Source organism: Megalobrama amblycephala, linkage group LG18 (assembly GCF_018812025.1).
Source record: "Megalobrama amblycephala isolate DHTTF-2021 linkage group LG18, ASM1881202v1, whole genome shotgun sequence".
NCBI lineage: Eukaryota > Metazoa > Chordata > Actinopteri > Cypriniformes > Xenocyprididae > Megalobrama > Megalobrama amblycephala.
This window is the reverse complement of record NC_063061.1, coordinates 13,641,104-13,900,527: the sequence shown is the minus strand read 5'-3', so window position 1 is coordinate 13,900,527 and position 259,424 is coordinate 13,641,104. Positions and strand designations below refer to the sequence as shown.

Here is a 259,424-nt window from a genome sequence, read left to right as displayed (position 1 = left end):
CCATGGATCAAAGGATTTATGAATAATCTGAAGCAGCTATAGCCTACTGTGTTGGGGAAAGTTACTTTTAAAAGTAATGCATTACAGTATTGCATTACTCCCTAAAATAGTAACTAATTGCATTACTTAGTTACTTTTTATGGAAAGTAATGCGTTACATTACTTTTGCTTTAGTTTTTCTCACCTGGGCTGGGTTTCTTTTTTTCAATAAAGTTTTTTTTTTTTTTTAAGTTATTATATTTATGGCAAATGTAAAGGCTCTTTCAAGTGAAATGAACAAGCCTCAGGCTGAAGGAAATGCAAAAAAAAGGAGCGCAGCACAGACAAGAAAGTTCAGCTCTCTTCAGCATCATCGAAGGTCAGCAGCAAAGACATAAAGTATATTTGTGTTATTTAACATATTTAATTAGTGCAGGTTTGCGTAAAATTCTGAGTTTGCATTTCACTGTTTTCATTTTGAGGAAAACTGAATCTGTTTTTGTGCGAGTAAGATGAGTAAATGCATGCTCGCATTTAGTCTAGAACTACAATACCCATCATGTTCACTCAATGCACATGATCACGCGCACTGAAATACTGTAATCACGGTCCACGGTCATACAGCAAACAATGAAATGCTCCTTTCTGCACCAGAAGAGTGCGCTGTTTACCAAACTTTGAATAGCACTTCACGTTGGTCCAGAACTGTTTACTGCCCAAACATCCATTAGACTAATCCAGAGAGGTCAGTGGATCAGAGCTGAAGAAGCCCTCAGTCATTGCCCTTCAGCAGAGCTGCTGGTTCGGACTAACTCGTTAATCAGGTTACCTTCTTCAAATCCTGTCTGAGGCGGCTGTTGGGTGTAACAAGTGGATTGTGTGCGACACGTACAAGACTAACGCGGTAAAGGGGAGTAAGAGCGGCCAGTTTCAGCAACAATTCTGAATGGAAGTCTTTTGTGGACGGGAGAAACGTCCTTTTGATCTGAAACCAAGTATTATCACGACTGTTATCGGCTAAATTAATATCGGTATCTCAAATAAATTAAAGTTGGTAGATAATTATGTAGATAATGAGACGTATTCTGCTGGTCATGTGATCTCGGCAGGATATGGCAGCTCCAGGTGACCCCCCTCCATGTAAAAAAAAGGGTATTTATTAGCCTGCTCCCACATGAAAAAAATAGTAAATTTAGTGTTTTTGAACCACACTATAGTAAAGTACTTGAATTAATTTGTTGTGGTAATTCTATAGTTGGTGTGGAAATATAACAACTATAGTAGGGCCTAATATAAACAAATTACCCAATACTGTACTCTGTAGTTTTCTACAACTAGGGTATATTATAGTACTGCGATACACTACAGTTTACTGTAGTAAAAACTAAAGTATACTGCAGTATTTATTAGTTTATCAGTTCATTATAGTTAATACTACAGTATGCTACAGTATTCATTAACAGTGTTGAAAATACCCTAATATATACATGCAGTATACTACAATTTACTATAGTATGGTTCAAAAACACTGTAGTATTTACTATAAGTTACTATAGTATTTTTTCATGTCTGATTTTCTAATGCATTGTTTTTTAAGTGTAAAACTTTGAAATGAGAACTTTTTTTGTTTTCCATTTATATTCAACAATGAAACTCAACAGGAGCAACAACAACAAAAAATATTAATCTATAATAAATGTCAAATTTAACTTGTCATTATTTATTATTAAAGTGATTTCACTCCACATGATGTATGCTCAGTCTCAGTTACCCCTTACAACCATCAATATCTGTTTTAGAAAACGATGAATTTATTTTAAAATGAAAACAACATACTGAATTTAAGAAGTGAGTTTTATTAATCACAAACATACTGTTCAAGAATTCACACAGGATTTGTACCAGTCCCAAACCAATGGGACATGAATTCAGTGAATGAAATATGTTTCATTTAAAATTCCAGCTGTCTCAAAACAACCACAAACTCCAGAGAAACTAAAAAACATCTAAACTCGGCCTCCAAAAAAATCTTACTCAAGAGTTACAAACAAAATTTAAAAAAGAAAAGAAAGATCTGGGAGCAGAATAATACTGGAATTGGAAAAAAATGCTCTTTTGGCAGTCAGTATTTGGTACAGCTCTCCCTGCTTTTTTTTTTTTTTTTTTCAAACCCACAAAATACTTTATTTTCTATTACCCTCACAGTACTCCATATGTAGGTATATAGGACTGAATTGGGCTGTGACTCGAAATTTACCTCGCTTTCTAACTTTCTATATAAAATCAATTATATCTAGTGAAACTATAAAACTCTGATTCCATCTGCTGAAATAACACTAGTGCTCTGTCCTCCTGAAACATAATTTCAATCTACGTTTAGGCACTAATACATAATAGAATATCTACGTCAATGACCAAAAAAAAGAAAAAAAAAATCCCCAAAATCAATTCACAACAACAGGTCTATTTACAAGATTTTTTTATAATATTAGATATGTGTGACCAAAACAGTGGGTGAGCGCAGAACATTATCATTCCTCTCAAACACCTGTTCTTTTCTGAATATTGACCTGGTTTAAGAGTGATGAAGAAGTGAATTAGAAAAATTGTTCTGCATATTCCAATTAACTGCTACAGCATTTAGTGATTGAAAACTGCATTATTGTCACTGTCTACACAGGAAGGCACTTAAGAGGAATGATTTATGATTCTTTTCAGAAGTTAGCTGAAGATTTCTGAACATGTGGCAGGATAAAAAAAAATAAATAAATGTTTTTACTCATAAAATATTAACAAAAGCATTCAGTTTCAGCTGATTGTACTCTTTAACATTATTATGTGTGAATAGTCCAAATCGCTGCTAAGGAAGAAAGGTAAGTTTACATGGTTCCAGGCATTTTTATAATGTATTTAATAAGGCAGATCCCCTCTCTACCATGACCTTTTTTTTTTTTTTTTCATGGAAAGAGTGTCATATTTGCCTCATTCAATGTTTGGTTAAACCAAAAACTTCTTATGCACAGTGTAGCTCACAGTGGATCTATATACAACCAGTTAGCCAACATACAAACCCTGTTATGTTAAAACGTAACATGGAGAGCATTTCTCACTCAAATAAGAAAAAGAAGAGACAGAGAGAGAGAGGGAGGAAAAAAGAATAAAATAATTAAAAAAAATAATAATAAAACCTAGACAGTATATTCACTATATACAAAATAAACAGCTAGCATAGAAGGACACTTAAAATCAAGAATACGCAGCACTGGTCTTTCAAAATATTCTCCAGCATTTTTGCTGGTGTTTTTTCAAAGATACTCACTGTCTAAGACTATCTACAAACATGAACATGGAACGTCCTTTCATATTAACATGAAATCCCAGCAGTATAGTAAGTACATAAGACCTTTGATTGAAGCCGGTGTCGCTGGATATGCCATTGAAAGGATTTGAAACAAAACAAAACATCCGCACGTCAAGTGGTCTGGTACATTATTTGCATGTCGAATGACTAAAACCAAGGATGTGAAGTTGGTGGGAATGGTTTCTCTCACCACCAAGTTAGTCAAAAAAAAAAAAAAAAAACTACTGGCTTCTATGTTAGTATTTTACAAATATTTAAAAAAGTAAAACTTTTTTTTTTTCTATAGGCATTTTAAAATATATTCCATCAAAAATAGTCTGACAAATTTAACTAGTACAAAACAAATGTTTTAAAAATGACAGAAGAGTTAGAGGAAAACATTTTCTTGCTGTATATCGGGTTCTGCCGACAGGCAAAATTTTAGTCAGCTGTAAAAAGGGGTTGTAAAAGTTGAATTAAAGAAACAAAAAACATCTTGTGTCTTTAAACAGTGATCAGACATGATTATTTGTCACCTTTGGCAAATACGAATTGTTTCGTTGCAGTCGTGCCAAAAAGCAAGGCACGTGCCGCGGCAGCTCCGACATCTGTGTCCTCATTTGGGGATTTGTGTCTGAGAGGTATAATAGCGCCAATAACTTTTAATGTAATTCTGAATCTCTTCCATCACCCATCTTCCTCCTCTCAGATGACAAATGAGGATTTGTGTCGGAAATCCCCCTGAAAGAGAGACGATTGAGAAAAAGAGGTTTAACTGATTCCCTGTCTTATACTGCTAGAATTTCTTAAGCTTTAGTACAAAAGCCTTAATACAAAAATACAATCTTATTTTCCCCTACCTCATCCTCTGTTCTCACATAGTCCACTCCATCTCCTTTTGCTGGAGCTTTGTAACTGAGGGGGGAAAAAACAAACAAACTGAATGTTTTACATCTAAAAACATATTAGTCATCACTTTATTGTATTAAAACTAAATTTGTTTCATATATCTGAACAAACTACATGTGATGTTAAGGCTGAGCTGGGAACATTCAGGAGCTCCTTTGGTGACGAAATGGGAAAAAAAAAAAAAAAGCTATGAGACAGTCAAAACTGCTCTGGGACAGAGTGTGACTCAGACGGAAGTCACTGTCAAAGTCGTGTGCTTACTTGTTTCCCGTCTGCTTCTGGCTGGTGAAGTAGCCTCGTTTATAGGCACAGAAGATGCCCACTGTTATACACAGAAGGACTGTCACCACAACCACTACGCCCAGGATGATGCCAGCAATGTTTATATCATCTAGAGGAAAAAAAGAGGCAAAGTATGAGATCATGGCTTTGAGGGGTGTCTTGTCACATGTGAAAAGGCATTTTAAATACGTACAAACTTCCATCGTCTGCGGTCCACATTCAGAGAACCCAGCCTCATTCTTGGCTCTGCAGTAGTACTCTCCCGCATCCTCCTTCCTGACCGCACTGAATTTCTGAAGATGATAAATTACAGTGATTTAGGTTGTCAAATCATTTTGCATAATGACCTACAGTGCTTTTCAAGTGTTTGGGGCCAGTGAGACTTTTTTTTAAATAGTAAGTAGCATAACTGTTTTCAACATTGATAATAATAAGAAATGTTTAAATTGTATTAAAGTCCCCCTGTATTCAATAATTTTATCTCTTAAAACTCATCTTTGATCACCAAAGTTACATATTTAAACTTTTTTTCCTGTTAAAAAATTGTCTTCATGCCTTAAAATAGCCTGAATGTAACTCCACACCTTTGCTTCATTTAATATACGCAGATCTGCTAATTAGCCCCTGATTATCTCCCAGATATCAACAGAACAATATAACAGGATTCTCTTGATACTCCCTTGCTTCAGAGCGGTCATGCTTAATAATATGCTAAAGCCCGCCGGCACGTTGACGTGATTGGTTACAAGGTAGTGTATGGCGTCAGAAACACTAGCGATTTCGAACTGCGTTTTTGAGATCACTGCAGTTTTTAAACAGAAAATACTCAGCAATGGCATATGGTTTGTCTTAAAGCATATTAAAACACCACATAGACATATAAACAACATTAAAAACTTGATTTTCACCACAGGGGGACTTTAACGTTTCACAATATTACTGTTTCACAGTATTTTTGATCAAATTAATTAATAAAATTGTATTGTAAAATTGTATTGTATTAAAATTGTATCGTTTTTATTTAGAACACACTTTAAAAAAAATGCATGGCAGGATATTAACAATGAACTAACAATGTGTTTTAAAGAAGAAGAAAAAAATACATGTTTAATGTACTAAATGGTTTGAATATTTGGTTTCATTTTCAACTCTTGCATCAATTAAAATGTTATTTTCATCACCTAAAATTAGATGCCAAAAACGGATTAAAATTAATCAATTTGCCATGATGAAATATTAACAAAATTTAAGGATCCTCTCATCAAAAGACAAAAAAACAAAAATCTGTCTGAAGCCTGGAAGCATCTTTCTGATTGTGGTGCGACATTATAAAAGTAAGGCAGAGGTGTCAAACAAGGTTCTGGCAGATCTTAAAGGACCCAGTCAGGCCTTCAGACGTTGTCTCCTTAGGGGGAATAGGCTGTACTGCAGTGCAGGCCAAACTTTAAAAAGTGGTGTGAAGGTTGACGAGGGCACAGAGTACAAATGGCGGAGAATGGCACTCTGGAATGTGCAAATGAGGGCAGCAGATTCCCCTCATGGCTGAGCCCATCGCACATCAACTGGCTCCCCAAAAATATCCCTACGCCTACCCCATTGCCTCTTTTTCCGAACTCACCAGAGTGCCCATCTCTCCGTCCAGGGTGTAAGTGGAGTTTAAGAACTTTGGACTGCTCTTGGGGTCTTCTGGGATTTCCTCCTTGTTACGGAACCACTGGTATTGGGACTTCGGGTAGCCCTCATCCTCCACACAATGCAGTTCTGCTGGTTTGCCCACCGGGACGGACTGGGGTACGGAGCATCTGGGCATGACGGGCTTCACTGCATGGCACACAAGAGAATCATCTTAACGTAACTGCACAGACAATAGCATCCTCGCACACATGCGCCATAGAGTGACTCTGACTGCAAGCATCCTGGCTAACTGAACATGCTGCTCTTTCCCTTTTTAGATCCCTGATTAAACTCAGATGCAGTTTCAGAGGTTTCCTCATATAGCCCTGGACACGCCCTGTAGGGTTAAAGCAGCAAGCATCCTCAAATGTGCGCCAAGGGTGGGTGCGTTGGCTCGCCGCTCTGTCTCATGTTACATCGAAGCAGTTGGGAAGTACTAACAATGCTACGTCTACTACAGATTCAAAATTACTCTCAAAAGTATCTACACAAAGTAGCCATTTCAGCACAAGGCATAATACTGTGGAGCAATCAAACAATTAGAGGACTAGAATCAATAGATGTAGAATTATTTGAGTGGAACCACTAACCTCTTACAGTAAGTGATATCAAAATCTCATCGAAGGATTTTTGGTCATTGGGGGCGGTGACTTCACAGCGGTAATCAGCAGTATCAGATCTTGTTGCGTTGAGAATGACTAAGGTTGCGGGTTCTCGAATTTTCGCTCTCTTTTCCAGGTCACCTGGAGAAAAGGAAAACGAGAGAAGGTTCACAGCTGGTTGAAATAGGTGGACTGAAATCTGTTCCTGTACATGTAATGTGATGTTTATAAAATGTGGGACTTAAAATATACTCCAAGCCAAAATTCCTACTAAATGCTGATGGTATGTGAAGAAACACTTTACAATACCTTTCAGTTCATTAATTCATCATTGGTTGACATATTAGGTTTCATAAAATAAATTAGATAACATTTACAGTAACACTTTAACAGCTGGTACAATAGCAAACTTGAACGAACAATGAACAATACCTTTACAGCATTTATTAATGTCTAGGTTAATGTTAATTTATAATAAGAAGAATAACATAGCTAATATATAACTTATTGTACATAATATAAAATAAATACTATATTATTCATTGTTAAATTGTGTTTGTTCATAATATTTTACTTGATGTTAATTTATATATAATTTGAAGTGTTAAAATGTATTAGCAAGCATATGTAGAAATTAACCTATATTAATAAAGGCTGTTATGGTATTGTTCATTGTTTGTTCAAGTAAGCTGTTAACATTAATCTGTGTTAAAGTTAATGTATAAATATAGAATTGTTTAATGTTCATTCATATTTATTTATAGTACTGCTAGTTTATATTTAATTGAAATGTAATCGCATACACTTTTAAAAGTTTGGGGGCATTAAAGGTGCAGTGTGTAAATTAGAGCGGCATCTAGGGGTGAGGTTGCGAATTGCAATATAGAGATGCTAAGGTGGCCAACACAGGACAAAGATGTCATCGCAAGAGACAGAAGAGAGTAGCCAGTCAAGCAAACGCGCTCTGTAGAGCAGTTTGTCCGTTTAGGGCTACTGTAGAAACATGGCGGCGCAAAATGGCGACTTAACATGTAAGGAGACCCATGGTGTATGTAGATAGAAATGACTCATTCTAAGGTAATAAAAACATAACGGTTCATCATGTAAGGTCTTTATACACCACTGAAAACATAGTTATGTATATTACATTGCATTTCTGTCAATAGATCCTCCTAAAATTTACACATTGCACATTTAAAATTTTTCTTTTTGGAAAGAAAGTAATGCATTTATTCTGCAAGCACAGATTAAATTGATCAAAAGTGACAATAAAGACATTGATCATCTTAAAGGTGCCCTAGATTATGTTTTTAAAAGATGTAATATAAGTCTAAGGTGTCCCCTGAATGTGTCTGTGAAGTTTCAGATCAAAATACCCCATAGATTTTTTTGTATTAATTTTGGGGCATCATTATAAACGCGCCGATTTTATGCTGCGGCCCCTTTAAATCCCGTGGTCCACGCCCACAGAGCTCGCGCTTGCCTTGAACAGTGCCTTAACAAAGTTTACACAGTTAATATAACCCTCAAAATGGATCTTTACAAAGTGTTCGTCATGCATGCGGCATGCATGCGTCGGATTATGTGAGTATTGTATACTGTTATATTGTTTACTTCTGATTTTGAATGAGTTTGATAGTGCTCCGTGGCTAACGGCTAATACTACTCTGTTGGAGAGATTTATAAAGAATGAAGTTGTGTTTATGCATTATACAGACTGCAAGTGTTTAAAAATGAAAATAGCGACGGCTCTCTTGTCTCCATGAATACAGTAATAACCGATGGTAACTTTAACCACATTTAACAGTACATTAGCAACATGCTAACGAAACATTTAGAAAGACAGTTTACAAATATCACTAAAAATATCATGTTATCACGGATCATCTGCCATTTTTCACTATTGTTCTTGCTTGCTTACCTAGTCTGATGATTTGGTTGTGCACAGATCCAGACGTTACTGGCTGCCCTTGTCTAATGCCTTTTATAATGTTGGGAACATAGGCTGGCATTATGCAAATATTGGGGGCGTCCACCCCGACTGTTACGTAACAGTCGGTGTTATGTTGAGATTCGCCTGTTCTTCGGAGGTCTTTTAAACAAATGAGATTTATATAAAAAGGAGGAAACAATGGAGTTTGAGACTCACTGTATGTCATTTCCATGTACTGAACTCTTGTTTTTTAACAATGCCAAGATAAATTCAATTTTTCATTCGAGGGCACCTTTAAATAAGATTTCAAATAAATGTTTTCATCACAGTTTTCGTCACAGTTTTCACAAAAATAGTAAGCAGCACAACTGTTTTCAACATTGATAAGAAATGTTTCTTGATTACCAAATCAGCATGTTAGAATGATTTCTGAAGGATCATGTGACAGTGAGGACTGGAGTAATGATGCTGAAAATTCAGCTTTGCTATTACAGAATAAATTACATTTTTCAATATATTAAAATAGAAAACAGTTATTTTAAATTGTAATAATATTTCACAATATTACTGTTTGTACTGTTTTTGTTTTGTTTCTTTGTGTATCAGAGACTTAAACATTAAAAGTATCTTACCGACCCCAAACTTTTGAACGGTAGCCCTTGTGTATGTAGAAGTATCAAATTATTTAATGTTAACTATTGCATTAGCTGAATGTTGGCAACTTGAACCTTACTGTAAAATATTACGTATCAGTGTGTTGTATGGCACAGTGTTCAGAAGAGCGTTGTATAGTTTACCTGCTATTTTCTTTTCAAAATATACATAACTGGGCTCTCCATTCTTAATCTTCTTCCATTCTATTCTGGGACTAGAAGTGGTGATCGACTCTATCATGCAGGACAGCTCGATTGCTGCATGGGAAGACAAAACGGAAGATCTTGTGAGCACTTCAAATGGTGTGTTTAATGTTAGAATCAGCAGCTAAAGACTGCTGGAGAGGAAATTACTTGGCCTTACATTCAAACTCATTGACCCACGGTTTAGTGTTCGTCGTCTTGAGGATGACTGCCAAGGTGCTGATGTAGCCTGCAATGAGAAGACAAGAGACAAACATCAGTTTTATGTTGAATTAACAACTTGAACATCGCCCACTGACATTTCATGGCCTAAACTACACATGGTATTGGTACCGCTGAACTCTTGTAAAGATTCACGAAACTCAATTAACAGTCGAGCCTGGCGGCCAACCCCTCCACCCTGACAGCACACATTCTTCGCATCCTTGTGAGCTGTGAACGGATATGTTACCAGCCATTTTTAGTTTCACTCTCACAACAAACATCACTGATGTAAAAGCGTCCCACCACAGATGATTGTGTAGGCTGACAAGTAGTCTCCGTTCTGTTATGAATAACAGCTGACTGCTTTAAAGTGAAGGCCAAAGGGGCTCACTAAGTTCACGTAGTCGCTAATAAACATGCTAAATCAAAAAGGTCAACTTTGAAGTTCATACTATTTTTAGAAGTTTGTGTCTCATCGTTTTTGTCCAACATCAAGAAAATGTATTTAAATGAATCTAGTAATGGGGTTCGTTCGGTAGGTTCACAGAGGAAGAAAAACACTTGCTCTATTTGCATAAAACGTGACCTATAAACACTTTCTCTACCACTTTAAAAAGGTTACAGGTTAACTCTCTAGGAAAAGCTGGTTGGTTAAAAGCATTGGGTTCACCATGAACAAGCGACTGAACACTATACGTAAACAACCACTGTGTCAGTGGTAATATTGTGTCCATACAAATATCAAAAACGTTGTTGTTTTTTTCTGAAAGAGCATATATTCAGGGCACTGAAATTTTAATGGCCATCTGATTGCTAGGGATAATTTTTATGAATCTTTGATGATTGTATTTTGGGCCAAGGCTCTTGAGAATTCACCCGTCTAACACAGAACAAGGCTAGTAATACAACAGACAGGGCTGCAAGTCTGAGAGAGAAACCACATTAGCGTGTTGCGGTAAAAAGTGAGAAGGACAGTATAACAAAGATTGCTACTGTAAGAAATATTTGTGTTGTTTCTAAAAATAACCCTCTTTAACAACCACTTTTTGTTCCTGAATACCATTATTAATTTATACAACATAACTGTTGTGAATCAGCATTTTTGTTAACCAGAGACTAAATAGAATGATGTCATTTTTAACAAATCTAAAATATACATCTCTGTAACGATTCTCGGTTCATTTACAACCAGACACAAGTGAAAAACGAATCACAGTTCAGTGAACGAGTCAGTTGTCAACTCAGTAATGGCTCTGGATGATTCACTGATTGAGCAAGTTGAATCTTTTTGACTGAATCATTCAAAAGAATCAGTTCATTTAATCACAAATCAGGACATCGCTACTCGCATACAGTATTATTCATTACTTACTTATAGTACTGAATAAAACTTACAGTATTATTCATATTTTAAATTATTTAAAAAAAAATATTATGTATATTTTGTTTTCATTTTAACTGTAGTAACGTTATGTGCTTTTGTCCTTTTTATTAATTTTATTTTTCAATATTTCTATTTAGCTCCAATTTATTTGATTTCATATTCAATTTTAATTATTTAATATACTTCAACTTCATTTTATTTATTGCAGTTAGTAGCCAAGGGAACATTTCTAATTTTAATTTTTTTTTTTAAGTAATTTTTTCGTAATATATAATATTATTTATTTATTAAATAATAATGTAATGTAATGTAATGTAATGTGATAATATAATATTTCAGATTTATTTTAATTACCGAAAATTATTTTTAATAGTTTCAGTGAACAAAAACAACACTGGTATCAGGTCAAACAGCACACAAAGCTTTCCTGAAAGATTTTTTTAGTCTCATTTGTGACCTTGTCACAACCTGACGCCTTGCATACACCAAAGAGCTGATTTACTGCTATTTATTGTGCATAAATCAGTATAACTATGAATTTAATTTCATAGTCAGATCAATTAAGCATGGTTGAAGTAGTGTAAATAATATTTTTAATTCGGTAGTTTAAAAAAAAACAAAAGGTGCCGATCAATGAAATGACACAATGGGAAAGAATGCAGGATGTGCCCAGAAAACCCCCCACACACAAACACAATCCACACGTTTACATCCTCTTTTACAATCACATCCAGCCAGATGGAGGACACAAAGGCCATTGACCACTCTCTGACTAGACGTCCAGGAAGCGGTGACGGCATCTCTCGTATCCTTTTCCCTTTTTCTGTCTGCCACATCCTGTCCTCTCATCAAATATGGGGCTGGTACAAAAACCGTAGCTCGTGTCGGTAATGTTCGCCTCCATACACCTCACCCGATGATGTAGGGTCTGTCCTGTCGGGTGAAGCCTCTGTGGTCTGATGCCTTTTGAGGGATAATTGAGCCCTCAAACAAGGCAGGTGCTCTATGACCTACATATCCTGACCTCTCTCTTTCTGTTAGGAGAGCACAGCTGGATGAGATGTGACAATCCTAGCCGAGCTTTAATCTTCCACTTCTTCCTTTAGAGGCATAAATGTTGGTTCTCTTCAGTAATCTTAGTGTAATGCCTGGGTAAAATCCTGGGCATTACAGAACTGAATAATATAATGGAGAGAGAGAGAGAGAGAGAGAGAGAGCTTTACTGACTTAGCCTAATTTCCATATCTGCACAATGCATCTGTGTGCTGTTAAAATCAATCAACAGCATTTGATTTTGAAGGGTCTGACTTACAGTGAGGCTTAAAGGAAGTGAATGGGGCCACTCAGTAAAGACCAAAATATTGACATTGCTTCAATACGATAGCCGCGAGACAAATAAATATGCATGTTAACATTATTTTAGTGTGAAAAAATGCTAACTATTCTTTTTTTTTTTGTTTGAAGTTACAGGTATATTCAGTTTTAAAACTTTTAAAACTCCTAAACCCCCAAAAAGATGGTAAAAATATGACTTAAAACAACTTTACAGCACAAGATTTAACATAAAAAATTAAGATACACTACCATTCAAAAGTTTAGGGTCAGAAATATAAAGTCTCTTATGCTCATCAACGCAGCATTTATTTGATTAAAAATACAGTAAAAACAGTTAAATACTATTACAGTTTAAAAGAATTGTTTTCCATTTGAATATATTTTAAAATGTACTTTATTCCTGTTGTTGTAAAGGATCATTACTCTGGTCTTCAGTGCCACATGATCCTTCAGAAAATATTCTAATATGCTGATTTGGTGCTTAAGAAACATTTCTTATAATTATCAATGTTGAAAGCAGTTGTTCTGCTTAATGTTTTTGTGGAAACTGTGATGCATTTTTTTTCCCAGAATGATTGTTTGATGAATAGAAAGTTCAAAAGAACAGTATTTGTTTGAAATAGATTTTTTTGTAACATTATAAATGTCTTTACTGTCACTTTTGATCAATTTAATGCATTCTTACTGAATAAACTCTTACTGGCCCCAAACTTTTGAACGATAGAACTGCTTTTATAAAATTATAAGCTTCACATTTCTGCTCTTAATTCAGCTCTTGCTGCTCTTAATAAGTGTTTCACCTTAACCTTGATATTTGCCTCTTTTTTTCTTTTCTTTTTTTTTTTTTTTTTTTTTTTTAAGAAAAAGATGGACAAGTCCCAAATTATTGTTTGTGGTAATCCACATGCTGTTTACCGAGCTTAACTTGGATTTAACCCGGAATAGTTCTTTAAAACTGCACGCATGGACCACCTTGGAATTAAACCCAGAAAAGCGCACGACGGTGAGGTCGCCCTGTTCGAGGAGGCCATTTTCTAATCCTGGCATCAACACCTAACTCAGCATGACGGCCTATGGAGAAACATTACACCACAGAGAAATGAGTTATACAGCCAGAATCATGGGGCTGTTTGGACAGCCTCCACAGCGCAACGTTTAAAACCCACCACACCCTACGTCGTGATCTGCAACCAGTGTGCAGAAAAGCCGAAACACATTCTGCTCCGACGCAGCCAGTCAGAGAGCATTCAACGCATTCGGTTCACTCAGCAATGCATGAAGTGGATAATATTCCTTGTTATTTTTAAACTGTAGCATTGATTCATTTCGCTAGGGGGGAGGAGGCTGGGAGGTTGTTCACTGGCTGAGAAAGAGATGCCCACAGAGCCATTCATTACACATCCTGGGTCTACTTCACTGGGATTTGATTGGATGTGTCCCATAGCTCCCTATAAGCTGATCGTATCCAACTGGAATAGATTCTGAAGCTCAGAGTGATATCACATAGACAGTCACACTCGGGCTCTACCCCCGCAGCTTTAAAACGATCTGCATGTTTGTAGCCCTGAACAATTCATGATGTGCAAGAGGTCACAAAACCTCCTCCACTGACACATGGAGAACTGTAGAGCAATATTCCCAGTGTGACTTCGCTGAGGCGTGTATTTTTTTTATGCTACAGCCTGTACGAACATTTGTGTAGACTCACGAGGGCAAATGTTGTCTTGCTATAAACTCGAGTGTTGAATTTCTCAACCATTGAGAAATAACAAAGGAGACTACGTGTTTTAAATTCACATTTTGTCTCATGGGCATTTTGGCATCTGTTTTTGTTTGATGCATGGGAGGAATGCAAGCTCACTTATGAAATCTAGTGGGCTTCCTACCACCTACATAGACAGCTGTCTTCTAAAGGAGCATCTTAATGGTCATAGAACCTCATAGTGAATAATGTGGAGCACTTTAATTAGGCAATAATTCAATTTTTACACAAATTTTGGGTAAAACAATTATCATTACCAATTATATTTATCATCATTAACATTTCTCTCGCTTCGTCTGCGATTTTTTTTCCCACTGAGCCTGTTGTGGTGCATTATGGGGAGGCATTTTCTTTGAAAGAAAACAAATGATGCCCAAATCAAGGTAGCATAATTAAAGTGGACCAATAATGCCACTTTTCACAAGATGTAATATAAGTCTCTGGTGTCCCCAGAATGTGTCTGTGAAGTTTCAGCTCAAAATACCCCATTGATCATTCATTATAGCTTGTCAAATTTACCCCTATGTGGGGTGTGAGAAAAAACATGCCGTTTTTGTGTCCCTTTAAATGCAAATGAGCTGCTGTTCCCGGCCCGCTTTCCAGAAGAGGGTGGAGCTTTAACAGCTCGCGCTTCGGTTGCTCAACAACAACAAAGCTGGAGAATCTCACGCAGCCAAAATGACGATTGTCAGTAACGGTGTTCAGCCTTACATTGTTCAAACCGGAGTCAGACACTGATGGAGAGACTCAGGAAGAAGTTACAACTTTCTGAACGATTAGAGGATACATTTTTGTAGCTGCTGTGGAGTTGATTCATCTCATCGACTAGCGTGTGCCGTCATATTAATCTTTTGTGCAAATCCAGCATTGAATTGACCCTCGTTTGTGAAGCAGTCTGGAGTAAAATGACAGCATGGTAACAACACTCTACTACAACAACTCTTCCTCTTCTCTAAAGCAGCCCAACATGGCCTCACCCTCATTGTTGCATGTTCTCGGGGGCAGGGTTTATGTAAATTTTGGGGTTTGTGATGTCACTAACCCGAGAAGAAGCTCATTGTAGTCCCTACCAGCTGTTTGTTGTAGTCCTTAAAAAGTGATTTCTGTAAAAGAAAATATCTCCCTCTGCATTGAACTTTGAGTATCGTAACTTTGCAGATGTTGTTTTTGCTCTAACAGCAACATTACTCACTAGTTAAAGTTTTAAAAAGTGAAATCACAATCAAGGACCCATTTAAGTTAGAAATTATGTTAAATGTTAAATCCCATAATATTAACCACTTGTTGTCAATATTACATATTTCAGCTTTAAAAGGTGTATTTAGCTCTCTAGTGCTCATAAACACAGTTATGGATTAATAAATTGGTCTCATATGAATAAACAAAATAAAAGTTTGTTTAAAGAAAGATGCAAGTCATGAGCAAAGAAACAGCCACTACACTCCAACCAAAAATATTAATGCCCATAATAATGGATGTATTCCCATATAATCCAATGAGCTTAAAAAAATGCATGGGAAAATCCCATGTAAAAATGCATTTCTGTTGAGAATGCATTTTTCTTGTGAAGCCAGTCGCTTCAGTACTTGGCGTGGCTGTGTTTAAACCACCTCTTCAAATAATCTCCACGTAGGACATCCCACCTGCTCCAGGGAAAGTAGCTTAGCTGACCTTTCAGAACTCATGAAAACAACGGCATCCACAAAAGTGTAGTGGGTTAAGCTTTGAGTCAGTAATAGTGGTGTTTTTACAGCTGTAGACGGCTCTTACTCTCTTGACGCTGCCTAAACGGATGACCTCAATGGACTATGCTTTTATCTCCTTTAAACATATTTACATTTAGGTCTGTCAGTTTTATTTGCATGGGTGAAAGATTCAACAAGAAACTCTTTTGCATAAGCACAGAAGATTACGAAGAGAAATGCTTATTTTTAGAGGTCTGAAGTTGAATGTTCATTCGCTTACAGTCTAAAAAGTCTCAAGCGGCTGGAGAAATGACAGTAATGACCTTTTGTTCTGCCCTCAAACTCATCTTTTTCATCCAATCTCAAGTGAATATGTCTAATAATGAAAGCTGAGAGGAAGGTACCTCAGGGAGCTAGACACAGTCATTACATCAGCTGATTATTTTGTTCATTTACATGTAACCCTCATGTTGGATATATCCGTATGCTCTGATTTTTATTCGGTTGAGGAAAATGATTCTGTTATGTAACATTCCCCAAGTCCCATTACTCTAAATGTTGTGAACTGCTAGACGAGTAGATTTCTTTCATGGAAGAAATGAGTTTCTTTCTTGTTCCACCAAGACTAAAAATAGTAGTGTTCAGCAAAGATAAGGCAATCTCCACAACGAAAATACCTCTGATATTCATTCAGCTGCTGAGCAAATGTCACTAGGCGTCACTTCAAAGTGCAAGTGTAGAACAAGCAGGCATTCCTCCTGAAGTGCACCTCTAAAACACAACACTGACTTGCTATGGTCTACAGTATGAGGAATGTTCATTGTCTTTGATGTTTGATATGCTTTTTAAAATCTACAGCTACATAAGATGCATTCATATGTTCAAAAACGAGCAGACGAGCAAAATGGATGAAACAGAATGCAGGGAATTGAGATGCCTTTTTAAAAGTTTTCTATTTATAACTTGATGCAGCGTCTTGAAAACACACCACCTTGGTATGCTCAGAAAACGGCAAGTGTTAGATGGCATGATGGCATAAAGATATAATAATCAACACTAAAAAAATCCCTGTAAATTGCACATAAGGCAGGTTTTGCATAAACTAATTTGAAAATAATTACTTACTCCAATTCATTTTTGAAATATAATCATTTAAACAGTTACTGTCATGAATTGTTTTCAAGCTATTTTTTTTTATGTCTTTCCACCGTTGAAACACAGGTTGGGAGATTACACAATTACAGTGTTTCAAATGTATTCATTATATTGAATATATTATTATATTCATTATGTGTTCATTAATATATATTAATAAATATATTCATTATATTTAATTTACCTGTTAGCAATGTCTTAATTATTTAATATGTTTAAATAAATTTGTCATGAAAACAAGTTAAGACAGTAACTCTGTAAATGATTATATTTCAAAAATGAATTGGAGTAATAATTTTATAATTAGATTTAGAAGTTTTTTTTGTGTGTGTGTGTGTTTTTTGAGTGTTGACTGTTATATCTAAAAAATAAATAGCAACTGAATTTAATAATTTGGGCTCTGTTGTTAATTGTAACCTTTAATAGTATAGTAATGTGCAAAAAAGGGCTCCGTGCATATAGTTTACAGCATTAGCTAAGATAGATTTTTTTTTTTTATCATTAAGAAAAAGTTGAATTTATTTAAAGGGGACCTATAATGCAATATAAGTTTCTGGTGTCCCCATAATGTGTCTGTGAAGTTTCAACTCAAAATTCCCCACAGATCATTTATTATAGCTTGTCAAATTTGACTCTATTTGGGTGTGAGCAAAAACACGCTGTTTTTGTGTGTGTCCTTTTAAATGCAAATGAGCTGCTGCTCCCAGCTCGCTTTCCAGAAGAGGGCGGAGCTTCAACAGCTCACACTTCGGTTTCTCAACAACAACAAAGCTGGAGAATCTCACGCAGCCAAAATGACGATTGTCAGTAACGGTGTTCAGCCTTAAATTGTTCAAACTGGAGTCGGACACTGATGGAGAGACTCAGGAAAAAGTTACAACTTTTAGAATGCATCTGGACGTTTCTAAATGGTTAGTGGATAAATTTATGTAGTTGCTGTGGAGTTGATTCAACTCATTGACTAGCATGTGCCATCATGTTAATCTTTTGTGCAAATCCAGCATTGAATTAACCCTCGCCCCCTTTGTTGCGTGTTCTCGGGGGCAGGGTTTATGTAAATTTTAGAGTTAGTGATGCCACTAACCCAGGAAGAAGCTCATTATAGTCCCTACCAGCCATTTTTTGTAGTCCTTAAACAGAAAATTCTTTAAAAGAAAATCTATCTATCTATCCATCCATCCATCCATCTATATTTAAAAAAGTATATATCTATATACTTATATATAATAATAATTATTATTAAAGAATTTAAAGAAATTTTGTTTTAGAATTTTAAGATAGAGAGTATCCTGTAGCATTTTACTTATTTACATAAGGTAAATCTAGGTAGACTAGACCAGGTTGGACTATCAAATGCAATGGGATTCATTTGCATTACTCTAAATTCGGTGCTCTGTGAGAGTTCACTTTTAGCCAGAAGCTCTGCTCTTTGAATTTGTAATTTTTGCATTCACATGTGGATGCTATAGGCTCTCTTAGAGGTATTTGAGGGCTAGACACCAGCCGAGCTCCCCTCTGATCTAGCCAGGTCAAAGACTAAGCTTGAGTTGAGCCAGTGAGAGAGGGGCAGCGGTGTCACAGAATGCCTGAGTACATGTCACTTTGCGTCAGCATTAGTTACTGCAGGAGGCCCCTTTTCCTTTTGTCCTCCAGCCGACTGGAGTTCACGGGACCGGTGCGCTCAGCGAGTGTGCGTATCTCCCATTCCACATCTCTGTCCTGTATCCCTTTACGCCCATTCTGCATAGAGACAGGCTTCAAATGAGGTGAGATTTTGACAGTCAGCTGTGATTTAGTGACGGAATGTGAAAATAACTGACTATGGCTTTATTTGATTGCATTTGGAAATACTGTATTTTGGCACCAAAAAGCAGTACAGGGAAATTAATTTTACAGATATACCATATTAGAAGTACTTTTCATCCCACATTCCAGCCACATGAAATAACTGGGCTTGATTAGATCGCCTTCTTTTTTCCCCCCAATAAAAATAGACCTCTTGTTTAGTATCACACATCACATGCTTGAAGTCCACATGAACGCCAATCGAAACCTTTGTTTTGTGACACAGTTTCAGGCAGTGGGAGTGAATGAATACTAAATTAATCGGGACAGGGCCTGATGGCTACTGTGGCAGGACAAAAGCATTCCAGATAGCAACAGTACAAAGGCGGATCACCTTTTATTACCCCAAATTTTTTAAATGAATAAAAGTATTAAATAAAATATAACAAAAATATAAATTTTAACATCCCTCAAGTGTTGTACATGTAAAAATATTAATAATAATAAAAAAATTATATTTTAAATTATAAACGGCTATGTACTAGCCATGTCTCCATGGTATTTCTCTGTCTATGGTTCAAGATGCTGGGATAGTGGTTTGGAGAATGGATGGATGAAGATGGAAAAATAATAAAATAAAATAAAATAAAATCTAGTGTGTACATCAGTCTGAAAATGATCATGTGAACATTTATTGAATTTTGATATATTTTTATATGTGCTCTCTGAGACCCTAAACATGAGTAAATCAACATATTTTTTAATTTATTTTCATTTTGTGTATAAAAAGTTTGCATATGAAAAGCCTCAAAATATCAACCTGATATGTCAGTTCTATGACCCCCGCATACCCTCTAAAAAATGCTGGGTTAAAAACAACCCAAGTTGGGTTGAAAATGGACAAACCCAGTGATTGGTCTGTTTTAATCCAGCGGTATATTAAATGTTTATTAAACTTCTTAATTTATGTTAATTTCAACAACAGTTGAGTTAAATAAAACTACCCAGCAGGTTAGGCAAACATTTAACCCCCCTTACAGAAAAAACACATGAATTTCACATGTGACTACATGTGTTTTTTGCACATGTGAACTTCATGTCCAGGGCCAACCGCTGGGTTAAAACAACCAAATTGCTGAGTTTGTCCATTTTCAACCCAACTTGGGTTGTTTTTAACCCAGCACATGAGGGTTAAAATATAGGCTCAAACATCACTGAACCTCTCCCAATGCAGGTTATTGATTCTTCAGTGGGCAGTAGTACGTAGCAAGAGTTATTTTCCACAGGGGTGAGAACAGGTTACTGTTGGAGAAGCCTTTGCTATTTATAGCAGCTGTCAACAGCAGGCAGAGACTGTGCAACATACTAATTGGTTGCATTTGCAGGTAAGGCAGAGCTGTGCATCTCCTCCCATCCCATTTGTGGGCAGCCTGGAGCCCTGACCACCCCCCCTGATAAGCTTGTGTCTGTGAGATGCCATTTCAACAACTGCTTTCCACTGAAACTGATAATCAGAGATATGAAATGAATTTGCATACATGCACACAATATTTAGGCTATGCTTATCTTCTCCATCAGCGATAAAATGCTCTAATTTAGCTCACCAAATTGTTTTCGGCTGATCGGAGGATCACGTATTCGCCGTGAGGCGGCTCCAACCCAAAATCTGTAAATCGTGTTGCACTCAGTTCCAGAATTAGCCGCTCACTGCTTTCAGCACAGATGGCGTCATCGCCGCTCTCTGCAAATGCCTCACATTCTAGTGCAAGCACACTGACCTCTTCCTTAATCCTAATTAGGACTGCTGTAATATCTGCCAGAGCCTTCTTCAGGAGCAGTGGCAGTACAAGCGTGCTCTTTGAAACATAAAGAGAAACCTTCTCTTCTCTGTAACTCGTGACATTAAACAATATGAGATGGTGACGTTTCTGGATTTCTGATGACGTCTTTACGATGATGGATTAGAGCATGAAATACACACAAGCGTCATTGCAGCGGTGCTCCAGCCAGCGTGTTTCTCTAAATAATGGGCTGTGACAAATACATAGGAGAACTGGGCTAAATCCCTGAGCAGGCTTAATAAAATCGAGAGTGATCTGAAGTCTAAAGGACATTAACTCGTATATTCCCTCTGCTGCTCGAGCTTTAAAAAGTCCCAGTGCTGGAAACAGCATCTATTGTTGAGCGCGTGAATTGTGTAGCAAAGCAGCGAGGTACTGACAGATGAATAATACCACTCCACTGTCGCTGGAGACTTGTTGATTTAGCAGGGATATGCTCATAATCCTTTTCACTTCCTGTTCAAAGGAAAAGCCCCAGAATGCAACGGGATAGGTGAAAAGAGCACCCTGGGGGTGACTGTTTGTGAAGAGGGAATATTGTTGCGTTTTACAATCACTCTGTAGAATCACACGTAAACATTTGGTGTGAAAAAAAAAAATAAAAAATCTGTACACCCTGGTATTGAAAAAGTTCAAAAAGCACTTCTTTTGGAAATGTGAGATGCTTATATCATTTTAACACACAATTATCTAACTCAAAATAAGTTATAACATACTAAAACATAAATCTAATATACATTTATACAATAAAATAAAAGCAACACAATGGAACATTTGAGAGAACCAATCTCTTACTAAGCAGTGACTAAACCATCAGCAGGAAGCCTATAAACTGCATAATAGACCCGGTTGCAGCATTCACTCCTCTCTTCAAGATACAATCAGGGCTAAAACAGCAAGCCAAGCAAAAACCCCTGAACTCTCATTGTCTATTGTGCAGTGCTGGCCCCCCATAGCATCTCTCATTAATTGTCTTTTGTTTGCACTCTTGTACAAAAGCCATGTTGTGTAGCGCTACTCGCAGTTTTGAAAAGTTGCATCTGAAGTTGTGGCTGCACTTTGGAATAGGGTTACAAAACTTTACCTCTGCCACATGCATTCGTTATAAAATAGGTTGCACTGTTGGCTGAAGGATAACATTAGTTTGTATTAGTAATTGTGGACTGATTTCTTGTCATCATATATTTACAATATAGGGAATTCTAGAAAATGACTATTTCTAGTAATTCTAGTAATTTCTAGGAATTCTAGTAAAATGAAAATCAATCATTAGCTATCTTAATGTATAAAATGTATTTATATTTATTATCTTTTTTTAATATCTGAGTGCATATCATTCATGTGTTGCACATAGGTTTTTTTTTTTAGTTTAATATTCTCTTTAAAGTCCTGTTGTGGTGAAAATCAAGCTTTTAAATGTTGTTTATATGTGTATGTGGTGTTTTTAATACGCTTCAAGACAAACCATATGCAAATTCATAAGTCAACGCCATTGCTGAGTATTTTCTCCTTAAAACTGCAGTGAACCAAAGAAAGTCTCAAAAACGCGGTTTGAAATCGCTGGTGTTTCTGACGTCAGAAACGACCTTGTAATCAATCATGTCAATGTGTGATCAACAAGTGGATCTCTGAACTGGCGTGAGTGGAGGCGGGGCTAATTTGTATATTCATAGAATCGCGTATACTAAATGAGACAAGTGTGTAGAGTTACATTCAAGCAATTTTAAGGCATGAAGAAATTTTTTCAAGGATAAAATGTTTAAATATGTCATTTTGGTGGTCAAAGATGAGTTTTAAGGGATAAAATTATTGACTAAAGGTGGACTTGTCAAATAAATGTTATAATCCAATTTGAATACAATCTGAAAAAAAACAAACAAACAAAAAAAAAAAAAGATATATGGTGTTATATGAAGCCTCGTTTCCACTAAAATTACCTGGAACAATTTGTCCCAGGAACTTTTCTTCCAGGGACATTCCCCCCCCCCCAGACCTGTTGCTGTCTGCGTTTCCATTACGGTCTAAAGTATGGTGAAGATCAGTCCGGTGACGTAGAACTGTGTGCAACTTTCCAGTTACTGCTGGATATCGTTCTCTGCATTTGAGCTTAATAAAGCCTGAACCTTGTCTGTCCATCTGTCATATTTTTTAAACTCCACTGTTGATTCAAATACCAAACAACTCTTACTGCACGCACCGCAACAGACTTTTAAAATTGGTGGTTGAAATAAAATGCTGCGTGGAGTCAACCAATCAAAATGCTGCATGAACTCAACCAATCAGCATGTTCAGCACCCAAGTTACACCCCTGAAAGTTCCAGAACTTTGAAAAAAATACTACCTTGCAAGTAGGGACTTTCTGAGGGGGGAATTTTTATACGGAAATCAATTTAGACCCTGGTCCCTGCGGACGAAACACACTGAGTACCATCCCTAAAATTCCTGAAGTGAAAACGCAGCTTAAAAAAGGTATGTTCCTACATGGCCAGTTCTCTCTTTTCATTTGCAAATGTGCAAATACAGGCCGCATTCACTTCTAGCTCTATAGCAACACCATAAAACACGCCTTCTCTCTGCTCAAGTACCAGTGATATACTAGCACAGAGAGTTTTAAATCAGGACCACAAACCCAATCAATCCATTAACACAGTTCTGCAAATACTATATATAGCTGGTTATGCAAGCCTTTCGTTTGGGAAACGGCCAAACACATAAACCTTGAGGTTTTCAGCAACATTAAAAAGCAGCAAAAACTATATCTGCAGAAATGAATTAACATTCATAACTGCATACTAACCTACATAACAGCAGACATGAGTATTGTGACAGTCTTCCGGGCTTTTGTATCTGAAAAGGGCCTCTAATGTAAACGAGAGAGGGTCTACTCTCAGGATGATTTATACTGTGTTTAACAGACTCGCCTGTTTGAGAAAGACTTTTGGATCTGTTTTCAGGAACCGTAATTCACCGCTACTTTGATGTCAGATTAATACGCATCCTCGTGCCAGATCCACAGAGGTAATGCAGACCAGCCAGGCACGAGCGTCACTGATAATGTGTGACGGTCTGAGACAACAGACAACAGGTGAGTCAGTGTTTGGACAGACACTGCAGGTGAGAGGTTGACCAGGAAAAGCATTATATATGTCGTAACTTTCACTTTTGAATAAAAGCATTCAACTTTTTTTTAATGATCCTTTTGAATGGTAAGTGTATAAAAAAAAAAAAAATATATATATATATATATATATATATATATATATATATATTTAAACAAATAAATAATAAAAAGGCCAAGATGTCAAGAATTTTAAATGAATAACCTTAAATTTCATGCTATTTCTCACATAAAACACATAAAGGATTCAGAAGACAAGACTTATATGTAACATAACACTCTAAAAAATGCTGGGTTAAAAACAACCCAAGTTGGGTTGAAAATGGACAAACCCAGCGATTGGGTTGTTTTAACCCAGCGGTTGGGTTAAATGTTTGCCCAACCTGCTGGGTAGTTTTATTTAAACCAACTATTGTTTAAAAATTGCTATATGGCTAGCTTAAAATGAACCCAAAATAGTTGGGAAATTAAAAACCAGATGCAATTAGAGGCAACAATAATAGACAAAAGGTGAATGTTTATTAATAAGCTTTAATATTTTATTAATATAAATTTAATAGTTTAATAGTTTATTAATATAAATGTATTAATAAGCAATTTAATAAATGTTTATTGTTTAATAATTATTCATTGAACATTAATAAATGTTTATTTCCAACATACTTTGGGTTAATTTTAATTAAGCAATACAGTAATTTTTAAACAATAGTTGAGTTAAATAAAACTACCCAGCAGGTTGGGCAAACATTTAACCCTACCACTGGGTTAAAACAACCCAATTGCTGGGTTTGTCCATTTTCAACCCAACTTGGGTTGTTTTTAACCCAGCATTTTTTAGAGTGAAGTATCATTTGAACTACTTTTATGATACTTTTATGGTGTTTTTGTGGAATTATGATGCAATAAATCTCAAGTCTCTATTCACTGAACTGCAAAATTCTTCAAATATCTTAAATATTATATATATATATATATATATATATATATATATATATATATATATATATATATATATATATATACACACATATACATATACATACACACACACATATATATAATATCTCAAAATAATATTCATATAAATTTCATTATAAAACAGAAAGAATTTCCCAGTCTGTACTGAGAAGCTTTATGTATAAACATCTTCAATTTCATTTGCTTGACTGATCACTCCTCAGAGATTCAGCAGAGCATCAACACCACCACACAAATTAAAACAGTGAGATTTTTGCATAAATCTACAAAATACTCTTAAGTTTCACCTAAAAAAAAAAGTCTGAGGAATTTAAAGAGCGAGTTAGGCTGAAACAACAAATGTTCACAAAGGCATGCTTCAGACTCAAATAGTTCGCATACGCCGTCTAAGTGGCCAGAGAGGGAATGTTGCAATGAAACAGGTGGGGTGAGAGTGGGGGGTTCATGGCTCAGGACGCACACCATCTGAGCACCACGCATGCAGTGACCTCCCCAAAGGAACCACTTTATCACCTGCTCAGGAAGATCCCCTTCTTGTTTGGGAAACGCTTTGCTCCTGCTCACTCGGCGAAAATGTGGAGCATTCGATGCCCATCCGCTGCCCGGTCATCTAAAACAAATGTGGACATTCCAGTGGACCGTGGGAGGATGCGAAAGACAGACATCTAGATGCAACTACAGGAAAGCACATGATATCATGTGGCTGTAGCAGCGTAGGGAGGGTGTGTACTTATATTCAACAGTCAGATTCTGTTGCTCTTTTTCCCAGTTGCTGATTTGCCAGAAACGTTAACACTTGCAAAAACAATCGCAGCATATTTTAAATCATAAAATGCTCTTGGTTAGCCACAGAGGCAACATTAAATCTTGGACAGAGCTCTCACAATCCTTCATGATTTACCAACAGTGACATTTCAACTGCTTTGGCACTTCTTCAAAAATAATAACATTAAAAAAAGGAAAGAACCGTGTTTACATGTACAGCTTGAGCCAGAAGTATTCAAATAAAATGAAACCAGTTTAATCGCCATTCTTTTATGAGGCAACCTGAGACTTGATGCACATTTCCTGATTCGATTCCAATTCTTATGGGTATATTTCAGTATTTCATTCACAATGTCCATTTAAAAAGTAATGATAATGTGAGGTAATGGTAACTTGATTCAGTAACCACTCTGTCGGATTCAGTGAATGATTCGTCAGACTGATTCAAACTTCTAAGTTTGTGAGATTTTTAGTGATTCATTAAAATGACCTGCTCAAAAGAGTCGTGTGTGAATCGAACTACACTGGTTGTGTTGCATGTTTCTGTTTCACTGAACCAGTTCATATGTTTCATTAGTTTGTGAATCGGACTACACCAGTAGCCTCGCGAGATGCTAAATGAATAGATATAGAATATGCCACAGCTACGTTTAAGTTACATTACAGTTTCCACAGCGGCACCGCCTCCACTGTCACTGGAAAAAATCTGCAGCCTGTCCGTCAATTTGACTGATTACTGAGGCTGATGTTGCTTGTAACTGTAATTCCCACCCCTGTCCAGTAGGTGGTGAGTGCGCTCCAGTGTGGCAGCAGAGCGCGAGTTCAGTCTCCAGAATAAAATGAAAATGATGCGTTTGATTACACTCACCCAGTTTGTCCATTTTATTATATATTATAATACTTATGCTTGCATAATTAAGTTTCTAATCCGTTTTGTTTTAAATAGTTTGTTTTATTTTTCTTGCTGCTAAGTTTATGGTCAACAAATGGCTTTTCTGAGGTAAATACATGACATTGTTTACAACACTGATTGAACTTACGTGATACAGATTTCGGTAAGCTACTGCAACTTTCAACATATTCTTTGATTGCAGATGATCGCGTTCACTCACGATCCTCAAAAAGTGTGTAAAACTTCTTTTCATGATATAAATAAATGCATAGCTTAGGCCTATTTGTTTATCCTATAAGTTTGTGAATAAATATGAAAATGCGAAGCTATTAAATGTCTTAACATTAAAATATAAAAATTAAAATGATGCAGCAACATATGAAAGATAGGACAGAACGAAAAAAAAATGCTATTAACAATCGTTCATTGTGCAAAAGTATTATAATATGAACGGCTCCCATACAGTGTGGCACAAAGCGCTTATGCGCATCCCGTGTGCAGAATGATGCGCTTGAAGCATCATGGAGTCGCAGCGCGCAGCGGCAGCGCTCCGCATTGAAAAGTTCAAAGCACAAAGAGAAGATATATTGATGGGTATTGTATTACTGTTATTTTGAAGAAGTATAATAATAGAAACACTGATTCATCTTGGAGAGTGTTTCATTGTGTTGACTGTCATAACCGAACGTGACACGCAGTCTGAATGCTGAATGGAGAATGACTGACTGCCGCAGCGGAGGGAGGCATTTACGTGAACTTTCATTTAACGACTTAAATATTTATCTGTACCTCAAATTAAACTATGGAATGGCTTCAGAACACTTGGAATATAGTGTACAGAAACTTTATGGTGCTTTTTAATGTTTTTGTGCCTTTTGTGGAGCTTAACAATAACAGAATAGTACACGCACAGTATCGGATTTGGACCGGTCCACTCCGACCGATACCCGATCCGGCAAAAATGGCAGTATCGGAGCCGATACCGATCTGAATATCGGATCAGTGCATCCCTAAACTGCACCTGCATACTATTTTTCCAGTCATGAATTTTGTCACTGAGGATTTCTTAAAAATACTGTGCAAAAGTGTCTCATTCTCATGAACCCAATCTCATGTCTCGTCACACCCTTATACACCAGCCATGCTGGTGTTATTGCGTGGAGCCCACAAGGACAACAGAAAGACGTATTTCATGGAGAACGTTGTTTTTTATCTCATCACATATGATTCGGAGTGGAAACTGAGGTAGAATATGACTTGTTTGCTGTGGGTCTGCAGATTCAGAAGAAGAAAAAAACAGTGGAGAATTCAACTGTTCTTATCAAGATCTCACAATTATCACAAGCAAATGCTGGTGCATTCAAGCTAATCCACAAATCTGGAGCAGAGAAAACTACACAAACACAACTGCACCTTCACCGTTAGGATTTAGACATGCAGCATACATTTTGCATCGGTTGATCCAGATGTGCGTGCCTGCCAATTCTTAATGTCCTGACTGACTGCATGATGCTTATCTGCTTTAAGCCTTTGCTGCCCAGAGAGAATACAATGTAAACTCACTAATGAGGGTAGTTTTACGAGGGGAATAGTATTTCCTCAACTGCTGAAAATATCTCTCACTCTGTCAACTCTATTGCCGTCATTTTGGAATCTCAAATTGGATAGCAGTATATGTAATTAACCCCACCCATGATAAGTGTAACATATGCGATGACTGCTTATGATAGACAACTGCACTGCATTCTCCTGAAATGTGGCCAGCTCAAACATCTAGCATTAAGAGGAAACTGATATGAGAGCAAGGGCTTTACCCAACATTTTCTACCTCAGATTTGGAGTTTCCATCACACTGACGGTCATCAACTAAAGCAAATATTCTCTCCCAACCATAGGATGTTGCCCACAGACATATGAGGAGTGATCTTGAGTGGTGCTGATAAGAAATAAAGCTGCATGGTTGCCCACTTCTGCATGAATGACTCTGTAGCAGAGAATTTATTTCACTGTATGTCTGTAGCAGCTTCATCCACTCAAAAGTGAAAATTCCATGAATGTGCACAGAACCATAAGATCATTGTGATTGTGCAGTGGAGAATAGGAAGAAAAAGAGTCTTCCCTCAACTTTGGGGAAAACTTTTACTTCTCAGGAGTGCTTATGGCTATATGGGCCCCGTACTTTCAAGGGACCAAGATAAAAGGCATTATTTGTGTGCCTTCTTGGGCCTTATTTTCGCCATAAATTATTTGTCTCCTTTCTTTCTCTACTGTTTTATGTTTTTAATATTTCAAGAACCTACACATCAGTGTTCTCTTTGTTCTTCAATACACAGAACAACAAAGGGAAGCTGTAATTTAAGGCACCACACAACACGTCCTCAGAAAATGGTGGCTCTCTGAGCACAGTGCTGTGAATTTAAACAATAAACTTGACTAATCCACAATTATTGCACTGGATCATAATTAAATATATAAATAGTAAAAAAAAAACAGTAAATTCTAGTATGTTATTTTTTTTTAATTATTGTACTACATCAACTTTTAAAATCATTTAGTGAAAAGAAAAAAGGTTGTGGTAAACAAAATCAGAAAATGCAAAACAAATGATAGAAAAGAAGAAAATGCTAAATGTCCCTTGAGTTGAAAGGCAAATTGTTGAAACTAACATCAGTATAATTGTACATTAGAAATGTTCTGTCCTCTAAAGAGGCAATTTATGCAAATGACAATCTAATTCAGTACTTTTAGAAGATTTTTTAATAATTATCATAGGGCATTAGGAAAAAATTGCTGCAGGCAATCATTACTGTTTTTGAGAACATCCCCCAGGCCATGAACACTCTCAGAGCTTTAACAATGAACAGAACAAGTACAACAGATAGAGACTGTTAATGTAGTGCAATAATACTAGCAAAAACACACCACACTTTTAAGTGTATATCGAATACTACATCGATGTACAAACAAAATTATAATCCAGAGCCAAAGGGATCTCGCCTGAGCGCCACTATTTTGATATATACTGGAACATGAAACTAAATATTTTAAAGGTAAAATATATGGAAAACATCCAAAGACAAACAGTTTTTTTACCCACACAGTATAATTTCTTCTGTGTTACAGTAAATTATCACAAAAATACTGGGATAATAATAGTTTATAGTTTGAATATAAACACTGATGTCAACGGTAGCGATCAAAATAGAATAAATCAAAAGTAACTTGATGCTTCAAATAAAGATTTGATCACATCGTTACACCAGTAGGTGGCAACAAGTGACTGTTAAAAAAGGTATTTGTCATTGAATCATAAATTCAAAAGATTCGTTCAAAAATGCTGATTCATCCAGTAATGAAACAAGACACTGAATCATTCATTCAAACTGATTTTTAAAAAATATTGAATTTAAAAATAATTAAATTTTTTAAAAAAGACTGCAGCAATTAACATTTTGTCAGATCTCTTTTTAAACAACAACAAATCAAAGTTATAAAAAGCTTCAACGTTATATTCCCTCTTCATTCGTCTTTGCACTCTGTTTTGCTGTGATGTTCTAGAAAACGTCAATAACAGCGGCATCTTTTCCACTTCAGTTAGTTACAGTAAGATCTTTTAATTACATCCAGCGTTCTGGCATTGTTTCCGTATCTCTGCGCGTTATTAGGACGTCTTAAGTCTCTTCAAATCTTCTTAAAGGCTACTGACTGATTAGTTTCCTGCAGGAAGCGTCTCATACGCCCTATCTTAGCGACTCCTTTTAAGGTCATCCTGGAAAACGCTGATAGTCAGCCGTGATGTAAACACATTGCCTGTATTGTCTGCTATGGGGCAAATCTCTGCGATAACATGTTCGCCTTGGGACACCCCTAACAAACTGCTGTGTATAACCGCCACAATTCAGAAAAGAACTGATTAGCTTTTTGACATGATACTTGGGCTATAGAACCATAGACAAAAATAAACAGAAAAGTAGTTTTCCATTAAATATCACTCAACACATAAGATATTTTAAGAATTTTTCAACCATTTTTCCCCATTTAATTAAAGTCAATGAGGTCCAAAACAACAGTAAATTGGACCCCACTGACATTCATTGTATGGAGAAAAAAAAACAAAAAAAACGTGTGTGTGTGTGTTTTACAGAAGAAAGAAAATCATATACTGTATGTCTGGAACGAATGTGATTGAATGCTGACAATTTTTGAGTGATCTATGCCTTTAACTTACTCATAAATTGGAAACCACTACAGTAAAAACTTTAAAATTCCTAAGCTTTCCGCATTGGCCTACAAATTGATGCCATGACTGAACTGCATTATTGTCAGCAAAATGCTTACTGCTTAACAGCCTTATAAAACAACCATTCAAAACAAACCTATTTGCCTATTAAATATACTACATACATTGGCTTATATACAAACCTCAGGACCACCAGGCACGACGAATTTGACCAATGTCTGGCATAATGACAAATATCCCAGGCTCTTACTTGTTCAGGGCACGCTCTCGAGCCCACAGCAGCTGTACTCAGCTCATACTATTACAAAGTTCACTTAATTTTTGAGGCCACTGGATCAGTCAAACATCCTTTCAAATAACAGGCATATTTAAGAGTATTTCAGCTAACTTGCTTTTTTATACTTTTCTCCCTCTGATTTTGCCCAACAGATGATAATCTGACACTAAAAATAAAGAAGCTCAGATTTAATAGTATTTTGTGAATCAGATAGCATCTTGAAATAGATCTAATTCATCTATGGTTATAATAAGAGGGTCAAGCTTAGCTTTAAGGGTTGCCTGCCTGGTTTTATTTTCAAACTCTTCCCTGTAAACTTAGCAAGTAAGTGCGAGAAACGTTATGAGGTGGCCTTAACGCCGGCCCGCCAGATGGTCTGGCCGCAATCTGTCAGTGCAATCTGACCAGTCGGCTAAACTCACACAACAAATCTGGTGCTAATGGTGGATTTTAACCCAGAGAGGAGTCACACTCCAAATAAGATTCTCATTAAGGTTGCTCCATTTCTGTTGCCTTAACTTCAACCGCTAATCATTCTTTGATAGGCAACGGCACATACGATAAAGCTCAGAGGCACTGAAGGCACTATTTTAAGCGAGGTATTTTGCAGCTATTGCTCTTTAAAATATATAGGCTTAAAGGCACTACAAATGGATATTGTTAAAAACTGCTATGAAATAGGCTAGAGTAATACATTTTCTCTTTCTCTGGTGAACAGCCGTGCGAAAAATTGATTTACTGTTTGGGGGTTTGACTAGAGGCGTAAAAATGACAAAGTGCAATTCGATGGAGAGATAATAAATCCAAGAGGATGAGCAGTTTGTTGATGGAGCTTCGTATGGTGTATCTGAAATTCTTGTACAGCCACACATCATCTCCCAGAGTCACAACACTAGCCTCAAAAATGAGCTTCTGCTTGTGTGAAAAACCTTCTCAGTATTTGTAAATGTGAAAATCTGTCACGCTCATCATTTTATTCCCACAAAACCTCTGCTGGAACAGTCAAGAAATATATTTGCGGGTCTTTTTTTTATCACCACACCAGTGTCATCTGCTCTTCATAGCAGTCGCTTTAGAACTTGATATCTGCTGTGAGGGATTCAAATCATCATCACCAAGGTGAATCATGGGAGTTCTATCTGTCAACATTTGAGCTTGTGATAGGGAACATCAAACACTAGGTTTGCAAATGGCAGATGTTTCAACTCAGTGAAGATGCCATTGATATTTCTCTGTTTAAATGAGATCAAAGTGTCATATCCATATGTTTACTGTCCCTACACATCATTAGAGGACTTTTAAAACTGTAAGATGCAGAGCAATGAAATGAAAAAGAGACGTCTAGAGGTGTTTTTTAAAAGTTGTACTTGTTTTAACTTGAGCTCTGCTTTTTTAAAACATTGTGTCGTGCGACAGACATAGCAAAAGGCGTGATTATAATGGTCAAAGACATATGTCTGGCCATATGTTTACATAAAAAAATGGAAAAAGCAGATCAGAGGAATGCAAAAATGCATTGTGTGAACAGCATCTTATAGTCTGTATGTGACTAATATGTAAAATTGACAGAAAAGGGCTTTTCACACTTGAAATAGTTAAATCTGGGTTAGAAATAGTTAAACCTGACCCTGGGTCATTCTAAACCCCTGGTAAATGGAGTCCTGGGTTATCTTGCTTCATGTTTCACACTGTTCATAATTTATCCGGGGTTAACAATTAATCCTGGGTATTCATAAGCTGACGTTTCACATTGTACATTCCTAAAATGTTACTGGGTTAACATTCTTATTTGCATATTTGCAGTGTCATTGATTGGATAAAGGCAGTATGCCACTTGTTTACATAGGCTAGCTAGCTCTAGCTCTTCTAACACTGCATCGTTTCACACTGTACAAGTTTGGCACCACGGGGTAATGAGGGGTAACCGCAAACACTCTGGGGCACGGTTTCATAACCCCAGGTAAAAAGCGGTGTTAACCCTGCTTCTAATGCTGCCTTCACATGCTATCGGAAATTTGAAAATTTCAACTTCTAAAGTCGTGATTTCGAGCTCATCGCATTCAAGTTTTGTAATGAGAGGGCGTTCATATACGAAACTCGTATTTACGATACTTCCGAGAGCACGTGAAGGCAGCATAATTACAAGTGTGAAACGTTCCTTTACCCGAGGTTAACAACGGTGTTTAGAACGACGAAAACCCGGGGTTAAGCGCAGTGTAAAAAAAGCCCTAAAATGTGCTAATTATAATTTCAATTAATCATGTAACTTCTATCTTCTAAATCATGTTAGTTCTGTTCAATCTATTCCTGTTGTATGTATTTCTGAGCTTATAAACAGGACACACTGGCATGGCTTGTTTCCACAGAAAGAGCAGCATTTGATTCCAGTGGCTGTCAGGTGATCTGTTGCATTTCTATTTTTAGCAATAATAATTACCTTTGTGATTGCATTATAAATCAAGGTTCAATTTTAAATTAAACTATTCTATTTGAAAATTAAATGAAAACTGAACAGGAAAGAAACACTCATTATCTCAGTCTCTAATATTGGCTAATAAGTATTATTATTTTTGCATGAAGCCGACAGTCTCCAACTAATTCACTCCAAAGATATTCACCTACTCTAACAAGCAGCTGGCAAAGACAAAGGTTACATCCAGACTGTCAGTCCAAAACAGATATCTGATTCAAATCCGATCAGATTAAGCAAGTGTGAACGACAAAAAAAAAAAAAAAAAATCACATGAAATGTATTTTTACAAATTTGTTTTCAAGCTATATTTATATGTAGTTTGAAATCCTATTCAAACCGCATTTCTGGAAATCTATTTCAGTTTGACAGTCAATAATTTTAGATCAGATTCCAATCAGATACACATTTAATCGGATTTATACTGACAGTGTGAACATAGCCAAAGTTGAGGAAGAAATTTGCACGGGCATAATCTTTTCCTTTGAAAGCATGTGACAAGATAGAGATCAGTGACAGGAAATCATCTAAACGGTCAAAAATTACCACCCAAACTTGGAATAAACAAGGAAGAACTGTATCTTGAGTAAGGAAGTTGTTAAATGGTGATAAAAATAATTATCTATTGTGTATGATGATAATAACATGAACATTGTCAAAAAATATTAGTGAATAATTCAAAATCAGGGCTCCAGACAAAAAAAATTCATTAAGGAGCCATTGGCTCCTATAGGGGGAAAAAACAGGCGCCAATTTTTTTTTTAAGAGCCACACAATTAATGAACTTAAATTTTTAAATCACTTACTTTTAGTCATCCTGTTGTGTTTATATAAATATATATCTCCCCTTTACAGTTTCAGCATTTTCATCTTGTGATTTTTCTGGGAAATGAATATTTTCACTTAATACTATTATAGTTTTTTTGAATCCGATTAGATTTTTATATTTTCTGCTTTCATTTTTCCTTAACTTTTAATATTTTAATACTGTTTTGTTTTTAGTTTTAATTTTGGTTGTTTTTAAACATGGCTGTTTAGTTTTTATAAATTTTTATTTCAGTATTAACATTTATTTCAAGCAATGAAAAAATGTTTTTTAATGGTTTTAGTTAACTATAATCTTTATATTGAATAATATGCGTCAAATAATGTTGTTAGTCTTTCCTTCCTGAAGCTACAACAGTTTATTTTGAATCAAATGAAAATAAATATAAATATATGTAAATAAATATATAAATATATTAAATTTGGTTTGTGTAAGCAAATAACAAACAAGGGAAATTGATATCCATACGACTTTGATTAATGAACAGGCCAAAATACAGTGGGACTCTTATTTTGAAATGCATGTGCTTTGCTTTTGCTGCTCATTCAAGTTCAGATGAGGAAGATAAAAAAAAAAAAATGGCGTTGTTACAAGCATTACAACACATTACAATACGAATAATATAAAGTAAACTTTGTCATAATTGAACAGCATTAGTTCTTAAGCAATCGGTTGACTAATGTGCGCTAATCATTGATTGCGAGCTGCTTTGAAGCACAGCTGCGAGAGCCTGACTTTAAAATATGCGGCGCTCACATTTATTTAATGAAATTAATGTTAAAGGTGCTAAAGAGGATGTTTTGCTTTATACATTTTTGCAATATTACTTGAAACTGTCTTTACTAACTGATAAAATTTATTAGGTGCACTGAAAGGAATAATATTAATATACATCATCTGTGCACGAGGTAGGGCCTTAAAAACATCAGCCAATCGTTTACGCGATGATTGGCCCTCTGGCTTGTCAATCACTGCCGTGACGTTCCCTGTGAGAGACGAGCGCGGCTGCGCGCTCCAGTAACTTTCCACACTCTACAGGCGCCGCATGCAATGTTTTTGTCAGGAGACAGGAGTAACAACTGCAGATTATGAGTTACCTGCGGTGAGTCCGACATAATGAATCCACTAACACGACACAGCGAATGCCGGTGGTAAACACTCGTGTTCCAATACTCGTGCACGAGTTTTGGGAGGCATGATTGATATTCAAACGGTAAGCACGCACTACATTGTGTGTGTATCTGAAGTCTGCAAAGCCAGTTTCCCCTTTTGAATGACGAATACAGACAAATTTATATGAAGAAATAGGCAGTTGTCTCCTTTACACAGGAGCAGAACGGTATGTTCAAATGCAGCTTTTTTGCACCGATGCAGGAGACAACACAGTCGAATTTTATCAATGCTAGTTCTTTGGAGTCTATTTGGTATGTGATATTTTCCCTACCCGTTCATATTTTGAAACTTTCACACGCAGCATCTTATCAAATGATGTGATAGGCTACTGGTCACAGAACACACAAACATGCAAATTTTACAGTCACAACGTGTGAATTTGTATGGTTGCCAATGGCGACCTCAGCAAAAATATCACTCGCAAATTAATATTTTTAGTCGCAAATGAGACCGTTTTAGGCGCAGTCTGGAGCCCTGAAAATAAAGTCATTCCGGTTTGGAATGACATGAAATAAAAATAAAAGAGGAGTCTGTTCTAATCCTGCTCCTTTGCATGGGCTCCAGGATATCCAGCTCTGCAGTCAGGAACTATTTTGATCAATGCCCATCTTACACATGGAAGTCTTATTGACATTTAGGGAATGCACATGCTTGCCATTCCTGAACTACGAATCTGTTAGTTCTAGGCTTTCCCTTCCACATCTGTCGCCGCTTACCAAAAAAATACAAATTAATAAAAGCAGGATAAGCATGGGAAAAACACCTTTCATGTTTCTTTCAGAGACTTCAGAGGGATTTCCATTTTCAAGAGAAACTCTCAGATTTCCTTCTAACACTTTTACTTAAACGGCTCCGTTTTTAATGTTTAAAAAAATGCTAAATGTTTCTAACTCAACTGAAACTTTTATACATCTTCACCTCTGCTTCTCCGATAAAAAGTGAATGAATTCTCGAGGCTTCTGTTTGTGGGTGAGCATTCCACATTTGTTCTCAATGCTGAGTATATGTGGGGGGCTGAGTGGGACATATTTCAGCTCCGTGTCAGGGGGGTCCTCCATTCACTCGCACCCACAGCCGCTCAGCTGTTTCTTCACGTTACTCCGGGTTACTCCGGCTGGCCGACCGGACATGTGCCGCTCTCCTGTTGCTCAAAGACTCAGCATGTTTCATCACGCAGCCTGCCTGTCGTGGTACCCATACGCTGGGACCCCCCGTATGGAATTTTTCCCATCACTATACAGTGACGATAAACTGCCTTTAGGAATACAAGACACTCAACATAAACCATACTTTTCTCATGTGGAAGCTTCCAGCTAAAAAGAACCTAAGCACGTGCGGAAGGGCAACGTGTCTTTGTCCGCAACAGCCCTGGGTAAAGCACACAGAGAACGGCTATCTTTTCCGTGCATATTTCTCTCTGTCGCTTACTGAACACATCAAAAATGTCAGCCTGTAACTGATGGACAAGCCCAGAAGGTCCAGCATGCTTTTCATGAACCCCCAGAAAGCCATTTGCTGGGAAGCAGCGGGTGGAAGAGAAAGCACACTCAGCCTTCTAGGGACAAGCTATCACTTTCACTGCTTTTCACTATTTAAGCTGTATTTAATCACATTTGAAGTATTAATCTCAACAACAGACAATTATTAGCAACATAATGGTGAACATTATCTCAGAATATTGTCCCACGACACCAAATTTCTTCAAAGTCCGAAGCATTCGGTGTGGACTAAAATGGAAGGCTGCCACTCGTCCAAGTATTCATCTAAAATATCGGGTGTGATCTCAACCTTTGTACTATTCCTGAATCTATTTTATCCTATCCAGTAAAGCATAACTTGGCAATAAAAGTGCTGGCAAAAGACACCAGAGAGAGTTTCCACTGTTCAAATGCACTCCATGGCTTTTTTTAAACATAAGGTAATAACAAACCACGGAGAAACTGCTTTTGGTGTACATTTTCATCTTACATTGTAACTTTACTTTTAATAGAAATTTCATTACATTCTAGAATTTTTTTTTGTTTTTTGTTTTTTTTGCGTAAAATCACACTTCACATTATATGCTGCAATGCATTTACATAGGCTAAGTAAATGCTTACAAGTAATATATGTAACATGGCCAGTGTTCACTTTTTAATTTAAAGTCAGTTAAATATGTATATAGCCTATTTAAGTGACTGAATTTGCAAAATCTATTTGCAAACAAATTTTACATTTTAAATGCAGTTTTCCTATTTAAATAAAGCAAAACAAAATGAATAAATTTATTTTAATAAACGAGTGGAATGTCGAGAAAGAGAAAAATGCTACATTTTACAGTATATACAACAGAACACAGATTACCCAGCAGTATTTAGTGCTGTAGTCTGTAATTAAGCCAATCAGCACACTTGAATAATCACAGGAGATGGGCAGTTTCTACAAGAGTCTATGACTCCCTACAACAGCTAACCTTTAAAAGGGTCATCAAATGTTCATTTTTTAAATCAAACAAAAGCAACAGAGATAAATAGAAAGGAAAAAGTACATATAACCTGAATAATTTAAAGAGTTTATAGCTCAAAACGACTTATTATATTAATATTTTATTATATTATCTATAACAGCGAAGCTACTGATTAGCCTATTTCCATTTTACAGTAAAAAAACAAACCATCTTCTGACTGAATAATTTAATTAAGCTATTGGTCTAGACTTAAGTATTTAATTAAATTACAACTGACTGTTCAAACGATCCAGGACAAAAACATGCTATCTTTTTTAATTATTTCCCTAAAACCAAAACATAAGACTTAAGTATTGTCCGCATCGCGCGCTGCCAGATCCCCTCTCGTGAACACTTAGAAAACCGTTATCTCACAATAAACATGTCCCGTTTCCACAGAAATAGTTTCTAATAGTTAAAACACACCCCAAAAACTAACAAACACGCGACCGTTTTGGAAAAGGGACACAAAAATCAACAACACTAACCAGTCAGTTCAGGTTTGTTTGCGTGTGTCATTTCAAAAACTTTTAAAGCGTGAACAAAGAACTGAGCCGAATCATCCAGCCGAGCAAACACTCACAAAACAACTTTTTATGGGATAATAAAGTCTGAGTTAGAAACAAAAACATATCTATTTTTCCCGTAAACACCAAATGTAACCTGTAGAATAGGGGAATAATAAATTGGTGCGGATTTATTAATGGTTAGTTGGACAAACACGCAGAGCGGATGCGAGTCTCCAGCCCGCGATGAGAAACATTCCAGCGCGACACAACTAAAATCTGAAGCTCGTGTCGCGAAACCAAAAAATGTTACTTTTATCCCAGTTTTGGATTCAACATCACATCAGCTCACATAAAAGAGCTAACGGTTAGCTCAATAGTTTAGTTGGCTTAAAGAGACAAGCACTTTTGTGAAACGGCGGCTCGCTGAAACACATTTCAAGAACTTCGATAAATGATTCACCACAGTTTGTATCACTTTTGCTTCTTCTACAAAGAAAGTATAAAAGTGTGGTGATGTGTACTCACATTGCATGGAAAGGAGAAGCAGAACGCAAGCCAGTGGTGTTAACGCCATCTTGGAGTCGATGAAATGTTCAGTTTGGCTGTACATGCGCAAAGTAAAGGGCTTTAGGAGAGGATGGAGAGAGCTCGCGCTCACCAACCGATGTGAGAGAGAGGCACGTCGAGCTCGAGCTATTGTGTGGAGTTTCCATGACTACAAACAGCATCATCGTCATGAGTAGTTTTGTTTTGGGATTTTTTTTTTTCACGCCAGGCCAGTGAAGTTGCTCCATTTCCAATAAACACTGCATTTGGAACACGTTTACAAATTATCTAAGGAGGGAGGGAGTTTAAACACGTTTTTACACACTTTGAAATTTTATATCACGCTTTTTCAGTATGAATTTACCTTCCATATTTCCACTGAACAAGCAAAGACTTGCTATTTTAAATCTGTATGTGCTTTAAGCACACTTATTTTGATGTGTTGACTGACAGACTAAAACATGTAAAGTATTGATTGTAGTTTTGACTGTATTGTGTTAAAAATTACATTTAATGTACATTTATTTTAAATGTATACTAAATTGCAAACTTGTAATTAAAATATACTTAAAGGGTTAGTTCACCCAAAAATGAAAATAATGTTATTTATTACTCACCCTCATGCCGTTCCACGCCCGTAAGACCTTCGTTCATCTTCGGAACACAAATTAAGATATTTTTGTTGAAATCCGATGGCTGAGGCCTGCATAGCCAGCAATGACATTTCCTCTCTCAAGATCCATTAATGTACTAAAAACATATTTAAAACAGTTAATGTGAGTACAGTGGTTCAATATTAATATTATAAAGCGAGGAGAATATTTTTGGTGTGCCAAAAAAACAAAATAACAATTTTATTGTTACCGAATCATGATTCGATACACTGATTCATTTGTGCTCCGAAGCTTCCTGAATCAGTGTTTTGAAATCAGCCATCACTATATAAGTCGTTATTCTTGTCGCTTTATAATATTAATATTGAACCACTGTACTCACATTAACTAATTTAAATATGTTTTTAGTACATTAATGGATCTTGAGAGAGGAAATGTCATTGCTCCCTATGGAGGCCTCACAGAGCGATCGGATTTCAACAAAAATATCTTAATTTGTGTTCTGAAGATGAACGAAGGTCTGGTGTGGAACGGCATGAGGGTGAGTAATAAATGACAGAATTTTCATTTTTGGGTGAACTAAACCTTTAAATACATAACATACATGGTTCAAAAGAAATTACATAAAAGTGTATTTTAAATTACCATATTATATCTATATATGTATATGTATATCTATATCTATACAGAGAGAGTGTTTTCCCTCCATTCTGTATTGTACTTTAACCATCGTATTGGATTAATTAGAGAATGTATTAGAGGAAATCAAGCACATTGGACTTTGCGAAGCACAGTTAAACTTAAAGTGAATTTCAGGATTTCAATCTGCAGAAATGCCACAGCAGGATTAGATGTAATAACTGATGATATCACACTGTTTATGTGAATTTGTCTGATGGCAAGGTTAGAGTGTGTGTGGGACCATTTCAGCACAAAGACCATTCCAGTGTCTGACAACGGGAGATAAGCGCAAATCCTGAAAGCTTAGGGCACATTATGCTTTTCCAATTCCAGACATTATCGACAACAAGGACGTTCAAAGCAAGAGTCTCTCGCTTCGCCAACGACTCGCAGCACATGAGCACAGACTGAGAGAAGTCCGTAATCAGTGCTCTATGAACACAGCGAGTGATTACATGCTGAAGATGAAGGATATCAAGTCAGTGTATTTATATCTTGATCTTTTATATGGAGCGTTCACAAGTCAAGGCCACTCAAATCTTTACCATTAAACAATAGCCATGTAAAAATCGCTTTTTAATAGTTACTATGTTAAAACTACAATTAGGAATAAATGCTAAATGGGAATAGAAATACATTTTTCCATTTGGTTCAGTTTCACATATTGCACCTTAGGCCTTTAATGTGATTTGATTTCGCACCACAAACAGAGAAAACGAACAGTGAAAGCTGTCTGTCGAGAGAAGAGAGCCAGATGGTGCTGTGTAAGGTGGACAGTGTGGTGAGCTCAGGGGAAATGAAAGAATCCCCCCAGCCTTGTGTGGCTCGTGAGCATTCAGGCAGACATCGCGGCATCTTCACATGCACACTTATGAGAACTCCTGGCCGCTGAACACAGGAGAGCAGTTTTGTGTGTGAAGATGTACAGTACAGTCCAAAAGTTTGGAACCACTAAGATTTTTTATGTTTTTAAAAGAAGTTTCGTCTGCTCACCAAGGCTACATTTATTTAATTAAAAATACAGTAAAAAACAGTAATATTGTGAAATATTATTACAATTTAAAATAACTGTGTACTATTTTAATATATTTGACAAAGTAATTTATTCCTGTGATGCAAAGCTGAATTTTCAGCATCGTTACTCCAGTCTTCAGTGTCACATGATCCTTCAGAAATCATTCTAATATGCTGATTTGCTGCTCAATAAACATTTATGATTATTTTCAATGTTGAAAACAGTTGTGTACTTTTTTTTTCAGGATTCCTTGATGAATAGAAAGTTCAAAAGAACAGCATTTATCTGAAATACAAAGCTTCTGTAGCATTATACACTACCGTTCAAAAGTTTGGGGTCAGTAAGAATTTTTATTTTTATTTTTTTGAAAAGAAATTAAAGAAATGAATACTTTTATTCAGCAAGGATGCATTAAATCAATCAAAAGTGGCAGTAAAGACATTTATAATGTTACAAAAGATTAGATTTCAGATAAACACTGTTCTTTTGAACTTTCTATTCATCAAATAATCCTGAAAACAAATATTGTACACAAATATTTTGTACAATTGTACACATTAAATGTTTCTTGAGCAGCAGATCAGCATATTAGAATGATTTCTGAAGGATCATGTGACACTGAAGACTGGAGTAATGATGCTGAAAATTCAGCTTTGCATCACAGGAATAAATTACTTTGTGAAATATATTCAAATAGAAAAAATTGTAATAATATTTCACAATATTACTGTTTTTTACTGTATTTTTAATTAAATAAATGTAGCCTTGGTGAGCAGACGAAACTTCTTTTAAAACCTTTAAAAATCTTAGTGGTTCCAAACTTTTGGACTGTACTGTACATAACATTCTGGGAGGCAACAGAGCTTTGCTCTGTCAAAGGAATTTTGTAATTTTTCATGGACATTTCGGAAGAACTTCACGTGAATGCTATAGAAACTAAACTTGAATTGCTTAAAGGGTTAGTTCAAGCAAAAATGAAAATTATGTCACTATTTACTCATCCTCATGCTGTCCCAAACCCGTAAGACTTATTAACACGTAACACATTTTTCAGAACATCTTTCTGTCCCTCCATAGACAGCTATGCAACTACAACTTTGATGTTCATAAAGAAATCGTAAAACTAATCCATATGAATTGAGCGGTTTAGTCCACATTTTCTGAAGAGACTCGATCACTTTATATGATGAACAGATTGAATTCACTTATAAACATTCATCAACTCACATATCAGTTATTGTAAACCGAATCTCAAGCATGTTCACTTGACGTGCGAGAACCAATGAGGTTCATTCTTGTGCTACGCATCATGTTTGAGCTGCGGCAAGAACCAATGAGGTTTGAGGTTCTCGTGTGTAAAGCAGGTTTGAGTTGAGCTTCTGTTTATATTCGCTGATCAAGCGTTCATCTTCGGAATCAATATTTACTTGTGAATAAAAGCCTAGATTAAATGTTCATCAAATTAAACGATTGAGTCTCTTCAGAAAATTTGGACTAAACTGCTCAATTGTCCCTTCGCCAGGAGTTAGATTGACAAGCGATCTAACCAATCAGAACGTCGAATCCGCCATTTTGTCCAACAAAGCAGTCAGGAGTTAGAAGATTAACCTCAGTGGACTTAAACTTGAAAAATGGTGTGTATTGATGTCTTTCTGCATTTGAAACAACATTCCTTCTGATGTTCATTCATGTTTATTTGATGCTATAAATGAACTAGTAGGAATATTATCCATTGTTTGCATCACATTTCTTCTGAATGATCTGCTCTCCATCATCGTTCTTCAAGAAATTATGCAACCTGAGCAGCATTTATGTTGTAAAACTGTATATGATCGTATCTCACAAACAAATGAGCCTGTGTCCAAAGCATAATTTTGCACAATGCAGCAGTTTTAGTTATAATATCAAAGCGGTGCTGTCGGAGTTTTATATCCTCCTGCCATTTTCATTTCACGAACAAAACTTTTAGCCAATGCCATGACCCAGCAACGTGTGTTCTATTTATCTTCCGCATGCGTGCACATCTACACAGACACACATCTGTCTCCAGTCATTAATGCAGCAAGCCATATTATTTTATTATTTTATAATTATATAAAATAAATCCTGAAAAAAAACACAAACACAGCAGAGATGTCAAGTTCAGCAGCTGGAATTAGCTGAGGTAACACGGCTCACAGACAGCAGCGGCAAACCTGTCACTCAAGTGACCACAACCTTAATTATGCAGAACTTTAAGGCTTAATATAATTTAAACATATGAGTTATAAAAAAAATTCAACCCCCTCAGAGTTGTCATGAAGATCAAAATTAGCAATTTAGACCAAAACCACAATTTGTACCAGGTGTAAACATGTTTTTTTTTTTGTTGTTGTTGTTTTTTTTTCTGTAAAGTTGGCCATTTTAACATGGGACTCAATGAGATTCTGCTCTCTTTTGGAGCCTGTCTCTAGCAGCCAGTCGATGAATCGCAGTTTAAGTCACGTCCATATTGGCTTCAAGAGAAACTGGGGGACATTGCTGCTTGCATTACTCATGGTTTACTGGAAAACCGCAAGCAACTGAGTCATTAGTCATGTCTGATAAAACTGAAGAATAAATTAAATACATCACCATACATTTTACATTAGAATAAACACAATTAAAATGATGCTTTTCTGTCACATTTGCATGAGCAGACAAAGATTTGGCTACCTAATGTCAGATCACACTGCATACCTGTGCCTTCATTTCTGATTAATAAGTTCTTTACATAATAACACCAGATTTTGTGTAAATATCAAGATATTTGCAAACATGCCTGTGTAGTTCTTCCATTTCCTCTTGTACCAGTCATGCAGAATTCTTTTGAAATCCTGAGTTAACACACTTCCCATCATGCACTTAAAGGATTAGTTCACTTTCAAATGAAAATTACCCCAAGCTTTACTTACCCTCAAGCCATCATATGACTTTATGACAAACACAATCGTAGAAATATTAATAAATATCCTGACGCAGCCAAGCTTTATATCCTAATGGCAGTAAGCATTACCAAACAAGTATGAGCTGAAGAAAGTGCCTCCATCCACATCCATCCATCATAAACATATTCCACACGGCTCCGGAGGGTTAATAAAGGCCTTATAAAGCGAACCGATGCGTTTGTGTAAAAATAATACCCGTATGTAACAAGTTATGAAGTGAAATATCTAGCTTCTGCCAGACCGCCTTCCGTATTCTTCAAAAAGCTTACGCTGGACGCCCTATGTCTTCCCTATTCAACTTACGTAACTGACACGACGCCAGTTCTGTTTTTTCCGTAAATTGAATACGGAAGGCAGTCTTATCTAGATATCTATCTTACTTCATAACTTGTTAAATATGGATATTTTTTTTACGCAAATGCATCGCTTCGCTTCAGAAGGCCTTTATTAACCCCCCAGAGCCATGTGAAGTATGTTTATGATGGATGGATGTGGATGGAGACACTTTCTTCAGCTCATACTCTTTTGGTAATGCATAGTGCCATTATAAAGCTCGGATGTGTCAGGATATTTATTAATATTTCTCAGATTGTCTTCGTCAGAAAGAAGAAAGTCATATACATCTAGGATGGCTTGAGGGTGAGTAAAGCTTTGGGTAATTTTCATTTTAAAGTGAACTAATCCTTTAAGTTAAACAATATTCCCCACTTCCCTACTAGCGTTGAGTGCTGTTCCTCACGTATACCATAACAACATATTTCCTCCTTCCTACAGAAGGAAGTGTTCATATAACATCACAAAATAATTTACATTCAAAGGTTAACGTCTAATAGTATTATTGTCAATAAATAATAATAATAATTTCTTGTGACAAAGGCTTGGGACAGAAAAGGTAATTTCATGATGACACCTATTATATTGTTGTTGTTGTTGTTATTTATTTATTTAAATTTCTTGTGCCAAGGTAAAAAAGATGATTTATTATTATTTTCTTTCTTGTGACAAAGGTATGGAACTGAAAAAGACAATTTTACGATGACTGTTTAGTTGTATAGAGATAAAAACATCTGCAGTATATTTGAGGAATAGAGAAAAACAGTTCAGTTCAGGATTTTTTTGTTGTTGTTCCACTTGTTTGATGAGTCACACTGTAAGATGACACATTTAGTCAAGCTGCCAAAAGCTGATTTCAGCCAAAAGTGATGAAAACTGATCCAGTCCTCATGCAGCTTAAATGGCCCATAGTTAAAGGCTTTGGTTTTTAAAGAACATTTTAAAATTTGGATTTCAACTCAAGTGGGCTGCATCCTGCAACGCTGACAAACAACCCCCCATTTGTTGGGAAGGAAATGATCAACAATCTCACAATATCAACATACATATACACTAATATTTAGTGCACATCAGACCCTTCCACTAATGTGGGTGGCAATTTGTTACCTGAACCAAATTAAAATACATTACTCACCTTTGGCCAAGACAATATTCAAAGTCTCTGCTTATTTAAACTTCTTTAATATAAATTAATAAACAAACTCAAAAATAATGACAGTTTAATGTTGTACATCTTTATTTTTAATATTTTATTAAGTGTTTTAATTAAAATTATGTTAATATAACTACATGTAAATAATTTTAAGACTCATTGGGGGCTCCTCTGGAAGTTTGCTGAGGCCCCCTAGTGGGCTCCTGGTTGAGAACCACTGTTCTAAACTACGATAAATGTAGTTTATAATCAAATCAACAGCAGGTCAGAGGTAAAGTGCTGCACTCTACACTCTAAAAAATAAAACATTGGTTCAACAAAAAAAAATTTGTTAACGTTTTCCACTAGAATTTTTAACTTAAGCCAATTGGGAGAATTACATTAATTTAAAGCAATATTTTGAGTTGATCCAACATAATGTTTTAAGTAAGGTGAAGATGTGTTTTTGCCACAATAAAAACACATTTCTAAGTAACATGAATACAACTATTTAAGTTGATCCAACATAATGTTTTAAGTAAAGTGAAAACACTTTTTAGACACAATGAAACTGCATTTCTAAGTAACATGATCTTACCAAGCACCGCTTGTCACCATGATGGTAACTCTCTAAAAACCCACATTAACAGAAACTCTTCTAAATTAGCATAACAACACACTAATTACTGCAAAATCTCCCTTACCAGTAATCTTGTGCAAAAAACATTATATAACACTTAATTTTAGCATTTACTCTCCCTTTCAAGTGCCATGGGCAAAGCATGATGGGAAATATAAATCCCAGCCCAGTTAAAAGAAGTGTTCATACAACTCAAAGCAATGAAACACGTTTACACGTCATCAGATTGTATTTTACATTAACAGAACATAAAATTAAATACATTTTTGATTTTTGATAAATGTTAAACTATGACAAGTCATGATAGTATATCGAATCAACAGGCATAATTTGTGTGTCATCCAAGCTCAATAAAATAACAATTAAAAGTAAAAAGTCTAACAGCATTTCAGAACTTGATTTTTTATTTCACAACAATATATATATTTAAGTAATGACTAAAGGTCCCCTGAATTAGTTTTTAGAGTGTAAGAAAAGTTCAAAATATGCCCCAATGTACTTTTGATGATGATTTTCGCAGGTGTTTTACTTGTATTTTGAATCACGCATTGCGCTGTGCTGTGATTTAAGTTTGAAGGAACTGTCCATAAACTTAATGGGAAAAGTACTGGTAATTTTCTGCCAGAGCATAATCTGTTTTTCTACAGATTTTTTTCTTAAAGTGTGCAGTTTTGTTACATATACAGGATGCGAACACTAATGGACATCATTTCTATAATTGTTTAGTATGGGCTCTTGTAAGCTCTCCTATGGGAACTGCTTGAAACAGGAAGTCTGCTAATTAAGTTAGTAACTCCCAGTACTACAGACGTTTACCTTCAAATTCTATAGAACTGAACCTTTTTCACTAATGAAGCAAGTTTAGCTTTAACCTACAACAATGAGATGTACTTTCATCAGAGAGGACAAAAAAACTGATCAATGTCTAAGCTCAAAATGGACATTGATCACTTCCTTCTTGTGGTGAAGCTAAATAAAGTCTTTGTGGATGCTGCATGCTGAGAACAGACATAGTAACAAAACTGAGCTCAGATTTACAGTCATTCAAATTACTGCTGCCGTTTCTATAATGAAGCAATGACACAACGTGCAGCTGATAGGATTGTGACACTTGTGGGGTGTGGTTGTTATTTTCCTCCACATATTTTGAAAGACAGCTGCATGATAAAGCACATCGTAACTCTTCGTTTGCATAAACATTTCATGTTGCACAAGAGAGCTTCGCACAGCTTCAGTGTTTACATCCAATGCCGTTGCCATACCCGTTGTCGGTACATTGTCAGTGGCCGATCCTCCCTCTCGTTGCAGAGAGATTGTCGGACGCCTTTAAAGTCTACAACACGCAGCATCTGTGTGAGGCTGAGCGAGGCACGCCATGCAGGCAGAAACACAGGACAGCTGCATTTCAACTCCAATTAGGTAATGGGAGCTGACAGTGTCTGTGCCCAAAGCCTCGGTTCAAGGGGAGAGAAAGAGGGACTGAAGCTCTAACCCTACACCCCTGGAATCCCTTTGGGCCAGGCTGGAGATAGGATGCAGGCGGACCCTGCAAGTAACAAAAAAACAGTTGTGGGGAGCCTAGCTGGAAGCAACCATAGGTTTGAAGGTGTCACGATGAAATCATAGCGTAGACTCAGTGCAGCACAGGGCGAGGGAATTAATTGCTTAATTCACTTGGGTGAAGTGTAAGTACTGCTGGTTTACACACCTAAATTAAGAGGGATTAAGATTCGCTGAATCCATTTGATGTAAAGCTCTCGATCGGAGTGGAGCTTCTTACAAGGACATTAGAGGAGCTTTCTAGAAGGTATTAAGTCCTAAACCTCTTACACCTTTCTTTTCAAACTGTAATATGATGTTGGATTGTGCTGGTAAATGTCCATAAATGTAATAAAAGGAAAAATCACTACTTTGGTCCTGGAAAAGGGAGGTTGTCGGCACTCATGTAGACAACAACAACCTTTATTACATTTTTGATTACAGGGGCAGATTATCGATTAATAAAGATGTATTTTGCACAATTCCTTGAACAATATTATGTTGTGACCTCAAATCACTTTAGTGCATGATTTGTAAACTAATACATTTTGACTTTTGTGTTATATAACCAGCTCCATATAGAGTACATGCTTGGTAGCCTACCTGATTCAACACTGCCCCTGTTCTGATAAAAGAGCTGAAAAACTTGAATAAGCAATTTAAAATGGTGTGATTGTTTCAGAAAATGTGTTTTTATCTCATGTTTGCTTTTGTTAGCCCTGTTTAGTTTTGGTGGTACGTTATTTTCAAGCGCGATAGAGCGTTAACCTTTTAGCGCCTCTCAATGGACATTCATAATACAACAACAAATGTAAAAAACATTGACAGATTCACAATCATCTGTTTTAGATATAATGACAAACGTGCTCTCAGCACCACTCACTTGAAATTTCACTTTGAAAGTGTCGCGAAACATGCAAGAAGCACGTTTAATATATTTTTGCAAAAATGTTGGCACGTTTTTTCCAGTTAGCCTGGGTTTGTGATAGCCTAGTTGATTTAAACAATTCAGCTCTTACAATGCTAATTAAAGGGTTAGTTCACCCAACAACTCATTCTTATTAAGCCATCCTAGGTGTATGACTTTCATCTTTCAGTCAAACACAATCAGAGTTATATTAAAAAACATTCTGGATCTTCCAAGCTTCATAATGGGAGTGAATATAACCGAGATTTTGAAGTCCAAAAAAGCACATCCAGCTATCATAAAAGTAATCCATACAGCTCCAGGGGGTTAAAGGTGTCATCGAACGTTTTTTTACAAGACGTAATATAAGTCTAAGGTGTCCCCTGAATGTGTCTGTGAAGTTTCAGCTCAAAATACCCCATAGATTTTTTTTAATAAATTTTTTTAACTGCCTATTTTGGGGCATCATTAACTATGCACCGATTCATGCTGCGGCCCCTTTAAATGCTCACGCTCCCCGCCCACGGAGCTCGCGCTTGCCTTGAACAGCATAAACAAAGTTTACACAGCTAATATAACCCTCAAAATGGATCTTTACAAAGTGTTCGTCATGCAGCATGTCTAATCGCGTAAGTATAGTATTTATGTGGATGTTTACATTTGATTCTGAATGAGTTTGAGGCTATGCTCCGTGGCTAACGGCTAATGCTACACTGTTGGAGAGATTTATAAAGAATGAAGTTGTGTTTATGAATTATACAGACTGCAAGTGTTTAAAAATGAAAATAGCGATGGCTCTTGTCTCCGTGAATACAGTAATAAACAATGGTAACTTTAACCACATTTAACAGTACATTATCAACATGCTAACGAAACATTTAGAAAGACAATTTACAAATATCACTAAAAATATCATGATATCATGGATCATGTCAGTTATTATTGCTCCATCTGCCATTTTTCGCTATTGTTATTGCTTGCTTACCTAGTCTGATGATTCAGCTGTGCACATCCAGACGTTAATACTGGCTGCCCTTGTGTAATGCCTTTCATAATGTTGGGAACATGGGCTTGGGCTGGCATATGCAAATATTGGGGGCGTACACCCCGACTGTTACGTAACAGTCGGTGTTATGTTGAGATTCGCCTGTTCTTCGGAGGTCTTTTAAACAAATGAGATTTATATAAGAAGGAGGAAACAATGGTGTTTGAGACTCACTGTATGTCATTTCCATGTACTGAACTCTTGTTATTTAACTATGCCAAGGTAAATTCAATTTTTAATTCTAGGGCACCTTTAATAAAGGCCTTGAAGTGAAGCGATGCATTTTTGTAAGAAAAATATCTATATTTTAACTTTATAGACTATAATCACTAGTGTTTTTTGGGGCTTCAAAATATTGGTTATTATTCAATCCCATTATAAAGCTTGGAAGAGCCAGGATATTTTTTAATATAACTCCGATTGTATTTGACTGAAAGAAGAAAGTCATACCAAAGTCCCTTTAAGACAAGTCATTTTAACTCGGCGGCCATCTATGAAATGCCTCTCGGGCATGCAAGTTCAGCTCCTATCTCTTTGAATGAGGAAACATCAATTTCTTAATAAAATTTTAATTCTTAATAAATGTAATATTTGAAATCACCAATGAAATCTGACAACAACTGTCTCATAAATTTTGTTTATAAAAGCTCAAATCATGACAAACGGTATTTTTCAGGCTGGACCAAGTTAATGCGCATGCGCAGTCATAAGTGCGCATCTCTATAAGAAGTGTGCATCTGACTGTTTCTATAGGAACCGGAGCTTCTAACAGCCGCTGCAGTTACTCGATGACTTTACCAGTCGGCGATTGGCTCTTATTTAGAAGGCGGGACTTATTCTGCCATATTGCGCATTGCACTTTCTCACATTCAAAACAATACGAGTGACGCATCTTGTGTTATTCTATAGTCTTAGGTCTATAGAGGTCATACACACCTAGAATGGCTTGAGGGTGAGTAAATTATGGGATCATTTTCATTTTTGGGTGAACTAACCCTTTAAATAAATCCAAACACTGCCAAAACATCAGGTTTTACTTTAAAAGAGCCCCAGGTTGCGCAACATGGAGCTTTTCACAGTTCCATGTTTACTCTTTCCAGGTATTAGTCACAAATAGATTAAGTTGCTTGAACGCCAATGCCTCACATTCCTGGCACGTGATATAGGTGTGCCCTTGGCCAACCCCATACACAGATGGGTCTGCTAGCGCTGGTTTTATCCACCTGTTGGCTTCGGCCTGCCAAGACTCAGGCACTGTCACTGTCTGGCCCTCCACAGTTACAGCTGTCACGAGCCTCCAGCGTGTCAGGCGTGCATGTGGTCAGAGGAGCTAAAGAGGGCAGAGCCTGAGCCTGAGCTGGCCGGTGTCTCCCACTGATGGAACGCAGCCTGGCTGTAGTCACTGCTCTAATAGGACAGAAGGGAACATCTGCTAAGGAGTAGACCAAGAAGAATAAGCAATAAGAAGATGTGAATTCCCCTTAATGATGTTTTATTAAAAAATTTTGGGAGGAGCCCATCACTCCTCCACCTCAACTCCTCACTCTCAACTTTCCTACCCCAACTCTGGGATAGGGACACATTCCAAGCTCTGAGCCTTCCCCCTCAGACAGCATACCAAATACGCATATTTTACTACATTCGATTAGATGTATTTGTGTAAACTTGTGAAATGATTCAAGGAATAGTTCAAACAAAATGAAAAGTCTTCATTTACTTACCCTCATTTTGTCCCAACACTGTATGCATTCCTTTTAAATATATGTTGAAGAACGTTGGTGTTAAACAACATTTAAGCTTTTATTGTATGGGCAAAACAAAACAAACAAACAAACAAAAATTGAAATGACATTTAAAAAAAAAATGCATACAGGTTTGGAATGGCATGAAGGCGAGTAAATATTTTTTTTTTGTGTGTGTGAACTATTTAAAACTTTGCTTTCATAATGCAATGCAGTAATTATACTACACAACAATTCTACACAAAACATGTGTTAACTTAATCATTATTTATAAAATACTACTGACAAAATGTAATTAAAGATGCATATATATATATATATATATATATATATATATATATATATATATATATATATACTCATAAAAACAAAATTCCAAGTGTGACTTTGAGCCATTTTGTAAAAAATAAAAGCATTTCAAAACAAACTTCCTAGTAAAACATTTAAGCACACTGTTAAACATTTAAGCACACTAGTGTGATAAATTATACAGAATATTTTAAAATTGTATTTAATATTGACTAAATTAAACAAAAATAATGCTTTTTTTCTGTAAAAAATTGAGGTGAATAAGCTCAGATCAGTGAGGCCTATGATCAATCAGTCCAAAAAGATATACAAAATCTGTGCTAATTGAAATAAAACAAGCTGACAAAAAAGTTTGAATCCAATTTTTCGTGATAATATAGAATCATGAGAGATGTGCAAGCAGTTTTAAAAGGCCGGTCATTTTTGACCAGGAACACCTAAATAGGTAAAGGGTTTTGAACACAGCACAAGGATTAAATCTCACCAAATATTAGAGTAATTTGTTTGAGAATTGGACTAGGATGCATTGCTTGCCATGTATGTCTTGATTCACCTAAAAGACATTTACACTACATAGCCGATGTTGTGCTGTATGTTTCAGATTCACTAAAAAATAACAGACACATTAGATTAATTCATTTGGGAATACTACTACAATGTTTTTTTGGTGTGATTTTGATTCACTAAAAAGACCCAATTTATCAGTGTCATTCGTTTAGGAGTTTTGCAATGTTGATTCATTTTCAGTGTTGCAGTGCTATTGAATAAGCAGTGTGGTAAATGCTGCCAGGGTATTGGTACAGTACAATACTCCCTTGGCAAAATAATGGCAAATGGAAGCGGTTCTAAACAATCTCCGTTTCCAACCCTAAAGAAGAGACAGAAAAAGAGAGCGTGGGGAGAGAGATGGGGCTCTGGATGTCTGCCATGCGAGCAGATGCTGCACACAGGAGCACCTGGGTCTACAGCTTGTCTAACCTCCCCGTGCACAGACGAGCCAAAGAATCACACTTCTGAAAACCCCCTGAACCAATGATAATTATCCTATATCGTATTTATAGCCCTTTTCGTTCATTGGCAGCTCCCAAGGTAATTTCTATTGTGGGAGGAAATTTATACACCTGCGTTGCATGGCAACTGTGTTAAGCAAGAATGCAACTTAATTGTAGACCTTTTCTTGTAGAGAGTTGAAACTGTGAGTTTAACCAGTATAAAGGATATACAGGATAAAAAGTAAATAATAATATTAATAATAAAAAATTGAGGCAGAAAAAAAAACACTTTGGTCTTCTGGTTTACAAATTGATTTGAAATCAGGTTATCAACAAATTGTCTTGCTTGATCTGATTTAGAATTTTGATTTAATTGACTAGAAAGAAAGAAAGAAATATGCCTATATATCACTTTTTTATACATCACTTTTCCTACTCTAAATTGTAATTCAGGGGATCTGTTACCCCAACTTAAATAAATGCAGGGTTGCAAGTTAAAAACTCGAATTTATTCTTTTAATTAAACCTTTTAAGTTGAAAACATTATTTTGAAGAGTTCTGTTTACATAATAATGTTGATCATTACAACTTATTATCATCTGTAATTTAAACTCAAATTTCTTTTTAAAAAAATATATTGTAGTAACTTATTGAAATTGTCTTGGTAACTTCGAAAATTAGGCAGTGGATTTCTAGTTTCCAGCATGCTTTGCATAGGACTGGATAAGGAGAATAAATGTTGAAATTAAATGATAATTTATGTTTTTAGAGAAGGGAAAGACCTGTTACTGTTTAATGCTGTTATGTTTGACATTTAAAAGTGTTTCTGTAATGTTGAAGTTTTTGTGGTTACCATTGTGCTGAAAAGTAGATTCATGAAGGTAAACATTGACTCTATATGCAATGACTGCGCTAATGCCAGTGACTAGTAATATCTATACATGTTAAATAAGTTATGCTAGCATTTGCCATGATAGCTGTTGATTTGAACTGAAATAGATAAGATTAGCCTTATTGGTTCCAGGGCTACAACTCTGGTAGTTGGAGCAACTTAATTTTTTTGATTAATCAACTTAAAAATTTGTGTTACAAATTATTATGTTCCTCCAACTTGTTGGTTGAACGTAAATTCACTCGAAGCTGTCATAACTCAAAGAAATTGCAAGCTGTTGCGTTAATTTTTTTTTTTTTTTGAGCCCACACATTATTTTTTAGAGTGCATTTACTTTTGCTGGAGTCACAAAGATTAAACAAAACAGGACAATGTATGACATGCAGTTTAGGGGTACAGTGTATATTTAAAAAATTCTTTCATAGCAAAAAAAAAAAAAAAAAAAAAAAAACTGCAAAAATCTAGCTCCAGTCTCCCTTATACATATTGCAGTTTCTACCACATTTTGCACTTAACATTGTAAATTACCATACTTTTATTCAATATGATTCTGACATCACTGACATAATGTTTCACCTACTGTATGATTTAAATTCACCACTGAGTGTGTGTAGATGCCCGAGGTGTGTTTGCTGTAAAAGAGGATTTAATTTTTTCCCAAAGTTTGTTCAAATTCCAGGTCGTTGTCCAGGATGCCAGGCCTTTTAAGACGCTGCCAGCTCTCAAACCCTCAAATGCCCTTGGGAAAGTGAAATTCTCAGACCAGAAGCAATAATACGGTGTGCAGAAGATGAATTCGTAACACCTGTTTCACTCGTGTCTTTCAAAACAACCCCCACCACGTTTGAGGCTATAACTTACACAAGGTTTTCTTTTAAAAGAGAAAATGGTCACATCTGGAGCTGGTTAGCTTCTTAACGTCAAACGCAAATTAACTTCATATGGTGTAATATGAATCCTTTGAAAATACACGTACATTTATTAGCAGTTATTGCACTAGTGATTCATATAGGAAGCAAACATACTATTGTTTGTATTATGTAATTTTATCTAATTAGCAAATATATGTATTCATATGTACATTAATGTTCAAAAAAATAGTCAGTAAGATTTTTATTTTAAATAAATTAGTACTTTTATAAGAATTAGACTTTTGCATCATTATAAAATCGATTTTTAAGTCAAATAAATGCTGTTCTTTTTCAAAAAATCCTGAACAAAATGATTTCTTTGTAAAGGCACTTAAACATTGTTACCATATTGACAGAAACTTAAACACTCAAGCATTTTAATTGTAAACAACTTTACAGATGTACAAATGTTTACAAATCTTTTTAGTTTAACAGAACACTGAATACATTCAGTTATTTGGTTGATTTGTTTGTATTTAATCAAGATTTCTTCAACATATTCAATGCCATGACATTTATTTATTGCATTTAACTCATTTGACATTACTCAAATCTAAAATATCAATAAAAGTGAAATGCAACTATACAAATATTATTACAATATAAATATAATATAAAGGCTAATTTAAATAACTGCACAAGGAGATACTGTCAGTCCATCCAAGTAGGATGTTCCAGCATATATCCAAACATACAAAAATGTACATATACATATTTTACTAGATCAGGCTATTTTTTCAGAGATTACAGTTTTATCTCATAAACCATGGATATACAAATATTAAATATACATTATATATATACACTTTATGGTACCACAAGCCTCAGATCTACAAATCATTAGAGAGCTGCATCAAAAAGTGTCAAGAAGTGACATCAGAGGAACAGTCAATGTTTCATGAAGGAGTCTTCTGCATTATTCACCACTTTCATCTTTTATGGAAATATGTCATCATACACTTAAAGATTTAACAGTGAGGTTTGTGAGAAGCATCGGTCACACCGAGCGGCATCTTGTGACCTTCTGATAAAAGAAGCTCTTTATTTGTTTGGACTGGTCTCTAATGAGATTGTGAGAGGTTGTCACATTTGTCAGATATAAGCGCGGACGTTTCGTCAGGGCTCATGCTAAAAGCTTTCACGCAAACAAGCTTGTATATATATTATTGAAAATCCGTTCTGTGACTTGCACGCTACTTTGTGGGTTACGTCATCAATTTGTTTTAGAAAACAAGTCGCACATTTCCTTAACCTATGAACATTTTAGTGTTTATTTGAGTAAGCAACATGTTTGTGAAAAATGGCCTCACTGAAAATAACCACAGAAAGACCCTTGTGGTAGATTACACAAGGGGCAAGGCAAGTTATTTATATAGAGCATTTCATACGGTAAAGTACTTAGTGAAGAAAATATATATATCATGACAGCTCTGGTAATGGATATGACAATGCTAATGTATTTGGTCTTGGCAGAATAGATCTGCTACGCTGCTGCTGAATTGCTGCTGCTGCAGAGTAAGTACAGCAACTTGCTACTGCCAATACATACGCCGATACGCTGCTGTGAGTAAGACATAGTGCTGCTGCACAAATAGCATGGGGAATAGAGCTGGGGAAGGTGAAGGGGTTTAGAGGAACTCTGAAGGGCGCTGCAAACTGCTCTAGTGAATGCCATTTAACTGTGTGAGCAACAAGCTCATTGGCTGCAGAAGTGACATTGACCAATCGTGTTGTGCCAAGTAGTTAATGCTGTAAATATCATCAACTTGCGTTAATAACCATCAGCCTATGCCATCTAGAGTTTCATGACTGAACTATGTATATATATAAAATATATATATATATATATATATATATATATATATATAGTTCAGTATGTAGTTCATCTTTGATCTGGGTGATGTGTGCACGCTTATCAGGGAGAAGTGCCTATACAAGGAATTCCACCCTTTTTGACATGATACAGGCCATACTAGAAAAAAATTTGGTGAAACATGTCCACAACCGGAAGTTGTATATTTGGCACAGAAATACTCCATCATACATCCATCTCGTGTTTTTAAACTTTGGCCATGTTTAGCATGAGAATGCAACTCTTTAAAGGTGCCATTGAACGTTTTTTTACAAGATGTAATATAAGTCTAAGGTGTCCCCTGAATGTGTCTGTGAAGTTGCAGCTCAAAATACCCCATAGATTTTTTTAAATAAATTTTTTTAACTGCCTATTTTGAGGCATAATTAAAAATGCGCCGATTCATGCTGCGGCCCCTTTAAATCGCACACTCTCTGCCCCCTCCCGAGCTCTCGACTCTATCACTGCATAAACAAAGTTCACACAGCTAATATAACCCTCAAAATGGATCTTTACAAAGTGTTCGTCATGCAGCATGTCTAATCGCGTAAGTATGGTATTTATTTGGCTGTTTACATTTGATTCTGAATGAGTTTGAGGCTGTGCTCCGTGGTTAACAGCTAATGCTACACTGTTGGAGAGATTTATAAAAAATGAAGTTGTGTTTATGCATTATACAGACTGCAAGTGTTTAATAATGAAAATAGTGACAGCTCTTGTATTCAGCTGTTCAGCTGTGCACATCCAGACGTCCTGCCCTTGTGTAATGCCTTGAACATGGGCTGGCATATGCAAATATTGGGGGCGTACATATTAATGATCCTGACTGTTACGTAACACTCGGTGTTATGCTGAGATTCGCCTGTTCTTCAGAGGTCTTTTAAACAAATGAGATTTACATAAGAAGGAGGAAACAATGGTGTTTGAGACTCACTGTATGTCATTTCCATGTACTGAACTCGTTATTCAACTATGCCGAGGTAAATTAAATTTTCAATTCGATGGCACCTTTAACAGTGTAATTAAGACAGAATGCATGAAATAGCATTACACACACCCCCCCCCCCATATATTTAATTATTACTGGTTTGCGTAAAATTCTGAGATTGCATTTCACATTTTTTATTCATTTTGAGGAGTACTGAACGTTTTTGTGCAAGTGAGATGATTAAATGCATGCTTAGTCTAGAACTACAATAACCATCATGTTCACTCGGCGCGCGCAACACCTCTGCACTTTATTTCTCTCAACATGGAGACAGGAGAGCTGTCAGTCAATAAATGTGAAAAAGTAACTTGCATTACTTATTTTAAAAAATGTTTTTGTAAATTGAAAAAGTAATGCGTTATTTTACTAGTTACTTGACAAAAGTAATCTGATTACATTACTCGAGTTGTAATGTGTTACCCCAACACATGAACTGAACAAAAATTTATAATATTTAAAATGAAAAAATTGAGGTCAATTTGGACAAAAAATGACATAAATTGAAATAAAATACTGCAGTGAAATCAGTAAAGCGCAGCTGAATTGTTTACCCCCGGAGCAAATACTGACACCAGAGGGATTTCTATAGCTCTATCACACTATGAAAACAGACATTGCATAGCTTCCATAGCAAGGACAATTGTTTAACAGCGCGTCATAAAGGCTCCAGACTGTCAGTTGTTGTCATTTTGTGATCTGCCAAATGCTTTCTAATGTTGTAAATGAAACACTGAAGAAAGAATGTCATCAGAATGTACAGTTGACATCAAAGTGTGTTAACATCAGCCAGAATCTAGTGGAGCTGTGATGACAGATGAGTGGGCCACTCCGCTATGGGATGTTCCCGCTGCCAAGTCACAAAAGCCTCTTGGCAGAGGCACGACTAAAGATGCCCTAAAAGATGAAGAGATAGTCCTCTCATTCTCTGTTTGCTGTCAGAGAAGCAAACTTTGTAAAGTAGGTTATATGGTGGCAAGTCATGGGAAATCATTTGTAATTATCTATCTGTCTGTCATTCTGTCTGTCCATCCATCCATCCATCCATCTTTCTACAGCCCAATTTGACCCATGACTTGAATGAATGAAGTCATTTGGAATATCGGACAGAATGGCAAATGCGCTAGACTGTGACTCTGACATCCCAGGCCATTTCCATGCTAAATGTTTAAGCGGCAGGTCCGCCTGAGGCAGCAGAGCATCGTGAGGAGGCCTTAAATGCCTTGTCAGATCCAAGGAATCTCATCGTGAACCTGTTAGTGGAAACACCTGCCCACAGCAAAGTCACTTCAAGTCTCCCCTCAACAAAAGGCCTATTTCAAGACCGCCAGCAGGCGCGCTGAGGAAAAACGACTCTGACAGCATAGGAATACGAGGAAAAGCACACTGAGATGCACTTTGACCTCTGTCCCAGTCTTTGGAGTTCTATGATATGAATGCATTTTTAATTTTTTTTTGTAAGCATGTAACCTGTTTTTGTTTCTTTGAATGTGTGCTGTAAATTAATGATAAACAATGCTGTAAATTATTAATTGTATGCTTAAGTTAGAATAGATTTCATACCCTTTGTACACTTTTCTCGTGATAGTACACAAATATAACTGCTGCAGTTTTGAAGAACGATATTTCTTATTGTCTATCGTACTTTTATACACCCTAATTAATATTTTCAAAAATCCACAATGCTGTCTATCAACAGTAGGTATCTTGGCAAATTGGCAAAAAAAAAAAGAAAGAAAGAAAAGAAAAAAACCCAGAAAAAAATGCACTATTAACTTTTATAAATATTGATAAAGAATAAATCGCAAACATGTCTGAATTACTGGTTTCTAGATGTTAAGTCCTAGAAATATAACAAGCACGTCAAACCCATATTAGCAGCTTCAGCACAGAAGACAGATAAACTCTGGTTCATCACTGACATCTAGCGGTTGGAACGAGACCTGCAGTTATTTCTCAAAATAAAAGTGTGTTATTTCTACTGAATTTATGCTTTGAGCTATTTGTCCCACGCCCAATAAAACATTATTAATAATAATTATTACCTTTTAATACTTGTTTAATAATTTAATTGAATAACTAAGAATGATTAATTACATATTCTTCTTTTTATTGTTAGTGCCATTACCAACCACAGTAACAACAACAACAACAACAACAACAACAACAACAACAATCTTTGATTAGCGTTCCATAATAATTTAGTTTAACATAGTGGTTTTTAAATATTTTAGTGTACATATTTCATACTGTGTATTATCTCAGCAATTAAAAAAAAAGATTACAAAAGTATTTTATCTTGTTATAAAGTTAAAATGATCTAGAATATACAAGATCAACGCCATTTCACCAAGAAATTATCTGGACTAACAAGTGATCAATTACAAATTGCAATTAAAATTAAATTAGGGAGTTGTTAATGGTTTTGATGTGCATGTGCTCTCCAAATATGTATCACATGAAATAACAAATAAATAAATAAAAATGATTTTTTGAAGTAAACTTATATGAACTTCCAAAAAATAATTCAGATTTCTTCATAGGCTTCTGTTATTTGAGCCATTAAAAATAGTCAGTGATAATGAAGTTAGTGTAAAATCACATTGAATTTAAATCACCTTCTGTCTGGATATTTAGCAGCAGGGTACAAATCTTCTGTGACAGCAGTTGGTGCATTTTCATCTGCTATTATGAGAGGTGTGATACAATATAGTTAAATAAGAAGATAAATAAAGCTTTCCTTTATTAAAGATATTTATTAAAGGTTTATTCACAATCAGATCTCATATATATATAAATATATATATATATATATATATATATATATATATATATATATATATATATATATATATATATATATATATATATTATCATCATCATTGAACAACCCATATAAAATCTGTTATATATATATGTTTGTCTGTACATAGTTGACAAATTCACCAGGGAAAACTTTTTTTTTTTTGTAATACCAAAAAGGTTTGCAACTAGCAGAAACGTTACACTGATAAAATATATAAACTGAAACCAATAGATGTTTCATTGAGAAAGCTTATTGTTTTTTACAGTTTTGTACAGTATATTTCAGTTCACTCTTTATGTCCAGGCTGATCAAGGATCTGATGGCATCAATCACAAGAAGCAGTGCAAATCCAATATAATCCAGCTCCAAAAACACTAATCCAGACCCACCGCTAAACAACAATCAAGAATTACAAATCAAGCTTATAATGAATCCACCAGCCATGCACACATATAGCAAACACACATATCTCTTGTTAGGGGTCCTGTGCTGTGGAGGAGATGCCGTAACCAACAAAAGTTGCTAAGTGATCCAGTCCCCATGGATAAGAGCATGAAGGTCTCTCCCCTGAGACAGCCATGTCTTACATGCAGCAGTGAACCCCACGTTACTGGAGAGAGGCTAAGAATGAAGGATCCTGGATTGTTTTTCACATCATATGCTTCTCCTCATGGGACTCTTCCATCAGTGTACTATAGCCATGTGCTCTGTTCTATTTTGTAACCTCCATTCACAGATAAGAATTGTGTGAATGCTATATATCTGTATAATTTTTCTTGTCTTATTTGAGCTAATTGTTTCTGCCTAAAATTAATACATAGCTAACTGCATGGTTTCTATTATCTTGAACTGTTCATTTATGAAATGGACACACACTCTCCTCTACTAACAGATCACTCTAAACTGTTGTAACGGTGTATGCAGGTAGGCAGATGAAGACACAGAAGAGTAAGGTTCCAACACTAAGTTTACTTATCATATAATCCAAACAGGTAACAATCCAAACAGATAACAGGTAAACATACACACTGAGTCGGAGGCCGGACAAGGAGACCAGGAGAGGGAACAACTTAAGTAGCAAACGCAAACGAGGATAAACATCATGCCCCCTCCAGCAAGGCACGACTTCACGCCGTAATGAAATGATGGCATAGGGAGGGATGGAGGGGACTTGGGAGAAGGATGTGGATGAGGCGAAGGGATGGTTGCAGGACATGGTGCAGGGATGGTGATGGCAGGAAGACGTGACCCAGATGGAGGAAGTCCGATGGCGCAGACCCAGAGCTCCACAGAGCCGACAGTCCACGGCGGAGACAAAAGCGGGAAGATCCAAGATGTTGTAGGTGTGGCTGCCGACGTCTGGGGGACGACCAATGGAAATGAGCACCAAGGATCCGAAGGTGCAGACGGAGGGCCGCTGGAGACCTAGGCAATGTCTCGGTGAGGAGCGTCGTAGGTGGAGCCAGAGTACCCGAGGACTGGGGTGACACCGGTGAGACTGAGGACAGAGGTGATGCTGAAGGGAGGAAGGAGCCCGCTGCAGTCGTAGGGGAGGAGCGATGGAGCACAGCAGATGACCCGTATGTCCATGGCGTATAGGTGAAGTGATGACTGACCAAGGGGGAGTCGGTAGGACAAGGGAACCCGGTGAAGCCACTAGGCTGAGGGTCCCTGGTGGAGCCAAAGGTAGGGGGAGCCAGGATGGAGCCGACAGGTCAACGGCCCGAGATGGAGCCAAGGGATCTGAGGCCAGAGGTGGAGCCACAGGATCCTTTAGCACAGGCGCTGCTGATGGTTTCTCGACATCCCCGCAGGGCATCTCCAAGCTTCTAGCAGCAGCAGGGCTGGAGGACTGGCTGAGCTCTGCGACGATGGAGATGACATGAGACTGTACATGAAGGTGAGTAGGGCACAGTCCACACATATCAAAGAAATTAGTAAATCACAGTCCATATCACTCATAATGCTGTCTTTAAACAGTGACGAGGGTCCAACAGAAGAATTGTCAGAGCTGTCTTTAAACTGCGAAGAAGCATTAGATACTGGGTGGGCTAGGGTGGGAGTAGATCCTTTCTCACTGGCGCCCAGCAGCCAGTCCTCAGGTCCCGTTTCCTCGGCCACTGATGTCATGGACTCACACCCCTGGTCAGACTCGCTTAGGGGCTCCACTTCCAGGGCGATGGTGAACTCTGTCCTTTTGGCCTTGGGCTCTGGCTCACACGTCGCGGCGGGTGGTCCCTCAATGCCTGTGGGGGGCTTTTGCGCATTCTCCGTGGTTGAAGGTGGTAACTTTGGCTCTGGTTCTGGCTATGTTCTGAATCAGGGCCGTACGCTGTCCAGACACCTCACGAATACTTACCTCCAATTCAGTCTGGTGGTGTCTGGGAGGTTTATGAGGTCATGAAAGTTCACCCCAATCCAGAATACGGTCTTCAGTGTCTCGTTGTCGAGTTGGCAGATGACGGCAAGACGAAAAACCCAGCAGAAAGAGAAAAAAAAAATCCATGCTCTCCTGAGCCACCTGGATGAACTTAGCATTCCAATCCATTTCTTGTGGTCCGGTCTTCTGTAACGGTGTATGCAGGCAGGCAGACGAAGACACAGAAGAGTGAGGTTCCAACACTAAGTTTACTTATCATATAGTCCAAACAGGTAGCAGGCTAACATACACACTGAGTATAATGAAGACCAGACAAGGAGTTCAGGAGAGGGAAGAACTTAAACGATTAGTTCACCTTAAAATGAAAATTACCCCAAGCTTTACTCAACCTCAAGCCATCCTAGGTGTATATAACTTTCTTCTTTCTGATGAACACAATCAGAGTTATATTAATAAATATCCTGACGCATCCAAGCTTTATAATGGCAGTGAATGGGAAACGAGTATGAAGCTGAAGAAAGTGCATCCATCCATCATAAATGTACACCACATGGCTGCGAGGGGTTAATAAAGGCCTACTGAAGCAAAGTGATTTGTTTGTGTAAGAAAAATTCCCATATTTAACAAGTTGTAAAGTAAAATATCTAGCTTCATATGCGACGTCAGTTACGCTGCCAGAAGCTAGATATTTTACTTTATAACTTGTTAAATATGGAAATTTTTCTTACACAAACGCACCGCTTCGCTTCAGAAGGCCTTTATTAACCCCTCTCAGCCGTGTGGAGTACATTTACTTTCTGACATGTTCAACAGTAGGCTATCATTAGTATATATATATAGCTTCAAAGCCAGCAGACATGAACTAAAAGCAACAAACCTCCACATTTCATGAAACTTCTGAATTCATAATATACAGCAAATATAGTTCGTCCGGTCTCATTTCTGGGGTTGAAGGTTGGGCCTACGTTGCTAGTATTTAAGGCCTACTATAGTTTGCAGAAGGTCTGACTCGCAACTCTTCCCTCCCCTTCACTTTAACATGCAGGGAGCCACACGCAATTCACTGTGACGAATGAGCGGGAAACCATGGCAACAGCAGGGAACAAGCGGTTTGCCATTCTTTAGCTGTACGATCAGAACGACAGTTTGGCTGACCAGCAGAGTGCTAACGGTGGGCCGGCAGATTGATTCATTGTTGTGAATCATCTCTGTAGGTCTAATGAGCGTGTTCATTTCAACACCTCCTTAGAACATGAGAGGGAGTCCGGTACAAGGAGGGGGGAGGGAGGGCTTTCTGTGACTCACACTGGACACGGAGGAGCTGAAAAAGGTAGCTGAAGGTTTCTCTGTCATCCACATCCCATCACTATCATATTGCTATGAGGAGATGTGTTCTGACTCATGGTGAAGTGTAAGTACTTAATGTACCAAGGGCAGCACATATTGGCGTAGGGACGCTTAAATAATGACGATACAGTGGGGTAAGTTGTACAAGGCATCAGCATAAGGTGTGGGTTGTTTGTGGGCAGAAGCTAAGAAGAACATGTCATTCAAATAGAAACGTGAGACCTTTATACTACAGTATATTACAATTGTGCTGATGCTTTAAAAGGTAATAGATGATCATCCTACACACTGCACATTCACTCCTGACCATGAAATCATGTTTTCAACATTCTGTTAAATGCTAAGCCCTATTGTATAATGAAGTTTATTAAATATCATTAATTTTATTTAATTTTTTATGTGGTTTTCAGTGGTGGGATTTTTTACTTTCTACAACTTTGAAATCGTAAATAAAACAAAGATTATAGCAGCACATTTTACAAGAAAATAATTCAGTTCTACTAAAAAATTCACATTTAATTCAGTGTATTACTTGCTATTTCTTCTTTATTCACTGTATGATGTTAGACGGTGCTACAATATCAAATGTGTTGCTAATTTGTATTGAAAGCTCACTTTAAAGCAGTATTACCCAAATTATGATTTAAATTCTCATTGACAAACTGGAATCCAATGTGACTGAGTTCAACAGTGACTGGCTTTTGGAAGTATTTTCACTATCCGCTTGTTAAAGGATTAGTTCACTTTCAAATTAAAATTTCCTGATAATTTACTCACCCCCATGTTATCCAAGATGTTCATGTCTTTCTTTTTTCAGTTGAAAATAAATTAAGGTTTTTTATGAAAACATTCCAGGATTTTTCTCCATATAGTGGACTTCAACGGTGCCCAAACGGTTGAAAGTCAAAATTACAGTTTACAGCGATCCCAGACGAGAAATAAGGGTCTTATCTAGATAAACCATCGCTCATTTTCAAAAAAATAAAAAATAAAAATTTTATACGTTTTAACCATAAATGCTCATCTTGAACTAGCTCTCTTCTTCTTCTCTATTTGAATTCCAGCAGTGTAGACACTGCTAAGTACATTACTGCCCTCCACAGGTCAAAGTTTGAACTAAATTGTCATACAATATGCTAGTGCAAGTATATAACAATTAGTTCAAACTTTAACCTGTGGAGGGCAGTAGTCAAGTCAAGTCACTTTTATTTATATAGCGCTTTTTACAATGCAGATTGTGTCAAAGGAGCTTTACAGTGATAACTGGTATACAATTTTGGCTGCACAGCAGCTCTTAAAGAATAGTGTCAATGCAGGCAGATCAAGAGCACTGTTGAATAAATGTCAAGAATACTGTTGAATATCAAATGTCAAGTCAAATGTCAAGTGTCCCCAACTAAGCAAGCCAAAGGCAACAGCGGCAAGGAACTCAAACTCCAACAGGTGACATCAGGTGGCAAACAGGTGGCAAATAGGTGTTAAAATGGAGAAAAAAACCTTGGGAGAAACCAGGCTTAGTCGGGTGGCCAGTTCTCCTCGAACAGTGCTTTGTTACGATTCAGGTTGCTATCATAAGTCTGATAGGATCGCAACATTCAAAGTATTTATTCCAGCTCCGTCCAGTTGAGGATTGTATTCAGTAATACACTTAGCAGTGTCTACACTGCCGGAATTCAAATAGAGAAGAAGAAGAGAGCTAGTTCAAGATGAGCATTTATTGTTAAAATGTATAGAAGTTTTTATTTATAATAAAAAAAAAATTCTCATCTGGGATTGTGTAGAACGTTTTGAAGCTGCAATGAAACTGTAATTTTGACCTTCAACCATTTGGGCTCCATTGAAGTCCACTAAATGTAGAAAAATCCTGGAATGTTTTCATCAAAAACCTTGATTTCTTTTTAGACTGAAGAAAGAAAGACATGAACATCTTGGATGACATGGGGGTGAGTAAATTATCAGGAAATTTTAATTTGAAAGTGAACTAATCCTTTAAGTCTGACATCATGCGGTGCTAACATACACTCACAAAGTGCTGCAGAACTACCGAAAAAATCATGATCCTGACCTTTATCCCCATAACAAAATCTTGTAATCTTGTATTGTTAAAATATTGGAGACTGGGACGGCTTGAGCCTGGAGATTATAGTCTACGCTGTGAGTTTTTGAAAGCTTAGCTTAAATGTGGACTATTAATGAATAGTTCTGTTGAGATACAGCAGCATTCACAATTAAAACTGCAGTGGATGCATGGACTCCGAAACAGTATTCAATATGTTATGAGTTACAACGTTTAACATGTGGATAGGCAGTTCTTCAATATAGAGGTTTTTTTTTTTTTTTTTTTTGAACCAAACCAAACAAGCTTTGAAAATAATCAATATTTTATTAAAAGCAAAAACCTGTAAAAAAAAAAAAAAAAAAAAAAGATTGTATATTTTAACATGGTCACTGTATATTTTAGGGTCATGAAAAGGGTTCTTGGTTCAGAAAAGTCTGAGAAGTCCTGCATTAAGGCATTACTGAACGCTCTGTGAATTCTCAGAGAGCAGAATTAACTTCTCACTTCTCACATTGACAGTTTGTGTGCATAAATGAGTCTTCTTATGGACCCCACTGTGAGAGGTCATGTCTGTGGGCAGATAAGTATATGGACAGAACAGTCATTCAGTGAGTCACCAAGACCCCCTAATGTCCACTACGTCTTCTAACAGATTACAACACCACCGCCCACAACAAAAAAAGACCACATTCAAGAACACTATGACAGTAGATGACAAGGGTGACATTTTAGAGCATAGATTTGCCAAAACAGTTTAAAATGAATGTAACGTAACTGATATACTACAGTTTTAACACAAATATCAATATCTTGGCACAGCCCACTATAGCTTAGATCTTTTCTCTGTAAGTGTTAAAGGGGACCTATTATGCCCCTTTTAAATGAATATAAGTGTCAGGTGTCCCCAGAATATGTCTGTTACATTTCAACACAAAAGATCATTCAATATACCATGCTGTAAATGGCCATTTTTTCAGTGGAAGCAAAAACATGCTGTTTTTGTGCATGTAGCTTTAAATGCAAATGAGCTGCTGCTCCCCACCCCCATCCAGAATAGTGCTGTGCCTTTACAGCTCGTGCCTAGGACTCTCTAGCAAAAGCTTACAAACAACATATGTTTGGTTTGATTATCATCTTTAAAGCGTTCACGCTCACGTGACATTGCACTTTTTTGTTGTCATGAAAGTTTATTATTTGCCAGCGTTTTAAAGCCTTCTGATATATGCGCATACAGACGAATCAGGTGCACAGAAATCTGGCAGAAGGCAAGATATCCACAAACACTGTATTTTACAGTAAACACTGGTCTAAATATCTAATTTTCATCATGTTACTATATAAACACTCAAATTACTTTTATATCATACTGTTTTATACTATAGAGCATAAAAACAACCTTGTGTCGTACAACATTTATATTTATTTTAATATTTAGCATTGAAAGGTTGCCTACCTGCCTATATATTTAATATTTCAACATGTTTCTGTCGATTTCACACATTTTAGTCTGGAACTAGAAAAATGTCAACATGGTTTCATGGAAAGATGTACCTGTGGGAACGTTTTCGCGAGTAGCAAAAATATGTACCAATACATATCACTGCAGTTTCCAACAGAAATGAACACAGTAAATCAGCAAGCACTTTTAATCGTTTTCATACACAGTTATGCTTACAGGGTCAGATTATGGATTAATAAAGACTTGATATTACATCTCCTTGCACAATATTATGTTATGACTTCAAAATGCTTTTTACCAAAGTGCACGATTTGTAAACTAATATATTTTGGACTTTGCATCAGTTAACCAGCTCCATATGTTTCGCTTTTCTGACACAGCGAGCTTGCTCAGTAGCTCAGCTGATAGAAAGATGGACTTATAACGAGGAAGCATTGGGTATGAATCTGGGGAAAAACGAGTTGGATTATGGTTACTTTTTATGTCACATTTGCTTTTGTTAAAGGTGCCCTAGAATCAAAAATTGAATTTACCTCGGCATAGTTGAATAACAAGAGTTCAGTACATGGAAATTACATACAGTGAGTCTCAAACACCATTGTTTCCTCCTTCTTATATAAATCTCATTTGTTTAAAAGACCTGTTTTAACAGGCGAATCTCAACATAACACCAACTGTTACGTAACAGTCGGGATCATTAATATGTATGACCCCAATATTTGCATATGCCAGACCATGTTCAAGGCATTAGACAAGGGCAGCCAGTATTAACGTCTGGATCTGTGCACAGCTGAATCATCAGACTAGGTAAGCAAGCAAGAACAATAGCGAAAAATGGCAGATGGAGCGATAATAACTGACACGATCCATGATAAAGTTACCATCGTTTCTTACTGTATTCACAGAGACAAGAGAGCCGTCATTATTTTCATTATTAAACACTTGCAGTCTGTATAATGCATAAACACAACTTCATTCTTTATAAGTCTCTCCAACAGTGTGTAATGTTAGCTTTAGCCACGGAGCACCATCAAGCTCATTCAGAATCAAATGTAAACATCCAAATAAATACTATACTCACATGATCCGACGCATGCATGCAGCATACATGACGAACATCTTGTAAAGATCCATTTGAGGGTTATATTAGCTGTGTGAACTTTGTAAATGCACTATATTATAGTCGAGAGCTCAGGGGGCAGGGAACGCGATTTAAAGGGGCCGCAGCCTGAATCGGTGCATAGTTAATGATGCCCCAAAATAGGCAGTTAAAAAAATTAATTAAAAAAAATCTATGGGGTATTTTGAGCTGAAACTTCACAGACACATTCAGGGGACACTTTAGACTTATATTACGTCTTGTAAAAACTGGTTCTAGGGCACCTTTAACACTATCATGTAGGTTTAGGTGTAGTGTTGGTGGTACATTATTTTAAAGGTGCCCTAGAATTGACATTTTACAAGATGTAATATAAGTCTAAGGTGTCCCCAGAATGTGTCTCTGAAGTTTCAGCTCAAAATATAAAATATATATTTTGGGGTGGAATTAAAAATGCCCTGATTTGGGGTGTGTACACCTTTAAATGCTCTTGCTCCCCGCCCCCAACTGTTGCATCACAGTCTGTGTTATGTTAAGATTTGCCTATTTTTCTGTGGTGTTTTTCATGCACGAGTTTTACATATGGAGGAAACAATGGTGTTTGAGACTCACTTATGTCATTTCCATGTACAGAACTCTTATTATTCAACTATGCCAAGGTAAATTCAATTTTCAATTCTAAGGCACCTTTAAAAAAATAATGGAGCACTACACTTTTAGCGCCACTCATTGGACAAAATTTCAAATCAGAACTGCGGTGATTCGGTTAAAAACAAACGTCATAAAAACGTATCATATTCATTTTTATCTATTCCGGCAAAAAAAATTTACATGCTTTTAGTGCCACTCAGTGGACATTTCACATCGAAACTGTAGTGATATGTACGTATGGGTACGTATTTTACGACTTGTAAAAAAGTTCCCACAGGTACCTTTTTCTAATGAGACCAGGCTCAAAAATGTGTACAGTTTTATGTAGTAACAAATAACACGTTAACTAATGAAAGTGAAAATACTGGCAGAAATGATATCCTCAACTGGATCAATTGCATGAAGGAGGTAAATTCAAGGCTTATTCCTCACAGCACATCTTCTTCCAAACTCACTGAAAAGCAGAGGAATCTGTTGAAGCTTGATGCTTTGTTTATTAAGGTGATGGGGTTGTTTACAGGTTGGCGTGCCTCATGTGGACAATTACCGTATGAATAGCCTGCGCTGCATGTGGGTGTGGTCACATTACAGGTAATGAGCAGAGACGGGAGAAACTACCTCTCATACGGATTACATAAATAGATAATACTTGTTTTAAAAGTAGACACTTCAAGCTTTCTAAAGACATCTCTCATGTCTGTGTGGCAAGTATTCTGTGAGTTTCATTTAATTTTTGTGACGCGTTTCAGAAAGAAGTTTGCAGAGACTGAGACGACAGAAAAGGGCACCTTGTTTATTTCCTTTATTTTACAAAAGTTTTGTTGTTCTTGAAAGTGTAGGCCTACACAAATAAAAGCAGTCCTTTTACAGTTTCTAATGATGTATTACACTTATGTGTATGACCAAAAATGATGGAGTATTTTAAGTTTTTTCAGCTGTTATGAAGAAAAAATCCAGCAGGCCACATTCGTCGAATGTGCAGGGATTAGGGAGCACTGAACACTACATAGAGAACTTGTTGAATGGAACACAGCTCATGTTTATACGGAAGAGGATTAGGGCCAAGCAATAATAAAAAAAATAAAACCATCTCGAGATTAAAGTTGTTAAATTACGAGAAAAAAGTCGAGATAAAATGTTGAGAAAAATGTCGTTAAATTTCGAGAAAAAAGTCGAGATAAAATGTTGAGAATAAAGTCATTAAATTAACGAATTTATTCTCGTAATTTAACGAATTTGTTCTCGTAATTCAACAACTTTTTTCTAGTAATTTAATGACTTTATTCTCAACATTTTATCTTGACTTTTTTCTCGAAATTTAATGACATTTTTCTCATAATTTAACTAATTTGTTCTCATAATTTAACGACTTTTTTCGCGTAATTTAATGACTATTCTCAACATTTTATCTTGACTTTTTTCTTGAAATTTAACGAGTTTTTTCTCGTAATTTAACGAGTTTATTCTCAACATTTTATCTCGACTTTTTTTCTTGAAATTTAACGAGTTTTTTCTCGTAATTTAATGAGTTTATTCTCAACATTTTATCTTGACCTTTTTCTCGTAATTTAACAACTTTTTTCTCAAAATTTAATGACATTTTTCTCATAATTTAACGAATTTGTTCTCATAATTTAATGATTTTTTTCTCGTAATTTAATGACTTTATTCTCAACATTTTATCTCGACTTTTTTCTCGTAATTTAACGAGTTTATTCTCAACATTTTATCTCGACCTTTTTCTCGAAATTTAACAAGTTTTTTCTTGAAATTTAACAACTTTAATCTCGAGATGGTTTTATTTTTTTATTATTGCTTGGCCCTAATCCTCTTCTGTATGTTTAAGCTATAATTTTGAACGGTGCATACAAAACATATTGCCCCCTCCTTGACTTTGGCCATCTCTAATCTCCAGATATGCAATCATATCTTCAATGATTTTCTTTATTCAAGCAAGCACCTCAATGGCCCCATTTGCAGAAATGACAGGACAGTATTTGCTTGCCGCTTATTGAAGCACTTAGGCGCTGTGGGGAGACAGCCTTGTTAATATTCCACTCAGTGGTCAGACTCTTGTGAAAGATCACAGCAGATAAAGCACAGTGTTGTGTAAAAGTGATGCGCCGTGTCACTAACAGGGTTGCAGGATAATGAAGATGACTGCTCTCCTTGACAGTGTCCTCTCCTTTCTTCCCTCCTTCTTGGGAAACACTCCTCATGTTTTCCTCTCCTCAGCACTAATCCATGGAGCGTCTGGAACCCCCACACTCTTCATAGCCCGCAATTACAGTGGATATTACACTGAACCTGCTGAGAACTAAACATGGAGCCCAATGATTGCAAAAACCACCATGTTGCCCAATTAGAATTTCAACAATTGTTTCTTGCTACTGCTGTAAAGCCTTTTAAGAGTTTCAAAAAACCTTCAGCTGAGCATGTGAGCTCAATTATCATAAAAAAAAAAAAGGACAATTAGAAAACATTCTAAGCACAGTGCATAGGCAATGAGACATACACATGGGGGCAATTATAGTGCATTACAGACTTTTTTTTACTGTAAAAACATTCATTATCCCACGCTCCATTTACCCACAAAATATACATTCAATCTCACTAATAGGATGCCTCTGTTTACAACTATAAAGGGACATTTCCAGTAGAAGAATAAATTGGCTAAATATTTCACCATCTCATGGACGTAACATAAATAAATGAATAACTGGTAACACTTTATTTTGATGGTCCACTTTAATCATTCTACTAACTAATAAGTAACTTTGCAAATACATGTCAATTACCAGTCATTAGAGTATTAGTAGAGTCTGCTTAATATCTGCTAACAATTTATTTATATGCTCCCTCAACATACATTCTACTAAATATAAGACTTCTACTTACCCAAACCCTAACACTTAACTTTAACCCAACAGTGTACTAATACTCTAATGAGAGTTAGTTAAAATGTAGTTGCAAAGTTTTAGTTTGTAGAATGTCTAAAGTGGACCATTAAAATAAAGTGTAACCACATAAAAATAAAAAATAGTTTAAAAAAAAAGATGAATGTTGTAATCTTCATTTTTATGTTTTTAATCATAATTATGTTAATATAACTAAATGCAAATCATTTGAATCATTTTAAATAATTTTGAATAATTTTAAATAACTTTAAGACCTACCTAAATAACTTAATAACTCCCTCCCTGGAAGTTTGCCACCTGGTTGAGATCCACTGAAATACATCTTGCCCATTTTCCATTAACAACGGAACTGTGGCTGCATCTGAAATTGTATACTTCTCTACTATATAGTATGCAAAAAAACAGTTTGTGACAAACAAAATATGTCCGAATTCACAGTACTCATAAAAGAGTAGGCAAAAAGTACCCAGATGACCTACTACATTTATCGAGATTCTGAAGTGTGCATACAATGGACACTTTACTATCCCATGAGGCCACGGTAGAAGATTTGTCATGCTGGTAGGTCACATGGTAATGACAGCATAGTGAATGTAGTAAGTCCGGATTACATTCATACTACACAAACTCATACTATATAGAACATACTTTTTTAGCGGTCGTGAAGTAATTACTTATTCAAAACCTACTCAGGAGAGTAGGTATGGCTGCCCACTGCTTCTGGTGTATGTGTCCACAGTTTGCAGTGTGTGTTCACTATTCACTACTCCTAATGTGTGTGCACTAACTAAATAGGTTACATGCAGAGGACAAATTCCGAGTATGGGTTACCATACTTGGCCTTCACATGTCACTTTCACTTAAAGGTGCTCTAGAATTAAAAATTGAATTTATCTTGGCATAGTTAAATAACAAGAGTTCAGTACATGGAAATGACATACAGTGAATTTCAAACTCCATTGTTTCCTCCTTTTTATATAAATCTCATTTGTTTAAAAGACCTCAGAAGAACAGGCGAATCTCAACATAACACAGACTGTTACGTAACAGTCGGGGTGTACGCCCCAATATTTGCATATGCCAGCCCATGTTCCCAACATTATGAAAGGCATTACACAAGGGCAGGCAGTAACGTCTGGAGCAGCACAGCCGAATCATCAGACTAGATAAGCAAGCAAGAACAATAGCCAAAAATGGCAGATGGAGCAATAATAACTGACATGATTCATGATAACATGATATTTTTAGTGATATTTGTAAATTGTCTTTCTAAATGTTTCGTTAGCATGTTGCTAATGTACTGTTAAATGGAGCACAGCCTCAAATTCATTCAGAATCAAATGTAAACATCCAATTAAATACAATACTCACATAATCCGACGCATGCATGCCGCATGCATGACGAACACTTTGTAAAGATCCATTTGAGGGTTATATTAGCTGTGTAAACTTTGTTTATGCACTGTTCAAGGCAAGCGCGAGCTCCGTGGGTGGAGAGCACGAGAATTAAAGGGGCCGCGCAGCATAAATCGACTCATATTTAATGATGCCCCAAAATAGGCAGTTAAAAAAATTTATAAAAAAAAATCTATGGGTTTTGAGCTGAAACTTAACAGACACATTCAGGGGACACCTTAGACTTATATTACATCTTGTAAAAAAATGTTCGATGGCACCTTTAAAAAAAAAAGAGAGAGAGTACACGATTTTGGATAAAGTGATTCAAATGCAATGAATGTTTAGCTTACCAATCTAATGACAAAAAATAGATGAGGAGATTCAAAATTCCTGTTCAATACTGAGAAGAACAAGAATCAGAATCAATAGAATCACTGTTCAAATCGAGGGGAAGATGGAGGGGTTTCAGACAAAATAAATAGGGACAAAATAAATAAATAAATTGGGACAAAAGGGACAAAATAAATAAATTGGGTTGGTGGGCTCTCATTCAGGTTATTAAATTTTAAAAACAATAAAAATTTTTTTAGAAAAAGTACTTAGTGCTAGATTCTACTAGACCCAACTAGATTCTGTAAAATTCCAACAGTGCACAAGAACGTTCTAAAAATTTAATTAAGTGTGAGTTCCTTAAGTCTTCATTAATTAAATTGTGTTGAAAAAGATTATGTTGTCATGAAGTTTTAATTTTATGATTTTTACCTCATGTGCAAAACAAAAGCAAACTTATATTATTTTTTAACCCTTGTGTGACAACTTAAAAAAGTTACTCTGAGGTCCTTAAAGGACAAAAAATGTCCATGTAAAAAAAAAAAAAAAAATGCAGCAAAATTCTACTGGTATACACAGCACTGGGATCTTAGATTTGCAGTACAGTAGAGTACATTACACGCACACTGTCACAGATGGGAGAACAGACAACAGGATGAGTGAATCCAAGGCTTTATTGAGGCGAACTTTACACACAGACAACTTAGGAATGTTTGGAATTTAGGCAGGTAACTTAGCTTTCTCTTAGCAGGTTAACAGACTGGAGAGGAAGCAGAAGCAGGAGGACTGAAGAGGATGGTAGTAGGGCAGAAGAAGATGAAGAATGCCAAACAGGAGCACAGGGAAGGAATCAGGTAAGTCTTGCACACAGTGGTGATTGATGAGACCAGACAATGGCGTGAGGGTGAGCGCTGGCTTTATGGTACGGAAGTTCATACTGAGCGATTACACTTGAAAATCATGGAAGTGATCATGGAAACAAAACAAAAAACTTTACCATTGTGTAAAATGGTTGAGGTTATTTTGCTGACATGTTTTCATCGGTACCCATGCAAAGAGTCCAACACACACCACAACATCTTACCCACTTTGTGAGTTTGACAGTGGCTTGTAAATCAACATGGAGAGATGCAGTTATATCTTCTGAAAATTCAAGTGTGAACACATTCTGACTGGACCAGACTCAACTGCTTTTAAAGACAAGCATTCTATGCTACTGCAAACTGGTGTTTATTTGCAAGTTTATTTTCTTCACAGAATCTTTAAAAAAAAATGTGCTTTGCTTCAAATCTCATGGACCAGATATGAATCCAATCTTTAAAGGATTAGTTAACCACAAAATAAAAATTCTGTCATTAATTACTCACCCTAATGTCGTTCCACACCCGTAAGACCTTCGTTCATTTTCAGAACACAAATTAAGATATTTTTGATGAAATCTGAGAGCTCTCTGACGCTACCAGATACTACATCAGAACACCGGCTCCTTATTGGCCGGCTTCTGCATCAGTAACACACGTATGTGTCGTGCTGCTCACGTAAACAGCATCAGAGAGTGACACTTAAGAGAGGAAATTGTTAAATAAAGTTGTTATTTTTGTTTTTTGCACACAAAAAGTATTCTCGTCGCTTTGTAACATTAAGGTTGAACCACTGTAGTCACGTTGACTGTTTTAACAAAGTCTTTACTATCTTTCTGGGCCTTGAAAGTTGCAATTACTTTGCAGTCTGGGATCAGAAAGCTCTCGGATTTCATCAAAAATCTTAATTTGTGTTCCGAAGATGAACGAAGGTCTAAAGGGTGTGGAACGACATGAGGGTGGGTAATTCATTTTGGGTGAACTAACTTTTTTTACAAGATGTAATATAAGTCTAAAGTGTCCCCTGAATGTGTCTGTGAAGTTTCAGCTCAAAATACCCCATAGATTTTTTTTTAATTAATTTTTTTAACTGCCTATTTTGGGATATAATTAGATATAATTATAATTAGAAATGCGCCGATTCATGTTACGGATATAATATAATTAGATATAATTATAATTAGAAATGCACCGATTCATGTTGCGGCCCCTTTAAATGCTCACGTTCCCCGCCCACGGAGCTTGTGCTTGCCTTAAACAGTGCATAAACAAAGTTCACACAGCTAATATAACCCTCAAAATGGATCTTTACAAAGTGTTCGTCATGCATACTGCATGCATGCGTCGGATTATGTGAGTATAGTATTTATTTGGATGTTTACATTTGATTCTGAATGAATTTGAGGCTGTGATCCGTGGCTAACAGCTAATGCTACACTGTTGGAGAGATTTATAAAGAATGAAGTTGTGTTTATGAATTATACAGACTGCAAGTGTTTAAAAATGAAAATAACGACGGCTCTTGTCTCCGTGAATACAGTAAGAAACAATGGTAACTGTAACCACAGTTAACAGTACATTAGCAACATGCTAATGAAACATTTAGAAAGACAGTTTACAAATATCACTAAAAATATCATGTTATCATGGATCATGTCAGTTATTATTGCTCCATCTGCCATTTTTCGCTATTGTTCTTGCTTGCTTACCTAGTCTGATGATTCAGCTGTGCACAGATCCAGACATTAATACTGGCTGCCCTTGTCTAATGCTTTGAACATGAGCTGGCATATGCAAATATTGGGGGCGTACATATTAATGATCCCGACTGTTACGTAACAGCCGGTGTTATGTTGAGATTCGCCTGTTCTTCAGAGGTCTTTTAAACAAATGAGATTTACATAAGAAGGAGGAAACAATGGAGTTTGAGACTCACTGTATGTCATTTCCATGTACTGAACTCTTGTTATTTAACTATGCCAATATAAATTCAATTTTTAATTCTAGGGCACTTTTAAGTCCATTAGTTATTTGTGCTGCAGAACCAGGGTTGTGTAATGGCGCACTCAACATTTAACTCCAAATGTAGTGTTAAAACATTCTCCTGAACACCAATGAATGAACTCCAAAATACAACACAGCCAGGGAGTATCCCATAACACAAACTATAGTCAGAGTTAAAAAATAAACTCTTTCACACTTTTTTGCCTAACTCCTGATTTTTCAACTCCAGAAATTTGCTGTGTAGTAAAAAAATTAATTTTGAAGCCTTGCCAACAGAATGAAAGCCTATTAACAAATACGGCATCATTTTATAGTTCAATGGCCCTGGGATTAAAAAATTGCAGTTTTAATGGGTTTCAATGGGGATTTGTCCTTAAGGTCCCGAGTGGAACTATTTTGAGTACCTATAGTGTAAAATAGATTTATTGAAGAAAACGGGGAGAAATAGTAAAATTCCAATAATAAAATCATTTATCAAATTCATTTCCAGATGCAGACACAATTTAAACACTCAATCAGAATCCAGCATTGATCAACAAGATTGAAAACACAAACGATTTTTCCTCCCTACAAGTTACACTCCTATGTCTGAGGCCAAGTCAGCCTATCATTTCACTAACATATAGTCTCCGAAACAAGCGGTGTCTATCTCTTTTTCAAAAAAAGTCCATTGGCACATTACAAGGTGGCTTGTTTAGTGGATATGTGGGACAACTTGGCCACGCCGTGCCCTGCTGAGCCACACGGATGTGACTCAGAGTGTAATAAGCAGCGAATGAGGGCATTAAGACTGTGTGACAGTGTTCCAAAGGCCCACTTTACGTCTGACAGGGGGGTGTTAAAGGTCAAGGCCACATCCAGCGCTGTTATTCCTCTAATTTCACTCCCTGTCAGAATCGTTCTGCTCTCTGTTTGGGTGAACGGTTTAAGGCATTTTATTCAGGCCTATCAACCTACAATATGAATTGCATTATTAACAAAACATATAACTTATACTTAAAGTGCTTACTCAAGTGCAAATATAACATTCATTAAGGCAAAATATGCTATTAGTGAAGGGATTAATCACAAATTGTGCTTACCCTTGACTTTATATTCTGCAAAGAACTGCGTCCTTAAACTGCATGCAAATTCAGTAGAGAGTCAGCCAACTTAAAATCAATTATTAAACTCCCAGTAGAGCGCTCACTTCACAAAGAATTTGCATGCAGGTTCATAAGAGCCTTATATATCCTATTGGTCATTGGCAAACACAGTGTATGAGAATGACATTATATAATACATTTGCATAAAATGACATGCAGATATACAGTAGGTCTGAAATACATGAAGGCTTTGGAGGTCGATTGCTGTCAGAGATGTAGAAGTGATGCAGGATTTGTTTGATATGAGCTAAAGCCATGATATATTTGAACATTTGGGGAAGACTACGTGTAGCTTGACATGTTAATAGAGGCCTGCTGTGTCTCAGGATAATCTTGTAAGCACTGTTTGTTTTCTGCGTAATTAAACAGAGTGAGTGTCTGCTAGTGTCCTCTCTAATGTGTGCTGCCTTCTCTGTTGCTCTCTCACTTTATCTGTGCACTCTCATTATGCGAAAGCATCACCAATTCCTTGGACTCCTTCCAGTTCAAACAAACATTTAGGATGAAAAAGAAGAGAAAAAAATATATATAATTTTATGTCAAAAAGTAAGTATGGGATAAGGTACATAAATGTATTGTATTTATTATGTAACATTTATTATATTATTTAAATCTCCTTTTTAAAAATAGGAAGATAGACACACTATAGTTGAAATGGTCTTAATTTGATCTCAAAATGATGGAAATTATCAGAAATAAGTTAATGCAGCCTCTTATTTACATGAGGTAAACATAAAGCTGCTTGGTTTATATTTTTAATGTATATAACTATATATAATACATTTTAAAATTGTACTGGTGGAGTGTTTTTACGTGCTTTTTTTTTTCTCCTTTCGCTGAGGTGGAGCGGTGATGAAATATTGTTCTTGTAAATACTTCCGAGCATTTCAGTAATAAAAGTGTACATATTTAAAATGCATGCAAATTACAATGAAACGCAAGTTATCGTACAGTGTTCCCCAGTGGTCAAAAATGATTTAAACCGTGCGTTTTGGGCTCAATCAATCAATCAATCAATCAATCAATCAAAGGTTTCTGGTTAATACCAAATAAGTTTATCATGTCTAATAAGCAATAAATGGAGGATACTAAAATTTCTATAATATTTGGTCTAAATAAATTAATTAAGACAAACTAAAATCAGTTTTTAAATGCCTCAAGTGAATTAAGGTATCAAATTATAGTGTAGAGTATGAAAAATGGATATTCATTTTGCGATTTGCTAAAGATTATATTTAGCAGTGTTGGTACGTTATTAGTGTTTTTAAATATTCATTTTAAGTGAGTGTTAGATGATGACAAAGGTAATCTAAATAAAAAATAGGAGAAATGAGCATACACAATTAAATATATCCAATATCCAACATTGTTTTTTATTTAACGTGAGAAAAAACTTTAATACTGGCGATACTACACAAATATATTAAAGGTGCCATCGAATGTTTTTTTACAAGATGTAATATAAGTCTAAGGTGTCCCCTGAATGTGTCTGTGAAGTTTCAGCTCAAAATACCCCATAGATTTTTTTTAATTAATTTTTTTAACTGCCTATTTTGGGGCATCATTAACTATGAGCCGATTTATGCTGCGCGGCTCCTTTAAATGCTCACGCTCCCCGCCCACGGAGCTCGCGCTTGCCTTAAACAGTGCATAAACAAAGTTTACACAGCTAATATAACCTTCAAATGGATCTTTACAAAGTGTTCGTCATGCATGCGGCATGCATGTGTCGGATTATGTGAGTATTGTATTTATTTAGATGTTTACATTTGATTCTGAATGAATTTGAGGCTGTGCTCCGTGGCTAACGGCTAATGCTACACTGTTGGAGAGATTTATAAAGAATGAAGTTGTGTTTATGAATTATACAGACTGCAAGTGTTTAAAAATGAAAATAACGACGGCTCTTGTCTCCGTGAATACAGTAAGAAACGATGGTAACTTTAACCACATTTAACAGTACATTAGCAACATGCTAATGAAACATTTAGAAAGACAATTTACAAATATCACTAAAAATATCATGTTATCATGGATCATGTCAATTATTATGGCTCCATCTGCCATTTTTCGCTATTGTTCTTGCTTGCTTATCTAGTCTGATGATTCGGCTGTGCTGCTCCAGACGTTAATGCCTGCCCTTGTCTAATGCCTTTCATAATGTTGGGAACATGGGCTGGCATATGCAAATATTGGGGGCGTACACCCCGACGTAACAGTCTGTGTTATGTTGAGATTCGCCTGTTCTTCGGAGGTCTTTTAAACAAATGAGATTTATATAAGAAGGAGGAAACAATGGAGTTTGAAATTCACTGTATGTCATTTCCATGTACTGAACTCTTGTTATTTAACTATACCAAGATAAATTCAATTTTTAATTCTAGGGCACCTTTAAAAATGACCACACACTGTAAAAATTTATTTTCATGATTTATCATATTTTTTTTTTCTTTTGTCAAATCAACTTATAGATAATACCAACAATTAAACCAACAATTCTTTTTACAGTGCAGAACACCACAACTGACCAATCAGAATCAAGTGTTTTGGAGAGTCATATATTGAATACCTTGTTTCATTAATTAGCAGTCACATTGCCTCACATATATAGTTAAGACTGTGTTTCTGGACTCCCTACAGCTGTTGTGCCAATTTTATACACTGACAGCTCTTTGAAATATTGTGCCATTTAAAAATGTTTTTGACGTTTTGATGTATTTTTAACACGTCTGCTTTGTAATCTAAATTAAACACAGATGCTTGACCTGCATTACACAAACAAACTCTAAGCAGTCTGATTTCTCAAACGTTGAAATGCCTCCACCGGAGACCCGTCGACAGCAGGAAGTAACTAAGCTGGACTGGAGGCCCTCAATATGCCAGCAATTAGGCCTGAGCACCGCTATAAAGCATTAACAGTGGGGTTGAAGCACACTGCTCTCTGATTTATCGGTCCCTCTCCATTGAGAAAATGAGAATATATATGAGGTAGATCCTCCAAGCATCAGGCCATCTAATGAGGGCACCCCCACTTCACACAGCTACTGCTGACCAAGACTCAAGCTTTACTTCAGTTATTTGGCTTTACTGATACTGTAGCTGACACATTAGAAAATGAATGGACTGTCGTTTGTTGGACAAAAGCACTGCCGGTAACGTCCGGATGCTGAAGCGCAGCTGAACAGATGTGCATGCAATAACCTTGACTTTGTGTGTAAATTATGAGCTGTTTACAGTTATAATCAGCTTTGAGTGATTTGACTCCAGGGCATAAGCGCTACTGCTTTGATAATGTTCTCCTCAATAAAAGAACTGAACAATGATTTTTTAATGCACCTTGGCTCCTTGTGGCAGTAATGTGCTGTATTCTGTGTAATCTTGTCTGAAGGCAATGTTTTAATGAAACATTAACTCGATTACAGGCCACCCAGCATCCCGTTATAGATGTGAATGACTCAGGTAGAAAACGTCAGTGAGGTAGTCACACTTGTTTTAGTCAATGAAGCTTGAGAATGGCTCTATATCTGTGTTACACCTTAAGAAATACTGATAATCACCATAATAAAACAGGCTCGGATCCCCTTTTGCCATTAGAACTGCCTTAATTCTTTGTGACATAGATTCAACAAGGTCCTGAAAACATTCCTCAGAGATTTTGGTCCATATTGATATGATAGCTACACACAGTTGCTGCAGATTTGTTGGCTGTGCATCCATGATTCGAATCTCCCATTCCACCACATCCCAAAGGTGCTCTGTTGGATTGAGATCTGGTGACTGCGGAGGCCATTTGGGTAGAGTGAACTTATGTTCATGATCAAAAAACAAGTTTGAGATGATCTGAGCACTGTGAATGGTGCGTTATCCTGCTGGAAGTAGCCATTAGAAGATGGGTCCACTGTGGTCATGGTCAGCAACAATACTCAGGTAGGCTGTGGTATTTAAACAATGCTCAATTGGTACTAAGGGGCCCAAAGTGTGCCAAGAATATATGAACCGTTGATACAAGGCAGGATGGATCCATAATTTCATGTTTCTACACCAAATTCTGATCCTACGCCAAACTCCTGTACTTAGTTTTACATCCTGCTCAAGGTTTGCTTCTGCTTCAAGGTTTAACGTGTTGTGCATTGAAAGATGCTCTTCTGTATACTGTTCCTAAGTTGTATTGAGTTGTTATTTGAATTACTGTTGCCTTTCTATCAGCTCGGACCAGTCTGGATATTTTCCTCTGACCTCTGGCATCAACAAGGCATTTTCACCCACGGTATTGCCGCTTACTGGATATACTATATCAGCAGTTTCTGAAATACTCAGATCACCCATCTGGCACTAACAACCATACCACATTCAAAGTCATTAAAATCACCTCTCTTCCCCATCCTGATGCTCAGTTTGAACTTCAGCAGATCATCTTGACCATGTCTACATGCCTAAATGCATTGAGTTATACACCTAAATGCCATGTGTATACACACATAGCCTACTGAACAGCAACAACATTAAAACCACTGACAGTTGCAGTGAATAACACTGATTGTATCATTACAATGGCACCTGTCAAGGGGTGGGATATATTAGGCCTCAAGTGAACAGTCATGTCTTGAATTTCTTATGTTGTAAGCAGGAAAAGTAGGCAAGCGAAAACAACTAGAGTGTTTCTATAGAGTGACTATGACAAGGGCCAAATAGTGATGACTAAATGACTAGGTCAGAGTCTCTTCAAAAAGGCAAGTCTTGTGGTGTTTTCCCAGAATGCAGTGGTTAGTACCTACCAAAAGTGGTGAAATGGGGTCAGGGTAATGGGCTTTCAAGGCTCAATGATGCACAATGGAAGTAAAGGCTGGCCCATCTGGTCTGATCACACAGAAGATCTACTGTAGCTCAAATTGCTGAAAAAATTAATGCTGGCCATGACAGAAAGGTGTCAGAACAAACAGTGCATTGCATCGTTTGTATCATATGGGGCTGTGTAGAGCTGCAGACCATTCAGAGTTCCCATGATGACCTGTGTCCACTGCTGAAAGTGCCTACAATGAACATGTGAGCATCAAAACAAATCCGATCCATGAAGGCCACACCTCACAGCTTGCAGGACTTAAAGTATCTGCTGCTAATGTGTTGGTGCCAGAATCCACAGGACATGTTCAAAGGTCTTGTGGAATCCATGCCTGATACAGCAGAGCTGTTTCAACAGCATGAGGGGGACTTACAAGCAATGTTAATTTCGTTGATGAATAATTTTCATCATAATTTTTGTCAACAACATCTTTTCACGGACGAAAACGAGACGATGACTAAATAAAAATACGTTTTGAATTACTAAAACTATGACTAAAATCTACTCTAATTTTCGTCAACGAATAAAAATGAGACACAAATGATAGAGAGGGATGATTTGGGAAGATATCCAGACTGCTGTCCTGTGTGGAAGATGAAGTGTAATTTGAAGTGTAACGTGCTGTTCTAACCGTGGGAAAACATGACGCTGTTGCTCTCTACAGGCTCACCCAGCAGCACTTCAGTCTTCTTCGCAATTAATGAATAATGCACATTTATGCAAAGTGATTGCTTATAAGTTAACGTTGATGAATTATGACAGTGTTTGCTACACAATGTTTATATGGTAATATGTTTTAGATGATTGTAAGAATGCATATTTTATCTCCCTCATCTGAGCTTAAATGAGCAGCCTGCTACAGTGCTGACTTCAGACATTTCAGAACATTTCAGTCATGATGTATTTTGGGATAGTTTATAATTATTATTTTTTCCTGGTCATTATTGTTATTTTGTTCACACATAAACTGTATTTAATTTAATTTCTATTTAATTCATAGTAAACTACTGTATCTTCTGTCACAGGAAGGACTAAGAACATTATTTGACACATTATTCTATATATTTTACAGGTATAAGGGTTGTTATTGTTAACTAAATCTAAAACCATAAAAAATCTTCATTACTTGAGATAAAAGTTAACTGAAATAAAATAAATATGTAAAAATGTAAACTTATTTTATTTCATCTGGTCTCCAAGCTTTAGCTTAACCTGATGTACTAAAATAACTAAAACAGAAATAATAAAAAAAACTATTTAGACATTTAAAAGCAAAAACTAAAATACATAAACATAGAAAAATACTAAAACTTTTAACTAAAATTACAATGAAAGCAGAAAAACTAAAAATCAAAATTATAAACAAAAACTATAATAGTACCTCAATGATAAGTGTGTCAATCGCTAACAAGTATTGAATTGAGCTCTCTCTTTCGTGTGTTTTTGCACTCGAACGGTCAGAAACCATCCGCTTTGGTGAGTAAAGTACAGTTGGTTGTCTTAAAGGTGCTAAAGAGGATGTTTTGTTTTATACTTTTTTGCAATATTACTTGAAACTGTCTTTACTAACTGATAAAAGACTATTTATTAGGTGCACTGAAAGTAATAATATTAATATACATCATCTGTGCACGAGGTAGGGCCTTAAAAACATCAGCCAATCGTTTACGCGATCATCGCGTAAACGATTGGCCCTCTGGCTTGTCAATCACTGCCATGACATTCCTTGTGAGAGACGAGCGCGGATTGGCCCTCTGGCTTGTCAATCACTGCCATGATGATCCATGTGAGAGACGCGCGGCTGCGCGCTCCAGTAACTTTCCACACTCCACAGGCGCTGCATGCAATGTTTTTGTCAGGAGACAGGAGTAACAACTGCAGATTATAAGTTACCTGCGGTGAGTCCGACATAATGAATCCACGGCTTTAAGTCGCGCACACACTTAACGATTGTAAGGCCGATTATGAATGTAAATTGATACTTATGACTGATCGCACTCAAACGCGTCCAGTCAGAGCCAGTTGCTTTCAGCCTGCGATTACAGTCGGTGTTCAAATTCCATGTGAAAGTATATAAATCTGCTTCAGTCACAGAAAACAATCGCGTGTATGTTGAGCATAGTCAGAATGTTTTAGCTAGTCGTTAAATGTGTGCCCGGCTTAATAACACAGTGAATGCCGGTGGTAAACACTCGTGTTCCGATACTCGTGCACGAGTTTTGGGAGGCGTTCCCTCTAAATGAGCTGTGAAGGAGGGGGGTTGTTCTTACCCATGTGCTCATTTCAAAAACTCAGTCGACAAAAAGAACCTCTTTAGCACCTTTAAGTGAACATAAACAGTTTAGAGAGTATATCAGATGTATATCAGTGTATATCTGTGTATTGTTAGAGAAATGCTTACATAATGCATTACAATTTAACTAAACCCTTTAGATTTAAATCTAAATTAAATCCACAGTAGATTTAATCGCCAAAAAAATAAACAAAATCAAAATTTGCTGTCAAAATTAACACTGCCTACATGATATTAGGTAGCCTATAATGTTGTGGAGCCTATATCACATGGAATTTTATAGTATAACATATATATATATATATATATATATATATATATATATATATATATATATATATATATATATATATATATTTATTTTTTTATTTTTTTCAGTGAAGCCTCTTGCCTTATAAAATACTTAGGACACTTTTTCCAAGATATCCATTAACAGACAAGAACTACAACCTTGCTATAAATAATGCATATTATTTAATGTATGCAATGGTTCTGAGCATTTTCATACATTTTACAGTACTCAGACTCTTTCCTATACTAAAGTGACTAACTTACTGTTTGTAATGATCACTTCAGCTAAGATACACATCAATTTGACAAGCTTATACAAATACATAATTCACAAATCTAAGTTTACACATACATGTCGTACTGTTTCACATCATTTATTGGTTTAAAATTCTAATTATGCTCTTTACTCATTCCAACACTTGCATGTATTCATTTTTATTCCAGTCTGGTTGCTCATGAACAATATATAGCACAATTAGCATATATTCCTCAGGGAAGGGTGTTATGATTAATTTTGTATCACCAGAAATGACATCAATTCTACGCACTTTACAGTTGCACAAATAATAGTGCATACACAAGAGTTGTGAAGTCTCAACATAGAAGCAGCTGCTGTGGAGGTGGGAAATTGATGTAACTTGCATTCCCTGTTCAGCGTGACTTCATGTAATTCAGATGAGTAATAAAGAACATGATTATGGAAGATGGTCTTATAAATAAATGTCTTCCTACTCATATATGGATGCCCATATTATACCTTTTAACGAATCATCTTGACAAGAGAAAGCAATGTCAAAAAATGTATGACCCGACAAAAAGTGAGATTAGTGGTAATATAAGTGAGATAGTGGCAATATATAGTGATAATAATAATAATAAAAATAATAAATATAGCTGCAAGCAGCAATTATCGGCATATTATAATATTAACATATTATTATTATGTTTTAATTAGCAAGCCTGTAACCGTCTTGCTCATAGATGGAAAGACCATTTACAGCAAATACAGGCAATTTATCATAAGAAAAATATAGTTTTTATAGCTTTTTAACAGTTATCGTGGTTGAGCCAAAACTATAGGACTATTTCGCCAAAGTTGTATTTTTTTTAAATAATCTTCAATATTTAACGAACGATTCGATGGACCGCGGCAGTCCTAGAGACAAAGTTGCTCAGAATGAGGTATTGTACCATGTTGTACGAATGTCATGGATGTGTGTGAAAAATCGTGCACTACACGATCCTTTACGCACATGAAAAACGTAAAGACACCCCCCGGTGGCCGATTTCTTTCATTTTCAATTTCATTGGCCAAGTTTCATTCTGATCAGTCTCGGTTAACCTTGTCTGATTGCTGCTAAAATTCATTGGCCGATGGTGGACATGTTTTTTGAGATGCGTCAATGTCCTCATAAACAGTCATGGCACCTTGGACAAAGACACTGCATGCCAATTTTCAAGTCGAACGGGCTAACAATGTAGTAGTTATAGCCATTTTCATGTTTTTTTTCCTGTTATAGCGCCACCAAGTGGCCAGTCGCCCTTTTTCATGTGACTACAGAATGAGCTCTTACATAGGTGTGCTGAATTTGGTGAAAATATCTCTTTCCATTCACGAGTTATAGCCATTTTAGTACAAGTTTTTGACAGCTCTTAGGGACCGTGAATCGAAATTTCAACTTTTTTTTTTTTTTTGATAATTATTGACAATCAGATTCCAGAGAACTGGTTTGGTTCCGACTGTGCCAAAAACCTAGGACTAGTTTGCAAAAGTAGTTTAAAAAAAAAAAATTCCAAAAATCCAATTTCCAAAAACTTTGGCTTCATGAGTTTACTCCAGTGGCCTTTCGAGTTAACATGAGGGTACAAATGATCCACAATGCATCACTCTCCCTAACATGCTAATGATGGCAGATGTCATATTAAATAACTGTTGATGACTTTTGAAGTGTTATGACCAGTTTGACACTTTTATAGGTCAAAAACATTTTAGCAGTATAAGATGAGACACAGATCCTGGATCAGCTGTCAGGTGGCCAATAAAGTAAAAGTGTTCAGTGACAAGAAAAATATGAGAGCAATCTCATTTGCTCACAATGAAACATTTTTGTTGTCAGCAATGTTGATCTAAAACATGCCTTACTTAGATTCATAACACAAATAGTGATTTTAGAGAAAAGAAACAAATGGCTTCACCTTATCTGAAATGAGAATGGATCAAGAGGAATAAAGCTGAGCTATTTGTCTTCCATTAATGGATTACATAAATGAATGAATTGTTCTATCATTTTTTGTACAAGCAGAGAGCGCAGGAATGCTGAAATGGCAGGAAAACCACATTTTAATACCATATTTAAGAAGAAACTATCTCAAACCGCTCTCTTAATGCAGTACACTTGGTTGTCGAGCAATATTAAAGACTTTAAAAGCTGTCTGGCGAGAGGACAGCTCAGTTCAATTACATAGTTCAGTGGGCCAGAGCACCCAAAACAAGTTCTACCTCAGTGACAGGGCTGGATTTAGATACAGCTTAAAATCTTGCTGTCGGATTCCTCGGTTTTAAAACTTCTCTTAACTTCATTCCTGAAATGACCAACTTTTTTCAAATGTTTCAAAATTCAACACTTCTATCGCACTCCGAGCATCCAACACGCGTGCAGTGAGGTGACGTGTATGTATCTGTCTGAGTTTGAGTGACAGTGAGACACACTTTTGGCTGAGGCCTGGTGCAGACCCCTGTCCGATGGGAGATAGAGTCAGTACGAATGTTCTAGCGTGTCACTCAGAGCTTGACTCCTGATATCTCTATGAGAGCTGCGAGCAGGGTTAACGGGGTCTCAACTGGCTATTCTTTGACCGTCGGTCCAGAAAGTATTTCCTAAACTCATTCATTCGGCCCATTCCAGCACAGGGGAGGATTATATTTAGACTGTCTCACACATGTCCCTTTGTGTAATCTCTCTAAGGTTCAAACTCAATGAACAGTTATTTAGAGCTCATTTTGCTGACTCACTCTAGAATATAAAGGGTACTTTATAAAGGGCAATTCATTTTTTAATTAACCCAAAGATTAATTTTAGAGCATAATGACTAGCATTTGAACAAAACATCTACCAGAAGACACATATAAGAAAAAAGCTGGAGCAAGTAAAAAAGAATAACTGTGTTAAAGGATTAGTCCACTTTTAAATACACTTTTCCTGATAAATTTACTCACCCCCATGTCATCCAAGATGTTCATGTCTTTCTTTCGTCAGTCGAAAAGAAATGAAGGTTTTTGAGGAAAACATTCCAGGATTTTTCTCCTTACAGTGGATTTCAATGGCGACCAACAGATTGAAGGTCAAAATTACAGTTTCAGTGCAGCTTCAAGGGCTTTAAACGATACCAGATGAGTAATAAGGGTCTTATCTAGCGAATCGATCGGTCATTTTCGAAAAAAATACAACCGTTTATGCTTTATAAACAAAATAACGCACTGAACGTACTTTCCGCTTCCGCGTTCTTCATAACGCTTACGCTGAATGTTCTACGCCTTCCCTATTCTACTTGCGGAACGAACGCGGTGCCAGTTTCGTTTTTTTCCGTAACTTGAATAGGGAAGGCGTAGGACATTCAGCGTAAGCGTTATGAAGAATGCGGAAGCGGAAAGTACGTTCAAGGCGATATTTTGTTTATAAAGCATAAACGGTTGTATTTTTTTCGAAAATGACCGATCGATTCGCTAGATAAGGCCCTTATTACTCATCTGGTATCGTTTAAAGCCCTTGAAGCTGCACTGAAACTGTAATTTTGACCTTCAACGTGTTGGTAGCCATTGAAATCCACTGTAAGGAGAATAATCCTGGAGTTTTCCTCAAAAACCTTCATTTCTTTTCGACTGACGAAAGAAAGACATGAACATCTTGGATGACATGGGGGTGAGTACATTTATCAGGAAAAGTGTATTTAAAAGTGGACTAATCCTTTAAAGGGCACCTATAATGCCCCTTTTCATAAGATGTAATATAAGTCTCTGGTGTCCCCAGAATGTGTCCGTGAAGTTTCAGCTCAAAATACCCCACAGATCATTTATTATAGCTTGTCAAATTTGCCTATATTTGGGTGTGAGCAAAACACGCCATTGTTATGTGTCCCTTTAAATGCAAATGAGCTGCTGCTCCCGGCCCACTTTCCAAAAGAGGGCGGAGCTTCAACAGCTCACGCTCTGGTTTTTCAACAACAACAAAGCTAAAGAATCTCACGCAGCCAAAATGATGATTGTCAATAACGGTGGTCAGCATTACGTTGCTCAAACCGGAGTCGGACACTGATGGAGAGACTCAGAAAGAAGTTACAACTTTTAGAATGCATCTGGACGTTTCTAAATGGTTAGTGGATAAATTTATGTAGTTGCTGTGGAGTTGATTCATCTCATAGACTAGCATGTGTCATCATGTTAATCTTTTGTAAGAATCCAGTGTTAAAGCAGCCCAACATGGCCTCTTTGCATGTTCCCAGGGAAGGGTTTATGTAAATTTTGGGGTTTGTGATGTCACCAACCTGGGAAGTAGCTTGTTGTAGTCCCTACCAGCTGTTTGTTGTAGTCCTTACACAATGATTTCTGTAAAAGAAAATACCTCCTTTGCATTGAACTTTGAGAGTCGTAACTTTGCAGATGTTTATGCTCTAACAGCAACATTACACACTAACTAAAGTTAAAAAAAGTGAAATCAGTAACCTAAGAATAAAAAATAATAATAATAAAAAGTGACTTTTTAACTTATTACCTTTGTATGTGACTTTATATCTCACCATGTGACTTCATATCTCACACCTAGGCTTTATCTCGCAATTATGACTTCATAGCTTGCAATTCGCCCTTTATGAATCACAATGTGACTTTATATCTCAAAACTGTAACTTTGTTTTAGTAATTGCGACTTTATATCACAGAATTGGGACTTTATATCTTATACTTAGACTTTATTAATTAACTTTGAATCTCTCAAATGAGAATTTCTTTATTCCTTATTTCAGACTGTCCTCCAAAAAACCCTGACCCTATAGATAGTTTTTCAAGCACCTTATTACAACCTATATTGATGTTGTAAAGTCATGCGCCCTCTAGTTGGCTTAAAAATAATGACAGTGTCGTGTTACGTCTGTCGTCATGAAATGACGTATGACTGTCGTTACCAATCAAAATGCGTGTTCATTTAAATGCAATGTGTTGACTTTTTGCACCATTTGTCCTATTTCCATTTAGCAAAACTCATTTTTTTATTAACAACTACACCCACCCCACCGCTAAACCTACCCTTAGTGATTTATAGTGCATATACTCTTTATGAGCACATGCGTTCCCTGGGATCAAACCCACGATCGCATGATCACATGATTGCATATTGTTATATATTGCAATGCTCTGCCAATTGAGTTATGCGAAACTTAAAATATGACACAGATAAAAGGGAACAATACATTAAAATGAAAGTGTCCTGTTGTCGATAGGGGCGCAACTTTAGTAAACGCTCCTATGGGTCGTATTTCAGGGAAGTGACAAACGACCTATATAGGCGTATTGGTTGGAGAACATGTTGCCTTATTTCTAACTTTATCTTACAATTAAATTTTCACTCTGAGACAGATACAGAATTCCATAAAAAACTTCAGTCTACCTGACATACATCGCTGAAATATAGTAAATGTCCTAAAACTCCTTAAATAGCAAAAAAAAAAAAAAAAAAAGTCAGGCCCTTTTTCAGCCATAGAGAATTAGCTAAACCCATTTTGCGTGTTCAAGTTTGTCGCACTTTCTTGTTGTGAAGGAGTAGACTAATTCAGAACTTTTAGTTTTTAACATTTGTTGTTTGAGCCCAGAGTACAAAAACTTCAGCACAGTTTGGTGATGCATCTCTGAACAAGAGGCTGTTCTCTTCCAAATAAACTTTGGTTTCATCATCATGACTCTGAATGACACATTCACAGCACAATCTGTCAACAGTATGTCCATCACACACGTCGTGCTTGGCTCCAATAACCTTTAACTCTTAGTCAGAAGTGTGGGATCTCAACTCACCCCTCAGACTTGACAGCAAAAACAAAGCTTGGCATATACTAAACAATCTTTAACAGAACAAAAATTAACATGAACAAAATGTTCATGTCACAAACTAGTTTGAAGAAGCTGTACTTTCTGAATGTTTCACCCGAGGAAGTCTCAACACTGTAAAAAAGAATGGTTAGTTTAACTTTACCTTTCCTTAAAATTTCATTGAAATAAAAAAATGTAGTTAATATAATGAAGGCGATTGGTTTAATCGACTGAAACTCAACTCAGAAAGTGAAGAAGTTATCTCATCATTTTAAATCTCAGAATTTGCTTTCACTAAGTCGTCATCACTGAGCATTTATCCTTCATTAAAGACTCTATATCATCTCATGAATTAATCACATGTTATGCTGTTGTTGACATGTGTCAACAAGTAAACTAACTCCCATTCACTTTTTTGTTATTCCAACAAAGCAGCAGCAATGCTCAAGGCCTGTTTGAATCTCAGAGCAGACTAGCACTTTGAACACAGCAATTAAAAATTAATCTGTAAACTGCAGAAACAAGTGTGTTTGTGTTCTTCTGAGGATCAATGTGCTAAGAGACATGATTTCAATATTTTAAAATAACGTCTGAAAAGGGGACAGACAGAGTCATGTCTGAGGAGATGTCGGCTTTAGGAAACAAAGTTTGGGATGAAAGTGATAATACCAGAGAAAACACTTTCAAATAAACAATTTCCATTTCATTTTTCACTGAGTCCTAAAACAAACAAAAAAACAAACAAATACATTTTGTGATCACATTGAAAATGTGGGCGTTTTCCAATTAAATATTTAAATAAACAGTTTTATGCACTTTGAATTAGACAATAATGCAAAATAGTAGAATTTTTACTAGTAGTCTCAGACTTTTGAATTCCACTGTATGATCTGGGCATGTTTATCTGCAGTTTTTCCTTGTGATTTTTCATACACACTTCCTAGAATCAATGTGCCTGTGGCAGGGCTGTCTGAGGATGTTTCTTGCTCTCCGTAATAAATCACACTTGCTCCTTTGGCCTGTCAATAAGAATTATAGGCCTGTAATCCAGGCCCAGGGGCATATTACTGAGGAAGAATCCATAAAGGCTGGCATTTGTGTCAGCATTATTAGGAATGAGCAGTGTGAAATTTACAATCATATTGAAGCATCGCCTTTAAGGGAAGATAGTAACTATGGCAATGCTTGAGATTGACAGTGAGGACAGTCGTGGGATCTGTGCTTCTAACTGAATCGCAACGAAATGACAAAGATTTAGTGGAGGACAGTGTGTACAGTTATTATCCTGGCAACAAATTATGATGTAATCAAGTGTTTTATATGCAGAAAAAGACTGTATCTTATTGTTGATGAGACAGGAGTGCTGCACTATACTGTTATTAAATGCTGAATAAGAGGATGGTAAAAAGAAACTGACAGTTCCTGCTGCTTACGAGCACTATTACTCTCACAGATCTTCACATCACGTTTTATTATGTTTACAGTTCTCTACATAATGTCACTGACATGTTATTTCCCATTTTCTAAACATTCCTAAATGGTATTTTTGCATTCAGGACACACTGTTCAAACCTGAGTCACTCGTGGGTTTATATGTCTTGCTCATCAACATTTGTGTAACCAGTAAAACCGAGAGTCCTTTGAAGGCATCAATAATTTTCATACATCCTCTGCTGGTAAAGCTCTGCAATTGCACTGACAAGAAGAGAAGGAATGGGAATACAAAAAAAATCTCTCCCAAAACATAAGCAACAGCAAGATTAAAAAAAATAGAGAAAAGAGAAAAGTAGCGTTGGGGTCACAACATCAGATGAACTAACGTGTGAAAGTTCATCAAACTATTCTTGGCTGTTTATTATCATCTGCCGCTCTGTATTTATACTTCTGAAGGATTTATTTTTAAGGGCCCTGATCATTTCAGTCTGATCTTAAGAGCTTGTGCAACACATTACAGCATAGACTGTTTTATGAACCTGTCACAAAGAAAAGCAGACTTTGGCAAGGTTGTTATTGAAAGATGGGACTGTTAATAAATATAATTGATATGACAGCAAACCTGCAAGTTGGTGTGTGAGCAATGAAGTACAGCATCCAGTTCTGCTACTGGTTTCACATGCAACAGGAACATTTACATAAGAATCTTAAAGGTGCAGCAGCTAAAAGCAGTCCCTTTTAATTGTAAAGGTGCCCTAGAATCAAAAATTGAATTTATCTTGGCATAGTTGAATAACAAGTTCAGTACATGGAAAAGACATTCATTTAGTTTCAAACTCCATTGCTTCCTCCTTCTTATGTAAATCTCATTTGTTTAAAAGACCTCCGGAAAACAGGTGAATCTCAACATAACACCGACTGTTACATAACAGTCGGGATCATTAACATGTACGCCCCCAATATTTGCATATGCCAGCCCATGATCAAGGCATTAGACAAGGGCAGCCAGTATTAACGTCTGGATCTGTGCACAGCTGAATCAACAGACTAGGTAAGCAAGCAAGAACAATAGCGAAAAAAAGGAGCGAATTATTTAAAGGGGCCGTGCGCTGAATCGGTGCATAGTTAATGATGCCCCAAAATAGGCAGTTAAAAAAATTTATTAAAAAAATCTATGGGGTATTTTGAGCTGAAACTTCACAGACACATTCAGGGGACACCTTAGACTTATATTACATCTTGTGAAAGAACGTTCTATGGCACCTTAAGAGCTAGTGTGGAAAATGGTCCAAAAGCATGACACATTGGGACTCATTCATGAACCACGAATAGAATGAATTTGTGTGTAAATCGTTCGTAAAGCCATTTGTAAAGTAGTGACGTAAATTTTAGAATTCATGAAAATGTTCGTATTTTTAAAATGTTAGCTGATATGAAAGAAAATACAAGTTTTCTAGGTAAAAATTGCACATGAATGCCCTCCCATTTCGAATTCATAATCATGGCTTTATCCAAAAACTGAAAAATGCTGCCTTTGAAGGATGCATTCCAAGGTAGGAAGGCATCAAGGCACATCTGAATCCAATGTTAGCTTTACTTCCTGTCTCCTGAGATACCTTCATCTGAACAATTTTTTAAGGCATCATAGATGTATCCCTTGCTGGCTTTGATATCCCACAATCCTGTACTTTCCATTCTGTGACAGCGAACTAAAAAATAAAGATGGTGTCTAGTGAGAAATTACTATTGTAGTAATTAAATAGTTGCTTAGTTATCACCAAAGCTCGCGTTATTTTGCTGTAGATCAACCATTACGCTATCCGAAATCAGTTTCGTGAGATACCTTTGTGCGCAAACACTGCCTGCAAAGTCATTGCCTGATAGGGCGGCGAGGCAACGAGTCAGCGGCTGTTTTCGGATGCAGCCCACAACTTCAGAAGTGGGAATTATCAAATTTCTTATAGCACGTGAAGGCAGCATTAAATACAGTGCTCGTCACTGTCACTTTTTACCCAGCTTTCCAATCACATTGGAGGAGGGGTTTGCAGGTTACTGCATTTTTATATTCAGTAATATTCTTCAAAATGAGATACTTCTAACGCACCACGTTACTGCTGTGGATATTCCAAATCATAGCAACCAAAGCGTCTCAGATGGAAAAACACTGTGGCTCCAATGCGTTTTCAAGCGCCACCAGTTGGCCGTTTTCAGAAGAGCACCATGCAGGCATTTTTTCAGCTGGCTAAAAACGCTTTTGCAGACAAACGTTAATTAAATAGTTATTGTTAGACATATGGCCTATGAGTTTATTTTGCATTTATGCAATATACTGGAGCCAAACCTGAGAAGGGAGTCCGGAAGATTCTCGGCGTAATTTGCTTAGTTGTAATTCATAGGCGGGGATTAGGCTATGCTAATTCAAAGACTATAGAATAACACAAGACGCGTCACTCGTATTGTTTTGAATGGGAGAAAATGCAATGCGCAATATGGCGGAATAAGTCCCGCCTTCTAAATAAGAGCCGATTGTCGATTGGTAAAGTCATCACATCACCGCAGCGGCCATTAGAAGCTCCGGTTTCTATAGAAACAGTCAGAGGCGTGCCTCCGAAATGAGGCACAAGAGACGTGCATTTAGGACTGCGCATGCACATTAGCTTCATTCAGCCTGAAAAATACATTTTTTTTTGTCATGATTCGAGTGTTTAGAAACAAAATTTATGAGACAGTTGTTGTCAGATTTCATTGGTGATTTCAAATATGAAATTTAATTGAAAGCTTGGCCAACAGCTTTGGAGAATCTGATGTTTCCCCATTCAAAGAGATAGGAGCTGCACTTGAATGCCCAAGAGGCATTTCAAAGATGGCTGCCAAGTGAAATGACTTGTCTAATTGTGGCTAATTGTTTACTTTGGCTAATTGTGAATGAGCATGCATGATTTACGAATGATTGGAATTCATTAAAGGTGATAGAGAGGATTTTTTCGTCGACTGAGAATCCAAAGACTGTTACTGAGTTTTTGAAATGAGCGCATGTGTAAGAACAGCCCCCCTCCTTCACAGCTAATTTCAAAGGAATGCATCCCAAAACTCATGCACGAGTATTGGAACACGAGTGTTTACCACCGGCATTCGCTGTGTCGTGTTAGTGGATTCATTATGTCGGACTCACCACAGGTAACTCATAATCTGCAGTTGTTACTCCTGTCTCCTGACAAAAACATTGCATGCGGCGCCTGTAGAGTGTGGAAAGTTACTGGAGCGCGCAGCCGCGCTCGTCTCTCACAAGGAATGTCATGGCAGTGATTGACAAGCCAGAGGGCCAATCGTTTACGCGATGTTTTTAAGGCCCTACCTCGTGCACAGATGATGTATATTAATATTATTACTTTCAGTGCACCTAATAAATAGTATTTTATCAGTTAGTAAAGACAGTTTCAAGTAATATTGCAAAAATGTATAAAACAAAACATCCTCTTTAGCACCTTTAACATGCAATTTACTCCGAATTTACTCATATATTTATGAAAGTTTCATGACTGAGGCCCATTGTGACATTTACTTTACTAACAAAGGACCTCATAAAAAATAAACACAAATAAATAAAAAGTTGGAAAATAAATTATTAAATAATTACACAAATAATAAAAATTAAAGAGATGATAAACAAGATTTTATATTTAGTATATATAGTAATAATAATACATAATAAGTAAGATATATAAAATAAGACAAATAACCTTCCAGATGCTTGAACATTACTGAGCCACATATTTCTACTATATGACACTGTATACAAAACTGTATGTAAAGAGCTACACAAAACAATCAGTGTAGCAATCAATCAACAATCAGTGTGGCTATAGTCTGCATCAACTGATGATCTGAGGAGCCACATTTTCTAATTTGGCTTTGTCTTCAAATCATTCAAACTCTGTCCCCAAAGGACAGAAAACAGTTGTTTATCAGGCTTGTATGATACACAGTGTTTGCCAAGCAATGGATAAAGCCTGTGGCTTAAACACGCAATGAGCCCTGCCACTGAGCTTTATCCGATTACAGTCCGCAGAGCTTCCCTCTGTATGTTTGCAGAATGATGCTCCTTTACAATTACTTCTGATCATATACTCTCATTATATATGACAGCAGGACAATTTAAGGGGATGTTAATACTGCTGTCACGTATAATGTTGTACACACTATGGAATAAAATCTGTTAACTATTCACCAGGGCATATTTGGTGTATTTCATAATTCAATTGCACTGACCTCTTTTTTGGATAGTTTATCATAAAGTAATTAATCTCATTGCTTCATAGATCTATGGCAATTATTCCAGGGCAGTTGATTTCCCTCCCTCCTTTTTTAATTAGCGCAATGTAGGATTTTATGAATAAAAAATGCTAGCGCAATTCTCTATATGCTCACAGGGGACATGTTTTGCCTTCTGGCCCAGATTCTTTGCTTTAAGCTTTCATTAGGTAATCTCACTGACGTATAGTATATTACCTATCCTCTCACTCTCTCTCCATTACACCCCCCTCCACACCCCCCACACACAGACCTCTCTTGCCATCTTTCTGTGGCTCAGCAGTTTCTTCCTTCTAAATAAAAACCAATTAGTCTTGGCACCTACATTAAATTTAGGCTAGAAGAGCCACCTATTCATCTTCAGAGGCTGACACCTCTGTTGAGGTGCTGGAAGACAACAAGAAGAAACGTTAGGGTGTCTGTAGATAGGGGATGCAGCCGAGGAACTTTTTTCCTAAAAAAACCCCAAAACATACTAATCACAAAAAGCTTGTTCTGTACTAAATCATCAGAGTTTGGAATTTAAAATCATAGAGTTCAATAAACAGGTCAATATTGAGTAACTTAAAATGTATTTTTGTTCTATCAATGAAAATAGTTCCAAATGAAGCCACAGCTTAGGGGCTTTTGCACCAGAGGAACCTTTTCATAGTTCCTAGAACTATATGGCTGAAGTACCCTGATTTTGCCGTGTTCGCACCACAGGAATTAGGAATGATTTTAGTTTTAGGAACTCCTTTTGGGGCAACTAAATTAGTTCCTACTTCAGAATAGGGTCTAAACCAGCACTATAGGAACTATCAGTGATGTAAGTGTACGTTGATTGGTCAAACGCATGTCAAAAACCAGCATCCGCACAGCAATAATGGCATTTACCTGTTGTCTGCAGGGTTGTGTTCTTTTCTCGGCCTTGATGATATGTAATACTGAATGTTGTCATAAGAGATTTTGTCTCTTAGCCCCACTTTTTGCTCTTTCAGTCACTTAAATTATGCGTTTACATTCTGTCTCCGTTAAAAACAACAAACACAGCTCCAATCATGGCATCTTCCATCCACCGGTTTTTAGCATTTATGAATGCTGTGCTTAAAGATGCCGCTGTCAGCCGCTTCAGATTTCCTATTGCTGGTGCGAATGCAACCAGGAACATGGCCCAGGGGAGAAATTAGTTCTCAGGGAACTATCCTAATGGCTAGTTCCTAAAACGATATTCCTAGAACTATTCGGTGTGAATGCCCCTTATTGTGCACTTCTGAGAAACACAAGGTAGTGGTGCTTCTGAATAAATCAGCGTGTTTGAATGAATCAGTTGAGTAAATGATTCAATGACTGCGTCTCATTGACTCGGATGTATGTCATTGCCGTAATTGGATCCTAAGCCCTTGATCACTTGGAATCCACTATGAAAATGATTTATTATTTAAATTTTTTTCCTTATGAATTTGTTTGATGCATCATTCTACATATTCTGTGTGCTTGCACTGTAAACCCTAATGCTCAAAATACTTAACTGGTTTGAGTAGTACAAACTTAAACTGAACAAATTAGTTCAGTTAAATTAACTGCTATGAGTATTTAGAACTTTCTTTTTCTTTTGAGTTCACAGCACTGACATATTTTATATTAACTGACCTGTTTCATTGTTTTGAATTTTATGAACTAATTTCTTTTAATTTAGACTAACTTAAGTTTAACTGAAACTGGGCTAGGATTTCTATTTCCCAGCATGCTTTGCCCATGGCACTTGAAAGGGAGAGTAAATGCTAAAATGAAGTGTTATATAATGTTTGTTTTTTTGCACAAGATTAATGGTAAGGGAGATTTAGTAGTGATTAATGTTTTGTTATGCTAATTTAGAAGAGTTTCTGTTAATGTGGGTTTTTGGAGAGTTACCATCATGGTGACAAGTAGCGCATGTGGCTTGGTATGAGAGCAAGTAAGTTACATGTTTTAAGTTGCTGTACTCGTTTAGTAAGTGCTATACCATGTTATTGTTAATGTGTTAGCAAATTAGCAAGTTGGCATTTTCTGAATTTTCTTAGGGTTTAGAGTGAAGTAAATAACTCATTTGATTTGCAACAACTCAAAATAAAAAAGCTAATTAACTAAATATTTTAAGTTAATTGCCATCAAAATGTGTGAGTTAGCTAACTCAAAACTTCAAGTTAGGAGCACACATGCACACACTCAAAACTTGATAGCTCTGCTTACCTAATATTGGGAACATCATAACTCAAAAAATTTGATGTAACTGATTACCTCAATTTTTTTGAGTTAGCCCAACTTATTCGGATTTACAGTGTGGGCTGTTGGAGAAAATATATAAAATACACAAACTAACAAAATATCAATACAATAAAGTATGACTGCATAACAAACAGAGACAAGCGGCATAATACAAACAATAAAAAGTTACAGTGCTGTTTGAAAATCAGTGCTGCTTGTCAGAAAATGTCAGCCCTGCAAGAATGTCAATTTTAATTTATTTTTGGTTTGTTACAGTTTGAGGGGCTGTTTTATAGACACAGACACCATGGAAGATCAGGACGCGCACAAAGTACTCAAAATAACTGCACTCTACCTTTAAAAGCATTACGTCCAGAAGGCAACTGACAGTCCCTTCATATCACACTGTCTTCCCCCAGCCATTACAGTCATGCTTTAGAAACTGAGTGCCACAAGTAGGATTTTCACCTCAATACTCATACTTACATATACACTGTAGAGTGACATAAGCAGCCAATATGTAAGTACACTATATATAGTTTTACTCATGAATCTAAAATGCATCATGTGAAGCTCTCCATCTCTGCACAGTCAGCCTGTCTTAAACTGTTACCGTGAGAAATGCATCTTATTCCTTAAGGAATATGACAAAGCCATACACCATCTGAAGTATAGCTACAGAATCTATCTATCTATCTATCTATCTATCTATCTATCTATCTATCTATCTATCTATCTATCTATCTATCCATCCATCCATCCATCCATCCATCCATCCATCCATCCATCCATCCATCCATCCATCCATCCATCCATCCATCCATCCATCCATCCATCCATCCATCCATCCATCCCCTGTCTGGAAGGGCATTTAAAACTGATCTATAGTGTTAAATCTTAGGTAAGACTCAATGTAAGTGTGATTTTGTATCACATAATTCCATTCCATAATACACCTTTCAGATCTTAAGTTTCATTTTTCAAAAATCCAGCCTGCCATATGCATGAAAGATCATAATTCACTCAAAACTGTTTCGAAAAACAAATACAGCACTCTGATTTCAACGTGGAACAGATGTCTGCCTTTTTTATGCAAATAATTAGTAAAAGTCTGTTCACTGTAATGGTTGGATGTGAATTACACACTTGGGCTAGATGACATCTTTATATGCGATGTGACAGCACCACATAACCGAACTGACCTTGAATTATGCACATATTTACAGTTTGTGTTTGCTGGAGTAAAATCTAACATGCTGGTGATAACTAGAGGACAGTTGACTGCTCAGCAGTGCCACTGACACACTAACAACCCGACATATTGATCATTAGAGCTGATTCTGTGCTTTCACCACAAGTACTCACAGTTACTATGGTTATAGTCCAAACACAGTCCGACTAAACTGAGAGAGCTGATGCTTTTGAGTAGGGTTAATGAATTACTGGTAGGGGGTGTTGGTCACAAGCAGACTGTAGCTGACAGGAGTCCATATGACCTACTTTCTACCCCCCATCCCCAAATCCAAAGTGCCACAGCCAGGCGTGTATGCCAGACTTCCCATGGGCAAAGGGGTGGAGCAGTGCCAGCCAACAGCAATGCAATTATTTGCTCAACCCTGACCAGAATGAACGGGGATTACTTTGGCTAGTTCATATGAAAGGTGCTTTTAAAAGTGACCTTTATTGTACAGATGCCATTTTGAAAAATTAGTAGAAATTAAATAGCTGACCACTTATCAACAGCTCTAAACAGCCCATACAGTAGATTACAGCAAACAAAAAGAGGTCATTTATAAATGAAAGAGCTTACTATGGATGCCGTTTTTGGAAACATGACATTCATGGTGATGTAAACAAAATGGGTAAACAGATACAATTACAAATGTGCTAAGGGCGAGTGTGCACTCTTCACATTGGTGAAGACACATTTGTGCACACACATCCTTAGCACATCTAAACATAGTGGTAATGTTTATATTTTGCATTACACACATACACACCCACCCACCCACCCACACAAACACACACACACACACACACACACACAGAAAGTTTACAAAGTATAATATATTACAATAAGTCATTACATACACTACCGGTAAGGTTTTTTAATGTTTTTAAACAAATTCTCTTCTGCTCACCAAGGCTTGATCCATAATCCAAATACAGCAAAAATAGTAATATTGTGAAATATTTTTAAAATTTAAAATAACTGTTTTCTATTTGAATATATTTTAAAATGCAATTTATTCCTGTGGTTGTAAAGCTGAATTTTTAACATCATTACTGCAGTCTTCAGTGTCACATGATCCTGCAGAAATCATTCTAATATGCTGATTTGCTGCTCAAGAAACATTTCTTTTTATTATTATATTATATTATATTTCTTATTATCAATGTTGAAAACAGTTGTGTACAATTCTTTTGTAGAAAGTTCAAAAGAACAGCATTTATCTGAAATATAAAGCTTTTGCAACATTATAAATGTTTATACTGTCACTCTTACTGACCCCAAACTTTTGAACAGTAGTGATAATGTTACAAAAGCTTTCTATTTCAGATAAATGCTGTTCTTTTGAGCTTTCTATCTCAAATAATGCTGATAAAAAAAGTACACAACTGTTTTCAACATTGATAATAATAATAAATGTGTCCCCGGACCACAAAACCAGTCATAGATTTATACATAATCTGAAAGCTGAATAAGCTTTCCAATGATGTATTGTTAGGATAGGACAATATTTGGCTGAGATACAGCTATTTAAACAAAAATCTGGAATCTGAGGGTGCAAAAAAATCAAAATATTGACAAAATCGCCTTTAAAGTTGTCCAAATGAAGTCCTTAGCAATGCATATCCACTCACAAAAATACATTTTTGATATATTTACGGTAGGAAATGTACAAAATATCTTCATAGAACATGATCTTTACTTAATATCCTATATATTGTTGGCTATTGTTACAAAAATACCCGTGCGACTTATGACTGGTTTTGTGGTCCAGGGTCACAAATGTTTCTTGAGCAGCAAATCAGCATATTAGAATGAATTCTGAAGGATCATGTGACACTGAAGACTGGAGTAATGATGCTGAAAATTCAGCTTTGCCAACACAGAAATAAATTCCATTTTAAAATATATTCAAATAGAAAATAGTTATTTTAAATTGTAAAAATATTTCACAATATTACTGTTTTTGCTGTATTTTAGATCAAATAAATGAAGCCTTGGTGAGCAGAAAAGACTTTGTTTAAAAACATTAAAAAAATCTTACCATTCAAAAACTTTTGACTGGTAGTGTATATTAAAATATATAAATAAAAAAACACTTTGATTTTAAATCCCAGATTTTCAGTCCCAAAAAGATTTGTTTAAACATGATGGGATGATCTATAGGAAGGTGTATGCAGAGAAGTATACTAGCACTTGAATCTGAGTACTACGAGAATGCATTCTAAAGAAGGAAAAGGAGGATCAATAGTCCCCTCCCCATAATGTGGTGCATTTTGTCAATAAGGCCCCAATATGGTGCTAACGCATGCAGCTTCTGTTCAGCATTACTATACCTTTTTCTGTGATAAGATCTTCCTGATTTGTTGAGTAATGAGATTTATCAGATAAAGAGAATAACATTTTACCAAATTGGTTTCTTGTTTACGATTGTTTAGATGCATGTTTTGCTCATTTGCTGTCTATACGTTTACTCCATTTGGAAGTGCACAAAGGCTATGAAAATAGCATCAGAGATTTAATCTCTGCAATAGCTACACTCATTTTTTAACTCAATTTACCAAATTGAAAAAAAACACCTAATGAGAAGATCTGTTTGTCTTTCTAATCCAGGAATCAATGATATTGACCAAATGAGTTGCTCCTGATCAATTGCAATTACTTTTAAGGAAAACCACAGGGATGGAGAAATAATTGTAACACCAGAGTTGCTAAATGGTAAACGATTAACATCAACTTTTTGAGGTACACTTACTGCTTATTCACCATTCATTGGCATCGTTCACACAATAGTGCAAACAAAAGCCAAGCCGAAGTCTAACCCCTTTCTGTTTATAAATGCTATGTCTCTACTGTAGTTACTAGTCTCAACTACATTCACATTCAGAGAAACCAAAACGATGTCACAAATTGATATATAAAATGATATCCAATTGGTTTCAATTAACATCAAATCATAATCCGATAAAAAAAGAACATCTGAAGTCATTTTCTCACTAGTTTTCTCACAGTGTTTTGCCTCTGTATGCATCAGAGTGTGAAAACATCCAGCCACATGCAGCATTAACATTAGCCAGTACGCTGGCAAGCTGTTTATCTGTTGTCTTTGTATTTCTTATGGAACACAAGAGCCTGGATATAGATGATTTGCATTCTTGTATTTGTCAAGTCGACAGTGGTTAACATTTCATGAAATGGCAGACTGTCCAAATACGCCCTGAGCACAGAGAACTGACAAACTATAGTGCAGAGCATCTGCTGTTCTTTTGATATATGCAAATCTTCTAATGGAGTGGAAAAACACAAAAGTCGTATTTATTGTCCCCTGTGGGTACATGTGAAAAGTTTAAAGCATTTCACGACTCAGAGCTACTACAGCCTCATGCCCCGGAGGACCTAATTTATGATGCATGCACATTTAATATGAATTCTTATTATACAGAGTGCTCCTGCTTTTCTGGTCAGCATTTTAAATATATCCTTTAAAGAAAATTTTACCCAAAAATGTACATTTTGTCGTCATTTAATCACCCTCATGTTGTACTAAACCTGTTTGAATTTCTTTCTGTGTTGGGGGAATGTTGGGGTTAAAACCACATCAGACCCCACTGACATATGGACAAAACACACACACACAAACTCAAAACCTTGTCTTTTGTGTTCCACAGAAAGTCATACAAGTTTGGAAAGACATGAGGGTGATGACAGAATTTTATTTTTGGTGAACTATCATTTATCATTTTTCACCCACTAAAAGCTGGAAATAAAAAATAAATCGGATCAAACTGGTCTAATGTATATGCTAAATGCTCCAAATGACAATTCTCTTAATGAATTGTTCAAAATGACAACACACCCTAATGAATCAGCATTAAATAACATTGAAAGCTTGTGAATCAGAATTGAACTAAATCTGAACATGCTGATCAATATCCAGCCCTACTCACTTAATCTTGATAACCCCCATTATACGTTCACTCATGGCATTAATCAAATCAATCGCTAGTGCATGAGTCTATGATGATGGCAACACTGGTCTATGAAAGATAAATATGTTACATATATGCAGCATGGATCTCAAATCAAAAGTTCGGTTTTGTATATGGACCACTAGTACATTAAACTAAAAATATATCACAAAGAAAGGCTATTTCTATAAATAGGCTAATCCATATATTATGCATCATACCTAGACATTGACTAGATGCACCTTCATAATGCATTTATAATGAGATTTAGGCAATACTGCGATTAAACTTTACCTCAATTAAAGAAAATACTTTGATAAAATTTATGCGATTAAGCTCATATCGTAACAGCCAATTGTAGTAATTGTAGTAAAATATGTGCTGTACGCTGCTTTTGTATTTCGCAGTTGTAATTCATTGAACCATAATATCTTCCTTGATTTGTCCTTGCAGGCTGCATGCAAAAACAAATAAAAAACACAACCAGCATAGGCCAATTCATAAGCAAATTACTCTTATGAGCCTGGCTTTTTATAAATTCTTTAAAATGACAGTTACTGGTCCATTGATTGGTCTGAATCAGTCATACTGTATTCGAGCAAAATGGACATAGTAAATGAAATATAGCCAAATTTAACCAGCTTTAAATAAAAAAAAGAAAAGAAAATCAAAGGATCAGATGTAAAGAACAAATCTGAAAATGCTTATTGATACTTTGTCCTACATTTTTTTAAGCCCCATTACTGAACGTTCACATTTGTGGAATAAATCAAATCGGTATGACACAAAGCACATGTAACGAAGCCTCGTTTACTGAAATCACGTGACTTTGGCAGTTTGATACACGCTCCGAACCACTAATTCAAAATAAAAGATTCGTAAAGCTTCGAAGCTTCATGAAGCAGTGTTTTGAAATTGGCCATCACTAGATATTGTTGAATAAAGTCTTTATTTTGTTTTTTGGCACACAAGAAGTATTCTCCTCGCTTCATAACATTAAGGTTGAACCACTGTAGTTACATGAACTGTTTTAAATACGTCTTTAGTAGCTTTCTGGGCACTGAAAGTGCTAATTGTCTTGCTGGCAATTTTATGAAAGATATCTTCATTTGTGTAACAAGATAAGGGTGAGTAATTAATGACTGAATTTTCATTTTTTGGTGAGCTAACGCTTTAAGTGCATCTTTAACAAAACATTTTTTGTACTTCTGTACCATTACAGCATTAAGCATTGGTTCCTGAACAACATTATAATGACCTATCTGAAGGTGAGTTGTGGGGCTGAATATTCTTATCTGTCCTTCAGCTATAAAATGGTTATGGAAATGGAGAGAATTTTGAGGCCTGTGTGTTATTTTCAGTTCAGATGATAGCATAGCACTTTGCAGCTGGTGTCGAACCCAACAGATGTGCATTTCTTACCTGAGGGAACACATATTTTCATCTTTTTACCTCGGGGAAAACAAATATATCTTACTGTTAAATAATGTATATATAGCTGTACTTACAAATACTTACAAATGTTCAAGCAGGTTAATAACTCATATGAGAGGGTGGCTGGAATAAAACTTGACAATAAATGAATATACTGAGACAAATGAGTTAGAGGTTACAAGAATTCATAGATTCATAGTTTTTTTTTATTTATGTATTTTTTTTTATGTTGCCTCTGAACAGTGTCTGTGTCATTGAATGTGGGTTTATATATAATGGATAAGGACATTACACTGAATGGAGGAGCCTTGACAGGCAGAACCAGGGAGATGACCGACTGAGACGAGGCTGATGGAGACGGAGACCCAGGTGGAACCAAACAAGCTGAAAAGACTTGGCAACATAGAAGTTCCTGGAGACCAGACAAAGCTGCGGAGACGAGCTGCCGAAGCAAAGCCAGGGTGCCACAGGATCGAGCTGGCAAACTATCAGCCCGAGGTGGATCCACAAAGCACCAGGCAGGTTACATAGGAGACGAAGGGCTGATGAGAGGCAGTAAAGACAGGGCTGAAGGACTGGGCAGTGCAGGCAGGGGTTTAACCCTCTGGAGAAGTTTTGACATGCCCTGACATTTGTGCTTTTTCAGTTGTCCATAAACATATTAATGGAAAAAGTGTTATTACACTGTATTCAGCACAAACTAGGTTACCATAATATGTGAGGAACATGTATGTACATGTTTGTGTTTTTGAAGGAATAGCGTTTATGCGTGGTTATTGAAAAAAACAAAAAACTTAAGTCACTGAAATAAAGCCAAAAAATATATATTAAATCTGTGTTCACAAGACGTCTGGGTATTGGAGGTGGTAGACTAGAGTTTTTGCTTCAAAATGATGTAAAAATTATCCTGCCTACTCATTCATATAAAACAATAGAGAGATTTAGTTTTTGTAAGACACTTTTTGTCATGAAACACAGTATGCGTGGAGGCGTGAATCTTCATGAATAATGAGGTGATTCACACCTGGTCACCTTTAATGTCCTGCATATCAATGAGCTCTTTCAGTCAGGTAGGCTGTGAAAAAACCCTCTGTGATCATGTCTCAAGCTCATCATGGTGTATATCAAGCATACAGAAAAACAGCAATACTGTGAAATATTACAATTTAAAATAATGGTATTCAATTATATACTTTAAAATATAATGTATTTCTGTGATGCAAAGTGTCTGAACAGTTATGTTACCTCTATGGCATTTCACATAGCCTTTTAGCTTAAAAGCATGCACATTTGGAGAAATATTGATGGATTCTAATATGTTTATGTCAATTTTCTATACAGAGGAGTAATATTTATTTAATATTTATTGTCATCACTATGAACGCTGGATACTGTGTTTTCAATTCATACTTGCAGCCGGAGGGCGCTCTGTGCACATTTAGTCCACAAATTAATCTAAAGAAGAACAGGACATTCCAGGAACTAATGACATGTCTTCCAGAGGTTGCTAACCACTTTTCAAGACAATAAATACACGATTGAGACGATGTATACATGCATTGCCTCAGAATTTGCGTCTGAATATCGCTGGCTCCGTGGGCGTGGCCGCATTAGTGGATAATGAGCTGAATCACGGGCGTCTGACATGTGTCTTTTTCATACAGATTACATAAACACAGAATTTTTGTTTTCGATTTGACTTACATGATTTAAATCCTGACATTTCAATGTTTCTTTAGACATAAGTCAAATTTTCAGTGTACACAAATAAAAGAAGATATTCTACAGATTGAAATGTTGTATAACTCTTAATTGTATGTGCAACATTGATGGAGTATTTTGAGTCTCTTTCACACTGGTAAGAAAAAAACCGAGGTGGTATCGCCGGCGTGACCGCCGACCCGAAGGAGTTAACAAACGGCCTTCCTGGATGATACTGGACAGACTGACAGTCTAAAAGTGGAACAGGCAGAATACTTAGGAATGGCTCTCTCCTTTGCTGACGGGACAGGGCTCCACTCCATCCCCTCCACCAAAATATCCACAGGCACGGACACTATTGCCGGCTTACGCACCTGGTCAGATGTGATTGGCTCTGGCTCTGGAGCGATAAACGGCTCAGACATTAGCTCTGGCATCATGGCAGGCTTGGGCTCTTATAGGCTCTGGCTTTCTGTCCAATGGGTTGGTGACTGCGGGTGGCACAAAGTGCGTGGCATGGACTGTGGCATGGTGATCCTCCTCCATCTCGCCAATGGTAAAGGGGGATCCACAATGATACAAGACCCAGTCCACGTATTTCTGGAAGCTCCCTCAAGGTCTGTCTCTGGGCAGGCACACTCTCGTCTCCATGTTGAGACCTGCCCAGAAAAACACAAACAGGCTTTTGTCCTCATAGTGGACCAGATGGTATAGGTCCAGGAAGTCCTGTGTGTGTCTCTCAAGGGAGCGTCCTCCTGGTAAAGGAGGAGGATTCAAACTGCTGCAAGATCTATTAGTGGTTTGTTCTTCTGTCAGTGCATTTGCAAACAAGACGAGGAAATGAGCAGGATCTATTCGCAGCAGTTAGACACTCTATACCTGAAAACAGGAACAGAGCAACCATTTAACCTGACTACAACAGACAATAAACTTAAGAAAACACAAAGCTTAAATACAAACAAGTTACAGGTGCACATGATAATCAAATCAATGAAAAACCATAGAAACTAACAGAAATACAGGAAACTGAACTAAAACATGTTAAACCCACCCAAAACAGAAACAATACATGAATATCCAAAACACAGTGTAAGTGGATGGAACATTTAAAGTATATAAGCATTGGCAGAATACCAGAATTGCCATTAAAATTCTCAAATTAATTAAAATGCTCAAATGGACTGTATAGCAGATTCTACCCCTTAAATTGTAAGCAAGATGTGAATTGTGAATTTCGAAAAGTGAATTTCCAGCTTGAGCTATCTCCTATTGGGCTGATTTGTGGATCTTCAAAAACCACCAATTTGGACATGTATTTAACAGTATGCTGTCGTACACTCTAATTATTTGACACCTCTGTATTACTGGAAATTAAATTTTAAACACTTTTTTAAAAACTGAAAACAGCCTATAGCTCCATTTTAACAATATATAATAGCCTAGATGCATCAGCTAAAATTTTTTTATAAAATAAAGTGCTTTAAGAGGAAATTTTTACTCCAAACCTCTAAGCTGTTATTTTTTCTGTGAAACAAAAATGCTGTTGCTTGCTATTGAAAGAATTCACAAGTTTTATTTTAAAGACGTCACTATCAGAGATTGTGCTACAAATAATCATTACCCATCACTTTGACAGAATGGGTTAGATTGGGATTAATTTCAATCAGTCCTAATTGTATCCATGGTTAAAGCAATGTGTTGCCAGTTCTTGGCCTTTTCTTTTAATATTTCGTAATGTGAAATAGGCAACTGACTCTGTGGTCTTACAATCTGGTCACCTGGCAAATGAATAACATAAATTCTTCAAATGGACTACACTTGAAATCTCTCTTTTATGTCTACAAATCCACACTCATTACTTTAAAACTGTCTCCTTATAGCATCAAATCTGACCCTTTTAGCTTTTTCTAAATTAGTGAAATGCAATAGACAAGATAACTGTGAAAATGAAAACATCTTTAACATCTTTAATCAATATTTGAAGTTCGGGAAACAATGTCTGGGCACCATGAGCTACCACTGTATGGAAAAGTTCTTCTTTTTGTTTTATAGTAATTGGATTTCTACTTAAGGGTGAATAAATGACACATCGTTTTTTTTTCTTTTGTTTTTTTTAAATGGAAAAGTTGGTGTTACCATCAAGTAATGAATCATATAAACATCTTTTGGACTTGCAGGGGGCACTGATGATACATATGATGTGTGTGTGTGTGTGTGTGTTTATATATATATATATATATATATATATATATATATATATATATATATATATATACACACAAACTCATAATACCTGTGTCATATCTTTACAGTGCTCTAGTTACTTGTTAAAAAATATGGTTCAACCATGATGTCACTAACAAGTGACATCACTACTCCCGGAGAATTCAGCGTGGCTCCAGTTTCATGTCTCAATCCTAACACCGCGCGCAGTGCAATCGATGGGATCATTGGGATGAAATGCGTATGACGCATACAGGTTGAGGATTTCCTTCCCACACGAAAGTCTGACGTCTACCCCTCCACACATTTAACTTTGACAACACGCGAAACCTTGTAGTATGGTGGGCACCCGACAGGCTCCTTACACGACTTCGCCTTTGCGCATGATACTGCGGTTCCGACGCCACTTCACGCTCCAACTCACCTTGAAACTCGGTGCTCTCAGATTTTACATGGAGAGCGACGGAGAGGCGACCAATACCCGCCCCGACGCCTCCCCCACTGGCCAATGAATTTCGAGCGGGGGCGGAGCTAACAGCTAAATTGTCATGCTTGGTTTCACGCTGGCATTGCCATCAAGCCGCGTCTGGCTGCCGTGCGCTGGTGCAGGTGCTCTATTTCATCGAGAGAGGATGCGAAAGGAAAGAAGGGGAGGGAAAGAATGAAGGGAACCGTCGGAGAAAAGTATGCAGGGCATGAATAAAAGGGTATCAGCTGCTGACAGTGTGTCTAACATCCAGGGGCTCGGCTAAGAATGATTTATTGAAAGGGGCACTTTGAGATATGATGAGGTTTCTTTCTGGTTGGCAATAGTACTATGATTTGGTATGTGGCCACTTTGATAGCAAGTGTATTCAGCACCAGAGGAACAGCTGCTCAAGGTGAGTTGAAGTGCAATTTATTATATTCAGCCTTAAGTTTGTTGTGAAATATTGCTGAGTTAAAAAAAAAAAAAAATGTGATTGGGTCGTTCTGAGTTTTTTATTTTTTTAATAATATAGCCTGTCTAAATTCTAATTTGGGCATGTAGAATATTTTAAAGTAAAAAGAAGTATAGCAGCTCTGGGTGATTCTGTTTTTATAATTATTTTGGATTATAGTTTTCTCTTTATGCATAAATATTATTGCTATGCCATTGCTTAGTGACATTTCTGTTTAAGTGCTAGTTTTTAAAAGTCATCTTAGCTTGCAAAACGAGGGTTTTAACTGTTGCTTTCTATTCATCCATATTCACCTGTTCTGCAATACTATGAGCAACTTTAGGCTTGTATATACTTCATATTAAGTGTGTTCTATCAAATTAAAGGGACTGATCATTCCAAAATGAACATTTACTGATTTCCTTTCTCTTGTGGGACACAAAAGGATATGTTACAATTCACTTTCATTGCATATTTGTGCTAGCTGAGGCTGTCATTTTGCCTAACATGTCCTTTAGGTTTTGCATGATGACAAAATTGTAATTTTTTGTTTGAACTGTTCATTTGAATTACAATTAAGCTCTGAAAATATACATTGGGGAACTTTAATTACACATCTGAAGGTGTTTTTATTGGGAATATGTATGGTTTGGTGATATACTGTATCAGTCATTTTGTGCTGTGGACTGTTTTAGTTATTCACTTTATGAATATTCTGCCTTCCCAGAACTTCCTCAGATGTCTTTAGCTTTTTAAACATCAGACCACTCTAAAGGAGCCATCATAATTGTAATTCAAGATGTGTTCTGTGAATCTGATCGACCTTCAGTTCAGACTAGTTTAAATAAGTGGTGTGTCTTTATTTCAAATGTTGAGTTCATGGACTCACATAGCCCTGCAATTTTCTAACTCGTCCACTAGAGGGCTGCTAACATATACCAAGGAGCATCCAATCTTGGGTCATATTTTGAGAACTTTTTCATTGCATGCACTATGAATAATTATACATTTCCCAAGTCAAAAGGGACACTATACATGCTTTGATATGTTGCTGTATGTAGAAGATATTAACCATAATTCTTATGTATAAAAAGCAGAATGTGATTATCTTACCTTGCTAAACTTGAGCTGTGTCATCCCCTTAATCTGACAGCAAGATGTATTTCACCTTGCTGTTCTGACTGTGCACTTTGCTACATTCGCTCAGTGTCTCCCTCCTGTGTGTCAGAGCCACGCTGCACTATCCCAGCCCCAATGCAGATCTCTCCCTGCCCTCACCCTCCCATCTCAAGCTGTTAGCTGGCAAACAGGCCCACAATCATCAGCTACAAAACTGGCCAGGTGCCAGATCTATGCTTTGCTGCTCTGTCTAAACAGAGGACTGGGAGGCAGCAGACTGAGAGTCATGAACTGATGCATGGCTCCAGGTAGGCCCTCAAGGCTCAATGCTAGCCGACCGCACTGAACTTGTTGAGACCTTAAGCAGTCCACCCTAGGAACAGACCATCTTCCCTCATGATAAGAGCATGTGCCCTGCATCTGTCCCCTTTTAAACTAGTGTTGTGTCTGTTCAAATGTCAATTTTGGCAGGAGCTCAAATTGATCTTTTTATCTAAATTTAATTTATCTAGATTGACATCAAGGAGGTTTATAATACCTGAGAGAGCTATCAGATATTATTCTCATTCATCTCAAAAGATTTGAGCTAATCATCTGAGCCTTAAATATAATATAATATAATATAATATAATATAATATAATACATATTTATGTTAGCTGAGGCTGTCATTTTGCCTAACATGCCTTTTAGATATATTATATCATGTCCTTGAGCTATCAGATATAGATATAGAGTTTTATATATATATACAGTACAGTCCAAAAGTTTGGACCCACTAAGATTTTTAATGTTTTTAAAAGAAGTTTCGTCTGCTCACCAAGGCTACATTTATTTAATCAAAAATACAGTAAAAAACAGTAATATTGTGAAATATTATTACAATTTAAAATAACTGTTTTCTATTTGAATATATTTCACAAAGTAATTTATTCCTGTGATGCAAAGCTGAATTTTCAGCATCATTACTCCAGTCTTCAGTGTCACATGATCCTTCAGAAATCATTCTAATATGCTGATCTGCTGCTCAAGAAACATTTAATGTGTACAATTGTACAAAATATTTGTATACAATATTTTTTTTTCAGGATTATTTGATGAATAGAAAGTTCAAAAGAACAGTGTTTATCTGAAATCTAATCTTTTGTAACATTATAAATGTCTTTACTGCCACTTTTGATTGATTTAATGCATCCTTGCTGAATAAAAGTATTCATTTCTTTAATTTCTTTTCAAAAAAATAAAAATAAAAATTCTTACTGACCCCAAACTTTTGAACGGTAGTGTATAATGCTACAGAAGCTTTGTATTTCAGATAAATGCTGTTCTTTTGAACTTTCTATTCATCAAGGAATCCTGAAAAAAAAAGTACACAACTGTTTTCAACATTGAAAATAATAATAAATGTTTATTGAGCAGCAAATCAGCATATTAGAATGATTTCTGAAGGATCATGTGACACTGAAGACTGGAGTAACGATGCTGAAAATTCAGCTTTGCCATCACAGGAATAAATTACTTTGTCAAATATATTTAAATAGTACACAGTTATTTTAAATTGTAATAATATTTCACAATATTACTGTTTTTTACTGTATTTTTAATTAAATAAATGTAGCCTTGGTGAGCAGACGAAACTTCTTTTAAAAACATTAAAAATCTGAGTGGTTCCAAACTTTTGGACTGTACTGTATATATATATATATATATATATATGTATACATTTTATATTGTTCAAAAGTATATATATTTGTATAAAAGTATATATATATATATATATATATATATATATATATATATATATATATATATATATATATATTTGTATAAAAGTATATATATATATATAAATTTTTTATGTGCTCACAAAGGCTGCATACATTTGATCAAAAATACAGTAAAAACTGTAATATTGTGAAATATTATTACAATTTAAAACTATTTTCTATTAAATTATATTTTAAAATATATTTAATTTTTGTGATGGCAAAGCTGATTTTTCAGCAGCCATTACACCAGTCTTCAGTGTCACATGATCCTTCAGAAATCATTCCAATATGCTGAGATTATATTATATTAGTGTTGTCAAAAGTACTGACTTCGGTATCAAGTCGGTACTGAAATTTTAAAAATGTGATGCTTTGAGCGCTGTTGAGTGGATTCGTAAACTCCTCTGATTGGCCATTGTGTTGACGCGCTCATCAGATATGTCTGTGACTGGCTACAATGATCAACGCTTCAAAAATTTTGTAAATAGTCATCATTGATGCTCTTCACCGAGAGCTTGCACATATACACATGGGAACGTTTGAAACCAGGTGTCTATCAGCGGACTGGTCTGCGATGTTTTTACGATGTTTTTGAAGTGTTGATCATTGAAGTCAAACACAGACATATCCAATGAGCGCGTCAACACAATGGCCAATCAGAAGTGTTTACGAATCCGCTCAATAGCGCTCAAAGCGATACATTTTTAAAATTTCATTATATTATATTATATTATATTATATTATATTATATTATATTATATTATATTATATTATATTATATTATATTATATTATATTATATTATATTATATTATATACCCTACAATCATTGTTACAGCATCTACCATAAGGGGCTAATGGGCCATGCTAACCAGCCAAAAGTTTGACTCCTCGGTTTGGGCAGACAGGATGTGATTTGAGCTGATGCGGGTACATATGAAATGATGGTGATTTGTTTTAGCAGTTAGCACCTGCTAGCAGCCTAGATTCTGCCGGGTTCTTTAACCCTTAGGCATTGTTGATGTAGCTGCCAGCTGGAAATGGAGAAGCTAAAGAAAGCTTGCTCTGGAGGTTTGTGCTGCAGTCTATGTTTCATAGAAAGCCTGTTAGAGGAGGGCTAGTGGGGGACCTGACAGCTGCTCATTTTAAGCGGTGTTGGATAACATTGGATGTGTTTTCCAACAGTCATCACTTCTGTTTCATCCTCAGGCTGTGATAGCTTGATCCTCATCCGTGGAATGATAAGCATGTAGGATTCTTCCCTGTGGAAAAATTAAAATAGTTTAAATAACAAACAAGCAGCCTGTCATCACATCTGGCTGAATTTTCAACGCAACTCACACGAGCATGTCACTTTCATAGTCGTTTTTGTGTCCTGGTACTACAGATTTCAAAGAAAGAACCCTCAAATTGCTGTATTTCAACTTATTGGCTCTCTTGACCGGTACTTTCAATGTCTTGTAATTATGATTTATAATGTCAGCTATAATCCAGCCAAATCCATGACAGCCTTTCCAATCAAACAATGAAAAACAGCTGACTTGCGCCGATTGCATGGAAAGCTGCAGAATGCGAACCACAGAGGGCACAGCTGAGGCAGCCAATTTCCAAATGCATTTTGTTGGGTCCAGTGATTCTGAGTGAGGGGAAATGCTTTGGGCTATAAAGAACAAAGTGGAATTACAACTATTAGAACACATACACTTTTAACTTTTTTTATAGTTACTTTTTATTTGTTTTTATGGGCTTTTGCATTTATATGACAAAAAAGTAGTAAGCAATAGGGAAAAAGTAAGAAAGCTGGACTCAAACCTGCCATGTTCAAACTTAACAAACAAACAAATGAATAAAATAATTTCTTAATCAGTATTTTGTCTTGTTTTCCAGTAAAAATATCTAAACTTTCTTTAAACAAGATTAATTTACTTGGGAAGCAAAGTTGCTTAAGACATTAAAACTTTTTGTCCTTTCACAGACAAGTTTTAGATTAAGCCAACAGTAGGCTTTAGTTAAATTGTGACATTTAAGTAGCTTTTATTAATGTGCCTTAGAAAAAAACATTACTGATGTGCATCTTAAAGGTGCCATTGAACGTTTTTTTACAAGATGTAATATAAGTCTAAGCTGTCCCCTGAATGTGTCTGTGAAGTTTCAGCTCAAAATACCCCATAGATTTTTTTAAATTAATTTTTTTAACTGCCTATTTTGGGGCATCATTAACTATGCGCCGATTCAGGGGCTGCTGGCCCTTTAAATCTCATGCTCCCTGCCCATCGAGCTCGTGACTCTATAATACAGTGCATTTACAAAGTTCACACAGCTAATATAACCCTCAAATGGATCTTTACAAGATGTTCGTCATGTATGCTGCATGCATGCTTCGGGTCATGTGAGTATAGTATTTATTTGGGTGTTTATATTTGATTCTGAATGAGTTTGATGGTACTCCGTGGCTAAAGCTAACATTACACACTGTTGGAGAGATTTATAAAGAATGAAGTTGTGTTTATGAATTATACAGACTGCAAGTGTTTAAAAATGAAAATAACGACAGTCTTGTTTCTGTGAATATAGTAAGAAACGATGGTAACTTTAACCAACAGTAGCCTACATTAGCAACATGCTAACGAAACATTTAGAAAGACAATTTACAAATATCACTAAAAATATCATCATATCATGGATCATGTCAGTTATTATTGCTCCATCTGCCATTTTTCGCTATTGTCCTTGCTTGCTTACCTAGTCTGATGATTCAGCTGTGCACAGATCCAGACGTTAATACTGGCTGCCCTTGTGTAATGCCTTGAATATGGGCTGGCATATGCAAATATTGGGGGCGTACATATTAATGATCCCGACTGTTACGTAACAGTCGGTGTTATGTTGAGATTCGCCTGTTTTTCGGAGGTCTTTTAAACAAATGAGATTTATATAAGAAGGAGGAAACAATGGAGTTTGAGACTCACTGTATGTCATTTCCATGTACTGAACTCTTGTTATTCAACTATGCCAATATAAATTCAATATTTAATTCTAGGGCACCTTTAAGACTAAACAATGAAGAGATTCAGTCAGTGCAAGTTACTTTCAGATGAGTCACCTCAAACATGCATTTTAGTCTGGGATAGACTTAAGCCTTGTCTCTGAATCTGGGCATTTCTCTTAAATAAAGTTTATTTTCCTTATGGCAGTGGCTATGTGCACTAAGTGCTAACTTTTTCTGCAGCAGTTTGTTTCTGCTATAAAGAAGTGATATTGCCATCTAAGGTCAGGTAATATATCTTGTGCGTTTTGCCCTTACTCACTCAAACTTGTCAAAAAGGCTACTTTACGTGAACGCGAGTGCATTAGCAGGTAGTTGCTGAATTGCAGGTGTTTGATTTAAGAGATGAGGTCATGACTGCAGCCGGTGATGAGGCCGAAACCAGCACATCCAGTACAAGTAGACTTACTTAATTTTAATTCAGTTATATTTAATATATGCAGTAGGTTGTGAATCATCATGTTTTGTCGCATTTGCATTCAGGATATCTTGTTCAGTTTTAAACAGGAAAAAACTGACAAAAATCTTCAAATAGCTCTCCAGCACCGTAGACTCTGAAGAGAATGTCTTATCTCTGTCTGTGGCTGGATTCCATTTCTACTTTCTCAGCATTTCAAAGGCAGTTTCCTGTCTCTGATACTCTCCCTCTCCTTAACACTCTCAGTCTAGTCCGTCACCACAGCCAGTACAAACCATGTGCCTGAGCAGACTTCCTGCTGAAGCAATGGAAGAGTTTGTCTCATTCAGAAATTTGTGGGTACAGCCTTTCAGCACTGGATGTTTCTATTATCCACAGACTCGTTTCTGTCTTAATATGTCTAATAAGTTACAGACTCTGTTGTTCCTTGCTGTAGTCTTGTTGTGTTTTCCCTGAATACATTAAAGGTCCCGTTCTTCGTGATCCCATGTTTCAAACTTTAGTTAGTGTGTAATGTTGTTAGAGTATAAATAAAATCTGTAAAATTTTAAAGCTCAAAGTTCAATGCCAAGCGAGATATTTTATTTAACAGAAGTCGCCTACATCGAACGGCCAGTTTGGACTACATCCCTCTACTTCCTTCTTTAATGACGTCACTAAAACAGTTTTTTGACTAACCTCCGCCCACAGGAATACACAAGAGTTGCGTTTGTAGAGTGTGTTTGTCGCCATGTCGTCGAAACGCTGTTATTTTCATCCCGCAGTCCAATCACCGGGTCTGATTCTGGCTCAAATTGATAGGGTAAAATTAAAGAAATGTTTACAATAACACTGAGCGCGTGCATCTCCACGTTATGGTAAGAGGCGTGACCTTTCCGGGCAAGGTTCGCTAAGCTGCTGTCGAATCACAACACAGGAACCGCTGGCACAATCAGAACTCGTTACGTATTTCTGAAGGAGGGACTTCATAGAACAAGGAAGTCATCAGCCCGTTTTTATGACGGTGGAAACAGCGGTATACAGATAAGTAAATTATGTGAAAAATACTGTGTTTTTTTACACGCGAAACATGAACACATGTTATATTGCACACTATAAACAATCAAAGCTTCAAAAAACCATGAAAAACGGGACCTTTAATCTATATTGGGCTTCAGTACTTTGGGCTGTTATCTCATTTTTCTCTAGCCTAGTATTTTTTGTACCATTTTGTAATGTAAAAAATGTAACTAACATATTTAGTTTGTGCTGTAAAACATTGCATTAGTTCTATAAAAATAATGTTGTAATGTATAAAATAATATTTTTCTAATGTTAGAACTTAAATGTTTATTGATAAAGTATTTTGTATACATTATTGCCTACTATATTATATATTTACATTTTTTAAACCCTGGTCTTCTAAGATTTTTCTTAATATCTTCCTCAGTGAAATCACTCACCACTCACATACTCTAGATACCCCATGAACCTTGAGTGCTCTAGCATCAATTTTTCACCAAAGGCAGGCCTGTGTCCCGATTGATGTGGATAGGAAGTAACAGGCCACCGCTGGCCCAGGGCGAAGGACTTGTTCCATAAAAGTCACTAACCCTTATATGTCAATCAGCTGGTATTTGGGCCAGCATTGACTCAGATCCCCCTCCCACAAATACAGTCTTACTCTGTCTGATAGATGCATGCAAGACAACACTAGTGGAAGCTGTTCCATATATAGATACCTTCAAAAAAGCCCTGTGGAGTTCAGTTAATTATGCATGACTTATCTCTGGCGTTAAAGTAAAGAAAGTATGTTTCTAATTCAAGCTCATCAACACATGAAAAACGCATGTTAGAGAACATGCCAGATCACTGTTTTATTCATGACACTCACTGACTCCATTTAAGTGCCATTAAAGATCTAGATTTTAAACAATGATGTAAATCTATCAAATTTACATTTATGCATAGTACAAAGCATAGTATGTTGAAAAGAGTATGCCAAATATCCCCGGATGGTCTGCTATTTCCGGTAGATTTTCGAAGTGTGGATCCGTGCACACTATAAAGGCTATATTGCCCACAACCCATTGCGCGTTGGACGAAGATTCAGTTCAGAACTACAAAAACGAGTAAAAAGTGTTAAAAAACTCCAAAACATGGCGGATATGCACGATCAACTCTGAGAGGTTTAAGTGACTAATAATCAGTTCAGCTTGATAGAAAATATTTATTTAATGTTATCTGTGTTATTTTTCATCTGCAAATACCAATGTGGACTTTTATAAAGATCCAATTGGCCATTAACTTTTAAATGCATCATTATACATTAATATGAAGAGAGTTCTCCACATGAAAGACCCACGACTGCAGATCAACGTAGTACTGCATTTCTTTCCGATACGGTAGGAAATTAGCTAAATGAAATGTGGAGGATGTAAGATGATTGACAGGCCAGTTTATGGTGACAGGATGCGACAGAGAGAAAAGACGCAATTGTATGATGTGATAGTACATCCCAAAGCGTATCTACTCTTTTGCTACACACTCAAAAGTAAGTACTTTTTGTTCACAGAAAGAGTACATACATTTAGGGTGTAGTATAAGTAGGCGAATTGGGACGCAGCATGAATGTTTCTATTGCAACTGGAGCTTCTAAGTAGCTCTGATGCAATGACTTTACCAATTGGCGATTGGCTCTTTTATTTAGAGGGCGGGACTTATTTCTCCTTACTGCGCGTTGCACTTTCTCCCATTCATAATAATTTGAGTGCACCATCTTTGTGTATCTAAAGTCTTTCAGTTATATTCAATGGCACTTTGACATTGCTACCAACACTTCAAGAACCTTGTTTACCTTTTTTACCTTTTCTTTAGTTTATTTTATGTATCGTCCACAGTGGGAATGGAAGAACTGGGTTTTTTGTGTTTAGTCAGTGGAAATCAACCTCTTGGTCTAAGTACAGCTTAACGTCTGGTTTAGCACTTTGGAAATCACTGAGCAAAAAGTCTTTGATCTTTTAAGAATTGAGAGCATGGGCCTATTGATCGATACACTCTCATTGCTCTTGTTTAGATCTACATCTGTGATGTGGCCACGGCGTACAGGACACCAAAAGGACTGAAGAACCTTGTTTCTGTGTCGTTTGTGGATGCTTAATTGCTTGAAGCAGTGATATCTTGAAACACTTCTTGATTTCAGAAACACAAATGTCCCTTTTGATTGGCACAAATGGAAATTATGACAATCAAGGACGCTTGGTAGATTGTACTCCAGCGGTGTGGTATGTGCTGTCTAATAGGGGAGTGATGCTGGGTGGGGGCGTTTAGTCTGACTCGGCGTCAGAGGGAGCAGAGGAAGAATCATGATCCAGCATGTAGTTGAGGAAAAATAAATTTCTTAGTGGCTCAGAGTTTGAGTCAGTGTAATATTAGGAAACATTTGGGGTTTGTGCAGTTTGAAAAATTATTGGGTTTGGTACAGTACTGTTGAAAAGTTTGGAGACAGTATTTTTTTGTGAAAGAAATTAATATTTTTATTCTTTATAAAAGATTTTTTTTAATCTCAAATAAATACTGCTTTGTTGACCTTTCCATTAGCTCTGCATTAGCTGGTTGTGGTACACATACAAAGATGACATCTTCAGTTTTTCAGGTTATGATGTAGGCTATCTGAATGTCTCTGGGGTGTGTGTAGTAATCCCAAAAGGAGACATGTGAATGCAGAATGAACGATAGCAAGCAACTTTAATGAACAAGATATGTCAGGTCCTACACATGAATATAACATTAACACAAGAAAATGAACAGAAGGAACAAAGGGATTAAATACACAGGGCTAGATGATTAACGAGACAAGGAACAGGTGTGTAACAGACACAATGAAGAGACAGGGACAATGAGAATCATGTCCGTTTGTTTTGCTTAATTTAAAAAAAAAAAGTGATAAAGAACTAAAGAAAGCATGCAGTATTTTTATTGGCATATTAAAAAGAATCTTAACATTGACAAAACATTGGTAACATTAAACATACATACGCATTTTCACAAATACACACAGTAAAATAAAATAATATAAAATTATATTAAAGTAATGTCTATAATAATATGAAATAAATATTTTAAAGGCACAATATGTAACTTTTCACCACTAGAGGTCGCCCATTCAAAACAAAGGCGTAGCTTGATGATGCCGAGATTGAGCGTGGAATCATAGGAGATGTTGTCTTCACCTCATAGCCGGTGGAAAATAATCGGGACCGGACTTGGGTAGAAATCATGTCCGTGGATGAGATTATTAATGTTACTGTAGTATGAAGCAGTGCAGGGCCGAGTGCTGTGCAAGCGGAACGAGGCCACTGGAGAGATTGATAATGAGCGATGAGCACGACACACGCCTCGACAATAGCAGAACTTTTATTATGCCTTAGTCGCCACTTCTGCTTCTTCCGGTCAAGTGTATGTGGGGTAAAGCAGCACTGTTTATCATATTAGATACATTTGAGTATGTTGAAAGTTATGTTATAAAGTTACTCTGTGTGTTTGCTCGGCAGCTACTATGAGACACTTTTTGCACACTGCAGTAAGCCTGATCGATATTAGAATATCATACTAATAAATGCTGGATGGCTTATGTTGTTAAATGGCATGCAATTAATATTAAAACATATTGTATGATGGAGAGAATGCTGTATTACTGTTACTAAAAGTAAAGCTGCATCTGATTATGTTATATGTTAGCCACTTGACAAAATAGTGTTGTCTCTGAGGCATGATAAAGAACATGGTACTCGCTAAAAATCAAGAAAATGAGATTCAAACAATAGGCCTAAGACTAAAAGTGTTGAGCTATATAACAATGATTAGTTTTCTGGGTAACACTTTACTTGAAGGGGTGTGCATAAGACTGACATGACACCTTCATAATCTTGACATGACACGTGTCATGAATATGAAGGAGGTTTTATGCATGTTTATGACAACTGTCATTAAATGTCATTCGCTCAATTATGTCATTTTTAATGCAAAGATGACATTGTTTGAGATGTCTTTGTTACGACAACTTGACATAAACCAACACATCATAACCTGTCAGTGTCTTTGTCATGACAACTTGACATTAGCAAAACATCATAACCTGTCATAAACATGACATAGCAGATTAATTATCAAACTTAAAAAAACTACTTAGCTTTATGGGTTAACATTACATTACATTATTTTGGTAACACTTCAGTATAGGGAACACATTTATAAACGATTAACTATGACTTTTCCCTCAATAAACTCTTAATTTACTGCTTATAATAGTTAATTGTTAGGTTTAGGTATTGGGTAGGATTAAGAATCTAGAATAAGATCATGCAGAATAAGGCATTAATATGTGCTTTATAAGTATTAATAAATAGCCAATATTTTAGCCATATGAATGCTAATAGTAATAAGCAACTAGTTAAAAGACCCTAAAATAAAGTGTTACCATTATTTTATAACAGTGTCATCTTTTTTACGAAATTTGAAATTGTCTATTATCTGACCTTCTGTTGGAGGAAACTTAAAAAAAAAAAAAAAAAAAAAAATTATTAATTTGTTTTAATAAACATTTTATTAAAAATAAAATGACGCTGTTATAAAATTATTTGTCAGAGTATTGTCACTTAATGACATTTTAATGACAAGTTCAATTTGTACCACTGTACTTGAGCTCAAGATACATATTTATGACACTGTTATAATGGCCTCATGACAGCCATTGTCAAAACCAACGACATGACAGTTTAATGTAATGTTAACCCATTAAGCTAAATTATGTCAAGTTGTCATGACAAAGACACTGACAGGTTATGATGTATTGGTTTATGTCAAGTTGTCATAACTCGGACATCTTAAATAATGTCATCTTTGCATTAAAAATGACATAATTGACCGAATGACACTTAATGACAGTTGTCATAAACATTCATAAAACCTCCTTCATATTCATGACATGTGTCATGTCAAGATTATGAAGGTGTCATGTCAGTCTTATGCACACCCCTTCAAGTAAAGTGTTACCGTTTTCTGTCTATGTATCCAATCAATTGTTCCTTTGTCTAATAAAACACATAATATATTAAGCATATTTGGTGTTTCCATGGAACATGTTGAATCGGCCGAAAAAAAACGACGAGGACCAACTTCAGCCGATGGTGCGGAACACACTGAGAAAACTTAGTCGGCCGACGAAGAAAAACTGCCTGACGGCCAACCATCTTGGCTTGGTGTGTTCCTGCCTTAAGTTTTCTCAGTGTGTTCTGCACAGTCGGCTGAAGTTGGTCCTCGTCGGCATTTTTCGGCCGATTCAACATGTTGAATCGGCATCAGAGCTTGTCGGTCCGTCGGGTCATGTGATCATTCTGATTGGCTGTTCAGCTACTGCCACCTTCTGGTAGGGAAAGGTATTTATTCTTACGCAGGTGAAGAACGGACGTGCTACTTGGCCGTCGGTTGTCAAGCGTCGGTTTGGTGTGTCAGGGCAACTTTGGACCCAGACGTTGCTGACGTGAGCTAACCCCAGTCTGCTTTCGTCGCAGCTAGTTCGTCAGCGTCGGCTTGGTGTGTTCCTGCCTTAAAAAAATCACGTTCTCGATTTCATCACCCACATGATCTAATTCCTAAATGACAACGATTCGCCCGGGTGTACTAAACCTTTGACAAAAATAAAATTGTGACATTCAAATCTGCGTTCGTGCGCTGCCGTTGATCTAGAGAGAGTTGTCATGTTTAGATATAAACAGCTTCACAAACAATCTTGTCAAACACAGTATAATTTCTGTTACTAATATTCCAATTATCACAGAAGCATACAAAAGTGTATTATTCAGATAAATGCTTATGTATACGTTACAGATCAAAATAGTATAAATCAACTTTTGAAAGTGCTTCTAATAACCACTGTATCAATTGCATTGTTACGCCACTAGGTGGCAACAAATTATTGTTAAAAATGTATCTATCACTGAATCATTCTTTTTGAAACAAATGAAGTCTTTATGAATCCAAATTACAAAAAATTTGTGGTAACACTTTACTATAAGGTTAATTTGTTAACATTAGTTAATGTATTAACTAGCATGAACTAACCATAAACAATATATTTGTTACTGTATTTGTTAATCTTTGTAAATGTTAGTTAATAAAAATACAGCTGTTCATAGTTTTTTCATTTTACCTCACAGTGCATTAACAAATGTTAAAAAATACAACTCTTGAGAATGTTATAAAAAATAATAGATGTTATTTTTGTCAAGGTCCAGCTGGTGCAATTATTTTATTTAATAAGAGCGAGTTTTAGGTCATTTAACTCATCTCATACTATACCTCATACCTCTAAACAACAGTTATGATTAGAGGATAAAGAAAAGAGGACAAGATATGACATGGTTAATTTGTACGTCATTGTAATGTAATTGTAATGTTCAATCTTTGTTTAACATTAATGGCAATTTTTTCCAAGTCTTCATTTGAATTTTTTTTTAAATATCGCAATAAATATCGTATTGAGGTATTATCGTATCTTGAGATTTTGATATCGTTACATCCCTAGTAAGTACACAAGTCAACAAAATATATAACATTGTTCACATGGTTTTTGGATATTTAAATCCAAAAATCTTACATATTGTACCTTTAATAGGTTGTGACATTTGTGATGTTATGTTGTAGGCTATTTATTGTGCATTGGCCGCTACTACTTATAATATGCTCGGACGGTCAGTTGAGCAACAAGATCACTGCACATCTCAGTTCTCCTTCCGAGTTCGTTCTTGGAATTTAGAATTGAGAGAAAGCCCATCTAAACAAGACAATAGGTATGTTTGACTTGTGCTTTGTTTTGAATTTATTTACACAAAATAGTACAGAATTTTAATATTGGTGCATCCCTAATGAGGAGTGGTACTTCTGTCCAGTGAGATTTCAGTGTGGGTGGAACTACTCAGCTTGAGGCTGCATAAATAGAAACCATTGCTGATTAGGACAAAAACTTAGTTAGCAGAAGAAGAAATACATTTTATCATTTGTCGTGTTATCACTTAATTTTTGTTTAGGACACAGTGTAACAGCACACTATCATCAGCCATGACAACAACATCACTATCATCAGTCAGAGACAGAGATGCCAGACTGCATGTACATTTTAAGATCCCGCTGTATCATGTGCGTCAGGACAGGCTGCTGGACTTCACAATGAATTGACAGAGATGTAGAGAGCGTGTGTGAGTATGCGGCTTTGCTGACGCGCGTGGGCCCGGCAGGCAGCCAGGCAGCATGCTGATCGTCTCTCCCCCCGCCTCCTGACTGGACCACTTCCCCTCACGTCTCATTTTTCAGCTGTCCATTGATGCAATGCACTCGGCTTCCTCCCGCCCGGCTCCACCGCGTCCATTAAACATTCATACTCTGGCCATAAGATATTCAGTACTGTACCCCACACTATAAAAAAATTATTTTAACTGTAAAAGTCTGTAAAAATGCTACAGTAAACCCCTGTTAATTGGTTAACAGTAAGTTCCTTTAATGTATATAGGAAGCTAACCTTACATTTCATGTAACTTTACAGTAAAATACTGTTAAATGTACTGTTTTTTTTTTTGGAAGTAAAAAAAAGGATAAACCATCTTAAAATTTACAGTGAAAAGATGATTTTAATAATTATGTTTATGTACATTACTCTCAAAAAAATAACTCTTTGAACGAACATAAAAAAATCATGGAAAGGATTCCCACATGATTAAGTTGCTTTATTTCAGCATTATGCAATTCTGTTATTCCAATTTAATGTACTTACGTTGGGTCAACTTAATTTATTAAGGTTGATTCAACTCATTTACTATGGTTGGGTACAGCTTAATTTAATAGTGCCCAACTAATTTGCAAATTTTTTTGAAAATAAATAAAAAGCAATTAATAAATAATAAATTGTTTTCATATACATTGATTTTTACAATTTATTCTTCTTGGTTAATTTTGTGATTTATATAACATTTGTTATGTTCTGTGTTTACAAATCTAGATGTGATACTGGATTCATCCTAAACTGCCTTAACCAAAAACATTGTAAAGCCTAAATTGATCATAAGTCCATTAGTGGCAATGGTTTTATAATCAACATAGGCTTACAATGCTATTGGGAAATGCAACCCAGAGCACTACCACAGTGATTACTTTCTTATTAAAGTAATTTGAAAGTTTGTTAGCAGGTCCTCAACCCAAGCACAAGTGCAACAATTCACCACAATGGTAACCCTAAAACTATTAATTAACAGAAACTTTTAAATACCAACATAATAGAACAGTAAACATTAAAAAGTCTTTCCTTTTTCTCATCTTCCTAAAAACTGCTTAAAATAACACTTTATTTCAACATTTACACTCCTAGTTCAGCCCCTTTGCAAAGCATGATGGGTAGTGAAAATCCTGTTTGATTGAGTCCTGGTTGGGTTTACTTGATTTAAACATGTTATTCCAATATGAAAACATCAAGTTAAGTCAAAGAGTAATCGTTTCAAGTCAATTTAACATGAATTACATTTAAACCAGAAACCTGATATAATGGTGTTGAATCAAAATAAATTGTTTAAATAAACTGAACAGCATCAAAAAAATCTTTTTTTGAGTGTAGGGATTTATGCTACATTTTAAATGGGTCATGTGTGTTACCATTTTCTCTTTACCCCTGTTTTATTTTGGTACACTAAACGTTAAAGATACAAAACTGATTTTAGTAGCAGCATAGCCTTGCTAATTCAGCAGAAAGGGGCTTTTGGAATTACAGATTAAAATGTTTTTTTTTTTTTTTTTGTAAATTACATATTTTTTACATTCACAGGTTGTACTGTAAATATGTTTACATTTTTGCTGTATTTTTCCAGATTTATTCTGGCAACTACAGCTGCCAGTAATCCTCTGTAAAAACGGCAGGATCTTTTTTTTTTTTTTAACAGTGCAGGCTCTCTGCCCAGGAAACTCTCCTTCTCCTTGTCGCCGCCCCTCTCGCTTTTCTCCCTAGCCCTCGTTTTCCTATCCTCCACCACCATCCTTCAGAAGGCAATCAATTTTGAGCCAGCTCTATCTGTACATCCATCTCTCTCAATCTGTCTGGCCGCGCTATAGATCTGTTAAAATTAGATTCATCATTCGCCACAAGTCCACGTGTTTGCTCACTGAGAGTACTGCGGTGGAGGCCTGGTACGTGACGTGACGCAGGCGGGGTGCTGACTGGCTGTGATGAGTCAGGCCCTCCTTAGTCTCGCATAGCCAGAACTTCAGACTGACGGCAGACGGTCTGGACTCCATAGCAGCTTTCACTTGCCAGGGACGCCCAGAGGCCATCTGACTGACATATAAAGCTATCACAGTTTGTTTTGTTTCACATAATTTTTAGGGGTGTGAAAATGTAACGCCGATGTCCCTACAAAAACAGACTGGTGTTTATTTTAAAGAGTCTATTTCACAAACTTCACATACTTCACATACTTTTGAAAATCCATAATTTTGAAGACTCTGATAAGCACTCATTGTCAAAGTTGTAAACATAACGGCTTTCTTCTTCCATGAGGGGGTTTGGCATCACAGCATCTTTGTTTCCAGGTAGAATTCAACCACTCAAGGTGATGATACACTGGGCAACTTTTTGAGCAATGCCTACAAATTGGGCTACAAATTTCTATCTGGATACTTTAGATCGAAATTTGTTGCCCATTTTCAATGGGAAAATGCCCAAGCAACATCACCTGGCAACATTGCTCAAAAAGTTGCCCCGTGTATCATTACCTTCAGATGACGAATTCAAAACTCCTGAAGTGTTTCCAATTTTGTGAGCCATATGCATCAGATGTTCAGCCAACGATCCGTGGGTGTGAGGCTAGGACCTCCTGAGCTGTCTCCTCTTCTCCTCCTTGTGGCATGGTGCCCAACTTCAATCAACTTTCTCCTTCAAATTCAAACTATCCACCCTTCCACACCAATCGTATCTAACAAGCCTATCACCCCTCCACTCAGAGGTCAGCCAGACCATAATAATGGATAAAGGAAAATTCTGGGTTCAATACCAGTCAAATTAAGCTAGTGTTTAGAGTATACATTAGTTTTTTAATGAACTCTTTAGTGTATGCATACATCCGAACACATAGCCTTTCAATGTATACTCCAATTCAGGGGTGTCCAACCCTGGTCCTGGAGGGCTACTGCCCTGCAGATTTTAGCTGCAACACGAATCAAACACACCTGAACCAGCAAATCATGGTGTTCAGTTGCCTGGAAAATCCAGCCTCACCACTGGACCAGTGGATGAGTCTGGTCGGCCATTGAATCAATTCGATTTCTAGGGCGGAGCAAATCCGAGCAAACAGGAAGCGGAGTAAACCAATCAGAGAAGGGTGGATATGACATTGGCAAAGCGATAAGAGAGTCAACACCGAAAAGTAAATAATTAATGTGTTTTTGGTCATTTAAAACTGAATTCATGGCTGAATAGAACAAACTCTCGGGTCTCGCGTGCGCAATCTTTGTTGATATTGAAGGGACTTTCGCCGCACTAGAGTGACGCTGTTTGCGTCACTGAAATAAACTAATTTGATTGCACGGTACGGTTTGGAGTTGACTTGAGGTGCGACGGAGGGCGGACTGACCAGACTGATATATCTTGTAGAAGATATATCATTCTGGACTTGCCAGGCAAGGTGTTCAGGGCTGCTTGTGTGTTGGAGCAAGATTGGAACTGAAATCTGCAGGGCGAAGCCTGCAACCTTTAGCCAAAAAAGCGCAACGGCTAAAGCTAACGCTCTGCCCCTCGCGGTATGCAGGGAAGGAGACCAGAGGCTCTGTTTTGAATGGAAGTCAACGGATGAGAGGCTTCACTATGCTGATTAAACAGCTTTTGTGGGGAAATAGCTAATCATTTAATTAATGGACAGCCTGTTTGCCAATCTTCAAAATGTTTTACACTAAACAATACTTTCGTTGAGAACTATATGTAGATTTTAGCTTGATAAAAATGTATTTTTTCAGAGAAGGCAGACTAGGTAATGTTGTGACTGACGTCACTGCTATTACACGATTGCTATTAATGATTAAGTTAGCTGTTACGCTTTCTCCAATGGTAAGAGATACAGACCCTCTTATCTCCCCATTATATACAATCTCTAGCCCTCCAGGAGCAGGGTTGGACACCCCTACTCCAATTGATAGCATGTGCAAACACAAAAACTTAACACATACACTCTAGAAGTTTCATCCTTGTCCAGTGTCTGCTCTGTTACTCTCCAGAAGTTATAAGCGGTCAAATGTATTTGTACTCATGTAAACTAGGGTTGCCTGTATCTTGTAAACCACCTCACACAGATGCTTATAAATTGCTATTGTCTCCTCCAGTAGTTTTGTTCCGTCTCATCTTTCTTTTTCAGCTGTGAAACAACGGGTCAGCCAGCATTGGAAAAAAAATGGCAAATGTGCAAGCTGAGTGTAAAGCTGAACATAAACAGGATGCACAGTTAGAAAAATCTGGCTATGCATGTAGAGTTCATACTATGCTGATGAGGAAATTTACACCATGCACACTGTGCACATACTCAAGCATAAAACCGAAATATACTTTGATATATTGTACTTCAAGCAAAAAGCTGGTGTGATGTCAGTTAGAACAAAATCTAAGTTTGTTAGTTTTGGGAGTTCGAAACAGCTTGCCAAATCAAAATTTTCGGAAAAGTTCACTCTGGTTGATGTGCTCTGAGGCTCCGCCTTCTTTGATGTGGAAATCTTCTCTGGTTAATTTCTTCTGTTCAGTCCATCGAGGTCCGATGAGAGTAATGGCAAGAACACACTGGAGAGCTGCTTTATTTTAGAAAATTAAGTTATTCATTAGTCAAAGCTGCATGCTTTAAAGCATTATATAATGTAATATATTCTGTGAATAAGTGACATGAATGGAGTGCCAAATTGCAGAGCTTGTGCAAACATATCCAGATCGCTATGACTGGATGGTTTCTTAACTGCTGTTTTCTCACCACTGTCATTTTTAGAAAGTGTCATCTAATCCCAGTATCAGCAGTGTGGGTGGCGTCAGGAGGTTTACTAACAGTGTATTGCTTGATTATCAGTGTATTGTATATCCAGTTGAATATCAGTGCCTTACTGTGAATGATATTTTTGCTTTTTTTTAAAGAAAAGGAGGGACAAGTAGAATACTTTTTTTTTTTTTGTAGTAATTAACATTATGCCACAAGTGTTGTCAATTGAACTTAAAGGAGTCATGAACTGAAAAATGAAATTTTCCTTGAGCTTTTGACATGTAAGAGGTCATCATACTATAAGAATATCCTGTAAATTTCAGAACTGGAATCTTCCTTGTTAGTCCAAAAACAACTTTTTTTCATAACCAAGCCCAGATAATGACCCGTTGTGGAATGTGCATTTGGTGAAAGAATGCCCCTGCAGAAGAAATCAATGCCTACTTCATTATTGCAACGTTAGCCCTGCCCACTGGTGGTGTTAGTGAGATGACGAGGAGAGAAGAGCGTAAATCAAACCAGTGACTGAGTGGTCAACTTCACATTGTTTCTCTTAGTAGGATGAAAATAATCTGTTAAATTGTGATTAAATTATATATAGAAAGAGATCAAAAACGCTCCCTTTACAATCACAGGAGCTGTCAATCAAACAGTGCAAGTTTATCAGTGACTGAGTTCTGGACTCTTGCCAAAATTCCAGTTATATTCAATGAATCTTTTATTTACATCATGTTTGCACTGTTAGTTATGATGGAAACATACAGTAGTATGCAGAAATTAAGTTGCAATGTCGAGATCACTGCATTCATGCGCTCAACAACATGTCTGTGATTGGCTACAATATTCATCACTGCAACCTTTCATGCCATGATCTAAATGTAATTTTATAATCAACACTTTTCACAATTTGTTAACCTTGAGAGCTGTAATAGTAAAAAAGTGCTAAGAGTTTTCTAGAGAGTTCCACATAGAGAGCAATACTTGGGTATTTCATATGCATAGATGTTAGCCAATCACAGCAAGTCTCACAGCAGACACGCCTCTTAGCGTTCAGATCAGAGGGCTAAAACAACGGTTGGAAAAATGCCTTTTATTTTTAAATTATGATCATTTTTGATGTAAAAATCATTATAAGTGCACCCCAGGAAACATAAAACAATAAAACAATGCAGTTCATGACCCCTTTAATTTATTAAAGCTAGATTATTAGACGTTCAATGTGCCATCTTGCCATGTGCAAAGTCTCAGAAAAGTATAATCTTCTGACAGATTAACACCAAGTCGTCTTTTAACATCAATATGGGGGAGATGAAAGTGGCATGTGTTCTTTGTGTGTTTTAATTTTGGGCAGACTGGCACCCATTGCTGCATGGCAAATGTCTGTTGAACTATGCAAATGAGATCTCAGTGTGCCAGGTCTCACAGGCCAAACAAGCACCAACCCATCATTCCACATCATGAGCCCACCAGATAGACCAGCACCAAACTAGCAACATGGAAATTTATGCTGGTCTAAGCTGAGAAATGTGTTAAGTGGGATAAAACTAGTTTATGACTGCTTAGCCAGTCGCTTTTACAAATGAAAATGGCTAGCTTGCTACTGTTAGCGTGTTCTCTGGGCATGTTCTCCATAGTGCAGTGGAATGAACATACAGCATACAAAAAGCATACTAGGTGCACACAGACAGTGAAAAGGTGAAGGGGAGGTAAACGGGGAATATCTGTCAGATAGAAATAGAGAGATATATTGCCAGAGAAACCAATTGCTGCTTATATAATGCTAGCCAGTGCAGAGAATCGTAGGCGTCTTCTGCCATTGCTAAAACAAATGAGCATGTGTTTGGGAATATATTTAGACACAGATTCTGTTTTTGTCTCAGTTATTTTTATATTTGATAGGATTAATGACCTGATATTTTAAAAGACGTCCCCGGGAATTGCTGTAGTGACTACTTTCTTTGTGTGAAAATGAGCCAGAAAAAATCTTGTTAATTTTTAAATGAGTATCTGTATTGTTGTAATCCACATTTTCTGATCAAAATCCACATTTTTTTGCACAGCAGTACAACAGTTATTGTAGTAAAACATGGATTTGGATTAGCTCAACTGAAATCCTGGTTTTTGAGAATCTTTCAAACCAGCGAGATGGTGTTATCATGTGCAGGTTTTAAGGGACAATAGGTTTTAATCATCCAGTCCCAAAAGGACAGTTTTCCCTCTCTGTTTCTCAGTGCACTCCATTGAGAAATCCATCTTGTGACTTTGGATACTCTCTTACTCTTTATTAAATCCACTAAAATATCATGTGAAACACATAAGGGATTATGCTTTCAAAGTTTCTCTATTGAACATTTTACCTCCTAGTTTAAAAAGAGAAGCAAAGTATAATCCGTCAGCCATTACTCTGGAAATTTAGGTTGGCATCTTAAAGCTGCAGTCTGTAACTTTTTTTGGTTAAAAATGATCCAAAATCAATTTGAGCAAGTATATAACCAGCCAGTGTTCAAAACTGTCTCCTTACCTTAGCCCGATTCAGAATGGTAAGCTTGTAATAATAATATTTATTGTTTTTTTTCTCAGTTGGTCAGAACAAAAATGGCAGACATGTTACTTACTTGTTCAGATGACATTACCGGTGAAAATTCTTATTTTGGTCATACTTCCAAGATGTAGAATCTGTGATTCCGAAGTACAGTATCCACACCGGTGTGGTGACTGACAGCAAACATTAGATTCATCTGCACTGAGGAGTCATGCCAATGCACAACCCACGTAAAGATGAGAATTCCGCAAAAAAAACTGCAATTTCAGGTTTCAAACAGAGATGGCGACAAAGAGGCAAAACTTACAGACTGCAGCCTTAATTATGCTGTCATCTAAGATACCTCATTTTGGCTAAAATACTATTCTTTATTAGGGCTGTAACGATATGCGATATGAAACCGAAATCGCGATACGCAGGTCTACGAACCTGTATCGCGATGTGAGAAGGCAGAATCGCGACACACCCCTTCCAACTCCCAGAGTTATCTTTCCTGTCCAGATCCAATGCTACCACATTTTTAAATTACTATAAGTATTAGGGGTGTAACGATTTATCGTAGATGGTGTGTCTCAATCAGCTCTCTAGTTCAGTAAGTGTTTCGGGCACACATTGAATCTTGCAAGCAGGTTTAAACGTTTCTCATGTCAGTCTCTTGCATGGTCGCGTGAGAAAAGTCGTGGCTTTCTTTCACCGCAGTGCACAGCAACAGCTGTGCTCACAGAAAAGCAAAAGACGCTTGCGATACTTTGCTTTAAGTTAGGGGCCGTTCACATATTGCGTCTTTTCCGCGTGCAAGTCAGTTATTATTTTCAAATGTAGCCGGGCGGCAGGCGCGCTCATAATGGGATCAACGTGGTCGCGACGCGCATGCAATTCTCAACTTCTCAGAATGCCGCAAGCGCACCGCAGGTCGTGTGACAAGAATCAACCGATCAGCTATGGCCTTTCCGTAACAAAACATCAAAAGCTCAGCCGAACAGCTGATCATAGCTGTTCATGGTGGTTTTTATATCTTATCTCCATCAATATATCTCGTAGTAAAACTAATGCAAGGGCTAGAAATCATTTATCCTTTGCAGAAACATCCTGATCCTCTTGGAGAGCTCAGTTCATGGTTGCATAGCAACGACCGACGCCACAGGAGCGCAAGCGCTTTGGAAAGAAGGAGAAGCGGTGCGGCCGCGCCTTCCACACGTTTTTAGACGCGATATGTGAACGGCCCCTATTCATAATTCTAAGTTCATGTTAAATTTTACATTTTTTTTCAGTGACAGACAGCCCTATTCAACTGTTAATTTGAATACAGAAGGTTTTTATTAAAATTGTATATTTATTTATTTTATTGAAATGTGATCTTGTATGTACAACAAGGAAAATTATTGAAATTTGTTCATGTTTTTTTAATAAATCTTGTTTGAATTTCAGTTTCATTTTGTTCAAAATATCGTGATACGTATCGTATCGTGAACTCTGTATCGAGATATGTACCGTATCGTGACCTGAGCGTATCGTTACACCCCTATTCTTTATGGTTTTTTATTGTGTCCCAAAGTAACCAGGATATTTCTGCTTTTCTAAAAGCACCAATTATTGTCAGATTTTCATTCAGCCCATTTTTTTACACATTGGTCTAAACAGGCAAACTGCATGCAAAACGGGACCAAATTTTTGTGCCAAACATTTTTGCTGATTGTGCTGATCAATTTCATGCAGAGTGCAATTCATAAGGCTTGCAAAGTTTCTGCCCATGTACTAAATCATTCAGAATCTGTCATGAGGTACTTATGAGGTACCATGACAGTTAGGATGTTGCCAAAAGTAGCTGCCTATTAAGGTTTTGAAACAGAGCTAATGTTTCACATCCATCTTGTTTGCAAAGCATGTGTAATCAGTAATGTGCAGAGATTTTCCTGGGAATGATTTTGGATTCGGTTGTGGAATTTATGCTGAAAGGCTGCAGATTAATCACTGACTCTTCATCCATGAAAAGTTACAGACTAAGAGGATTGAATACAGTCAACATTTCCCCAACAATAAAGGATTAACAGCCAGCCTCTGCCATAGATGCCTGACTATTTTCTCAATCTCATATATTACAGTGCACCCACAATTGACAGATTTGCTGTCTTTGATTGCAAATTAGCACAGTTTAGCTTAATGGAATTTCACAATCTTCAATCAGTGCTTAAACATGAACGCTCTTTAAAAGTTGAAATCTCGTAATTACGACATGACCTGATCTTAGCTTTACACATAGGTTACTCTACAGTAAAAACATACACAGCTTTCAGAACTCAAAACTAACTCCCCAGTTTAAAATACGGATTCTTTTTTTCGACCCTTTTCAAACAGCCGCATGTGAAATTGTGAGAATTACGATGTCACAGTTCTTCTCTACATGCCCCTCAACATGCGTCATCGTCATATGTAATCAAAGAGATGTGTTCTGAACAACCGTCCTTCAATCACAAGAGCAAAACTGCCTTTGGATAAAGATGATGAGTAAGAGCATCAAACTCAAACATTGTTCAGTGGAGGTCAAGCATCTGCACCTGAAATTTATTTTTAATGATGTGCCTGAACGACTGAAACATAGTTTACATATGCTCTTCACATTTCACAATGGACTATTATGAATTGTTCTCAACATGCTGCCAGTTTTTCAAAATACCTTTTATTGAAAGATATGGCAGTGCCAAGCATTTTGTCCTTGGAGGTAACACAGGTAAGTACATTTTTAGTCTACACTGGACACAACAAAGCGAATGTTCCAAATCCATTTACCATTCATGTCAGAAGTAGCATGAGCGCTTGGGGTACATCAGAAACAGAATGAGTCAGAATGAGAAATAGAATGAGAATCAGTTTGCTGTCGGGATTTGTCATGTTGTGACGTGTCTCATCTAGTGTAGACAGCATCAATGATTATAATGGGTTCTACTGTCTTTTGTCGCGTCCAGTGTAGACACGGTGTTACATATGTTTGTAATAAACCAGCATCAAACCAGCGTTTAGTGGTATTAAGACACCAAGCGTATCATTGTTTGTGTTGCTAATTAAATCAATATATAACCAGTTATTTCAGTTTTTCTGCATCGGGATCTGACATGTACGGCTCTATCACAGCGCTTGCTATCTTGAATATCAAAACACAAGCCATTTTGTAAAGGAGGGCCTGGATAGGGCCTCATAAAGTTAGCCAATCACAGCAGTGGGTGTTTACTTCCATTTCTGCAAGAAGAAACGCCCCTTGATATTGAGTGTTGTCAACAGAGAGTGAAAATGAGGATGGAAAATGATAATTTTTACAAATATTTGACCTTTTTTGGCACAAAAAACTTTGCAAACTTTATAAACTAACCTCGACACACTAAAAATCTGACACTGCATTTCATGACCACTAATATGAACTACTATGAATCAGCTATCTTAACAAGCCAGTACAGAATTAATTAGTTTTTGTTTTCGTTTTGTTTTCTGTCTATTGTAATGACAGCTGTATAGCTGATTTGAAATTTAATTATAATTCAGAATACGAATAAATGCAACAAAGAAGACCAATCACTGCTTCCAGTTATTATAACTTGTATGTGAATTTCTGTCAGTGTCAATGGGTGAATTTATCTTTAATCTTACAGTTCTTAAAAAGTAAAAAAGTTTACATTCATTATCTACAAAATATCTTTATATTTAAGTGAACTGAGGTGAATTGCAGAAAATAAATGCTTAAAGTAATTGAGTAATTTCATAAAAAACAGTTCTGCTCTTCAAACTTTGCAGTAAATACCTAAAATATGATTGTATAATCCATCACTTTTCCCAGATTTAAACTAGCATGTGTCAGGTTACCTGCCAGCAATCCAAAAATAGAAGAAAAAAAAGGCAATTGTCACAGTAGCTTTAAAACCTCATTAGTAGAATCCAATATTTTGCTTCTTTTTCTGCCTAGTCTGATATTGAGTCAGTGTCTAACATCATTACTACACAGTAATTTACACCAAGGGCTCTCAAACCTGAGACTACAAGACCTGAATTGGGTGTGTCAGATAAGGGAGACATGCAAAATGTGCAATGCTAGGGGTCCTCAGTTTTGAGAACCCCTGATTTACACACATGCCTAAAGGAGAAGTGAACACTGCCTGGGAGAATTGGGGAGGAAATCAGACAGAATCCTCAGAGGAGTTTGTGGAGATGGATCTTAATCATGTTGCCCCTATCTGGAGGATTGATTAACCTCTGTAGCCCTGACAACACAAGCTCACAAGAGCTGCGGGATATTGAAAAGAGAATCGGTTGCAAAATGACACATCTAACAGATGACACATCAAAAATTCAAGAAATGTTTTTTTTTGCATAACACATTTACATGTTATTTTTCAGGTCAGATCTTCTCATTCACAAATGACAAAAAAAGTCATTTTTTCAGACCATTAAGTGTTCAGCTTGATTGTCTTAAACCGTACTTCATCATTTGACCATATGGTGCTGCTGTACCATGTGATCACAGTATATCTGTGTATTATTTTAGCCATATCGGGAGTGGTTTTGCTGTTTACTATACATTTTTAAGCTGATGAGACTTTTTCGTCCTTCTATAGCGCATGCTGAGCTTTCTGAAGATCAGGTTTCTCAACTTCACAGCCAGCATTTCACCCTCAAGACACCCTTCACATTAAACACAGTTTTGTGGAATGTGCTAAACTATGTTTTTGACTAAACTGACTTGGTAGGTTGTTTGAACCACTAGTCGACCTAATCCTGAATAATTAGGAAGATTTAGAGATCATGTGATCTTGATCAGACTTGTCAATGGAAGTATCAAGATGCTTTTCAAAAATGTTTTAAAAAACATTTTAACTTTGATATATTGTCTTAAAATGCAACAATAATGGTGCAAAACACACTAAAGATGTTTGCAACACAACCTTGAGGCAATTTAGCATTTTGGGCGAATTGGTGGCAAATTTGTTTGAACTCGTATTCTCATTCCTATGTATATACAAATTATTATGAAATCTCCACCTCGTAAAATAGTTATCAGGTGAATGTTTGTGGCTGTTTCTGTGGTATTTAACTTCTATGTTTACACCTGGTATTAAGATGCGTTTTGATCGCATGCAATTGTCACGCGCATTTCGTAAGTAAAGCGGTTCCCTGATTACCGCTAAATCGCCATCACCTGCTTTCAAATGGAGCGGCATTTAATAGACAGAGCCGTAGATCACTGATAAGCTACGCAATATCGCGTTCATTATCGAAGGCGATTCATCTGCGATAATGAACGCGATATTGCGTAGCTTGTCAGTGAACTACGGCTCTATCTATTAAATGGCGCTCCATTTGAAAGCAGGTGATGGCGATTTAGCGGTAATCAGGGAACCGGCTTTACTGACGAAATGCGCGTGAAAATTGCATGCGATATATCGCCCAGCCCTATTTGGTCGGCCGGATCATTTCCACTTTCAACCACTTCTGTCCTGATTTCTTTGAGGATAGGGTCTATTTTTCAGATCTTTCCATCTAATGGACGAAATAAGCTTGTACAATTTACACATTGAACACTACCGGAGATGACGGATAAAACATATGGAGAGCAGCAGCTTTTGTTTCTGCTCTGACAACCGCAATACCAACTGAACGCTGTGAGTATGTTTTAAAAATCTGGAATGTGAGAGAACATTGTGCTTGGTACATTTTTTGCCTTCAAAGCAAACTTGGGTCTTCTGGCCAGCGTGCTTCCCATAATGTGTACGCATTAGGTCAGTAAGAGGAGAGCAGGTGGTCTTTTGTGGCTGTTCAAACACATTCGACCACATGAGCGAAAGCACCCTTACTCTAATGCAGCGTTTCTCAAAGTGTGTGGCGCGCCCCACTGGTTGGGAATAGAGAGATGACAAGTGGGGCGCGACAAACGGGAGGAAATTTGGTCATTTTTGTGCCCATCTCTATTAACCTTTTTCAGTGGTACGGTCCCACATATAAGATTTTATTTCTGTGCCCCTGAGAGTACAGTCCCACATATGGGATTTAGAACGTTTATTGATTTCACATAACTGCCAGATTCAAACTGTGCTTTCGCGCTTTGGCTGGCGCCGAGCCAGAGACGGACGTGCTTCAGCAGTGCTTGTTATTTATCACAACTATGCAGTTTTCAACAACATAATGTTTATTTTAGGTTTCAGACATTTAAATATACATAAGTACTAGTAAAACAATGCATTTAGAGTTTGTAATACACACTGATGTCTATGGAAGCAGCAATAACAATCAATTCAAATATAGTTTGCCGAAGTGTTTTATCCATATCAGATACACATAGTGTAAGTAACTATGAAGTTTACTCTATTTTTCTCCCAGATCACTAGCCACATACTTACATGGATTTCGGGAGAAATTGATGAATTCACGTGCTGTAAATCCGACTGACAGGACTCTCTGAACAGCTGTGCAAAACAAACATGGCGGCACCCATCTCGCGTTATAGGTCAAGATAATTTATTAATTTTTTTAAATGACAAAACACACTCACTTACACATATTTGGGAATCAGAATATCAGATAGTTGATGACATGGTAAGCAAGTTTGTGAATATTTTGAATAAAAAAGGAGAAACGAAATAAAAGCGTTACATCTCTAATACAGTGTTATTGTAGATGTGGTGTGACGTGACAAGCATGATGCAATAAGGGGAAACAATAAGGGGAAACGTTCTAAAATAACGAATGCTTTAAAAAAAACCTCAGTTTGACTATTTCAATTTAAACTCATGCATTCAATTGCATTATTACTATTATTTACCTTTGAACAAAGTGGTTTCATCGTTTTTATTTTCTCTATTTGAAAGTTTTTAATCTGTGATTTGATGTTATGTTTTTAAAATGTGATGTTAATGAAATACATTTTAATACATTTTAACAGTTAAGCCTAGTTTATTACCATTTTGTTGGGGTGATTGGGGACGGGTGGGGCTCGGAATCCTTCGCTACCTCAAGTGGGGAATGGCAGAAAAAGTTTGAGAAACACTGCTCTAATGTGTGTATTTGTTCACTATATCTGAATCTGGTTCTGCTTTATTGTCTCCTGTGTTAATCCTCTGCTGTTGAAAAAGCGACCAGCATGTCTGAAAAAGACCTCAGTGATTTTGCCCCTGCAGAGAACATTGTACGAACACTATATTAATTATATTCTCCATTTCCATCTCTTTGAGAGCACTGTGCTAGAGGGCTGACGGAAACAGCCAATTAAGTGATTTCCTCTCATTGCATTTTAAGTGTTAGGTCTTTAGTATTGTTGTTTTTAATGGGAGGGAAAAGCATCCATTTAGTATTTCTGCAAGTGGAGGCAACATAGTCTGAAGTTCTCATTGCAGGTCAAATGCAGATGAGATTTGCTGAAGTAATTTCTAGGGATGATATGGTAATTTGCTTTGATTTACTTCATGTTTTTAAGGCAATAGAATCTGGATGGCAATGCAAAGTATGGTTTTAGGCATTACTGTATCTACAGCATAGTCATTTTTAATTGGTTTAACTTAAAAAGAAAAAGAACGTTATTTGGGAATATTAAGCATATATGCTGGTCTACCATGAAAAGTGCTGTGTCATTCAGTCTGAAAAGTGCATGAACCTAATGAAGGAAAATGGATTAAACCATTTGTCTGGATTAAGTACTTTTTCTGATACTCTTGTGCCAATTGGCCTGTGGTGCCAAAGTTGATTTTCTGGTTCTCATATTTAGACATACATTACAGCTTCTACAGATTGATAAGATCCTGAGTCTTGCCCCATGTCAAATCATTCTGGAAACATGGCACTTTAGCAGGATAAAATGAAAAGGGTTTTTATGGAATTACAATGAAATTTAAAATGTATTTTGTAGTTGTTAATCACCACTTGGATTGTCAGAAATGAAGGGGTCCCATATATACAATTAAATGCGACAATGTTTTATCTGTAATGTACTTTTCAACTGTAGCTTCCCAAACTATAAGCTACACATTTGCAGATTTTCAACCAGCTTTGTATTGTTACAATGCCAGTAGTATGTGAATGAACTTTTTCTGTATTTCCTGCACCCAGATAGACAAAAAAAAAAAAATGGAGTGTCTATTTACACTATAAGTGCAAATAGTGTCCCTTGTTGTCAAATGGAATTTTTCAGTAGCTCCACCCACCAATGTCTGGTTGGGCCACTCAAGTTTTAAAAAGACAGTGGTGCAGCAGTAGTGAGTAAGGTTCGCAGATTTGGCTTTTAAAGTGATCGACGCGGGTTCGAATTCGCCTTTTGCCGAGCTCGCATTTATTTTTAATAAAATTAAAATAATGTTCTAAAAGTGGAAATAAACTGTGAACGAGTGTTTAATATTAATATTATAAATATTAATAAATATAATCATTTACACCTTATGATATTATTGCATCCTGTTAATGTACAAAAATACTGTGGTGCAAACAGTATCTGCCAATTTAAAGTATAGCATCTATTTACTCTTATTGCAAAGAACTGATACTTTTAAATGGTGTAAATAGAATCTATCACTTTTTTCACCTAGTGTAAATAGCATATTGCTAAGAAAATGCTGCTTTTGTCACTTAATGTAAACAGAATAGATTGCTATTTTCACTTAGTATAAATGGCATCTATCACTAAGAAAATATGCTATTTACACTTAGTGTAAATAGCTGCTGCCAAATAAAAAGTGCATTATGGTTGATGTTTTTGCCAAAAGGGAAGAGCCCAGCCATTTTTCTCTACTTGCTCTAGTCATGCAGCACATAATATCTATATTATTATATTTAAATATAATTGTAGTCTAATGATTGTGTAGATCTATGAGCACTCAATTAAGTTGCAGTAGACCTGTAGAACTAAACTTGAAAACTTTGAACCAGAACTAAGAAAGTTAATTTAGGAATTATTATGTTTTAAGTCTTAGCCTCCAGCTGACCCATTAGGATGATGTCACATGCACAGGGGTAAATCTCTAAAAAGAGGTTGGCATTCCATTACAGTTCTCTCAGTAGACCAAAAGTACGCAGATCCACCCTTTAGCCATCTGCCCTTAATACTGGCATTCAGCAGAGGGGAAAGAACTAAGAAGCTTGGTTTGGGACCCACATCTGCAGCACCTTTTTAAACCCGGAGGCCAGATTTGGTTTAACATTTGCATAGTAACACATCTGTCGTTTTTCACGTTGGAAAGATATGTGAAGTTATATGTTTTTAAGTGTACCAGGAATATGTCTCCTGACAGCTTTTAACCCAAAATGACCCCAGTCCACTTTTGTAAACTTTAACACAATACAAAATTATCAACTTTTGCATGCATAAACATTGCATGTTTTTTCTCTAGTTAATGAACACATAAGCAAACTTGATAATCTAGACAATCATGAAAAACATTTTAAGCTTCAGGTCTGCTCAAATTCCAACTTTTTAAAATTCAAGACTACGTAACCAGGGACACTAAAACAATCTGACAAGTAGGAGAGACACATTATAAAAGTCTGGCTCATGAATATTATAATATATAATCATGAATATTATAATATACTACAACGTAATATGCCTCAAAAGTGTATGTGACGTAAATCTGTGATATTAATTTAGTAAATGATAATATTAAGTACCAATCAATCATGTCAAATGACTTAGTGAGCTGTCAGATGTGATATTCACCTTGAAATATGGGTGAGTAGCTGTGGCAGGTTACCGAGTAGCAATCAGTGTGTTCATTAAGGATTCTGCTCACATGATGCGACCAGTTGAAGCCTCAAAGTTATGTACTGCCCCCAGTTCCTCCTTTGCAATTAGAGGTCCATCAACTCCCAACATCTTACTCTGTGGTCATTACTTAGGAGTAATTTATTGTTATTTATAGAAGCAGGCAGAAGTAGGTTCATCTGTCGCAAAGCTAACCGCTCAGAGGTGTTTTTTATGAGGCTGGTCATTACAGATCAGTACCTGTTCATAGGGACATATAAAGATAAAGTAATTCAGGGTGAACTGGAATGAAATTGTGGCAGTGTGGTCATCTTTTATGGAGGTATATACTGTCTCCCCTCATATATAGTTGTGTATGGGCCCTAGATGTTTATTCCCAATCTGCACCAACAGAACACAGAGGAAAACAGTACAGATTTTCACAGAATTCATGTGAAATTTCCCTTGCACCTTGCATGTTTATTTGATTTTCCTTATTTTAATAGCATTTATAATTTTTGGCGACAAAAATTGTATGTGTAGGTAAATTGATAATGCTTTGAGATAAATAATTTTTTTTTTGAATGTTTACTTGCACTTAAAGGTGCCCTAGAACTTCTTTTTAAAAGATGTAATATAAGTCTAAGGTGTCCCCTGAATGTGTCTGTGAAGTTTCAGCTCAAAATACCCCATAGATTTTTTTTAATTCATTTTTTTAACTGCCTATTTTGGGGCATCATTAACTATGCACCGATAAATAGGTTGCGGCCCCTTTAATTCTCGTGCTCCCCGCCCCCGGAGCTCGCGCTTGCCTTGAACAGCATAAACACAGTTCACACAGCTAATATAACCCTCAAAATGGATCTTTACAAGATGTTCATCATGCATGCTGCATGCATACATCGGTATATGTGAGTATTGTATTTATTTGGATGTTTACATTTGATTCTGAATGAGTTTGATAGTGCTCCGTGGCTAAAGCTAACATTACACACTGTTGGAGAGATTTATAAAGAATGAAGTTGTGTTTATGAATTATACAGACTGCAAGTGTTTAAAAATGAAAATAGCGACGGCTCTTGTGTCCGTGAATAAAGTAATAAATGATGGTAACTTTAACCACATTTAACAGTACATTAGCAACATGCTAACGAAACATTTAGAAAGACAATTCACAAATATTATTATCAGTTATTATTGCTCCATCTGCCATTTTTCGCTATTGTTCTTGCTTGCTTACCTAGTCTGATGATTCAGCTGTGCACATCCAGACGTTCTGCCCTTGTCTAATGGCTTGAACATGAGCTGGCATATGCAAATATTGGGGGCGTACACCCCAACTGTTACGTAACAGTCGGTGTTATGTTGAGATTCGCCTGTTCTTCTGAGGTCTTTTAAACAAATGAGATTTATATAAGAAGGAAGAAACAATGGAGTTTGAAACTCAGTGTATGTCTTTTCCATGTACTGAACTCTTGTTATTTGACTATGCCAAGATAAATTCAATATTTAATTCTAGGGCACCTTTAAGTCAGTTACACCAAAGACTATAGATATAGAAAGACTATTCACTCCTATTAGTTAAGAATGGGAGAAACTGCAATGCGCAACATGGCGGAATGTGCCCCGCCTTCTGTAAAAGAGCCAATCGCTGATTGATAAAGTCATTGCCTCACTGCAGCTGCCGTTAGAAGCTTCGGTTCCCATAGAAACCTGAGATTCGCGCTTAGGAGTGCACATGCGCTTTGGCTCTTCTAGCCTGAAAAATAAGCTTTTTAACGCTATTTGAGCATAAGAAGCAACATTTATGGAACAGTTCATGTCAGATTTTGTTGCTGATTTGAAATATGTTATTTAATTTCGAGTTCGCCAAGCAGTTTTTGAGATTTCAGGATTCCCCCACACTGTAAACCTGAATAAGTTGGCAAACAGTTCAGTTGCCTCAAAATTTTTAAGTTAAGAAATTCAGTTTAAGTAAGCAGAACTGGCACATCTTTTTATTTTGTACTCATACATTTTAATTGTTCTTAACTTGAAATATTTGAGTACACTCATACATTTAACGTAAAATTATCATGTAACCCCAATGTAAACATTTTTATTAGTGTAAAATTAGCTAGCTATAACAAGTTAATTCAAAATGTTAACTTGCTAATTTGTTAACAATAGCATGGTATAGCACTTGCTGAATGAATGCAGCAATATAAAGCATTTAACATACTGGCTCTCAAACCAAGCCGCATGCACAACTTGTCACTATGATGGTAACTCTCCAAAAACACACATTAACAGAAACTCTAACAAAACATTAATCACTACTAAATCTCCCACTTAACATTAATCTTGCACAAAAAAACAAACAATAATTGTAGCATTTACTCTCCCTTTCGAGTGCCATGGGTAAAGCGTGCTGGGAAATGGAAATCCTAGCCCAGTTTCAGTTAAACTTTAGTTCATCTAAATTAAAAGAAATAAGTTAATAAACTCAAAACAATGAAACAGTTCAGTTTACTTAAAATATATCAGTTCTGTGAACTTGAAAGAAAAATAAAGTTCAAATACTCTTAAAAGTTAATTTGACTGAACTAATTTATTTAATTTAAGTTTGTCCTACTCAAACCAATGAATTATTTTGAGTGCTAGGGTTTACAGTGCATTCAAATAGATCGGACTTGGTCTTGCATACCCAAAATAGCTACCCAGAGGCGTTGCAAATATGGCCGCCAAGTGAACAGACTTTGGTTATGCTAATTAAAGATCTGACTGAAAAGAACGATTCGTAATGCATTTAGAATGATACATTTTGGGGAAGCTATCAGTTCTGCAGAAGTGCACAGATTTCATACATACAAAATATGTGCCGATTCTGTGTGCGTCTGCCTATAGCATCCATTGTATGTGCACTTAGTCTCTTGTCAATAAATATAGTTACAGTAAATGGTCATAAAGGAAAAGGAATTTCAATCATCTATCCATTTTAGTTATCCATTTGAATGAATCTATAACATGGGCTAAAGAATCATTAGCTTACCTCAAGAGCCTGTTAATTCTGCTTCGGCCGTAATCATAAGATTGTTCTAAGTCACCTGAAATCAGATAGCAGCTCTGCTAAAGGACACGAGAGCTGAACAGGCCTAAGCTTGGGCTGTTTGAAAACAGAGAGCACATTTCACACAGAACCTGAACCTCTGAGGGTTTCGTGTGAGTGATCCATGGCAGGGTTGGTGTGATTTAGCCGAACTAGGTCAAGTCCTTCCCTTCCATTAGAGTGTCATTAGTTTGCAAAGCCACCATGATATTTTGTTTTTTATCAGCCTTGTCAGAATTGTCTGATGCAGATGAATGGGAAGCTACAGTCTATTGTTCGCCAAGGGGAGGTAATGTCGTTTAATTTGCACTGTACAGCTGAGCTTTTTATTATTTTTTCTTTGTACTTACCCATTTGCAGTCTTTTCTGTACCTTTTCTTTTCTTACACAAACCATTTTTTTTTTAGCTTTTTTTCAGGTTCTTTCAGGCGGTGGGCTCTTCCAGCTGTAATTGCACAGTCAGGATCCATCCTGTTTATTTTGCACTGCAAATCAGAAATTTTCATCACCACTCATTAAATTTATGCAACAATCAGACAACATTGCCTCTGAAATAGTCAGATACTTTACAGATGCTGACACAGATGCTTGGTTTATTTTCTTGAGCAAAACAAACTTTTAAAACGTTTTAATATAGATTAATAAAATTCAACAGGTGATACATCTTAGTTTAAAGATTTGTGTTTTAGTGGCCCAATGTCTTTTATATATTGACTTTGTATTGAAACTGAAAGTTGAGGCAGGACATTTTTAAATGGCAAATAGCCTTTAATTTGTGTATTTTTAGAACTGGCACAATGATGATAAAGACGCTTACTGGAGCATTTCCTGTATATAGATTTTTTCTTTAATTAGGAATTCGCATTTGTCCTGCCATATTGATTCTGGTGGAAATAGTTGGCAATATTATGACCCTTGGGTGTTGATTCAGTGTTTTTAGAGGAAGCTCAGTCCTGAATCAAATCCTTCACAATCTCAGAGCACTTACGGGTTACTTTGACCTACTTTCCTAAGTGGGATTTTCAAAGGAAGTACAGTGCCTCCAGCCTTCCGTTACATTTATAATGTTGAGCAAGTTCTGTGAAGATCCTGATATGCTGTTAGATCGTTAATGTATGCCTAATATTTTGATGCTTTCGTCAGTATATTCATGCAAATCTTATGCTAAGATGGTTGCATCTTTGCAAAACACTGCAAACCAGTTCATCTCCTACCAACTAAGGGCATTATCTGCCTTTATTGATTTAATTATTTTTATTTTTGGGTTATACCTGTGGCAGTCCTGGTTAACTTGTTATTTGAAGATAACGCATGACCAAAGTATAGTAATAATCAAAATGATAGCAACAACAACAACCAAGGAAATAGCTTGCAGTACAGAATATCTTCAGTTCACTGTTGTTGAACTGAACTGAATCAACACTAATCTGACTTCAGCTGAATGATGACACTATTGTCTCTTTTAATTCTCTTTGTACCATTGATCATTATTTTCCTGATGTTTATCACCATAAAGCTGCTTTGAAACAATCTGTTTTGTATAAAGCGCTATATAAGATAAGATGACTTGACTACATTATGTAAGTTTCTTTGGATAAAAGCATCTGCTAAATGAATACATGTAAATGTATTAATGTTCATGTAAATGTACATGCAAGTTGTTATTTACTTATTTATGAGCAGTATTAGTTATATTTTACATGACCAAAAAGAAGAAAAAATAACCATACACTTATATCGAAAATAGTGTTTTGATAATAAATAAATATTGATGCACATGTAAATAACTGGGCAGCTCAATTACTATTATTATTATTTTACCTGTTTAAAAGGTCACATGTTTCTGTCTTCTACCAAAAGAAGTAAAACAAATGATGCTTGGACTTTTTAGTACAGAGAATGCTTGAGTCCTCTCTGTTGTAAATGCACATCCTCTTTCTCTCAGGGCTCAAGTGGTTTGACTGGCTCAATCCCCTGTGTCTTTCATTGTAAACGGGAGTAAATCTGGAGGGGAGAGTAGAGAGAGCAGCTTGTTAACCGCTTGTTGCTCTCAGCCGTGCAAACAGTGAAGTCATACCTTCCAAGGCTTGTTTTGCTCACCGGTGATGTCACCAGCAGCCAATCAGCAGGCGCTGCTGCAGTAGGTAGTGGGTGTAGCGGGAGTCTTGGGTATATGCACAGGGACGCGCTGGCGGCACTCCGGCTCTCATCATCACATCATTACAGGGCTAGAGAGGAGGAGGGAAAGCAGCAGCTGAGAATATCTAATCACAGTCGTGATTAAGTCATCTGATTCCCCAGCTTTTTATGTGTGATGTGCCTCACAAAGGAAATTACATATTGAATAAATCTGTTTTAGTCCACCTAGGCTTAGATTAAGCCACACTGTTTTATTTGTCATGTTAGGCACCTCACACTCTTACATACGCAGATTATACCAGTTTTTCCATTGGCCAGTGACCTTAAGTCAAGGTCAGTTTTGCTCCTGAAGAGAGGATGACTTGAATTTTTATCCTGTGTCTAATGCAAATTTTTTTTGTCTAGTAATCTATATCTGATTATTCATTTTGGATTACCTATTTATTTGCTGTGGGCAAGATAAGCTTGGATGACACGGTTACTGTAGCAAAGATTGATTGCAGTTTCACTACGTCTGTCCAGTACGGTTTCATTACTTAAATTGTTTTCTAGAAAATTGTGATTTAATAAAACTCATTTATTTAGACATCTTTTTTTGAAAATTACCTTTAATGCAGCGTGTAATGTAGTCTGCAAAGTTGTGAAGCTGAAAGTCCATCATAAATAAAGTTATTGTCTCTCAAAAGAAAGAGTTGACTCTGAACCGCTTAAATGAGTCGTTTGTAATTCGAATCCAACTTGCTGCTCAGAATCACAACCTGTAAGTGTGATTAATTTGATGCGCAAGCTATGAAAACCCCTTCTAATGCGCAACATGGGTCAAAAATGACCCGTATTCATTTCCTATGTAATTTCAATCATGGTTGAGTGTTTCTTTGCTGAATCTTTGAAAGAAATGTATTTTATCATTCATTTATTTCAGGTATTCCTTAAATATCTTGTTTTGGATTGTCAAAAATCATTATGTTCATTTTTTCTTTCTTACTTTATAAACAAACACAGTTTTTGTATGTCTACATCAATTTTACACACATGGGTCAAAAATGACCCGTATTCATTTCCTATGTTATTTCAATCATGACTGAGTGTTTCTTCGCTGAATCTTTGAAAGAAATGTAATTTGTCATTTATTTATTCCAGGTATTCCTTAAATATCTTGTTTTTGATTTTCACAAATCATAACTTTTGTATTTCTACATCAATTTTACACACATGGGTCAAAAATGACCCATATTAGAAACCTTTGCAAATTTTCGCAAGTAGGAACATATTTACTGCAGACAACTATTCATCCGCCACACATTTCACATCTCAACATGGCTGCTTTTGTATATTTGATGGATGAAAGTCATATTATATTTCATATAATAGGCTATATATTATATTTCATAATCTTTATTTTTTGTCATAAACCAATGCTACTGGTCACCTTTTACATCTATCAGTGTTCCTAAAAAGTAAGAGTTTTGAACAAGGTTTCTGTCCAACAGTGAAAATATATAATAAGTGTATTTGAATTTGAATATTTGAATATTCTTGTGCTTTTGATTTTCTTTATCTAGAGTGTTAGATTCTGGTCCTCAACAGAACTGAGCTGGATGATGACATCACTTTAAAAGAAGCTGAAAGTATACTTTGTGAACAGTCGAACACAATTTAAATGTGTATGTGCAGGTTGCGCATTTATTACATAAATCTGGTGGAAATTATAAAAAGTATAAAACGCGAAGTATACTTTGGCCTTTAGAAAGATAATGACACAAAAAAAATTTCATTCAAAAAGAAAGGAAATATTTAAATAAGGATTTGTTTGAGTAATACCTGGAATAATGAATGATGAAATTAATTTATTGTAATATATGAGATATAGAAAATAATAACTCATTCAGGTCACTTTAGACTCATGTTGTATATGTCCAAAACTGTTACTTTTCAGGAACACTGACAGATTTAAAGGGTGACCAATTGCATTGATTTATGACAAAAAATAAAAAATTATGAAATATATAGCCTAATATATTAAATATAATAAGACTTGCATCCATGAAATATACAAAAGTAGCCTTGTTAAGATGTGAAATGTGTGGCAGATGAACAGTTGTCTGCAGTAAATATGTTCCTACTTGCAAAAATTTGCAAATATTAAAGATTTCTATATGGGTCATTTTTGACCCATGTGTGTAAAATTGATGTAGAAACTGTGTTTGTTTATAAAGTAAGAAAGAAAAAATAAACAATTATTTGTAGAAAATCAAAAACAAGATATTTAATGAATACCTGGAATAAATAAATGACAAAATACATTTCTCTCAAAGATTCAGTGAAGAAACACTCAGTCATGATTGAAATAACATAGGAAATGAATACGGGTCATTTTTGACCCATGTTGCGCATTAGAAGGGTAGTGATAGAAAAATGATTTTTATTCAAAAAGTAAGAAAAAAAAAATTAAAATGAGGATTTGTGATGATCAAAAAGAAGTTAATTGAGGAATACCTGGAATACTGAATGATGAAATTAATTTCTTGCAAAGATATAGAAAATAAAAACTCAGCCGGGTCATTTTTGACCCATGTTATGCATCAAAGGGTTAATTCTTAATGTATTTCATACCGAGTGTTCAAAATACATCGTTTTGTGTTTTAGCCTATTGTTTATGTCTCCGGCTAACCGGCTAACTCACGTTTTTACTGTCTTACTGAAATACTTCTGCTAATCAGCTGTGGGCCCACTATTACCTAAAACTGTGTCCATTAATGCAGATTGTCTGTCGTTCTTACTACTTTGAGTAATGATAAATGATGGTGCAATATTTGTTTTACAAACTTCAATGTTACATCAGACATTCACGTTAGTGCTTGGTTAACGTATGCACTGTTATTGATACTGTTAATAATACGAACTACCACGTGTGCACCACAATCAATGGACTTGTTAATGCTGATGGTGAGGAATTACAGTTGCAACATCTCATGATGAACGTCAAACTGAGTAGCCTATCACTGGTGCTCAACTTGCGATGGAGGTTTGGGTTGAGTAGGTACTAGTTCTTCCAGTATTTCATCATCGGACTCGCGTTCGGATTGATATTGTAAAATCAACGCCATCGTTACTGTCTTTACAGTGTGTATAATCGCTGAGCTTTAGGAAGCCTCCGTAATGGCCGTTTGTTTCCGACTTGCGCTGTAAGCGGTAGACCAATCACAACAGACTGGGTCATCTGGCCAATCAGAGCAGAGTAGAATCGCGGAAAGGAGGGATTTAGAGAGACTGATTCAGCCATAGACAGTAAGATTCAGCAGATGAGTCGTTTGAGAATCATTGAAAAAAATGTGGTGATGTGAAATGTATATTATGAGAAAATGAAAGTGTTTTTTTGACTTTTGATGCATGCAATTTAAGGCCAATTCACACCGCACCGACAACAGCCAACAAACTCGTCTGTTGGAGTTTGTTGGATCGGTGTGATACCCCTGTTGGCGTTGGTCGAAGTCGGTTTTCAACCGACTGAACATGTTTAATCGGCGTTTGTCGGGTCGTGGAATGTCTGCGCGGTGTGAACAGTTTTCCAACAAACGGCAACAAACTCTGACGTAATCTGACCTGGCTACGAACGGTTGCCATGACGATGAGGCAAGTCCCCTGCAAAGACAGCTGTTTGATCGCGCCCGCGCCTCACGCACACACAACAAAGCACTGGAAACGTGACATCGCAGCTTGTTCGTTATAAAAAATAAAATACAGTTAAAAAATTAAAATATACAAAAGGTACAATAGTCCATAGTGCAATCCGTGCCATTCAGCAAGAGCAGCTGCTCCACTTCACCGAAAGAGAGAGGTAACTTTATAACCACCATGAGAGCAGCGCAGGTTTACCTTCAGTTTCGTTTTTTAATAATTCGTTTTGGCTTGTTTAGCTGCATGGTTGTATATCTCCTCTAAAGAGAATTAAGAACCTTTCAAGTAATACGGTCACTTTAATTACATGCTGTCAAATGAACAGCCAGTCAGTCTATACACATCACAGTTTACAGTTTCCCTGTTCTTTTTTTTTTTATCTAAACATAACCGTAATGACAGTCAGGACATCAGTTGTGAACTCAGTAACACCTCTGAATGATTCACTGACTGAGTCTGATTCAGACTGCTAACTCAGAAGCCACTTCGAGATACTTTTGTGAAACTTTTGACTGACCCATTAATAAGAACTGGTTCTTTTGCTTTAATGAAAACAACTGACCGTTCGTACAAAGGAGTTCATATGATCAGTGTCACAAACACGATTATTTGATTAGTTACCTAGAAATAATGCATTATCTTAAATATTTCGTATTTTTGTTATAAGTTTTCTTTGTTTTACATTTGTTCAAATCCTATAAAAAATTGTTGACTTCCAGTTTAAGTGCAGCACAAAAAGCAATCGCATATTGCCATTATTTAATTTTGGAGCCCATTGTAGTTTATGTTAGTGAACAGAGAGTGAGAGAGTGTGTATTTTGATTAGTAAAATAGTTACAGGATTTCCGGATAAGGTTAATTTATAATACAGAATTGAATTTTAGCACATTGCCTGCAGACTTGCTGATCTATGGTAGATTTACTAACCAAAATCTAATTTCAGCTGTTAGATGAGTCACTGCTCCCCAGAGCAGTTTCAGTGTGTGGTTGTTACAATCCTGTGTGTGATTGCTCATCAAGGTCCATATGTTCTCACAGGTGCCCACGGAGTCAGAGAGGAGCCCCAGTTTGTGACGGCCCGCGCTGGGGAGACCGTGATTCTGGGATGTGACGTGGCCCACCCACTCAACGGCCAGCCCTACGTGGTGGAGTGGTTCAAGTTTGGAGTTCCCATCCCCTTCTTCATCAACTTCCGCTTCTACCCTCCCCATGTGGACCCCGAGTATGCCGGTGAGCCCTGATTATTTGTGTCTCACTGCATTTCATCATTCACACAAATATAGCCACTGTTGGTATGATTAATAAAGCTTTTAGCTCATTCATTATTTGATTATTGCATTTAACAAAGGAAATTCACATATTTTACATATGCTTTAGATATTATTCTTTCTTTCAGGCAGTGTTTTGCATTGATAGTGATATTTCACATGAATGAAGCTTTTTCATCCACCGATATACGCATTAAAATGCATTGAAACAAATTGGCCTGGTTTTTGAGATAAATACTGTTGAAATGTCTCTTTCCTTTTCCAGTTATTACAGTTCTAAACTTCTTGTTTTTTCTCACGTGGCTCTGATTTGTCACAAAAAATTAGTGAACAGTAAATGCCTGTTTGGTCCGAGGTCATTATCTGCAGTCTTCATCAGATAAAACCATCTCCATAAATATATTCGAACACTGCACGGATCGTTTCATCACAACAACTGTGATTCTCCCAAAATTACCCTTATGTGAACCCTGTCTTAAAGATGGAAGGTTGCCTTTCCACATCTCATTCTCTTTATGATAACAGAATTTGTGGATATTGCAGGGATGTACCAAATTAGAAATCAAATAGGCTTAATGTTTTTGACAAGAAACTAAAGGCCAATCAGAGTATTACAACTTCCCCCACCATACTAAAGGTGTGACAATTAGCAGGCCTACGGGATGTACACACATCTTGGCCTACAGGCCTTGATCACTATTAGCATCTCTTAACATTTTTTAATGAATTCCAAATGGCCCTTGGAGTGGGTTGGAACAGGAAAGCCAAAGTCTTAATTTTCATCCTTACAAACACAATGAAATTACACCCCTTCAAGTACAGGATAAGCGATTTGTATTGCAGGAACATGCAGTCATGTCTACTGAACATTAGTGGGTTGGATCTGTTAGTTGGATGCAGACTGGGAAATTAAATTTCTTGCCCACCAGACAGTGTTTTTTGAATCCCCAATTTTATTAACCAAAACCCACAATGACACTGACAAAGCAAATAAATAAATTAAACAATAGGATAAAAATGACAAATTATTTCTATGTTTTTGCCACAAAATTATTATTATTTTTTTATGCACAGAAAAAACATACTCTCTTTATCCCACTCAAACACACACACACACACACACACACACACACACACACACACACACACGTACAGTACGGACACACACTCGCACAGAAACAGCTGTAAGCGCCAACATGACATTTCTCACTAGTGAGGTAATAACAGTGCTGTTCTTGAAGCAAATAAACTTACAGTTTTGCTGTTGAGATGCTACATAAATTCAGGTAATTCACATTCACTTAATTTCTCTCTCTATTAACTGCATTAAAGGATTAGTTCACTTTTAAATAAACTTTTGCTGATAATTTACTCACCCCCATGTCATCCAAGATGTCCATGTCTTTCTTTCTTCAGTTGAAAAGAAATTAAGGTTTTTGATGTAAACATTCTAGGATTTTTCTCCATATCATTCATTTCAATGGGCACCAAACGGTTGAAGGTCCAAATGGCAGCTTCAGTGCAGCTTCAAAGGGCTTTAAACGACACCAGACGATGAATAAGGGTCTTATCTAGCGAAACGATCGGTCAAGTTTTATAAGCACAAATGCTGGCTTTGCTCTTTTCTCCGATGCGCGTTCGTGACGTCACGTAATACGCAATTACGTTGAAAAGGTCACGGTTGACGTAGGCGTAGCAACCACAGTTTCATTTGCTCAGGATTGTGTATCGAAATCTCTGAAAAGTCACAAATTTCTGTCCTGACAAAAATTTTCTTTTAGGCTTTCTAATACAGTATTAAAACACCCAGGATACGCACACCTTTCAAGCGTGAGTTTAAAATATTCTAACTGACCGCCAGAGTGATTTTTTTTTTTAAGGCGACCCTTATTTTAGAACGTTTGCCCTTATTGTTTCCATGGCGACGCGTGCGTGTTACAAGTGCTGAACGTAGCCACAATAACACTCTATGAGAGATGGATCACTATTATTTTGTTTTTCCTTTTTTATTTAAAACATTCGCAAACTTGCTTACATGTCTTCAACTATATGATATTCCGATTCTCAAATATGTGTGAGTGAGTGTGTTTTGTCATTTAAAAACCTTTATAAATGATCTTTATCTTGATCTATAATGCGAGATGGGCGCCGCCATCTTAGTTTGCACTGCAGTTCACAGAGTTCTGTCAGTCTGGATGTCGAATGGGGTGGAGAGATAGAGTTGTGGGTAGGGTTAGGGTAGGATTAGGGTGTGGTTGTACATTCGCTCCTCCTCACTGGACGTCTAGCGAGGGGGAGCTAACGTAAGCTTCACCTATTTGCTCTGCAGCGAGCACCTTCTCTTTTTGTGTGTGTCCCTTTAAATGCAAATGAGCTGCTGCTCCCGGCCCCCTTTCCAGAATAGGGCAGAGGTTTAACAGCTCATGCTTCGGTTTCTCAACAACAACAAAGCTGGAGAATCTCACGCAGCCAAAATGACGATTGTCAGTAACGGTGTTTAGCCTTACATTGTTCAAACCAGAGTCAGACACTGATGGAGAGACTCAGGAAGAACATACAACTTATAAAATGCATCTGGACGTTTCTAAATGGTTAGTGGATAAATTTATGTAGCTGCTGTGGAGTTGATTCATTACATCGACTAGCATTGAACTTTGAGCGTCATAACTTTGCAGATGTTGTTTATGCTCTGACAGCAACATTACACACTAACTAAAGTGAAAAAAGTGAAATCATAATCAAGCACCCCTTTAAGGACAAAAACCTGACAAATGTCTTAAAATAAAACATCTGAACAATGTCTTGAGGTGTGGTAACCGTAGTATAAATGAAATAATTGACTCCAGTCTGTTGAATTATTAGAAAATAAAGCACACCCGTGGTGTATCCTATTGGATTCAATAAACAGCTCCATATTACAAGTCAAGTAAAATTTAATTTTTTAAAATCTTAATTTTGTCAAATATCTGCCAATACATGTAGGTGGCTGATCTGCATCCCTAATTGCTGGATATGTCACCTGTTTCATTTTATTCATATACAGGGTATCACAGTAGGCTGTTCAGCCATACGTTTGACCCACTGAAATGAAGACACTTACTGTTGTCTCTGAAATCAGCCCAGTCCAGACCTCAGCACATTATTTAATCTCACTCATAGGGGCTGAAAGCTTTATCACAGGGCAAGAGCCGGCCGTGTCAACAGATTATGAATCGAAACGTACAGGCTGGTTTGAAGAAAGCTCTTATCTTTTGCTTCAATGGATCTGGCGGTTCAGATCAGTGGACAGGTGGAAGAGGTGCTGATGTCTAGAGCAAAGCATCAGCCGAACAGATGAAAGAGGTTTTGGGGTGGGTTGAGGCAGATCAAATATGGTCCTTTTTTTCTAATTGAGATTGAAAATTACATGATTGATAAGGAGTGGAAACAGAAAGGGCATAATTTAAGAGCATGTCAGATTTATAAAAGCAAAGAAACTGTGATAGTTTATCAGGAGTGGCTTGAGGCAGGATATGCAATTTTAATGGCTCTCACAGTGAATCGTAATGAGATGAGATTTTTTTTTATTTTCTCTCATCATGAATCCTTAGCTGAATTTCCAGCAGTGATTTTTAACACATTGTGCAGTGATGTGCTGTATTTTTTTTTTTAAACGGGGAAAGATATTTAAAAAAAATCTCAAAGGCTGTTGCGTGGCTGGTGCAGGAAACCTGGGATGTATGCGATTTGAAACCTTATTTGAAGTTTTTGCATCTAATTTCCCTTACTTTTCCATGGATTATTTTGGCATCATGTAACATTCACTCAAAGTTAAAGGATTAGTTCACTTTCAAATTAAAATTTCCTGATAATTTACTCACCCCCATGTCATCCAAGATGTTCATGTCTTTCTTCAGTCGAAAAGAAATGAAGGTTTTTGATGAAAACATTCCAGGATTTATCTCCTTATAGTGGACTTCAATGGCCTCCAAACGGTAGAAGGTCAAAATTACAGTTTCTTTGCAGCTTCAAAATGTTCTACATGATCACAGATGAGAAATAAGGGTCTTATCTAGAGAAACCATTGCTCATTTTCTAAAAAAAAAAAAAAAAATTATATACGTTTTAACCATAAATGCTCATCTTGAACTAGCTCTCTTCTTCTTCTTCTTCTCTATTAGAATTCCGGCAGTGTAGACACTGCTAAGTGTATTATTGCCCTCCACAGGTCAAAGTTTGAACTAAATTGTCATATACAATATGCTAGTGCAAGTATATAACAATTAGTTCAAACTTTGACCTGTAATTTTATAATTTTTAATTTTTTTTAGAAAATGAGCAATGGTTTCTCTAGATAAGACCCTTATTCCTCGTCTAGGATCGTGTAGAACGCTTTGAAGCTGCACTGAAACTGTAATTTTGACCTTCAGCCGTTTGGAGGCCATTGAAGTCCACTATATGGAGAAAAATCCTGGAATGTTTTCATCAAAAACCTTCATTTCTTTTCGACTGAAGAGAGAAAGACATGAACATCTTGGATGACATGGGGGTGAGTAAATTATCAGGAAATTTTAATTTGAAAGTGAACTAATCCTTTAATCTTTAAGATATCATACTGTATATATATATATATATATATATATATATATATATATATATATATATATATATATATGAAGAGTTTGGTTCCAAAACGCAATAACTCCATTTTGATTAATTTGAGTAACAAGGTGTTTTCTTTACCAAGAAAGCGGCAAGATGAAAACCAGTATTTTCTGTTTCAAACTTTCACATAGCATCTTTTGGTTATAAAAACATTAAAAATAACATGATCTCTCTTATTTTGTTAAGATTTTTCACATTTTCACAGATTCTGCAAGTGGTTCACATACTTTTTCTTACAACTGTATATATATATATATATATATATATATATATATATATATATATATATATATATATATATATATATATATATATATATATACAACAGTTCTGTCTGGTTCTCGAATCTGATTGGCTGATAGCCATGCGACATTTCAGTGATAACAGCACTCCTACTGCCTTTTCACCGTTTGTATCACTCCGCTTGAAGTGACCGTCATGGCAGCCGATCAAATCAACAGTAATTTTTACAAATACTACTTCTTGTACCACGAACTGTAAGTTTTAATAGTTTTTTAGGCGAGAATGTAGTTGTTTAGACCTGAAATATGTGACTCATATTTAATAACAGCGCCTATTTTACAATTTGTTTTGACGTTTTCGGAGATGCGAGCTCGAGTGCGTCAGCGGCCGTTCAGTGCTTCTGTAACCGCCGAGAACAGCTTCATCTCGGCCAGTGCCTCGGGGATTTGCCGCTGGCTCTTATAGTGGTTAAACATGAGACATAATTCAATTTGAGTACATAGAACGGGCAATCTTTGGTCTTATTAATCTATTATTTGTTCCAGAGCAAGTTGAATTGTGCTATATTAAATTTGATAATAATAAACGTTACGTTACATCCTTATATAGCACATTGGCTACAACTAGACGGGACATATCAGACTCTTCTCCGCTCTTCAAATACGTAAAACATTAAACTTTATAAACATATGGTTTTTTGAGTAAAGAAAACGCTTTACAATTTTTTTCAAACATCAGATCTTTATTTACCTTAGCATTGCACAGAGATGTCCAAACTGCGTGCGCACTTTATTCAGGAGGTGAGGCAGATTAATGAGGCTTGATTGACAGTTTGAGGATCCAGTGAAGTTAAGAGGTTTTGTCACAAACTCTTTAAAATTCTTTTCATTTGTTAAATATTTGTAAAACCCACATACAAGCGTAAATGGTGACCTATTTTTTTTTTAATAACTAGTGCTTTATGTTTGACTGAACTGTACAATTGTGCTTATTTGTTGTTCTAAATATTATTGTTAATAAATATGATTTTATATAAATATGTCCAATAAGTAATATGGATTGAGTGAACATTACATTAATACGCCATTAGATGGCGGCAACACTTTACAGGAGAATGAGTCAGTGAAGCACAGCGGACATTCAAACGGACTTGTATAAAGGATATAATATTATGGACACCGACTTGAAGAATGAATGTAATGCAATATATCAGACACAGGTAATAGCCTACTCTCTCTCTCTCTCTCTCGCTAATACTGTACAAAATTCAATGTGTTTCAATGAAGCGACTCAACGTTCCTTCGTTACTAGTTCTAAAGTGACGTTTTAGAGTTAGTAACGGAGGCTTGGTTCAACTGACAACTTGAGTTTTGAAACGTTCCTTCGTTACTAGTTCTGAAGTGACGTTTTAGAATTAGTAACGGAGGCTTGGTCCAACTGTCAAATTGAGATTTGAATCCGTGGCGGAAGGAAGTAGTGCTGCACAAAAGACGGTTTTAAAGACACTCCGTTGTTGTTCTTATTTATTTACACACTCGTGCCGTCGAACTGTTGTATAAACGCAATATCACATTACCTACGGCACTCGGCCTGCGGCCTCGTGCCTACGGACGAATCACAGCGTGCTGATATACAGCCATATCGCACGGCTACGAGTGTGATATTGCTCATATATAATATGAAGAGTTTGGTTCCAAAATGCGATAAACGCCATTTCATTTTTTTTTTTTTTAATTGAGTTTCCGCCAAAATCAGTATTGAATCTGGTCGGTACTGAAAAGTCATGTATTAATTTTGCGCAAAATGCGATATCCGTCGTGTTATTCTGTCATGTTTTCTCCCTTTCTTTCCAAAACGCGACAAACGCCAGTCTCCTTTCTCTGCAGAACGCGATATATCCGCTCAACCAATCACAGCGCACCATTCCACGCGCTGTAAACAGTAATGGCGGCGCTCTGAATACACTCAGCATCCTACTTTTCCTCATCTACTTTGTGCTTTGTGATCAACAAAAACAGAAAAATTAATAATTTTGACGGCATTGATGAACCTGTGGTGGTTTCTGCGGAGGGGAAGAAACGTAAGTCATCGAAATGTAATCATTTACGTGAGGAGATTAAAAAGATAAGGCACTCCAGTCGGGAGGAGGAAAAATACCGGCTGTTGCTTGTTCCACGACAGCATCAAACGTCTGTCACGGTCCCAAAACTGAATGATGGACAGTTTTTAAAAGCCGTTTTTAATACCAACGCACTCTGTAAATGTGTTTATTTCAACCGTGCGGTGGCGCCAGATACTCTTTAATCGGTAATGACGAACGGAGACATAATTAATTTATAACATCAACAAGATGACCCGTTGAATTCATTTTGGGAGCGACGACTAAATGTATTTTTAGTTAAATGCCTGTATATAAGATTAGTATTGACAAAGTTCAGAGGCTGTCATATATGTGAATCAACTTTGTTGTGTATTTTCAATATGAAAAATAACTTCTGTATTGATGCATTAATTGCATTAAAAAAACGTGAAAAATTATGCGTTTTTATAATAAACCTTTTAAAATCAAAATGTAGATTTAAATTTTTTGTTTAGTACTGTCCTGAGTAAGATATTTTACATATAGTCCACAAGGGAAAAAAAAGCTGAATTTATCCAAATGGCCCCATTCAAAAGTATGTGAACCATTCTTCAGAAAAATCCTCCAGCTTCTGCAGATTCTTCAGTTTTTTCAAGCATTTTATGCATATTTGAACCCTTTCCAGCAGTGACTGTATGATTTTGAGATCCATCTTTTCACACTGAGGACAACTGAGGGACTCAAACACAACTGTTAAAAAAAGGTTCAAACATTCACTGATGCTCCAGAAGGAAACACGATGCATTAAGAGCCGGGGGGTGAAAACATTTGAATTTGAATATCAAGGTAAATTGTACTTATTTTTTCTTCCGGGAAACATGCAAGTATCTTCTGTTGCTTCCGGAGGGCAGTACTAAATGAAAAGCAATGATACTTCAATAAAATAAGAAAATTTTGGACATCTTCATCCTGTTCAAAAGTTTTCACCCCCCAACTCTTAATGCATCGTGTTTCCTTCTGGAGCATCAGTGAATGTTTGAACCTTTTTTAACAGTTGTGTTTGAGTCCCTCAGTTGTCCTCAGTGTGATAAAATGGATCTGAAAATCATACAGTAACTGCTGGAAAGGGTTCAAATATGCAAAAGATGCTGGAAAACTGAAGAATCTGCAGGACCTGGAGGATTTTTCTGAAGAACAGAGCTCAGTTTAACTGCTCAGAACAAACAAGAGACTCATGAACAACCATCACAAAACAAACAAACAGTTGTAGATCATCCAGGTAACCACACACAGTATTAAGAATCAGTGGTTCACATACTTTTGAATGGGGCCATTTGAATAAATTCAGCTTCTTTTTTTTTTCTTGTGGATAATATGTAAACATCTTTTATGTAAAATATCTTACTCAGGACAGTACTAAACAAAAAATAACATGCATTTTGAATGATCTCTCTTATTTTGTTAAAATTATTCACATTTTCACAGATTCTGCAAGTGGTTCACATACTTTTTCTTACAACTGTATATATATATATATATATATATATATATATATATATATATATATATATATATATAATATGCTACTAACAAGACAATTACCAGTGCTCAACTGGGAAAGACGAGAATAATAGTGCAGTGTCGACGCTCAGTCAATCAATGGATACTGCATCCAAAAACTGTTTGAAATTTTAAATAAAAAATTCTTTTATCACATCTTTTATCTATGTTCCACTGAGCAGGATCATAATTGTGGCATATATGGCCTGTGTGCCCCATGACCTGTACAGACATGAGGTTTTGCATGTGGTTTTGTTCAGCAGCATATTTCCTCTGACCTCTGGCCTCATAGTGGGCACTGCATCCTCCAGACTAATGGCTCTACTCAGCACATCCACAGTAGCTCTGTGTCTTAGTGCGTGAGACCCGGGCACAACTCTCCCTGCTGTAATAGTAACTGGTTTGCGTCCAGCATAGCTCAGGCATAGATATCCGATATCCACCACAAAAAGCCTGCTTGTCACCAAATGACTCCATATGAATCCCATGTAATGGGCCTTTGTCTAAGCATGAGATTGAAAGATGATAAAGAGGCCACATATCTGATCTGAAGAGTCACTGTATTAGTCATTAATGCTAAATAGAGATAAAATAGCAATTCTTTAGTCTCGATTTAGTCTTTTTTAGTAGAAAAAGATTTAGTCTCGTTTACCCAGGAACTGCACAGTCTGCGGTGCTGGAAGAGTTACTGCTTTACTGCTGATATTTTTCATTTATAAAAGTTAAAGTTTTTACTGTAGTATTTTTTTTAGCTTTAATTCAGTTAACGAATTAATTAATTTAACAGTTTATTTGTAATTACAGTAATAACACTGCATCATTTACTCATTCCAAACCAGTATGACTTTCTTCTGGGGAACATAAAAGTTTTTTTTTTTTCCCCATACGTTGAAAGTCTGATTCTTCAAAACAGAAAAAAAAATTATTTTATGTTCCACATACAGGTTTACACAAGGCTTTCAACTTAATGAGTCAGAGAGAGAGAGAAAATAAGGGAAAATGTACTTCCGTACAGTATTGACCTCCAGCGTGTCACTTCCTGAGGACTATCTTTAACCTACATCACGTGTCAGCGTTGTTTCTCTTGCTCCCATCAACACTCTCTTACAGCTGTAAAAATAGGCCAGGCGTATGACCGTTCTCGTTTCGCTTCTGGTTCTCCTTCAGTGTTATTGATCTGCAGGGCCTCACAGAAGCTGCTGTGTGTAAGATATATTTTTGAAGTTTTATGATTGTGCGACCTTGGTTTGGTCAGAGATGAGTTCATTGAACACAATTGTGTACTTTTTTCAGTCATGCCATAGTGCTGCTATCTGCATGGAGAAAGATATTATATAATATCTGAAACTGTTTGTTATGTTACATCATCATTATTTCAAACCAAGAATAAAATCTAACAACAATGATACAAGCCATGCTTCTTTAGCTCAAATCACACACAAAAAACATATATTTTTTAGACTGTACAACTAATGCACATGCAAGTACACTGTGGGACCATAACAAATTCTTTTCAGACTGTATTGGCTATGGTAATGCCATTTTTATAAAAAAAAAAAAATGTTTTGAGGACAAACAGAGGCCCTTAATAGCCTTTAACGCTGCTGCCTTCCAGTGATGATATTGTTTCTTGCCATCTGTCCAGCACTGATGCCAGAATATAGAGAAAAAGGCATAAATCCCCCTCTCTGCTTGACCCTCGAAGACAGCCAGCCAAGTATATCATAGTGTCGTGATGGATTTGCCCACGTCTGGCGTGGTTAGAGATGTGTGTTTCCCAATGTGCTCACGGGAGTTTCAGAAATTGCTGTGGGCCACTTTAGCTCTCACTTCAGCCTTCATGGCCCCTAGACCTGACACTGCTGTCGCTAAAACAACACTCATGAGTGTTGCTGTTGTGGACTGGGGCTGTGTACATCATTGCAAGAGTGAAAATAAACAATTAGATTTAATTTACTTAAATTAAATGTGTAAATGACTGTACACTCTAAAAAAAAATGCTGGGTTGTTTCAGTCCAAATTTGGGTCAAATATGGACAAACCCTTGTCTGGCTATCACCAGACCAAGCTCAATTTAAAATTGAACATTGGTCTGGGGAGTCTGTATGTATTTTCTACTGCACAAGAGGCGTGATCAACGAGCATTATTCACGCAATTGGATAGTCCTTCAACCAATCAGATCAACGATCGGGTGACGTACTTTGCAGAGCGACGCGAAAACTCCAGACAGGTTTAGTTTGTATTGGTTTGTAGCATTGATCAGCGGTTTGCAGAAGCAGCAATGGCATCGAGCGATTTTTGCAGGTTGTCCAAAAAAAAAAAAAAAACATGAAAGTGATCGGTATTTACACCCACTCGAGAGATTTGTTTGCTAAACTAAAGAAGTCATTCAGCATCGTCGAGAGGTTAAAAGGAATTGGATTGACGTTCATGCTTGCCGTCTCTTCTCTATCGTCATCGTGTTATACCCACCAATAGTGAGCAAGGTGGATAAGCCAGTCTGTGATTGGTTCCCGCAAGAGTGTAACATAAGCAGTAGAAATGAATGTACGGGTTTCCAGACTGAGTTGCCGGGCAAAATCAAATCGCCGGCAGATCAGGCTAGGTTTACCCAGTCTAGACAAACCCAAACCCAGCATTTTTTAGTGTAGGCTTCTGTGTTTTTTATGTACTAAACCAAAAAAAGAAAAGAAAAACAGTATAAAGTATACAAAGAATTATAAAAAAAAAAAAAAAAAAAGTATTTTTAAAAACCATGTTTCCCATTTAATTATAAAAGTTATTTTACTTTTTTTTTTTTTTTTCTCAAATTGATTAAACAAAACAGTTTATGTAATGTTTTGTTATGAATGGGTGTTTTGGACCCCATTAGAGCATCTCTCACATCCTTTGTGTGCCTCTGAACCCCACAGGTCGAGCCAGCCTGCATGGCAAGTCATCTCTACGTATTGAGAGGGTTCGCTCGGAAGACCAGGGCTGGTACGAGTGCAAGGTCCTGATGCTGGAGCAACAGTATCACACCTTTCACAACGGCAGCTGGGTGCACCTCACTGTCAATGGTGAGTCTCTGACCTAAGATAAATTTTCCTCTTATGTCACTTATAGGGTTCAGTTTCGTTTTTAGGCAGAGGACATTGAGCCTGGGTTAGGTTGAGAAGGTCAAGCTCAAGTTCCGATTGTGTCCAAACCAGATGTGTTGTGATTCAAAAAGTGTGATTCAAGTTTCTGTTCAAACCAGCTATAAGTCGTTTTTTGGCAGTCAGTCGGCCATTTGGTTTGAGTTTGTGGCATAGCCCCATCTACTGTACACCAAAAACGTTTTAGAACAAAATCCCATTCCTCATGTAAATGGCCTTCCAAAGTATTTGGACACTTATAGTCAGCAGTACTTAAAATGTCTAAATGTCAAAATTTTAAACTGAGTGACATCTGCAAACAAATTATGCTTTTTTAAAAAAAATGTTTTTATTGTTTAAAAGTTTGGGATCGGTAAGATTTTTTTTTTATGTTTCTGAAAGTCTTTAATGCTAACCAAGTCTGCATTTATTTGATCAAAAAACACTTGATACACTTGACACACTTGACATATTTGATCATACAGTAAAAACAGTATTGTGAAATATTATAAAAAAATAAATAACTTTTTTCTATTAATACATTTTAAAATGTAATTCCTGATGGTAAAGCTGAAGTCTTCAGTGTCACATGATCCTTCAGAATTCATTTTAATATGCTTTAAATGCTGCTCAAGAAACATTTCTTATTAGTATCAATGTTGAAAACACATGTGCTGCTTAATATTTTTTGGGAAATTGAAACATTTTCAGGGTTCTTTGATGAATAGAATGTTCAAAAGAACAATTTTTATTTGATATAGAAATCTTTTGTAACATTATAAATGTCTTTGTCACTTTTGATCAATTTAGTACTTTTTAAATATACTTTTATTAATACATATTGTTGAATAAAAGTATTCATTTCTTTAAAAAAACAAACAAAACAACAACAAAAACAAACATACTGACACAACTTTTTAGGGATAAGTGTAACTTCATTGTAACTCAGCCATTTTTCAATGACTTTTAACTGGTCCCAAGGCCATTTTAAATGGATATATGAAATAAAGTTTCTTTTTGTGTAATGGTTTGCTCTAAAAATTTGTTTTTGCTATCTTCCTTTAAAATAAATGACACATGGTTTATGTGTCCAAGTGTCCAAATGGTCAAGGTTTGTGAGTGCGCGACAGTGCTCAAACTCTTCCAGACACTTTTCTGATCGGCCATTGTTGCAGATGGAAAATTTTGCCGCATCGTGCCTGGTTACGATAGTGTCAGTCTTCCTGTGAACGCATCATGTCACTGTGCCTTGTAGGTTGCGTTGCCTAGGCAGCAGACACCCAAATCCCCAAACCGGTTACAGTACATTAACTCTAGCTCATTGCTGTGTGATATACACTCAACCTCTTGTAACAGACAACAGCTGTAAATCAGATCACCCTTCCAAATGCGCAGCTCTGCAGTTACAGATTGTGTTGAAATTGTATTGTTGAAGTTTTTTTTTTTTGTAACTTGCTCATGTCTGTGAGGTGAACTTGAATCTGTCTGTGTAAATTTCAATCTGTGTATCCATTTGTGTTGTGGCTAGCCTTAAATCCAGCAGCTCAGCACACAAGTTGGAGTGTTGACAGGCCAGTTTATCAGCCGCATTTGGATGTGTGTGTGCCCGTGTGCCCTGCGGTCCTGTGTGACTAACACACTAATATCAGCAATGTTTCTTCACAGCCAGTCTGTCTAGTTCTGCACTGGGCTAGGAAAAGCACAACCATATTCAAGAGCACCGCCAATCTCTTTTACTCCATTTAATTGGAGACTAAACTGTACTTTAGGGTGTACTGTTATATGTTTGCGTCTCATCTGTGTGATGGGCAGGTCTTCACCCCTCATTAACAATTCCCGCTCTCTCAGAGGTGTTTCTGCAGGCTTTTGTGCAAAAAAACCACAAGCATAAAGCTTTTTGCATATCTCTATGAATATATGCATAGGGCCAGCTGATGAAGTGCTTTCTGAAGGGTATTGTGTGGAGTGTTGGCGTGTTTGGGGATGTTTAAGGGCCAGTTAGCGCGGCGAGTGAGTGGCTTTCAGGAAAGAAATTAGCTCCATGTTAGCTGCTGTTGCTGTGTGCCTCAGAGCTGTTGTTTTACAGTTCCTGAGATATTTTCACACACACACGTAAACACACACACAGTCACACATTTGTGTCGTTTGAGGTGTGAGGCACGTGTCAAAAGTGCTAAGGAGGGGGAGAGGAAGTGATGTAATGGTTCATCAATGCAGCAAGGTTTAGCACTCATGCAGGTGATTGTTGGAGCGACACATTGCAGTGCACATCTTTGTATTCAAAGCGATAATTCAGACAAAAAAGCCCCCTGAAGCAATACAATTACACCTAGATGATGATGATGGTTATTTAAAAAATGTTCACGCTTTTCTGCAGTCTGTAACTTTTTTTGGTTAAAACTGATCCAAAATCATTTTTAAGCAAGTACATAACCAGCCAGTGTTCAAAACCATCTCCTTACCGTAGCCCGATTCACAATGGTAAGCTTGTAATAATGCTTTATAATTTGGGTGGTACTGGTGGGTTTCCATGGGAAATTCGAGCATGCAGCCGTTCGTCTTTGCGTCATTACGTTGCGCCTGTTTACATAAAGAAGGAGTCCCAGCTAGTAGGTTAATATCATGTGAGGATGCTGCTGGTAGCGGATCATTTATAGCCTTTTCTCACAGCAGCTGCAATAATTAAACTTATCATTTTGATGGCGGATTGTAATCTAGAAAGGTCCAAATGACAATCATCAGTGACAACTGGAGATTAGAGCCCTGCGCGGGACTGATTTCCTCAACCCGCACCTGCCCGCTCCCGCTGAATATCTGACCAGGACCGCCCGCTCCCGCAACCCGCGTGTTCCACTCCCGCCCGCGCCCGCAATGTTTGTGTCCAAACCCGCCCGCTCCCGCGGACTTTCTCTCAAAGCTTTTGAAAATAGGCCTAAACAAATACTCTCAGACTAAATTCGTTCAAGTTAACATCCAGAATAACAGACTTTAAACATGATTGCGTTTAAATAAGATGAAGTAGCCGCAAAACCAAAGCACCACACGTGATAAAAAACATTGGGTATTTTTTATTAGCGTTATGAAACATTAACCGTTAAAACAAAAATACTCCATATAATTTACTGAAGGAAAAGAATATTGCTGACTGACTGCGGTCGCAGACTTGTGCGTCTTTCTTCCATGATCCGCCCACACACACACTGAATGCCCTCTCTGACGGTGCACTAGATAATGCGAAAATGCTCAAAATAAAACGGGCGAATTTTAAGAATTGTTTCCAAGTGTCTGACTTGCTTTGCTTTTGTCAAGTAAAGAGCCGCTTTAATTTTCTTCTCATCATCTTCATTTGTTGACTCCGTTTCTATTACACGCCAAATCCCACCATTCCCCGCGGGTCTCCCGCAAAGTTTTCTGACCGCCCACTCCCGCCTGCAGCAAAGGTAAAACCGCCCGCTCCCGCGAGATTTGCGTTGGGTCCCGCGGGTCCCGCGGGAGCCCAAACCCAATGCAGCCCTCTACTGGAGATTCACCCGTAGTCAAAAGCAAAAGACTTCGGACTGTGGAGTGGCTACAGAAATTGAAATCTACTGGTAACGCTAATACACACTAAATATACAGTAACGCAACGCTGATGTTGTTAACATTAACAATTTGAGAACAAAGTATAACAATAATAATAATAATTTGTATGGTTTGATGTGGTCTGAGCTAAGCAATCGTTAGATTTAATCACCACTGGCAGCGATTTATTGTGATGCTTTTTTTCTCAGTTGGTTACTTACTTGTTACATACTTGTTCAGATGACATTTTCTGGTGAAAATTCTTATTTTGGTCATACTTCCAAGATGCAGAATCCGTGATTCTGAAGTACATTATCCACACCGATGTGGTGACTGACAGCAAACATTAGATTCATCTGCACTGAGGAGCCGTGCCGATGCACAACCCACGTAAAGATGATAATTCTGCAAATAACTGCAATTGCAGGTTTCAAACAGAGATGGCGACAAAGAGGCAAAACTTACGTATTGCAGCTTTAATCATTTTTTTATTATATTTTGTATTAAACATTTACTAAATATTATGTATTTGTAATAGGTGGTCTGACTCTCTTAATACTCTTTAAATTCCTCCTCTGCAGTGCTGAATCTGTGTGGGGAGAATACAACTCCAGCACAGAGATCACAGCACCACTGGAGATCCTCTGTTTTTTCTGTGATCGTAGAGCAGATTTACACTTCACTGCAGGTTATCACTAATCCTTTGGATTTCAGATTAAACTTCTTGCAATGTTGGAGATGGGAAGCACAAAACTCTTATTGAAATCCAAATGGCAAATCCCAAACACTAAATGTTTTATACATGACTCTCAAATTATTTAAAGGGGTCATGAACTGCGTTGTTTTATTGTTTTATAATGTTTCCTGGGGATGCACTTATAAGGTTAATATGCTTTTTACATAAAAAATCATTTAGAAATAAAATATTTTATTTATAATTTAGAAATAAAAGGCATTTGTTCTACCCTGATTTTAGCTCTCTTATTTGAACGCTCTGTTTTAAGAGGTATGTCTGCTTCTGTCAGACTTCAGTGTAAACGCCCACTGCTGTGATTGGCTAACATCTTTGCATTTGAAATAGCCAAGTATTACTCTCTCGAGAACTTTTAGCACTTTTTTACTATTACAGCTCTCAAGGTTAACTAATCATGAAAAGTGTTGCATTACATTTAGATCTTTGGCATTATATTTAGATTGTTTAGTCACTGGTTTGATTTACTGACACATAGACAAAGAACACCTGACTGTACATGAATCATTACATATCAGATCAGGCATTAGAATTAACACAGTTACTTACATGTTGTTGCATTACTGTCGAGTCCATATCGTTAAAAGTCTGTTTGCAAATCCTGCGCCGAAATGAGATTGATTTACCAAAGAACCCAGAGTGAAATCGCGATAATAAATAAATAAAGCTGAGACTTTCACATCTGCTTTTTCTCAATATGCGTTCTTAAGCGATCTTGCGTCCTTGTGTTCTTGCTTTACGTCATCATCAACCGTCGAAGTTCAGTTCCAATACTCAAGAATGCAAATACAGAGGACGCATGAAAGTACCAGGATGTGTTCTTGATATCGAGGATGCATCGAATGCAGACTTGAGAGAATCGAACCGTTAAAAATCCCAGAAGACTCTGCGGGCGGTTGACGTACGGAAGCCTGCAAGCTTCACTCTAAAAAATGCTGGGTTAAATATGGACAAACCCAGGGATTAGGTTGTTTTCACCCAGCCATTTTTTTTCAACCAATTTTGGATTTATTTTTTTAGCCAGCAATATAGTAATATAGTAAAAGGCATATTTTTGCTCACCCCCAAATAGGGGCAAATTTGTGGGGTATTTTAAGCTGAAACTTGACCAGACCAGAGACTTATATTACATCTTGTGAAAGAGAGCATAATAGGTGCCCTTTAACCCAGCCTGTCCATATTTAACCCAACTTGGGTTGTTTTTAACCCAGCATTTTTTTAGAGTGTTTAAAGTTCTCATTCTCACTTATGAGATTCTCGTTACAAGCTCGCAAATACGTGACGGCTCTTGAAAGTAAACATTTGTTTTGCTTAATTTTAATAAAGTGATAACCTGAAGAAAGCCTGCAGTATTTTTATTGGCATATAAAAAAGAATCTTAACATTGCATAGGTAATACAAAGGCTAATCATTTTCATAAATACACGCGGTAAAATAAAAATATAAAAAATTATTTGAAAACAATGTCTATAATAATATGAAAGAAATCTTTTAATAGGTTATGACATTTGTTTGTGATGTTATGTTGTATTTATCGTGCATTAGCCGCTACTTATGCTGGGACGGTCAGTTGTTGAGCAACAAAATCGCAGCACATCTCAATTCTCACAAGGATGCGTTCTGTGTCCTCACGTCCTTCCGAGTTCATTCTTTCAAGGTCACCTGGCAAGACCGGACTCCACGAGAACGCAAGTCCGTTCTCTGTGTTCTTGGAATTGAGAAACAGCCATTGTTGAAAGTAAATAACCATATTCCCAGCATTAGGATCCTTTGAAATGTAATGTTTGTTTTAGTCCTGTATCGCTCTCCTCTCCTCGTCATCTCACTAACACGCCAGTGGGCGGGGCTAATGTTGCATTGATGAAGTAGGCATTGATTTCTTCTGCAGAGGCGGGGTTTCACCTAGATAGGCACATTCCAGGATCAGTCGTTCAATAGGCCTGGTGTCAATAAAAGCTTTTATTGGACTAACAAGGAAGCTTTCAGTTCTGAAACTTACAGGATATTCTTATAGTGCAATGACCTCTTGTATATCAAAAGCTCAAGGAAAAGCTGATTTCTCAATTCATGACCCCTTTAAAACCTGAATTAGTCTTTAATTTCTGAAGTCTAATTAGTGTGAGGCTAAAGATCTAGTTACTAAAAATTATTTAATTTTATGATTTTCAGTAGTTAATCTGTAAGTGGTTCTTCCTTTTTTTGCAAAATATGCTACTATAGTGTGTATGGGGCGCTGCTATGTGATTGCTAATGCATTCTAAGAGTTTTTAGGAAGTTATGTGGTTGGGATGTTCTGGGTTAATTTTCCTCATTTTTGTCAAGTATATATTAATGATGCTTTTATATTTTATGATATACATATTCTTTGATTAGTCACATGCTCATATGCTCAGCCACTGCATGTTTTGATTGGACATCATTAGGCCACGCCTCATCAGTGTGACTGACAGCTGCTGTTCATCCTATTTTCTGGGGTGTGATGTAGATAGGGAGGACACACCATTTATCTGTGTTTATTTCAATAAGTTGCCGTTCTGACGTAGAACCCTTAAACGCAGTGTGTGTACTATGTGAACAGCTTAGGAGACTGACATGGAAGAGAAGAAATTGTTGAATTAAGTCGTTATTTTTGTTTGTTTTTTGCGCACAAAAAAGTATTCTCGTGGCTTCATGAAATCAAGGTTGAGTCACTGTAGTCACATGGACTATTTTAATGATGTCTTTTCTACCTTTCTGGGCCTTGAAAGTGATAATTGAATTGCTGTCTATGGAGGGGGTCAGAGAGCTCTTACGGGTTTGGAGTGACATGAGGGTGTGTAGTTCATGACAGAATTTTCATGTTTGGGTGAACTAACCCTTTAACTAGTCTCTAAGAAGCTAGGAGGTCACGTCCTGGCGACAAGGTGAGAGGTTCGGTTGTTGTAGCATCTCGTCTGTTTCATACTCGGATCCTTATGGCAGGGTCAGAGAAGAGAGCAGGGCGGTTAAATCTATTCCAAATTGACTGTGAGCTAACACTAATCCTGTGGGATTTAATGGGATACCCGCATCAGGAGAGAACGTCTGTTGCTTTGTCTCGGGGCGATCCAAAAATTGTACTGCATTTCTGCTCTCATGCTTTGACATTGTATGATTGCTGTTGGCAGATGACTCGCTGTGAATACAATCAACCCAAAAAATCCACAGACTCACCAAAATATCTGAGGTTTGAGCATTTGAACATATTAAGGAGGATTAACCTATTTCTTTTAAGTTGCTCATTATTTTTAAAATAACTTTTTGACTTCTAGTTCATTTTATTAGTCACACCTTTTGACTTTTAATTTCAAGAGGGTTTCAATTGACCTTTATTTTAATGCATCCACAATGTTCGTCTGGAGCCTGAAATACAAAGCAAAAGGATACTGATGTTATTCTGACACTTATTTTCAGCCTGAAAGATGAAGTAATTGTCATTTCAAACAGGTGCTAATTGCCTGCTAGACATCATTGTGTTTAATTAAGAGTGTGCATTGTTGGTTTAAAGACTTGTGAGATAAAAGGCTTCTGCTTCTTCATGCAGGTGAATTCATCCACAGCGTATAAATTATAGTTAAAAAAAAAGCACCATTACAAATCAATCGGCTTATACTATGTGCAGAACTGCAATTTTGATAATGCCATTACAAATCTTCTTTTCCACAAAGCTTGTTAAGCGAATGAAGTTGCGACCTCTTCAGATAGAGCCTGAACCCAGATATAGCCACAGAGACAAACAATCCTGCTGCTTATGCTGCTTATTCTAATTGTCTCATTATCAGGTCTGTGAGTCAAACTGGCCCTGTAGCAGAGTCACTACAGGGTTGAGTTAGGGAGCTGTCCATGGTGCCGATGCTCGTGGGCCAGGGAGCTGTCCGTGGTCCTGATGGTCTCACAATCGCATGTGGGTGCTGAAAACTCTGCACCGTGAGGCCATATGCTTTAGAAACACTGCAGATGGCATCATGGCATGAGATTAAGACTTTTAAATGATAGCGCGACGGTAGGCGCAGAATTCTAGAACTGGCACAACTGATATTTGCAGCTCTGATTGTCACAGTCTGTTGACCTGCTGCATGTTTGTTGGTTTGTTAATGGGAATGGAAAGTGTGGGTTTAGCTACAGGCAGCAGACAGGCCTGGTTGTTCAGTTTTCTATAGTTGAGGGATGGCTCTTGGTGTTGTTGTCATTGGGTATAAATGAAGCTGACAGCATGCCAGCCCCTCAGGTGCCATAGTGGTTATAGTGGTGCCATAGTGCACTACTCTTACTAATAATGACTTACTGCCCTTATTACAGTCTGTGTTGCAAGTCTGTGAGAGAATATTTGATAGTTGAACTTCAGCCTTTTTTATTGATTTGCTGACTTTTAAGCTATTGATAATTTCTCTAATTAAAAGCAGCAGACACCGGCAACTGCTGCGGGATATACATGGAATGGCAGTTTTGCTTCAAGACCCAGATTTTACATTGGACATCAAGTACCAAATTGTTTATTGGATCGGTTTTGATGGTTTCATGCTTATGGCAATGTTGTTATTGTTAACTAAAACTATTAAAAGTGTTTTCGTTATTTGAAGTTAAGCTGAAATTAAATACAATTTAAATATTAGATGAAAAAGATTAATGAAAATTAGAAATGTTGCTCTGGCAACTAACTGAAATAACATAAGTTTAAGATTAAGTACTTAAATTATTTTAAACATAAAAAACAAAAAAAAAAAAGACAAACAAAATGACTAAAACTTAAACTAAACTTAGTATGAAAACTGAAATATGCAGTTAAAAGCTAAAATATGAATTAATACCATAATATTACATAAATAATACTAAAAAAAATAACTTTTTTTTGGCTTGTGGATCCCCCTGTAGTCAATAATTTTATACCTTAAAACTCATCTTTGTTATATTTATAATGTTTTTAACATTTTCAGTGAAAAAAAAAATAGCTTGAATGTAACTCTAAACCCTTGCCTCATTTAATATATGTGGATCAATGAATATGCAAATTAGCCCCGCCTCCACTCGCTCACGCCAGCTCAGAGATCCACTCGGTCAACTTACTGAGGTAAACACAACACAGTTATACCGCTCTTTACAACATCGGACACATAACGGGAATTAATATGATTAGCCTTTTGCTTGACTGCGTTATCAAACAGCTAATAATGTGTTGCTAATGTTACACAAACCATGTTCCTGTTCGCCATGCCAGAGTCAGACAGCTGCCTTCTACCAATCAATATCCTTACAAACGCTTTGAACAACTCAGAACGTCAGTGTAAAAAGGCATATAGTTCATCATAACATCGTAATATACAGAATACAACCGCCAAATTGCTAAATCTACACGATTTTACATATCATCAGAAAAATATACTGGTATAACCTGGCTTTTCTCGAGACTTCGCTGTTAATGATATGCTAAAGCCCGCCGGCATGATGACGTGATTGGTTACAAGGTAGTTTGTGACGTCACAGACAAGTCATCTTAAAGCATAGTAAAAACACCACATAGACATAAACAACATTAAAAACTTGATTTTCACCACAAGGGGTCTTTAAAGCTGCCGTAGGTAACTTTTGTAAAAAAAATATTTTTTACATATTTGTTAAACCTGACATTATGTCCTGACAGTAGAATATGAGACAATCTGTGAAAAAATCAAGCTCCTCTAGCTCCTCCCAGTGGTCCTATTGCCATTTGCAGAAATACTCCGCTCCCGGTAAGAAACAACCAATCAGAGCCAGGAGGAGTGTCTTAGCAGTGTCAATCAATCAAGCTCGCGTGCGCGCTGATCACACGCCTCTCATGCACAGTGTACAGGCGTCAAATTCAAGATTACCGGTGTGCCGCAGCTTTGCTTATGGCGAAATAAAACGATGTTATATGCAAAGGACCACCCTGAAATCTACAAGAAACCATGCCATACATAATTTGTCAGTCCTGTTTTGAAATTATCTTAGTTGTGTAGTTCTTAAAAAATTAAACAAATCAAGCAGGGATACTTACTTGTCAAGCAGAAATGTGGCTGACTCTGCATCGGTTTTTAATCCGTTCAGGACACGTAGCTCCCTCCACCTCGGAAAAGCCGCTCCGATATTTACCCTCGTTTTATTTCGGGCTCTATCTAATTCTTTCTTTTTGGCTTTTTTATCATCGTCATCTGTCTTTTTCCGTTTACCCGTCTTTATTTTATGAGCAGGTGCCACTCGAGGAATTGACAGTTTGGATTGTTTTTCCGCCATAAGCAAAGCTGCGGCACACCGGTAATCTTGAAGCCTGTATGCGCTGGCGCTGTGCATGGGAGGGGTGAGATCAGCGCGCACGCGAGCTTGATTGATTGACACTGCTAAGACACTCTTCCTGGCTCTGATTGGTTGTTTCTTACCGGGAGCGGTGTATTTCTGCAAATGGCAATAGGACCACTGGGAGGAGCCAGAGGAGCTTGATTTTTTTCACAGATTATCTGTCTCATATTCTACTGTCAGGAGGACATGTCAGATTTAACAAATATGTAAAAAAAATTTTTTTACAAAAGTTACCTACAGCAGCTTTAATGATCATCTGATAATTATATACGTTATTATCGCCGATAACTGACAAATGGATATTATAATTCCACGCTGTTTTGTCTAAATAAATAAAACACCAAAAGCTAAAATCAGAGATTTTTGGCATCATGACATACAGTATTATCAATAGATGTTCATTTTGAGATTGAAGAAAATTCTTAAATAGTAGCTGATAATTAATGTGGTACAACATGCTGTGCATGTTGAGTTAACCTTGACTGCATTGGTACAATTAGCCCTATGCTATACATCATGAACAATATACACACAAGTTGACACAGAAGAGGACAAAAACTAAGGATTACATGTGTAAGCAGATCAAAGTGTGTAAGGTGATTATATATGTCTGTAATATGAAAAAAGAAGAATTAAAGCCTGAAATCTGCATGAGTCATTCTCTCATGCATGTTTGAAATCAGTACAGGAGCTGGGGGCCAGTAGTTTCTAGAGCTTTTTGGATCATCTTCCAGATCTCCATCAGCATGAGATAAAGAGGATTTTCACATTATGATTAGTGTTTCAGAATAGCGGTCTGGGGGCTGGTCTTGGCTTTTATGTTTGTGCTTAATTAGCTTTGGGTATCACTCAATCTGCCTTTAAACTTCTCAACGGCTCCATTTTGCTGATTTCTTTCATGTTGTAGCAGGTTTCACAGTTGCACCATCATCACATAAACACACAATCAGAACTGAGTGAAATTTTCCCCTGAAGTTCCATTATTACAATTTACAAATCACTGCTTCAAGCTCACTTCTTTGTTAGTGTACTATGATGTGAGCAAGATTGATTTTTTGTTTCTAAATCACTTTGCATCATATTATCCACTTGATGAATTTTACTATAAATAAAATTACTATAAATAAATAAAGATAAACCTGAATAAAAGCTTGAGTGGTTTATGCAACCGATTCTATATGAGAGTTTCTGCGAAGCTACTTTTTGTAGGTTGCCACATTATTATAATTATGGGGGAAAGGAGAAAAAAACTAGGCTTCATTTTACAATATTTACTGCTATTAAAACTAGAAAATAGACAATAATTTACTGTACATAAGAGTAAAACATGAAGATCAGTACTTTACTATTTGTTTCACTTGACTTTGACTTCATTTGAACAGCGAATCATTTATTTTAATGAACAAACTGATTCACTAAAAGGAAACTATGTGTAGATATGAAAACAAAACATTCACTTGCTGTAGCAGTGAGGCGAGCTACTTGACATTTGACATGGAAATGAAGTAACAGAGACAGAGAAACAGGAAGTGAGGGTCAATTCTCATCTTGGGCTAATTGAATCAGTGCTTGTTTCAGCAGGGACAGCAGGGCTGTGATGCTCTTTATTTTGTTACTATTCTCTTTGGGTTCTGTTGAAATGCCCCCTCACTACCAGGCTTTCAGTTTGCTCTTTCAGTCTCTGGTGAGGCTCCCCTCTTCTCAGTATGCATCGGCTTACATTTAATCTGTGTTTGACCAAGAGTGTCTGAGAGATAAGAAAATAGGTTTTGCTCACTGATGGCCTCCATGTGTGACTGGACTTGCAATTTAGTTACATTCACATCAGCATAACCTCCCAAATATAAAAAGAAATGTTCCTTTTGTGGAATAGCACTTTTCTGCAGCTATAATTGGCTCTTCGAATTGCCTCTTATCTTCCATCATTAACAAAGAAGCTACATTTGTTTAAGCCATTACAATTAGATGCTCTTGTTCAAGTGTGTTTCTTTTGTTAAAAAATAGAAATGAATCATACAGATGGCTCTGAACACACTAAACACACTCTGCATGATTAATCATTAATATATCGCTATCTCGATTCAAACACCCAAGCAATCTTATTCCTAAATGACAACGATTCAGCTGTCCATGTCTGACAAGTACGATCGCAGCATACGATCAACACCAGAGTATCATTATTTCTGTGTTACAATAATTCAAATATCACAGAAGTACTGGGGTAAAAGTTTACATATATTTCGGATATAAATACTGATGTCTACGGTAGCGATCAAAATAGAGGAAATCATCTTTTTAAAGTAACTTTGTATCAATTACATAATAAGTGGAGATAAGTGACTGTTAAAAAATGTATTTGACATTTAATCATTCATTCAAGAGATTCGTTCAAAATGCTGTATTGAATGTTTCTATTGATTCAATTTAGTAGATCATGTGACGTTGACAGCAGCAACATCCCCGGAAATAAAATCAGCTTGTGGTTGTAGTAAGCCACATAACTTATGTGAATCAAGCAAGAACAATCATTAATAACATTTTAGATCTCTTAGGAAACAGGAAATAAATCAAACAACAAATCAAAACCAAACAAAGAACCGTGAAAATTGAAGGCTTAAAACACAAGAGATGCTAATCAACAGAAACAGGTGTGTAAGGAAACTTACTAGTGCTGGGAAAATGGAAAACAAAGGAAACAGGTACAGGAATGCAAAGTTAACCAAAACAGAACATACACGTGACATTAGCCCCCCTCCTGGAAGGAACGTCCTTGCACCGTAGAAAACAGTTCAACAGAAGAGGGAGGGAGGGAGGGGGTTCAGGTGGAGGACATGGAGCTGGGGAGGTATGTAACCAAGGAGAGGCAGGCAGAACAGTTCATGGGGGAGGGAGGGAGCCAGGGAGCAGATGATGGATAGAGGAGACAGCTGAGAGCCTTGAGCGCAGCCAGGGTGAAAACCTATGGCAGAACCGATGGTGGGTGGAGCCAGGGTAGGTCAGATGTCCGATTACCAGTGGTGGAACCAGGAGAGTTAAAGACGCAGGCAGAGCAGAGAAGACACATAGACTGGGCGAGACACTAGGTCCTGGAGGCCAAGGTGGAGCCATGGTGGTTAGAAGCCGAGGTAGAACCAGGGTGCCGGAGGACTGAGGTGGAGCCGGTGGGACTGAGGACCATGGGGAAGCTGAAGGGAACGCGGAGCCCGATGGTGGCGAAGGGGTGGAGGGAATAACCGCAGCTCAAGGGCGGGAAGTCACTGGCACAGGCAGAGTGACGACTGACCAAGGAGGAGTTGGAGGAATGAAGGACCCTGGTGGAGCTATAAGGATGATGGTCCCAGGTGGAGTTGAAGGAAGAAATAGCCAAGGTCGACAGGCCAAGGTGGAGTGATGGGCTTAGCGGCCCGAGGTGGAGACAGGTGATCCAAATACATGGAAGGCCTGATACGTGCAGCAGAGTGGAGTTAACAGAAGAGAAGACGAGCGAGGGACTGATGGGAGCCAGCAGAGGCGGGGCTGAATAACTAGCTGGTTTAGGTAGAGGAGGTGGGAGAGGGAAGCTGTGTGGGACCATCACCGATGAAGAAGACTTGGAACTTGGCGGGACCAGCGGTGATTTAAAAAAAATTTCCTCTTTTAAATCCTCGAATAAATTTACAGAGGCTAGACTCAGCTCCCACTCAGCGGTGGGAGTATAGGTGGGGCTCTAATCCATTCACTCGAACTCCACGAGGACACCTACTGGCACGGATGATGATTAATTAATTAGTTCACATTGTGGCTTGTTTTGGGCAAGAATTGTACAGCTGGTGTGGTTCACACATATTTGCATGAGTGTAAACAGGCCGTGTGATCTGATGAAGTGTAATCCAGTGAGCAGCATTCACACAGATGCTTGGCTCAGTACAGGATCCTGAGAGGAAGATGAGCAGGATGAAGATGTTCCTGTGGGACGAGCTCCACGCAGCCTCCTCTCACCATGCTTCTCCTGCCAATTAGCTCTCACTGGTGCAATGCGTGTGTTGTTAGTGTGTGTGTGTGTGTGTGTGCTAAAACATCTGCCTGTGTGGCCGGTGTAACCACAGAGCCTTATTATAGCTGAATTCTTCTCACAATCTGTGCCTGTGATAAGAGCTTGTGATTTTATCACCGGCTGCCGGCTGACACACGCGCTCATTGCAAAAGAGATGATGTCATCCTGCCTCAAAGGCTTGGAAATATCGGAGGGATTATTATGCAGTGTCAAAGACAAAATGTGTGTGCGCGCGCAGAAAGTGAGCAGGTGATCGTTTGGCAAATTCAACAGCTCTATTCCTGGACTCTCACTGTTTGCCTGTGAGTTAGAACAGTAAATAATTTATGTAAATAATTTACCATTAATTTTCAATAACTGTTATGTTCTACTTTATGCTGATGACACTGTTGTAACTAAATCTGAATTTCTACGGATTCAACTATCTCTTCAGTCTGATTTTAATATTTTACAAGATAATAACTTAGAGCTTTATAAAACTAAGTCTTTTATTATGATTTTTTTGTTCCAGACAGAAACTTTAATCCAAAACTGATTCTTGTGCTATATCAAGTAAAGATGGTAGTCCTCTGCATAAAGTTGATACTATTAAATATCTTGATGTTTGGCTTGATTCTGAACTTTCAGTTAAATCACATATTAATCATGTTTTACGCAAAGTCAACCTTTTTCAATTCAATTAAATTTTGTTTTGTTGTTGATATGTGATTGTGTTACACTGTATGTTTGGACCCCCTTGAAAATGAGATGGTACATCTCAAGGAGTTAATCATGATAAATAAATTGAGTTGAGACACAAGACACAAACCTGTGTAACTGGGTTCAGTTAAAAGCCCTTGTGTACTTCTGTTATGATGCACAGCTAAGCACAACCTGTTGAAAGACCAGCAGGACTGTGAACTCCCACATCCTGATTGCGTTAATACTAATGATTGTGTTAAGAATGTATATTATCCTAAACAGCAGACATTACCACACGTTTTGCTGATCTGAAGTTTGGTGACATTTTACTGATCTGAAGTTTGGGGACAGCAATTTTTTTTTCAGCAAGGATATGTTAAATTGATCAAACATTAAAAATGTAAAAGTAAAAATAATTTTATGTTGGTGTAACTTCCGTTGAGCTGTAAACAATCAGTGAAAGTTTCGCTTTATGAATGCAATATTTTTTTTTTTAAAACTGGGTACAATTAGATGACATTATTCTACTCATTCTACCATCGAACATTAAAAGGACATTCTTTTCCACAACAATAACGGACCGGTTAAATATCACTGTAGTATCTGTATTATGATACGTTGCCTTAATCAAAAATGTTATAATCTTAAAGCTGCAGTCCGTAACTTTTTTGGTTAAAAATGATCCAAAATCAATTTGAGCAAGTACATAACCAGCCAGTGTTACTATCTCCTTACCTCCTTACTATCTCCTTACCTTAGCCCGATTCACACTGGTAAGCTTGTAATAATGTGTTCTAATGTGGTACTGGTAGGTTTCTGGAGGAAATTTGAGCATGCCGCCATTCGTCTTTGCTTCATTGCGTCACATCTGTTTACATTAATAAGGAGTCCGAGCTAGTAGGCTATATGGCATGTGAGGATGCTGCAGATGGTGGATCATTTATAGCCTTTTCTCACAGCAGCTGCAATAATTAAACTTATCATTTTGATGGTGGATTGTATGGTATGACAAATTAACATTAGAGATTAGACTGTACAGAAATTACACACTAAATATACGTAGTCATGCAATGCTGATGTTTTTAACTAACAATTCGAGAACAAAGTATAACAATAATAATAATTTGCACAGTTTCATGTGATCTGACCTAAGCGATCATTAGATTTAATCACCATCATAATTTATTGTAAAGATTTTTTTCTCAGTTGGTCAGAACAAAAGTGGCAGATTTGTTACTTATTTGTTCAGATGACATTTTCTGGTGAAAATTCTTATTTTGGTCATACTTCCTAGACTACAAGCTGTGATTCTGAAGTACAGTATCTACACCGGCGTGGTGACTGTCAGCAAACATTAGATTCATCTAATGCAAATAAGTGCAATTGCAGGTTTCAAACAGAGATGGCGACAAAGAGGCAAAACTTATGGACTGCAGCTTTAAACATATTGTAAATATTCACTAAATCACAAAGTACTAGTTGGAGCAGGGCACTTCAATCTGGTGAGACATATTTTCTGTGATTTGTATACACAGCAGGTGTCGGGCAGTTGCTCTCCCTCCATTTGGCATGCTGTGGCAGGCATTTAGCTAATGTCAAGTGGATTTGCCTGGATTTTTTGCCACTAATGGAAATGTAGATTGAAAAGCAAAGGCAAACTTAGATGTTATCATTTAGCTGCTTTCAATAACTGTGAAACATGAGACAACAACAGATGAGGTTGTTTTTCATATAAGACACACATTCTCCTTATCAGCCTGTAGTGTGCCTGTGTCTGTGTCAGCATTTCTTGTGTGTGTGTGTTTGTGTGTGTTTATGTTTAATCACCATCACAGGTCAGCAGTGTGTCAGAGTGTGTACGGCAGTAAATGGAGAATCGGAGCAGATGGAGGCATGTTTTGCACAGATGTCTTAGTGGCTGGCCTCAGATATGTTGCCTTCAGCACTCTGGTCATGTGCCACCAGATCTTGGGGGTTCCTTTAAAAAAAACTGCAAACTTTAAGTTTTAATTAATAAACAATTTTTAAAAAGGTATGCAAATTAGTGTTATAATCAGATCAATCCAAATCAAGAATGCTGAATCAAGGTTATTTTCCCTGTAGTTTTACAGACAGTCAGGTCTTACTGACATTTAGAGTCATGTATAATAGATGCTCAGCTTGAGAAGGGTTCAGTCCAGGTCTTTGTCAAGTGCAGAGATATTGCCAAACCCATATCTTCTGTGTTCCTGGAAAGTAAGATGTTCCTGTAATCTATGTGGTAAAATGTGACCCTCTTGTCACAGTGCTGTCTTAAATATTTGAACACATTTGAGACAAAACAATTTCTCCCTAGTGTTCCTTTGTCATCCTCTGCTCCTAAGTGTCTGTCATTGTGCCCGGAAATAATCAAGTAATTACCACATTAAATAATAGAGACACAATAATCTTAACTATGGAGATACAGTAAGAAATATGAACAATTATGCAATAGGTCACTAATATTTTGATAATTCAGAATGAAATGCAGATCATGCAGCACAACATAATTCACCCTTGAGTGTTACAAAACTATAAAACCCATTTCAAGTTATCACACACAGGAGATGCATTGAGCCACATGCTGTAATCAGACAATCTCACACATGAACATGAATGTTTCTTATGAGATTGTTTATATTTTTAATTCATATTTATGTCTCCCGATAGCCCTGTTTTCTGCAGAAAATGCCCTTCAAGTTTATCTAAAAGGCATTAAGTTAATAATAATATATAACTAATTAATATTTGTGACCCTTGACCACAAAACCAGTCAACAAGTAGCACGGGTATATTTGTAGCAATAGCCAACAATATATTGTATGGGTCAAAATTATCGATTTTTCTTTTATGCCAAAAATCATTAGGATATTAAGGAAAGATCATGTTCCATGAAGATATTTTGTAAATTTCCTACCATAAATATATCAAACATTTATTTTTGTGAGTGGATATGCATTGCTAAGGACTTCATTTGCACAAATTTAAAGACGATTTTGTCAATATTTAGATTTTTTTGCACTCTCAGATTTCAGATTTTCAAATGGTTGTATCTCAGCCAGAATAACAAACTATACATTAAAGGAAAGGGGAAAAAAAACAATTTCAAAAACCCTTATGACTGGTTTTGTGGTCCAGGGTCACATTTATGCAAAGTAATTTTTGTGTTGTAAATGGTCACAAATTAATTAAAATGGTTACAAAATAATTAAAAACTTTGGGTTAGTTAGTCTCAATTCACCCACCATTGGCAGGAGTGGTAAAGAGTTAATTTTGAACATTTCATATTAAAGAGTTAGCTAAACTGCGAAGAACTGTTGCATTGTTCCTGATCTGTCTTTTGGTTCTGTGCCCTGTCCAGCCCATTAAGTTCTGTCATGAAAATCTAGATGGCTCAGGCTGTCCTTAGCCCAACCTTCTTGCAATCACATCCTTCTCTGTAGGGCACAGCAGATTGGTCCCTTCTATATCAGTAGCCAATGAGCTTGCATGCTCAACATTTAAATACTTGGTTAGCATCTGCTGTATCAGTGCAGTGCACTTTCAGAAACCCTCCACCTTCCCCAGCTCCACCTGTATAGATCTGCTATGGGTAGAAACAGCAGCGTAGCAGACCTGTTCCGCCAAGACCAAACATATCAACATTGTTACACCCATTACCATACCATTTCCAACACTCTGAAATCTGTCACGAATATATATATATATATATATATATATATATATATATATATATATATATATATATATATATATATATATATATATATATATATATATATATATATATATATAGGGCTTGACATTAACACCCTCCAACCCGCCAAATGTGGGTTGATTTCAGCAGTGGCATGTAACGTAGTCACTACTAGCCGCCTTAATGAGGTGAAATGTGTATATATAATGTATACATTTTGGTCAAAAGTGTTGTCAAAATTTAGATTTTTTGATACATATCGATAGTGAAATATCTGAAACGCTTCCAATACTCGTTTTCTGCTGAGTAGACACGATACCAGCTGTGCTTTCTTGTTCTCTCATCTCTCCGACAGCGAGTTGACACACAATCCTGCCTCCCCTCACTCACTCATTTCATTTGCTATGGATAAATGTTGGTTTTGCAGAACTTGAATTTCGGTGTGGGATTGTGCGTATTGCGCATTATTTCACACATTCCCGCAGATTTTATGCTAACACTCAAATTGCGCGCACATAAATCCTCCTCAGTACTAACAGTATAATGGATCTGTGTGTCAGGTCTTAAAGTGACAGCATGTATACTGTATGTATATATATAATATGTATATTTATATACTGTACATATATATATATATATATATCCAGGCACACTGCTGGCCATGTAATACAGGATGGCATGGCCACCCCTCCCCCAGCCTGATTTTAATTAAGTATTTTTAATAAAGTAAATAAAATTCTACAAAAATCAAAGCTTGGAGAGAATTGGCTGTGGTGGAGATGCAGAATTATTAACAATGAGAGAGATGCCAGGCAGAGAGCTCATATACTGTATACTAAGAGCTCATAAATGACCACACATGTATGCAGGAGGCAGATCCATGGTCAGGAGTCCCTCTTATTCACAGGTATACGAGCTAACTGCTCCAATGGCCTTCTGAACTCTTATGGCTCCCATTAGCGATGAAGCATGAGTCATGCTTTAGCAGGGTCTGTAAAAGACACGTATATCATAGGACATAATATTGTTATGAATGAGCCTGCCTTGTTATCACCTGGCTGATTTATTTCAGGCAAAAATGGAGAACAAATACAGAATTTTCATATAATTTCTCTGTGTTACAGCTCCCCCAACATTCACGGACACGCCACCGCAGTATGTGGAGGCCAAAGAGGGGGGCAGCATCACTCTGAGCTGTACGGCCTTCGGCAATCCCAAACCTTCAGTCAGCTGGCTCAGGGAGGGAGAGCCCGTACAGGACAGCAGCAAGTACAAGGTGAGCAAGCACATCTCTTATATATGTATATTAACTTTAGTCATGAAATCAAGGGTATATTTTATATTGTGTACTTAAAATATTAGTATAGTTTCTTGTGCCAGCAGTTATTTATTTATTTTTCACCCTCTCTCTGACCCTTTGTTATGAGTGGCTTATGCTGTCATTCATCTGGGCGGGCAAGTTTCTTAATACTAAAATATGTGTCATATGCTGTGTTGCCATGTCTCCTTAGGTTTTTTTTTTCATAAAATCACTTATAAATGTATAAAAAATGTTATTTAAAGAGAATCATTTCCAGAGTATAGGTGTAAGACGTTTAAATTTCTTTGGCAAATGTTTGTGTCAGTGTGAAAATCATGATATACTGTAGTGTATTTTAGTATGTGACAGCCCTAGTGTTGTGATTACCTAAAGAGTGCCTGTGGAGTTTGATTGATATCCTTCTCTGCACAAATACAGGATTGAAGTTTCCACAGTGAGAGCTCAGGATATTTGATGACGGTGGAAATTACAGGTCATAGGCACTTTGTCATCTCTTTTCCACTGTTTTTATTTCTTGCTCACGTTCCATCTTCAAACTACTATAGTCATAGCCCCAATCCAGCCCTCCATAAGGTTATCAGTGGCCCGTCATCACGGTTAAATTGCTGCTTCTGTGTCTAAAATGCAAACAAGTGACATGCATTAAAAGTGCCACGACACTCAAGTGCAGTTTAGTTTTTTGTTGAATTACATTTTTTTATTAATTCGCAATTTATGATTTATTTTAATAGCCAGAATATGTGAACACTGTCATCGTTAATCTCTGACATTGACTAGAAAATAAATATTTTGTTTCTAGTTCATTCAGTTCAAAAGTTAATAGCTGAAATATACACATTCAAAAGTTTGGGGTCAGTAGTTTTTTCTAATAAATTATTTTTTTTTTTTTAAGAAATCTGAATAAAATTTATTCAGAAAGAATTCATTAAGTTTATCAAAAAGTGCCAAAAAAGACATTTTATAATGATGAAAAGCTTTCTTTTTCAAATAAATGCTGTTTTTTGGCATTTCTATTCATCAAAGAATCCTGAAAACATGTATCATGGTTTCCACAAAATTTTAAGCAACTGTTTTTAACATGGATATTAACAAGAAATGTTTCTTGAACACCAAATCAGCATATTAGAATAATTTAGTAGTGTAGTAATGATGCTGAAAATTCAGCTTTGCCATCACAGGAATAAATTACATTTTAAAATATATTAAAAAAGAACAGTCATTTAAAATTGTAATAATATTGTAATATTTTTTTGATCAAATAAATGCATTATTACCCCCAATCACTCCCTGAGCGCCACGGCAAAAATGGCTGCCCACTGCTCCGGGTGTGTGTTCAGTACTCACTGCTGTGTGTGTGTGCAATAGGATGGGTGAAATGCAGAGCACAAATTCCGAGTATGGGACACCATACTTGGCTACACGTCATGTAACTTTCACTTTTAATTAATCTGCCTCAGCCCTGTCATATTCCCTAGTCGTTTAGCACTAGCCCTCTGTCCATCTCAGTGCTCGTAACTGTGCTCATTTTAACTAATGTCATGGAGGTGTCCCTTGGGCCTCTTATGTTCACAGTACTGTGTAATTAGGAACCAAATAAATCATCCTAGTGTTTCAGCACTAATGGAATTTTTTGTCTTGAGTGACGTCTTTTATATTTTATCAAATGAGCCGTTCGTGATATGAAACAGACTCTTTGTTGAAACCAGCATTTAAATACAGCCTTTCTCACAAGTGATCCATTGAGTGTGGCTCATCAAAACCGGCAAATCAAACAGTGAACCTAACTGTCAAATGTTTCCTGAGTAGAAACAATCTGCTTGCTGAGACTGAGCAAAGAGATTCCTACAGGAACGGATGGCTTAGTTCTCCTCCTGAAAAGAGTTTGATTTACAAGAGCCCATCGAGAGATCTCCATCTCCTCACCCACAGCAGAGAAATGACAGCCTGTCTGTGGCAAGCTTTGCTTGGTGATTGAACACTTTTGAAGTAAGGTGAGATAATATCAGGAGAGGAACAACAGTATTCGTTGCTTGTTAATTTGAGTGATGGCAAGCTCTTTGTTCAGTCAAAATGGAGTGTTGTTTTGACTGATTAGGTCTATAATGTTATTTACAAAGGAAAGACGACAACTTCTGGTTACAATTGCACCACCTTTTTTTTGCTGGAGGTGTTTAACCCCTTAAAGCCTGAAGTGACACCACCACCCACAAAAGAAAAAAATTCATAATCAAATTACTAAGCAACCACTGACAGGAATAACACAAAATTGTATCATTTTAAAGCTTAGAAACTCAGCTTTTTAATGCATCCAACAACAAAAAAAAATAATCATATTTTTTCAAAACTCCTGCCTTGATTATCACAAATAGGTGTAATTTAAAAGCATAGGGTCTGAACTTTACAATGAATGTAGCCACTTTGATTAACTCCTAAGTACTGCTGAGTTATTTGCTGAAAAATAATAAAAAAAATGCATAATTTATGAATAGCATAAAAGCATACAGCTCAGATAATCATGTGTTATATGTAATTTGAAAGGTCTCACAGAGTATAATACAATGAGTATAATTGTTTTGGGCTTTGACTAAACTTGAGTGACTTTTTTGTATGTGAAGCCCCGCAAGACCCATATGTAAATAATAAACCAATGCAGCATTTATGTCACGTTTTGGCTCATAACTTCATGAAACATGCTCCGATTGTGGAAAACTGGACATCATTATTTACAGCAGACTCACGATTAAAATGTGTCCAACCTCAGCATAATCCAATAAGCCAATCACAAGATATTGATCACGCAGTTACAACACATAAAACCCCACAGGCGCACAGATGCTAACTAAAACTAAAATGTAGGGCTGACCGATATATCGCATCCGATTGTCACGCGCATTTCGTCAGTAAAGCCGGTTCCCTGATTCATTCAATAATGAACGCGATATTGCGTGGCTTGTCAGTGATCTACAGCTCTGTCTATTAAATGCCGCTCCATTTGAAAGCAGGTGATGGTGATTTAGCGGTAATCAAGGAACCGGCTTTACTGACGAAATGCGCGTGACAATCGCAAGCGATATATTGGTCAGCCCTACTAAAATGTAGCTTTCATGTGGCATTTTAGCTTATAACTTCATGAAACATGCATAGATTGTAGAAAGTGGATCCTCCCGATTGAAATGAGTCCAAGATCAACAAAATCCCATGCGTTGGTCACGAGTTATTCCATGTGAAAGAACTATTTTAAAAATGCCCATCAGGGGGCGCCAATGGATAAACAAAAAGGCCACCTTGTTTCCAAATGCTGTAACTTTGGATTTTTCTATGCGATCACCACAAAATTTGATCCAGATACAGGTCACATATAGAGGAACATCAGTTGTTCAATTGGAATTGTCCTCCTACCTTATTTCCTTTCTGAGTTATTGCATGTCAAATATGAAATATATGTAAAATTTCCCTTGAGCAAACTTTTATTTTTTGTCTTTATCAGCAGTTTCTCAGCATGAGAATATCCATATTTTTTTTATTAATTATTTACTCTTCAGAGTTCCTATTCCTGATGCCAATGCAACCATGAACAATGGCCTGAGGGAGAAATCAGTTCTCGGGGAACTATTCTAGTGTCTAGTTCCTATAACTGAGTTCCTAGAACTATTCGGTGCAAAAGCCCCTTTTGAAAGAGAGGACTCGTATACTAAATGTTGTATGTGTACCTTCTTAAGGCCCGTTCACACCAAGAATAACTATAAAGATAACTATAATAACTATAACGATTACAATATTAGTGTCCACACCATCCCACGATAATGTTCTGTTTATTCTAAGCATGTACTGCAGTTTTGTCCTCTGCCACTTTAAATGCTCAAGCTCTTTAAAGCAGTGTGGATTCTGATTGCCAATGTTTTTATCATTCATCAGCTAGAAAAAAATTCTGAATGTGATTCCAACTATATAATTTCACCTGGAATTCTGCTTTTAACTCACAATTATTTAAATAATACACTAAAATAGTGTGGCTGATGGCTTCAATAAAAGCATATACCATCTATTAACAATCTTATAGCTCACAGTAGGTCTGTCAATAAAGGTTTAGAGGTTATCACTAAAAAAATCAATTCCCCTATAGGGAAAATTACTGTATTTTACTTCTCAAAACTGACTGTTGCACTTTAGTCCCTCTAATGATGCTCAAGTACTCCTTTATTGACAACAAACTAGAAATGGTCTTTTTAAATTCATGCATTACAGTTCACAACCCATATTACTTACATAAATGTCACATATTTTTGAGGTTTAAAAAAGCAACATTAAAGGCTTTACAAGTGTTGCCTAAAGAAAGAGAGATCACCATGTTGTTTGATAGCCATAGATTAATTTAGGCAACAACATCAGGGTTATTTATGAATGGAAGGTGGGATGTGGTCTTTGATTTATGCTAAATAACATAGATCCTACATGGTAATGTTTTAATATATATATAATATGATGATTTGATTTATTAGACACGTGTGTTGTTGTTGGGTCTGCTGTAGCCTGGCCATGCATCTCCATCTGTGTAATTAGAATAATTATGGAGTCTGGGATCCACAGTGGCATCTCAGACTGCTGCTTTTTGTTGAGTAAATTAGCCACTGTACTTACCCTCACACTGCCCATTTGTAAACTCAGGGCATGTATGTTCAGTTTGTAAATGCGACAGAGTGTGTATTTTCACGTCAAGGGGTCAAGGTTTGACAGGTTAGCATGGTCTAGTTAACCCCTGCTGGATAGATGCTGTAGCTACAAAAAAAGCATATTTTTCCATTGACGACCATTCAAATATAGCTATGTATTCTGATTAAATACTTTTTTGGTAAGTTGCTCTTACCAATGTTAATATTTTATTAATATTTTGAATTAGCTTTAGTTTTAATTTTAAAGGATTAGTTCACTTTAATATGAAAATTACCCCAAGCTTTACTCACCCTTATGCCATCCTAGGTGTATATGACTTTCTTCTTTCTGATGAACACAATCAGAGCAATATTAATAAATATCCTGATGTGTCCAAGCTTTATAATGGCAGTGAACAGATGATGAATGATCGACAAGGAAGAACATAAAATGAACATACAGTGCACAAGCGTATTCACAATTCAAGCAAGAGTTCATTGGGAGCAGCACACACTCAAAACCAATGTTACTCATGTATAGAACAGAAACAATGCAGCCTCGGCATCCATTTTCAGGCCTTTCCACTTAGGTCTCTCTAGTGCTAGAGAGCTTTTCTAATGTGTGACTGTGATGATGATGATGCTTGCTAGTAGGTCTTGGTATTACAACGTCTGATGGAGTGCTGAATAATTCATCAGAGATCCCCCTCAGCGAAGGCTTTACTTTCACATGAATCTATGTCATCTGTCTTCACTCAATTTTTTTCTCAAAGTACTCTTCACCTGCTCGGCCGGCAGCAGTAAAGTGACCCTCATGTATCGTTAACCATCCAGCTCTGACAGGGCAGGGAGAAAAGATGCTCTGGTGAGTCCCTTACCTGTCAGGTCTGTCTGCAGAGAGCGGCAGATCTGTTATGCTGTTCTGAGACCAGTTGTACCCAGTCACATATTTCCCATGAGATTATGATTGGCAGGAAATTGCATTTGAAAGTGAGTAAAGGTTTTTCCTTTCTTGCTGACTTGTAGTGAATACATTTCTTTGTACAACCCAAATTCCGAAAATGTTGGGGGCATGTTTGCCATGGTGTAGCATCTCCTCTTCTTTTCAAAACAGTTTGAAGATGTCTGGGCATTGAGGTTATGCGTTTCTGGATTTTTGGTGTTGGAATTTGGTCCCATTCTTGGCTGATATAGGTTTCCAGCTGCTGAAGAGTTTGTGGTTGTCTTTCGTTGAATGATGCACCAAATGTTCACTATAGGTGAAAGATCTGGACTGCAGGCAGGCCAATTCAGCACCCGGACTCTCCTACATGGGTTTGCATTGTCCTGCTGAAATACACAAGGCCTTCCCTGAAATAAACGTCATCTGGAGGGGAGCATATGTTGCTCTAAAACCTTTATATACCTTTCAGCATTCATAGTGCCTTCCAAAACATGCAAGCTGCCCATACCGTATGCACTTATGCACCCCCATACCATCAGAGATGCTGGCTTTTGAACTGAACGCTGTAAACATGCTGGAAGGTCTCCCTCCTCTTTAGCCCGGAGGACATGGCGTCCGTGATTTTCAACAAGAATGTCAAATTTAGTTGGCATCTGCAGATGGCACGGCGGATTGTGTTTACTGACAATGGTTTCTGGAAGTATTCCTGGGCCCATTTAGTAATTTCATTGACACAATCATGCCGATGAGTGATGCAGTGTCATCTGAGGGCCCAAAGACCATAGGGGCATCTAATAAAGGTCTATGGCCTTGTCCCTTACGCACAGAGATTTCTCCAGTTTCTCTGAATCTTTTGATGATGTTATGCACTGTAGATGATGAGATTTGCAAAGCCTTTGTAATTTGACATTGAGGAACAATGTTTTTAAAGTATTACACAATCTTTTTACGCACTCTTTCAGAGATTGGAGAGCCTCTGCCCATCTTTACTTCTGAGAGACTCTGCCTCTCTAAGACATCCCTTTTGTAGCTACTCATGTTACCAACCTGATATCAATTAATTTAATTAGTTGCTAGATGTTCTCCCAGCTGAAAATTTTCAAAATTTCTTGCTTTTTTCATCATTTGCTGCCCCCGTGCCAACTTTTTTGAGACCTGTAGCATGCATCAAATTTGAAACGAAATCATTTAGTGGATAAAAGTGTAAAATTTCTCTGTTTAAACATTTGTTATGTTATCTATGTTCTATTGTGAATAAAATATTGGCTCATGTGATTTGAAAGTCTTTTAGATTCCATTTTATTCAAATTTAAAAAACGTCCCAACATTTCCGGAATTCGGGTTGTAAGTACATTTGACTAATTTATTCATTTTAAAAGTAAATGTTATTGAACTTTTTTTTTCGCTAAAATTTTCAAGTATGGCTTACTGATTGTTGAAGTCCTTTAGAATAATTATTTTTATATATAATTATTTTAATAATAACAATAATCTTTTTTTTAAATTAATTGCAATAGGATGTCAGATTTTTCCACCATGGGATGAGAGCTTATTTGTTATGAAAACGATTATTTATTTTAATAATTATTATTTTATTTTTAGTAATGTTATATTAATATTATTATTATTATTATTATTATTATTATTATTATTATTATTAATTATTTCATTTATTTTTTTTAATTTCAGTTTTCAAAAGGTTTTTAATCAGTTGTTTTCATCTTAGTTTCAGTTTTAGTTTACGGAAATAGCCATGGCCTTTTGATCTAAAGAATTACTTCACTTTAAGTTGAAAATTACCCCAAGCTTTACTCACCCTCAAGCCATCCTAGGTGTATATGACTTTCTTCTTTCTGATGAACACAATCTGAGTTATATTAATAAATATCCTGACACATCCAAGCTTTATAATGGCAGTGAACAGGACCAACGAGTATGAAGCTCAAGAAAGTACATCCATCCATCATAAACGTACTCCACGTGGCTCCAGAGGGTTAATAAAGGCCTTCTGAAGCAAAGCAATGCGTTTGTGTAAGAAAAATATCCATATTTAACAAGTTATAAAGTAAAATAACTAGCTTCCACCAGACCGCCTTGTATTCAACTTACAAAAAAGCGTAACTGACGTTTCATTGTAAAGTGAACTAATCCTTGAAGACTCACTATGTATGCCAATGGTAATGCTTAATTCTGAAATCTGTTATTTGATATTATTGCCATGAACTATATTACATTTGTTATTAACATTAATTGACATTAAACTGCATTAAAAATTGGTTAACCATTAAAAAGGCTGTATTAATTTCAGTGCCCACCCTGCTTAAAGTTGTTTCAGAGTTGGAGGAACTTACAAAAGACAAACATTATTTTCTTTGGAATAACATGTACTGCTGAATCATGCATACAGTAGTATCAGCATCACGCCCCTTACCTGCCCCTCTGCCACCAAACACACACACTTGTACAGAGTAAATCCATTATTCAGCTGTGTCTGCTCACTCTCTGAGAGCATGTGCACAATTCAGTGCCAAAACAAGCAGAAACACTCTCCACTCTCCTCTCCTCTCTTGTAAGCGTGGCCTTGTCTTGAAAAAATAATTGTGATACCGAGCCAGCAAGGTAACCATCACAGCTTGAAAGAGCTTCGGAATCCATTAATGATTGATGACTTGCATGTTTTATATGCACTATCATTTCAGAATAAAGACAAGACACAGAGCAGGCTGGCCTGCTATTTTACTAAAAACATCAGTGGTTAGAACATCATACAAGAAAGAATTTTACTTTGTAAAAATGTGGGGAAGATTCAAAGTGTTGCACAGAAGGCTTGCTCATGAATATTAGTTTATGCACAAATATTTTAAAATGACAAAAAATAAATTCATATATAAATAAACACTTTGTGTTGCATTGCATTGATCTGTAACAGAGGATTTGCCCATGCAATTGAAATCTTAAAAAGATTCTATTGGAATTAATGGTGTAATGACAAGTGGGCATCCCATATCAAAAAAGAGACACATTTCAACTGTGGTAGACCATTCCACTCTTGAAAGTGCATGCCTTTTGACCTTTTGACCCTCAGAAGCATTGTGATGTATCCCAGTAGCAACATTCTGGAATTTTTTGGATGATGGTTAAATGTATGGATCAGCAATTGAAAATTAATTGTTGGTCCTGTGGTCACATTTTCACTTTCAGTATAAGAGGTTCCAGTGGAAAGTTAACTGATTTAAAATAATAAACAAATACCAACAATTGTATATGCTTCCTCTATTAGATTCATCCCTGCTCTAAGCTATTTCATAAAGTGATGGGGACAAAACTGGCCATGGCTAAAATCGATGGGTATATCCCACTGTAAATTATGCTTTTGAATCCTAATTTCTAATGAAAAATGCCAAAACCACCTTGGTGCACACCTCAGCCCATCTATCCAAAAATAATCCAGAGCATAGTAGATAAATGCAAGAACTGCTCTGCCATTGGTGAAATGGAAATAACGCTTGTGTGGGCACAGAAAGAGAGATGCACATTGATCTTTAAGTCTCTGTTGGAGTAGCCTGGTTTGTTTGATCTTTCCTACTCAGTCTCTGCCTTTATGTCTCTGGTTCACAGCAATTTCATTGCAAAGCATTTTTATTTGTACTGTGTACGAGACAATTTAATTCCTAAAATTGTTTTATTCTTTGAGTTATGTAATCTTATAAGAGTGGTCCCTCTCATGATACATGTTTTGAATGTAAAGAAACATAACTGTGGGTATGCCAGCAGGAAAAACTCATGGGATGCTGAGCAGGATTCCCCCAACACATAATTTCTACTGATGTATGTGTTCATATAAGAAAAATAAGTGAAATCTGTCACAGAGATAAGAAATGAGAAGTTGCGTAGCACACACTTCGGGATTATCAAGATGCTACTTTTGACTTGAAGCAAACAGACTTTAAAAAAAACCCACATGAACTGTTTAATAAGCAAAAAGGGATTTGATATTGACTAATGAGATAATGTGATAAACAATTTACACTGGTAGATTTCATTGAGTTTTACTAATGCGTTACAATATTGTAATGCGTTTAGTTACTTTTAAATTAGTTTTTCTCACCTGTGCTGGGCTTGCTTACTTGTTTTTTATATAAAAAAAAAAGTTCTGCTTTTACACACAACTTGAAATGAATAAGCCTCAGGCTGAAGGAAAAGCAAATTCATGCCTGTACAGTAGAGTTGGGGTATTCTGACTCGAGTCTTGACTTTTCGTGGACATGGACTTGTCACAGTCTCAGATACATTTTTACTTGGATTCTGTGAAATATGCTCAGGACAGTTGACAATATTGTCACTGGCCAGATCGGGTCAGTACTGCATTATCACGATAGTCAAAAACTTGCATGTGTTTTTAAAACGTGCCTGTTCATACAATCAATTCAATACTTCCAAGCTGTCTAAGACAAGTTTTTGTGTGCACACACTCATGCTCACAGAAAGCACATATCAGTCGGTGCACAAATGCCGTATTAAGTTTTCTTTCGTGCCTTATTGTGCTTCTACACTCATAAATACACACCAAGTCCAACACACCACAATGCCTGTCTCAGTGAGTAATTACATAAACACAGTCAGTTGTCTTAAGTGAACATAAACAGTTGGGAGAAAATGAGAAGTGTCAGTATATTGGATCCGTGCATTAGATCTTAAAATGACAGCAGCCTCATAAACCTGCTGCTCTCTGTGTCATTAATGATGATCAAACAACAAAAGAAAAAGAACGATTCACTGCTCTTGAGTACCTTTAATAATAATCATTAATATTTAATGCATACAGTGAATTATGCAGTTTAATTTGTTACATGTATTACTTTATTAAATGACTGCATTAGGCTATTTCTGTAGAATAGATGTAGACCTACATAAAAAAAAATATTTCATTTGTGTTTTTGATTAATATATTTTCTTTTTCCTTTTTCTTGTAATAGACTATTTATGTAATTACACTGTTTAACTTCAGTAAGCTTGAGAACTTTTTATTTACATGAATTAGGCTAGTATTAGTTTTTGCTGTTGTAATGAAATTATTTTTTTTAAAAATGGTGGCAACTTCTATAATCAAAGGAAAAGAATGTTTCATCTTTGGAGTAGTATGTTACATGGGTCAAAATTCAAAAACAACAAAATCCATTGTGTTTTATATAGTAATAATTACTATAGCTTTTTAATATGGTAACAATCTAAGTACGTTAATTACTGTATATTCAGGTATGGCTCATGTGTATATAGGCAGGCAGGGCAAAGCCCAACCAAAATATACATAAACTTAGATCCATACATTAAACATAAAATAACGTAATTAGTTAATTATAAATGCATTCAAAAATGAAACACTTTTGAGTTGTCCCTGAGTTGTGGAAATTTGCAGGACCTTTATACACAGTGCTTGCCATTATAAAGACTGTAGGTCTGTCCCCTCCCATGTCCCCTTACCACTACATCTTCGACTCTTCAGGTCCCAATAGGCTATTCCCTTTCAACAAGCTTACCACGATTACCACCCCCTTCCTTGAATTCATTTATTTATATCAATGAATAAGTCAAAGCCCTATAACTTTTTACATTCGATAAGCTGTTTTACTCAGGAATGTGTCACAATTACGAAATCAAATCGGACATAACTTCCATTACATGACTTTAAGTTTGCTGAGCAGGAAATTACTCATGAGATGATGTGAAATCAAAAATCAAAATGGCAAGATGCAACAGAGGTTTGCTTTTGTTACATTTAAAATTGACTTAGTTGTTTTTATAAGTTAAGGTTAAAAAAAGATATTGACTTCATGAAATACAGTATTGTTTAGTTGGACTCTGATTCTGACCTTTTGGACTCAGACTTTAGTCAGACCTGGCCTCTTTTGGACTTGGACTTGACTCGGACTCAACTGGTTAAAGACTCGAAGTACTCAACTAGGACTCGACTAAGGTGGACTCAAACCCAACACTACTGTACAGTAGAGGGCGCAGCTCAAACAAACCTTTCAGCTGTTCTGCCATTCTGGATTGCAGAAGAATAGGAGTAGAAGAAAGTACAACAGTCTACTTCAGCAATAAAAACAAAAAAATTAAACATAAATGTGATGTTTATTTAAAAAGTCATTTTTGCTTATTGGTATGGTTGAATTGGATCATCAAAGGTCAGCAGCAAAGACATTATTAAAGTGAGATTAAATACATAAAGTACAATTGTATTATTTAACATATTTAATTATTGCAGGTTTGCGTAATATTCTGATAGTTTAGAACCACAATAACTATCATACAGTGCACAGCATAATTGAGTACACCCCCTCTGAAACTTCTGAAAGTCAGAAATTACTCAATTACTTAGAAGACATGTTAGGGTTCTTTAGAGATATAATGTTCCAGCAAGTCTGCTTAATCAATTACCAAAGAAGCATGTCAAAATTATTCAGGAAAATAAGATTTTCTTATCAAGGTGATAAAATGTTGTGTAGCAAAAATGAGTACACCCTCCTAAAAGTTACTAAATAAAATTAAATAAACATTTTCTGGTGTAAGTTTAAGGCAATGTTTGATCAACAGGTAAGTATGTTGAATCAAAACATTTAAAGAGAAGTAATTTCTTGACAATTGAAAGTGTTATATAGTACACAGAATTAGGGCTGGACGATTAATCAAAAAGTAATCGAAACCGAAATTCAGAACCTCTAACCGACATAAATTTCCCATGTCGGTTATTTCGTTTTTTTAATCCTGTTAATATGTCTCACTTAAAAGCATAATATTTATAGTACAAACCTTGTAAATGAACTATGTGGGCAAAAACAAAAAACAAAAACAACCCAGAAACAAAATAATTGTTCATTAATCGTAATCGAGGTAAAATGTTCAATTAATCGAGGTTTTAGGTCATAATCATTCTGCCCTACACTGAATCTGACTTAATGCTGACAACAATGGAAGCACTTTAAAGAGAACTGTCAGGAGACTGATTTCTTAGCACAAAAGAGGACAGTGGTACAAGAGGATTACCAAATCATTGTTTTAAGTGTGAAAATATAGCAAAAGTAACAGAAATTCAAAAACAATGGACTTGTGACAAGGCCCCTGAAATAATCAGGCTTTCATTTTAAGCTTTCATTTAGTGATGAGGGATTTTTTTGCTAGACAAAGAGCAGGAGAAATACCAAGCGAGTGTCTCAGAGCCAGCAAAGGCTATGAAAAGAGTGACTGTTTATCTCAGAGTAAGATGCAGCCTGCAGAAGTGACATGCATGGTTATTGTTCTCACTGAAACTACCTATTGTAGCCAAATCACAATAAAGTCAGTTAGCCATTTCCAAAGCCCATATTTACAAAATATAGATTCTGGGAATCAATACTCTGGTCTCATGAGACTAAATCAATCATTTTGGATCTAACAGCATCCAAAATGTTATGGTGTTGCTAGAGGAGGAGTACAGTGAGAAGTGCCTGGTTCCCACAGTAAAGTTCAGTGGTAGTAAAGCTCTTATATAGGGATATATGAGTGCTGAAGGTGTGAGGGAGTTGTGCTTTATCAATGCTGTCATGAATTCCCATACCACTGTGTAATTCAATACACAAACTTGAAACAGAAGATGTTACCCTTTCCTCATTCCCTACATTGTTGATCATTTTTTCAACATGACAAGGAGGATATGCATTCTCCCAAGGTGAAAAACCTTCTATGGACATGTATTGCTCTCAATCTTAACATTCTTGAGCACCTGTGGGGGATTCTGTAGAGACGAGTTGAGCAACACTCTCCATTAAAGATCAGGGCATTAAGGAGCTCATCATTCAGGAGTTAAACAGGACCTATATGACAATTTGTCATGAACTTGTACACTCCGTGCCAACAAGGGTCAGAGCAGTATGTTCAAAATTATGGAGGGCATACCAAGTACTAGAATATTATACATTTGTTGAGTTAAATCTAGGGTGTACTCATTTCTTATTTACTTATTTTATGGCTATTAATGGCATATATTTCTCAGTTTTTATTATGTAAATGTTTAATACATTTTAGATCCATCTTTCCATGAATTGTATTAATGATCATAAAGAAAATACATCTTTTGTATTTGTTCAGAGGGAATGTACTCATTTATGCTGTGCACTGTATCTACACCATTTACACAACACCCTTGCACTTACTCCCGATTTCTCTCAACATGGGCACAGGAGTGGCGTCAGTCAGCAAATGGGAAAATAAAGTAACTTGCGTTACTTATTTGAAGAAACATCTCAGATATTTTATTGTAAATTTTAAAAGTAATGCATTACTTTTCTTGATACTAAAAAGTAATCTGATTACATAACTCATATTACTTGTAATGCTAATGCATTACCCCCAACACTGGTCAGAGAGATTGTTTTCTTGATGTTAATGTCTCAGTAGGTGATGCTGTGACCTCTCTCCATAGGTGAGTGATGGCAGCTTGACACTTGTTTCCATCAGCCGTGAGGACAGGGGAGCGTACACATGCCGAGCGTACAGCGAGCAGGGAGAGGCCATCCATACCACACGCTTACTCGTCCAAGGTAGAACCCTATATCTTGTCTCCATGTCTTTATTGTTTGCTATTATTTGAATGACATAACTATTATGTTGTCAGAGTGCTGTGCTGAGTGTGTGAACAGTCCTCTGTGTGTTTGTGTCTGTGTATGTGCGTACAGTCATGCTTGCAAAGCTGCATGCTGCATGGCACCCATGCTGCAGAGCTACAGAGATAATTGGACTCCATATGTTAGCTGTCTGGTACAGTATAAAGCAGTAATGGTTTCACTGTCAGAGAGATTTTTCACCATAGTGCCACCAAAGAAGCTTTTTCCTGTTGGGATCGCTGTTCTGTGCACTGCTTTTAGCATCCAATGTTAGCATGTAACCCAATAATACAATGGATTGATTACTTTTATTATCTACTTGTCAACATTTTTATATGTTAATGAAAAAAAAAAAAAATTTAACCAAAGCTTTGATCCGTGGCCTTGGCTAAGCATAATCATAAATATACTTTCTTTAGAAAGATTTTTAGGGCTATCAAAAGATTAAAATTGTATTTTGGTGGCAGATATCCTCTATATTCACCTTATTTTGCACTTTTAGATAACAGTAACTCTTTCCTTTTTCCTTCCCATCAAATGCCAATCAAACCAGTTTTAAACTAAATGCAGTTATAAAACTACATTCCATTTTTCTGCTTTGTTTTAATCTTTTTTTTTTCACCCACTGTATTGAAGGTTTTTGGTTTAAAGTGAATAATTGTAATAATGGCTATTTAAAATTGTTAATTATAATGCTAAATGATATTCAGTATAATAGGAACACTATCAACACTGATTTTGTGTTGATGAAGGGGTACTTTAGTATAGAAGCCCATTTCCGCCATGATTATGAGAAAATTTCTTTTTATTATGGCATGTTAATTCATAAATATGAGCAAATATTATTACATATAGTACATATTATCTCATTATTATTAGATACTAAGCATTACTCATGAGAAAGTTTATTATTATTAGATTCAATTAATCAAGAGAAAGTCTGAGATACTATGAGATGCTAAGCATTATTCATGAGAAATTTTTCCATTATTACGAGATATTAGATCAGTTATTAGATTTTTTTTTTCTTATGAGAGAGAAACCTTATGAGAGGTTTTCATTATGAGAAACTAACAATTAATGAAGAAAAAGTTTCTCATTGTTATGAAATACTAAGCATTAATTATGAAAAAACTTCCCATTAATTACGAAACATTGAGTCCGTTATTATGAGATACTAAGCATTAATCATGAGGTTTTCAATATGAGATACTAAAAATAAATCAAGAGAAAGTTTATCATTGTTATGAAATACTTAGCAATAATCATGAGGAAGTTTCCCAATATTACGTGATATTAAGTCAGTTATTCAATTTTTTTCAATTTTTTATGACAAAGTACATATTAAGAAAGTTTCTCATTGTTATGAGATCATAAGCATTAATTATGAGAAGGTTTCCATTATTACGAGATATTAAGTCATTTATTAGATTTTTTTTCTAAATTTTATGAAATAAAGTACATATTAAGAAATGTTCTCATCATTATGAGATACTAAGCATTAATTGTGAAAAAGTTTCCCATTATTACAAGATAAGTCATTTATTAGATTTTTTTTTTTTTACCTCAATTTTACAACATAAAGTACATTTTAAGAAAGTTTCTCATTATTATGAGATACTGAGCATGAATTATGAGAAAGTTTCTCATTATTGTAACGTGTATGGTCTGTTTTCATTGTGTTTATTTTGACCCAATTTCCCAGTGTGTCTGATTCATCATTACGTTCACTTGTCTGGTTAATTATCTCATTATAGTTCTCCTTGTTATTTAATTATTTATTAACACACTGAGTAACTAATACTATATGTCTAAATAATAAGATGCATAAATGTACATTTAAATATTTTATTAATCATTTACTTACACTTCCTAAATGATCTTATGAACCACTAACAACTCCTAAATAACTGGTTTGTGAATAATGTAATACATAATTTAGAAATGATAAATTGATCATTAATAAAGTATGAAAATACAATTATTAAACTCATTATAGATACGCTTATAAATCAAGAATAAAGCATTTATAGCTGTATTTATAAATGGCGTACTAATGTCTATTAATGTTTTATAAATGATGAATTAACTATTTACTAATGCTTAACTAATGCTTCATAGCGTGAGTTATTCTAAAGTGTTACCGGTCTTTTAAACAAATGAGATTTATATAAGAAGGAGGAAACAATGGAGTTTGAGACTCACTTTATGTCTTTTCCATGTACTGAACTCTTGTTATTTAACTATGCAGAGGTAAATTCAATTTTTGAATCTAGGGCACCTTTAAGATTGAATGTCAAGGGTAAAACAATAAAAATGTATATATAAAAGGCATTTGAAGAGTAACAAAAATACTAAATGCAAAAATTAGCAAAGGAATTTCCATTTTATCGATACCACCAAAAGGAAAACAACTGCTGAGACATAAAAGCGGCTAGTTAAAGAAACATGGTTTTGCAGACACGATGGCTGTCTTGAGTTTGTTTTTGTACTGTAATGTGTGTGTGTGTGCGCTGTAGAGCAGGACAGAGAGCATCTGTAGAGTCCATGCCTGCATGGGGAGCTCTCTGCAGGCTTTCTCCACAGAAGAGCCCTCTCTTTACACTGGCACTGCTAACTGAAGCGGTGCCCACAGTGGGCGGTACATTGAGATCTGTTGCATATTCTGGGTAGAACTCTTATCATCTTAGCCAATGTTATTAGAAATAGGCGGCTGATCTGATTTAAACTGGACACATCACATTTTCACTCTTCCAGTTGTCGTGCTGACGGCAGACTTGAGCGTGTTGGAGTATGTCAGAAACTGAATGCGTATCTGTATACTACCATGTAGGTGAGCGTAATTTCACAAAGTTCCTGGATCAACATTTTTTTTTATCCTGGAACAACATTCCAATCAACCAATCAGATTTGAGGGACAAGTTTACAGTTTATACCAAGTTTAGGATTAAAACCAGGGATAGGTGCTTCTACATCAGTGTTATTCACCTATCATTTCCCTCTGATTTTAGAGTATGCGGAGACTGTAGTGTGATTATGTTTAACTATTCACTGATGTCATATGCAAATATATTTATCTTTTGGAGCTTGATTACATAAATGCTTTGTTTATAACAAGGAAGAAACTTGCGAGATGTTTTACTGGTACAAAGACATCTTATATGTCAAAAAGATCAAGGCAAATTTGATTTCTCATGTCATGAGCCCTTTAATGTAATGTAAAATAAAGTAATGTAAAAATATCTAAAGGATCACGTGACACTGAAGGCTGGAGTAATGGTTGCTGAAAATTCAGCTTTGCCAACACAAGAATAAATTACATTTTAAAAATATATTACAACAGAAAATAGTTCTTTTAAATTGTAATAAATCTCAGAATATTAGTGTTTTTATTGTATTTTTATGCAACTAAATACAGCCTTGGTGAGCATAAAACATAATTATTCTAAACTTTTGACTGGTTGTGTATATTAACTCTGCATTCAGTATGAATACAATATTCACTTGATTCACTCCACAATTATGTTGTTTGTTTAACAGCTGTTAAATTCAAAGAATATATAAAAAATGTACATGATTGGAAACACTCAAATGAAATCTTTTCTACAGCTCTAGTTGTTTTTATCCTTGAAGAGGACTGAGATTGCTATATGCACCAATAGGATGTGACGCACCCTGATATGCAATGCTGATTTATAATGTGTCTCTTTTCTATTTCAGGACCCCCATTTATTGTCTCACCGCCAGAGAACATAACTGTAAACATATCCCAGGATGCATTCTTCACTTGTCAGGCTGAGGCATATCCTGGCAACCTAACGTACACCTGGTTCTGGGAGGAAGATAACGTCTTCTTCAAGAAGTAAAGTTATGATCGGGTTCATTACTGTACCATACCCCCACTGTCCTGTGTCCATGTGGAGTTTGTCACAGTCCATGTAGTTTCGTCATCATCATTGAGGCATCAGTGAGTTTGCCATTAGGGACTATGGGCATTGTGATACTGTTTTAGGATTTGGTCAAACATTTTGTAAGCCCTTGTGTTGAGAAATGTTCGTAGAAAACAGAAATGTAATCATAGGTGTCGTTGAGCTGTATTTAGAGGAACAAACTGTTCAAAAGTTTGGGGTCAGTTTGGGGTCAGATAGACATTTTAAATTGACATTATTAATAAATACATTATTTTAATACAAAATATTTCTTTTTCAAATAAATGCTTTCTATTCATCAAAGAATCCTGAAAAAAAAATGTATCACGATTTCCATTAAAATGTTAAGCAGCACAACTGTTTTCAGCATTGATAATAATGGAAAAGAAATGACATTTTAAAATATATTCAAATAGAAAACAGTTATTTTAAATTATATTTATGATACTATTTCACAATATTGCTGTTTTTTTATGTATTTTTGATCAAATAAATGCAGCCTTGATGAGGAAAAGAGATTCTTTCAAAAACATAAAACAAGTCTTACACACCCCAAACTTTTTAACAGTATTGTCTATCTATTGATAAACTACGGAAGAGGATTAGGGTCAAGCAATAATAAAAAAATAAAACCATCTCGAGATTAAAGTTGTTAAATTTTGAGAAAAATCTCGTTAAATTTCGAGAAAAAAGTCGAGATAAAATGTTGAGAATAAAGTAAATTACGAGAAAAAAGTCGGTAAATTACGAGAACAAATTCGTTAAATTATGAGAAAATTGTCATTAAATTACGAGAAAAAAGTTGTGAAATTATGAGAACAAATTCGTAATTTAACGAATTTGTTCTCGTAATTTAATGACTTTATTCTCAACATTTTATCTCGACTTTTTTCTCGAAATTTAACTACATTTTTCTCGTAATTTAACGAATATATTCTCGTAATTTAACAACTTTTTTCTCGTAATTTAACGAGTTTATTCTCAACATTTTATCTCGACTTTTTTCTTGAAATTTAACGAGTTTTTTCTCGAAATTTAACGAGTTTTTTCTTTAATCTCGAGATGGTTTTATTTTTTTATTATTGCTTGGCCCTAATCCTCTTCCGTAATAAACAGATTCATTATTTAATTTACATTTATTTTTACAGAGTTGTCAATACAAAATATTTAAACTAGCAACATCTTATAACTCTGAGCCCCCTAGAATTGAAATTATAGTATCGCCCCTGAATGTTTTGCAAAAAAAAAAAAAGGTGAAATTTTACAAGGTATATTTGGTTTTGTGAAGATTTAGCATTCTAAGTTTAGTATGACAATGGGTGCATCTCAATCAGCTTCCTAGGTCATGAATCCGTCTATCGTGTACACTAATTCAGGCACTGGTAAGGACAGTAAGGACTCTGTCTCACTACACATTGGGACACTGATGGCTCTATTTCCGGTGACGTGGCAACGTCCTCATTGTACAACATCACTACTGGTATTCATGAACAACTGATATATTTCTGACATCATTTTTTAATGTACATTACATTTTTAATGTAAATTACATATACATGCAACATTTCAGCCGTAAATAAATTATAATAGATAGATTATGTTCATTACTTCTCTAGCAATGTATGTTAATATAATTCAATAATGGTTTGCATTTTTAAAAACATCTATCGTGTGTCATTATGTGTAGTGAGTTGGCCCACGTGATTTGTTTTACGCATCAGAACTTGCATTAAGGGAACATAGTGAGCATTAATGTGCCCTGGTTTTCATTGTGGGACTTTTTAGGGAGTGAATGTTTCAGTGCACTGGAAGGATTTTGCAAATGAAACAACCATTAAAATCCCTGACTCCCTGATCAGTGCCCTGAAAACTGAACTAGGGAGCTGAGTGAGACGCAGCCATTATGCTATGTGTTTCCCACGTGTATTTACATGTGTGCATGTGTCCGTGTGTCATTATACTCATTTGGAGGTCTCATTTGTGTCTCTTTTGCCCTGTGTGTGCCTGTGAGAATTTTCTGAAGGACTGAAAGTAAGGTGCTGGACCAAATGTATAAAGTAATACATTAATATTAGCCAAATAACAATTTCATTCAAAGTATAGGTTTTCTAGTAAATACTTTGAAGGCCATCAATACTAACTTAAATAGAAACTTAGCTAAACATAGGAAGCTACTCCTCACACAAAAACCAATTGATTTCAGTTGACTTTAGCATTAGCATTTTGCTAAGGTAAAAGCATGAATGACTAGTAAGCATAAAAAACATAGCCCCCCAAAATAGTACATAAAATAGTGTGTCTTCTGTGTTAACCTTGAATAGAAAAGGGCACAATGTAACTGTAGCCTCACATAGATCCTCTCAGGTTCTCATGGCTCGCTGTTCTGTAATATCTAGTGACATGGCGCTTGTGTCTTCATACGCTCCACTAGCACTGATTATCAGTAGTGGTGCCCTGAGCCATTCAAGACGCCCTCATGCGTGGTCTGTACACTATAGAAAAAGGATATTATGTTTTTTTCTTTCTAATAGAGTCTCTGTGCAGCAGGACAGGTGGACGTACAGGCAAGAATAGAGGCCACGCAGGCATTTTGTCCACTGAAGCATTTTTTTTCCACTCTGATCTCTGCCCCGGACACTCCATCTGTTCTTGTTGAAAGAGTAGACTGTAATTCATGAGGCTTTGTGCTTTATTTTCTAGCTTAAAATTAATTTATGTAGGCATTTACGTGGCTCAGTGGTTAGCACTGTTGCCTCACAGCAGGAAGGTCCCCGGTTTGAGTCCTGGCTGAGTCCTTTCTATGTGGAGTTTGCATGTTCTTCCTATGTTAGCGTGGGTTTTCTCTGGGTACTCCGGTTTCCCCCACAGTCCAAAGACATGCAGGTTAGGTGAATTGGACAGTCAAAAATTGCCTGTGTATGTAAGAACCCTGTGATGGACTGGCCATCTGTCCAGTGCTTTTCCCTGCCTCTGGGATAGGCTCCAGCCCTTTGACTTAGAAGGTTATATAAGGAATAGAGAGAGAGAGAGAGAGAGGCATATACTGTATATTTTTAGGGATAGTTTAAAAAAAATGGTCATTATTAACTCACTTTCATGTTGTTCCAGTATGTGGAACACAAAAAGAATGTACACTACCATTCAAAAGTTTGAGGTCGATTAGATTTTTATAAATGTTTTTGAAATAAGTCTCTTATGCTCACCAACAAAACATTTCTTATTATTAATAATGCTGAAAACAGTTGTGTTGCTTAATATTTTTCTAGAAACCATGATTTTTTTTCCAGGATTCTTTGACGGAGAGCAGCATTTATTTGAAATAGAAATCTTTTGTAACATTATAAATGTCTTTACTGTCACTTTTGACTAATTTAATATATAAAAGTCTTAAATTTAATGAATAAAAGTCTTTTTTTTTTTTTTTTAAATCTTACTGACCCCAAACTTATGAACAGTAGTTTATGTAGTATAAATAATAATTTTTCTTTTTTTTTTTCTTTTTTTTTGGGGGGGTAAGTTTTGTGGCAATAATTACTTGTAAGTAATGTAAATTGTGGGAATCGTCATTATTGATACTACTTGTGCTAATTCAGCTCTGTCTCTTTTGATTCTTATTTGTCAATCTTTCTTTCTCTCTCTCCAGTGATCTAAAGCGCAGAGTGAGTATTCTGATCGACGGTTCGCTCATCATCTCCCAGGTGAAACCTGAGGATGCTGGTAGATACACCTGCAGCCCGAGTAACAGCCTTGGCCGCCCACCTTCTGCATCAGCATACCTGACAGTGCATTGTGAGTCATTCCGCAGAGCTATCTGCTGATACACCACTAGATCTTACCGACATTAGATTTTTGTCTTTCATCTGAAAACGTTTGTCCTTTGCTGGTGCCCCTAAAAAACTATATATTGTGGAGTGTAGGCGAAAAAACCACCAGAATAGAATTGATTTGGTATTTTTACTTCCTGTCAATATATCCTGCTGATCAGTGTTGGGGGTAATGCATTACAAGTAACTTGAGGTATGTAATCAGATTACTTTTTTCAAGTAACTAGTAAAGTAATGCATCACTTTTTCAATTTACAACAAAATATCATGTCCTTAACGAAAGAATCTCGCAATGTAGTATTATGATAAAAAGCTTGGGACTGTTAATAAGCCTGACATGGCTGACTTGTTTTGATTTTAACGTTGTTAGCATTATGTCCACCAAATCAAACGTACTTTTTATTCTAAAAACAACTCGTATAATGCTACTAACATTAGCTACCATTTTGCCAACGAATACAACTTTGGTTGAGCCCTACTATACTATGTTGTCATAACATAATTAAACAGTTTGCTCTTACCCACACAAGATGTTCTGTGCAATTTCGTAATGACAGGGTTTGAAATGAACACCTGTAAAATGCGGGTAAAATCAGCTGTGGAGGGTAACGATGTCAAATCACTAGGCAATTTGGCAGGTTATGTTTCACAAATTATGTTCACTCAATTTGCTGGTGAAGTTTATGTAATCTGCGCATATACTCAACTCAGTCGATATTATGAATATTAAATATAGCTGAATTGAGCACCTGAACAACACAACTGTCACTAAGCAACCAATAAAGGCGCGCTGGTTTGTTTGCTTTGAAGGGAATAGTGCAGATCCAAGAAACATAATAATGTGGGGTAAATAACCCCAGTGTAAAATGGAAAGAACCACCTCGCAACAATGAGCAGACCCTAGCCAGATATAAACACTGACTTTGCAGCAGCAATGAAAATGAGTAAATAACCTTTGAAACTAATGTTACGCATCAAATAAAGATTGTATTACATTGTTATGCCAGTAGGTGGCGACCAGTGACTTTTAAAATGTACTTGTACAATTTGTACTTGAACTAATACTAAAATGTACAAGTCTTTATGCACATAAACAAGGCTTTGGGACAATCATGATGCATTTTATTCCAGGATTCTGAAATGTTTTCTTATTTTAAAGACATGGCGTTTCACAAACCACTTTACGTATACCTCTCTAGAGCCCCCACCACCCAACATCATCCCCCATATGGGATGTCTCGCATCTTTCTCACCTTTTTCACCCCTGATGTGTTTGCATCCCTGATGTAATGCAATTAGTTACTTTTTTTGGGAGTAACATAATATTGTCACACATTACTTTTAAAAGTAACTTTCCCCAGCACTGCTGCTGATCATACAGTGGGGTTCAAAAATCTGAGGGCAAAAGTGAAAGTGGTTCTGTTTTGTTGAACATGATGATCAGATCCTTGTTCTTCTAAAACCAAGAGCATCTGACATGTATATATACCACCTTAAGTGATTTTGTAAACTTACACTGAATGAAGATGTCCTATATGATAACAACCTTCACTATAGCAAATTCATTTTAGATAAAGCAGTAATTCCCAGTTGCCTACTCTGTATTATGTAATGTCATACATGATGTAATAGAGGAGGAATTCTCCTTCATCCTAAATCTGTGACATTCGCTTCACTGGATTGAGCATGAAAATTAAGTAACAACCATCACCAGCAGATTATGCTTTTTCATCATGGGCCAGATCATTTGTACGTTTTCACATCAGGATCATGTATTCAGGATGACAGAGATATATAACAGATTTTTCTCACATGGTGATCTTTCGTAATGGATGAAAGGGTTACTTTAGTCTCCCGGCATATTCCATCTCAATACATGGGCACAAGGGCGCATTAGCTTCAACTGCCGCTGACGCTTTCTATTTGCAGCCGAGAGATTGGAATGGCCTTCCGTCCCCGGAGTCTGGAGCAGAATTGAAACAGTGACCTTGAGTCAGTAAGCTAGCAGATCACTCAGTCACGGCTCACGTCCTCCACGCCGATAGACTGATGCAAAGAACCCGCGTGTAGAGGCTTTTCTAGACGTTGTTGAAAAAAGCAGGGGGGAAAAAAACCCAAACATGTTGCATTTGCAGTAAATAGTGATGGGAATGAGCACTGCAAAACTGGCTGTGGTATCCAAGGCAACAGACATTTCAAATTCCCTCGCTCGGAGGAAGCAGATCAGCCTGTGACAGACCGGCTTGGCTGAGTTGAAGTGGCGGAAAGGGATTACATCATAGCAGAATTCCCAGAGAGGGACAGACTGCAGGAATTTTCACCTGTTTTCTGAAACCGTCTCATCCACCGGCACATACTCTGGCCGCCCATGTGTGTAGCGAGCAGAGGCGCAGAGAAAGTGAATTTGACAGTAAGTGAGAAAAAGGGAGGGGGGAATGTAAAGAGATGACATCATCCTGTGTGGAAACCCTCTTCTCTGCAGTGACGTCACCTGTAGACACTCTGGCAGGCCGTTAGCGTGTGCGCTGGCGGCCCCGATAGACAGCTGACGGCATTGCAGGTCTGCTCCTATTTCTTTCCCTCCTCCTTCTCCTTTTCTTTTCTTATCCTCAGCAATCCTGTCCTTATGTCCTTACGACTCCCTTTTCTTCAGTTCTTTTCTCAACTCTACATTTCTTTCTGGTCCACTCCTCCCATCATCCCGTCCCACAGCTCCACTTGAGCTAAAAATAGACCTGGGTACTTTGCTAAGCATTAAAGAGCAGTGGATTTCTTCAAAGTGTTCGTTTCGGAGCGCCGCTCCCTTTTGCTCTCCAACATGCTGCGGTTGGCTGGTGTCTTCACTAATGAGAGACAGTGATTTATGAGTCACACGCGACTGAATCTCTTTTACAGCATTATTGATTAGTCTTCGCTTTAGATGTGGTTTATACAATATAAAGAAGGAAAAAGTTATCAGAAATCATCCTCTTGTTCATTTTTTTGGGCTTTGCAGCACAAAGGAACTGGTGAGAACCTTGTATTAATAGTGGCTTTTTTTTTTTTTGATGGCAGCAAATACAATATGTATCCTTCATTGCCTATGATATCTCACAGTTCTGTTTATGCAGTTGATTGAAAGAATAATATAGTGTTTAATGGAGTGTTTATTTATTTATACTACCATTCAAAAGTTTCGAGATGTTACATTTTTCAAGTTTTTTTATCTCTTATGCTCACCAAGGTTGCATTTATTTGATAAAAAATACAGTTATATGTACTCAAAATAAATGTTTTCTATTTAAATATATGTCACCCGTGCTGGCAAAATGAGTCGGAATGTGCACAAGCTAATTACGAGCTACATGCAAAACAAGTCAAAAATGTCGATTTTGGTCGAATTTGAAGTTTTCACAAAAATTACTTCATTAAAGGATTAGTTCACTTTCAAATTAAAATTTCCTTATAATTTACTCACCCCCATGTCATCCAAGATGTCCATGTCCTTCTCTCTTCAGTTGAAAAGAAATGAAGGTTTTTGATGAAAACATTCCAGGATTTTTCTCCATATAATGGACTTCAATGGCCTCCAAACGGTTGAAGGTTTCATTGCAGCTTCAAAGCCTTCTACACGATCCCAGACGAGGAATAAGGGTCTTATCTAGAGAAACCATTGTTCATTTTCTAAAAAAAAATTAAAATTATATGCGTTTTAACCATAAATGCTCATCTTCAACTAGCTCTCTTTTTCTTCCTCTATATTAGAATTCTGGCAGTGTAGACACTGCTAAGTGTATTACTGCCCTCCACAGGTCAAAGTTTGAACTAAATTGTTATATACTTGCACTAGCATATTGTATATGACAATTTAGTTCAAACTTTGACCTGTGGAGGGCAGTAATACACTTAGCAGTGTCTACACTGCCGGAATTCTAATAGAGAAGAAGGAGAGAGCTAGAATGGTTAAAATGTATAAAATTTAAATTTTTTTAGAAAATGAGTGATGGTTTCTCTAGATAAGACCCTTATTTCTCATCTGGGATCGCGTAGAACGCTTTGAAGCTGCGGAGGAAGTAGCTGGTCCAAAATAAACTGGGTACTGACCCATCCTTCAGTAACAACCGGCTTGTGAAATGCATTTATGTTGAAGAAGCAGTCGTCAGTAAAATGACGAGAACACAGCACAAGGTTCGGGCTATACTGCTGTGGTATCGTAGTAAATATGAACATTAAGCACTGATTCTTCACGTATTGGCAGTGTTGGAGGGGTTTCAAGTTTTCCATGGTGTCTGCACGTGCAATAAATGAGCGGGCAATATGCTAATGTTTCGTCTTGACATCACAACGAAATGGCTTCGGATTCATCGTTTAATTGACTCCGAGTCGACTCTTACTTTTAAGAGACAGTAAATTTATATACGGTGCATTTTCAGATTTAAAACTTTGCAAGATGTTTTCATTCACTTAGAGCTATGTTACACACTACATGAAAGGTAATTTTAAAAAATCCATAATTAGGGGCACTTTAACTCGATTTTTCTCAAAATTGACTTTGCTGACTCTGTTGACTTCAATCAGGTGTACCTCAGTCATTTTTTTTTATCGAATTCCAACAAATCATACATCGTTTTGAAGGATTTTTAATAGCGATTGCGAAAATAACAATAACTCTTTTTTCGATTTGTTCATTGTGATTCATTTTGCCAGCACGAGTCACATATCTTAAAATGTAATTTATTCCCATGATGGCAAAGCTGAATTTTCAGCAGTCATTACTCCAGTCTTCAGTGTCACTGTTTAGTCAACTAGAAAAGCAAGCCATATCTAGTGACTAGAATTTCATAGGCATTTGGGGTCTTTTTTATTTATTTTTTTGCTCTCTCAACGATAAAACAGCACACAACACCCTAGTCATGTTTTTTCAACTGCCTGTTTTGGAGAGTTTTACATGAGAAAACACCACTCATATTTCCTTCAAAAAACTATTATTTTTTGTTTGAATTTCAGTTATCTTTTCACAAGGCATTTACTGTGCTGTACTCTGATTAGCTGAGTAATAGTCTCAGTCTGAGTTAGTTCAGATCTTTTCATCTCATCTCACACTCTTTATTAGCGTATTTCTCCGTCAGTAGTTGACTCATTCAGAGGATTTATGCTAAATGTTCCAGACTAATGACTCAGAGAGTCATCCAGTACAAACTCCTCTCATCTGTCAGACAGTTTAACAAAGCACAAAACCCTGGATGTCTAATTTTATAACAGCTCAGCATTTATGCTGTATTTTATGTTTCTACTTTCATTGTGTCCTGTAGACCCTGCCCGTGTGATAAACATGCCGCCCGTTATTTACGTGGCCATCGGACTGCCGGGGTACATCCGCTGCCCGGTGGATGCCAACCCGCCTGTCACTTCAGTGAAGTGGAAAAAAGATGGCCTGCCTCTGCGGATAGAGAAGGTGAGTCCAGCTGGACAATGATCTCAATGTTTTCACAGATGCTGTCACATGGGCTTCAGTGATTTCTCGCAGCTGTGTGAGATGGGTTTCATTCACAGGTTACATTGATCTCATAGTCTCACACAGACAAAGACACTGGCTCTTCTTCAATAAAGCCAATTGGGGCATAACTGACCTTAATGAAGGAACAGGATATCACTTACATTCTCAAAGCCTGTTCCTCCTCAGTGCAATTGGCTTTAAAGGATAGTGTCCATGCAGCTGAAAATGTGTTGGCTTATCATGTTTCATCCCAAGAGCACTGCGAGCATATCCACTGCATACATTTCAATGAATGCAATATTTGTACAGCTTGTCAGGGGCGTAGCAACCATTATAACAAGGTGGTTTTAGTACATTTAAAAGCTTGTTCCCCCATTTTTGGTGGCATTTCAGATGCAGAAAGAAGAAAAAGCTGTACCCGGCCATGTAAAATGATGACCTTTATACTAAACAGTCTAATGGTTGGTTATGGTTAACACTCACTTACTATACCTGTCTTTCAGCAAGGACTATGCGATTATTACATCACCTAATTAATATTCATGATCCAAGCTGATAAGGTTAATTATTTGTCCCTTCCATTTTTTAGTACATTCATACATAAGTGATATTATTCAGTGTCTACTGCACTCAAATTGACTGCAGTGCCATGATTTTTCATACTGTGATTATACTAAGTGTGATTACTGAATTTTCAATTTTTACATTGTACATGCAATTATGCATGCACTTGATGTTTTTTTTCCCCAAATTAATTTACATTATATTCAAAATACACCACAGTTCAAAAGTTTGGGGTCAATAAGTTATTCATTTATTTATTTATTTATTTATTTATTTTGAAGTAGGTAATGCTTTAATTCAGCAAGGACACATTAAAGCTGCAGTCTGTAAGTTTTGCCTCTTTGTCGCCATCTCTGTTTGAAACCTGCAATTGCAGTTATTTGCGGAATTATCATCTTTACATGGGTTTTGCATCGGCACGGCTCCTCAGTGCAGATGAATCTAATGTTTGCTCTCAGTCACCACATCGGTGTGGATACTGTACTTCAGAATCACAGACTGTAGTCTTGAAGTATAACAAAAGTAAGAATTTTCACTGGAAAATGTCATCTGAACAAGTAAGTAACAACTTTTGCCACTTTTGTTCTGACCAACTAAGGAAAAATAAAGCATTACAATAAATCACGCTACTAATGGTGATTAAATCTAACGATCGCTTAGCTCGGATCATGTCAAACCGTGTAAATTGTTATTATTGTTATACTTTGTTCTCAAATTGTTAGTTAACAACAGCAGCATAGCGTGACTGTGTATTTAGTGTGTAACCTGTAGATTTAAATCTAATCTCTAATATTAATTCCATACAATCTGCCATCCAAATGATAAGTTTAATTATCGCAGCTGCTGTGAGAAAAGGCTATAAATGATCCGCCTCACATGATATAGCCTACTAGCTGGGACTCGTTCTTTAAACAGACATAACGCAAAGACGAACGGCTGCATGCTCGAATTTCCTGCAAAAACCCACCAGTACCACCCCAAAGTACCAATTTTAAAACATTATTACAAGCTTACCATTGTGAATTGGGCTAAGGTAAGGAGATAGTTTTGAACACTGGCTAGTTATGTACTTGCTCAAAAATTTATTTTGGATCATTTTTAACCAAAAAAGGTTACGGACAGCAGCTTTAAATTGATCAAAAGTGATTGGTAAAGAGATTCATGTTAAGATTTCTATTTTAAACAACTGCTGATCTTTTGAACTGTATATGTATCAAAGAATCCTCAAAAAGATGTATAAATTTCTACCAAAAAATTTAAGCAGCAAAACGCGTTGATAGTAATTAGAATTTATTTTTCCTAAACAGCACATTAGAATGATTTCTGAACGATCACTTGACACTGAAGACTGGAGTAATGACTGCTGAAAATCCAGCTTTACCAAGAATAAATTACATTTTAAAATAAATGTAAAAGATCGCGGTGCCCTCACGTTCCCATCCCACGATTTCGGCCGAAGGAGAAACCTACATAACCCCCACGCCGGAATCCGATTGCGCTCCTGCCCTCACGGAGGTCTGTGCACGCCACTGCCTGGGAGTCAAAACCTTAGTGTTGCAAGCATCATGCTGTACTGTTTGAGCTTCAGAAAACGATTTGCTCTGATTGTGTATGCTGGGTGTGATGGGACTTTTGTCTCTGTTGCAGTACCCTGGCTGGAGCCAAATGGAAGATGGGAGCATTCGAGTGTCTGAGGTGACAGAGGACTCTCTCGGCACCTACACCTGCGTGCCTTACAATAGCCTCGGTACAATGGGACAGTCCCCTCCCGCCCCCCTGGTGCTAAAGGTAAAGAATAACAGTTGTAGTTTTTATTCAAGCTTATTATATAATCCATTTGCATCAATATAACGTGATGTTTGGCGATGGATAGGACCCACCCAAATTTCTGGTGGTTCCTGGAGGGGAGTACAGGCAGGAGGCTGGTCGAGAGCTGGTCATCCCCTGTGAGGCAGAAGGAGACCCATACCCCAACATTACATGGAGAAAGGTAAGCCGCATACTTATGGATCCTGTATCATTGTCAACCCAACTGAAACGCTTGCTAGAACTGTTTTCTTGTATTGGAGAAGGTAGGGAAGCCCAGCAGAAGCAAGCACAACGTCCTACCAAGAGGCAGCTTACAGTTCAAATCTCTCAGCAAGGAGGACCACGGGGAGTGGGAGTGTGTCGCCTCCAATGTCGCCACGAGCATCACTGCCAGCACGCACCTCCTAGTAATCGGTAGGAGGGGTTGAGACAAATGGGGCAACCCAATTATGCACAAACATTACTTGTGATAAAATGATTCTTCCATACAGCAATGTTTTTTGATCATATTACATCATACAGACTCAACTCTGTTAGGTACATAATGTATATATGTGTGTGTGTGTATATATATATATATATATATATATATATATATATATATATATATATATGTGTGTGTATATATATATATATATATATATATATATATATATATGTGTGTGTGTATATATATATATATATATATATATATATATATATATATATATATATACACAGGTGCTGGTCATATAATTAGAATATCATCAAAAAGTTGATTTATTTCACTAATTCCATTCAAAAAGTGAAACTTGTATATTATATTCATTCATTACACACAGACTGATATATTTCAAATGTTTATTTCTTTTAATTTTGATGATTATAACTGACAACTAAGGAAAATCCCAAATTCAGTATCTCAGAAAATTAGAATATTACTTAAGACCAATACAAAGAAAAGATTTTTAGAAATCTTGACCAACTGAAAAGTATGAACATGAAAAGTATTAGCATGTACAGCACTCAATACTTAGTTGGGGCTCCTTTTGCTTGAATTACTGCAGCAATGCGGTGTGGCATGGAGTCGATCAGTCTGTGGCACTGCTCAGGTGTTATGAGAGCCCAGGTTGCTCTGATAGTGGCCTTCAGCTCTTCTGCATTGTTGGGTCTGACATATCGCATCTTCCTCTTCACAATACCCCATAGATTTTCTATGGGGGTTAAGGTCAGGCGAGTTTGCTGGCCAATTAAGAACAGGGATACCATGGTCCTTAAACCAGGTACTGGTAGCTTTGGCAATGTGTGCAGGTGCCAAGTCCTGTTGGAAAATGAAATCTGCATCTCCATAAAGTTGGTCAGCAGCAGGAAGCATGAAGTGCTTTAAAACTTCCTGGTATACGGCTGCGTTGACCTTGGACCTCAGAAAACACAGTGGACCAACACCAGCAGATGACATGGCACCCCAAACCATCACTGACTGTGGAAACTTTACACTGGACCTCAAGCAACGTGGACTGTGTGCCTCTCCTCTTTTCCTCCAGACTCTGGGACCCTGATTTCCAAAGGAAATGCAAAATTTACTTTCATCAGAGAACATAACTTTGGACCACTCAGCAGCAGTCCAGTCCTTTTTGTCTTTAGCCCAGGCGAGACGCTTCTGACGCTGTCTGTTGTTCAAGAGTGGCTTGACACAAGGAATGCGACAGCTGAAACCCATATCTTGCATACGTCTGTGCGTAGTGGTTCTTGAAGCACTGACTCCAGCTGCAGTCCACTCTTTGTGAATCTCCCCCACATTTTTGAATGGGTTTTGTTTCACAATTCTCTCCAGGGTGCGGTTGTCCCTATTGCTTGTAGACTTTTTTCTACCACATCTTTTCCCTCCCTTCGCCTCTCTATTAATGTGCTTGGACACAGAGCTCTGTGAACAGCCAGCCTCTTTTGCAATGACCTTTTGTGTCTGGCCCTCCTTGTGCAAGGTGTCAACTGTCAAGTCAGCAGTCTTCCCCATGATTGTGTAGCCTACAGAACTAGACTGAGAGACCATTTAAAGGCCTTTGCAGGTGTTTTGAGTTAATTAGCTGATTAGAGTGTGGCACCAGGTGTCTTCAATATTGAACCTTTTCACAATATTCTAATTTTCTGAGATACTGAATTTGGGATTTTCCTTAGTTGTCAGTTATAATCATCAAAATTAAAAGAAATAAACATTTGAAATATATCAGTCTGTGTGTAATGAATGAATATAATATACAAGTTTCACTTTTTGAATGGAATTAGTGAAATAAATCAACTTTTTGAGGATATTCTAATTATATGACCAGCACCTGTGTGTGTGTGTGTGTGTGTGTGTGTATATACACACACACACACACACACACACACACACACACACAGTGGTTTTGACCCATGTCCTAACTACACGCGATGCAATGCCGCGACATGTGCTAAAAGGTATCTTTTCCATGTTAATCACAGTTTTTGTCCTAACTAGCCCCGACGGCGACACGCAACGATTCTATTTTAGAAACGGGTTCTATTTTTCTGTGACGTCGCAGCGCGAACACAAAGTATAGCAATAATAATTTCAGGTACTCTTTATGTGCTTTATTCAATGTTAAAAGCGTCTAATGTGAGTTTGCATATCGCTTTGAGTCTTTTATAGCCATACTGAAAGCAACAAAAAGAAAGACCGTTCAAACTGTCAACTCATTGTGAACAAACAAGTGTATTCTATGACAAAGATTGTTTCAGTAACTCAGTATATATTTTTAATAATGTTAAAATGGTGTAATATTCATTAATTTGATTATGTACTGATTTTTGATTGACATTATCGCGTCTCATAGTCGCGTTGCGTCGGGTGTGGACAGACAAATTGTTTGTCGCTGGAATCTTATCGCATCGCGTCTGGTTAGGACACGGAGTCTGGGTTCCCATAATTATGAAAAGGGAATTTTTAAATTTCTGTAGACAATATGTATTTTTCTAGTTTTGTTCTGATATGATTTTTTTATAGCCTACTAAATATTGATTCTGTGTTCCAGTTTAATTTAGTATCACAGTATTTGTAAACTATTATAGTATATATTTTTAGAAGTAGCTTTTATTTTTCTATTTTCAGTTTTAATTTTAATTTTGTCATTTTAATTATTTTTTAATTATTGTACATTATTTTTATTTAAGTTTTAGTTTTTTTATTTAAATAATTTCTATATTTTAGAATTTCTACATTTTATCTAAATAATTTCTACTTCTTAAGTTTCAGTTTTTCAGTTAATAATCCTTATACAGTATCTCAAGCAAAAAGGAAAATTCATTGGTTGAAAACTATGGGAACTCTGTAGGCTTTATACCTGTTTGCAGGCATATTTCTCACCCATGTTTAATGTATTTTGAAAAAAGTAGTAACTGAATAAAAGTCAGTTGTATTCTGCTGGTCATATGACTGGAGACTTCATGTCACATGGAGCACATTACTTTAAAAATACTTGTCAAAAGTATTTATTTTTTGGTTAAAAGATTACTTGTATTACTATTAACAGTAACTGCTGTGATCTTACATGCAGAATATGCACATGCAGGTCTCTTTTATTAGCAACAATATAACAACACTGTCTGCCAGCTCAGTCCTTTTTATTGCTGCCCACTGCTCTGGTGTATCCACTGTGCTATTGGACACTCTTTGAATTTGTGTAGCTTCAGTGAAGCTGTCAGTTAAAGAAACTTTGTTGAGTCTCTGATCAGCAGCTAAACTAGACTAGGCTAAACTGTAGGTTTTCTTTTTTAGCTATTCAGTAAAAAGCTCTCTATATAAAAGTGCTTTGGTAGGTTGGGTCTCTGAGGGACATTACTGTATATGCTGTGTGTGGACTCATAGAAATGTTTCAGTGTCTTAGTATTGAGGGATTTTACTCAAAAGCATCCCTACAGGCTAACGCTTAGCTGTTGAATAAGAGATAAAGGATAAATGATGCAGACTGTGTCTGTTTGTTTGTGCTAGCACAAGTGTTTGCGTTAAGAAAAGTGAGCTAATCGCTCTGACCGAGGGCTTTCTACAAGACGACGCTCATGAAATGAAATGTGTGTGGCCTTGCTTTAGCTTTTGTGTACAAGTGTATGTTTATATCGAGTGTGACACAAGCTGTCCTCCTCCCACAGGCACAAGCCCACACGCCCCCGCCAAAGTCCACGTTTCGGTCTCGACGACCTCGGCCAACGTCTCGTGGGAATCTGGTTACGATGGCGGCTTTGAGCAGACATTCTCAGTCTGGTACGGCCATGTGTGAGTCATCCCAGCATGCTTTGCTTTCTGCTTCTTTTCCTAACTGTTGACCTAAGCTCTGCTGCTGCTGTGAGGCTGCTACATCTGGGGGCACCGTATGGGACGGGGCAAAACCTTTTCCCCTAGGGGTGAGATGACCAGCAGGGCCCTCCATACAGTGCAGCTAAAATGTTAAGGAGGTAATTATGGGTAGAATATCATGGTTAGGACTTTTTGTAGTGCTTACAATGAATAAAATACTGTTTAGTTTGATGCAAAGGCCTGTTCATAACTTCCAAATAATTTATTCCCGGAAAGTCTTGAACAAAGACAATCATTCCATGACTAGTCTAGATCCACTATTTTCTTTATTGAGTTTTTTGTTCTTTACGAGCAGTTTGCTAGCATGCTGGCCATGTTAATCTGGCTCATAACGATAGAATTGGAATGGAATGATCAGGCAGTAAAATCCCTCCACAGAGTCGTTATGAGTCGAACTGCATGCAAAGTACCTTATTAAAATGACAAGACCATTTTGGTGTTGTGTGCAGTTTGACTGGTTTTTAAACACTTTAGCACACTAAAAATAATGACATGTTTCATGTGATTTAGAAGGAACAGTCTGCTGCTGAGTTTGGCATAGTTGTAACATTGCTATGGAAGCCACATTTACAGTATGTTAGGGTCAGGTTTTTATTATTATTATTGTTGTTTATTTAATGACAGTGACCCCTGTCCTAAAATATAAAGGCAGCTATATATTTTCGTGTATGGGTCAATGATGTGATTCTAATTTTTTTGTGTCCATATGGTTTAATTAAAATTACAATTTCAAAATAAATTTGTAAATTACTTGCATACACTCTCTTTTTTGAGGACTATATTTGGAGAATGACTGCAAAAATGTCAGTGTGGTGTAACTATAAAAACTTACCATACCAAACAATTGATCTTGTTTAAAAAAGGTGAAATTCTCAATAAAAATAGTTCAAATAGTTCCAAATAATAGGTTAGTTTATATTACATCTTTAATCAGCATCATTAACTAGTCAAGTCAAATTCCTTAAAGGTGCCCTAGAATCAAAAATTGAATTTACCTTGGCATAGTTTTATAACAAGAGATCAGTACATGGAAAAGACATACACTGAGTTTCAAACTCCATTGCTTCCTCCTTCTTATGTAAATCTCATTTGTTTAAAAGACCTCCGAAGAACAGGCGAATCTCAACATAACACCGACTGTTACGTAACAGTCGGGATCATTAATATGTATGACCCCAATATTTGCATATGCCAGCCCATGTTCAAGGCATTAGACAAGGGCAGCCATTAACGTCTGGATCTGTGCACAGCTGAATCATCAGACTAGGTAAGCAAGCAAGAACAATAGCGAAAAATGGCAGATGGAGCAATAATAACTAACATGATCCATGATTACATGATATTTGTAGTGATATTTGTGAATTGTCTTTCTAAATGTTTTGTTAGCATGTTGCTAGTGTACTGTTAAATGAGGTTAAAGTTACCATCGTTTCTTACTGTATTCACGGAGACAAGAGAGCCGTCGCTATTTTCATTTTTAATGAAATGATTTAAAGGGCCCGCAGCCTGAATCGGTGCATAGTTAATGATGCCCCAAAATAGGCAGTTAAAAAAATTAATTAAAAAAAAATCTATGGGGTATTTTGAGCTGAAACTTCACAGACACATTCAGGGGACACCTTAGACTTATATTACATCTTGTAAAAACTGGTTCTAGGGCACCTTTAAGTGTCAAGGTGGTGTAACCAACTTTCAAGGAGCCATTTTGTTAAAATTGTGCAAGAAGACCATGTGACATGAGTATTAACTTTTTAAAATATTCCCACCAAGGCCATGTGCTTACATAGGTGTCCACGATAATGCCTGTCAAATTAGATTTTAAATTGAAATGTCAAATGGTGTAACCGGTTTACGCCTTGGTGGGAATATTTAAAAAAAAAAGAAAAGAAAAAAAAACAGTTAATACTCATGCACAATTTTAACAAAATGGCTCCTTGAAAGGTGGTTACACCACCTTGAAACTTAAGGAATTTGACTTGACTCACATGATTCAAAAAAGAGAATGTATGCATGTAATTAGCAAATTTTTACCCTTTTAAAATTAACTAAACCATATGGACACAAAAAAGTAGTGTCACGTCATTGACCAGTATACATTCATATACGTATACAAACCCATTCATACAGTGAGAAAAATAAGCTATAAAAGTTTAAGGTGTAAAAGTTTTTCTCTCTTGGTTTTCTCACTGTCATGTCTTTCCAAACATCTATGACTTTCTTTCTTTTGTGAAACACAAGTTTTGAATGACATGAGGGTGAATTATCCTTGTAAATTGCAGGAAACAATATACATACTAATCCTGATAAATGACAAAACATCAAATTAAGTTATAAACAATAATGTTTAAGTGCAATAGAACTTTTCAGATGCTAACAGGTCTAACTTATTGAACTGCAAATGTTTGTCAGGTGCTATGAACCTCTAGTTTGCACATACAGTATTTATTAAGCCCTGATAGATTCTGAACTATGACAGATTCTGAGATATGTGATGTATGATCGTTATTATAAAGACTTTGTCTTGTGCCTTCTCACAGTTCAGTGTTAAACAGTTTTTGATATTTTAACCGTATGCAGAGAGCCAACAATTGCAAGTAAGTATTGACTGTACCATAATTTTATAGTTTTCATTACTTGCTTTGGTAAGGTGACATTCAGGTTTTAAAGAGGTTAAAGTTTGCAGAGGTTCTTTTGTTAATGACATGATTCATAACAGCAAACTCTGGCTTCTGGCTCAATTAGCAGCACGCTCGTCTCCTCGCTCAGTCGTCTCCTTCGCCTCTCTTCATCTCTCTACCGCCCATGCCAGAGCTTCTGCATCCCTGTGATTCTGCTCCTCCTTTAGTGCTGTCCTCTGCGATATTCACCCGGAATATCAGCATTCTATAGCTCTCTGTGCTCTCGCCCCTATAGAATGACATATGCTTCGCAAATAACCATTGTATGTTTGCTTCGGTGGGTATGAGCAAGAACATCTCAATTGTTTGTCTCTAAAGCTCCTTCAAACGGAGTCTTTGCTACTTATTTTAGAACATATTTCTGCAATGTCACACCAGGTAACAGATGGCAGCCGTGTTTCACGGGAATGTAGCATGAACAGGTTTAGACCGTCACAAGCCCTGGAGACAGATTTCAGTCCTTTTCGAGCTATAAATAGTCATGAAATTTAGTCTGAGAGTTTAGAGAGACACGTGGAGAAAAAGATGGGAAAGTATAGGCATTATATGAGATGGAAGGGGAAGTTTGTATACATTACCATTCAAAAGTTTGGGGTCGGTAAGATTTTTGAATGTTTTTGAAAGAAGTCTCTTATGCTTACCAAGGCTGCATTCATCAAAATACAGTAAAAGCAGTAATATTGTGAAATATAATTACAATTTTATAATAACTCTTTTCTATTTTACTATATTATGAAATGTAATTTATTTCTGCGATGGCAAAGCTGAATATTCAGCATCGTTTACCCAGTTTTCAGAGTCACATGATCCTTCAGCAGTCATTCTCATAAGCTGATTTGGTGCTTAAGAAACATTTCTTAATATTATCAAAGTTGAACAGCTGTGCTGCTTAATATTTTTGTGGAAACCATGATTTTTTTTTAGGATTCTTTAATGAATAGAATATTTAAAAGAACAGCCTTTTCTGCTAAATAGAAATGTTTTGTAACAATGTCAAATTCTTTACTCTCACTTTTAATGAATCCTTGCTAAATTAAAGTATTAATAAAAAAATTAAAAAAATGGTACCAGCCCCAAACTTTTGATTGGTATTTTATATTAGTGTATTAATGGTTTATACATAGATATATTTATGGTGCCCATGCAGATTTTCTGCTCAAATCTGAGTATTGCACATATGAGTGCTTGTGGTCATCTCTTTGGAAATTGTTTCAAAAATGTAGTAGTGGTGATATACATTATCTAACTTTGATTGAATAATCACACCATATATTAATATGGGGTGAATAAAATATGCAATTATAAAAAATGTGGCTTTAGATTGAAAAAACTGATATGAACAGTCATCTGACTGTTCACTTATCAAGGAATCAGATACATATCTGTATTTATTTCCACGTAATTTGTCAAGATCAGAATTAAATTTAGTTTCAATCCAAGACAGATCGATGTCATACAGTATATGAGGAAACACTGATTGCGCTCAGCATTTCTTCAAAGTGTGTAACGAGTACCAACTTGAGTCCTTCCACTAATGCAGCACTCCACACAGGCATAAGCTAAAGAAGAATAGAAGGCCCTCCAGGAAGATAAAAGAAAGCATGTTTATCCTCCCCCAAGGGCCAGGCCTTCCTCACCGTTCTGCTTCCAACTTCTTCTTAGATCATCATTATCCGCTGGCCTGATGTGTCCACCACGGGTATCCGAACGATCGGAGGCCTGTGCCAAGAGCTGACTAAAGAAGTCATTTGAAACATTGGGCAGTGTGACTCATGCTTTAAAGGTTGTGTGTGAATGGCCTTTAAAGGTGACCCACGTGAGATTAAAGAACAGCTCCCGTCAACCTCGTTGACGCAGATAGTTGCCATGTTCCTGCTACTTCCTGTGCATTTGCAGGAGAGGTGCTGAGCAACCGCTGAGATGCTGTGAATAACACACATCTCAAGAGCCTGTGAACTCGCATGCTATAAGGGCATGGAGGAAGTGATCAATTATACCTCGGTGGAATATTATGACTCACACCAATAGGAACAATTGGACATCCGGCAGGCGTCATTCCATGCCTGCAGAGAGCAGTAGTTTATCAGCATACTGGTTGTAGATGCAGTCACACTTGCAACGGATATGTGCAATAGGGCATGATGTCATTGGCTTCTGTAGCTGAAAGAAAAACAATACATTGTAAATATAAACAAATCTAAACGTTAAAGGATTAGTTTACTTTAAAATGAAAATTACCCCAAGATTTACTCATCCTCAAGCCATCCTAGGTATATGACTTTCTTGTTTCTGATGAGCAATTGGAGTTATATTAATAAATATTCTGACGCATCCAAGCTTTATAAAGGCAACGAGGGCCGAGTGTTTGAAGCTCAAGAAAGTGCATCCATCCATCATAAACGTACTCCACGAGGCTCCAGGGGGAAAATAAAGGCATTCTGAAGCAGTGCAATGCATTTGTGTCAGAAAAATATCCATATTTAAAGCTGCAGTCTGCGATTTTTCCTCTTTGTCGCCATCTCTTGTTTGAAACCTGCAATTGCAGTTATATGCGGAACAGTTATCTGTACGTGGGTCGTGCCTTGGCACAGCTCGTCGGCGTGGATGAATCTAATGCTTGCTGTCAGTCACCGCACCGGTGTGGATACTGCACTTCAGAATCATAGATTCTACGTCTTGAAAGTGTGACCAAAATAAGAATTTTCACTGGAAAATATCATCTGAACAATTAAGTAACATTTCTGCCACTTTTGTTCTGACCAACTGAGGAAAAAAAGCATTAGGCCTACAATAAATCGTGCTGCCAATGGTGATTAAATCTAACGATCACTTAGTTCGGATCACATCAAACCGTGCAAATTATTATTACTGTTATACTTTGTTCTCAAATCGTTAATGTTAACAACATCAGCATTGCTATGACTATGTGTATATTAGCATTACCTGTAGATTTCAATTTCTGTAGCCACTCCGCAGTCCAAAATCTTTTGCTTTTTGACTATCTCCAGGTGTCACTTATGATTGTCATTTGGACCTTTCTGGATTACAATCCACCATCAAAATAAGTTTAATTATTTCAGCTGCTGTGAGAACAGGCTATAAATGATCCGCTACCAGCAGCGTCCTCACGTGATAAAACCGATTAGCCTGGACTCCTTTTTTCTGTTGACGGACGTGACGTAATGACGCACAGAGGAACTGCTGCATGCTCAAATTTTGCAGCTTTAACAAGTTATAAAGTAAAATATCTAACTTCCACCAGACCGCCTTTCCGTATTCAACTTACAAAACAAGCACAACTGATGCGACGTCAGTTACGCCTTTTCCGTAAGTTGAATACGGAAGGCGGTCTGGTAGAAGCTAGATATTTTACTTTATAACTTAAATGTGGATATTTTTCTGACACAAACGCATCGCTTCGCTTCAGAAGGCCTTTATTAACCCCCTGGAGCCGTGTGGAGTACGTTTATGATGGATCGATGCACTTTCTTGAGCTTCATACTCGTTGGTCCCGTTCACTGCCATTATAAAGCTTGGATGCATCAGGATATTTATTAATATAACTCCCATAGTGTTCATCAGAAAGAAGAAAGCCATATACACCTAAGATGGCTTCAGGGTAAGTAAATCTTGGGGTAATTTTCATTTTAAAGTGAACTAATCCTTTAAAATATACTTTCTATTCCATTTAACCACAACATTGGAGCCATCCTTACTGTTTCCTGTAAGAGATGTATTATCCATAAGACTCATTTCAAGCCATAGTTCATTCCCAAGAGAGTCAGACAAAAGGGCTGTAGGGTGTACAAGGCACACTGAAGATGTATGAAGATATTTTTGTAAAGATCGGCAGTTGAAAACACAGTTGCATTCCTCAGGATTTCCTCTGGGAAACAGTGAGACAGTTTTGTATTATTGGATATCACTGAACACTCACACTGAGCCAAACAAGCTGTCTTTTTACGTCAAGCTGCAGGCAGAGCTCTCATCAGTGTTGTGAGCGACGTGATAATCATTATCCGAGCGTATGTGCATGTGTGCTTGTGCAGTGCTGAACTTTTTCCATCTGTGCATGTGACTTCTCCTGCAGGGTAAAGAGGGAGCAGTTAGGACCGCATGACTGGCTGTCCATGCCTGTGCCCAGCGGGCAGCACTGGCTCCTGGTGCAAGGCCTGGAGCCCGAGACGGCCTACCAATTCAGCGTCCTGGCCCAGAACAAGCTGGGGACGGGCCCGTTCAGCGAGGTCGTCACTGTGAACACTCTAGGTTGGCCACCCATGCGATCCAACATTCAATGACAAGTTCATCTCTGCCTGACAGAAGTCCATTTTATAGTAGGGATAGAAACACTAAAAATATAATGATTACATCTGAAAATCGGACACTTAACAATTCTGATTCCTCACCAAATCTTTAAAGTAGCAACAAATACTTGATCCTAACTATACTACACCATATTATATACACTGTGGACAAAAATATTGGGACACGCCTCTTAGTTATTGAATTTAGGTCAAGCAAATCAAGCATTTACAAACATTTGTGGAAAAGGGTAGTTTTGAAGAGCTCAGTGAATTGGTACTGCGATAGGATGCCACCTTTGCAGTAAGTCAGTTTGTGCAATTTTTTCCCTGCTAAATATTCAGCGGCCAACTGTAAGTGGTATTATTGGAAAGTAGAAGCGTTTAGGAACAGCAGCCACAAAAAGGAAGGCCATGTAAAGTCACAGAGCAGGGTCACTGAGTACTGAGACACATTTTGCATAGTAGCATAGTTTTCAGAACAAAAACTGTGTGGCGGGAGCTTCATGGAATTGGTTTCCATGGCTGAGCAGCTGCATGCAAGCCTCACATCACCAAATACGATGCCAAGCGTTGGATGGGCTGTGTAAAGCACACCACCACTGGACTCTGGAGCGTTGGAAACGTGTTCTGTAGTGTGACGAATCCCACTTTGCTGTTTGGCAGCCTGATGGGTGAATCTGGGTTTGGCAGATGCCAGGAGAACATTACCTGTCTGACTGCAATGTGCCAACTGTAAAGATTGGTGGAGGAGGAATAATAGTATGGAGATGTTTTTCAGGGGTTGGGTTAAGCCCCTTAATTCCAGTGAAGGGAAATCTTAATGCTTCAGCATACCAAGACATTTTGGACAATGCTGTGCTTTTAACTTTGTGGGAACAGTTTGGGGAAGGCCCTTTTCTATTCCAGCTCATTTTCTATTGAATGAATGGGCAAAAATTCCCACAGAAACACTCTAAAATCTTGTGGAAAGCCTTCCCAGAAGAGTGGAAGCTGTTATAGCTGCAAAACTCCATACTAATATCTATGTATTTAGAATGCAATGTCATTAAAGTTCCTGTTTGTGTAATGGTCAGCTGTCCTAATACTTTTGTCCATATAGTGTATTTTGTTTATTCTAGAGATACCTGGATATTAAAAGTCTGGCTGATACAGATAAGCTGATACATTTTTAATGTTAATGTCAACAATGGATAAATAAGTCTATATTTTGTGTAAATTTGGAAAGAACAAAAAACATTAAAAAGTGAATTTCTTTAATTTATATTGACTCCCTTTGGAGAAATTTGTCTTGGGCCATCGAGAGAGCAGGACAACACATACCTTTAATTTACAACACAGTTACAGTCCACCGTACAGTTACACTCCATACAACCCAAAACAAAACATTGCTTATTGCACTATATACCTAAAACATTACATTACACATCTACCCCACACACACACACACCTATCATGATTATTGTTCAATAATTTAATTGATAGAGGAACTAAAGAGAATTTATACCTATTCAACTTACAGGTTGGTACCCTATACCTCCTGCCCGAGGGCATCAGCTCATACTCTTTGTGAAGAATATGGCTTGAATCATCAATGATTTTAAGGCCCTGCTTCTTTACAGTCCTCTGTAGGCATCATAACTTTGTAATGTACATATTTATAATTTATGTATTTATTGTATGTAAAGATTATATTTAACATTGAAATTATTATCATTTTTAATGATTAACCTGAAATGGCAATTTTGGCAGATAAAAGCCTTTATATATAATGCATTATAAAATGCATTAATTATGCCTTGTAATGCACCTTATAAAGCATTGTGTGGTTTCATGAATAATTGTAATCACAGTTATAATACATTATAATGCTTTTTACCCAACACATCATGACAAACAGCCAATTTCAGATGTAACAAGGAATCTGCAAATATTATAATGCTTTTTAACTTTGGTTACAATTATTTGTGAAAACATATAATGCATTATACATAAAGGCTTTAAGTAAAGTGTTACCAAAAAACACTACTGGAAAAAATATTAATAGTAGCAACTAATACTAGCAAATTTGTTGCTTTTATATACACTACCGTTCAGACGGTTGGGGTCAGCAGTTTCAGCATGGATGCATTAAATTGACCTAAAGTGACTGTAAATACAATAATATTACAAAATATTATTTTCAAAATCAGTTAATTCTTTTTTTTTTTAACTATTTGTCATAGAATTCTGAAAAAAGTATCATGGTTTCCACAAAAATATACAGTGTTTTGCTTTCTTCCCTCTAGTATTTCCTATAAGTACCCCAGAACCACTGGTGCTGCTTACCCCACCACGGTGCCTCACAGCCAACCGGACACAGCAGGGAGTCCTACTCACATGGATCCCTCCAGCCAATCACACTTCGCCAATTGATCACTACATCATGGAGTTCCGCCTCGGGGAGAGGTGGGATGTTCTTGATGATGCAATCCCTGCTGGAGAGACAGAGCTCCTGGCTAGAGACCTGGTTCAGGTATGCCTGTAATCACTTGTATTGGCATTTCTGCAGTATTACTGCAGAATAAACTCGAACTATAAACCAACTTTTTTTTTTTATTGCTTTAGCCCTAAAATTATAATTCAAGCAACAATAGAAATTTGGTTATCATTTAGTCTGCCCTGTAACCAAACAGAACTCTTATGACCATTTGAAAACCATGCCAATTATATTTTTATTACCTTTTCTAAAATGTAAATTTGAAAGAAGAAAGCACAATTACATGGAAATCTCCCTCAAGGTTTTCTTGAAGTAATGAAAAGTTCAGAAAATTTTAATTCTTTTTTTGCATATATGTCACCTTCAGATGCAAATTTATTCCAATTATTTCACACTCCTTACATTGTTTTAATCTACTACAACTGAACCTTCAGTGGACTGATTTTTCTAGTGATCTCAGGTAATACACCTATTTAAAGAAAACATACTGTAAATGTCTCTGCATTGTTTTACAGGAGGCCTGGTATGAGTTCAGAGTGATGGCAGTTATGGAGGACCTTGTCAGTGAGCCTAGTAATGTAGTGGGAGTCTCTAGCACAGGTCAGTGCCCATACTGAGGATTTTAATTTATATGGATTTTGAATCTGTACTGTGATATTTTACTGCACATTATATCATGTTGTACTCTGACATTTTTGTGTAGGCCCACATAAACATTAATGGAATGAGTTGACTGAATTAGTGATGGTCTGATGAGACAATGCTGCCATCTGATGGATGTAATGTGAATTAGCTTGTCTTCACTGAACGTTTTGATTGAGAATTAAAGGGTTAGTTCACCCAAAAATTTTAATTCTGTTATTAATTACTCATCCTCATGTCATTCCACTCCCATAAGACCCTTGTTCATCTTCAGAACACAAATTAAGATATTTTTGATGAAATCCAAGAGGTATATGACTCGTCCTAGACAGCAATTTAACACTTTCAAGGTCCAGAAAGGTACTAAAGACATGGTTAAAACAGTCCACGTGACTGCAGTGGTTCAACCTTAATTTTATGAAGCGACGAGAATACTTTTTGTGTGCAAAAGCAAAACAAAAATAATGACTTTATTCAACAATCTCTTCTCTTCTGTGTCATTTATCCTTACGCAGTTGCTGCAATAAGCACAGTGAAGGATTTCCGTGTTTACGTCCAAATGCTGGCTCAGTATTGGCTAAAGCCGATCACGTGAGCAGCACAACTCATGCGTGTGATGCTGATGCAGGAGCCGGCCAATAATGAGTCGTCGTTCTGGCGTAGAACCTGGAAGCTCTGGACGTAAACAACATATGAGAATGACACAAAAGAGAAGAGATTGTTGAATAAAGTAATTCTTTTTTGTTTTGGTGCACAAAAAGTATTCTCGTTGCTTCATAACATTAAGGTTGAACCACTGCAGTCACGTCGAATGTTTTAACAATGTCTTTATTACCTTTCTTGACCTTAAAAGTGTCAGTTAAATTGCTGTCTATGGACGAGAATATACCTCCTCAACAATATCTTAATTTGTGTTCTGAAGATGAACGAAGGTCTTACGGGTGTGAAACGACATGAGGGTGAGTAATTAATGACAGAAATTTCATTTTTGGGTGAACTAACCCTTTAAAACAAGTCCACATTCAGAAATATTGAATGTATTGTGTTCTTTTTGTTTAAATATAGTCAGACAATTGAACAATATTTTTATAGTTTCAGTCTTTCAAAACAGTTTGTTTAATGAAAATCCAAATCCAAAAATAAATATTTAACAAAGGCCGTGGCCATGCCAATTTGTTTAGTATTTAGTATGTGTCTGTATCTGTATCTTGTAAAATATTTATTAGTTAGTATGAAAAAAAACATTCACTTCAAGCCATTGAAATGGGGATAGGAGAAAATATTTTAACTTTTGAAAATATTAACATAGCAGCTTCACTTTTGAGATCCGTCCTCCCATTTATGTCATACTAAGTATAGTTCAAATATATGTACACGATACACATTTCTTAATATTAAGCCTAAAATGTATTTTAATGTCAATATTGATTAGGCTTGTATGAACTTTGAATAATATCAGTCTTTAAATGCAAGATATTTAAAGTGTACCTAAAGTATACTTGCAATAGTTCCGCTTTAGCACAATCAGATATATATATATATATATATATATATATATATATATCTTTAGTTGGACCTCAGCACAATTTCTAATTTAGCAGAATTTCTAATTTATTAAATTATAATTCTAATTTAGCAGACTTTCAGTAGACCATGTGAGTATACAAAAAGTACAATTGCAGGGTATTTTTATTAAAGGTGCCCTAGAATTAAAAATTGAATTTACCTCGGCATAGTTGAATAACAAGAGTTCAGTACATGGAAATGACATACAGTGAGTCTCAAACTCCATTGTTTCCTCCTTCTTATATAAATCTCATTTGTTTAAAAGACCTGCGAAGAACAAGCGAATCTCAACATAACACCGACTGTTACGTAACAGTCGGGATCATTAATATGTACGCCCCCAATATTTGTATATGCCAGCCCATGTTCAAGGCATTACACAAGGGCAGCCAGTATTAACATCTGGATCTGTGCACAGCTGAATCATCAGACTAGGTAAGAAAGCAAGGACAACAGCGAAAAATGGCAGATGGAGCAATAATAACTGACATGATTCATGATAACATGATATTTTTAGTGATATTTGTAAATTGTCTTTCTAAATGTTTCGTTAGCATGTTGCTATTGTACTGTTAAATGTGGTTAAAGTTACCATCATTTCTTACTGTATTCACAGAGACAAGACTGTCGTTATTTTCATTTTTTAAACACTTGCAGTCTGTATAATTCATAAACACAACTTCATTCTTTATAAATCTCTCCAACAGTGTGTAATGTTAGCTTTAGCCACAGATCACTATCAAACTCATTCAGAATCAAATGTAAACATCCAAATAAATACCATACTAACGTGATTAGACATGTTGCATGATGAACACTTTGTAAAGATCCATTTTGAGGGTTATATTAGCTGTGTGAACTTTGTTTATGCTGTTTAAGGCAGTCGCGAGCTCGGGGGCGGGGAGCACGAGAATTTAAAGGGGCGGCAGCCTGAATCGGCGCATATTTAATGATGCCCGAAAATAGGCAGTTAAAAAAATGAATAAAAAAAAATCTATGGGGTATTTTGAGCTGAAACTTCACAGACACATTCAGGGGACACCTTAGACTTATATTACATATTTTGAAAACACGTTCTACGGCACCTTTAAGTACATAAATATGTAAATGTATTTATAGTATACTTAGCATGAAATAAAGCCCCTAAAGGGACCTTTGCAAAAATAAAAAAATGACTCACGAGAAACTTTCGCATGCGCATAAGAAACTTATGTCGTGTGCACGCGTTACAATTTCCGGTTTGTGTATACTGTAACCTATTTCATTTGTGCATCACTGCCTATGAAGAAAGCCAGAATATGGATGCACATGAACTAATAAAAATCATGAAAATCAAAGAGAAAATGAGAGTGGATGCACATGAACTAATATAGCTGTACTTGCTCAAAATCTGGCTTTCTTAGACCAGTTCGTCTAGGATGAATAAAGCTAATTATTCATTTTAATTAAACATGTGCCTTCCTTTATATCTAAAGTCCTTTATGTCTACGGCTCTGCTCGCAATAAGCGCTGTTAGAACTGAATAAAGAAAATAAGCATTTCTCTGCCACCTGTAAGGATGCGTTAAATCCGACAATGTGGTTTAATAAAGGGCTGTTTGATCTTGTGAAATATGAAATTTTAGTACGCATACATTTTACAGTTCCAGTATTTTTACATGGGAAAATATAAATACGGCCTACTGCCCTAACGAAATACAGAGTTTCATCACTTTTACTGTACCAATGTTTTTTCATGAACCATTAAACGTGGCATTATGACAATGCACACTGAGCCCATTTCCCAGCGCGATTCTTGGATGCCACAGAGTTAAATACGTTATAATGGACATAAGTCCTTGAAAAATGACACACTTCCCTAACGAAAGCCACATTTTGAGCACTTTTTACTGTATCAGCCTTATTTATTTTTTTAACTTGGCAAAAGAACAATGCACAGCTATTCATATCCCGGCCGTCACAGAGAATGCTTTAAAGCAGACATAAGGCCGTGATATAAACTGCCCCACGAAAGCCACATTTCAGCAAATAGATCGTTATTAATTTATGCACATCCAAATGCTAGAATAGAATTTAATCACTGCTTCAAAGTCAAACTAAGCGTGAGGCTGCTCAGTCTTTATTTTAATTTCTCAAAGCATCCCACTGTGATTTGAAATGTATTTTGAATGTCTTGAATCAAGATAGCTGGTTATTGCATTCTGTTTTAATCATCCTGTTAACTAAATAATTCAGAATGAGCTGTATGGTTTATTGTTAAAACAACCTATCTCAGGCAACTAAGAATGAAAGAGCTTGTGTGTGTGTTTGCTGAAGGCGAGCTTGTTTGTATCTTTCAGACTACTTCCCGCCGCCTGAGGTGCCAGACGAGGGACTGGCGCGGCCGGTGGTGGCAGGCATTGTGGCCACCATCTGTTTCCTGGCAGCAGCCATCCTCTTCAGCACGCTAGCAGCCTGCTTCGTCAACAAACAGAGACGGCGTAAGCTCAAGAGGAGACGAGGTCAGTGGTGCCCTTACAGCCAGAATGTCCTCCTCTTTCTCATCCAACCCACATGCACTTCACATCTTACCCTACTGACAGACTAAAGACGTTCATGCAATTCAAACAGACTGAGAGAAAACACTGAAAAACATTCCATTTATTTAACATTTAAGACATCCCAACTATCTTGTGCTACAGTATGAAGAGGTTTAAATAACAGGTAATTGCCACTATCGCACAAATGATGCAGCAGAACTCCCAACAAGCTCTCAGGATGCTTTTCATCAGTAAATTAGTCTTTTTATGCGTGCGTGAAATCTCTAATCGCTTACTTTCTCTCGTTTTCTCTTTGACAGATCCCCCTTTGTCTATAACACACTGCAGAAAGAGCGTGGAGACGCCGTAAGTAATGTTTTTTTAGAACTTCCTCCTTCTCCCTTCGTACCTCAGTTCATTCAGATCGAGAGTGGAGTGTGCTTCATAAATCAAGGCATCTAACAGGCACGCCCTCTCGCTTAAAGATCCCATTAGAAGACCCATTAATTACTGCTCAGTGATAGGCCGGTAATTCATGGATGTACTGTATTCATGGACTGGACGGCTTAAATCAAAGAGCAGTTTTTTCATTTTTCCATTAGTCTGGAATGTTAAATAGTTATCTTATGCATTTGCCTTAATTTGTACTTTAGATCAATGGTTCTCAACCTTTTAGACATTGTCCACAAAAAAGTAATTAAAATAATTATAATTATAATAATTAAATTTCAGGATTCCAGAAGTTTTAAGAGCTGTGATTTAGTCATTTGTGATTCACTGGATACGGATTTCTACCCTATACTTTTTTACAAAACTTGGTAAAATGTATATTCATTACAAAATGCCCATGGCATTTTAAGATTTTATTAATTTACATGACTTTTATCCAACTCTAGAAATCACACTTTTAAAATTAGGCTACCTCATATATCCAGGTTTTCCAAGACTGTGTGAATCCTAGTTCTTAAAAAGAAACAAACAGTTGTTCAGGGGGTGAACTCACCCCCATGTCATCCAAGATGTTCATGTCTTTCTTTCTTCAGTCAAAAAGAAATTAAGGTTTTTGAGGAAAACATTCCAGGATTTTTCTCCATGTAGTGGACTTCAGTGGGGTACAACGGGTTAAAGGTCCAAATTGCAGTTTCGATGCAGCTTCAAAGCACTCTACACGATCCCAGACGAGGAGGGTCTTATCTAGCGAAATGATCCGTCATTTTCTAAAAAAAAATAAAAATGTATATACTTTTTAACCACAAATGCTCGTCTTGCACTAGCTCTGCGATCCACCAATCATGACGTAACCACGTTAGAAAGGTCAGGCATGAAGGCGGAAGTACAGATACAGTGTCTACAAAGCGAATGTGCAAAGAATAGTGAAACAAAAAAAAAAAGGTAAAACAATGTTATCGGAAGATTTTGAAATTGGAGGAGAAAATGAGTTTTTCGCCCTTTGATTTTAATGCTTGTTTTGTCTTATTTTAAATAAGTCATCTTGAGGCCCTCTTGGAAGTTTACTGAGGCCTCCTAATAGGCCCTTCCCTTTCTAGGAATGAAATAAATGGAAATTATATTCCTCCAGATAGCCATTTTCTGTTTATTTATTTATTTAGATTACCAGATGAGCAGTAACAGGAAAAATTTAGGGAGAATAATAGGGGTAGGATCAGGAAATGGCCTGAGCTGAATTCAAATTTGGGAGCCTTAAAATAAACACCGTCTCTGAAACGTTACTGCATTTTCATTGGTGCCCTGCAGCATTCATAAATGGCATTTGATGTTAACCCTTAAATTCATGAATGTTTCGCCAATCATTATTACATATTTGTACATATCAGATCTATATCTAACACAAATGGATCTCTACTTGCTGCAATGATATAAAACTCTCTTGATATCACAGAAGAATAAAATAAAGCATATTGTGTTACCTTTTGGAGCTTGGAAGGGTTCAGTTTGAGCAGATGTTTTATACCATCATCACTGTCCTTGTCAGAGCTCATTTCCCAGTACATTCAGCATCTGGCTTATATTCGTGATCTCAAACATATTCTCAAAACTATCATTTTCAAAATCTTCAAAATGTATATTTTGATCGCTGTCAGCTTCTTCACCAGATCCACCATCAAGTGATAGTGACACTAGTATTTTATTGCATTCAGTACTTGCTCTGCAGTAAATCCTTGAGCCATTTCTCGTTTTGCTGACAATACTTCCTAATCCTTTGTTTTCTGCCTGCGGTAACTATGAGTGAAACGTCATCATTGTGTATCAGACATTACCACCTTGTGGAATAAAGGTGAATTGCAATTATTCAGTCATCAAAGATTAAATTGTTGTGCAGAAAAAAAATACTTACACTGTTACACACCTCGGGTCGTTAGCGACCCTATACAGTTTTTTTTTTCCAAAAAATGAATGGGAAAACGGGGGTTCTTTTATATGTATATTTTTTTCTTGTTATATTGTTTATAATGAATTGATGGAGGAATGCTAAGAAGGTTGAGTCTAACTTTTAAAAAAATGAATGCGGAGGAGGGTAGTTAATGACGTCCCGGGTCACTAAAGGTATGCTTTTAAGAGTTCGTTTTTTTTCTTTTTTTTCTGTTGCTGATTTAGTTTTTTATGGCTGTTAATGAGCTATTTGAGACAAATGTTTTGCAGTCAGTTTGAGAAAATATTCTGTTCATGTATTTCTGCTTGATGATTATGCTGTTAAACTGTTGTCCATGACTATTCATGGTTTTTATGACACTTACTACACCAGTAAAGAAAGTAGGATTGATTGCAGGTTCATCCTCATAGCAGTTGGTTTCTGCACAGACACTGAGTAAGAGGGATTCAAAGTGACCCTGCTGCTTTTGAGTTCCCATGGCAACAGTCAGCCACTGGAAAGAGTGTAAAACAAGCTCATACAGTACACGCACTGTAAATGATATACATCTGTACAACATGTGATATGAATTGTATAGGTGTGTTAAAAGTGATTTTTAAAATCATTTTGTTTACTGTAATCCAAACACACAGACTATCAGTTTATTGTGTGAAGATTGTGTGATAAAGTGTCCTTTCTAATCAAAAGCCTTCAAGAGATAGTTCACTCAACTGGTTCTTGTGTGTCTCATAAACTAATGAATACTGTATGTGCATTTAAATTGCTCAAATAAGATTTGAGAGCTATGGCAGGGGAGAATTTTTCAGTGAATATAAACATAAAAGGGCTTATAAGCACATAAATATTTCATGAGGTAAGAACTGAGTTTTTTTTTTTATAAGTTGTGTAAACATCAAGCAGGGTTTCATAACCCACCATAACAGTGCAGCACATATCTTAACCCAGTGTCAAATCCTAAGCCTTTAAAATTACAATAATCCAGAGTAAATTAAGTATGAAATGCCCAGATGGCAGAATTTTCATTTTTGGGTGAACTCTTTTATAACTTTGGATAATCCCTTTAATAACAACAATACCTCTGGACCCATTACCATGGTAAATGTGCATGCTGTGTTGTATGTGCTTTTAAGAATGCCTCTTACCATGCTTTCATATTTTATTTGCATTTACCATGGTATACTAACAATCTGCTGAAGAACAGGGAGTTTCATGTCTCTGGTATTTTTATTTCACTGCAACAAAACTTATCTTTTCTTACATTTTACACTAACTCTGTTGTTTGTCTTTCTTCCCAGTGCTAATAACAGTGGACATCGGTGACTAGGATTCTCTTATTTATATTTTCAATAGTTACATAGTATTTCATATTATTTCTTCATAATCTGTTTACTTGATACATTCTCTGATGTCCTCTAATGCTTCAGAAACACAAACAATGAGTTTTAAATGAATAGAGAGCATATAACGGTGCTCCTCTGTGATAATACGTTTATAGTAGTGATATCTCAGATATTACATTTATAGTATATGATCCTCATACATATATCTTTCAATAAGCTAAAGCTAAGTGGGTTAGCTCTGATGTGATGTCAGTCATAACCTCCATAGTGGTTCCATTCAAAAACATGCTGCTGTTGCTGTTTATTTTATTTCATGTCATGCTGGGATATGGTATCTATTTGTGGTAATGCTTAAAGGGTTAGTTCACCCAAAAATGACATTTCTGAAATTAATTACCCACCCTCATGTTGTTCCACACCCGTAAGGCCTTCGGAACACAAATTAATATGATGAAATCCAAGAGGTTTTTTATCCCCCACAGCAAGCAACATAATTACTGTCATTCAAGGTCCAGAAAGGTATTAAAGGGGCTATATGTAAGATTTTTACTTTAATAAAGCATAAAAATACCCCAATATGTTTGCAAATATTTAGGAAACATGCTAAGTTCACCTACTTGTTTCTCAGAAAAACAATGCAACAGCCAGACATTCTACTCTGAAATGTGCGTTCCGTGTCGGAATGTCTGTTTTTGTTTTGGTCTGTGCGAAACCGTGTGCTGCCAGTTTATCCAGTAGTATTTCGACATCACAGGTTGCCAGTTGGTGAAAAACACCGCATATTGCAGTCATGGAAACCAGCAAACAAACTGGATCAGAGAATCGCAGATTCTACCCTACCTAAAAAGCCTCTGCATCCATCTAAAAACAGCATATTAAAACACAGATAAATCAACTAATCAGCTTACAGTGTGTAAGTCTCTTCAGCTTTCATTGTCAGTTGCGCTCCCTCTTGTTGCGTGTCCTCAAGCTGGCCACCCGCGACTTTGAACGAGGGGGCGGGGCAAACAATATTTTGAATTTGGACTGCAGTAACTATTTTGACCTCTGGCCAATACTGAGCTGGCATTCAAACATAAACACGGAAGTGCTGCACTGCGTCAGCTGCATAGGAGACTGACAGGCAAGAGAAGAGATTGTTGAATAAAGTCATTATTTTTGTTTTGTTTTACGCACAAAAAGTATTCTTGTCGCTTCATAAGATTAAGGTTGAACCACTGCAGTCACGTGGACTATTTGAATAATGTCTTTAATACCTTTCTGGACCTTGAATGACAGTAATTATCTTGCTTTCTATGGGGGATTAAAAACCTTCTTGGATTTCATCAAAAATATCTTAATTTGTGTTCCGAAGATGAACGAAGGTCTTACGGGTTTGGAACGACATGAAGGTGAGTAATTAATGACAGAAATTTCATCTTTGGGTGAACTAACCCTTTAACCCTTTATAACACTCAATTTATTTTTTAAAGATTATTTACGTAACCCCTGTTTATCTACAGTATTGTCATAGCATCAACTATGAATTCATTTTCCACTAAATATATTTTGAGTTATTGTACCTCTATTTACATAGGCTTGTGCTTTACAAAAATATACAGTGGGGCAAAAATCTTTCACATTGAACGTGAAAGAAAGAAAGAAAGAAAGAAAGAAAGAAATTATAAAGTAAAATAAAGAAATGTTAATGTATGTGTGTGTGTGTGTGTGTGTGTGTGTATATATATATATATATATATATATATATATATATATATATATATATATATATATATATAATTTCTTTCTTTTTTCTTTGCACTCCACTGTATATCAGCTGCTTTTTTCAAAACAAGGAGACTGCATGGATCCAAGCTGGCCTTGACATCCTTGCATGCAAAGGCCTTAAAATGTGTGAAAGATGATTAACATTGTCATTTAATAAATGAACAGTCCAGTGCCCATGATCATTATCATTTCTTATGTCCTGAAGCTCTGTCTTCCTCTTTTCTTCACTTCTATCTCTCCATTTCACTGTTTCTTTTCTCCTGTGATAATGGTTATGTGGAAAGCAGCATCGCTGATGGCCAACATGACCCCTCCCCTCCCCGTCCCTCCCGTCTCTATTGTGTTTCCTGCCACAGGAGTCCTCTTACCCCTCTACCTGGCATAGAACCCTACTGGGAAGGCCAGGAAAGGAGCAGCTACAGGCCTCCGCCCTCCAGTCCTCTGTGAGTGCCTGCACCTTGTTCAGCAGTGTGCACTGCCTTATGTCGCATGCGTCCCATGTGCGCTGCTGGGCACGGTTGTTTTGGCAGGCTGTGAACCCATGAGCTATACACACAGGAGACCCACAAAACTTAAGAATTTGTTGCCTTTTGGCACCCTGCCTGACTCACACATTTACACTTAGCCCTGTGAAATTAAATGTGCTTTCTGGGTTCAGTTTCTATTTTAGTGTGAATGAATGTTTGTATAAACACATTTACATTAATACACTTACAATGGAAGCCTAGCAGGCAAGTGTGCCAGAGGGTTTCAAATCAGAAATGTAAAGCTTGTGCTATTTTAAACATAAATGCTCAAGTAAATCTTTGTTGTTTACATTTAAATTCATTATTTTGAGGTGGAACTTGTTCTCTAGGTAGTGCAAAAATAATTTCTCTAAGTGGTGTTTGCATAGCTTAACTAATGTAAAAGTACTAGGGATAGTTCCATTACATCACTTCCGTTTCAATTCCATCACACAGTCACATGTACTGTATAATTATTTGTATATATACTATGGCTGGGACAATACATTGATGCATTGCGAATCGAGAAATGATTCTGGATTGATTCTGATATTTTCTGTATGTATTGCGATTCTCTCTCAAGCTCAATTTTTAACAGCAGATGGCACTGCGTGCTTTAGAAACAGCTGTACTCTGCTTGCTTCCAATTCCTTACACACCACTTGAACCTTCTATAAAATAATCATTCATAAAGTTCGAAAAGGTTGAAGTGAATTATAAGGGTGTTTGCAGTGGGCTGTTTACATTAATCTCGAGTCATAAAAGCATTCTGAGGTGCAAATACATTATCAGACTCCGCCGAACGCACAAGCACTCTTCTTCGTGAGCATTTGAGCATCCGGTTAAAAAAATAGCCTGTCTGCTGTTAAAAACTAAGCTCAGAAACTAAGATCAGAAACGACCAACGAATCACGATGCATCAATAGTATTGTCCCAGCCCTGATACATAGTATATAGCAAATCTCAGCTGTACAGTTATGTATATCATCACAAAACGTAACTATCATCCATCTCTTCAAATAAAGTTGGAGAGAATGTCCAACTTTGTCTACATATACAGTGTACTCATGAAGGGCGATTCTATATAGTATATCTCAACTGCTTGATTGCTTAAAATGTAAACTATATTATCGCCCAGCTCTAATCTGTTAAATGCAACTATAGGCCCTGTTTACGTCTGTTATTAATATTCATCCTGCTAGATCAGTTCACAAGTAGACGAGGGAGACATTCCCATTTACACCTAGTGTTTTAATCCATCTCTTTTGTCCACTTTCGACCACTTCTGTCCTGATTTCTTTGAAGGGAGGGGTCAAACATATATATCTGTTGAGTTCTTGAACACAAAAGAATGTTTGTCATTATAACAAACAAAGTGTAGATATTACTGTCTGTAACGAGATTCATCGTACAGTGTAAACGGCTTCATTGATTATAACAGAAGTTGGTGAGATCACGTCGTCGCAATGAACTAAGATGAGTGACAGCTTTTTAGTGATTATAAAGGGACCACTCTTTGCTTTCTAGGGCTAAGTGATATATAATCAATTCAGAATTCAAAATTTTTTTTAATGCTTGACCAGCAGCCACGTACATACTGCAAAGTTTTGGCATCAACTAAAATTCATGTGTTTGAGCAATTATTATTGTCATGTATGCATGATTTGTTTATTTATTTTTTTTCCTCCTTTCCCACAAAAAATTATTTTGTGTCTCATTTGATTGGGTGGACCAGCCGCAGTGACACGGCACTGGTTTGAACTACCTCTGGAAGTTGTCGAATGTGGACAAGCTCAAAATGTTTTAGACCCCGTTTACGCTTGTGTTTAGCACTGTGCACTTCTGATGGGATTGACGAAAGTGCTTCTTAAAGGTGATAGAGAGTATTTTTTCATCGACTGAGAATCCAAAGACTGTTAGTGAGTTTTTGAAATGAGCGCATGCGTAAGAACAACCCCCCTCCTTCACAGCTCCCAAAAGGAACGCCTCCCAAAACTCGTATTGGAACTGCACGAGTATTGGAACACGAGTGTTTACCACCGGCATTCGCTTTGTCGTGTTTTTTGGATTCATTATGTCGGACTCACCGCAGGTAACTCATAATCTGCAGTTGTTACTTCTGTCTCCTGACAAAAACATTGCATGCGGCGCCTGTAGAGTGTGGAAAGTTACTGGAGCGCGCAGCCGCGCTTGTCTCTCACAAGGAACGTCACGGCAGTGATTGACAAGCCAGAGGGCCAATCCGCGCACGTCTCTCACAAGGAACGTCATGGCAGTGATTGACAAGCCAGAGGGCCAATCGTTTATGTGATGATCGCGTAAACGATTGGCTGATGTTTTTATGGCCCTACCTCTTGCACAGATGATGTATATTAATATTATTATTTTCAGTGCACCTAATAAATAGTCTTTTATCAGTTAGTAAAGACAGTTTCAAGTAATATTGCAAAAATGTATAAAACAAAACATCCTCTTTAGCACCTTTAATACCAGCCGTAAACAGGGCCTAAAAGGCATGAAAATATTAAGATATAATAAACATTAACATTATCATGAAACATCATGATTTTATGTAAACCTGCATTGAAACAATGCATATTCTGAAAATACAATCAAGAAAAAAAGTTTAATATATGCTCTATAGGGGTCTCAAACTCGCGGCCCGCGGGCCACTTGAGGCCCGCGGGATGATATTTTGTGGCCCCCCACCTGACATCAAAGTTTAGTGTTAGTGCGGCCCGCGAGTTATTCTAAAACTTTTGTTTTATTTTGTTATCACTTATGGCAGTGGTCTCAAACTGCCGGCCCGCGGGACATTATGACTGATATGCAAAGAAAAAGTCGCCGTTCTATGGGGGCATTCACATATCGCGTCACATAAGCGCCCGCGCCGCATTCTCCTTCTTTCCAATGCGCTTTTGCTCCAGTGGCGTCTGTCGTTGCTATGCAACCATAAGCCGCGCTCTCAACCGCGTCGCTTCTATTATGAGCGCGCTTGCCTAAATCACAGTAAAAGCTCTTGACTTTAAGTCACGAGCGTCGATTTAAAACCACCGAAACGCGTCCGATGCAACCATTAAACGTTACCGATGTTCAAACGGCATCTTGGACAAATGTGTCTCAGGCTGTGTGAGCAGAAGCGCTGCAGGTGTCTGTCAAGAAACAGAAGCGTGTGCAAATGCATTCAGGGATTGTATTTGTTCAGTACAGTGTTGTTCAGTGCAATATTTTAATGTTATTTAAGCTAACATGAAGTAAGGGAAAATACTTCCACTAGATGTTAAAATCTAATAATGTATGTATGAGAGCTTTTTATTTTTTGGCAAAATAAAGTTGATATAGTTATAATATAACTATATCATAACTATAAAATATAACTATATAATATAAAGTTATATTACACTCTGTAACAATGAGAGAGACACTGCTGTTTACATTTAGTATGGTAAATAAAATATTTATAGTATAGGTATAAAAACATTTTAGTTGCCCTAATGAAAGTAAATGAGAAATAATGCAAAGGAAAGTAAATTTTCTGAAATGTTGCGCTTGAATGTTAATATGGCCCTCCTATGAGGTGTCAATCACAGAAATGGCCCCCCGCCAATTTGAGTTTGAGACCCCTGCTCTATAGTATATACTGCATTAGGCAAACCTATAAAACTTTGTCCTGAGCACTGTGAATTTTACCAACAACCCTGTTACATTTAGTCACAATGTAACCTGTTTGTTTACTAGGCTTCCATTTATGTATATTTACCTTTTCCAATTATAAATTTTTTACATCACCAAACATGCAGTCTATAGATTTTAGGGTGAAATTAACCTGGAGTGTGCCTTTAATTTGATTAAAGCATCGATTTTAATATGTCCTGCAGAGGGCGACACAGCACTTTAATTTGATAATGAGGCAGTGCGTTGAGAGCTGTGGAGTCCTCTCCACAGAACTCGGTCAAGTTGGTCATGAAAGCTTTTCATAACACTCACTTTTATACATAATTAAGCAAGCAGGCGGACTTATTTAAATTATTCAGCTTACAAATATTTTACACAAAATCCTCTCTGAATCAAACTTAATACAGCTTCCCAAACTCACCAAGTCACTCATTACATGGCTGGACCTTTGCTTTGAGATGACTCAGCTGGTGTGTGAGATGAGGGTGTGGATGCGTTTTGATTCTCTTGCGATGCTGTCACTTCTCTATTTAGTTAAGACACCACAGTTTATACTCAGTTCTTCTTAGTTAATTATTCTCACTCATGATGGGTCTCTCTGAGTCTGCCTGCCAAATATTTTCCCTTCACAGGTCCACATTCTTCTATCTATCTATCTATCTATCTATCTATCTATCTATCTATCTATCTATCTATCTATCTATCTATCTATCTATCTATCATTATTTCACACATACAAAATTTGACAGTATAGATTAAACAACGGTGCACGCATTAAGGCCCCAGGCTGCCAAGGGGTGGCTTGGACTCTATTTCATGTGTCTTATTCATCCCCCGTAATGTTTGTTTCAGATTTCTCCCTCCCAAGCATCTGAACCACTGCCTGTATGTCACCAACACACCCTTGCACACCAGAGGTTAATGTGCAGCAACTGGTGTTCCTGTGTTCAAAAGGCTTTTTGTTTGTTATTTTTTGTTTATTAATGGATTGAACTTACAGTATATAAATCGTAAGCATCGCACAATCTTGGTATATTGTGAAGTTTATGCACTTTGCGTTGTTATTTGGAGTTGCTTTTAACAGTGAATGATTGTAGTAGAATGAGCTTTTAATGAGATATTTTGTGCCAAAAACTGTATGAACTGTGGTATTGTAATGCCTGACAATCATTTTTGAATGTTCGGCCTAATTAGTCCAGAAAGATTGTGAATGGTGTGACCTAAAATAGCAACTATATGTTTGTATAAATTTTCCATGTGCAGTAGAATCTGAATTGTGTCTCAGTTTGAAGATTGAAGATTGTTTTAACTCATTATAAAGTTCCAGGAGAATTTTGCATGGAAGGCAAAGTAAAGACAGTGACGGTTCATTTTCTTTGTCTCTCTATAACGTCTGATACCATCTTTCTCTCAGCGATCCTGAGGTCATTATCTTTCATCACAACGTTTAGCAGGACAACAACTTGAAATGATCAGCTGATACGGATAATTACAGTTACAACACACTGAATCTTTGATGTTTTATCAATGTTTTTATCCAAAACATGTTTACTCTTGCAAAATGAAAGCACAGTCTTGTTGATAAGCAAGTCAATATCCGATCAGATCTATCTGTGTTTAGTTTTCTTTTCATTTTCTTAAGACATATTGTACATTTTGCCTTTAAGCATTTGTGAGAACAATGGTGAAAAGTTTAGACTTTACTGGAAAGTGTGTATTGTGTGTTCCCTCTGCTTGGCTTGGGAAAAGCCTGCTTAATAGTGCACTGTATTGTTGCTTGGAACAGGCATAACGTCATTGCACCTGAATGGTGGTCATCAATAGGCAGTTGCCATGGAAACCAAGCTCCGTCACCGCAGCCATTACAAGTGAAAGTGCATGCTGTAATGATTCAGCAAAAACAAAGCTTCAGCCATTACATGTACATTTGTTATTGAATAAAGTATTATGGCTCTAATATTTCTGGATTTTCTCTCTTCTTTTCTGGACTATGCTTGTTATTTCTTGTTGTTTGGTCACATGGATACTCTCAGTTGAATGTCTTTGAAGATGTCACCATCTATGATTAATAAGGACTCATATATATATTATTCATGTTGCCTACAATTCACACTACATTCACATTACATTTAATTTTTGAGGAAACAATAGTGTTGTAAAACTTAATGATATTCAAACAATGGTGACTAGAGAGTATAAGGCCTTAACAAGGATGAGTTATGACAAGATATATCCAGAAAAAAGAGTGAAAATTACAGCAGCAGCAACAACAACAATTAAATTTATATAGAGCACAAAATGGCTTTATTTTGAATTTAACTTCATTTCTCTGATAGGTTTCAGGGTGCTACTTTCTGGGGCCTAAAATTACAAATCTTTCAAGACAATTGTCCTAGACAACATTTTTCAATCTGATTTGAAGATAACAAATTGTTTCTAATATGTAAGGTAACATAAAGATGCCTTGAAAAGATAAACTTGTAAATAGTCTAAATCATAGGTTACATTTAGCTCCCGTGATTGTGACCTTAAAGTAAACAAACCACTTGAGTGATCATTCTGATTAATGCTGACATTCTAAGACCCAAAAGCAGAAAGTTACACAGGGGTCAACTGGTTATCTAAATTATTTATTTATTTTAAAATGTCAGAATAGATTCTGAAACAGTTAATTGTTCAACAGTTCATTCAATTCAAGTAAATAAGCTAATTTATACGCACTGCTGGATTTTATAGTTCATTTCATGCTTACCTGTTGTCACTTTGAGAGTGGTGGGCATGATGTAGTCTAAAAGTGGACCATTTGCTAGGAATCACAAGGTTGGACCCCAAAGGTCACCATTGTGACCTTGAGCAACACATCTCAGGTCACTCCAGTGTGTCCCTGTAAAAGTTTATGTAATTTGTATCTGATTGCCAAATTTACAGTTGAACTAATATACTAGGTGTTCACATTTCATTTTTATTGTGTGCTATGTTTTGTATATAAAGTACCTTGGGAGCATCTGAGACTAGAATCGTTCTCACTATGTGTTGGTTTAATTTGGTATATTGTACAATTGAATCACAGGTATTTCTCCCAATCAGATAATGGATGTGGCTTTTTGGATGAGTGATGCAACATCATCAGTATTATAATCAAGTCCAGTTGTCTATGACTTATCATTTCTTTTTCTTTCCCATTGTTATAGGTCATCTTCTGGAAAGATTAGTCCAGAAAGCGTCCGCTCCATAGGACCTCCTTCAGAGTCCTCAGAGGATGGTTTACGGGCTAAGAAGTTTCCTCAAAGTCCCGCCAAGGAAAAGGAGCTGTCCTTATACAAGAAGACCAAGAGAGCAATAATTAGCAAGAAATACAGTGTCTCTAAGCATGAGGCGGAGGCTACCACTCCAATTGAATTGATCAGTCGTGGCCCAGATGGGCGCTTTGTCATGGATCCTACAGATATGGAAACTCCAGTTAAGGCACGGCGCATTGAGGGCTTTCCCTTTGTGGAGGAGTCTGACCTGTACCCTGAATTTCGACAGTCAGATGAGGAGAATGACGATCCGGGGCCCATGCCACCTGTGATGGCTACCCTCAGACCCCATCAGATCTCCCCCATTTCTTCTAGCCAGGAGTCTTACTTGCAGCCCCCAGCCTACAGTCCCCGCTTCCAGAGGCCCATGGAAGGCATGACTATCATGGAAACCAGTCGACTCCAGGCTACAGGGCAGATCCGCGGTGCTCCTCACTTCCGAGCCTTTTCCCATGGCCAGTTCTACAGCTATTTGGGAAGTCCAGGGGAACCTGAGCCTCCTCCCCCCTTCTACATGCCGGACACCAGCCCTCTCAGCTCAGTAATGTCTTCTCCTCCTTACCACCTGGAGGGACCTTTTGGCCATCCCACCATCCCGGAGGAAATCGGTGAGGGAGAGATTCAGCATTATGCAGTCTCTGGCTACACCCTTCCCTTGGCGCATCCCTCCACCTCGCGCTCTCCAGACATCTGGCAACGACCCGATTTCACCTTTGCCACAATTGAGGGTCCTCACTTTATTTTTCCACCCCCACACCCTTTGCATCTTCATCCGGAACCTCCCCTTCCTCCCCCTCTTGTTCTTCCACCTAGTGCCCTCCAGCCCTCCACCCTTCAAGTATCTCCTTATCCTGGTATCCTGCAGCTGGAGGCTCCAAAGAGCCGCCCCAGCAAGTCTCCCAGCAAGGTCAAGCCTCAGGGCCTTCCAGCCAAGCGTTTACCTATGCAAGAGGCACAGAGTCTAGGGCAGCTAAGACACACAAGCCACGGTATGGGTGTACCGGTATTGCCTTACCCTGACCCAGTGTCTCACATGGTTGGCCCAAGCTCATTCGGAAGCCTGGATACCCGATGGTACGAGCTTACACCCAGGCTTAGCCCCAGGCAGCCCCGTAGGATGGAACCCAGCATGGTTGTTCTCCAACCATCCCGCCTCTCACCTCTAACTCAGAGCCCTATTAGCTCTCACGAAGGCTCACCAGAGATTGTAGTACGCCCCAGGCCCCGTCCAAGTGTCATCCAACCCCCAATCCCTCCTGAGATGTCTGAGATCACCCTTCAACCTCCTTCTTCAGTTAGCTTCTCTAGGAGGTCCTCCCCTTCCTCCTCACCTGCTCAAGGCCAAGGTAGTCGAAGGGCAAGTCCCAGCTACCGATCCCACATGGCATTTGCCACCTCAGCGGCAAGCTATCCGTCACAGTCCCCTTCACCTCCTGTTGAAAGCAGCAACATTTTTGGGCAGATGCCAACCCAGAGGAGGACTGAGGAGGAGATCCTTCCATCAGAACCCTCTCCACCCCAGTTATCAGCTTCAGGGTAGGTGCACTAGGCCTGTAGCGTGTGGATTGATAAATCATGTACCATCTGGCCTAAGTGTAACATCTAGGACCCTTTAGGGGTCTCAGTGCAGAAATAAACACACTTTTGATTTTAGTCTAAAGCTACAGTTTGCTCACATGGGCAAAATTATGTTTGCTGCTTGCCTTAAGCTTGTTTTAGTAATGTTAGAACTCATGCTTTCATAGATACACTGCCCCAGATGCCTTGCATTATTCAAAACCATTCAAAACCATTTTCTACATAGACAAGTTGTGCTATAGTTTTCTGTGTCACTAATGCAGCTTTTCATGTCAGACATCCAATTTCATTCATAAGGTCTGTGAAGCACTTTAAAGCACTTGTCTTAAAACCAAAGTGAGCAACTTCAACCAAATGTGGTTGTGGGGTAACAGATTCCAAGTCAAGACTTGATGAATTATTTGCTTCACAGACATGGTGACAGACCTTTTAGGGCTACGTGTCTGGAGAGGTTCTATTTTAAGTCGATTTAAAATGCAACAACGAAGCCCCTAAAAAGCCTGGAATCAGAGGGACACCACTACAGGATCTCAGCCTTTCCATTCACTGTCATGCTTTACCCTGCCTTTCACCCAACAGGAGGAACCCCACATGTGCAATAAAATTGACCAATCCCAGTCCAAATGAAGCCCACTGTTTTGACTAACTCCAGGCTTTTTAGGACGACTCTCAGAATGTATGATGTGGAGGCTGAGGTTGGTGTGTCCAGCACAACAGGCACAGGTCCTCTCCTGTTCCAAAGAAACCTGACCGCATGGTTGCCTTTTCCACACTCCCCCTCTCTCCCACCTCCTGTCACCCAGGTTACCCCAGCTCTAACTGCCAGGGGGAGGCTTGTTGGGCGAATCGTGTTGCAGGGACTGTCTGCTTTCATCTGTTGCAATGTCGTCATCATCTTAAATAGGGCATTTGGTCATTCTTAATGACTCCTCGAGTCTTACCTGCTTTGTTTTTGATTGATCTCAGCTATCTGGGCAGCGTTGTTGTGACCAGGTCCTCTACACCGCAATAGGTAAGGGTTGGATCCATGTCTGAAAGGGGGGGGGCAGCAGGTGGGGCTTTTATTCACCTCGTCCTTTAAAGGGGAATACAAGTCTTTGGGTCTTGCTTTCCTTTTGTTTATTACCAAGTTTCCTGTTTTTTTTTTTTGTTTTGTTTTTTGTTTTGTTTGTTTGTTTGTTTGTTTTAATTTTCAGATAGCCACACATTTAAGTTCTGCAGTCTTGAAGCCTATATGCATTCTGGTCTTAGTATGCATATGTACATTTCCCAGTTATTGATTAGGAAGCCCAGCACATACCATTTGGTCAACACAACCTCATGCTTGAGACACAATACAAAAAATAAAATATCAACAGCTTGAATATCGATTTTGTGAGAAGCTGCCATTTAAAAAGTCCTCATGGTTTGAGATTCATGGTAACCTTCATGGTATACTTTCTGTCTATATATATAAAAAAAGTGCTTTAAAAAATTATAGTAAATGACAGTACAAACACTACTTGCAGAGGCCGGGAATTTTAGTTCGATCCTGGATAAAGGTGACCAGTCGTTAGGGACCGTCTCAAGCAAGAGTTGCATGTTACACTTCATTTCAGGTAGGTGCTTTTTATTGCTTGAAACAGAATTCAAGTGATTTAAAATCCATTAGCCTTTTACAGACACCTTATATGATTAAATGCAACACTTTTTTTGTATAATCATGATTGATCTATAGTGTATATGCAGTGTATGCATAAAACTGCACTTGTTTTGTGTAAGTTTGGACTGCAGAACACATTTCACAATCATGTGAAGCAAGTTTTCTTCCAAAACAATTCCTGCACTTCCTTTACAACGGGGAAAGTTCTATTGACACTAGAAAATGCTTCTTTTTAAGTTGTGTCTTTCACCCAATGAAGTGCTTTTCCGGAGTATTCCCCTTTAAAGTTCTGTTCCATGTGCAAAATGCCATGCATGCCATTGCTAAATATTGCTCTTCAGTTGAAAAACCAACAAATATCTGATTAAATTCTTGTTACATTTGTTGTCCGAGTGCTTTGTTTTATTTTTCATTATGTGACTGTTCCCAAGTAGCCATTTTTCCCTCCCGCCATCTCTCCCCCTGTCAGCATGGTGAAGCCCATTGTAGACAGTATTCATGTCTATGAGCACATTTCTGACAATGCTTTGTCGCTAAGCTGTGATTTTCCCCCTCTACTAATGGCCTTTAATTTCTCTCGGCAGCCTCAGCAGAAGGACGGCCCCTCTATAATGCTATTTCTGTTATTTTGTCGTGCCTCGTGAGAGCTGTGTGTGTGCGAACGTGTGTGTGTGTGTGTGTGTGTGTGTGTGTGTGTGGGGCAGAGTATGCGGGCTGCCGGTTTAAGTGCCTCCATACTGTATTTGGATGGGAAGACTGTACAAACTAAACTGTCTGAGAATGGATTTATAAAGCATGTATTTAAGTATGCTAATCTACTGGAATTACCCCAATCTATGTCATGATTTCTCAAAATTTCTCTTTAAACAGATACATACATTATGTTGCCATATTGAGGTACTGTATACATTTTAAAACAAAATTCATTTCCTAATAATATATGATATATATAATAATATAATATATGATATAATAATATATATTGACGTTTGCCTTCCTGTTGTATAAGCTTTATCTAATTTTTGTTTAAATGTTGATTTGATCGCTAATTGATTTTGGCCAGGAAATACCTGAAAAATTCTTAAGTATACCTCTCTTTCCACTCAAATAAATGTTTTGCATCATACTTATCATGCTAAACTGGATCATGCCTGGTCCAGATCATTTGAGTGTAAGAGATTCATGGGTAATCTAAGTTGCTTGTAGGCCTGCATTAGCAACAGTAATTTGACCAAGCCATGTGGTCACTACTGTGACCGGTTTAATATACATGGCAAGCCACCGCACTACCTGTCCCCTGTGTAATGGCTTTGCCTCTTTTTGCTCCCTGTACAGAAAACGTCGAGGTGCACCAAGTGGCTCTGCAGGGTCTGAGAGGATAGAAGCACTGAGATATCAACGAGTGAAAAAAGCCAAGAAAGCCGGAATCAACAATAACAACTCCAAGACCAGACGAAAGACAGGTGAGGAACAAGTCAAAAGCTACTGTAATTCATACACTATAAGCCTCTTGTACAAAATATAATGTGCCTTTTCTCATCAACATAATCTCTGTAGTAATCTGTTCTGTTGCATACTGCCTTCTATGAAAGTATGCTAATTAAAATGGAACAATGTATGTTCTGTCCTTACAGGGATAACATTTATAATTGTTTTGATACTGTATGTCTCTAACACTTGGGCCAGAATTACTGTGTCTGAAAATAACAAAAGGAGAAATAAAACTAGACAGGTGTCCAGTTTTGTTATGTATGTCCAACCTCATGATCGAGGTATCCAGATTTGCTCCTACCTAGTAACAACGAATTATACAAATGTAGAACCAATTAAGTTGGAGGAAAATGATGTAATGAATCGTGTCACCTTTACCATGTTCCTTTTTTATAAAAACTGTTGCACCCTCTTTGTCAAATAATTCCTCATGTCATCGCATTCATGATCACTGTATCAGTGTCCTTTATTGCACATAAATTTCATTTGAAGAAGATGTGATTCTGGTTCATGTTTAGAGCACTAGAGTAACTGCCAACTGGTTCTGCTTCAATACCCAAATTTTACATTATCAAGTAGCATCAGTAAACAATCATATTCCCAGCAGGAAACTACTACGTTTATTGTAACTGCATGCAAATCGAATGTGAACTTTGTGTAATGTTGTTCATGAATAATGGCATGTGATGCAACATGTCCGTGTAAGCATCTGCCTGTTTTTGCTTCTACCAAATGACAGATGAATTTGCTGCAAAATACTATAGATTAGACAAATAGACTTTAAAGGTCCCGTTCTTCGTGATCCCATGTTTTAAACTTTAGTTAGTGTGTAATGTTGTTGTTAGAGTATAAATAAAATCTGTAAAATTTTAAAGCTCAAAGTTCAATGCCAAGCGAGATATTTTATTTAACAGAAGTCGCCTACATCGAACGGCCAGTTTGGACTACATCCCTCTACTTCCTTCTTTAATGACGTCACTAAAACAGTTTTTTGACTAACCTCCGCCCACAGGAATACACAAGAGTTGCGTTTGTAGAGTGTGTTTGTCGCCATGTCGTCGAAACGCTGTTATTTTCATCCCGCAGTCCAATCACCGGGTCTGATTCCGGCTCAAATTGACAGGGTAAAATTAAAGACATGTTTACAATAACACTGAGCGCGTGCATCTCCACGTTATGGTAAGAGGCGTGACCTTTCCGGGCAAGGTTCGCTAAGCTGCTGTCGAATCACAACACAGGAACCGCTGGCACAATCAGAACTCGTTACGTATTTCTGAAGGAGGGACTTCATAGAACAAGGAAGTCATCAGCCTGTTTTTATGACTGTGGAAACAGCGGTATACAGATAAGTAAATTATGTGAAAAATACTGTTTTTTTTTACACGCGAAACATGAACACATGTTATATTGCACACTATAAACACAATCAAAGCTTCAAAAAAACACGAAAAACGGGACCTTTAATAACTGGTATGTACGCTGCTGTTCAGAAGTATGGGGTCAGTAAGATTTTTTTTTTTTTTTTTTGAAAGAAATTATTAATACTTACTACTCAACAAAGATCAGTTAAAGGGTTAGTTCACCCAAAAATGAAAATAATGTCATTAATTACTCACGCTCATGCCATTCCACACCCATAATACCTTTGTTAATCTTCAGAACACAAATTATGACTCAGTGAGGCCTCCATAGCCAGCAATGACATTTCCTCTCTCAAGATCCATTAATGTACTAAAAACATATTTAAATCAGTTCATGTGAGTACAGTGGTTCAATATTAATATTATAAAGCAACGAGAATATTTGGTGCGCCAAAAAAACAAAATAACGACTTATTTAGTGATGGCCGATTCAGGAAGCTTCGGAGCATAATGAATCAGCGTATCGAATCATGATTCGGATCGCGTGTCAAACCGCCAAACTGCTGTAATCACGTGACTTTGGCACTCCGAAGTGCTGATTCGACATGCTGATTCATTATGCTCTGAAGCTTCCTGAAGCAGTGTTTTGAAATCGGCCATCACTATAAAAGTCGTTATTTAGTTTTTTTGGCGCTGCTGAAATCACGTGAATTTGGCACTCCTAACCGATGATTTGACATGCTGATTCATTATGCTCTAAAGCTTCCTGAAGCAGTGTTTTGAAATCAGCCATCACTATATAAGTCGTTATTTAGTTTTTTTGGCGCACCAAAAATATTCTCGTCGCTTTATAATATTAATATTGAACCACTGTACTCACATGAACTGATTTAAATATGTTTTTAGTACCTTTATGGATCTTGAGAGAGGAAATGGCATTGCTCCCTATGAAGGCCTCACGGAGCCATCGGATTTCAACAAAAATATCTTATATATATCTTAAATATTTGCGTTCCGAAGATTAACGAAAGTCTTACGGGTGTGGAACGGCATGAGGGCGAGTAATAAATGACAGAATTTTCATTTTTGGGTGAACTAACCCTTTAAATTGATCAAAGGTGCCAGTGTCTATTTATCAAAGAATCCTGAAAAAAAAAATGTATCAGTTTCCACAAAATTATTGACCAACTGTTTTCATTCCTGATAATAAGAAATGTTTCTTGAGTGTCCAATCAACATATTAGAATGATTTCTTAAGGATCATGTGACACTGAAGACTGGCTTCTGAAAATTCAGCTTTGCCATCACAGAAATAAATTACATTTTAATATTAAAATAGAAAAGTTCTTTTAAACTGTAAAATGAAAGTAGGGCAGGTTTCAGTTACCAGATGAATTGTGTGAGATACAATGGTGCCATGGGCGATGACAAATTTTAGGACATGTATGACTTTTAGATGCTGCTATGACCAGTCAGAGAGACCTGGAATATTTTGTTATCATCTGTCCTCATGTGCTCATCTGTCTTGCTCTCAATACAGGTGTGCCCCCCTCTCAGACCCAGCAGCCCCACACCTCTCAGGTCCTCCAGCCAGAAGAAGCTCTCTACCTCCGCAAGAAGAAGAAAAAGTTGACTCGCCAGGACCCGTACACCCGCTTCTCCGCTCTGCTGTACCGTCGCCCACCCCGAGAAGATCAGAAAGCCATTTTGGCTAGTATGGACACAGCAGACCCAGACCACGCCACTCTCCTCTGAAGTCCCAGAGATTACAGGCCACACTCTCCCCAAACTCTGAGCTCCTTCCACCTTCGCTCAGCCAGCCAACGTCTTCACATCCACACCGACGCCAATGGTTTACTCCTCTTCTCTGTTCCGTTACACTTAATGTATCACAAGAGAATGCTTGTGTTCCAAGGTTTTGCTCCAGTTCATTTACCTCAAATTCAGAAAGATCGGTCACAAAATCTTATATGCTTTATCTTATCTTTGGGATTAAGTGACTCTTATCAGATGGCGAGTCAGATAAGAGAACAGCTGTCAAGCTTCTATTTTATTTTGCCAGTAGTCTCAACCATATCTTGCAGCAGACCGCAGGATTCTCACAGGTATAGCTCAAAATCACCACAAACAAAGTGCTGCTATACTGACAAACACAGTGGTAGTTAGCAATCAGAATATTCTTGTATTTTCAAATATGTAATTTCACAGTGCAAATTTAGAACATATTTGCAAACCATTCATGAAATGTACACTATACTGTTCAAAAGTTTGGGGTTTTGGGAAAAAGTCTCTTATGCTCACCAAGGCTGCATTTATTTGATCACAAACTAAGTAAAAACAACAGCACTATTGTGAAATATTATTACATTTTCAAATTAATGTTTTTTATTTTAGTATTTTATATGTCATTATTTCCGGTAAAGCTGAATTTTCAGCATCATTACTGCAGTCTTCAGTGTCACATGATCCTTCAGAAATAATTCTAATATGCTGATTTGGTGCTCAAGAAACATTTCTTAATATTATCAATGTTAAAAACAGTTGTGCTGTATAATATCTTTGTGGAAACCGTGATACATTTTCTTTTTCAGGATTCTTTGATCAATATAAAGTTCATAAGAACAGAATTTATTTATAATAGAATTTTTGTAACATTATAAATGTCTTTACTGTCACTTTTGATCAATGTAATGCATCCTTAATAAAAGCATTAAATTAAAAAAAAAAAAAAAAGTTTTACTGACCCTAAACTTTTGAACTGTAGCATATGAATTTGTAATGTATATTAGTTTTAAAGGCACCATAGCGATGGTATTAGACTTATACAGGAGTATGTGTGCATTTAGGATGTTGTTAGTGTCTTTCCTCACTTACCAATACTGCATATTTGAGGAAAAAATAGAAAACACAAAGCACAACATCTGTTAAAGCGACAGTACAGGCAGAGACATGGCTTGGATTGCAACGGCAACCACTTGAATAAGGGAACATTTTATTCCGATGCAATTTTTGATAAACGTACTTACAGAAGCTGCTACATCCTTCTACATTTTTTTGAACACAAACTTGAAGCACTGAAGCAAAACCTTGGTGACTACTGTGAGTGACATTTTTAGTTTATGCCAACCTCACTTCTCTTGGTAATCAAGCTATATTTGGAAAGTACTATAGTAATGCCAAAAATACTACAGCTTCCTTAATCAATAAGACAATAAAGTGTACTGTACTGTGAGGAGGATAGGATTTTGTGCCATAATATACTATAGTATTTTTGTCATCAACATGCGATGCCCCCTTACATTAAAAAAAAGGCATACATCAGCCTTAATAGGGCTCCTAAATGCTTGTTCCTATTGTGTTTGTTACGTTTTTTTTTCTTCTTTTCTGTTTAAATGACAAAAAAAGAAATCTACTGCCTTTGTAGGCCATTTTCGAGCCTTTTTTTTTATTTTTGGTTAAACCAGTAATGGCAACCCAGCGCCTATCTCTCTCCTCTGTGAAGACCCTTGGGGGGAAATCTCTTTGGGATGAGAGGGCTATTCCCAGCGGCCAAAGGTTTTTATTGTGTTTCTATCATCCAACGGTGCTTCTTTTCTACAGAAAGACATGTATTTTCACTGTCTGAACAGAGATACCTGGGCAAATGTACATTTTAGCTTGCTAGCCATTGTCAAAGGGGGATGTAATGGCAGTTAGACGAGAGGTGGCATGTCCTGTGTCTTATTACTTGTACAGATCAGCTTGTACATTTGAAAAATGTCTAAAAAAATGCATCAAATGGCTGAACATTGTACTGTTTCTTCAGCCTGGGAAAAGAATTCAAATCAAAAAGCAAGTGAAGGCTAACCTTTGACCTCCAAATCGCAGGTTAAAGGGGTTATGGGGGTGTGGTTCATAGCTAAGCCCCTCCCAATGGCCAATCAACTTATAGGCATTTTAACAGCCTACAGAAGGTGCTATCAAAAGTCTTCAGACTGAACTCTGTTAATATTATATCATTAATGTGATCTTCCATCGGACAATGGCTGCTGCTTTTAAGTGTGGTCACGTTAACGAAGTTTCGGCACAATTTCACGAGCGTAAATAGGTCTGTTATCAACAGTGTAGTGATGCATGATGCACCGTTCACACATCACTTTTAAACCAAGCAGCTTTCTGTTGAGGGTCACTCACATTTAATGTGGGCAAACTGCTGTCATTTCAATGAGAATCCGAATGATTGTGAATTTTGCTTAAAGGGATAGTTCACCCAAAAATTTACTCGCCCTCAAGTTGTTCCAAACCTGCATACATTTCTTTGTTCTGCCGAACACAAAGGAAGATATTTGGAAGAATGTTAGTAACCAAGCAAATCTCGCCCCCCCATTGACTAACATAGTAGGAAAAAACATACTATGAAAGTAAATGGGGGGCGAGATCTGCTTGGTTGTGATTGCGATGATGGTATGATTGTAACCAAGCAGATCTCGCCCCCCCATTTACATTCATAGTATATTTTTTCCTACTATGGTAGTAAAAACATACAAAAAAACAAAAGATTTCCCCACAACAGATTCCACAACAGGGTCACATGGAAAAGAAAGCTGCTGGGTTTGAAAGTTGCTTCTGTGTGAGATGTGCTTCATTCATCACTACACTATAGACAGTAAAACTTTTTGTGTGTGTGTGAAATTTCGCTAATATCACCGCACTTTATCTCTTGAACACCTCAGTATTTGATGTTTTAGGATTTTAACACCATCCTGCATCTGTCTGATAAGCCTTCTAGCGCGGTCACATACTGCTGTTTGTAGAATTTTCGCATTTATTATAAGAGTCCATGCAATCTAGAATTTCCCCATGCAAATTTCTCAACGAGGTTCAAGCTGGTTTCCGGACAATGGCCCTTTTTCCTTGTGAAATTTCGGCCAAATTTTTCTAATGTGACCGCAACTTTCTCCTGTCTGCTGTGGCGTTTTGAGGGTCATCAATGATATCGACATTCATACTTGACTACCATCGGAGCGTTAAACTTCAGCGAGCCTCAGTCCATTTTGAGCTGTGGAGTGTACATGTTGGTTGGTATAGGAAAGGTATGTTGTAGCTGCAGGTGCTATGTGGTGAAGATTTTGTTTTATTTGTCGGGATGTAACATTAGCTTACACATCACAGACCAGTGCATCAAGTGCTCCTTTGCACCTGTTAGGTCGACATTTGTGGAAGTTGTAGATTTAGATCAGAGGATTGATTGTCAAAGAGTCACCATTTTAAGCTTTTAGCGATTTGGAGCTCGACACGTTTTACTTAACGTCACGCCGTGAGACCCGCTCAGATTGCCGAACCGCGATCGAGCCGTCTCGTTTGTGCGTTGTGTGAATGGCTTTTCATTTTGAACAAAGACTTGATTGTTCATACTTGTAATTGTTGTTTTATTTGTAAATCAAGTAACCATATTAGAGGAGACCTACTTGCGAAAGTTAGGTATTATATTCTAAAGTTAGATGTGTGTCACGAGATACTGTTATAAAGGCGAATGATCATCTCGTTCAGTTGGGAGATGTGCTTATCTAAGTATTTTTGATCCATTTCACTGGGCAATTGTCAAATATGGTGCTTTCTAAAAGATATATAACTATTTAATTAACTAAATATTGTGTTCCTTTTTTATTTAAAGCCTTCATACAAGAGAATAATATTGAAATGAATATCCAAAATGCTAGGAATGTACTGTAATATGTCAAAAAAAAAAAAAAAAAAAACTGTATATAATATAATAGCATATATTGCACAATGTATTATAAAATTTTAGTAATTTTGAATAAATTGGCCAATATATGCACGCAACAGAATATATTGATATAAACCATATTGTCATATTTTGAATTCAGTTTCTAATGTTACTTTTTCATGAGGGTTGGAATGCATGAGAGCATTTTTGAGCCAAAATAGCTATTTACGTGGTGTAAATGTTTCGGTCCACTTGCATTCACTCTCACATTGAATTTGCGACTTATTTTGTCAGTTTCTAATGAAAGTTTTCTCTGTGTAAACCCGAAAGGATACCGGTCTAGCTCAAATTCTGCTTTGCGGGAGACTTCTACTACTGTAGCATCAATCGTTGAACAGATTGGCTAACTCTGGTGTGGCCAGATAAATTAGCTGTTTGGGGATTTTGAGAGGTAATTAATGCTAACTTGATTGTACTCATGGGCAGTCTAAGATGAGATTCATTCTAACAGACTCTTGAGCTTGATGAAATGAACCGTTATCTTTTTAGTAGCATTATAGCCATGGTAGAGATTCATTCAAGCATTAGTTGAATTATTTATTATACTGTACTGACTTTATATGCCATTTATATCTACACAAAGATGAACACATTTTATTACTTTTTACAAAACATCTCAAGCTTAGCATTTTTCCATTCCAGATCATTTTCTGAGGTGCATAATTTTTAATAAAAACATCTTAGTAAATCTCTGTTCCTTTTGTTTTGATTGCGAATAAATCATCTCATGTTCTAGCAGCATTTTCACTTTGCATGTTCTAGTTTTTTTTTGTTGTTGTTGTTGTTGTTTTTAATGACATATTCTTTTTAATGTTTACATCATATACACATTTATATTCTGAGCAGACACTTGCTTACCAAAGCAACTTACAAGAAAGTGCACATTTTGCAGAACTGGCAAGTACCCAAATATTATTTCATCTTGAATGATGCTTTACTCATAGGCAAGCCGGTTTTAGCTAGTCTGTTGATTGTTTGGTTGCAGAAGATGTTTGGATGCTGATTTATGCCACCATATAAACTTTAGCTGTTTGCTTCCAGTTGGAGTAACACAGCTAAAATGTTCAAAATGGAAATTATGTGTAGAGTTGTGTAGAGAAGTTTTTGAGTCTAACCCTGTTTTATTAGGTACATGTTTATATAATAAGGAAAGAATAGATTTGTATTTCTTACATTTTTAGCATGATTTTGGAATTTTGCTGAATGTTACTAAACCAATGATTTATAATATGAGTGCAACAAGATATATTATTTATTTACTTATTATACAATGAAACATTATTATTTGATTATTATAATTATTGTATTTATTATTTCAGTTATTTGATAGCTCACTAGAGAGAGATTGCAGGGAAAAAAACTTAAAGATAAATAATTTTCTCATCATTTACTCACCTTCATGCCATTCCAAACCAGACTGTAAAAAAAAAAAAAAAAAAATGGAT

General features: G+C 36.8%; 2 protein-coding genes across 11 annotated transcripts; one reads left to right on the top strand and one right to left on the bottom strand.

The window, feature by feature from the left end:
• Nucleotides 1–1,815: 1,815 nt before the first annotated feature.
• jam3b (junctional adhesion molecule 3b) lies at nucleotides 1,816–39,161 on the bottom strand. The gene is made up of 9 exons (XM_048165517.1): nucleotides 38,986–39,161; nucleotides 9,737–9,805; nucleotides 9,517–9,630; nucleotides 6,775–6,927; nucleotides 6,129–6,331; nucleotides 4,704–4,803; nucleotides 4,490–4,619; nucleotides 4,180–4,234; nucleotides 1,816–4,060 (listed from the first exon to the last, which is right to left on the bottom strand). Exons 1-9 carry the CDS (start codon nucleotides 39,068–39,070, stop codon nucleotides 4,025–4,027), a joined length of 945 nt encoding a protein of 314 aa, XP_048021474.1. The 5' UTR covers nucleotides 39,071–39,161; the 3' UTR covers nucleotides 1,816–4,024.
• A 70,950-nt stretch (nucleotides 39,162–110,111) lies between these two features.
• igsf9bb (immunoglobulin superfamily, member 9Bb) lies at nucleotides 110,112–254,584 on the top strand. Of its 10 annotated transcripts, none has more exons than XR_007181258.1 (22): nucleotides 110,112–110,926; nucleotides 152,531–152,722; nucleotides 164,201–164,347; nucleotides 184,600–184,751; nucleotides 198,847–198,964; nucleotides 202,748–202,889; nucleotides 206,600–206,745; nucleotides 212,072–212,214; nucleotides 214,468–214,608; nucleotides 214,694–214,810; nucleotides 214,893–215,043; nucleotides 218,773–218,896; nucleotides 225,746–225,921; nucleotides 228,245–228,471; nucleotides 228,951–229,035; nucleotides 232,982–233,143; nucleotides 233,482–233,527; nucleotides 238,948–239,103; nucleotides 246,033–247,676; nucleotides 248,685–248,730; nucleotides 249,227–249,316; nucleotides 250,696–250,826. XR_007181258.1 is itself a non-coding variant. In XM_048166203.1 (22 exons), exons 1-22 carry the CDS (start codon nucleotides 110,863–110,865, stop codon nucleotides 253,965–253,967), a joined length of 4,428 nt encoding a protein of 1,475 aa, XP_048022160.1. In that variant the 5' UTR covers nucleotides 110,113–110,862; the 3' UTR covers nucleotides 253,968–254,584. The 10 variants fall into 10 exon arrangements, 7 of the variants coding, with proteins under 7 accessions (XP_048022159.1, XP_048022164.1, XP_048022160.1 ...); XR_007181257.1 differs by having other exon boundaries at nucleotides 249,227–250,257; XM_048166203.1 differs by lacking the exons at nucleotides 248,685–248,730; nucleotides 249,227–249,316 and adding exons at nucleotides 236,849–236,869; nucleotides 253,753–254,584 and having other exon boundaries at nucleotides 110,113–110,926; nucleotides 239,017–239,103; nucleotides 250,696–250,823.
• The last annotated feature ends 4,840 nt before the right edge of the window (nucleotides 254,585–259,424 follow it).

Excerpts from the sequence above, each read along its gene's own strand:
- igsf9bb (XM_048166201.1), top strand. The coding sequence starts at position 110,863 with ATGATTTGGTATGTGGCCACTTTGATAGCAAGTGTATTCAGCACCAGA. Across the intron at positions 110,927-152,530 it reads CAGAGGAACAGCTGCTCAAG|GTGCCCACGGAGTCAGAGAG; the intron begins GTGAGTTGAAGT and ends ATGTTCTCACAG. Across the intron at positions 212,215-214,467 it reads TGCCTCTGCGGATAGAGAAG|TACCCTGGCTGGAGCCAAAT; the intron begins GTGAGTCCAGCT and ends TCTCTGTTGCAG.
- jam3b (XM_048165517.1), bottom strand. The coding sequence starts at position 39,070 with ATGTACAGCCAAACTGAACATTTCATCGACTCCAAGATGGCGTTAACA. Across the intron at positions 6,332-6,774 it reads GATATCACTTACTGTAAGAG|TGAAGCCCGTCATGCCCAGA; the intron begins GTTAGTGGTTCC and ends TGTGCCATGCAG. Across the intron at positions 4,620-4,703 it reads ACCGCAGACGATGGAAGTTT|ATGATATAAACATTGCTGGC; the intron begins GTACGTATTTAA and ends TTTTTCCTCTAG.